Source organism: Balaenoptera physalus (assembly GCF_965194825.1).
Source record: "Balaenoptera physalus genome assembly, chromosome: 12".
NCBI classification, from domain to species: domain Eukaryota; kingdom Metazoa; phylum Chordata; class Mammalia; order Artiodactyla; family Balaenopteridae; genus Balaenoptera; species Balaenoptera physalus.
The window spans coordinates 20,023,680-20,312,037 of NC_138897.1; the positions used below are offsets into that span (position 1 = coordinate 20,023,680).

The 288,358-nt window shown below is 37.4% G+C and overlaps 2 protein-coding genes, 1 long non-coding RNA gene and 1 pseudogene across 14 annotated transcripts; 2 read left to right on the forward strand and 2 right to left on the reverse strand.

The window, feature by feature from the left end:
* Positions 1 to 15,144: 15,144 nt before the first annotated feature.
* CCDC68 (coiled-coil domain containing 68) lies at positions 15,145 to 64,952 on the forward strand. Its single transcript, XM_082416657.1, is given in 14 exon segments — positions 15,145 to 15,375; positions 20,589 to 20,714; positions 32,125 to 32,253; positions 33,385 to 33,471; positions 35,391 to 35,531; positions 36,530 to 36,655; positions 38,202 to 38,330; positions 44,046 to 44,064; positions 44,067 to 44,099; positions 44,102 to 44,126; positions 52,057 to 52,162; positions 53,482 to 53,565; positions 61,444 to 61,520; positions 63,967 to 64,952. Coding segments are annotated over 12 exon segments (1,002 nt in total). The 5' UTR covers positions 15,145 to 15,375; positions 20,589 to 20,714; positions 32,125 to 32,136; the 3' UTR covers positions 64,025 to 64,952.
* On the forward strand, positions 44,139 to 50,392 carry LOC309639453. The gene is made up of 2 exons (XR_014251660.1): positions 44,139 to 44,525; positions 44,562 to 50,392. It is a non-coding gene; the product is annotated as an uncharacterized lncRNA (long non-coding RNA).
* A 3,936-nt stretch (positions 64,953 to 68,888) lies between the features above and the next one.
* Positions 68,889 to 238,183, reverse strand: RAB27B (RAB27B, member RAS oncogene family). 11 transcript variants are annotated; one of them, XM_082416666.1, is made up of 9 exons: positions 133,996 to 137,463; positions 132,744 to 132,824; positions 132,571 to 132,653; positions 85,804 to 85,880; positions 85,042 to 85,213; positions 83,366 to 83,451; positions 78,874 to 78,977; positions 76,173 to 76,296; positions 68,889 to 75,071 (listed from the first exon to the last, which is right to left on the reverse strand). In XM_082416666.1, the coding sequence occupies exons 5-9, from the start codon at positions 85,192 to 85,194 to the stop codon at positions 74,882 to 74,884; spliced, it is 657 nt and encodes a 218-aa protein (XP_082272792.1). In that variant the 5' UTR covers positions 85,195 to 85,213; positions 85,804 to 85,880; positions 132,571 to 132,653; positions 132,744 to 132,824; positions 133,996 to 137,463; the 3' UTR covers positions 68,889 to 74,881. The 11 variants fall into 11 exon arrangements, with proteins under 11 accessions (XP_082272792.1, XP_082272791.1, XP_082272786.1 ...); XM_082416665.1 differs by lacking the exon at positions 85,804 to 85,880 and adding an exon at positions 94,482 to 94,573; XM_082416660.1 differs by lacking the exon at positions 85,804 to 85,880.
* On the reverse strand, positions 141,551 to 144,068 carry LOC309639391 (heat shock protein HSP 90-beta pseudogene; annotated as a pseudogene). The gene has a single exon. The product of its transcript is annotated as a heat shock protein HSP 90-beta pseudogene (transcript).
* Positions 238,184 to 288,358: the final 50,175 nt, after the last annotated feature.

Genomic DNA, 288,358 nt, shown 5'->3' on the forward strand with positions numbered 1-288,358 from the left:
AACCCTGGCCTAGTAGAGCTATCTGGGTTTCTCTTTTTCCTGAGACTTGGTTGTTCAGCTTTTCCCTTGATACTGTGACCTCCTTCCAATTAAATAATTTAATCAGTTCTGGATGGGGCCCAATTTCTGTTGCAGGCTGCCGAAGGCACTGACCTTCTTCAGCTTAAAGGACTGTCCTGGCCTATGCCTATGGGGCTTTTCTGTCCAAACATTCAATGGTTCCCTAGGATCTGGCATATTAAGTGTACATTCCTCTCCATGAAGTTTCAGGCCTCCCAAAATAAAATAATGGTCTACTTCTCAAGTTTTATTTCCTACTATTTTTCCTATTTACATTCTGCTCTCTAGTCGATAAATTACCTGACGTTAGCTTAGCCATCTGGGATAACTGTCATAATAAAGATTGACAGTGAATCACACCCCCGGGTATCCATGCCTTTGCAGAGTCCCTCCTGCACTGACACTGGGCTTGGTCATGTGACTGGCTTTGGCCAGTGGGACATTAGTAAATGCACAGAAGCAGAGACTTTCAAAGAAAGCCCTTGTGCACTGGGGTTTGTCCTCTTAGAACATTGCTGCCACCAGGTGACGAAATCCAGTCTAGCCTTTTTGAGGGTGAAGGAGCAAGCAGTTCCAGCCCCCAGCAATCCTCCCGCTGAAGACTCATGAGTGAGCAACCCACAGAATCCAGTTGTGAGATTTGATAAATGATGGTTATTTTAAACTACTGAATGTTAGGATAGCTCGTTACAGAGCAATAGAAAACTGAGACAAAAATGTTCCCATCTCCTTAATCAGAGCCATAAGTTCATCAGATATATTTTTTAATTTTCTAAGTATTACTTTTTTATATTCCACCAACAATCCCCTTACCACAGCTCCAGCCTCTGCCTGCTGCCTGGAGACAGAGTCAAAGCCACATATTTTCGTTTACTTCTGTGGCAGCATCTGCATGACCAGTTTCTGTCTCTTGCAAAATTGCAAGTCGTGTTTTTTAATGTATTACAACATTTTAAAAAAGCCACTTCTTCCATGAAGCCTTTCTTCCTGTACCAGATGTGATTTCTCCCTTTTTGAAACTCTCACCGTACTGGAACATTGAACTTCTCTCATGGTACTCAAAATTTCCATCATGTTCTTTCCTGCCTTGTGCTTGTCTTCCAGGTGGCCTCCTGTGTGGCATTTGCCAGATGTTAGAGCACTTGTCTCTGCACTCCCTCTGCTCTGCTCCTCAAAATGTGGTCCCCAGACCAGGAGCAATGACATCACTTGGGAGTTTGTCAGAAACGCTAAATCTCAGGCCCCACCCCAGAAATACTGTATCAGAATCTGTGTTTTACCAAGATCTCTAGATAACTTGAATGCATATTAAAGTTTGAAAAGCTTTACTTTAATGCAACAGTATGCAGCTGTGCATTAGAATACCTTGGGGATTAAAAAAAAAAATCTATCCCAATGCCTGGGGACCACACCAGATGAATTAACTTACAGTCTGCGTTGACACCCACCATTCTAAAATAGAATTGCCAGATTTGGCAAATAAAAATACAGAAACACAGTTACATTAGAATTTTAGAACAAAAGTAAAGATTTCTTTTAGTTTAAGTCTGTCTCAAATATTGCATGGGACATACTTACACTAAAAAATTCTTTGCTCTTGATTTGAAATTCAAATTTAATGGAGCATCCTAAATTTTATCTGGCAGCCCTACTCTAATGTTTATCCCAGAGGAGCGAGTGATTTTCAAATATGAGAGTGCAACAGAATCGCTTGGAGAGATTTATCGAGTCCTAGGCCCCCATCCTCAGAGTTTCTGATTCAGTGGATTTGGGATGAGGAAGAAGAATTTGTGTTTCTAACAAGTTTCCTGGGGGAAACTGTTGATCTGGGACCCGCATTTAAGAACCATTGATTTAGCATTAGATTTGTCTGAATGGATGCCTTATATGTATACAAATTGGTGACTGGAAGAAAACCTCTGAGTAGATACCATGGTTATCTTCATCAGCAATGCTGAACTGAAAATACCTTATAATGGAGATGAGGATTATATAAAGGTCAGGTGCGTGGGTAAGAAAATCCGTTCCCTATTGGACTCTTTAAGTTCCAACAGGGTCCTTATGTGTGCCCCTCCCTCCAGGGCAATGGGAAGCTTGGCTTATCTCTACGAAGATGGCTCTAAACCAGAGCTACCCCATAGAAATACAATGTGAGGCACAGATATAATTTTAAAAATTTTAGTAGTTACATGAAAATAATTAAAAGAACATATGAAACTAATTTTAATAATAGATTTTATTTAACCCAGTATTTCCTTCATCTTAATCTGTAATCATTATCAAGAATTAATAAGATCATTGACATTCTTCTTTTTCATAGTAAGTCTTTGAAATCTGGTGTATATGCTTAAATCGCATCTCAGTTAAGACCAGCTGCCACATCCCAAATGCTCAATGGCCATATGCAGCTCGTGGCTGTCTTATTGAACAGTGCTGCTTGAAGCTACTGCCTGACTCTGAACTTGAGGACACAACCTGACCTTGGACTGATCACCTGGTCCAACCACCGCATTCTTCTCTGACCACAGACTTGGGCTGGTTTCCAGGCCAGTTGTATTCTATGATTTTTCCTTTTTCCAAATTCCTACCTTTGCCCTTCCCCTCCTCACTCCTGAGACTTTGCTTGAGAGGAAACCACATGAATGAAAATTCCAATGTCAAAAATAACTAACGGGGCTTAAAGGGACCTTGTTGCCCATCCAGGGTCACGTTAAGTGGCTGAAATGTTGCGTGAGACCATTGCTTCTTTGCTTTGGAAAGGTTTACCCATCACCCAGGAGGCTTAACCAAAGTCTCAGTCCAAGAAGCCCTTGTTCAATCTGGTTTTAAAATCATAAGTGCCAGAGAGACTAACATTTCCCTGGGATAGCTTGACTCCTATAGCTTTCCTGTTCAAGGAAGTTGGCTCCATATAAATAACACAAGTGAAAGAGAAGAAAAATCATGAAAAGGTGATAGGCCAAAAGTTTTAAGTTCCTGAATAAAACATAAATAGAGTGTTATAACTGAGACTATCGTTTATATTTTTTTCACAGATCAGTGGCATATTGATCTCATATTTGAAACTCTTAATGTTGCAAAGTTGTCAAAGAGTTTAGTCATTTTATAGTTACAAGTCGAAAACAAATTATTTATCAAACTATTTCTCTATGAGATCGAACAGACAGATGCACAGATTTTCTGTATATTAGTTCTACTTTCATAGCCTTGGAAGGTTCAGATAAGTTTCAGTCCGAGGTTCTGTGAGATTTGGAACTTGGCTACTTTCATGGAGAAGCAAAGAGGCAGACAGGGGATTCAACAGCTAGGATCACTGCTGTGATCTAGAATTATGTGTGGGGTCCTGAGACATGGGTTAAATTTAACCTAGATGATTAACTAGATGAATTTTCGGTTAGGATTTCAGCTGTAAACAATCTGACAGGGTGATTGGCAGCCTCTCATTATAGAGGCGTAGTGATTAATTAACACAGAGCTTAATTAATTTTGTAAGGCAAGGAACAGTATTTCCTCGCAGTGAAAATCAATATTTGAATACTTGGAGCCCCTTCTCTGAGTTAATTTCACTCAGATATTTACCTCACTTTAAATTCCCAGTTCCTAGTAAATGTTATGTGCTTCCAACTATTAAGGTAATTGGGAATATTTATGATATTCTATCTCAAGCTATTTTTGGAAAGATGTGAAGTGTAAATAAATATATTTTAAAATTCTAGTTTCAATTTCAAAAACATATTTCTATTTTTGTGCTTGTCAGGATGTTAAACGACATTGCTAGAAGCAAAGAGGTATATAGAAATTGTGGAAAAATATCTCCCCTGCCCCAGCCCTGCCTTTGGTAGGAATTATCTCAATGTTGGGCTCAGTGCACATTTAAATCATTTTGCCATTGTGAAAGCCTAGAGAATTATTTCCTTAAATATTGGAGTGAGTCTCAGGGACTCCACAGAAAGGAGATCATTCCCTTGGCACATGACTTAGCAGTAATCTCCATTCTGCAAATAAAACAAGAATGGGAGATTTTCTTCAGCCTGGAAAAGTAATGTGCTGGGAGAAGCCAAAGATTGCTCAGAGGCTGGAAAGTGGAAGGGCTGGGATTCTCCCTCTAGCTGGGAAAGAGGGGCAATGCCTGCCAAGTAGCTTAAGAAGAGCACTGAACTGCGAGGTGGTCACTTGGACCATCCAGAGTTGGGGTCAGAACAAGTAAAGATGCTTGCTTCCGTGAGGAAGACGGCAGTGAATGTGGCATTGACCAGCCGTGCAGGGCAGAGATGCAGAGGGACATGGTGCAAGAGGGTGGGGCTGGCCCTCTGGAGGAACAGGTGCTCCAGAACATTCCTGTAGAGGGAATGTGGAACCTACTAGAAGCCCAGAAGCCCAGGGAGGACTCAGGGGTGAGGGGATGGGGATCTTCTTTTTCCTTTTGCTAAACCAAGGGCTAGAGCAAAGCTTGAGGGCTCTGGAAGGGCAGAGTGAAGAAAGCAGACAGGAAATGACTCCACTCTGAAAGGGCCAGAGAGGATTGTGGGAAGCGATGGTCAGGAAACAGGTTCCAGCCTGAACACTGTTGGTGGGAATGTAAAATGATACAACTGCTGTGCAAAACAGTATGGTGAGATTCTTCAAAAAATTAAGAATAGAATTATCATATGATCCAGAAACTCCACTTCAGGGCATATACTCAAAAGAATTGAAAGCAGGTTTTCAAAGAGGCATTTGTAATGTTTTGTAGTAACATTATTCACAATAGTTAAAACATAGAAAGCGACCCAAATGTCCATCAGCAGGTGAAAGGATAAGCAAAATGTGGTCTATCCATTGCAGTGGAATATTATTCAGCCTTAAAAAAGAAAGAAATTCTGACACCTGCTACAACATGGATGACCCTTGAGGACATTATGCTGAGTGAAATAAGCCAGTCACAAAAAGACAGATACTGTATGATTCCACTTACATGAGGTACTTAGGACAATCATAATCATAGAGACAGAAATTAGAATGGTAGTTTTCAGGGGCTGGGAGTGGGGAGAGAATGGGGAGTTGCTGTTTAATGGGTACAGAACTTCAGTTGTACAAGTTGAAAAGAGTTCTGAAGATGGAGGGTGGTGACATTTCTACCACAGTGTGAATGTACTCAACTGTACCCTTAAGAGCGGTTAAGATATGTAAGTTTTCTGTATGTTTTACCAAAAGAAAAAAAACTTAAACCAACAAAAAACAAAAAGAAACAGTTTCTAGGACTAATGGAACCTCCTGTCATACCTAAAACCCATGATGCTGGCACTTCACGTCTGCAGGAACCATATTTTACTTTAGTTTGCAGGATAGTTCTCTCCAAGCAGTGTATTGGCTTGGTCAAAAAGTTAGTAAACCAAATAGTAGTTATTTGGTTTAGCTACATTTTTAAGTAAATATCACTCCTTTAGGGTCTCTTTAAGGTCATAGAGAGGGGAGCAGTGTCTTCTTAGGACTGAAGTGTGGGAGTGTCTGAGTCTAAAAGCCCAGGGAGAATCAGTGATGTGGACAGGGGGAGATGAGGTACCAGAGGGAGAATTTCAGGATCATCTGTGGACACTTGGGGCCAAATGCCTGCTTGTGACTAAAGCCATGCTCCTCCCCAGGTGTCTGTGACTGCTTCACACCATATGTACAAATCGTGTGCACTCAGAGGGGACGTTTATTTGCTAGTAAAGATAAGCTGTGACCTTTGGCCACTCTCTGTTTTCAGGAATAAGATGCAAATTAGACTTCTTTCCAGATTTTAAACTTATTCACCTTTTTGAGCAGTCCTAAATAGCTTCCTTTTTCATTTTTAATAAAATTTAAATTTCCCAGTTCGTAATCATGATAACATACACATACAAGCTTTCAATGGTTACATACTAGTCATTTTGATTCGTTAATTGGACTTGTGATTGAATCCTTCTATTTTCATGGCATCCTGAAATTTACAAAGAAATCTGAGACTTCAAAGCTACATAAATCCAGTTTTTCTCCCAATTCATTGGCTGTTTTTTCTCAGTTTTTGCTACATCCTCCTCCTATTCCTGTCATCTCAATATTTACTCTCTGTTCTCATTTCCTCAGTTCCTTCATCCAGTTCTATATTTTTCCCATGGCTATAATAATTCATGTATATTTATATCCAATTTTGAATTCCAGACTCATATATTCAACTACTTCAGCGTTATCTGTCCTCACTGGGTATCTAATAGGCATTTTAGTCATAAAAGTTTGAACAAAACACTCCGTTTTCTCTAAGACTTGTTCTTTCTTCTATTACTCCAATCTCACAAATCAGTTATTCAACAAGTATTATTGAGTACGTCTTATATGCCAGATATTGCTCAAGACTCATCAGGGAACAAAAAATGGAAGGGGTAGAAAATAAGCAGCAAATAAAACACCTAAATAAATTACCTAGTGTGTCAGAGGGAAATAAGTGCTTTGTAAAAAAAAGAAAAAAGAAAATTAGATCGGGATACAGTGGAAAGAGGCCAGCATCATTAAATAAGGTGGTGAGGGAGATGTCACCGAGAAGGTGGCATTTGAGCAAAGACTTGAAACTGGTGAGGGAGTTCAGCATTGGGAATCGGTTCAAGAGATTAGAACAGAGACATTGGAGAGAATATCTCTTTTTAAGAGTTTTTCTGTATGTTGGTCCAAAGGCATGGAGATCTAACAGGCAGAGGAAATGGAATCAAGACAATGTTTTTCTTTGTTTTTATTAAATATTTCAATTGAAGTACAAAAACACATAGAATTTGCAAAAATTCTAAGCGTAGATTGTGAATTATTTTCATAAGGTGAACACTGTCTAAACCAGAAAATATAATAATGCCAGCACCCCAGAAGCTGCTCTTGTACCCCAATCCAGGTACTAGGCACCCAAAAGTAACAATTTCATTGACTTCTGATTCCACAAATTTATTTTTCCAGTTTTTGAATTTTATATAAATGGAATCATTTAGTGTGTACACTTTTGTGATGGGCTTCCTTTTTTTATGTTTGTGAGATTTATTCATGCAGGAGGAGGGCATTTATTCTCACTTCTGTACAGTATTTAATTGTGTATCATATCACTCTGTGATTTGCTTTTCACTCTCTTAATGATGTAATTTGATGAAAATAATTTATTAATTTTAATGTAGTGACATTTATTAATCTTATTCTTTAGGGTGTGTGATTTTGTGTTCTGTGTAAGAAAGTTTGCCCATGCCAAAGTTATAAAGATATTCTCCTGTGTTAAATTCTAGAGCTTTGTTTACTTTGTCTTTTAAATTTTGATCTAAAATCCACCTGGATTAATTTCATGTGAGGTGTGAGGTAGAGTACAAGATTCATCATTGATTATTGTTATTAAAAAACATCTTTTCCAATTTTTTCATTTCATAAATTATGTGACTGGATATATGTGATGTGTCTCTGGACTTTCTAATCTATTCAATTTGTGTTACTGTTTATCTTTGGGCCACTTGCAAAGCTAATTACTATAGCTTTTTGCCCAGTCTTGATATCTGATTGTGTAAGTCCTCCAACACAGTTCATTTTGTTCAAGTTTATCTTGACTATTTTTGGACGTTTACATTTCTGTATAAATTTATAAATAACTTGTCAACTTAAATTTTAAAATATCATTTTGATTGTGATTTCTTTAAAACTAGAAAGATCAATATGAGGACAGCTAACATCTTTCTAGTATATCTTCCACTTTACTAATTAGGCTCCCAAACTATGAACATATTACGGCTCTCCTTTTCCTACAAACCTTCTTCAGTTTGGCTCAGTCTGTTTTGTAGTTTTCTGTGTAGAGATCTTGCATTTTTGTTTTATTTATTTTATGTTCACTGGTGCTACTGTAAATGGTATCTTTCTAAAAATCATCATTTTCTATGATGATTGTTGCTTTTATGCAGAAATAGAATTGATTGATTTTCTTCATGTATTAACCATGTATCTAGCAACATTGATGAATTCACTTCTTAGTTCTAATAGTTTATGTGTAGATTCTTGTGGACATTCCACATATACAATCACATTATCTGTAAATAAGGACATAATTTTTCCTTTTCAATCTTCATATAATTTATTTCCTTTTTTTGCCTTATTTCACTGGCTAGTATCTCCAATATGATATTGCATAAAAACTGTGATGAAAGCATCCTTACCTCATTCCTGATCTCAGATCAGATGCTTTCAATTTCTCACCAAAAGTATGACATTTTCTATAAATTTTGTGGATATTCTTTGATCAAATTAAGGAAGATTCCTTCTTAGCTTTCTAGGAGTTTTGTTTGTTTTTAAGTCATGAACAGGTGTTGAACTTTAACAAACTATTTTTCTCCATTTTTTAAAATTATCAGATATTTTTCTGCTTTCTTAACGTGGAGAATTATGTTGATTGATTTTAACAATGAAGCCAATCTTGCAACCCTGGAATAAGCCCGACTTGGTTAGGGTATAGTACATTTTTTGTACTTTGCTGGATTCAATTTGATAATATTTGTTTGAGCACTTTACGTATGTGATCATGAAGGACATTGGCTTTCATCTTCCTTTCTTGTAGTGGTCTTGTTATACTGTCTGATGGTCTAGCTGTGAGTACCAGATCATTGCCTAGCAATATCAAGGCCAGTTGATAGCACCATGCTGTCTCTTGGCTGACAGGGTCTGAATTTCTCTTTCTTAGTCTCTTCTTTTGGCCAAAAGTAAATAATGTTAGGCCACAGGGTACTGATCTAGGATATGCAGCTCTTTACCACTGCCATGATTTTACTGACCAGGAGCTTGTCCAGAGTGTGTTGCCTGTCATTGAGGGAGGGTTACTGTTTCCTGCTCTTTTTGTTGCAGAATGAGTTATTCAAACCTCTGATATCACAATGGCTGTGGAGTAGCATTTAAAAATCTGGGAAAGATACATCAGCCAACTGCAGCCCCAGTGATTACCAAAAACAAACTGGCCATCTGTTCTTGTATTAGACTCTGAAGCAGGGGCCTAGATTATCATCCCAGCATATGAAAACATGTCCTGAAGTTCAATTGGTCTTTTCTAGAGACCTGGGTGGTCTTCTTGTCCTTACGATACAGAGGGAAGTGACATTGCTAATTCCAGCTACTGCTAAGGCAGAGTGAACCATGCTCATCATGGAAAGAAAGGTTATAAAAATCACAGCTTGTTAAGTCCAAAAGAATATACCCAACTGTGTACTTTGAAAGAAAATGAAAGAACACCTAGTCTTGCTAAGCGAGCAGCAGTAGTTTTAAGTAGTGATGTCTAGGGCTGACCTCCAGCTGGTCCAAATTGGTTCATCTGTACAAGTTCATCATGGCCGGCAGCTTTTCTGATTGGTTGGTGCCATCGCTCAACCAGTAGGCACATATTTGGAATGTCAAGCTTGGTTATGTCATGGTTTTTGTATCCTTCATATGAAAGGAGTCTTAGAAAGAGATCTACCTGTTTAGACAGACATGTAGATACAAGTAGCCACTCGTATATTGTTCATAAATATTTGCTAAGTGTTTTACTAATGAACTCAAAGCAACCAGAGTTTCATTTCCTACAGTGACTTTTTCTTTCCGCTCCTAGCAGAGATGAACAAGAAAAAGATATTATCTGGAACTTTTGTTTGTTATGCACATTGTGTTTCCACCTCTCTGATTTATCTCCCCATAGTCTCCCATGGTCCAGCTGGACTGGGCTACTGGGTAGCTCCCAAATCTGCCTGAACATTTACTTGCTTTTGTGCCTCTGCCTTTGTCTGATTTCAAAAGACTCCTCCTCTCTCCAGTATAACATGGTACTTACACTCAAGACCCAGATCCAATCCTGCCTCCTCTTGAGGGTTTCCCTTGATTGCTCACTAAAGTCAATTTTCTCTCTTAGTCTTCTAGTACTTTTTAGCTCTCTTACTACTCAGTGACGATTTGTTTGGGACACTTTTAATTTATTATGTAATTGTATTTATAGTTATTTTCCATGTGCATGGGTGACTTATCCATATAGTACAAACTCATTAAGATTTAAAATTATAAAAATTGACCCCAACACTCAGCACAGCAGCTTGCATGGAGTCGAAGGATTGTTTTCCCAAGCTGGTGAGAGACATTTAAATACTCATTTTCCCAAGCTCAGAGTTCAGTCTGCAAGACTCAGGGGGGACCCACAGAGTTTGATTTTGTCAACATCAAATGCCTTCATTGTCATGTTTACATTCCTTTCTCCATCCAACAAGTCCCAGAAAGCCCAGGAAGACTGTAGGTATGGGGTAGGAGGAAAAGCTTAGAAAATCTGCCAACACCAGGCCCTCCTTAGGGCGGTATGGTGGGAGGGCTGTGTGAAAGGGAGTGGAAAGGAGAGAAAGGCAAGCAGAGGCATCACTAAAAAGGAGATGGGAGCATGCCAAGCCTTCTTGACCTTATGCCTTTAAAAAATGAAATATTTAATAACAAAATCTAATTGATGTTTGAATTATAAAGTGATTTAGGAGCACAGCTGGGGTTAGTAGAATCATGACCTCAAAAAAAAAGTCCACGTCCTAATCTCAGGGACTTGTAAACATGTTATCTTACTTTGTATGTGTGATTAAGTTAAGGATCTTAAAATGGGGAGATTATCCTAAAATACCCAATTGGGCCGAATGTAGGTGAAAGAGGGAGATTCAGACTGAGAGAAAGAGATGGGGCTGGTTTTGAAGGTGGAGAAAGGGGCCACGAGCCAAGAAATGCAGGCAGCCTTTAGGAAAGGATGGAAAAGTCCAAGGAACAGATTGTCCCCAAGAACTTCTGGAAAGGAACACAGCCCTGTTGATACATTGATTTTAGCCCAGTGAGGACCATGTCAGACCTCTAATTTACAGAACTAGAAGATAATAAATATGTATTTTTTAAGCAATCAAGTGTGTGGTAATTTGTTACAGCAGCCAAAGAAACTGCTACAATAACAAATGCAACATATCAAGCATTTTATGGGAAGACCTAAGTGGGATGCCCCATGTAAGCTGGAAAGTTGAGGGAAGGTTTCCCTGTATGCAGCAAATAAAGGGAGAAGGAATTTTCAGGGCAAAGAGGAGGGGATAGGGCATTATAGTGTGTGGGTTCAGGATGTGTGTGGAAGAAACATGAGCAAAAAGGAACAAGGTGAAAAATGAGAGTGAGTTTGGAACACTACAAGCCATCCCACCTTGCTAGCAAGCAACATGGCAAGAGATGAAGCAGGAGGGATGGGGTGAGAGTGTGGAGAGGACTTCTCTGCCCTGGGGAGGGGCTTAGGCTTTAAACAGGGGGGCATGAGGAGGCATGGGGGGGGGTTGGAATGACATGGTAAAGGAGGGTTGGAATGACGTGGTAAAGATTTGCACTAAAAAATATATCTTACATATAATATATCTTACATATATCTTACACTGTATATATAATACACATACATATATACACATATATACATATATGTACATATATACATATATGTGCACATATATATGCATATATAATATATAGTATATACATATGCATATAATGTATATGTATATATGTAATTCTTCCTTTTAGCAAATAACTTCCAAACAGAAATAAACAACAGTTATTTCAAATATAAACCCCAGTGGCTGTGTCACAAGGCACAGGCTCTGAATGTGGGCACTTGATTTGCAGTCAGACCCTTCTTCCCACCTGGGCGACAATGTGCACTGTGTACCAGGAGGGGAGACTGCACGAGGCACTTTCTCCTGCCCTTAAATCCCTCGTCTTTGGTGGTCCCCCTTCACAGGGGCATTGTCAGAGGATTTATTCAGTGAGGGTGCTGATGGTGGTTTGGGGATGCTTTAGTCCCTACACAATCTCCATCGGACCAACCCAAGCTATTCCAAAAAAATACATAATACTAATACTTTTATAAACAGATGGATAATCTTATAAAGCAGATAGGTTTGAAGCTGCTCTGCTTGGAGCGGGTGTGGAGGCCGTACTATCTTCTGCTCAGCTTTCTCCCCCTGTCCACGGCACCCTCATCAAGCCCCTAAGGATTCTTCGACCATCGTCAGTAAAGTACCACTCATTGCCCTCATTCATTCCACAGTTACTGTGCAACTACCATGTGTCTGGAACTGCTTCAGGCAATGGAGGTACAAAAGTGAAAAAGGCAAATTTCTCTCTCTCTCTCTTTCTCTTTCTCTCTCTCTCTTTAACTAATGTGCAGATGGTAACTAGTGTGATGGAGAAAAACAAATCTGGAAAGAAACTTAGAATCTTGGAGTTGGAGGAATGAACTCCAAATAGGTTAGAGTAGATAAAGTTTATCTTCAGATTCATTGATCTTATCAGGTAAGCAGAGGACAAGGTCATCAGCTGAGCTTGCTGGAGAGAAGTTGTTGCTGGAAATCTGGAACGAGAGGAGGAAACTTGAAACAGTCATGTAGGGGAATAGGAGAGACAAAGGTCTGGGGGGCTGTATCATATGATCACTGGGCAGCATTAAGGCCCGTTTGAAGTTTATGATAATAAATTTAAAGTGAAGCCACTTGACACCCCTCCCCCTCCCCAAAAAAGAAAAATAAACAATCTTAGGTAAGGTGTGAAGAAAAGAAACGAAGCTTTAGAATATTTGGCTATTTAAAATGATTTGTACATATTCTGTCATCAAAATAGCAACCAACTGCTATAGCTATAAAAGAAATCCATAAATATCTATCCCTCCTTCCCCAATTTCCAACCTCTAAGACACATCACTGGCATTTTATATTTATGGGTGGTTTATAGACCCTCCTGAGCTGCATTATGTAGGTTGCCAATATTTTCTAATTCCACATGCTTGTTAATGAGTGGTTCCCCGTTGCCCTCCACACAAGATTTATTAAAATTACCTAGGGAATAGTACATTTGCAGAACTATGAAATACAGTCAGTGTTTCATACTGATTAGAATTGGTACTTTCAGTTGAAGTCTCCTCCCAGAAAAGTGCACAAAAATCTTACCTTCTCCTCCAATCTTGTCAATTTCTTCTGGGATATAGTGGGCCTTAAATACAAAATATTTTCCCTTAACTATTATTATTTCTAGTAACTTTGTCAAAAATACATGAAACACAGAAAATCACTTAGCTCTGTGGTGCCAGGCACTGGGCCATCCATCCTGTGTTTAGCAGGCAAAACTTGGACTAATGGAGTAGATTTTGTTCTCCAAGGAGAGTTAAGGACAGGAAGAGAGGTGAGAGGCTCTCAAAAAGCAGGACAGCCTCAAATGCTGAGCCAGGTGCAAGCTCAGAAGGAGGAAATGTGATGTTTATGGGACCAACTTGCAAATGCAAACATGAGTCAGCCAAAGCAATATAACAAAGGATCCTCAACAGCTGGATTTCTTTGATGTTTAAAGTAGTAATAAACATCCATGACTATCTTTGGAACATGATTTATCTCTACATATACATATATCTATTTAATAGAACCACAAGGATTAGTTAACCAAAACTTACCTAAGAACTATCAACTTTCACTTCTCTAATTGGGTCCCGACGCACAAGTTTATCTGTTGGGAAAAAATAAAAAAATCTTTTTACTTCCTATTACTGAAGTGGGAATCAGTAATTGTAGGGTTCCCAGGAAGACACTGAAAAGCCCTCGGATTTGGGGGGATCTGGGCTGCAGTTCTCCAAATCTGTTACATGGGAGGGGGTAGAGCAAATCATTAGTGAGTTTTCTTGTCTCCCCAGGTCTAAAAGTTTATGAACTTTCAAAGGGATACAGGAGCCAACCTGAAAGAGCTCCAGCCAAAGCTGTAAAAATTTGAGCAACAAAATAAATAATGTAGTATTGAATTATAGCTCAAATTATAAACTAAATACATATGAGTCCACACTGCTATAAATAAATGATTGAATAGATAAATATTTAAGAGGGAAGGAACACATCTTCCTTACAGAATAATTCCAAACAATAAAGTAGATGCTCCCCGCTCCAGGAGGTGGAGTTTCATTTCCCCAACCCTCCTCTCTGGAGTATGGGCTGAATTTGGTGACTCATCCAAAGAAAAAAGTATGGAAAGGGAAATAGCAACCGCCGGGCAGACACTACTTTAACTAAGCGATTAAGGTCAACATCACCAGTAACAAGTCCTGTTGCTATCGTGTAGCCCCTGATAGGATGTGATAACGAGAAGGACATATTACCTGTGTGGTCTTCCTCCCCCAAACCCATAACCACAGCCTAATCATGAGGAAAACATAAGATAAAACCAGATGATAGATATCCACAAAATAGCTTAGCAAAATTTTTCAAAACAGTCAAAGTTAAGAAAAACAAGGGAAGACCAAGAAACTGTCACAGACAAGAGGAGATTAAAGAGACATAACACTAAATGGAGCGTGGGGTCCTGAACATGATCCTGGAACAGAAAGGTCTTAGCGGAAAACTAGTGAAATCTATGTAAAGTCTAGTTTAGGCAATAGTAACGGATCGGTGTTCATTTCTTATTTTTTTTTTTTTTTTTTTTTTTTTTTAAATTTTATTTATTTATTTTTGGCTGTGTTGGGTCCTCGCTTCTGTGCGAGGGCTTTCTCCAGTTGTGGCAAGTGGGGGCCACTCTTCATAGCGGTGCGCGGGCCTCTCACTATCGTGGCCTCTCTTGTTGCGGAGCACAGGCTCCAGACGCGCAGGCTCAGTAATTGTGGCTCACGGGCTCAGCCGCTCCGCGGCATGTGGGATCTTCCCAGACCAGGGCACGAACCCGTGTCCCCCGCATTAGCAGGCAGACTCCCAACCACTGCGCCACCAGGGAAGCCCCATTTCTTATTTTTGACAAGTGTACCATGGTGATGTAAGATGTGAATATTAGGGGACACCGGCAGAGCGGGTTTAAGCAACTCTGTACTATCTCTGCAACTTTTTTGTAAATCTAAAATTACCCCAAAATTAAAAGGCTTATTATAAACAACAAAAGCAAAAATTTATGAACCTGGAGTGCAAACAGAACCTTTTTAAAAAAGCAGCAGCAACTATTCCCCTTTACATAACGCAGTTACTGAGGGGTGTGCAGTGTTGGGAACTCGGGTGTTGGGATGCGGAGAAGGCACCCCGGGGCGCCCGGAGCCGGGCGTGCGCGTCCGGGCGCTGCGGGAGCCCAGCCTCCTCCCCGGAGCCGCTGGGGCGCCGGACTCTGCCCTGGGCGCGCCCTGCGGGGCGGAGCCACCAAGCCCGGCCTAGCCGACCCGGCCCGAGGTCCAGAGCAGAGGGGAGGAGCGGCGCCAGGACCCTGCGCTCGCTGAGCGCCCTCCAAGGTAGGCGAGCCCCTGCGATCTGCGGGCAGGTCAACCCTCCCGCCCCCCAGGTGAGTGGGTGTCCAGGTGCCCTTGGAGCTGGTCCCCCCCCAGTGCCACCCAGTGTACCAAGGGCGTTTTCCTGTAAACGGATCCTTGGTGAGGAGCATATTCTCCCTGTAAACCTCTTTTCTGGGCTCGGATTCCCTGGGCGAGAAGTTTGTGCTCCTCCAGGAACAGAGAGTTGCCTTCCCCGAGAGAGACTACCCCCTCCATAGCCCTGCGCACAGCTGATTATTTATATAGATTGCTGTTACGCAGTCCCTTGGTCAGGGGTCCCCTCGATTCACAGGCGGTGGAGAAAGCCCTCTGGAAAACTTGCTGTCACCTGTGAACCCCCGCGTGGCAACTTTGACAGCTTACTGTGCCCGAAATTTTTAAGAGCATAAACAAATGAACGAGTGAAGGTCGTTGTCTTACCCTTCATTCATTCGTGCTGGCTTCTGTAGCTGTAGGTGTAGCGAAAAGAGAACAGCTTATTGGTTGACAGTTTTCTACCGTCATGGGATTTTAGAGCTGAAAGTTACTCAGCCCCAGGCAATTTTGCAAGGGGGCAGTGTCATCTTACGGAAAGAACGGTACAGGGCAATGCAAAATTGGATGATGACATGGCTGTAACTTTTCAACCTTCTTCGAAAGGGAAAATAAATTTATATATACATATATATATGTGTATATATATGATCAAAAGAAACAGCTCCAAATGTAGCTGAAGCTGTGTCTGTTTACCATTTTCACTGTAGTTGTTATTTAAGAATCAAAACCTTTTTTACTTCTTGGTATATATAGACTAGATGAAAGGTCCAAAAGGGAATTATTTCTCATTTGCAATAGGGAAAAGATAATCTGTCTTTTTTACCTAATGCTATTAAATATTCAGTTCTGCAGAAGTCTGGCTTTTCAGCAATATGATCTGAGCTGGAGTCTCAGGTACCCTAGCACACACAATTGGTGCTGTTGTTTCTTCCTGCTGGGCTCTCCCCCCTCGCTCTCGCCCTACACTGATAATTTGAGAGTGAAGGTCCCTGACATAGAGGAACTTGCGCCTTAGCAGAGGCTTCTCAACTACTTACAGAAAGAATGAAAATGGCTTACACTTCCTGTGACCTAGGCAAACTTCACAAGGTTTTTACCTTTGTGATTTGCTAAATAAATTTAGTAACTATACCTGCACTAACTAAAAAGAGATTTTTGAAATAAATACAGACACTATTTCAGTTGTATTATTCACCTTCATGATTCTGAGAATTAATGACAGGCATGTTATTTGTTAGCGTATTGATTTATAATGCGCTGGACAGTGGGCTTGAGTTGTAATCCAAATTCTGGACAAAGCCGGAAAATCTAAGCTAGATTTGGCCAAACCTGAAAAGTGAGGTGTACATTTATTTGTTTAGAATAATGACTGTAAAAGGGAACAACTGAAGATTTCTGAAGGGAATGTCAAAGTCTTTTAAAGTAGTGGCTTTGACTCTTTGAGACATTTACATCAAAATTAAATGGCCATTTATTGATAGAAAAGCATTTCAAAATGGCAACACGTTACTATCAATTTAATAGCATGTTTAAGTAAATTTACATTTTACTAAGCGTGAAAACAGCCACCCACTGAATTTGGAAAACAAAAGCACGTGTGTGTGTGTGTGTGTGTGTACACTCGGTTTTAGAAAATATTTGGTGCACCTGTGGATTTTCAGGCCTATTCATATATTCACTGAAGGAATATTTATTGTGTAGGGCACCATGTTCTTTCTAGGAGACACAGGGGGATACAGCTTTGTGTAAATAAGACACATTCCTGTCCTCATGGAATTTATACAACTTTGGACTCCTCCGGGACACCCCGAGGCCATAGATTAGGAACCACAGTAATCACCATCCATCACTCTTTGACAGTGACGGAAACTAGAAACTAGATTAGTTTCAAATCACAGACTCTTTTACACTGATTGAGATAGTCAGATTAAAAAATTGTAAAGGAACTTATATGTTATTCAAGTCAGTTTTCTCTTCTGCTTAGGTTGGGAAAGAATTTAGGGATCCTGTGTTCTGGGTTTAATATTATGAAATATTGAGATCTTAAACCTGAAATAGCTAAATATCAATTTCATGCAAATTCAATAAAAACTAAACTTGTAGTAGTAGATGCAGTCATTTAGGGGGTGAAAAATTCAAATCGAGAAAATTCTATCCATCAAGTTATTTTTTTCCTGTAAATTAGAAAAACATGACTATAGTTATTTTTTAACCTCAGAGGAAAAGAGTGACTTTATGTAAGACATTCTTGCTTTTTTTTTTTTTTTCATTTTGCTATTTTTAAAAACAGCTCTATTGGAGGTATAATTTACATACCATAAAATACATCCAGGTGTCCAATTCAGTGATTTCTGGTAAATTTATGGAATTGTGCAACCATTATCACAATCCAATTTTAGAATATTTTCATCATCCCCATCCTCCCAAAATCTCAACGGCCTGTTTGTGGTCACTCACCATTCTCATCCCCAGCCCCAGGCAACCACTAATCTACTTTCTGTTTCTTTAGATTTGACTTTTCTGGACACTTCAGACAATGAGATCATATAATATACGGTGTTTAGCATCTGACTTCTTTCACCTAGAATAATGTTTCCAAGGTGCATTCAGGTTGTGGCGTGTATCACTAGTGGTTGCTTTTTATTGCTAACTAATGCTCATTCCATTGGATGGCTATGCCACATTTTGCTTACCAGATAATGGGCATTTCTGCAATCACATTGAAGTGGTAAGACAGATTTTTTGGTCCAGCTTCCATGGTAGCATAATTTGAAAATAACTGATAGGAGCCAAATTTGTATTTATATTTATGAAAAATATATTCCTGATATGGATTTACCAAATGTCATAACTGTGATCTTTCTGTGATACTCCATGAAAATAGTAAATCGTAAATCCTGTGCCAGTGGCAGGAAGCATCAGTCATTTCATATTCTAGGCTGGACTTGGAAGACGTTTAACTCTTTTTTTTTTTTTTTATGTGAGAATTTATTTTGCCTTTATTTTTGATAGATAATTTTGTTGGATATAAAATTCTTAGTTGACATTTTTTTCCCTTCAGCACATGTAATGTCACTTTCTCCTGACCTCCATTGTTTCTTTGAGAGGTCTGCCTTCAATTTTATTTTATTTTATTAATTTTTAATTTTTTTTATTGCAGTATAGTTGCTTTACAATATTGTGTTACTTTCTACTGTACAGCAAAGTGAATCAGGTATACATATACATATATCCCCTCTTTTTTGGATTTCGTTCTCATTTAGGTCATCACAGAGCATTGAGTAGAGTTCCCTGTGCTATACTGTAGGTTCTCATTAGTTATCTATTTTATACATAGTATCAATAGTGTATATATGTCAATCTCAATCTCCCAGTTCATCCCACCACCCCCCTTCCCCTTGGTATCCATACCGTGTCTCTATTTCTGCTTTGTAAATGAGATCGTCTATACCAATTTTTTCAGATTCCACATCTATGCGTTAATATACAATATTTGTTTTTCTCTTTCTGACTTACTTCACTTTGTATGACAGTCTCTAAGTCCATCCATGTCTCTACAAATGACCCAATTTCGTTCCTTTTTATGGCTGAGTAATATTCCATTGTATATATCTACCACATCTTTATCCATTCCTCTGTTGATGGACATTTAGGTTGCTTCCATGTCCTGGCTATTGTAAATAGTGCTGCAGTGAACATTGTGGTACATGACTCTTTTTGAATTATGGTTTTCTCTGGGTATATGCCCAGTAGTGAGATTGCTGGGTCATATGGTAGTTCTATTTTTAGTTTTTTAAGGAATCTCCATACTGTTCTCCATAGTGGCTGTATCAATTTACATTCCCACCAACAATGCATGAGGGTTCCCTTTTCTCTCCAGCATTTATTGTTTGTAGATTTTTTGATAATGGCCACTCTGACCGGTGTGAGGTGATACCTCATTGTAGTTTTGATTTGCATTTCTCTAATAATTAGTGACATTGAACATCTTTTCATGTGTTTCTTGCCCATCTGTATGGAAAGACGTTTAATTTTTGACATTAACTTTCGTAGAGAGCCTATGTCTCCTTTGCTACGTTTTCTTCACAAATGATATGCATTTAAATTTGGGGGATTTTGATGAGTGTTTGGTCCAACAGTGATAATTGAACTACTCTTAAAAATATGAGCGCTTCTTAATAACATATTTTAGTGGCACACTTAATATAAAGCACGAGTCATCTATAGCCTTAAGCCAAAAAATAGAAGGGAGTGCATCTGGATTTACATGCTTTTCGTTTTATTATTCTGTAGTTTCTATGACTGTGCTAAAGGATGAACCTGATACAGCTGTTTGTTGATTTACCAAATCAGGCACTAGTTTGAGCTCTTAAAATCTAAAACAGAAGAAATGCCACTCCTTGTTCCTCCAGGACCTTTAGAGGAGCTAGACCAAAGTAATAAATTATTCCAGGTTCCTATTACATGGTGGTGTTTCTTCTATGAGTAGTCTACAGAACAAATCAAATAAGAACTCTCTAACACTACAAAAACATTGACTTTGGTTATACGTCTCTTAGGAAGCCGGGACCTTGAACAGCAGTTCAGTCAGAGCTGTTTTCTTATTTACCCCCATTCACCCTGCTTTGTGCTAACTCTTAAGACAAATGCATTTTTAGTGGGTTACGTTTGACAACTTATGGTCTAATGTAGATTTCTCCAGTTGAGTGGAAACTCTTCTGTAAAATGTTGGCAGATTCTGTGAAACTAAAGAGAAGACACTATGTCTCTGAATGCCTGTAAGTTACTGCTAAAATTGCAAGATCCTATGGGGAAAAAAAGAGCATTCAGATAACCTGAAGGTCTATTTTATGGACAACTTGGAATGCAAGGATTTTAATTTTATGCTCCTAAGGTTTGAAAATAAGGTAGCCTAGGTTAAATAGTATAGTTTTCCAAAGCTGGATGTGCTCATTTGGAGCTCAGTTTGTCTGCTGGTAATATCAAAACAACTTGCTGAACTCTTGGCTCATAACACTAATGTTTTGCTGATCTGTGGTTAGATGAATTAAGTCTCTGTTGGCAACGTCTCTCTCTCTCTCTCTCGACTTGGTAAGAATTTAAAAATTTCTATAACAAATGTATTTTTCTAGTCTTACACTGACAATGTCATTCCAAATGTCTCTTGAGAGTCAAATGTCAATTACAGGAATCCATCTTCATCCTTCTCACCTTTTGGAAATTGGAGTGGACATGCTCCCCCTGTTGTATCTGTTCACCAACAGCAAGAAGGCTCGCTCAAGCATTGAGCTGTAAACTTCTTCTAATTATATTGGTGAGTTCACTCACTCATCACTAATGGTCACGTGATCTGATATAAGGAACTTGGTTTCACCCAGAGCCAGGAGCTGCTTCTCAGCCTTGTATCTTTCTACTAGCCCCTGGATTGTGGTAGGATGCCACATTGGGATCAGTCTGACCTCTTCCTGATGTAGGAGGATGGGCAGAGGGGGCAGTGAAGCACAGGGTCCGGGCTGCTTCAGGGGGTGGTCAACCTTAATGGACTTTGTAGTCACTGCCTCAATGGTCTATGTGTTTATGCTCTACTGTGAAGAATGAAAACATGCATCTAGAAGATGATCAGAAAAGGAATGGGTAGATGAGATAAGGATTTCTAGGTTCATGAATTAGATTTAAATCTTCTTGTTGCAAATATCCTTGTATACTGCTTACATATTTTTATATATTTCCTCCTACTTTTCCACCTTAGTAAATAATAATCATGATTAACTTTCTTAAGATGTTTAAGATTTCCCTTGCTTTTGTCACAATATTGAATGTCTGATTTCATGGGCTATTCTTCTAGAAGCAACAGCACTAGCTACCTGTCAGCAACTCAGTTACTTGCTTTTTAACAATTCTGATTCCGTCACTACTTTCTTTTTGCCATTTACACTTCTGGAGGGGTTAACAATTTGAATTAAGGAAAACAAATTCAGCTAATTGTGGTTTCCAGTTAGTTCTGGTTTAATCAGTGAAGTTCCTTGGATTTTGAAATCTCCATTGCACTTTGCATTTTCTAGGGTACTGTTGAATGTTTAAAAAATAAAAGCATATAAATCCATCTTTTTTAGTGTAGAGTTCTGTAAGTTTTGACGAATGGTTACAATCATGGAATCTACATCACCATCAAGATTTAGAACAGTTCCATCACCACTCTCCAACCCCCCAAACTATTCCCCAGTGTCTCTTTTGTAGTCAATCGCTACCCCACTCTTAATCCCCAGTTCAGTTTTCTGGCCCTATAGTTTCAAATTTTCTAGAATGTCATGTAAATGGAAATATGGAATATGCATCCTTTTGGATTTGGCTGTTTTCAGTCGGCATAATGCATTTGAGATTCATCTATATCGTTGTGGGTATCAGTAGGTCATTCTTTTGTATTGATGAGTAGGATTCACCTGTTGATGAATATTTGAATTGTTTCCAGTGTTTGGCAATTATAAACATTTGTGTTTTACGGAACATAAAAATCCCCTAGGAGAGAGGTTGCTGGGTTGTACAGTCTGTGCTTAATTTTATAGGAAACTGCCTAAGTGCTGCCGTCCTGCGTGGCTGCACATTTTGCTTTCCCACCAGCAACATACAGGAGTGTCAGCTACTCTCCATCCTCACCCACACGTTGTATCATCTGTTTTTCCCTCCTTCGCTGGATAATTTTTAAAATGAAGTAGATGGTGTTGAAGATCAGATATCCCAAGACCAGCTTAGGAAGCTACAGATATTTTGTAAATGTCTGAGCCTTTTGCTCTTAAAATATTTAATAAAGCCACAAAAATTTTCCAAAAGGGCACGTTCCTTATAAATGTTACAAATGCCTGAGATATATGTCAGTGACAAATGCTTCTTCTCATGTTGTTTTCACTGATGAGTCGTAAGCGGCTTTTAAGTTGATTGTTAACTGAGAAGGACAAAGCAAGAGGAGTAATTGACTGATGGGGGTGGGGGGATGAGAAGAGGGGCACAGCTGGGCTTAGGTGTTGACACTTGCAAATGATGCCCTGTAAGTAAATGTCTACAATAAGTTGTGAACATAAAGATAATTACTTAATATTCTCTGAATGTGTATTATGGTCAGATACACCATAAGCACTTTTGATGCAGTATCCCATTTAGTTGTCATATAACTCTTTGAGGAAGTTAACAGTTTCATCTGGATTTTTCAGTTGAGGAAGCTAAAGCCTAAAGGAGTTTAAAAACTTTTCCAAGAGGAGTTTGGGATTAACAGATACACACTATTATATATAAAATAGATAATCAACAAGGACCTACTGTACAGCACAAGGAATGCTACTCAATACTCTGTCAGAACCTATATGGGAAAAGAATCTGAAAAAGGATAGATGTATATGTATAACTGAATCACTTTGTTGTACACCTGAAACTAACACAACATTGTAAATCAACTATACTCCAATATAAAATAAAAATTAAATACAAAAAAAGATGAAAAAAAAAGAACATATACTGAAATAGATTAGAAGAGAATCCAGAAATTTACCCAAAAACAAACAGTCAGTTGAAAACATTCATAGCCATTTTATTTTTGATAAAGATAAAATTTAATTCAATGTGTAAAAATTAATAATTTCAATAAATGGTGATAAAGGAATTGAAAAAAAAAAACTTTTCCAAGGCTGCTCAGCTAGTGGGGAAGTCAAATAGTCTTGTGGGCAGTACCGACTGAGTCCGAAGCCCTCATCTTTAAGCCATGAAGTCACACTGCCTCTGTTTTGTGGAATAAATCTATTGTGACAACATCTGCTTAGGCTCCTGAAGGATGCACCTGGGGGCTCATGTCAGGAGCCACTTGACTGCTACTTAGTCACTTACTTTGGAAAACCCCCGTTACCAAATGAGCTTGGACCCAAGAAACTAGACTTGGAAGTCCATTCAGAATGCAGCAGGAGACAAAGTGGAAATTTGGAAAGAGCCCAAGCCTCGTGGGTTGGGGTCCATGACCATCATTAAGGAGCTGTCTTTGCTTGATCTTGGGGAGCTCATTCTCTCATCTGTAAAATGGGAACAATAACACTTAACGCCCTCAGGTGTTCATGAGGATTATTAAAGGCAGCATACCCCAGCCTGCACGTGGTGGGCTGTCATCAGATCCCGGTCCCCTCACTCTTCCCCAAATGGGAAGGGATTCATGTGATTTGCACCACTCTGCAGTGGAGCTGCTATACTGGACACTGGGCGAAACCTTCAGCTGTTTTTCAAAGTTTCAAATTATACCAATGAACTATGAAGATAGATTTTCTCATTACAAAGACACTTGGATTTGGGGGTCGGTCTATCTGGGTTCAGGTGATAAGATTAACTTATGATCTTGAAAAACATGTCACTTTTCTGTGACTTGGTTGCCTTATACCTACATATAGACAGATATAGATATATAGGTAATAATTATAGCACAGTGTGTTGGGATGATTAATTCTGACAATATACGGAAAATAATTTTTGGTAAATGGCACAGTGCTTTGTCAATAGTATATATTTTACATTGTGTTTGTACTAGGATTTCAATCCTTTTTTTCCCCCAAACTAAATAGCTTTTATTTCATATCTAAGAGCTTGCTATAGCACTGGCTGTGATATAAATATATTTGTGTATACAAATGAGTAGCATTTAGAAATGAATAAAAATTAATTCTACTTTAAAAATCTTAGGTTATTTCTTGCAAACAGCATTGCAATTACTTGGGCTCCGTGTTAACATGCATGTCTTTTGATATACTGTACATCATTTTCAGGTAAACTGCACAGTCACCTGAGATTTAGCCAGCTGACACTGGATGTCACCATTGTGCCGTGTAATGTCGCTGCACAACAGGTGTGCTATTCAGCATTCAGTACATGACCAGTCTCTTCAAGGGTCTGGAGATGTATTAGCTTTTCTCCCCCCTCACATAACCTCATTACCCTTGAGCACTTTTATTGTAAATTACTCTTTCAGTTTCTAATATCAAAGCTCTCTATCATAGTGACCAAGAATGATGAGACAATTGTCAATATTGTTAGCTCAGAACTGAGGAGCTGAAAACTCAGAAACTGTGCTAAAACAGGGCTCTCCGTCACTAAGCAGAGTCACTGACTCTGGCTAACCTTAGTAGGAAAGGAATTTACTGGAAGTAAATTCAGCTTCCAGAATCGATGGGAAAACTAGGTACGGAAATGGGAGAATCCAGTCCCGGTACCTCAGCAAAGATCAGTCTGTAACAAGAGGGGGATAGACTTCTTCTGGCATTGCCACTGGTCACTAGATACCACGCTGGTGTTCCTGCCGCTGGACGCAACGCACTCTCTGTGCCAGACTCCTTCCTGCCCAGAATAATGACGGGATCTTCGCTGCCTCCAGCTTAACATGCCTGAGGGACAATCCTTTGCTGGCCTTTCCAGGAGGGAGCGCTCAGTTGGCTGAGTCTAGGAATTGTTCCTGAGCTCCAGCCCCAGGGAGTGAAGAAGAAGTAAGGGATCTTTCCTGCAAAGACTCCTGCGGATGGTGACCCTACATACCTGGGAGGGAGATTCAAGCCAGGCGTCCACCACGGTGCTTTTCAATCAGCACCCACAGAAGTGAGTTGAGAATGCTGCCGTGTGGTCAGCTGCCCTTCGCTACTCTTTCCACGGACCTGGACTCAGTTGCATGTGCCCTGTGGCACCTGACAGCGTCCCAGACTTCGCTGTCCCTGTCTTTCCTTCAACCCTGAGGGAGCCTGACCAGCCAGGGCTAGACCTGTTTTAAGTGGCTAAGGAGAAAACTCCTTAGGCAAATTGAAAGTCTTAACAAGTTGCAGCCTATTAAAAAAAAAAAAAATTCCTGCCCATTAAAAGAAAAAGAAAAAAAAAAAAGGTAGGTGACACTGCATACCTTGTTCTTAGAACATGACTTCAGGCAAGTTCCAGCCTCTGCTCTTGCTCTGCCCTTTGCCTGGAATCCTCTTCTCCCAGATGGCCACACGGCTTCACCTCCTTTATTCACGTCTTTTGCTTAAATGCCACCTCTTCAGATCGGCCGCCTCTCAGCACCCAGCCAAAACAGCACCGCTTTTTATTCTGTTACCCTGCCTCCGCTTTTCTTCGTGACACCACCTCTGATTATGTTCCCTATATATTTATTGTTTTGTTTCATGTCTGTTTCCCCCCTGTCCTGAAAGTCCCGTGAAAGCGGGGTCTCTGACTCATTTCTGTAGCCACAGCTCCTAACACAGCTGTATTCAATAAATATTTAATACATGAATGAATGAATCAAGGGTTAAATAAAGGAAGGGAACTCCATTGTTAAAATCTCTAGACTATAAGTACCACAAACTGAATGGCTTAAACGTAGTACTTTCTTGTCTCACAGTTCAGGAGGCTGAAAGTTCAAGATCAAGGTGTCGGCAGGGTTGGTTTCTTCTGAAAACTGTAAGGAAGAATTTGTTCCAGGCTCTCCTTCACCTTCTGGTGATTTCCTGGCAATTTCTGGCATTCCTTCGTGTGTAGAATCATCACCTTGATCTCTGCCTTCAACTATACGTGGAGTTTTCCTCGTGTGCATCGGTGCCCAAATTTTCCCTATTTATAAAGACATCAGTCATATTGGATTAGGGTCCACCATACTCCAGTGTAACCTCATCTTAACTAATTACGTCTGCAACAACCCTGTTTCCACATAAGGTCACATTCTGAGGTACTGGGGGTTAGGGCTTCAACATGTGAATGGAAGGGGGGACAAAATTCAACCCATAACAGGTGCCTTCTTTGTGTTTATTGTCTAATGGTTGAGCCATGCTTATGTCATTAATCAGAAAAGTAGGTTTGGTTACATAATCCTGGGTGCCCAGTGATGTGCTGGTTTACCACATGGATAATAATTCACAATAATGTGTATGAATTGCTTTGTAAATGGTAAAGTATTCATTGGATGTTAGTATAATCAGCTGGGGATGTTGACAAATTATTGATGCATTATCAAGAAAGAATCAATACTATGGATTTGCTAGTCTTAAAATCCCCCCAAATGGATTTTCCTTTACAGCCCAGCTCGATCTGCAGACTGTTTAAAGTATTACCGGACATTTTTCTATCAGCCGGACTGCTTGTCAGCAGTAATTGTGGATAATGGATTTATGTTTTATTTACTTATTTGACAAACATGTACAAATCATTTAGTATGTGCTAAGCACTATTGTAAGGGCTTGACAAATGTTAACTCACAAACAACCACATGTTTATTATTTATATTATTATTAATTATTAATAACAATATTATCTGAATTTTACCGATAAAGAAACTGAGGCACAGAGAAGTTAAGGAATTGCTCAAGGTCACACAGCTACTGAGTGGCAGAGTCAGGCCATGAAACTAGGCAGTCTGCCTCCAAACCTTTTAGCTGTAGAACATTCTTTGTTCACAGAAAGTCTCATGGAAAAATTCAGCGTGTGACAGAACAAAGCAGAGCTGCTTTGGTTCAAGTCCAGACGGCAAAGCCCTGTCTGGGCAGCGCCTCCCCTTCCCTGGGGAGCCCTGTTTGAAAAGCCCTGATCTAGGAAATAATACCTCTTGGCTTGATGCCACTTGTAAGCTGTCTTCAATCCACTCTAGCATAAAACAAATAAAATTCTTTTCTCACTTTAATTAACTGATTGTGTTTTATTTTGAAAATTTTATCTGCTTAACCTACTGCTGGCAGAAATAAAATGTTAAGATGGATTTTCCCCAGGATGGTAACGCCATATGGCAATTTGGACTTTCCTGGCTTAAGTTCCCCTTTGGTTTCTTTATACAAATGAAAGACTGTGATCGTGAAAGTTTCCTGAACCAAAAGAGAAATGGGATTTGAGTTCCTATAAATAGAGTTGCATATAAACTTTGCAACCAGATAGGCATGATCTACCCTCTCTGTTATGGACTGCTTATTTTCTGTGGTTATTCATAATATAAAATGATCGGAGCAAGAATTTTAAGAATTACTGTCCATTGAGTGCCTTCTGCAACCAGGGATTTAAAAAACTCTTCATTTTTACAACTCTAGGTGTTATCACCCCTATTTTACAGATATGTAAGCTGGGGCTCAGGTTTTATGTAACTTGTTTAAGTTGGCCCAACCAGTGAGGGGAGGAGGAAGGATATTTTGAGAAATATCAGTGGTTAAGGAGCAGAATTATTATTATTTTTTAATTAATTAATTAATTTAATTTTGGCTGTGTTGGGTCTTCGCTTCTGTGCGAGGGCTCTCCCCAGTTGCGGCAAGTGGGGGCCTCTCTTTATCGCGGTGTGCAGGCCTCTCACCATCGCGGCCTCTCTTGTTGCGGAGCACAGGCTCCAGACGTGCAGGCTCAGTAGTTGTGGCTCACGGGCCTAGTTGCTCCGCGGCATGTGGGATCTTCCCAGACCAGGGCTCGAACCCGTGTCCCCCGCATTAGCAGGCAGACTCTCAACCACTGCGCCACCAGGGAAGCCCCAGAATTTTTTTTTTAATTGAAGTATGGTTAATTTACAATGTTGTGTTAGTTTCAAGTGTACAGAAAAGTGATTTAGTTATACATACAGATATAGATATTCTTTTTCAGATTCTTTTCTGAAAAGAAAAGGTTATTGCAAGATATTGAGTGGAGTTCCTTGCAAGATATAGGTTATTGCAAGATGTTGAGTGTAGTTCCCCCCCTGTGCTATACAGTAGGTCCTTGTTGTTTATCTATTTTATATACAGTAGTGTGTATATGTTAATCCCAAACTCCTAATTTATCTCCCCCTACTCTTACCACTATCCCCTAACCATAAGTTTGTTTTCTATGTCTGTGAGTCGATTTCTGTTCCGTAAATAGGTTCATTTGTGGAGCAGAATTTTTTGATATTAAGAATAAAAGTCACGTAAGAGAATATATTTTAGGATGTATAATGTGAGGCCTGATGCAATTTTCAAATTATGAAAGACTGAGAATGCAGTGGGATCCATTCTAAAGAGTGATTAATTCCTATGATGAAATGCCCCTTATCATTTTGTAATGTACACAATTATATAACACACTAAAAAGAAAAAAGAAGGTAAATCAATCAAATGGGACTATAGATCAAGGGAGATTGAATTGAAGAACAAGAAAACAACACAGGCCAAGTCAATTGCTTTGCTTGCCTCTATTTTCCCCCTGCTTTTGCTCCCACCTGCTGCCATATTCTACTCCAGGGGAGGGCAAACTTTTTCTGTAAAGGACCTGTTAGATAGAAAATATTTTAGACGTTGTTTGCCATGTATTTTCTGTGTTGAATATAGTCAACTGAGCTGTTATAGTGCAAAAGCAGCGTAAACAATACGTAAGTGCATGGCCATGGTTATTTTAGAGTAAAACTTCATCTGTGAACACTAAATTTGAACTTCATATAATTTTCATGTGTCCCGAAATTTTATTCTTCTTTTGATTTTTTTTTGAACCATTAAAAGATGTAAGAACCATTCATAAGCTGTCCTAACAGGCTGGAAGCCAGACTGGGCTCCCCGCCGTGGTTTGATGACCACCACTCCAGCCTGACCACCCCTCTCTCATTTCCAAACACATCGTTTATTGTCTCTGTGGACATTTCTTTTACTTCCAGCATTTAAACGTTGTTTTGGACTAAGAACTTAATCCCGGAAGAGACTTCAGAGGACCAAGTAACAGAAGTAGTTCCGCTCACATTCTGCAAAACACAGACTTGCAGAGCTGCTACGGCCAAATCAAGTTCCCCTGAAACAAATAGAAGCCACGGTGGCTGTCTAAGAGGATTTAACATAAAATGGAAAATTCTTGGCATACTCTGTCAATTTCATTGAAGATTAAAGGATAAATGCAGGACTTTGAGTCATCCCCAGAAGCTATTTAGTTTTAAAGTGATGTTAGCAAATATGAAAATTCTTTGTGTGTTTTAACAGCATAGGTCATTGCTAAATTTTAATTTTTTTCTCACTAGGGAATCTGACCTTAATGTGATAAAAACACTCTTGATCTTGGTGTCCAAAAGATGAGGGTTTGAGTTTCAGCTCTGTTAGTTTTACTGTGGTCTTGGGTAAATTAATATCACCTACTAGATTCTTGGCTTCCTTATCAGTAAAATGAGATTAATAATCCTACCTCACAGGACTTTTATTTTATCTTATTTTTTTAGTCCTTTACTATTTATTATGAAAATTTCAAAGAGAAACAAAATAGTAGAGAACTGTAGGGGTCCCATGTGCCCTCACCCAGCTTCTACAATTCCGTGCATTTTATCAAACTTCTTTCATTTTTACCTCATCCCATTTTTTCCTCTCTTGAAATGCTAGAGTAAAATACTCTCTTAAAATTTCAAAGGTAATATTATCTCACCTGCAAATATTTCAGTATGTATAACTAACAGAGAAGATCTTTCTAAGGAATATCAATTCCATTATCACACCTAAAATTACAATAATTACAAATAATACTTTGCAAAAATGCAATAATTCTTTAACATCATCCATTATCCAGTCAGTGTTAAAATTCCCCTACTTGTTTCAAAAGTGTCTTTATGTAGCTGGTTTATTTGAATCAGGAGCCAAAGAAAATTCATATACTGAATTTGGTCACATGTTTCTTAAGTCTCATAATTTCTGGCAATTTCTCTTCTCTTCTCCCCATCTTTCTTCATATAATTAATTTGTGGAAAGAATAATTATTTGCCCTGTAAAATTTTACATAATCTGGATTTGGCTGTTCGCAACCTTCACCTTTGTAGGGTCATTGAACAGTTTCCTCTTTCTCAGATGTTTACCGTCGGTAGATAGCGGGACTGCATACTTCATAGGTGATGCTTTCTACTTGTGATTGTACCACATCTAGAGAACATAGTGTCTGGTGGTCTCTTTTTTAGTTTTCTGTTAAGGTTGATTAGTGGGGTCCCTTGAGTTGATGCGTTCTTCATCAACCTCTCACCTTATGTTTTTAGAGCTGGTTGATGCCTGTGGCTTAGATCCATTACTTCACAAGGAGTTGCAAAATGTAGGTTTTCTAATTCTATCAGTCCTTTTGCGTTTATTAGCAGAAATTCTGTAGCAAAATTTTCCTAATCAACTGTTTGGTTACCAAGAAATACATGGTAAATTCATATCATAAAGGCAAGATCAATGCTTCTTGGTGTCCCCCTGACCCCTTTTTCTGGGCTAATTTTTAGTATAATCGTGGCCCGTCTCCATTGAGTTTGAGGATTGTTGTTGGTGGTGGTGGTTTTTCTCTTGTCAACATAATTTCAGGAGTTAAAACAGTTTTGATATGTTTTAATCCATCACAGTCATTCTTCTTCAGGTTGGCTTTTGTGTCTTAAACAAGTAGTATTTGGTTACTTTTTTGCTTTCTGGTCTGACAAGATATCTCAGGCTCACCTTATATACTTCTTGCTCCAGATCTAAATCACTCAAGAAGCCCTGGTTGCATTTTAGTAGAAAATAGTGTACTGTGACCATAGTCTGGGCACTGGAAGTGTTAATTGCTTTTGTTTCTAAATTTTCAGTGGATAGACTTGGAATATACATTTTTAAAGGAAAATAAATCATTATTTTCTACTCACGGTTCCAGTTTGGGTTGTAAGGTTTTTACATAACATTTTTGGTTCTAATTTGGATTTCTTTTTCTCTTATGCTAAAAATCTTGGTTCTTAAGACATTAAGACAATGACTTCTTGACTTTATTCTACATCATGCATTCATGTGAGTGAGTCATGTGAATGTGTGCACACACATTCAAAATAGCAATACCAATATTTCCACTAACAGTGTTATTAGTGAGTATGGTTTAAGATTGTTTTGGGATTCTTTTTGTTCTTAGGACGTATCACATCGGGGAAAAATAGTCCCTGGTACGTGTTTTAAAGTCACTTCAAGTAATTCATGAGGATATGCCACCAAGTTTGTATGCAGATATATTCATTTTTTTAATTTGTTTTTTATTTTAGAGGATTTTATATTTTCTTTTTAATTTAGTTTTATTTTATAATTAGGTAAAATAATTACATTTTTCAGTGTCAAAACTGTAAATTACAGATTTTCCCCTTCTATCCTACTCTCTCTTCTTAGAGAAATTATATGTATCCTTTTCTGCACCATGCTTTTTCACTGAATAAATATATCCTAGAGAAAACTCTATAGAAGTAGGTAGTTCATTCAGTCAGTCCTCTTTTTGTGGGCATTTGGGCTTTTCCGAATCTTTTACTATTACAAATAGTTCTTCAGTAAATGGCCTTTATAGGCTACTGAGAGTTAAATAAAATGCAGTACATTAGAGGTCTCTGTAAAGTATAAAGTGATATACATACATGTGCATAAATTTTATATATATATATGATTTTGTTATATTATTAGCCCCACAGACATTTATTAAGCACTTACAGTGTGCTAGAATATGAATATGAATAAGGCATAGTCTCTACTCTTGAGGTTTTATAGTCTAATTGATACTGAATCAAAAGAAAATTTTCCCTTTTTGCATTCTCAGAGTTTAATTTTTAAGTTTCTAATCAATGATTGTTTCAACTGGTGTCGTTTTAATATTAAATTAATTCCTGGATTTTGGATATATACAGATTTCCATAATTTGTAATATTTTTTACTATATTTGATTACAGTGCTAATACAGAACTCCTTTCAGTTTACAAACTACATAATTATAACATCAAAGAGGTTAGTTTTGTCCAACTGATTTATGTTTTCCTAAAGCTGGACTTCACAATGACGGCAGTAACAGTGACCACGACAGTTCCCCTGAAGGGGAAGATAGAAGATAATTCTGCCTCGTATGAGTCCACATCAGCTCACATTATTGAAGAAACCGAATATGTGAAAAAGGTATGTGGGCACTGGAAATCATGTTACCATGGTATGATTTTTTACAATAAAGTCTGATATGAATTAGTGGGCTTTGTTTCTCCCTCCCTAGAACATGTGAGGAAGAACAAACCTGGTTTGGCAAAGGACAACCTTGATAACTGAAATTTAAACATATGCGTTGTCATTTCTCTTGAGGGTACGAAACTCTGTTCCTACACTTGGACTAAGACTGAATAAAGGGCCGGGAGGCTTCAGAACACCTATCAGCACTTAATTTGTCCCACACTATTCACCACTGAATCCTACTGTTTTACATAATTTCTCAGTTCTTTCATAAGTATTGATACTTTGTTGCCAAGTAGATATTTATGATGCCTGCTGAGTTTCTGTCTCTCCTTACCTTGTTCCTTCTCAAGCAATTCAGAGCGACTATCGCCAATGACTTGTACATGTTGGCACGTTACTTCATTAAAAATGTGAAACATTATGAGAAGCCAATGATAATGTCTGACAAAGGTGTATATTCTCATGAACTACTTTTTAGAACAGATGGAAAAATTTGGACATAGCTAGTTTGTGACTTAGAGCGATTAATTCATCTTTGAGTGTCTTGCAATTCCATAGGTCACCAAGACATGGGGCTTGTATTTCATGCATAAATTTGTATGATCTCCTCTGAGTAATTATTCTCTAGTAATTATTAAATAGTAGTTATTCTCTAGTAATTACTAGATAGTAATTATTTTGCAGTAATTACTGGATAGTAATTATTTTGTAGTGATTACCAAATAGTAATTGTTTTATAGTAATTACCAAAGAGCAAATTAGTACTAAATTACTATATAGAAAAAAATAGAACTAACTAGTATTAGATACTAATTACTAAATAGTAATTATTTTGTGGTATAATATTCATTTGGGTTATATTTTAGGTTTGCCTAAGAAACAGTTGTAAAGACCAAATGCTCATTTTCTGCAATCTAAACAATATTAGCCTAAATGCAAGTTAGGTTGATGGCAGATATTTAAATCTGAGATTGACATATATGTAATACTTTCTAGATAAATTTGGTACCCTGTAACTGGTATAGAAAAAAAAAGTATTTGGTATTAAATGCCTTTGAAAAAAATATTTTTCTTTTCTTTTAGATTCGAACTACTCTGGAAAAGATCCGAAATCAAATATTTAAAGATGAAGTAAGACATAATAGTACAAATCACAAACAAGATGCAAAGGTAATGAATTTATCAAAATGTACCACTTTTATTCCTTCAGTAAATGAACATAAAGCCATATAGACTTCCTTTAAAAAACTTTTTGATATTATTAAATTATTCTTTGAATGATGAGTATTAAATATTTTGTTGGTATCTAAAGATGTTAACGGGCATATGTATGAAATATTTAACTACAGATGTCATTAGTAGGATCAGATTGGAATGGCCAGGTCTTACTTGAATATTTTAAACTTGGCTTACTTATCTAAATTGTATGGGAAGATATTGGCTCAGCCGGGATACATGGCAGCAACATGTTCCAATGACAGACAAAGGTACAAGCTTTTAGGTTCACCTGGGCCACACCAATGGACACCCAGTTGAAGCCATTAGGCTGTGTGATCAGTCAATAAGCTTAAATGCACCCCTTCCCCTGTGACCAGCCTTTTATTCTTAAGGTCAAACAATGTGCACTTAGCCTTGTCTGGATTATGCCAGGTTAAACCTCACCTGAGCCACATGCACCTCATCAATGCCAGTGTTATCCACTCTGTAGGACGGCCACAGAGAACACTAGAACGTAGCGTAAGATGTATAAACAGAGCCTTCTTTATCATCCTCAGCTCCTAAACTAACACAACTCACTCCAATTATTTTCTTAAGTGCTCTGAAACTGAAAAAAAGGTTAATGTTTGTGAATGATAGGAAAGATCAAACATTCAGTTCTGACTATGTTGAGTTGCCTATCAGACTTCCGAGTGGAGGTTTCTGATGGAGGTTGGATATCTGATTCTGGAGTTGAGGGTAGAAGTCTGGTATAGAAGGTCCAGGCTATGGGGTAGAGATTTTGGGAGTAAGGGTGGTATTTAAAGTTCTGAAACTGGAGGAGATCACCAAACATATCAGTGTGGATAGAAAGGAGAGAACATCTAAGCATTTAGTCCTGAGAGTTCTGATATTTAGATGTTGGGAAGAAGAAGAATCTATCACAGGAGGCTGAGAAGTGAGACTAGTGAATTAGGGGGATAAACAGGAGAGAATGGAGCTACTGAAGACAAGGAAAAAATGGGTTTCAGAAAGTGAGGAGGGACCGCTGTGTCAAATGGCATCTGTGGGTTAAGTAATTTGAGGGAAAGTTATCGACCATTGGCGATAACAATGGGGAGGTTGTTGGAGACCTTAATAGGAATAGCTTCTTGGGAATGCAGATGAATTGTGTTGCCAGTATGTCTGCCTCGGCCATCTCAAACCACAGAAGGTCAGCAGATGTGTTAGATTAAAAAAAACAAACAACTGGCTTTGTGGATATCATTTATCTCCTTAAAAGGTCTTAATAGTATATTTAAAACTGTAGGGAGGGCTTCCCTGGTGGTGCAGTGGTTGAGAATCTGCCTGCCAATGCAGGGCACACGGGTTCGAGCCCTGGTCTGGGAAGATCCCACATGCCGCGGAGCAACTAGGCCCGTGAGCCACAATTACTGAGCCTGCGTGTCTGGAGCCTGTGCTCTGCAACAAGAGAGGCCGCGATAGTGAGAGGCCCGCGCACCGCGCACTGCGATGAAGAGTGGCCCCCGCTCGCCGTAACTAGAGAAAGCCCGTGCACAGAAACGAAGACCCAACACAGCCAAAAATAAATAAATAAAATTAAAAAAAAATTCTATTAAAAAAAAAAAAACAAAACTGTAGGGAACATAAAAGGCATGAAAGATGTACTTCTACCTTCCTTTTAATATAAGAATCTATTCAAATTTGAGCAAATATAGAGGCCAGGTGCATTTCATCTGGAACTTCCCATTGATATTTAAGATTCAAAAGATTCATTTGTGTTGATCTGAATCTTCCTTGACATATGTAATACTGAGTGATAATTATTGTTATCAAAGTTAGTAGAGAAAAGGAAAAGTCAGGTGAATGATTTTCTTGTTTGTTCATTTCAGCACTGTGGACACATCCAAAATGGCTTTGACTCTGAACTGGATCCCTCTTGTTGCAGTTTGGATCTGCTCATGGAAAGGATAAAAGGAAAAGACCTACAGCTCTTAGAAATGAACAAAGAGAATGAAGTGTTGAAAATCAAGGTATGACCAGTAGGAGAAATTTCTAATTTTGTACTTTGTGCCAATAGGATAGATTTGTGCATCTGTGAAATTAGATAGACATCCACACACATCCATAAATCCACACATGTGCTCACATACTTAGAGAAGCCCTTTTACATTTGATCAATTAAATCTCACTGTTTTATTTTGAAGGCGATTTTTATTATTAAAAAGATTTTACAAAAGTTCAATGGGTATAGTTTCAGTTGTACAAGATGAATAAGTTCTAGAGATTTACTGTACAGTATTGTGCCTATATTTAATACTGTACTGTACACTTAAAAATCTGTTAATGGGACAGGTCTCATGTTGTGTTTTTACTACAGTAAAATTTAGAAGTCTTTATATATGTAATAATTAGATATTAAAAATTGCATATTAATTAGAGCACTCATAGTCAAATGTCTCATTGTTTTATTTAGCTAATCTATTGTTGGGTGCCTTATACTTTCCTTTTTTGGCTTATTTCATATACAGTCCTACAGTGATTTAGTAGGTAGATCTTTGCAGCCATCCTTGATTATTTCTTTAGGTTAAATCTTTGAAAGATTCATGACACTTTGTCGATATTGCCCCTAATACTTCAATCTTGTCCTCCTTCTATTTCAGGAAATATGTCTTTTAGTACTGTTGTGGCCAATGATACGAAGACGCTTGCAAATACGTGTATAAGCCGATGGGGCACTGGGGGACACTTTGCAGGGGTGTGGTCTATATATGCAGGGCACTGATATTCACAGAGCTCGCTTTGGCCTGGCCAGGGCAAATCACCTGCATGGCAGCCCCAATAAATAGGGGGTTCTCATTTTATGTTTTCTTCTTAGCAGATAACAGCATCTTTCCTCTTACCCATTGTCTATGAAGGTGCAAATGGTATGGTTACAGCCTCTGTGTTTTTGGTTGCCCATCAAACTGTTCTGTCTTTAACCCTTTTTATTGTAAAAGTCAAAACATGCACAGTGACCTTTTGTTTCTAGCTCGAAGCCTCCAGAGAAGCAGGAGCAGCGGCTCTGAGAAATGTGGCCCAGAGATTATTTGAAAACTATCAAACACAGTCTAAAGAAGTTAGACAGAAGCATGAGGACAGTAGACACTTACTCCAGGTACCGAGCTAGCAGCTTGCATACTGGGGAACTAACGTCCAAGCTGTTCAAGTCTCTCTTTTGGGGAGGAGTTAGATGTGAAACAAGCAATGGCCACGTGACTTGGCAAGCCCCTGGAAGGGCAGGCTGCCCGTCTTCTGCCCTGATCTTCCCCCATCCCTGTTTAGCCTGGTACCCGGATATTATGCCCCCCTTGCCCAGAGCCCTGCCACCCAGCCTAGAAATCAGGGCTGGCCTCATGACACTGGCCAGTGGCTTCTCTTCTGGTTCTGCTTTTGACCAACTAGGTGACCCAGTTCGAATCACTCTGTCTCTCTGACTTGACTCTAAAATGAAAAAGTTGGGCTACATAAATGGTTTCAAAGTTTTTTTGGTCCTGGAATACATTCTTCAGAGTAAACGAACAAAAACATGTATGTATATGTACATATATATATTTCATATAAAATTATATATTTTATATTTAATATATAAATTTAAATATAAAATCATACAAATATATATGTGTGTATATATGGGTGTCTCTATATCATAGACGCACACCTACACTTTGGTTGTTTTTGAATCTGAAATATGTGTCCTAGGGCCAGTAGAACTTTATCTGGAGAATGTATTCTAGGACTGGAAAAGGGAAACGCGTATGTGTGTGTTGGCCAAAACTCAAAACAGGGAAGCTCATTCAGGCGCGGGTGGGGCGCCTGGGTCTCTGCCAGCTCAGGCCCTAGGAGGGTCCCCAGGGAAGCACAGTAGGAATCCACTGTATAGGCGACACGCCCTCAAGCTTCAGGTTGGGGTGATGATGGTCACAAACTCCTAGGCATGCAGGGTGCAGATAAAGTACCTACGTGAAAGAGTGAGCAGGTGTGTGTGGACGGGAGTGCCCACGTCCCAGCAAAGGGAGTGTCTGGGCAGGAATGCCCACCTGGTATTTTCAAGGGAAGTCAGACACTTTTTTTTTCTAACCGTAAAATCTTGAGTTCTGTTAAACACACAAGCAGATGTGGGTGCGCATGTCAGTTACAAGTCAGTTGAAACACTCCCAAGTGTGGCCTATGGGCTGCCCGCTGAAGACTTCTCTCCTATGTCTTTTAGTATAACTCCTGCTCTATGCCTAGGAGATATCCCCCTGACACAGTGGGGATAATTATTCTGCTTTTATGACACTTTCTGGTTAAAAAGAAAACACTTTTTACTTGAACCTATAAGATTTTATTTCTGTTCTAGATAAGTTTTGTTGAGAAAAAGTCAAAAGTTTTGCTTTTCTTAAATTTTTGTCTCTCTTTCTTATATCAGTTCACAGAGTATGCTTTATGGTAGCAAATGTCAACATTCTAGAAATAATATTTATATGTTATTAATTCTCCATTGATTTAGTGTTGCTGTAGTCCATCAGGTTTATTTTGAAGAAAGACTGAATTCAAGGAAGTAATTCTAAACAAGTGTGAATTATTAAATATTTCTGGCTACTCAGAAAATTTTAGAGGGAGATAATAGCTGTATAGGTTTAATGAAAACAATAGTCTGACAACTGTTTTTCTGACAAAAGGTTAACACACTTGAAAAAGAACAGAAATTGAAGCAACATGTTGAAAATCTGAATCAAATTGCTGAAAAGCTTGAAGAAAAACATAATCAAATCACAGAACTGGAAAATCTTGTACAGAGAATGGAAAAGGTAGGCCTGTGGAGAATTAAAGGGATTTCTTCCTGACAGGGTTAGGGTGAGAATTAAAGAAGATAATATGAAAATAAATAACGTTAAGTGAAAGTGCTCTTTGCAACTCCTAAGATCTTAGGATGGACTCAATAATGTTCATTTCTTCCCTTACACATTTAATATGATGTGTATTGTAGTTACTGATTTACCTCTTTACAAATACTGCAGTCGAATCATTCATTATCTGTCAGTTTTTTTTTTCTCGTAAATGTATGGCTTAGAAAGGGGAAACATGTGAGGCTATGAATAGAAATAATGGAAAAGATCGCAAAGTCTACCTACTGCTAGTAATAATATAGCGAATCCCTGTAATTGTAGCATTTTTATGTATTGGAGTCAGTGAAGTGTTTATTTTTGGCCACCCAAGTCCCCTTTAGATTTATAAAACCCTATGGCTGCCCTAGGACAGGTATAGTTCACAATTAAGAAAAGACATTCTTGGGACTTCCCTGGCAGTCCAGTGGTTAAGACTCCACGCTCCCAGTGCAGGGGGCACGCCACACGGCTCGGCCAAATTTAGGGAAGAGTAATAATAGAACAAAAATTATTAAAAGTTTCATGCAGTGTTCCTTTAAGTAGCTGCCCCTCCAAATACACACACAAAAGGTGAGCACATAAATTTCGTTTTGCATGCCTTAGAATTTAGAATTCAGGTAAACCAAGCAATATTTTTTAATAGTAAAACAAACCAATAGAAAACTGGCATCTTTGAAACTGAGTTGGAGTAGATAAGAATACAGACTTTAACTTCTAGTAAATATTGCCCAGTACATTTTTATATTTATCACATGAATTCCCTGATTTTCCTCCACTCTTCTCAGTCTTATTTTTTTTTATGAGTCTCCTTGAATTGAAGCTATTTTAGAACTATCACTTCAAAAGCATCACATTTCAACATTCAGGATATTTGCCTGAGAAACCTTGATTAATTTTTTACATATTTCCCAAGAATTTAATTTATAACACTGTGAGTTTGGCTGAATTTGTGATCTTAATGAAGGTCCTATGAGGAAATCACGAAAATTAAATAAGCCCAACCTTAACTGAATCTAATAATAATAATATACAGCTACATCTGTGTTGCACAGTGGGTGATGCTGAGTGTTTTACTTTAGCCAAAATCACAGGGCTAGAATGTCCTCAAGTAGCTGGTTTGCCCTCGTGTAGCAGTTTATAATTATGATGTTTTGGATAAACTGTAACATTTGGATGAATACTTTGCAATGTTAGAATATTTATCCTGTAATAAATAGTTTAGCAAACTAAGATAGCACAAGGAACATTTGCATTTCGGAAAGGAAGACAATTCTGGAATGCAAATAGGGTTGTTTAATCAAACTACTTGATTAACCAGCTTGACATTTAAATTTAGATTTGCGGTCACCTCAAACCCAGTAACACTGGGTCATGTTTACTGGTCGGCTGCCAGTCCCTGAAAATTAACAAAAAAATAGTGTAATGTAATTTCTATTTTCTAGAAACCCCAGGAAATCTGTACTGGATGTGAGTTCATCTCAGAATTCTGGGGTATAGTCACTGGACTATTTATTCAACAAATATTTGAGCTCCCACCGTGTACCAGGCAGAGCTCCAAGCTAGATATCTATTTGTGAATGAACCAGATACAGTCTCTTTGTGGAGATTGCAATGTAATATATCTGGGTGGTGTGAGACTCAAGGAACTGCCCAGATCTCCTTTCATTCATTCTCCCAGGGGTCCTTAGGGAAGCTGACATCCAACTGAAGGTAGGGATGGACCCCAGAGTAAGGTTAAGTGGCTTAGAGACTGGCAGACATTTTTGAGAAGTGATGGCCTAGCATTTGTCTTGATATTGACCCATAATGGAGAGCTGTCTCTAGGAGCTCTGTGACATAGTAAGTGGACAGAATGCCCATGGTTCAGCAAGGCCATGCAGGAACCTTCCAGAACATTCTAGTTCAGTGACTTCCTAGAGTGGAGTCTTTTGGAATCTCTGGAAGTAGGTGGGAATGCAGTGGAAGGAAAATGTGCAGGAGTTTTATTTTTATTTTTTAAACATATTTAGTTTAAAGATACATTACATTTGTAAAATGATCACGCAAATAAAGACAACTATAAGAAGCAAAGCTTGGTAACATCTTGGTCTAAGGAGATAGTGAGGATAAAGGCTGTGATGAAGGGTTTCTCAGGAGGGAAGTGTGTATCGGAATGAGAGGAGGTGGTACTGAGGCCTTTGTATTAGTAAGAAAAGGCCATGAGTTCAAAAAGGAAATGAAAATTAAAAATGAACATCCACAACAAAGGTGGATAAATACTGCCCTGGTGGTGGGTACCCCCTGGAGAGGGATTCATTTTCTACTCACTTGCACAAGCCACTGCTCCAGTAAATAGCCATTAGTGGTATGAGGTCTGGTAATGAACACATTACTTCAAACCTTCACCATCTGTCCCACTTTAATCAGGAATGCAGTGAGAATGAATTCCATAAACACAGTGATAAGCCAGCAAAACCGCCCAATAAGAGCATTTTAATATGGCATATGTTCCTTTGGCTGGCAGTGCGCTTCTGTTGCATCATATTTGTTTTCCAGTGTCATCGATTTAGCTCTATTAGAATTTTAGAGCTCAAAGGCTCTTTTGAGACCACCTAATTCCTCATCATCATGTTATAAACGAGGACAGTTTATATGAGGGACTATTCCACAGTCCTCCAGGTAGCAGTTCACAATCCTTTCCATTGTGCCCACATCTTCTCTGATGTGGGATAAAAAGGATACCATTGGTTCCTAAATCATTTAGATGTTAACATATGGCAATGATTTAAGTTGGTGTCCACTCCACCTTGATCCATAAGGTGAGGGAACCCTTACGCTCTTCAGAGGTGTGGTTTTGGCAAGAGTGGATTGCCCACTGGGCGGTGCTGTGAACGCCTTTCCCTTCCCAGAAGACACTGTCCCTGAGAAGTGCTAGCTGATGTAGTGTGATTTTCCGTGTTGTCAGAGAGGGAGCATTAAGAGTCCAAGCTACAGGGACCTACTGTATAGCACAGGGAACTCTACTCCATATTCTGTAATAACCTATATAGGAAAGAATATGAAAAAGAACGGATATACATGTATGTATAAATGAACCACTTTGCGGTACACCTGAAACTAACACAACATTGTAAATCAACTATACTCCAATATAAAATAAAAATTAAATTAAAAAAAGAGTCCAAGCTAAATACTGGAGGCTTGACCAAGGCAGAACATTTACTGGTCCAGCTGTCTGGTCTCCTTGAACCCTGGTGATTAAGATTCATGAATTGAGAGTAAGCCCATTAGAAAGAATGTTTGTTAAACACCATTTTTCCTCCTATAAATTCAAAATCTATTATCAGTGATGTGTTTCTTTGATGACCCAAGTGTCATAATAAGCTTGCAAAGAGTATCTTGATCCCTCAGATCAGCTAAGGCTACACCAGAACAATATCTAATATATGTGACAAGAATGCTACAGGAAATTTTTGAAAAAGTATAAATTTTAAAAATAACAGAGCACATAAGATATGAAGTATTTGGCACCTTCAAATTATTATATATTGAGGTCTTAATATGTTTCAGAGAAGCATGTAGACCATTCACATACATCTCCAATCACCCCAACATTTCAATATAGATAGTGTTATCCCCATCTTAGGGATGCTCAAAAAGTCAAAAACATGACTCAAACAAATATAGAATGAATACATGTCAGATGTTTTAGTCAACTCATTAATTAATGAGGGAACCAGTAAGACTGTAAAGCTGGTTTAAATAAAATATATTTTGAAAATTGGCTGTTTACATGCATTTTGAAAAAAGAATAGAGAATAGGATTACTAGGTTAGATACAAAGGTAGTTAATATTCTTTAAGGCAATACACCATAACCTTTGGGATTACCTTTTCTACCAGGCAGAACCCACAAATTAACATGCAACCTCACAAAGTCAGGACTCTAATCAAATAATAAATAATAAAGTCACACACAAAGAAATTCTCCAAGAGAATAAAAATCTTGTGTCAGGTTATTAAACAATGACCCAATATGACATTAATATATTTTGATTTACAAGTTTTGGTTAATTTTTCTTAACAGTGATAAGGTCTAGAGGGGTTAAAACCTTGGCAAAACTTAACACAGTCACAAAGTTTCAGAACAGGTTGGTCCATGTCCAAAGACTGAGATTTTTGCTATAACGGCACTGTCTTGTATTTACCCATATAAATACTACAGAAGGAATGATTTTAAACAGCATTGTAAATACTGTCAAAGCATCTATTTCCATCAGATATAAAAAAGAACACAATCATCCCAGCTTGGTTTTTCATGGACTTGTCTATTTTCCTGTTGGATGGAGACAGTTTGGTTTAATGATGACAATAAGGTATTTCTTTAGGGATTCTTTCACAATGTCAAAATTTCTGTTATATCCTAATTAGAAGTGACTTTATCACTTATGGCCTTGATCTTCACTAAATATACATTTACTACTTTTCTACCTCTGACAGATGCCATGTAAGCAGGTAGGTATCAAGACAAGTGCAATAATATCCTTGGATACCAACAACTCAGACTAACGGAGGAGAAGCAGGTGGAATGATGGGAGAGCCAGTGTCGAGAGAGAGAGAGAGAGAGAGAGAGAGAAGAGGAGAGAGAGAGAGAGAGAGAGAGAGAGAGAGAGAGAGAGAGAGAGAGAGAGAGAGAGAGAGAGAGAGAGAGAGAGAGAGAGAGAGAGAGAGAGAGAGAGAGAGAGAGAGAGAGAGAGAGAGAGAGAAGGGGCAGGCAGTTAGCATTTAGGGCGGGATGGAGAGATGGAAGAGAAGTTTGACTGAGCAGTGGACTGGGGGGAGGGACCAAAGCAAAGCTCTCCAGACAAGCGAGGGCAGTGAAGACAACTAGTCTTCACCTGTCCTTCAGCAACTTATGTGACCGAGTCCAAAGTCGCTCTGCTCGCCGCACGACAGGCTAATAAATCGGAGACGAGGTGTTGAGGCAAGGAACACGACTTTATTCGGAAAGCCGGCAGACGGAGAAGAGGGCGGACTAAAGTCTCAAAATAACCATCTTATCGGGGTTTGGATGTCAGTTTCTTTTATAGCACAGAGGGAAGGGGATGAGGAAGTAAAGTAAAAAGGCCATTAAGTTTTGCAAATATCACCTGGAATGGCCAGCCTCGGGGAGGGGCTGTGTTAATTCTTGTTTCTTGCAGCCATCCACGGGCGGAACAGGGTCTGCATGTTTCCCTGAACAAAGGCACTTTGGTTTAACATTCAGGCAGAGGGGCGGGGTTCCCCGAAGCAGGCCGTTATGTATAGACAGTATCCTTTTAGTGAACAAAAGCAGCGGAAAGCAAAGGTTCAAGTAAAAGAAACAGATTCAACATGTAGTCTGATTTGGCTCTTCCCTGTTACACTTGTAAAGCATGCAGGAGAATGCCTGCCCCGGACTTCACTGGGGTGGGTTTTAACAGCTCCAGATGAAATTAGCTCTTTAGCTCAAAACATATTTCTAGTATTACAAGAAGCATCTTTTGCGAACAGTTTGCAAGAATTCCTTGCTGAACACACACGCACATAGAGAGAAAGAGAACGAGAGAGAGAAAGACAGAGAGAGAGAGAGAAATAAAGGAAAAGAAATGAGCAAAAATTGTATTTTATTTTCTCCTAGGAAAAGAGAACACTGCTAGAAAAAAACTGTCTTTGGAAAACAAGCTGCTGCATCTCAATCCAAGGCTACATATGCTAAAAGGTTTGCAAATCTCCTAAGTAAAAGCAGTTCCTGGTATCTTTCCTCTCTTCGGGTCCACAGACCAGTGGATAGAAGGCAACTATCCCCCAAGGGAAAGGAAGCCTGAAAGTGCAGGAGGAAGGGAGATTTCTTAGCATTAACAGTCATGTGCCTCTCCCTCCCTACCCACTGGGGAATCTGGACGGGGCAGAGGTCGCTGGGGGTACAGGGAAACGGGGTGTGTACATGTGTGTGGTGGTTCGTTAATCCTTTTGAAGAGTGAATGAGCCTGTCCCCTCCCTGTTTACCCTTGGTGCTGAAGAGGATGCTGTTGAGGTCTCCATTCCCCTGATGCTTCTGATTTTGCTGATGGATCTCTGCTACAGCCGGCACTAAATTAGCTAGCCCACACGTGGAATTGTAAGATAGGTTTGTCGTGCTCCCAACTTTGTAGAGAAGGAAGGAAATACTGTGAAAAGCATCCTTAGTTCTTGGGACTTACTTACAAATACTCGTAATTCACAAGCAGTCCTGGTCCTTGTGTGCTGGGGTAGGGGTGGATTTATGAGTTTCTGGATCTCGAATGGCTTGACTACTCGGCTGCTGTTAGAAAAATTCTCTGGAATATCATAGAATAACTCATATCGTATGAAATTTCCTGAACTTTTTCTTTTCTTCTCCTTTCCTTTCTTTTTTTCTTTTCTTTTAATTCTAAGCCTACCACAATCATTATATATTCTGATATAACATTCAAAGTCAAATCTACTTCAAGATCCTAGTTCATCCATCTAGAGGTATTGCTCTAGGCACTATTATGAATGTCAGAATGTACATATTCTTATTCTCATTTATTCAATAACATATGCTCAGACATCACTTTCTCTTGGTCTTTTGATTTTTTCCTATTTCCTTTTCCTTTCCCATTATCTCTCTTTCTCTTCATTGGACCTCATAAGCCAAAGTCCAGAACTGGGCGGGACCCTGGCAATTGTACCTACATATTTGAAACACACTGGGATACCACTGATATTAATTTCCTCATATGCTTCCCTGTGAACATGCATGTAGCCCCAGAAGGTGGACATCTGAGTTTCATAGCACTGTACATCTCTGTAGAGAATAAAGGAAATACTATGGAAAATATCCATAAGTCTTTGGAATTACTCATAACTTAACTCTAAGTAAATTTTTGGCTTACCTCTTTTTTTTTCCCCTAAAGAGAGCTTTTCCATGCAGCAGAACTACAGCTGGTACACTGTGCCTTCCATTAAGGGTCCAGACAATGAGTTTGATTTATTCTTTACAAAATGATTTTTTATTGATAATAGACGTTTTGTCAGTCTTTGAGCCAAAAATGTAATGGTTTTAAAAACCAAACTGATCTATTCTTTCAGTCCTATTATATATGAGCAGTCAGGATAAAGAATTCTCAAAAGCTCTTGAGGAGGTTTTAGAAATATCTTGAGGGAAATGGAGCTTCTGTGTTTCCAGAAAGGTGTTTGAACATCCTGGCTTGTGCAGTTTTCATAAATTGTAGGTATCACAAATATTTATTTTACTTGTTATTTTGAGCCGTGTGTAGAGGTATTCACTTTGCTAAGTGACAAGAAAATGAAATCAGTATGAGTCAGATTCTTTTAGCTAAAGCAATAGAGACTTGGTTAAGCTACCATAAATAGGATTTCTGTTAGGTTAAGACTGAATAGATATGGCCATAAAGAAGATGTACTCATGGGAAGACCGGGAGGACAACCCTTTAGCACCTAATGTGATTTGAAAAACCAGATTCTTTTGCTGATCCCACTGAGTGATGCGTGTTTATGCAGTTTCACTCTTTTCTTGTTCTTTGCTCTTCCTGGATGATTCATTACCTTTCCCCACCATTTTTCACCAGCTGGTTTATAGTCTCTGTATTTTCCTTTCAGATTCCAGAGGAAAGAGTCTGACTGTCCTAATGCTACTTCCTGTATTGGACGGATAGATCATCTTGACCAACCCCTGCACTGACATCCAACCAATAGCCTTTGGCAGGCGTCCCCTCCCATCCTTGTGGGTGGCCTTCCCTTACTCAAAGAATAGCCTAGGGCTTCTTCCTTGAGCAGGGGGCTGTGGGTGATTTAATTTCCCTTAAACATAGATAGCTTGATAGGTGCCATGACTTTCTTGAATTGCAGTGAGTTTCATTCTACAATTTTGATAAAGAGATAAAAAAATTCAATATGTTGTAACTTGGCATTTCTAATATTAGAAAGCATCTCTGAGGATAACTTTTAAGATTTTATAATTCAGAAGAAAAAGAGTTTCTTCTTGCATATGGATAATGTATGTACCATTATATTAAGCTAATCCTCACAATTACTTTTTTTTTTTTTAACATCTTTATTGGAGTATAATTGCTTTACAATGGTGTGTATGTATATGTGTAGCTGATTCACTTTGTTATACAGCAGAAACTCACAATTGCTGTTAACGGGAGTAAAAAGGTTTGGCGGAAGCATCTTTTTTAAAAACAAGGTTGACCCCATATTTCTACTACCATCAGTACTAACTGACACATGCATAGTGCCTTTCAGTTTATAAAGTAACCCGAGGTACCTTATTTAATTTAATCTTTCCATCGACCTTTCAGGAAGGAAATAGAGCTTCTAATTGGTTACATGACTTGTCAAGATCACTCAGCTTTCCAGAAGTTGTAGGGCTGGGAGTTTGGGCTCTAGTATTGCCGTAGCAAAGCCTATGCTTGTTCTTCTATAGAGGAGACTTGACTTTTTTTCTCTTATTTCTGGAAACTCCAGAGACCTTTTCTCTGACTGGTTTCCTCAGTCCCCTGTGTGGCTACGAGTAGAAGGCAGTTTTCCAACTTCTCTCTCTGCCCTGTGATGTCACAGACAAACACACAGGCCCATTTTAGAGTTATCCCTTGGGGAACACATTTGGGCTTTGTAAAGACAAGTAGTGTGTTGGCTTCTCTATACCTGTAGAAGCTGCTTAGAGATGGTACATTCCTTAGAGGAAGAAACAGGGTATCTTGAAGGTGTGGTTGCCTGTTAAAGCATACTGTTGTTACTTACATTGTACATTTACCTTTGGTAGTTTTGAGGGCTCTCTTAAGCCCCCCCATTCCCCGCGCATTTAGTGCTACCACTGAAAACAACAATGGGGAAGATTTTGACTGGCAATAGTAATACATATTCCTGAGCTTTGGTTGAAATGTGAACAGAGCTATACCTACGTCTTGCTTATTCTTTCATCTTGGTCTGGCCTGGGAAAGGTAAGGACCTGGTGTCTCCTGTTCTTATGGTTGTGATCGTCAGTTTCCCTCTCTTCCACTGGGAACTCACATTTAGTAATGGCCACCATAAAGGTCCAAAGAAACATCAAATCCTAAATAGCAGGAAACCTGAGTCCCTGTGGACTCTAGTATGATTTTTTCATAGCTTCAAAGAAGCTTCAGGATGCCACCAATCTCACTATCTTCTCTCTCAAGTGGGAATTCCATATGGGGTTATTCATATGCCCAATGCCTGGCTATGAGTAGTGTGCCCGGAAGTAGCAGCATTGGGTACATGCAACATAGTTTCAGTTGCCACTTTTATTGCATTCACTTTGTCTCTCAGTGTCTAGCTCTTTTTATTTCTTCTGGAATTTTCATTCCTATAAACATAATGCATTAATCCCTGATAATAAGTACAATTTATAAAGACTTAAAAGGGTTATGTTCTGGGATTGTGCAAATATGGCCATCCTCATGTTCTTCATACCCTTTGCAATTATGTATTTATGTACGGTGAGTTCTAAGAAAATGTAAGATCATTTACAAAAACTACATAAAAATAACATAATCCTTTAACTGGAAATAGATTAGATGAGAAGGCCAAGGAGATACAAGAACAGGTATATAATGAGGTTGGCCCACAAAATGTTTACACGTGCTCACAGTGGACTGACTCTTTTAAATTTTCTAGCAGCCAACCCAACGAGAAAATTATGATTAGTTTTGTGATTCACAATGTCCAAGTGACTAAACCCAACCAGTTCTTTAGGAAACGTCCAGTTCTTTTTAATGTATCTATAAGGCCAGAGAGAAAAATTTCCAGGATATGTTCATAAAAGGTACCGTGAACGATGTCTTCAACAAAATCATTATAGTAAACCCAGAAGCTGTACCTCAGAAAATACTTTTAAAAAGGATACCATGCCGCCAAAGAACAATTCAATCAAAGCCATTTTAACAGTGAGCAGCAGAGGGCAGTGTGGCAGGACTCAATAATGCTACCTCGGATGGTGGAAGTTAACCCCAAAATAGATTTTAAAGTATCCTGACAATTGGTTGGAGAGACAGTCCTCCATGACCTTGATTTCCTTTGACCAAGTCTTTGGCAGACATTGGCCAGCAGAGAGATTGAGGATGTGCTTCTTGCCTAGTACTTATTCCACGGTCATCCCGTGTTACTAAAGACACACCATTTGTTTTCACATTTCTGCAAGTTAAAGATAAGATTGACTTCCTCTCTTGAACACTGGGGAATCTAACATGAAGACCAGAAATGGTACTCTGTTCACTCTCCATCCGTAGTGATTTGAGACAGCATCCTCAGTTCCCTTTCTCAAAAGGGTGGAGCCAAGGTTTTCCTCTCTTTTTGTTTGGGCTTTTTCTCTGCTCCCATTGCCGTTTCTAGGCTGTGGACTTTCTCAGCTCCAAGCCTAGCATGTATGAAGCAAAAAGAAAACCCAGGGAACTCACCATTGTGTTGTTCCCTGGATCCCAAGGTCCCAAGCTAGTGTTCCTTCTTCTTTCCACCTTTCACAGTCTTCTTGTGTTTGTTGATGTATAATGTTCAGGTTTTGGGTTGACTTAATAGGAAGAATAGGGGAAAACACATCTTCTACGTCTTTCTGGAAGCAGCAGTTTTCAATTCTATTGTAATTTCAACATTGACTTTGTATTTATATTGAGGCATTGGGAGGCAGAGCATAAATCCTAGATACAGACGTTTGGCCTCCTTTCCCAGGCCTGGCCTTCATTATGTTTCTTCTTACCGTTTTGCTTTAGTACATTAAGACTGAGTGCTTCAACTGAAAGCACTGAGTGCTTCAAGTGAAAGATAAATAACAGAGATTAAAGGGAGCTCAAATGCAGCTTATTTAGCTATATTCTCACATTCAAAGACCTTAAATGGATGACTAGGTTTTCTGTTTATTGAACAAACCTAAGAGATATTTTTTTTTGCAGCTTCCTTAAATCACTGTTCTAGTGTATAATGCAGATAAGTCTGAAACCCCTACGCTTTCCAGAGTGCTTCCAGAAATACTTTTCTTCCATCTTAAGACCTGCTTCAGATTTTTATTTATTTACGGTGAGCTTGATGGTAATATTCTCATGAAATGTATGGGGAAATTTCCTGAGTTTTCTACTTTGGAGAACATATCTACCCACTCCCATCCTTCTAAAGACTTTTTTTTCCATTCAGTCCCCGAGTTCTGGGTCATCATAAGACACGATGAGACCATTTTGAATACTCACCTTTAATAATATACAGTATTTTCATATTTTATGAATTTTCAAAGCTGACCTGGCTCTGCAAAGCATCCCAAGTTCTTTCTCGTTATTCCCCAGGAAAGTCCTGAGTCTGACTGCTCTTTCCTCCTTTTCTTTTCTCTTTTTTTCCCTTCTCTCTGGAGCAATTTTGAATCTTAGCACCAGCTGTGGGCCAGATTTCTGTTTGCCTTCTGTGTTGCTTTGATCCTTATGTCCACAACCTATCTTTTTTTGTGAAGTGCCTTTTTGAGTCACTTTCTAATTTTTCTGCTGGGTTCCTGTTCCATTGATTTGTAGATGTTCCTTATATATTCTGGATACAATGCCTTTATTAATTTATGTTACCGAGATTCTGAGGCTATCCTACTCACTCTCGTTTGATGACTAGAAGTTTAAAATTTTTGTCTAGTCAAACTTATCTTTTACTTTGCAGTTAATATTGTTCTAAGTTCTATTTTAACAATCTTTCTCTATTCCAAATTCATGAAGATGCTCTTCTATATTATCTTTTGAGAGTTTTTTGGGTCTCCAGTTTTATCTACATGGAATTTATTTTTTTGATGAAGTGAGGTTAGGATTAATTTTCTTTTTCATTTTTTCCTATGAGTATCCAGTTGTCACAATATCATTTGTTGAAAAGACTATCCTTTTTATAATATTCTGTAACATCATCTTTGATATAAATTGTCTATTGGTCTATCTCTGTTATATATATGTATATGTAAAATAAAAGTAGCATGGATATAGCGTAATTTGTTTTATCAGTCTTCTATTGATGAACATTTAGATCGTTTCCATTTTTTAATGCTATGAACAATAATGAACTACATTTCACGTATATTTTATGACATATATGTTGTGTAATTGTGCAGTATTTTATAATATAAATGATTTCGTTCCATAGGATAAATAAATAGTAATGGCTATCATTATACATCATTTGTACTTGTGCAAACATTTCTATAGTTTTATAGAAATTAATTTTTTCTACAGTAAAACAAACTCTTTTAAAAGCTGTCTCATACAAAACTGAACAAGGGAAAAAATCAAGACTGTCTTAAATATTGCAAATTGCCTGAAAGTTACTCGGCTTTGAGCGACCTTATTGTATATTAAACATTATTGAGACAACTGTAGTAGATTAGTGCTGTGCTACTCAAAGCACTCAAAGCCTGGCTCGTGGACCAGCAGAATCATTGGAACACCTGGAGCATGTTGGAAATGCAGACCCTCAAGCCCTACCCCAGCCTATTGGATTAGAATGTACATCTTAACAAGATCCCTGACAATTTAACAAGATCCTCCAATGCTTATTAAGTTTGAGAAGCAATGTTTTAGTACATGATGTAAAACAAAATGGAGACTCTTTTTAAAAAAATGAGAACAAGTTCCGCCATAGTGTCACATGAATTTCTATGACCTTTGTAATATTTGTAGAGACTGTAAAAATCAGAATTGCGATTGAATTGGATGTTGGCTACTAATTGTGAAACCTTAATAAGCTAAAATAATATATTACTTTATAAAACGCTCATTTTCCGAAAGCACATTCACTTTATCTCTTTAAGTGTACAGTATAATCTTTTAATGCTGTAAAGGTAGGGATTGTTATACCTGTTATACTGAGGCTTAGAAAGGTTATGTGACTCCAAAATTACAATGCTCCCAAGTTTAGTGGTCTTGTCTCAAGGCATTTTGCCTCAAACTCTAATAATATAGGCAAGAAGAGAAATAGTCAAAAGCCATGTAATCAGTGCCAGTTACTTAAATGGAGCTTTGGGAAAGGATGAATAATCTAAATTCAAACTTCAGTCATCTTTCTTCACCATGGTTAATGTGGACTCAAAATATTAGCTGGAATTTAATTTTTCTTTCCTTGCCTTATCTACATGTAGTAGAATTAACAAAAATAGGAAGCCAAAAAAAAAAAAAAAGACAAACACAGGCAATTCACAACCTATACTAACCCCTGTATCCTTGGAAGTTGGTTTCTGATATATGTGTTAAGTGTCCATTCCTGGCCCCATGTTCTATCCCATATGTGTGTGTTCTGATGGTTGCTAGGTCTGTGTATGCTCTTAGATGAGACAGATTAGATATATAAGTGCTTCACCTGGTTCGATGCAACTTGACTCAACTACCTGATGGAGGGAGGGAGTCACAGGTGGCCAGAGAGGAGCTTTTGACATGAATTGATCTTCTCATTCAAGTTCATGTCTGAGCTAATCAGAGCGTGCTTCATGACTGTTTATCTTCGGTGTGTCTTGTTTGGCATAAGGGACCCTGGGCATCTTACCCACATGTTGCCCAGTAGTAGAGTCATGTGTGAGGAGATCCTGGTAGCAGAGCTGTAAAAATAGCTGTATAATGCTTTAGCAAATCTTTCTCTCTTTTTTTCCTTTGCATTTCCAGTTGCCAGGATCTTCAAAAGGAGATTTCCCTCCTCCAGGAGCAGATCTCTCATCTGCAGTTTGTGATTCACTCCCAGCATCAGAACCTGCACAGTGTCATCCAGGAGGTCAGATTAATCAAGTGTGTTTCTCTGGTAGCTAGTATGTTTACAGTGAGAAGACCAAATACGTGTGGCTTGCCTGGACTCGATGAGCACTGAGATTCTTCTCTGCATTGACATTTCCTTTTTATCCCCATGTGACAAGGCTCTGTTTTCAGTGTCCTCTTTGTCTCTATGCCAACACCTGTGATGTTCTCAACGAAGATATTTGGGAAATTGTGTTTGCTCTTTAGATGTTTTGGTGTTTTTTTTTTAAGTGTTCTGAGCCAGATAATGCACACTGTTCTTTAGCAGATTTTGTAGATTAGGACATTCAGCCCTTTCTTGAAGAAGATATGATCTCTTTTCATAACCTCATAAGTGGTTAATTTATGTAGAGGGTGTGTTAGCACAGGCCTGTAACCTGGCCCTTCTTCGCTGGGAACATCTTGGCAGGTGAAAGAGAAGAGGTCATCGTGAAGGCAGCCAGATGGATGGTGAATTGCATACTCATACAGTTTATGTCAAGATTTGTATTGATCTGGTTTGGGAATCTGCTTTAGACTTAAAACCAGACCTTCATCCATCCTTTTATTTTAAAACTACCTAATATTTGTTTCTAAAAGGAGTCCTTCCAAATAACTCAAATGCCTTCTTGACCTAAATGTAACATTCATGCTTGCTTCGGTAGGACCTCACCAAACAGCCAGAGAATTGAGTCATAGCACTTGAGAGTCAGGGAGGACAGAGGGGGCATCCCATGTCCTCATTTTACAGATGAGAAAACTGAGGCCCACAGTAGTTAAATGACAGAGGTAGCCTTGGAATCCACATGTTTCTTCTCTTCTGGCACCGTCCTGGATATCACCCCACATCCCCCAGTTCCACGTTGCCTCTTAACAGATGCTTTTCTTCCAAAGCAAAGTGGGCTCACCTTAATATGCTGCTGGTTGACCAGATCTCTGCCGCAGGGAGCTTCCCCATGCCAGACCACGGCCTTGCATCATGTCCCCTGGCCTCTGCCTATGCAGGATGAACATGTTAGGTGGCTGAGACACAGAACAAGGACGAGTGTTGCTTCCCACAGGATGCACTCCTGCTGAGTTTGGTTTAAACAGGTTTTCTAAAGATTAAAGTGTTTAATTGCACTGTCTGTGTGCTCTCGTCCCCAGGTGCCAATTTGTCCTGTTATTTTCTGTAGCCTGCTGAGTCCGCTAATGCTTGGGATTTAATTTTGTTGATTTGATAAACATTACTTGACCACAGAAACCTGTACAATTTCTGACTTAAGGAACTATTCTCCGTTGCCTGACAAGATTTTTGCATTTGTGTTTCTTAAATCTTAGATGGAAGGCTTAAAAAATAATTTAAAAGAACAAGATAAAAGAATTGAAGATCTGAAAGAAAAAGTTAACATACTGGAAGCCCAGGTAGGGAGGGCATCTGTTCTATATTTCAGTACGAATGTGAGTGTGGGTGTGTTCCGTATATCTGTGAGCCTGTGTGTGAATGTGTCCTGTGTGTGTGTGAGTGCTTGTGTGCGATGGCGTGCCAGTGTGACACTGTGTCCAAGTATGTCTGTATGTGAATGTGTGTGCCTGTGTGATTGTGTGTGACTGTGTCTATGTGTATGTGTGAGGACATGCATGTGTCTCTATGTGGGTATGAATGTCTTTTTGTGAGTGTGTGTGTGCGTCTTCTATGTGTAAGAATTATAGCTTTGTGGGGGAGGTACTCTTAATAATTATTAAAATATTAAGTATTAAACATAATTTTATATTATTAAATTATTAATATTAAATATTATTAAATAATTGTTGAAAGTTTATTCAAGTGTTCCAGAATACTTTCTCTACTGGGGAGACCAGTGATACTATCTCTCGATGTGGACTTGAGTTAGAAGCTTGGTCCAGGCCACTCTCGTGTGAACTCAGCTCTAGCCAGATAGCCGGGTTTGCTGTCTCCTGTCTTTGTTTCTTTCCTCCGTCCTGAGACGTCCTATTCCTCCTCTTTCTCCATCCATATCCATCAGGGCATCCAGGCTTTGCCTCAGGGCTCACCTACTTCAAGAAGCCAATTGAAATTTTCTTATGTTTCAGTGTTTTAAAACTTATCATAAAACTTTATAATACACTGTGATAAGACGTGCTTTACTCCTGCCCACTCATCCCCGCCTTGACTGGGGAAGCCCTTTTCAGGCGTTCAGCTGCAGTCCTGGGCTGGTGGTACCCCTACCTCACAGGAAGTACAGAGAAGCCCTGCGGTTATTGGAGCACCTGATGACCCCCAGGTGTCTCCAGCCCAGCTCTGCTTTGTGCTCAGTGCCACCCCTTCTGTCTCTGTTGAATAGCTCATCACGGACTGCCTAGACCTGGTCACCTTTTCTGCTTCATCCCTCAGCATCGTGACTTCTCTGTGTGTCACGTTGTCCTGTCCTGTGGAGTACAGAGATGCTCTGTCTTCACTGAAACCTGCTCTTCTTTTGGCGCTGTTCCCTTCCCCAGGACAGACCAGAGAGGAGCTCCATGATCGGACCCCCAGCACATGCCTCACCATTCTTTCCACCACCACATTCTTTCTGCTTTCCTCAAGCAGAAGAAAAAATTCATAATAACATAAAGAGGTTGTAAATATTTTGCAACTTAAGTTTTGTAACCATGCCCCTGTTTTGCCGTTTCTACCTTCCTGGGACCACTGTTCTCTTTATTTTAGAGGGTAAGCTCATCGCATCTTGGGTTTTCCTTAGATTCTCACCTAAGTAAGATGTAAATTGGTTAGTTTATATCAAGTGATGTGATTTATGTTGCATTAGAGCCCCTTCCTCCTAAGAAATGTCTTTAAAGGCATTTCCTCCCAACATTTCTTATGTAGTGGCCTTTTGACAAATGTTACTTGATAAAATATTTTTTCTGATAATATTTTAATAACTATTTTTTATTTTTTTACATAACTGACATATGGTCATTCATCCCATACAAATTAGGAAATATGGATGAGCAAATATAACAAGAAAACCACTCAAACATACCATCCAAGGGCAATTATTCAGCACAGTTGTGTATATCTCTATTTCTGTGGGAATTGTGTGCCTGTTACATACTTGTGTGTATATATTAGAGATACAGACTATATATGGCATCATTTTATTGTGTTTTTAAACTTTTATTTGTTTCATCAATTTTTTCATATCACTAGTTACGTAAGTCTGTAAATACTTATTGAGTGGCTACTATGGTGTAGGCACTAAGTTTGGATAAACAATTTTGAACAAAATAGCCATGAGCCCTGCTCTCTGGAATTTACTAACTAGTGAGGGAGACAGATACAAATAAATTAATATGTAACTAATAATATCTTGGAAAGGTTCTGCAGGAAAAGGACAAAATACTCTGGACGATAATACCTGGTTGGAAGAATGTATATGGACCGTTTAGATTGGTGGGTGGGAACAATCTCTCTAAGAAAATGAATTTCAATATGACCTTTGTGGAAAACTGGGTGGTAGGGCATGTCAGGTAGCCAGACAGGAGGCCATGTGGGTGCTTCTAATCTGAAAGAGCTGTAAATAGAATAGGATGACATTGGAAAGGTAGGAAGGGACTAGATCATAAAAAGCCTTTAGGCCATGCTAAGGTCTCTTTTTTTCTATAGAACAGTATAACAAGGAGGTCTTTGCTTAGCAGGCAAATTAAATTTACATTATCTTTTTAAAGAGCCACCAAGGTTTCCACTGTATTGCTATGAAATAATTTAGTTAACTTCATCCCTGCTGTCGGATTGTTTTCCAGTAGAGCTTTTGTAAACAGCAATGAATTCAACAGACTTTTACAAACATTACTGATTATTTGTATAATTACTTCCTCCCTTAAGATACATTTTTAGAAGTTGAATTGGTAACTCGAAGACTATCCATTTTTAAGATTGTTGATCTGTGTTCTCTGAATTTCCATGTCTGCTGGATCAGACATCTCCCTCAGCTGCCACAGCCTCACCTGCAGCTGCCTCTGCTCTTTCAATTAACTCTTTACTCACTTTCAGTCTTTCAGTTCTGACATTTCTGATCTGCCAATAGCCCTCTTTTTTCCTCTTTATTATTAAGTGATTTCAATATTTAAAAATCCTTTGGTATCGTTCTAATGAAATCTAAGAAAGTAGAGATGAAAAACACACGTGCTCAGATTCTTATTTTGAGCCAGAATTCTCATTTAGATCCAAGTTTATCTGTAATTCAAGGCAGTCCGCTCTAAGGTAGGGATCTACTTTTTTAGTTGTCTCACTTTATTGAGCAGTCTGGCCTTCCTTCATGAATTTGAAATGCCGATATATCCTAGACTAAATTTTTATGCTGGAAATCTGTTCCAATGGTGTATCTGCCTATTTGGCTCCAATGCCCTACTGCTTTAATTATCATACATCTGTAATACATTTTAATTGGAGAGATTGTTGCCTTTCTCTGATCTTTCGTTATGGTCCTAGGCTCTGGTCCTGTCTAATTAAGTGTTAGCCCTCATCACAGAGTCAGGGCATCAATGGTGCTACTGCTTCTAATTCAATCTTATATTCTTTAGTTGTGTCTCTATTTATGTCATCCCCAAAGCTAATTTTATTGTCCTAAGTAAACTGGCAACTTAACCTATACACTACATTATCCAATTGGCCTTTTGGTGTAATAGTTAGACCAGAATAATGTATTGCTTCCATTGCACTGCTTCTATATCCCCAAATTTAGCAAACAATTTCTGACTAGCCACTCAGTGTGATAGGAGGAAGCAATAGATTGTGTTCCCCTCATGGAAACTTCTTGGTTGGATGCAGTCTGCCCACGTTGATGGGACAGCATGTCTCAGTAACGCCTAAGATTCTCTGTATGAAGTTGATTCAAACTACTATTTTCTAACATTCTCTTTTATTTAAAAAAGTCTTCAGATAATAGCAGTATTGATGAATGTCTTTTATGACCTCAGAATTTATTGTCTTCAGTAGATAAATCGTTTCCTTCACTGCAGGGAATGTTACAATGCCCTTTTCAGCTTTAAAAAGCCCATCCAAGCCACATTAGTTTATTTATTCAGCAAATAGTTTTGTGTGTTTATGATGTACCAGGAAATGTTCTAAGTGGTAGGTACATGGTATGAACAGGACACACTGTCCTGACTTCATCTAGCTGTATTTTAATTGAAGATACACACAGTAAATACATAAACAAGTAAGTACACAACTTAATAAGGGAGAGGTAACTGCTCCGAGAAGAGTAGAACAATGTGACAGTTATAAAGTGATGGGAGTCAGGAAGAGCATCTCTGAGTCTGTGATCTTGGACCAGGTACCTGAATTTAGTAAGTGCTTGAGCTGGAGTGAACCTGTTTCTAGTCTAGCCCTAGACTAGAAGATCTTAAACTGGGAGGACGTATGCAGGGGTGTACTACCTTGCACACAAACGTAGGACTATCCTATTTTGAAATAACAGTGTGAGCCGATTCAGTTTATGAAAAATTGGTCACCAGAGCTGAACAACCCTTTTAAAGACATCAACTTTCTAAACCATACAGACAGCATAGTTTTCTCATCCATAATAAACAACTCATCTCTTTTAAGGCATGCTACATACTTCATTTTGTTTAATCTTCAAAGCTACTCTGGGAGAAAGTTATTATTTATTCCCTCGGGGGTTAAACTGAGATTAAGAGAAGTTAAGACACTTGTTCAAAATCACTCGGCTGCATTTGAGTCTTCCTGACTTTGAAGCACATGCTTTTCATCCCCCAATATCTACTTATCTGAGTGATCAAATAAGTGTGTGTATGTGCAGATATGCATGTGTGTCAATATACACACAGCTGTATTTAAAAATGATATATATTTCTATATATTTAGAAATGAACAGATATAATGTTAAATTTGCAGGATCATTTGTATTTTAGCCATTGTCACAGTTACTACATTAAATGTTTTTCTGTTTTCCAGTTTTTTGACTCATGGAAACGAATACTTTTTTCTGTGTATTCTTTTCTATCCTACCAAGGACTTACCCCTCCTCCACAAGGGGATAAAATTCACTCATCTAACTCTGTCCTTTTTTTTTTTCTTTTCAGTCTTTCAGGATTTTAAACCTCTTTTAAGTATCACCAGAAAATTTCTGCTTAACTCTGCCAAAATTATTTACTTTTCTTTCTACTTTGGCATATCTTTCATCATCTTAATTTACAGCTCTGAAATTCATCTCACATTTCACACATTTCTAACTTCTTCACTAATGACATGCTCATATGAAAATGCATCTTCAGAAATTACTCCACTTTCTAGACTTTGAAGAATATCCTACTTTATGTAATCACCATCATCCCTAAAATTTAATTTACTTCCAAGAGCATGTTGCTAGAAGTTTAAGTATGCAAAAATTAGGTTCTTTTGGAAAACTGTGTCAGTGAACTATCCTTGGATAGAGTCATAATAATGGTGGACTTACTCTGGTCATTGATTTATAATTTTGTAAACTAATGATGAAAACTCATGCATTTGGTTGTTCTAGTTAAAGAAAAACATATGAAAGCCCATGAATCAAAAATAAAGACCTAAATCCAGTAGATGAAATAAATCATCACAGAAGTTGAAATATATGAAAATAAAGACAGTCTAAGCTGATAACTCTTATGCTTCTGCATTGTTTGGAAGGCAACAACTTGAGAAAGTAGGAGTTTATTTTGGAAAAACTCCAAATAGCTTCTACATACTTGTCCAGCCACAAAAATATTTTTATTCCAATGCTTGTAGTCATCATGATATTGTGTTTCAAGTTGTGCTTCATAACTTGTAAAGTATGGTACAGAGAGGAGTTTTTCTTAGCCACGTACTTGGCCCTGATATATGCCTGCACTTGTTTGGAGTGTATATTCGATATATCTCCATTATACAAGGAACATCTATATCTTCAATTTGTGAAATCTGAAGTACATTTCCTGAGTGAGACTTAAGTGCTTAACTCTTGAAATATCACAGTGAAATGATTCATGTGTGAAGATTTTTGCTCCATCTTTTATTTATTATTCCGTGTAGATGCCGAGGGATAAGAAGGTACAAAATTCACATCTTGTCTCTGCTTTCCTTAGTTCAGTAGTTCTTCATCTTAACTGTACATTAGTATCACCTGTGGAATTTTGAAAACTCCTGAACCTAGACTACAACCACACTAAATGGAAACTTTGGGGGTAGGACCCAGGCATCACTAGATTGTAAATCTCCCAGATAATTCCAGTATACAACCAACGTTTAAAACTACTCTGGTCCAGTGGCTCTCTGATGTGAGCAGACATCAGAATCATCTGACGAACATCTTAAAACGCATCACCCGGCCACCCTGGGTTTCTGGTCCAATGGCTTGGTTGGGAATTGAGGATTTGTAGTTCTAATAAGTTCCCAGGGGATGTTCAGATTGTTGATTCCAGGATTACACTTTAAGAACTGTGCCTTCATCTTTTTTCTCTCCCTTTTTTCCACCTAACCCATTTCACCTTGTCTTCAAGGTCCAGGTTAAACATCCTTGTGTAGGAAAATTATTCTAGTCACACTGATTTCTGTTTATACCTTTGAATTACTGACTGCCTTATGGCATCTCTTGAATCACATTTAATTAATTTATTTATAATTTTTTAATGGTCACATGTTTATCACCTCCACCATACGCTGCATCCTGTGTGCTAAAAGGGAAGATACTATCCTTTCTTGTGCTGTCTCACATTCCCTATGCTCCTGGTACGGTGCTGCAGACACGGCAGGGACTGAGTAACCGGGTGTATTGCGGGCGGCTGGATGTTTGGGGTAGATTCATTGTTGATTAATTCCCTGACAGTTCGCTGTCTTCTCTTTCCTATGTATCATACCTGGAATCCTTTCAGAAATCACTGAATCTCTTTATCTCCTGGGGTCCACCGATTGCTTATTTGTAACATAAGGAGGCTGGGCGAATTCCTCTGGTCACAGAAAAATAACATCTTGCAGGGAAAAGAGCATGAGCTTTGGAGTCAGACGGGCCTGCATAAAGCCTGCACATTTGCAGATCCATGCTGCATATACTACCTGTGGGTCACTGGAGGCAAGCTTCCTCGTCAATTTGAGTTTTGCCAGCCTTATTTCTTTCACATACATGACAATGAAAGTTACTCCTCAGAGATGAGTTTATATCGAAGAAAAGAATGTCTGGAAAACACCAGGCAAAAGTCTTGACATTTGCTAGGTACTCAGAATTATTAACTCTTTTTCTTCCATCAAAATTCTGGTGTCTATTTCCCAAAACCATGCATTCTGGTGCTGGCTTACTCCAAACCAGCAGATGGAGTCTTACAAAATAACTTTTAAACTTCAATTATATGACTTTTTAAGTCCTTCGTTTCCTACAAGGGAAGGGAGCTGGTGTGTTGCTGTTCTTTGAGAGCCATGGCTCCCCTTCTGCCTTCCTCCCACGGTTACCTTTCAGGCCCAGAACTTTCTGTACAGATGTATCCTTGAAAGACTTCTGGCCTGCCCATGCAGCCAACTGGCAAGTCAACCTTGGGCATGAGTCTTCGCTGGAAAGTCTCACTTTCCAGATCTGTAAAAAGAAATTGTTTGGCTTGGCTGCATTGTAGAGAAAGTATTGTCTCTGGACTGGGAGGCCCTGACTTTGTGGGGCGTTTTAACTTAAACGCTTTCCCTTCCTGTTATTAGCCATTGCATTATCTCCCAGAATTCCAAGGTGCTTCCAGATTTAAAATATTATGGTCATATGATATCTGTTTCTTCCACCTTATATATGGTAGTCAGGACCGCTACTACTAGAGATGAAGAAACTGAGGCTTCGATGAGAATATTGAGGCTAAGGATGCCGTGAACCAAAAGAACAGATGGTGCCTATTTTCATGGAGTTTCTAATCAAGAGATTGCACAAGAAAGACAAATGTGCAATAAATATCGTGCGTGTCTTTCAAAAGGTTCTTTAATAGAGTTCTTTCATGAAGTTCTTCGCATCTGTCCATATAAAAGAAACTGTAAATTGAAACAGAGAGTTCAGCTGTTGAATTTCAGAGGCTAAGTCAGAATACTAAATTTGAATCCCTTGGTAAATTATGCATTTTTCAAGGAGTGTTTGTATTTTCAGAAGTAATATTTGGGGACTCGCAACTGGCTACGTTCTGTGTTCTAATACAGTGACTGGAGCAACAGACTTACTGCTAAGGAGGGATGTAGATGGTGGGTCGCCCAGAAACACTAAGCATGTGACTAGTAAATGTGCTAACACACATGTGATCTCTGCACATTTTTTTTTTCTATTTCAGAACAAAGAACTAAAGACCAAGGTGGCACTTTGGTCTGAAACTCCTAGGCCGAAGGTATCCAAAGCTGTCTCTACAAGGTAAGGCCTCTCTTCCCCCACCTCCATCTGCCTTCACGACTCCTGTTGAACACGATTGACGTTTATACCACTTGAGAAATTATCCAATCAATTAATACTTACGTAATCACGTGTTTACGGTCTGTCTCCCAGTTCTTTGAGAGTGGGAACTCTATTAATCTTGTTAACCACTGAATCCTTGAAGCCTGATATATGAATACTTACTTTATGAGTAAATGAATGAACAAATTTAGATATCTTTTTTCCTCTTCTTTGGCATAAAACAAGCCCAGTCTTGGCTTCAACACTTAATCCAAACAGTACAGATTATCTCCCCCACCATCCTTGTTCCTCCATTGCTCATATTTTCTGTGTCACCGATGGGCATTTTAATCATAAATCATGTGTATTGATTTAAGTTTCCATGTCTGTCTCTCAAGTCGATTGTAAATGTCAAGAGGGCAGGAATAGTTCCTTGTTTTTCACTTTATTTCCTGCATTGTTAAGGACAAGTGTCTTCAACAACTACCTAATAACGAACGAATGAAGCAATGATAATGACCCCTAAAGCAATGGAAATAATAGTTGAAACCATCACATCACTTTCTAATGTTGACAGAATCAGAAGTGAGAGGTTTGTAAAAAAAAAAAAAAAAAAGACTTCTGGGCTCAAGTCTCATTTCCATAAAATTCCATGAAATTATCACTTAAAAGAAAACATAGTCTGTAATTACATGAATCATTTAGAAAGTGATTAAAAACTTCCTGTTCTAGCAACTTTTGAATTCCCAGCCTACTCTCTCTAGGGCCGAAACCCATTTTCTGAAATTCTCTTCTGCACAGTGCCTGATGTGGAGAATCAGATCCCCCATGATTAGCCCCAGTCTAGGGATTCAAGTAGATCTTTCTCCCTCTTCAAGACACCCTGCAACCATGCTTCACTTTGCTAATGATGTATGTAATTAGAGACTAGAGATGAAGCATTATGCATCAAGTTTTCTAAAATCTTTGGGCCCCCAGATGCTAAGTCATTAACTTTTTGGCCAACAGCTCTGCAACATCTAATAAAGAAAAATTAAGCCCGAGAAGTATTAAAAGAGGAAGTGAAATGCCCACATTTCAGAAGCAGTAAGAGACGCAGACACTTCAGAGCAGGAAGAGATGAAGAGTTTAGAATAGAAAGGGAAGCATGACTTTCCAAGGAAAGGGAGGATGGTCGATTTTAGCTCCCTTACCAGATACATCCTCTTGGGGTTGAGGTATCATGGCCACCCTCAGCTGTTTTGACCCTGGAGGGAATGGAGCCAGAGTAGAGCAGACGAGGGAGCAACACGTGGTCTCCATATTGTACTGACCCCAGTATTGCGTGATGAGACTCAGGCTGGTACAGAGGGGATGAGTTTGAGAGAATGACTTCTACGGCCAGTTCTTTAGCTGCAGTTCATTCATAAAGGTAGTTTTAAAGACTTTTTTTCTCCCTATGACTGAGGAAAGGTCAAATGGGAAATTTTCCTAATTGAAATAGGGAAGCTGGAATGAATATGCCCTTTGTTTTATGATTTTGGTAGAAATTCCAATAGTAATGATATATCTATAATGGTAGGTCTCATGTTTGCAAAATGAAATCTGACCAATTGGCCATTTGAGAATGTAAGTGGTTGTATGGTTCGGTAAGTCTAGATTCACCAACGTAGAATGGAATTATAACTCTCGGGAGGAATTAGAGTGTAAAAGTAGCCATTAATGCAAAGAAAAACAAGCATCACATATATTTAAAAATTAATCTTGGCAAATCTCTTAAATCACTCATAAAATAGAATTCTCTCAGTCAGTACAAAAAAAAAAAAAAAAGTTTTTTTTCCCCAAGCATTAGAACGTATAGATGTTTCTTAAGTTGAACACCAAAGAAATGGTTTGCTGGATATTGAGGATCAGGTTGTTAGAAAACAACAAAACAGCAACAATAAAACACACATATATACATATATGTGTGCATATGTGTGCACACACATATTGATGTGTGCATGTGTATATTTGTGTGTGTGTGTGTGTGTGTGTGTATACATATTTTTAAAACTAGACTCACACAGTGAGGAGAGAAGTTTAGGCTATGAGAAACCCACAGAACTAAAACGTCCTGACGGAACAGTCGATTTGTGTGTCCCATCTCCAAGTCACTCTGGTGCATGTCTTCACTGAGTAGAAGGGCAGACACACTCTCACTCTTCCTCACTCCTGTCCTCTTACAACCAGATGCATTTACATAAGGTTAATGCATCCATAATGTGCTTCTACTGTGCCTCATGGGGAATTAGAATCAATCAATTAATCATCATCAATTCGGTTAAAGCAATTAGTTCAGACTTGGTAGTACAGCAGTAGTGGAGATGGTAATGGAGTGGTACAGCAGTTATAGCAGTAAAGTTTTATGTGCTCGATTTTGATAATTGTGTGGTCTTTTCCGCAGTGAATTGAAGACTGAAGGCATGACCCCATATTTGATGTTGGTTAGGCTACGGAAATGAGCCGCCTGGCTGAAGATCTGAATGAGAAAAATCACTACCTGCGTCTTATTTACTCCTTGAAACACAGTCTAAATTTACATATTAAAACTGCTCAATGCCAGTATTTAATGGAATTTATTGTATTATATTTAATGTATACATCAATAACTTTGCAGGAAGATGACATTTCAGAAAATCAAACAAATATATATTCAAAGAAAGGAACTCTTTCTTCAAAACGTACTAATGGATGAAGAAACCAGATGCTTTCCCATGATGGAAGATGAATTTTGCTTTAAACTTAAAAAAAAAAAAATGAATTTTTTTTTTTTTGGCAGATTTTTGCTGAAGGGACTGGTTAAGGTTGTCAACTTTGACCTTTTGATAGTGGTTTTTATGTACAATCATCCCTAGGTATCCACAGGAGATTGGTTCCAAGAGCCCCCTCGGGTACCAAAACCCATTCGGATGCTCAGTCCCATATATAAAATGGCAGAGTGCAGTTGGCCCTCTGTATCCATGGTTTCCACATCCATGGATTCAACCAATCATCAGTGTGGAACCTGCAGGTACAGAGGGCTGAATGTACATGAATGTAAGGAAGAATATACAGGCACGCTTCCTTTTACTGTGCTTCACAGACTCTGTGGTTTTTTTTACAAATTGAAGGTTTGTGGCAACCTTGCATTGTCAGATGATGGTTAGCATTTTTTGGCAATAAAATGTTTTTAAATTAAGGTATGTATATATATATTTTTAGATATAATGCTATTGCACACTTAACAGGCTACAATATAGTGTAAACATGACTTTTAGATTCACTGGGAAACCAGAAATTTCATGTGACTCGCTTTGTTGTGATATTCTCTTTAAATTGGTGCTCTGGTACTGAACCTGCGATATCTGTGTGTGTGTATGTGTGTGAATAAATGATATATTTTAAAGCTGACTTTTGGATAATAACAAATATCTTACCGTGATATAAATTCATCTCCTATTTATGCCACATTGAAGATTTTTGGTAATGCATTTCCTGGCACATGTGTAGGGGTGTCGGGATCATGAATTCTGCTTTAAGCATCTGCTGTGTGGTAGGAGATTTCACCTTTCACTTGGAGATCACTTAGGTTCCTCTTATACCCCAACCATCATGCTGGGTTGTAATAAATGTGAGCTTTTGGAATGGACCCATCTTACTGACCTAACAACCTGGATGATTTCCATTAGAATAATGAATTTTCAAATCAAAAATGGAAGGACACTGTTGAATTTTATTTGGGTTTCACTATATTCATTTTTGAACACAGAAGTACAGTTCAGTGTAATACAGGTAGGACCTGCTCATGTGGTCTCCAGCTTCACTTTGGGATGGTGTTTGGATCTCTTGAGAATAAGAATAAGCAGCTTCAGAAGCCTAAAAAGATCTGAACTCTTCAAATACGAAAGTATTGTTTTACTAACATCGGTAGATCATGTATTTGTCAGGTATGGATTGTTTCCTATCTCCTCATCGTTTCGGCTTCATCATTTGAATTGTTTCTTTAAATAAACATTTCTGAGTGATTAAAAAATCATTACAATGGAGAATGAAATTTATTAGTCTACAAGTAGTACCACACAAAATACAAAAACAAAAACCTCAACTGTAGTCAAAGTATTTGTACTTATAATTATACTAATCAAAATATTGGATAAGAAGGTCTGAGGTGGGCTATGAAGTAACCACATGGAGGTGGTAAATGAAAAGAAACTTAGTTTCACTTTGATTACATATATTGTTACAAATTATCATTAAGAAATGTTTGGTATAATATATACCATTATAATATATATATATTATATATAATATATATATAATATATATATAATATATATATAATATATACCATTTTAATAATTGCTTATGATATGCCTTAAAATAAAGAAAATTGATGCCATATTTTGTGGGTGTTGTTTTTGTTTCTTTTTACATTAAAATTATTATGCATAAATGAATTAAGTAGTTGTTATTTGACTGTTAATGACAATATAACCCATAATAAATAGTTTTTGTCAGTGAGCAGATATTTAGATAGCTCCTTGAATTTTTCTCCTAATTTTCTGTGAATCCAAATGAACAGCAAAAGTAATCTATTATGTTTTTATTCTAAATTTGAAAAAATGGTAGCATTATAAAATTAAGAACACACAAACACTTTATCGAATTCTTTCATACTGTTTCACTTTGAAAATTCTTTAATGACCTGACATCTTCTGATCTGAAGATAATTATAGAATCTTTATCAATATCAGAGTAGGGATCCAATCTATCAAGAACTAAAAATTCTTTAAACAAATATCATAAACATTATAATTCCTTTCCTACATCTCTTCCTTCCTGCCTTCATATTGAAATATAACTCAACAATAAAAATAAACCACAAATATTACAACAATGGATAAATATCAAATTATTATACTTGAAAAAATCCAGAAGAAAAACAGAGGATATACCGTATTATTTTATGGGGACAGAGAGCAAATCAGTATTTGGGGACAGGAGTAGAGGGAGAGAGTGTGAAGGAGTACAGGGAAACATTGGGAAGTAATAGCATGTTCAGTGTGTTGATAATGGTCATATTTTCGTGGGTATGTTTCATGACAAAAAATCAATAAATTGTACAATTTAAACATTTACTTCAATAAAGGAGTAAAAAAATTTTAAGGTAACACTATGTTATTCTACAATCCACCCAGTTCGTTTCTCACACAAGATTCATTCATTTCCTCTTTCACCAAATATTTATTGGGGCTCTCTATTTGCCAGGCACTGTTCTAGATGCCAAGGTGACAGCAGCGGGGAGAGGGAAGAGGTACATTTGGCAGGGAAGAAAGAAAAGGGGAAAATCTCTACCTTCATGGAAATATCTTCCAATGATGAGGAACAGATAAACTCAGGGAAGTCCTATGGACTTGAAGAAAAGTGAAGCAGAACATAGGGATAGGGAGTTACCAGGGGTGAAAGGCTGTGGCAGCAATTTTTGTTTGACTGATCATTGAAACTAAACGGTGTATAGATTGGTCAGTTAAATAGGATACTGATTTTAAATAAGACCTCTCTCTTTGAAGATAATATTTAAGCAAAGATAGGAAGAATGCTAGGGAAGTGACTGGGAGGAGATGTTTTTTGGTGGAAGAGGGGTCCAGGCAGAGGCAAGCACAAGTGCATGAGTCCCTAGGGACAGGTGTATTCCGGAATAGCCAGGACATCAGCTGGACGGGCATGTAAAGAATAAGCCCCAGTGCTGTCCAAATTATTTTCGACGCAACGTATTCCTTCACATTTCCATTGTACAAGTCATCCCTTTTATTTGTTTAGTAAGTTATCCTTCAAGTTCTTTTTTGACTTCCTAGTGGTGGTAAGCTAATGATTTTCAGGAATCTGTATCTCAATCCCCTCCTTTGCCCATGTTTCCCTGACATACTGAACAAGCTCATGTTCTGTGGAAGGGGCAGTGAAGAGAAAACTGCCCTTAAAAGGTTCATTTGAGAAGTCTTGTTTTGACCTACCCTGTTGGCCTAGAGGACTCACGCAGAACTGCTCTTGGAAGTCAAGGGAGGAGAAGGGGTCCCGTGAGCCTGGGTAATATGGATTCATAATCCAATGTGTTAACTAACGTGATGCCAAATTTCTCCTTCTGGTTCATTTTTTCATGAGAGTGAATGAACTCATGATGTAAGTTTCTCTAGGGAATCAAAGAGATTGAAATCTGCTGCTTTTTTTTTTTTAAAACCTTTTGGTTAAAGGTTTAAAAAAGAGAGTCTTTTTTTAAGAGAGTCCTTCTCTCAGAGACCTACAGAAATGGTCCAAAGTGATGATAATTTCAAAAATCTGATTCCTATCACAAAATTTTTCTATTACTTACAATATAGGCTCAGTCAAATTATAATTAGTGTGTTGGCCTCCTAAACCATAATGCAAGTCCCCTAAATGAGTTTCTAACAGAAGAGCAATGCTTACACTCTTATTACAGCGATTCTTTCTCCACAAGTAGTAATCCATATTAGAAATGAAACTTTCCCTGGTATAGAGAGCTGCAATCATACAAATACCTTACATACAGTTTTAAAAAGAGAAATCCTACCGTTACAAGGTGGTCTTATTTTTTCCTCAATAGGGGGCATGTTATGACTACTTTTACACCCTATAAACCATTAGGAAAAGCAAGTCTCTACTGACTTGTCTTGCATTATTTTAGATGAAACCAGGAGGCAAAAGATTCTGCCTGTGTGAAACAGCATTACTGCTACCATGGAGTAAAGTTGAGAGAATGGTGCCAAGGATTTATTTGCTTGCAGTGGGAGAGCTGTTTATCTTTAAATTAAAAACTCATCATTATCTTGGCAAAGCCTATCTAAGTAACATATGGAGGGAGAACAACTCCGGGAACAAGGCAGCCTTTGCAAATGAACATTTAGGAGGAAGCTGTACGGTTGTGGTCTTGAATTGGCCTTGAACATCGGTCCTGTCACCAGTCTGTAACTAAAGGAGGTACTACCACCCGCCTGAGCATTTTATTATGGTGAAGAAATAGGTTATAATACACTGAGGTGTTGACATACCATGGAATACTGTAACATGCTAACTGCTAATTTTATAAATGTATCATTTAAAATTATTAGAAAAGGTCCCTTGGAAATTCCAGCCTTTAAACAAATAATAAATTAGAAAGTTTAGAGAGATGGATAAAAACCACTTGGCCAAATCCAAATCACTTCTTTCCTAGCTCTTGATAAATATCACTTTTAATGGGATACGATTCCCATACTGATAGTGATTTAACGTTCCCCATCCACCATTCCTTCAACTTCAGCACAGAAATAAGATTGCTTTGAATATACAAAATAATTGATAAAAATGCATTTTTATTTGAAAAGTGTGCAGAAACAATCACTGAATACAGTTCTCAACCATAGTTTTGAAACCGACACACCACAAAATCATTGGATGCTCTGATTTCTGAAGCTACTAGAACTTTGGTACAACAAAATACTGACCTAACAGTGTCTGTCAGGCACCACAGTCTATTCAGGGGCACAGAGAATAAAAACTCCATGTTTAAGGTTTTAATTTACATTCATGGCACTAGACAAAACAGAGATCTGAGTAAATGACAGACAAAACAATCGAACGTGCTTAGCCTAAAAATGAGGATAATATCACTTAAATGTAGACCATTGGGGTACAGTGAAGCACTTCAGTATTATGCCAGAGCGTTGCCTACTTTTAACACATTAAGTGGGATAACTTATTTTGCTCAAATAATTTCAGATACAGTCAGTATCTTTTATAAGGCTATGGGCACAGAAGCCCTATTTATACAAGGAGGATTTTGACCAGATTGTAATATACTATCTAGAATGTAATTGGATTCCTGAAAGAAATACAAGATGACCTACAAAATGAAATAGAACTCATAGTTTTTCAATAACTTGAGATATATTAAACATTTTCAATCAAATACTGCGAGCCGACTACCCTTTTCGAGTTTCCAACATCTCTACTAAAATTAGTGTTTTGTCCTTGCTATAACACTTGTGAAAGTATGGTCGTGAAAGTATGACTGTGATATTTTATTATTCTTAGCTTGGGATAATAGTGTCAGCTTATGAAATGGAACATAATTTACAAACCAGTTTCTATATATGTTCTCCTTTGGGCCCGACTTGAACCCTGTGAGGTATGCAGGATTTATAAGCCTCCTACTTGGAGAAGCCATATTTAATGACATACCCATGGCCCCCGAATTGTTCTTTTTGGCCACTTTCCTTTCTATAATACTAGGCTTCCTCTCCAAGAACATTTGAAAAGAAAACCTGAAGAAGAGGAGAGTAAGGATAAGCATATGTTATTACTTTGCTAGGGACAGATATTATTTTGATGTGCCAACAGACATAAGGACAACAGCCATTGGTTAAATAAGGGATCCATTAGGTTAAGAACAGACATGCGGCTCCTACAGAACTTGCTAATGACTAAGTTGACTGAGGGATACTAGCCATGACTTCCACGACCAGTTGGAAAGAAAATGAACTCGGAAACAGATTTAAATAACTCAATTCAAAGACAATTTCTTTGTACTCTTTTTCTTCAAAAGATAACACCCTTTTTAAATAACTCCATTATTTTGGTACTCATGGTTTTGTTTGTTTGCTTGTTATTCTCTCTAAATATGAATTTAGAAAATATCTCAACCATAGGCTGTTGGTAAAAAGAGCTCTGCAGAAAGGCATCTTTGTGATGCTACTTCTTAAAAAATTAAAGTGCAATTTGTGAGAAAATTTGATTCAGATAGAGTAAATGTTTCTAATTTTCCCAAATTTTGATGCCAATCATGAAATATTTAGTGTTTAAATATTTTTATTAGCTTAGTTCTAAGGGCATAAACCTCTCGTTGGTAGATAAAAATAATGGATAAATATTTGCCATAGATCTGGTTACAAACCTCTTTCTGTTACTGTCTTTTTTTTTTTTTTTTCCCTGCCTAAAAATCAACCTTGTAAGTATGGTCTTCTCCATGTTCTGCCATAGTTAGAAACTCTATTTAGACAACTTTAATCTCTAATCTCTATAGTTCTTGCTCAACAACGTCAATGTGGTTGAGTGTCTACCCAAGAACTCCAAGGCAATAAGTTTATAAAATTCCCTATTCAGCTAACAATGTTTTATTTTTATCAGTTCTACTTTATGAGACGAGTATCTCCATAGATTTATAAAGCATTGAGACAGCACTCAGCTCAGAGAATACTCTCTATCTACCTTCCAGATTTAAGATCTCAGCACTCTCCCCAGAAATCAACTTATACCACTTTGGTCAAAGATCAAGAAGAAAATACAGCTTTTGGTGAATTCTTAGACAAGCTTTTCAAATATAGACAGTATCTTGGAATCTTTAAAAATGATAAAGCTTTCCCTAAAATATTCAAATACACTAGACTTCTTTTAATGCTTTAAAGCTTGGGAGTAGAAGGTGAAAGACAACTTTTCTATCACTTTGGCTAATGGAGCTCCCAGATCTTCCTTTTAAAGAGTTATTAAGTATCTTAGGACACCAGAAACTTCAATATTATCTCTTTACAATTAGAGTTTTAATCTCAAAAATTCCTTATGGATGAGGATTCTCCCTCAAATTTTTTAGTTCCAGGTTATATGCTACACCTAGTTATACACTGTATCTCTTTACACATATTGCTTCGCCTTCTAACCGATGCACCCACTCCATTGGTGAGAATGTATATGAGCTTCAGCAAATTTGTTGATTCCCAGTGGACAAAATTTACACTTTAAAGAATATTTCAGCTGTTATTAGACTATCTTTTAGTGTAGTGAGTCCTTCTCTATGGTCAAGTTTCTCTCTCTTATAAAGAAGACAAGAAACGCCTGATAAAAACTTTTGCCCCGTTCCTCCTATCTGTACAGATTGCCAGAGAATAACATACTAGAAGCATAACAAAGACACCCACTGATACATAGAATGTCCCATCTGGTTAAAAACAACAGATACAATATTTGCTTTAGAAAACGCTGGTTTCAAATTTTTTGCAGAGTGATAGCTGATAATATGGAAATGATAGCAACTTGGCTGGAGTGGGACTGGCCAGAGTTTTGAAATTCTTATGTAGAGACCCACAAGCTCAATTCCCAACATTTAGCATTTTTTTTCTGCCAATTTGTGACTTGTTACCCTCATCACACCAAGACAAACATGTTCTCTCAACTATATTTGATACATTTTTCAAAGGACTTTTTTTTTTTTTACATTAAAAGGTAACCTTGTACCTAATCACAGAGTCTCAAATAATGCCCACTCCCCAAAAAGTGACCAGGAGATGGTGGTAATAATCTCCAGATTTGAATAAGATTCTTATACCCTTTGCTGAAGAACTCAGAATACCTTTAGCTGCATTAGTGTCTCTGTGAGGCCTTCCTACAACATGGTATTATAGGAAATAAGCTATGGGGCTGGAGACAAATTTGGTCAAGGCGGTCTCTGAGGCACTGTGTTAGAGCAATGTAAACATTAAACCAGTGTAAACACTTCCAAAATGGTTTCTATATCAGAAAGGAACTTCATGTACATTTTAAATAATTCTCCAAAATATGATATGGTTAACTAAAGCATTTGGGACGAAATAAGTAATACATATTGTTGTGTATTAAAGGGTTTATGCAATTCTTTAAAAGCAGTCTGTATACTTCATGACCCCAAGTCAATTTGAAATTGTAAAATGAATCATACAGAATAATTAATTCTGAAATAATGAAAGAGTAATTGTTACTAATAATGGTTACATAGACTTCAGGGTCTTATGTCAAACTTGACAGAGAAAACATTTTTTTTAGATTAAGTGTTTATTTATAATTAGAATACTATTTTAAATTAATTTTCTTGTCTGTTTTAAATTTCATTCCTCTTGAGATTATTACCCAATAATTGTTATTTTTATAGGAATAGTTCTTTAATTATAAGCATCATCACCCTCTGCTTCATGCTATGGCTATCAAATAATGATCTTAAAATAGACCCTGAATAAAGGCTTGTTAAATGACTGACAGTGACAGAATCTTGGATAAGTAAATCAATCATGTAACTGGAAAATAAATAGAAACAAAAAGACATATCCAAAATAAAATGCTTTTTGGATTTTAGAAAGGCTAAGTATTCCCTGTTGTGGAAATGCAGGGGGCATCATAATTTGAATCCAAAGGAGAAATCGACTTAATGACCCAAAAGTTCACCAAATTTTGCCACACCAACGGTTACATTGTTTTTGCTCATATTCGTTTCAGAAGAAACATCTTTGACGATAGCTAACAGCTTTCTATCCTCCTGGCACAGGCACTGAGGTCATGAATAGCATCATAGAGAAAAGCATCCTGGGAGCGAATACCCACTCATGACCAACCTTAGAAGTTGGCATCGTGCTGCAGAAATCAGAGGACCTGGGCAGCTGACAGTAAGAATTTGTTAATCTGTTAAAGACTAACTCCATTAAAGCTTCCAACTTACCTGGATTCATGGCACATTTCTGGGTCTTGTAACTAGACAGTCCCTTGGATCTGTGTTCCTAAAACTGATTGACACCCAGTGGAGGTCGGTAGACGGAGGTTAAAGGTGGGGGACTGGGATTTAGAGTTTCCTATGTTTGTAACTTAACAAAAAATATACAGAGAGTCTAGAAAAGTGAAGTTTAATTGGCAAATTTTTCTACAAAGAGGAACTATCCTGTAGAAAAATCATATATTCACAATAAAAAGAGAAAACCTAAAGTATGATGACTTTGTTACTGACAAAATTGACTGAAGTACATAAATAATAGTAATAGGAGTGGCTTATGTTTATCAGAAACTAAATCAAAAGCCAATGTTTAGACGCAATAATAATAGGCCAATGGAAAATACCTTTGTGATCATTTTTAGAAAGAAAAGACAGCATTATGTGAAAAATAAAGCCATTAACAAAATTTTTGCTTAGATAAGATACACCTCCATCTCTGCCAACCCCCCAATATAGTTCAAGCATAGGTGTTTTGCCTTAGGCAAAATAAAAACAGATGCTAAATACACTGTAATATGGCATGATGTATCATCAATTTTTATGTGATAAATGACACGAAAATTCAGAGTGACCATAAAATCGATCCATCATTATTCTGAAGTTGTTGATCTACAAAGTGACACTCCTCTATTTTTACAATTGATTCAAAGCCAGGGGTGGGTGTGGGTTGGAGGAGAGTAATGTGATTTAGAGTTTCCAGTACTTTGTAAATCAGAAAGAAACCTAGAATTAATAGTCACTTTTTATTTCATATCACCAACATATTTTATCTAAAAAAATTAAGGCTAAATAGTTTTTCTTGAGTGCATAAAGAGATAGTTAATAAACAGCAATCTTTAATTTCTCCTTGTCACTTTTTATCACGATTGCTAAGAAATATGAAATGTGAAGCTGAACACTACACCAGTTTCTAAAATTTTGTTGGAAATGCAAACCTCTGGAGACTCTCTTAATTCCAACTGATAATGTCAGCTTCTAATTGGCTTGAGTGAAATTTGGCTAAGTATCTCTCCCAGACATCTGTAACAGATACATTTAATTTCAGTTGCCCAAATGCCATGTTCCCATACCTTCATTTTTCTCCCTGGGCATTTCTCTTGTCTTCTGTCATTCACAGTCCTATTCTTGTCTATCTGCCATTTATTAAGAATATACAAATGGCATTATTACACAGTCTCCTACATTTTCTCAGAAGTCTGACATTCATCCTCTCATAAGGTAGTCATTCTAGCACAGCTTATAGGATGTACATAGTAATGCCACTCTTAATGAACCACTTAGAATTCTTTTTTGTGTATATGCATTTTTAGCTAATATGTTTCCCCCAATGCAAACCTATAAAAGTACAAATCAGATTCTATATAAGAAGTAAATCCAACCTTTTAAAAAAGTCATCTTTCTATGTTATCCCTTTGGAAGATTATTCTTGTCCCCAATGTGACAAGGTACCTTTGGTTCTGACTGAAAACTCCCTGATATTTCTTCTTGTTTACTCTCTTATATACTCCTCATCTTCTTTATAAGGAAAACAAATTGAGCATCCATGATGGTATGATGACAATGGAAAATCTTTGATCTTGTTTGGAGGGGCCTCAGGGACAACTGGTCAACTCTTTTGAGCACTGTTGACAACTCTGACTTCTTAAAATAGATTTTTCTGGCAGAAAAAGAAAGACATGCCATTATGCATGGTCTACTCAACAACAATTGTGTGGTTTGTCACTCTTTTTGGAAGCGATGCTTGCGTGGGGTTCTGGATGATCAGTTCCTAGGGTAAAGTTTAGCAGGCACACTTCTTCTCTGCTGGTTTGTCCCCATCCAGCTTCCCAGAACTACCACCATTGACAGTGTCAGGGACTTGGGTCTTCTCTACACACTGTTCCATTCGTTTCATTATTAAGTCCAGAAGGGTTTCCACAGCCTTTTCCACATTCTGGCCAGTCGCTGCACTTGTTTCAAAATATGGTATGCTAGCATGGAAGAGATGACAAATATTTTTAAGAGGAAGGAACCAGAAAAGATACAACAAGATGTGCCAATGAGTCACACATGCAAAAACATGGCTGGCTGAGAGATTGTGAAATAATCACGATTTTGCTGGCTGAGTTGGAAAACATCCTTGTTTTTCCTCAGTGAGTGAAAGCTGGTGGGTTTCTTTTTAGTATGGGTGTAACAAGTTTTATGGGCAAGGAAACTGATACAGGAGGTGATCAGGGACTTGAAGCCAAAGCATCATCACTGATTCTTAAAAATTAAGAGGGTAAAAATGCCTAAACTAGTGATCAATATTGCCATTAAAACTATTACTTCCCTCCAGTCAGTTATCTAGAAGTCTGATTTAGAATTTAAGCAGGCACTGTATAGGATATTTATGTGAATACAGTCTATATTTATTTGGAATCCAAAGTGTCAAAAAGACACGTACATTTATAAAGCTTTCAAGGAGAATCCTTCAGTAAAAAATGGACAGATTTGGCAAAGATGCTTACATTTGAAAAAGAATGACAATTTCTGCCTTGGGAGTGAATTTATAATTACATGGAATATTTAAAAAATTTTAAAAGCTGCCATTTAAGCTCAGCTAGGATAATGATTGCAATATTATGACCAGGTCAGGTATTATTTCTTAGAGTTTTTTAGTTATTGATTGAGAGGCAGGAGAGTACAGTGTTGAAAAGCATAGACTCTGATCTCAGTCCGCCTGGGTTGAATTCTAGCTCTACTACTTACTAGCTATGTGGCCTTCCATCAGTTACTCAATCTCTCTGTGTCTCAATTACTCATATACAAAATGGGATAACTCTAGATTTCCTATATATGATTATGAGGGGTTAGATGAGTTAAAGCTTAGGAACAGTTGCTAGCACATAATAAGCATTCAGCAAATGTTAGCTGCTATTATTATGAAATAGTTCATTAAAAACATCACATATATTCCTCTGGAAGATCTTTTTCATTCATGCGACATTCCTGAATCAAAGGGATCCCTTCTAATATCAATCTCGTGACCCTACCCCATTACTAAGCAGCAGTGTGCAAGTTTAGAGGACATCTCCACGTGACTGACTTACCCGTATTTGTCAGCCAGGTCCCGGGCTTGCCGTTCGTTGACTTCTCTCTGATCTGGCAGGTCTGCCTTGTTGCCAATTAATACTATATCTGGATTTTCACAATAAGCATTTGCTTGCAGTTGGCCTTGGAAAGAAAACAGATGGAAACAGCAAGTTAGTTATAAACAAGTGATGTCAAATGACTGCTCATACTTCAGAGTCCTAATCTAATTGTTCATCTGCAGCTTGGCTGCTTACGAGTTGTGTTATATTAGCCAAGTTGCTTAACTCTTCCCAGCCACAGTTTCCTCGTCTAGAAAATGAAGATAATTCCTCACAGGTTGCAGGTTGTGAAGATTAATAAGAGTGTACATGAAGCACTTGTATGAATACCTATCAGTGCTCCTTTATATCTGGGGAAATGCCCTTTGAGATAAACATACTGTTTTTCATTCCATTTGTTCTTCAAATATAAGTGGAGATAATAGAACGTGATCTTAAAGTACACAAGTTTGCTCTTTCCTTTAGGAGGCTGCTACATTTCCCTTTCCTGAAGTTCAAGGTGATGATCCATAAGAGCAGAACATTTTTGAACCACCACAAATTCATGTAGAAACAATATTAAGACAGGTCACTTGTTTTTCTCTTTTCTCCAGGAGACACTGTTTAAAAGAGAAGGGGGTGGGTGGGGGGAGGAGGAGGAGGAGAAGAAGAAGGAGGAGAAGGAGAGGAGAAGGAGAAGGAAGGGAGGGAGGGAGGGAGGGAGGGAGGAAGGAAGGAAATGATAAAAAACTTGTCAATCTATGTTTTCAAGGGTACGGGACTATTTTACGGTCTACCTCAAGGCAAGCTATGTGCAACCTTGCTGAGGTCAGAGGAAGAAGACAAAGGCTTACTCTATAACACCAATTATTTGGATGTTAGAAATTAAAGCCTTATTAGATATGGCAATTAATTATCTTAAATCCCAACTGTATCCTCCTGGGAATTTTAGTAATAAGGGAGCATCTCATCTACCTTGAAAAATGATGAACGAATCAGTCTCTGAAAGAATTGAATAATCTTATTATCTCATCTCCCCACAATCGAATAATAACACCAAAATTTGGATAAAGAAATGTAATAGCAAAAGAAAATGGAGACAGATCCTAGGATAAACACTCATTTGGAGAAACAATTAAGTCAGAATTTGTTGGTATTTTTCCCCACTGTTAGTGAACTTGCATTTAAAGCATTTATATATATTATTAATTATATGTAATATGTAATAATAAGATAAGTATATATTTGAGAATCTACACAGCCAGACACTCAGCCAGGTGATCTGGGGTATTGCAACGGAACAAAGCAGACCAAGTCTGCACCTTTATAGAGCTTACATTCTAGTGGTAGAAAGAACCAAAACCACAAGTAAACAAAGAAATAATATAACATAATAAATATAATATAATATATAAAATATAATATATATAATATAATATAATATAATATAATATAATATAATATAATATAATATAATATAATATAATAATGTCAGGTGGTGGCAGTGACCAAATGAAATAGAAAGTGTACTGAGGGCATACAGAGTGATGAAGAGCACTGTTTTAGATGGGGCTGTCAGGGAAAGCTTCTCCCAAGAGATAGGTAAGGTTTGAACAAGAACTTGAAGGAGATGAAAGAACTAACACACGCTATAAATGGGAAAAGAGAAATCAAGGCGGAGGCGAACAGAAATCAAAGTCCCCAAGGCAGGATTGTGCTTTTCAGGGAAGAGACCTTTAGCTGGAGGCCGGTGAGCTGGGGCAGAGTAAAAGTGAATTAAAGAGGAATTCCAAGTGAGATGGGAAATCCCAAAAGGACTTTGAGCAGAGGAATAATATGATCTAGTCTTTTAAAAAATATCACTCTGGCCACAGACAGCCCTGACAAATCTAGAAATGACAAGTAGCACCAGCCCCATGCAACTGCTGGAATGTCCCACTAGGATCAAAACTGGTATTTGTAATTTAAAACATGCAAATGAAATACTGTCTTTAGTGCTACATCAGTTAAAAAATAAAGGAAAAATCAAATACCACACTTCTGGGCTGACATATCAATCTGGCTTTAATAACTGATTAGGCTACTTTGAAACTTTATATTATTTTTAAATTGCCATGAAGGCTGGAGATTTTTCTATACCAGTCTTCCTCACATTTGAACACTTTTCAAAAAAGAAGTGAAATTTCAACGTGAGCTTGTTGACTGACACACTACCGTATTTTCATGTGGCTGCTCTGCTCTGAAACAATTTCTCACCTAATTAACCCATTAGTCAATTAACACTTTAGTTAACCCACGTGCAAGGGCACACACTGTAGGTACCAGTTGCCCCCTCAGAAAACGCTGCTGTTTTTCTGTCCCCACCAGGCTAGATGGAGTAGATGTGACCACTCATTTAGTTTTAAGAAATCCTTCAAGACTTACTGGATAAGTGGAATTAATGGCCTGTCAATTGCAACAATAAAGTCCTTACGTACAGGTGGTGATTCTTCTAAGACGTCAAAGGAAAACACAATTTTAAGCCACTTTGGATGAGCCACATAAAAGCCACTGCTTTGAAGGTGACACAGGAAACACTAAACCTGTGATTTTTTAGAGTTAATCTGTGGTCCCCAATCTGGTTTCATCTTGTGAGGCAGAGAAGCAGCGTGGCCAATGGAAGTTACTCAGTCCCACTTACTCATCCAGTTTCTGACATTTAAGAAGCTCTGTTGACTGGTGAGGTCAAACGTTAATAAGAAACCCATGGCGTCTCTGAAAAATGCAGTGGTGAGGCTCCGGAATCTGCCGAAAAAGCACAGTGGATAGTTCTGGAAGTCAGTCCACATGCACATTCTGATGACAATACAAACAACATTATTTCCCTTTCAGATATGAACTCTCCATGGCATCCCTCTGGATTATTCTACCTAATGGGCAGAAAGACTGCTGAAGGGTCGGGGAGAACATCTGGCTGTAGATTTAAGATCACGTCCCGGCTTTATGTTCCATAGCAGGTATGCATGCAAGAGTTTGTAACCTTCAACCACACGCTTGCTTACACAGCCCCTTGGAATCTTTCTCTCATTGGCTCACGGGCATCTCGTGGCCCACAGTTAAAATAGAAGCCACTTTAGAGTTGGGACTTTAACTTATACTTTTCAGATTTCCTGTCTGTGCCCAGAAGGAAGCTTGGCACATGGTAGCCTGAAAATGGATGCCTGTGATTACATGCAGAAAACCACAACTTGTTAGCAGCTGGAACTAGGGTTCTTTTGTAAGGAAGAACAACATTGGTGAGAAAACTCTTTTATAAGCACTCTTTAGGGGTAAAACTGAGCTTTAGGCTGCCATGCATGTCTCTTAAGGAGAAGGAAGACAGTGAAGAAAGGAAAAAGAGGACGTTGATTAGGGGAATGAGGGAAGGGCAGAGAGACTTGGTAGTTGAGGAGAGAAAGCAAGAAGTCTCATCTCTAATGGAGGATTTTGAAGAATGCACTCCTCCATGTGCGATGTAAAGACTTTCTCTTGTTCCAACCCCTTCTACCCCAACATCCTCAGGGAAGTTGAAGATGCTCTGAGATCCACTTCAGTGTCAGCAATGGGCAAAACAAGAGATCACACATAAGGTCCAGAGAAGGTTTGGGTTATACTGATAAAGAAGTGAATTTGGCAATTGATTTTTAGAAAGGCACATGACTTTGAAACAGAGAAGTGTATCACTTCCTATCCTAAATGTCCTCCTAATTTTGATCTCCTATTTTGGTCTATTTGTAGATCCTTGGGTTTCCTCTGGGTTCTATTCTTGATCCCTTCTTCCTCTACATATATTCACTGGGTAATCTCATTCACTTCCCTGGCTCAATTATCACCTATATGTTGAACCCCAAATTTATAGGTCTAGATTTTTCCTGCCCTCCGTACCATGTGCCCAATTACTTGTTTGATATTTCCACTTGGAGGAAACTAAGGTACCCTCAACTTCATGTGTTTAAAACCAAACTGGCCCCTCCTCCTGATTTTCTGTCAATGACATCACCATCCATCCTCCTTCGTCACCACAGCCTTTCTACTTCACCTGCTATATACAAGCAATCAACAAATATCTCCTGACTTTCTCATTTCTGTCTGCGTACCCTGCCACTACTCTAGATTTGGACCCATTATCTTCCACCTGGATAATTTCAACAGCCTTCTCAACAGGCTTCCTGTCTCCAGTGTTGTATGGGATCCTCCCCTTCCCTGATTTCTTCCCACTGACTATATAAATCCTCTGCTAAAAATATTTAAATGATGGTACTTTGCTTACGATAATGACTGAACTTTTCAACAGTCCGTCAAGGCTCTGCATGAACTAACCCTTGCTCATCTATCCAGCTCATCTCTTGACTACCCACAGGCGTGCTGATCTTCTTTTAGTTCTTAGAAAGTTCACTCTCTCCCCTGGGCTTTCACACATGCTGTTATTCCTGCGGGTAACCTCGCCTTCATGCTTCCTTTACCTTCTATCCTTTTAGCCTGGATAAGATTCACTTATATATTGTGTATGAGTATATATATTTATATATAACAGTATCACCTCCCCACGCTCGCGCTGACTTCCCAACACCCCCACGTAGCTTATGGACCCCTCTTGGTGCACCTGACAACGACTCTTTGTTTTCCTGTTACTGTCCTAAAGCTATTATTGCAATTGTCTATTTGTCCAAATTCTACCCCGGTAGCTCCAAGAAAAAAGGAGCTGTGTTTCTAACTTGCTATCCATTGTGTTTCTATGGCCCTGAGCATATTTTTGGCTCGCTAAGTGTCTGTCAAATTTAGATAAAGAAATAAAGAAAGAACATAGCAAAGGATATAAATTATTAAAGTGTTAAATGACTTCAATACAGAACAATACTTTCAATACCAAAGCAGGGGGAAGAGATATTTTAATGACTTTTTATTTCCAAAATAAGATTCCTTTGGTAGGACATACTTGTGATGATTATGAAATACCAAAAGTTTTACTCAGTTTTCTTCCTGTGGATTTGTTCCTACCCGTCACTAGAAGCTCAGAGATTACAGGGCTTTTATTGAAGGGTTCGTTCTCTGTCTTTGGGAACTAGCTGTACTCACAAAACTGTCTCTTGCTCAAACCACAAGAGTGTGGCTAACTCAGCCACAACAGTCTGCTCTCTGTCCTCTCCTTAAGAGTGTGTGTGTGTGTGTGTGTGTGTGTGTGTGTGTGTGTCTCATTTGAGGATAAGACTGTGCCTTATCCCCCTCTCATTGCCCACAGCACATGACAGTTACTTTAAAACATACTTGCTGGATAAGATCTCATTGGAGCAAACACTTCTGCATCCACAGCAACGTGGGTAAAATACTCTTGCTCTGGACCGGCTTCATACCCTGGACCACTCAGCCCAGGACCCTTGTTAACCCCCTTACTTTCCAGGGTTTACTCCAGGGGAAAGCTTATTGATTTCTAGCTTCACCCATCAACCTCATTGTGTCCCCAGGGTGGGGAAAGCTAGGACCCCATGAGAAAACAGATCCCAGGGCACATTATAGCTCTTTCTCCCTCGCTGAGAACTAAGTCTGTGCCCTGCATCCTTTAGGTTTACATAAGAGGTATGATTTTTTTCCTCCTTCCCATAATGTGACTTTTAGCAATAATCATTATCTTACATGGGTTATAATGCCAGGCGTCCTCAGGCACAGGGTTGAGGTGTGAGGCATTGTTTATCCTGCTGCTTAGCTGCACCTTTTGTATACAGAATGCAAAATTCTCAAGGGATGAATAACCTTGATGTACTAAGACTGTCCCTAGTATTTCCTATTTCACTCCTGGAGCAGCTGTCTTAAGGAGACAGATGAGAGAAGCCTGCCATCATGCTAGGCTGACATATCGTGTGCGAAGACATATGGGAACCACATTTTCTCATATTCCTTCTTCAAAAAATGCATTAAATCGGTCTGTAAAACATACATCTTTGTGACAACAAAACTGACATATGAACAGAGATTCTTGTAAGGAATGACTTCAGAAGAACCAGCCGTGTTGAAGGATGTGTGTAAATGGAATTCACAGTCAAAAAAGCTCACAGAGAGGGCCCAGCACCTCTCCTGGCGTTTACACTCACTGAAAGTGAGAATGTTTTGGATTCGTTTCAAAGACTGAAGTGTTTACCAGCATAAACATTGTAAGACATGTGATGTAGAATTGGGAGGTATGTGCCTTCTAAATATCTTCTCTGACAATCTATTGCCAATTTTTGTTTAATCTAATATTGAAAAGCTTCACTAGCTTGGGGTCTTTCGCACTCCGGAAGTTTGAATCTCAAAGAAATATATTTTCATCAAATAATGGCATAACACCTCCAGCTCTAAACAATCCAAACTACCGTCTACTGAATGTCTCTTGACTTGGACGTTGTACCACAGACGAGGCTGAAAAACCAAGTATGGCCTCTGCCCTTATAAAGCTCACAATTGTGTTGGTGTGAGAAGGTCACAAGTGAAGCAAAGACCAGCAGTTAGAGATAAAAATAGAAGATTCACCTTACTGCAAGGTGGTATATAATTAATTGAGTAATTTAAGGGATGGAAGAATAGATGTAGAAGTTCAAGAAAGAGGGAGTTTGTTTCACTTGGGGTGTTTAGAAGAGCCCCGCCGAGCAGGTGTAATGTGAGCCAGGCCTGGTGAAAGGAGAGGCTCAGGGAAGGTGGGAAGGGAGTAAAACATTCCAGCTGGAGGGTGATGGTGAGACCAAAATCTCTAAAGCCAGTCAAAGGACACAGGATGAGAGTCTGTGTGTAAGGGCAGAAAGAGATGAGAAAGATATTAACACCCTTTTCTTCAACTCCCTCTTCAAGTAGTACTTGTAACAATGTCAATTTCCCACCCAATTTAATTAAATTCTGGAGAAGTTTTTTTTTTTTTCCCCCATTACAAAGTACAAAGACAATGCATAAGAATTTTCACAGAGATTTCTGAAAATCTGATTTTTAAAATCTGTACCAAATACACAGTGCTAGTTATGGTCGATTAACTACAAATAATTTATTTTAATTTTTTGATACAAATGTTTATTTTGAAACCAGGAGGAGAGTTGCATATCCTTACAAGTCCACATACCACATACAGCATTCACATTAAAATAAGTTTTCCTAAGATATTTGTAGCTAGAAACAAAGTAATTCACTGTTACCGCTCTTGTCCTGCTGTGTCCCAAAGCTGAAGATGCACCTTAAATGCTTTCCCTGTTGACCCATTTGGTCCCTGTGTGTTATAAACCTGAAAAAATACAAATGTCATCAGTTGATACTGCTTTGGATTTGGTCAGCATTCAGATTCTCTGGGTTCACTCAGCATATTTTTTCTTCATTACTATAATCAAAGTTCATAGTGCAAAATAAATATTTGCTCTGTTTTTTTTTTTTCCCGGAAGTATCACAGATACTCTCACTTTTAAATGTCAAGTATAAGTATGGTTTTCAAAACAATTTAGGCATCCTGCAAACTTAAATTAGACACCTTCTGTCATTTCCTCATGGAGGCAGCAAACATTAGATTTAGGACCCAAGTTCTAGGTTCAAATATAGACTCTTCATTTAAGTTCATAAAGGAAAATCTTATTTTCCTTTAGCAAATTGAGACCCATCATCTCCTCCTACTTTACAGAGTTACTGCAAACTTAAATGAAATAGCAGATGTGAAGGCATTTTTAAAACAGTAAAATGCTTTACAAACACCTGAATATCCTCTACTGTGAACTGGACTTTCAAAATGAAAAACACATGGAATTTCTCATTAAGTTTACACAGGATATTTCAAGTCTTTCCTTACTAGTCGTTCCTTCAAAGGCTCTTTTTAGAAAAGTTTAAATTTTTTAAATGATGGCCTTTTGACTTCTTCTTTAAACAAAGCATAGCAATTTTAATATTTATCCAGTTCTTTTACTTATGGCTTAGTGAAGATGTTTTAAAGGGAAAACTTTGCAAAGATTTATACCTAGATTGGGGTTGGGGGCGGGGAATTGGGAGGGGAGAAGGCACAGGAAAAACCCTGGAAGGGCTGGGAGTAAGTTTGCTAAGACTACACTACTGGACTTTCAGATAAGGTACAGGACATTATAAGGAACCATGATTTAACTTCTCAGCATCATTTTCTTTGTTTTTTTTTGGATTTGTGATATCAACTGGAAGCCGCCGCCATCTTGGCAATCAAGAATACCTTGGGTGGCGGTAAATCTGGCTAAGCTTCTGTGCCTATGTTACACGTCTCACATGTCACAATATCCTTATTCCTGTCATTAGCGTCTAGCATAGGAGAAGGAAGTGGTTGTGATTCTCACTTAAAATCCCTTATCTTGAAAAATAGCATGGATTGGTCTCACATTCTGTTCGTAAGAAGCTAGTGATTGATGGCTGAGTCTACACACAAAGAAAAATGCAGCAAGAACTCACAAAGCTCATGTTCCAGCTATTTGCCAATCATTCTTTTAACTTTTTTTGTAAGCATAGGGAAATGAACGCTCGTTTTTATTGAGGAACTCAGATCAAGAGTTAATGATTTTAGGTACTAATTCATGTTTTGAAAGTTTCCTTAAGAATTCATAGAAAACACACTATAGAAACCCATAAATGATTTTACTTGCCCTGTGTACTTCTGGAGACAAGTGATAGTGCCACTCAACTTTTTCTAAGCAAAATGTTATTTATAATTGAGACGGTAAAAAATAATATTTAAATTGGATTAAAGTGACAGGTTATGAATTTCATGTGATAAAAGACAGTCACCTTGCAATGCAATAAACATAGCTTCTTAAATCTTATCTTATATAGGAGGATCAGCAACCAGTTAACAGTATGGTTAAAAACTCACCACACGTTTTTCCCGAAAGTCTATCCCTACTGTCGTGATGAACTTGGGATTGAATTTATTGTCTGTGTAGCGGTAAAGAAATGTCGTCTTCCCCACCCCCGAATCTCCAAGGGCCAGGAGTTTGATCAGATAATCATAGTCTCCATCGGTCATAGTGATGGTCTTGGTGGGCCTGTGTAGGAGGAAAAATAAGTATTTATGATTAAAATTGGTTTTCCTTTGCCTTCCTGCAAAGCAACGTAAATTTAGCTTTCAAGGGTAAAAAATTGGAATGCCTCTATTCTGTGAATCTGTGAGTTAACTAGTTCAGAGCAGCTTCAGGAGTAAGGACTCTTCTATGATTTCACTTAGTACCTATCTTTTTATATCATGTCAGGTAATATGGAACAAAAAGCTATGTGATACCCACCATGGCTATTGCCACAGCAATAGTAGAACTTAAAGAGTTATAGCTTTTTTTTTTTTTTTTTTTATGCCAGTGTCTCTTGGAAACAGGAGTGTGGTGCTAGGAAAAAGAGTCACAGGGAATAGAAAAAACTGTCCCAGATGATGCAGGTGTGCTTAGAGGGAGACTGAAATTATATATGAGTAATGGAAGAGAAAAGCCTAGGGGAATATTCTGCATGTAATCCTGCAGGATGAGCTCTCTATTATATGCATACAAAATATTCCTTTTTAATTTAAAAAATTTCACAGCTGATATGACAACCTTTAAAAACATTGATTTAAACTCATTTCAAAAGCAATGTTTTAAAATCTTACGTTCTGAGATACTGAACCCTCTGTTCTCCACGGGCAAATATGCTGTATTTGGCAAATCTGCCGAATATTTTCTAGGCCTTGAAAAAAGGGAAGAGCTCTTCAGAGGCATAACTATGGTAATTCTGCTAATGTTCTCCTGAAGGAACATCACTTGCCATTTCACCCACTGCCCTAACCTCTCCTGCCTTGGTTTTAATTTCTTCTGTTGTTACAACGGCTATGGGTGATGCCAAGGGCTAATGCCAAAAACAGTGATGACACGGAAACTAACACCACATACCTTTGAATTACACCATCACCCACTAAATACTTGATGTACTTTCCACACTTGAGGTTAGCAAAATGATTTGCCATTTGGTACAACTTTCTGATTTGTGGGTTATACAGATGGATAGAGGAAGGCTTATGAAGACGTCCCTAGAATAGAAACATTTCTCTCCTACTATGTGAGAAGGAGGAATATTTCCTCACCTCTACAATCAGGAAAACATTGTACCCTTCAGGAGTTCTGAGGTGATCAAAATCAAACGTCAACAACAGGCTGCTCCATGAACATATCTGAAAACTGCTACATAATTCTAATCGTGTTTCTACATGTAAGAAAATGATGCACATATTCATCAATTTAAACAAAACTTTATTTTTTACATTGTCATTTTGGTACAGGGTCAAAACTAAAAGGTTCCATGTCTTTGGATAAATAATGATGAAGATGATGATTAGGTAGTTAGCCAGCCAGTATTATTACATCATTTGGAAGATTTACAATGTTTTTACATTAGAATTTTCTAAAATTTGAACCCTATTGATGCTAAATCCTCCTAAATGTATTATGGTTGATGGATGTATATTTCTTTAATTAATGAATGGTTTTTGAGGTCAGGGGTTTTGAGAGCTGCCAATATATATTTTTGCACTAAAGTTTTCCTCTCTTATCCTTTCTTCACTGAGTAGGACTCTCAGGGTAGATGTTTGCTGACTGTGAATGTACTCTTTTTCTTTTTTAAGATCTATACAAAGTATAACCATTGCTCAGGAAGAGGTGCATAGCAACCATCAACAACCAGCCTTCCTTAATGCAGGGATACAGATATCTCCACTACTGATGTGAAATTCTTCTTAGAAAACATCTGCATCGATCAACTGCCTGGCAGTGAGTAGTTTTGCGTTTGGGTTGGTGCCAAATATCTTACCAGGACTTTTTGGTTGAAGATGTTGCTGCTTCTAGTCTGTGAGCCAAATGGGTTGCTAGAGGAGATTGTTGTCAAAGTTGTAAGGTTTCCCCCACCTAAGGTCTATCATCACCACCATCACTCTACCTTAGTCTCTCTTTCCCTTCCGAACTTGCTCATGTGAAACTCCTCTGAAGGGTGATAAAATCTGTCATGTCACCAGTAAAATTGGATAAAACTGTTAATTCTCTTGTGAAAAAAACAGATGAAATTTGAATATTCTAAGAGAGTTAAGTAATTAAAGCAAAATTCTTCCCTGGACACAATCCTTGATAATCAGAGGGAAGAAATTGAAGCTGGTTACCTAAATACGAGATAAAGTTGGAGGATATTGTTTCCTGGAAAAATGAAAAGAATAGAATCAAGAAGATACATCAGCACATTTTAAAACGTTGCCTACAGTTAATTATGCTTTTTGCAGTATTTTTGGTGACAGTGTCACAAAAGGCTAAGTCTTGAGCAAATCTAGTTTAGTACCTCCAATATACAGTATCAGACCCAAAGATGAAAATTCCAAAAATGTAAACCATAATCTAGTTTCTGTCAAGGCATGCATACACTTAAAAGTTGAATAAGGATGAAAGAAAATACAGCATAATTTTACAAGATGGAACATGATTAGTTGATAAATGAGTCAAATAGTTGTGCTTTTAGTTCAAACAAAACAATAATCTTCATGGACTGCTATGGTCAGAGCAGATTTTGTAGAGGAAGATGAACTTGCATTTAACCTTATAGCATAGGGAGGAATTAGGTACGAGAGGAGATTCAGGACCATCTCATGGGAGTTTAATTGTCACTTACAGAAATGAGACTATCAATACTTGCCAACTACATGCCCTACCATGTATTTCTGACCTGTAGCCAATCTGCAGTCCATAAACTGCCTGGGGTTGCCTCCCAATCAGGCTCTAATCCAGAGTCAACAATCCTGGCTAACACAGATCAATTCTACTGCAGCCTACACAGGGTCTTTTCTTTAACTGAAAGATGGTGGAGATTTTGTGGCATTGAACATAAATTCCACCTGAAATGAATGCAAAGCTTGGCACTGTGGAAACCATTTATTTAGTGTCTTCAATAGACTATTTAAAGATATTGACATATTAAGCTGGGTACGAGATAGTTTGCCTCCAGGTTTCTTTTTTTTTTTTAATTAATTTATTATTTATTTATTTTTCATGTTTGGCTGTGTTGGGTCTTCGTTTCTGTGCGAGGGCTTTCTCTAGTTGCAGCGAGCGGGGGCCACTCTTCATCGCGATGCGCGGGCCTCTCACTATCGTGGCCTCTCTTGTTGCAGAGCACAGGCTCCAGACGCGCAGGCTCAGTAGTTGTGGCTCACGGGCCTAGTTGCTCCGCGGCATGTGGGATCTTCCCAGACCAGGGCTCGAACCCGTGTCCCCTGCATTGGCAAGCAGATTCTCAACCACTGCGCCACCACGGAAGCCCACAGGTTTCTTTTAAAAATGAATTATTTTATATATACAATTCTTTTGCATTTAGTTTGTAATTTTTAAAGAAATTTCTTTTGTATTTAGCTTTGTTCCTCTTTTATTACTATGTGATTTTCTGAGTCCTAAAATATGTGACCTCAATAGTCTATCCTTGGCACAGCAAATACACCACCACAAAGAAACATAAAAGCCTTGGTAAAAAAAGGCTGTTTTCCAAGAACTGGGCTAAAAAAAAAGATCTGGAAAGGATCAAAAAGCTGACAAGTTTAGCAGTATTGTTTATTCCCACGCAATGATTGACAGGATTGTTAGTTCTTGGTTCTATGAATCTAAAAGGGAAGAAAAAGCCAGAGGACTGCCATGTTTCAGGAAATGTGTCTGACTCTCTGCCATTATCACTGTGTCACAAACTATACCGCAAGAGCCAGAAGGTCTTTTAGATACAGAAACCGCAGCGTCATCCTCAGAGCCTTTCGTGGGAAGGTAAGAGGCTGGAAAGAGTAGGGAAAAGAATTCACAACGCCCATGAGGCTCTGTTTAATGAAGAATCTAAAAGGTAGAAGGCAATCTAAGTAATCATGTGGTCTAGCCCTTAGTTTACAGATGAGAAATCACGTGCAGGGAAGTTACCTAATTTATGGGGTGACATTTCCAATAGAGGAAACCCCAAGACTGGTGTTCATTATGATTTGAAATGGAAACTGGGTTAGATAGGTAGAAAGTAGAAATATATTCATTCTATGAGGGAAGGGAATTTTCTCTGGGAACATGATTTTCATAGTTAGAATATCTCAAATGAGGTTGCCCATACTGTCTCTCTTTTTTTTACCCTGCTTTGTTTCATTCTTTTATTTTTTTTAAAGTTTTCTTTTTAAAAAAATTTATTTATTTATTTATTTTTGGCTGTGTTGGGTCTTCGTTTCTGTGCGAGGGCTTTCTCTAGTTGCGGCGAGCGGGGGCCACTCTTCATCGCAGCGCGCGGGCCTCTCACTATTGTGGCCTCTCTTGTTGCGGAGCACAGGCTCCAGACGCGCAGGCTCAGTAGCTGTGGCTCACGGGCCTAGCTGCTCCGCGGCATGTGGGATTTTCCCAGACCAGGGCTCGAACCCGTGTCCCCTGCATTAGCAGGCAGATTCTCAACCACTGTGCCACCAGGGAAGCCCTGTTTCATTCTTGTTCAACATAAATTCCATTAGCTCAGGAATTTAATTTCCTTGTCCACTGCTGGATCCAGAGAGCCCAGTATAGTGGTTGGCATATAGGAGGAGCTCAATACGTATGTTAGTGTATAAATCTATTTAAGATTCTCAGAGCCATGCAAATGTCATGATTAATGAAATTTGTCTTTGGGCAGTTGGTGGAAGTGGTGTCTCTCCAAGTTCAGAGCTTGGATTCTCCTTCCTTCCTCATCTGTAAAGTGAATGTTTAGATTAAATAATGACCTTGGTACTTTCCAGGTCTGGCTTCCTGAGCTCATTTTTCTATTTTAAGTTGCACAAGAGTATAAAAACTTCCTCAAAGTAGAATATTTATATCTTCAGAAGAGCAATGTCAAATAACCTGGGAAAAGAGAAAGTACAGAGGGACTATAATTTTTGAAAGTGAGATTTGTGCTGGCAGAGAGCATATAAACTTGTCAGTTGAATAGGTCAGAGCTCAGAGAACCGGGCTCCCGTATGAGAGCATCCATTTGTCCATCTAACACTCATTGGCACCTCCTGTTTTGCATGATATTTTGCATGGCTCTGAGGATACACTCCGATTTGTCTAGTGGGGAGCTTAGCAAATGCTACAGATATGTGTGGATGACTACTACACAGACGGACTAACCCATGCAAACTTCGCTAGTTCTCCAAGTAACAATCTTAAGGATGCCATGACAAGTTATGACCTTGTGACTTGAACTTATTAAATTCATAAAACCATTCTTAAGGTACTTCAGAAAGCTTAAAATAGTAGACAAAATATCACTGATACTACTTTGCATTCAGTGTAGATGGTTTCAATAAAATAAAACTATCAAGCATAAAATGGACAGATGTTTAATATTTCCTCATTTATCTTTATTTGATTGGTTTGTGTTGGGCTCCAGTAAGAGCATTTGAGGTCTGGGATTCTCATAGCAAGCACTTCATTATCTGAATGATAGCCTAAAGGTGGTTCTCATTAACTGACCTTGAAATACGGCTTCCTACCACCACATCCGCGTCCAGGAGGTTACAGTTAAATTATGGACGGCTGAAGTACTCTAGGGTCCTGTAGCCTGTGCATCAGAACAGAAGGCATTTTCTGGAAGGAGGGAAGTTGGGGGGGAGGGTGTAAATTAAAAAACAAAAATCAAAACATTCTCTTCAGTGTATTCCATAGCATTTTGTTCGGTTAGCAAAGTTTATCAAAGATAATTTTTATTTTGATACTTCCTAAATGCTATTTAGAATTAATGGATGTGAGCCTATATGGAACATTCAAACTAAACTGCAAATATAAATCAACATCAACCTAACTGAACTTTTTATTTGTTGACGGTGGCCAATGTGTTTACTGGAGCAATCAAATCTATTTTTAAATGTGTTCATTTTGTTTCAATTTATGGTCAAGGGATATAATATAATAGAGATAGACCAAGAATTCATTGAGCTTACTCACCCCGAAAATAAAGGGTAAAAATTCCAACACAAGTCAGCTTTAAATTGGTTTTTCTCCATTGATATATCATTATTCTCACATATTAAGTGCACTTCTAAGCCAATGTATAATTTTATTTCTCTAAAATTATTTTTTCTATAAGGTAAAAATTTCCCTTTAGCTTAATTTTGTGGTATCCTTTGAAACTGTATGAATTTCCCCCTTTTTCTCTTTACTTTTTATTATGAGCACTTTCAAACATATACAAAATTTGAGGGAATAGTAGTGTACACCCTTATACTGATGGCCCAGCTTCTAAATTACCAATATATGGCCAACTTTGTTTCATGTATCCAAAAGTCTCCCTTTACCAGATTATTTTGAAGCAAATACCAGGCATCATAACATTTTCTTTCATGAATAATTAAATATATATCTCTGAAGATTTCTCAACTTACCATTTACATTGTGCTTACCTATAGAGAAGATAGTCAAACATCTGGCTTTCTATTTGATAGGTCTGAAGCCATATCTTAATACTGTTTTAGCCTGTGTTTCTTTTACAATGATCAAGGTCAAGCATCTTTTCATATGCTTAAGGGTTATTTGTATTCCTTTTTTGTGTGACTGGAAGGCTCATATCTCTTGTTCAGTTTTTAAAAATGGTTTATCTCTCCTATTTTTAGAAGTTATTTGTGTATTAGGGACATTAAAACCTTGTTATTTAAGTTGCAAATACTTTTTCCCATTTGTCTCTTTGCTTGTGATATTTATGCCACCCAAAAGACTTTTATTGTTATTGTTGATGTCTGGGGGAGGAGAAATCAAATTCTGAATCACAAGAAGGTTTTCCCATGCCAGATAATAAAGTAATTCACTTATGTGTTCTTCTGCTACTTATATGGTTTCAACTTATATTTAAAAATCTAACTCACCTGGAATTTACCATAAATATGTTATGAAGAATTAATCCAAACTTATCTCATGATAGCTGTCCAAATACAACTTACGTACAAATTCATCTTTTCATCACTGATTTAAGATACTACCTCTATCATATAGTAAAATTTCATACACAGTTGTGTCTATTCCTGGATTCTTCTCTTCTGTTCCCCTGGTCTAACTGTCTCTTCATGCAGCACCAGTTAAGTATACAATGTTTAATATCTGAAAAAGTTATCTCATCTAGAAATTCAAATGTACTTTATAGAGTTGTACAAACTACTCTCATATGATTTTTTAAATCCCCTGTTTTGATACTTATTTTTCCACCTGACATTTCTAATTCTGTATAATTGTATTGTACTTATTTGTGGAAGGCTTTAGAAAATCAATGGAAGTACCAGTCATATTATCTCAAGAGTTTATTTTAATTTTCATATTATAGCCCATAGTCCAGTAATCCTATTTTCTACTATCATTAATATTTCCCTTAGAATGTCCTCTCTACCCCTACTCTTTACCTTCTAAACTCAAATCATATCCACACTTTCCTTGTTCATGAGTTCTTACACTTCTCCAATTTTATTCCAGTTTTTCTGTATCCATAAGGGGCATAGTACTCTGGGGTCAAGATCTAGCAGACCTTGAAATTCTGGACTTGAAATTGCTAAAACCCAAATTTGCTCAATGAGTATTCTTACTGAGAACACTGCAGCTTGCCAATAATTCTCACAATCAGGGTCAGGATAAGGCTGCTCCCTGATCTGAGAAATTTTTACCTGAATTGAAAGAGCTTTTAAATCATTTGGTTCACTAATATAGATCCATTCAGAATCAATGCTTTTCATGTGTTTCCCTAACACTGGATCATTACGACTCAGCAGGACGCAGCAAAACACAAAGCTATTTTGTCCCCAGTTGCAGCATGATATTGACAGATGTTCTAAATGGAATCATTCTGAAAAGGACATGAGAGCAATGGTCTAGCATTATCTCTGAAGCTCACATGTACCCCTGGATAGATAGCAAACCCCTAACTGATGTGTGCTTAAAAACACTGTTTAGCAGACATGACTCAAATCTCAGGGCAGTTAAAGCAATTCAGGCTTTTGGCTTCAGATGAGTAAATTATCAACAGGAACAAAACAGTACTTTACAAAGTTGCTGTTTCAGATTCAGAGAAACCTCTGAAGGCTTGTACTTATATTTATAAATGCTGATAAACTGAAATACCTCTTACAAAAGAAAACTTCACAGTCTTCTTAGAAACTTAAATGTGTGCAGTCCCAAAGTGTGTCCAGGGTCATACTGAGGGCACAGGCCTTGAAGCTCACATAATTTGTCACTGATCTGTCACCTCACCTTATTGGCACAGGAAAGAACTGGGTGTTCAGTTTCTCTAGCTCTGACAAGATCTCCTTGTTTAGCTTCTCGGAATCCTAGGCTGGGTGTGTGTGCAGCTCCATAGAGAAGGCACAGACTCTTTGGCAGGTCATCTGCACCATTGAGGTTAGAGGTGGTGAGAGATGCAGGCAAGTTCCAGGCATCCTCCTGGATTCCAGTTTGTCCTCATGGATTGTCCTGTTTGACCTTGCTCTGACTTTATGTCCATGCTTCTCTCCTGACCCTGGTTCGGATGACTTCAGGTACAACACAATACAAAAAAGCAATAGGCTTACATAGACTGCCAAGCCAGCTCCCACAATTGTGAAAAATCCAATCTGATTAATAAATTGCATGTTCTGTATCACTTACAGTGATTCTGCTTTTTTGATAAAACCCTCACTGATACCAAATTCTAGAATCTTGAGAATCTCACTTCACTTTATTTTTTAAGGTTTAGAGAACTAAATGGACATTGTTATAACCAAGATAGTGCCATGGAAAGGATACCTATTTCATATCAGATCTCCTGTATAACTTACTTCAAACTCATAAATTCTCGTTTTGAAAGAGAGCCACATAATTACCACATTAAGCATTGCTTAGATATCCTGATAAACAGCTCAGAGGGTCTTTCAGTGCACTGTCCTACAGTATTTCTATATCCACCGCAAGATAGTTTTAAGCTTTAACATTAACTTACTCAACTGTAAGACATGGTTTTGGCATTTCCCACCAAAATCTCCAAAAGAAGCCCAGTGGATGCTGACATGTCACTGTAATCAATGAGCAAGTGAATCAAAGACAAACTTTCAATTAAAATGTACACATTAGCCTTCAGCTCACATTGGTGATTTAAAGGAATAAGTTGGCTTCTAGCCAAAGCAATCATGAGAAAGAAAACTGGAGCTGGAGGGATCAGGCTCCCTGACTTTAGACTATGCTACAAAGCTATATTCATCAAAACAGTATGTTACTGGCACAGAAATAGAAATATAGATCAATGGCACAGGATAGAAAGCCCAGAAATAAACCCACACACCTATGGCCAATTAATCTATGACAAAGGAGGCAAGACTACACAATGGTGGAAAGACAGTCTCTTCAACAAATGGTGCTGGGAAAACTGGACAGCTACATGTAAAAAAAAAAAAAAGAAATTAGATTATTCTTTAACACCATACACAAAAATGAGCTCAAAATGGATTAAAGACCTAAATGTGTGACCAGACACTATAAAACTCCTAGAGGAAAACATAGGCAGAAGTTGGCTTCTAGTCCAATTTACAGAGTATTAAGCCAATGGGAAAATAATTATTTTATGGATTGGAATAAGAGTATTTGTAGATATTATTCTTAAGTTTAAGACTTCATGAAATTCCAAAATAGTAATGAGAAACTTCACAGATGCTTCTCTACAATGTTACAATGTAGGATTTTATGACTGCTTCTCCAGACAGGTAAGAATTACACTCAGGCAATTCTAATAGATTTTACCAATTAACATAATTTTCATATAAATATAATAATTTTTACCAAGGAAAGCAATTTGTGACTATGAAGAGAAAAATGCCACACAGAAGACAATTGCAGTATGAAATACAAAAGTATCAGACAGAAAGGATTACTTGAGACAATTCAAATGATAACATGGTGATATCTAACAAGAGTTATATTGCCTTCTTATATATCAGTCACTTACTCTAAGGACTAAGTACTAAGGATTAACACATTTAATCTTTAACATAACCCAATAACATACAGATTCAACTCAACCTCTATCAAAATCTAGCTGCCTTTTGGCAGAAAATACAAGCCGACCCTAAAATTCATAGAATAGCCAAAATAATTTTGATCAAAGAAGAACAAATTTGGACGATTCATACTTCTCAATTTCAAAACTAACTACAAAGTTATAGTAATCAATACAGTGTGGCACTTGCCTCAGAGTAGCCATATAGATCAATGGAATAAAATTGAGAGTCTAGAAATAAACTTATACATTTATGGTCGTTTGTGATAAGGGGACCAAGACAATTCAATGGGGAAGGAATAGTTTTTTCAACAAATTGTGCTGTGGCAACTAGACAGTCACATTCGAAAGAATGAATTTGGACTGCTGCCTTATACCATATATAAAATTTAACAGAAAATGGATCATAGACCTAAATGTAAGAGCTAAAACTATGAAACTCCTAGAACAAAACATAGGAGTACATATTCATAACCTTAAATTGGACAGTGATTAGATATAACACCATAAGTACCAGTAACAAAAAATAGATAAATGGATTTCATCACAATTTCAAACCTTTTTCTTCAAAAAACACCATGAGACAAGTAAAAATACAACCCCCAGTTGGGATGAAAATAGTTGCAAGTCATATTTGAGACTTGAATCCAAACTATATAAAGAATTCTTACAACTCAATAATAAAAAGACTAACAACCCAATTTAAAAAAATGGACAGAGGATTTGAATAGATATATTTCTCCAAAGATTTTATACGCATGGCCAATAAACACATGAAAAGATGCTAAGATAGCATCAATCATTAGAAAAGTACAAGTCAAAACCACAATGAAATACCACTTTCTACCCACTAGGTGGCTATAATAAAAATAGGGACAACATCAAGTGCTAGTGGAGATGTGGAGAAATGGAGCCCTCCCATATTACTGGTGGGGATGTGAAATGGTGCAGCCACATTGAAAAACAGGTTAGCACTTTCTCAAATAGTTAAATGTACAGTGATCCTAAGACCCATCAATTCTACTCCTACGTCTATATCCAAAAGAAATGAAAACATGCATCCACACAAAAAATTGAAAACAACCCAAATGTCCATCTGTGGATGAATGTATCCATACAATGGAGTATTACTCAGCTATAAAGAGGAGTGAAGTACAAATACATGCTACAACACAGATGGACCTTGAAAACATTATTCTAAGTGAAAGAAGCCAGGGGTGAAAGGCTACATATTTTATGATTTTATTTACATGAAGTGTCCAGAATAGGCAAACCTGTAGAGACAGAATGTAAGTTAGCATGTGTCAGGGGATGCAGAGAGGAAGAGTGGCGAGTGATGGCCAATGGGCATGAGGTTTTTTTGAAGAAATGATGAAAATGTTCTGGATTTAGACATTAATGGTGACACATCTTTGTGAATATATCAAAACCCACTGAATTATACATTTTAAAAGGGTGGATTTTATGGTATATGTATTATATCTCAATAAAGCTACTATTTAAAAAACCTAACAGTGTAAGAATACTATATTTTATATTAAAAATAATTGATTGGGCTTAGCTCCTCTAGCTAGGTGTCAATTAATACTTGTTTACAATGGAACCACTTCCTAGTAAGTGTCCTGTGTATTCAAACAATACCCTCTTACATACAACCTAACGGAAAGGGCCTGTAAAGGAGCAACCTTTTCATAAGTGTCGTTTCAGCAAACGCTTTCCTAGGTTCTTTTCTCCAGAACTTCAGCCAGGAGCAAGAATAAAAAAGTAAATCCCTGAAATTCTGCAAAGCCTTGTATTGAAAGAATCTTTGACATATTATTGATTTATCTCTTCCAGGCTGGAAAATCTTGTGATGCAATAAATCAGATTAGTAAGTATACACAAAGAGGTCAAAGCCTTCCTGAAATCTATCAGCAAGACCAGAAAATAGGTTTTTCCAATTTAGTGGTTCTCAAACTTGGCTGCATTTAAAATTCCCTGATGCCTAGGCCACATCCCAAACCAAGTAAATCTGAATCCTGATGGTGAGACAAAAGTGTTAGTAGTTTTTGATGCTCTCCAGATGGTTCCAATATGCAGCCACTTTTGAGAACCACTGCCCTACCTCCTAGCCCAGAGACTCCTCACTGCCAATGAGTGATTTCTAATCTGGAAGTAACCTCAGCCCCATCCTATAGCTAATAGAAGAGCAGAGTGGACCACATTCATAAAGACATCTCTTTTCCTAAGATAGTGGCTGGTTGGAAAGATGGTCCTTTCCCACTATAGACCTCTGCTCAATGGGCCAACCAGCACCAGTCACAGGAGTGTTCCTTTCCCTTATCAGGACAAGGACATGTCATCCTCTATGTCAGCGGTCAATACATCTCTTTTCTCTGTAGAGTTATGGGATATATGAAAGGACATTAAGTGTATATATGTAAATTGAACCCTCTACTCTTAAACCACGCCTTCACATTAAAAAAGACATGATTTTAAGTTAAAGAGATGTTTGTTGAATAAGATGTTTTACTAAGTTTTCAGACTTTGGTCTAATAATCTTACAGATTGGGTTCATTTTCCAGCTGGCTGCTGCTTTGAGAAACTCATGCCACACTTCTACTGCTTTGCTTCAATATCTGAGAAAGGACATACTAATCAAAATATCTGCCCACAAAGTCTGCCTCTCTGACATGTGAGGAAGCCAAATTAGATAGCATCTAGGAGTTCACAGGCAAATATCTATGAAAATAAGATGAGGGCCATATTATTACAATTTTCTCACTTAAACATAATTCTAGATAACTCCCAGAGCCATACAATTCCAAGAATAAGACAGATAAAAAGTCCAAGGCCTCTTTAGGAAAAGAATGTTGGCTGGTCATTATTTTAGCCAATATTTAACAAGATGCATTTTATTAGCTTAATAAATGCGGGGAAAAGAGAGATTGCATCTACAAAGAATGGAGTTAGTCCAAAGAAAGTGCTTATTTGTCTCACGAGGGCTCTTTCCACATTATGTAGATGCGTATATTAATTGAAATTTCTAAATCGGAATTTTATTTCTGCAATAGATATGATCGGAGGCTGAATAGAAAAAATTTTAAAAGCTATTCCACGTGGTTCTTAACCCTTATGTGGTTGGGGAGAAAAATGAACAAATGTTCAGTCCTTTTCTCTGATAAGTTATTTGAGATGAGGTCTACATCAGAAAATCTAGGGCTCGAAGTCTGATAGGTGTTCAGAGGAGAGAGAAAAACTCATAAAGAGGGATATGCAGGTGGGGCCGGAAGTAATCAAGCGGGCTTCATAGAGGAGGTGGGATGAGAGCTGGAGTTTGACGGGGAAAGGGGAGAGAGAGGGATTGGGATGAGGAGAACATGCACTGGTCCTGGAAGCAGCATGTGCACCGTGGAGCCCTGGCTACAGGAAACGTGGCTCAGACGGAAGCAGAAGCAGCTTTCTGGGGGCCTTGGCTGATGCGGTGGGATGTGCAGGATCAAGTGTTGACTGTAAGAGGTGTAACGGTAAGGGTTGGGGTCCATAGCCCTTGTTTACAAGTTCAGTTTTAGCTATTTGCCAACCATGTGGTCACGGGCAAATTACTTAACCCCTTATTCTTAGGGTCTTTATCTGCAGCTCTAAGTAGGTAAAAATACCTGGCTTGATGCATTCAGTCACCATGAATTCCCTTTCACTCTGGACTTTCCAAGAAGCAGAGAACCTTAAAAAATGTTTTGACTGATGACACAATGTAACAAAACACAAAATGATTAATCAACTAACATGGGTCACTTTATAGCCTAACATGAAGTCACCAAATTTCTCAGAACAAAGGTGGTGTAGAAATCCCAAGGAAAAGGCATGGCTGCATTTTTAAAAGCCGGTCTTACTTCTCTTTAACAAAGCACTAGATTATTTCAGCCACTTTATCCCCTGATGGAGCTCTGATTAAAAATACAATATGTCAACAGTGACTAATTACAACTTTAATGAGTCTATTGTTTACTTCTTGGCGGTAACCTAATCAACTAACCATGTCTTAAACTCACCTAGCGTTTTCCAATATCAAATATTTATAATTTTGAATTGGATAACTTTCACCCCCAGCTGTTACTGGTGGGAAAAGAAAAGTCGTCATTGGCACAAAGACATTTATAGCAATGCCCTCCTTTTCCTGCTGTTTGGTGCATTTTAAAGACTAATCAGAACACAGCAGAAGGCAGCTTATTTAGTGCCTTGCTCAGAGCCCGCTAAGGTTCTGACAACAGAGAGTCCTAACGGCCGTGTGCTTCTCCTTTCTACAATATTCTTTAACTTTACAGTAGGTGAACATTTTTTGGTTAATAACAATTTGGGGCTGAGAAAAGGTATGAAATGTTCAAAAGTGTGAGTGGTTTGCTGAAACGACACTTATGAAAAGGTTGCTCCTCAGAATTTTGCATTATGCCTTTGGTTAACTTTTCCTTAAACCGAAAAAGGGACTTCCGTGTGGAAACTTACTCTCTCGATAGCTCCTAGCCATAGTAAGTGTTTTCACTGTAAAAGGATCACGGTTTTAGCAAAGAAATAAGGGCGGAGAGTTGGACTTTTAATAACCTAGCATTTGTGATAAGACAGCTCTTATGAAATTAGCTTGGTCTGTATTTTCCAGATTTGACCTAAAATGAGAGGAAAGCTCATGGGAGGCTGGGAGAACACAGACTGGCTTACATTGTATCTCATTTCTGCAAAATCACCTTCCTGATATCCACTCCTGCCCAAGGAAAAACATGATTACATTGTCCATTAAAGATTTACATTTTACTTTCTGGTATTTTTGGCCAAAAGGACAAATATCATAATTTACTATAGTAAGTCAAAATACTGAAACATAAATGTTAGCATTTTAGTGGAAAAAAATCACAGTAAGCTATCTGACATGAAGAATACATTTGCTATATCTGACACTTTCTAGTTTATAGAAGGTCTGTGTCTTGAAGAAATCCTTGGCAATCAATCAATTTCTGCCACATCAAAGAATGTTCTTCTTATATAATTTCCATCAAGTTTTTAAAAAGGAAAATTCAAATATCTTGCTTTCACTGTCTTGTTTCTTACAGTTCCAGTAACTTTAACTGCAAGCGGGGGCTTCTGTTATAGTTAAACTAAAGGTTTTCCTGCTGAAATCTGTGCCCATTTTGGTAGATTCTATTATTACAATAAGAGACAAAATTGTGAAAGTTAAATGCTTGCATATTAAATTTCAGGAGTATAACTTCTAGTTACATAGAATAGCAAAACAGAGAAGTTCCACATTTGTTCTTTCTAAATATTTCTGTTGAATATATTAAGGTGAATATACACACCAACGTGGGTGACTATTTGGGGGTTTATATTTTAGGATAAAGTTGGCTCTCCTCTACTCTGATAATGTTACTCAGCAGCTAATCTTCTAGTTCATATTTACATAATGACGAACAGAGGTTAATACTAAGTTCCTTGTCTTTCCCCTAATTAAGCAAAGGGTGGGACTATCATAGTATACACCTTGAAATCTTCCAACGTCATCTGAAGGAGTTGAATTTCCCTAGGATCTGAAACAGAAACTAGTTTTATAAATCCAGCTAGAGGTAAGGTGTCATCATTGGATAATCACAAATGTCAGCAAATGATATAGTCTATCTCAAATACGTAGGATAAAATATGAGGAATGAGTATAAGAATACAAGCTGGAATATTTTTTCTCCAGCATAACAGTACTGACTGGGTTACATCAGGTATTGATTATAAAGGATGGGCAGGGTTGTAATGAGCACATATGCACACAGACGCTCAAGCATACACACATGCACACACACACACACACACACACACACACATGCATGCAGGCACATCAAGCATGGAATCATTACGACTGTGTATACACTCTCTAAAGTCAGTCCTCTATTTAACTTGACCTTGTCAGAAGATATGTCTGCTTTGAATATTAATGGAGTAAGCCAGAAATATATAAAATTTATAATACAAATTTTATACAATAAAACAGTTTGAATTTTTTCTATGTCCATAAATCAAAGTACGAGAGCAAGATAATATTTCATGTTGAGAATTTGGTGCAAGTTATACAGCATGCAAAAGCGTCTCTACCTGTAAAGAGTGGGAGGTGGTCTTATGGACACGATTCCTAGGTTTCTTTACCTGGGAAAAAGGTGGTACTAATTTCCTGGAGGAACAGAAGAGGACGGAGGAGGGGGTTCCCTGTCAAAGGAGCGAGTGGAATGTTAGGGCACCACGTACTGTCAGCCTTGTTAAACGAACCCTGACAGATTGCCCAGGTGGAGGCCTTCTGAGATTGGGCATTAAAAATGGCACAGGATGCTTCAAAGAAAAGATCAAAAAGTTGCCTGGGGATGCTTAGACTGTCAATGCCTCTCGGATTCCTGCCTTTGATAAAACTACGGCAGCAAATACATTTACAGAACCTCTGTATGTAGGACACTAAACCCAGGAGAGAGGAGGAGATGAAGAAAATGGAAGTACGTGTGAGATGGTTTAGAAACATTTAAAGGGCAACAACAGTGAGGTATTATGTAAAAAAATTGAAAAAAGAGTGGTTTTTATAATCAAAATGAGACTTCACAATATACTTGTAGCACAGCAACATTTATAAGGAAAGGATATTAATCTCTCCCAGATTCGGTCATTTACTCACTCACTCAACAGACATTTATTGGGCACCTACTGTGCGCTGGGCACAGAGAGTTTTCTGTGGGGATCAAATGAAGTTACCTAACAGGTTCTGCTACTCTCACCCTCCCAGAACAACTGTAAGAGCTACAGCAACCACAGGTCCTGGTATGCTCAGCAGGGCCCAGTTTTTCCCCGCTATTCTATTAATAGTCTCCCCTTTCACTCTCAGAAGGATATTAATCTGAACAAACTGTATGATCACTGAAACTAATAAGAGCCTCCAAACTTGTGTTCATGCCTCCAGTTCTGCCTTGCCCCCATCTATCCTCCACATAACAGGCAGAGTTATCTTTTAAACATGTAATACAGGCCATGTAACTGTTCCACTTAAGATTTGCCAATGGCATTGCATCAAACTGAATCTAAAAATCCGAAGTCCTTCTTCTGCCTTACAAAGTGCCGCATGACCTGCCTCTGACTCTTCTCTGCCAATTCTCTTTTCCTTGAAGGAGCCAAGTTTCATCCTGTCTTAGGACCTTTGCACTGGCGATTCCCCCTGCTGGTTTTCACAAGCTGTCTCCTTACTATTATTCAGTTCTCAGTTTAAATGTTGCTTTGTCAGAGAGATCTTGCAGGGCCCCCAAATGTAGAAGGCTCCCATTCACTTTCTATGGCATCACCCTGTTTTAATTTGTTGAATGGTGCTTCTGCCCCACAGATATCTGTCTTCTTGTTTATTATCACTCACTTTCCCCTCTAGAATGCAAGCTCTTGCGGGGGGGCGGAATTCTTACAGGCCTTGTGCACTTTGAGGTCTAGCTAAAAATAGGCATCAACAAATATTTGCTGGATGCACTAATATATGCCCTGTTAGATCTAGTTTAGTGTAGTTCTGTTATAAAGACTGCTGGTCTTGGAGAGCTTCAGGTTGTGCACTAAAAATCCTGAATACTCTGTATAAGAAAATGTATCTTTACCAACAAAGTTACCTTGTATCTTAAGAAGAAACCAATCTAAAACTTTAAGTTGAGTATAAAGCTACAGAACTAAAGACTCTGATGGGTGAATGTATAGTTTCCAACTCTATTAATACCTATTTTTAAGAGGGTAAAAGGCTTAATACCTACCTCTGCTTCCTTGATTCTCAAAACCATGTCCAGGAAAAATAAGTGATGGGGGATTTTGATGAGGTGCTGGGAAGGGTCTTATTTAAGTGCTCCAAGGGTAGATTACTGAAGAGGGAATCTCCTTTGGGTTCCTGGACCTAATTCCAAGGTGTGTGTCTATGTGCGTGAAGCCTTCCCCATACCAACAAGCAATTCTCAGACATGAGCAGGTGTCTGAGAAATCAACTCAACTCAATTCAACTCTGACACTATCTACCCATCAGATTCCACAGGTAAAGGGCTGAGTCCCACAAGGCTATCCTCCACTTCAGATGCCAATCACAAGCCCTTTGCTTCTGACCAACCAGCTACAAATCGGAGGTTCCAACGACCCCCTCCTACTCAGGATGCGAATCCCACACCCAGGTTGTTACCTGAATTTCTGACCAACTGGCTGTAAATCAGAGGTTCCCACAGTCCCCTCTTGGAGTTCAGTTAACTTGCTAGAGTAGCTCAAAGAACTCAAGAAACCCACTTATTCACTAGATTAGTGATTTATTACAAAGGATATTAAAGGATACAAATCAACAACCAGATTAAGAGATACATATGGTGAGGTCCTGAACAAAGGAGCTTCTGTCTTCATGGAGCTTGGGGCCAGGCATTGTGGCATGTGGGCTCATTATGATTCCCTACCCTGGAAGCTCTCCAAACCTCCTTCTTTTGGGTTTTTAAGGAGGCTTCATTACTTGGACATGATTGACTAACTCACTGGCCATTGGTGATTGATTCAACCTCCAGCCCTTACCCCCTCCCCCCAAATCAAGGGAGAGACTGAAAGTTCTAACCCCCTATTCATGGTTGGTCCCCTTGGTATCCAGCACCATCCTTAGGTGCTTTCCAAAAGTCACCTCATTCACATAAACTCAGTTGTGGTGGAAAGGAGTTTGTTATGAATAACAAGACACCCATTTTGCCCTTATGGCTCTGAAGCACAGGAGCTGAGGACAAGAGACCAAATATTCAAATAAAAAATGTCCCATTGTTCTTATCACTTAGGAAATTTCAAGGGTTTGGGGAGTTGTGGGCCAGGAACTGTGGATGAACATCAAATATATATGAGAAATATATTTTGATCATCTGAATGACCAAATATATATATTTCTTACAAATCACAATATCAGAGGATCTCATGCAAGAGAATCATTGGCTCAAGCCCTCCTTTCTACCATCCCATATTCAAGGTTCTTAATAGAGCAACGCACTATCTTGGATATCCACTTCTGAGGATATATGATAAAAGTAGTCTGTACTTCAAGTAAAAGCAAGACCATGTTTTAAATGTATAAAAATGGCTAGTATTTCAGGAAAATTCAAGAAAACATTATCACCACAGCATGCAAATAACTCATATTATATGTAAACTGAAGAATGAAGCTTGCTACTGAGCCACTGTTTTTACTTTGGGCTTGATTCTTGGAAAGAGAATAAATTAATTGCTCAGTAAGGGACTAGACTCTGGAGGCAGGCCTGCCTGTGGACAAATTTCAGCTACATTGAAACCCTCAGAACCTGTATTATAGACATCTTATGGACGATTAGGAAACTTTTTACTTAATTTATCTGTTGTATTTTTCAACCTCCACATATTTTTAAAATAAGGTTTATGGTTGATCTTCCCTTGTGTGATGCAAATGCAAACTGTATCTTGTGCGTTCCCGTATCTTTTTTCCATAGTTGTTCTCTACAAGTGGCTTCTGTGGACAGTTTTGTTTTTGTTTTTGTTTTTGTTTTTTGAGGTATACTGAGACTGTCCTGGACCCCAGCATCTGCCCAGCCACAGTGACTGAAATCCTCATGAAATCAGGGTGAAACAGACATTCATAATGAGTCTAGTGAAAGAAGTAATGTTAACTGTATTAGGGCAAGAAGTCACCAAGGAAGTAATATATTAACTAGCTCCCTTCTTAGTGTTGACTAAGTTAACTCATTAAACTCATTACCTCCCACTGTCATCAATGCAAGTTTTCATCAGCAGTGTACCTGGTAAAAAAAGATGTAACATACTTTGTTGAATGGATAATGAAAAGGTGGACAAGATCAGAACAGGACATATTTGTATTAATGAAATTCCTGAATGGGAAAGTAGAGAAACTTAGTAGAATAAGGTCCACGGGCAGATGGAGGGACACTAAAAACGATGGGGGACGGGGGACAAAGCCAAGGCCCTATCACTCCCCACTTGGAATTTTGCTCCTAGTTGGCCATAAAGATGTCATAACACATCCTAAATATCTGTATTGTAAATGGTCTCAGCCCACATTTGTTGAGCTCTTCAGATTCTAAAAGCTATTGTAAATAATTGACTTGGGAAAACCACTCTGCCTTTTACTGGTGGCATTTAATTAAATCTATAATAATCTGAACTTTTACTAATATACTAAGTCTAAAGCTGTGTGTTGACAAAAGATGCAGTAAAATGGTGAGGAGTCAAGGGGAGACACCAAATCGTTCACAGCTAGAATTTATAAAGACATACTCGCATTATGTGATTCCAGAAGCAAAAGAAGCCACAGGCAAAAGGCTACCAAAAATTCAAATGCAAGTGGCCTGAAGAAAGAGAGGTGAAAATGTTAGATGTGAGATAACGATAGGCCTGGCCTGGACAAAAGAGATTTTATAAACTTCCAGCAAGAGCTATATATCATTCTGAGCTTATAAAGGCTAGTCCCTCAATGAAAAGAAGGTGCACTAACAGTAATACACATGAAGAGAACCCACTTTATGGCAAAGCACCCATTGTGATACTTCTGAAAAAGAGTCAGGAAACGTCAGGCCACTTCATAAAATTAACAAAACACTAAGAGAGGGGCTTCCCTGGTGGCGCAGTGGTGGAGAATCTGCCTGCCAACGCAGGGGACACGGGTTCGATCCCTGGTCCGGGAAGATCCCACATGCCGCGGAGCAACTAAGCCCGTGCGCTACAACTACTGAGCCCACATACTGCAACTACTGAAGCCCACGTGCCTAGAACTCGTGCTCTGCAGCAAGAGAAGCCACTGCAATGAGAAGCCCGTGCACCTCAACAAAGAGTAACAACTAGAGAAAGCCCATGCACAGCAACGAAGACCCAACACAGCCAAAATAAATAAATAAAATTTAAAAAAATAATAAAATTAAAAGAAAAACACTAAGAGAATTAATAAAAATTAAGAAGTTGATCTGGTTTCCATTTTTTTTTCTTCTTTCATAGTCTTTAGAGAAAACTACTTGCAATTTCTTTTGATGCTGTCACAGCATTATCCTTTGGATTCTGGGCTGAGACCCAATTCCAAACTACTGGAATAACTCAAACTGTGGTTTCATGGATGTCTTTTTTTTTTTTTTTTTAAAGCAAATCCACACTTGCTACAGACTGCCAAGCATCAAGTTTTCTCTGAAATTCACTGGGCCTTAAAGAGTTCTTTCTCATCTACTTTTTGCTGAATGTTAAGATTTCAAGTTTAGTTGAACTTCTAAAGATGCTTCTAGGTGAATTGAAGTTGTCAAAATTAAAAGAATTTAAGATCCCATTGCAGCTTTATGGTCTCTGATTCCATGATAACTATGCTTTCAGATTCCGTCCCACTGTTGTCTCCACATTGTCAAAATACCCAGAACATAGTAAACCCTCAGTTTGAAAAAAGAACATCAAGACAGTTCAGCAAACATTTACTGAACATCGGCTACATGCAAGAGACTTTCAAAAGTGTCTGTATTGTCCTGTGTGTTTTTTGCGTGTCTTCAAAAATTCAGAATTGTATTTAAAGTTTCTCCTCCTCTCCTCCTGATGTAAGTATTTACATCCCCTCAAGAGATAATGAACAAGAGTTAATACAGAGGCCCTTGTGCTAGCCCACAAATAAACTGTATCCAAACTGGAAACAATAAAAGTCCACCAATATTGAAGTACATATAGACATTGTAGTGTATTCATGTAATGGAAACTAAAACACTAGGGAGGAGAAAAATCTACTGTTACAGGCAATAAAATGGGTGAATCTTCATGAACGAGCATGAGGAGAGGGGGCCTGTCACAGAACCCTTCCATCATTTACGTTATGTGAAGTTTAAGATCAGGCAACACTCATCTGTAGTGCTGGAGATCAGAACGGTTGTACAAGAGAGGGGAGTAAGAAGGAAATGAGAGTGGGGCAATGGTGGAGGCAGTGGTGGTTGTACAGTATACATGAGGGGACCTTCTGGGGAATTAGGATTTTTCTATCTTGATTTGGACATTGGTTACATTTTTATATATTGAAATAGTCATTAATCTGTGTATATTCATGATCTCTCCACATTATAGTGTGCAAGATTTGCTTCAATTGAAATTGAAAGAACAGGGACTTCCTTGGTGGCCCAGTGGTTAAGAATCCGCCTGCCAATGCAGGGGACATGGGTTTGATCCCTGGTCCGGGAAGATCCCACATGCCGCAGAGCAACTAAGCCCGTGCACCACAACTACTGAGCCTGTGCTCTAGAGCCCATGAGCCACAACTACTGAGCCCGCGCGCCACAACTACTGAAGCCTGTGCACCTAGAGCCCGTGTTCCGCAACAAGAGAAGCCACCGCAAGCAGAAGCCCGTGCACCACAACGAAGAGTAGCCCCCCTCCTCGCTGCAACTGGAGAAAGCCCACGCGCAGCAACGAAGACCCAACGCAGCCAAAAATAATTTTTTAAATGAAGGAATAAATGAAGAAAATTAAGTGCCAAAATCTGTACTGTGATGGAATTTCCCAACATCAATCTCCAATGCAGAGACTGGTGGTGTGATATGACCTAACTGTTCATTGTATAATCAGTTCCATATGAGTCTTATTTGGCGTGTTTTCCTCATCTTTTAACTCCTCCGTCTCACAACACTGTTATAACCTTTGAAATAAATAGATTCATTCCCCCCCTCCCACAAAAAAGTGCCGTAAATACGGAGACAGATGAAAGCAGCTAAGCCAGGAATAGAATTCAGTTTCTTCTCTCCTCTCTGAATCTATGTCTCAAGTTTACTGGAAGATGTCATTATCAGGAAATGACCTTGAAACAGATATTCCCATTGTGTTCTCTGCTGCAGAAACTAGAATTGTTTTTGGTCTGTCTCTACTTCATGCATTTCATAAGGCACGACCAGAAAGGAAGAGAAAGAAAATACTCGCCATGTGCAGGACAAGATATACACTGCCAGTGTTTTAATTCAATTCCTTCATTTAGTCACACATCCAGACATGGATATGACATACACCCAATTTGATCAGAAAGATAAGGTTCATTAGCAAAAGACACTGCTTCCTTTCCCTCTAATTCACAACTTGTCATTATGTCTGTTCAACTCTTTTTTCATAAGTCCATCACGCTCAGGTGATACAAGGCAGGTGAACCAAAAAACACAAAATCCAGAACGACCTTAAAGGATTTAATAGCCATGAAAGAGCCTTGAGCCTGAAGGAATTTTTCCAGTTTGGTTTCTCTCCGGCTGGTTCTCTCAAGAAGGTATTTTAGCTGAGATAGTCATCCACTGAGAAACAGAAACTGCTGCTCTAGATCTTTTTCCAAATTAAAAATAGGAGTTTTTGAATAGTGTTAAGAGAGCTGGAATCTCAAAATTAGGCCAGATTGGGATGTGACCTGAGCAAGACTTTGAGGTCAGTCATGGTTCAAATCCCAGCTCCTCTAATTACTAGCTACCTGGCTTCTATTTTATTTAACCTGGGTCTCAGATCCCACCTGTGTAAGGGCGGGGGCGGGGGCAGGGGCGGGGGGGCGCCGTCATACAGTATATGTAAAGCCCCTGTCTCACCATTTAGCCAGTGGGGAGACAGCGAGTAGGTGGGGTTGATCTCTTTGTATAAAGCACTGCGGGGAAACTATTTCTTTGCAATTTCTGTGTGTCTTTGTAATTAGCGTTGCAAACACTCATTAATAACATTTTTCATTTTGTGCATTAAACCTAAATAATGACTGCAATTAAGGACTTTGTGGCTAATCAACCTGCATTTATCTGAAACACGTTACGAGTGCTCAAGTGCTAAGGAAGAAAAGTAGCATAAAATACAATGCTTGCTCTAAAGCATTTACACTTTAAGAAATCATTTTTGGGTGATTGCCAAAATATATTGTTAAGTAAAAACAGGTGTGTGTATTTGTCAACGCTCATTGAACTGTACACTTAAAATGGGTGCATTTTTTGTGTGTAAATTATTCCTCAATTAAAGACAATCACTGAAAGAAATTCTGTTGCCCAAGTACAACCATTAGAGATTCTGACGAAATTGGTCTGGAGTGTATGACTTGGATACAGGAAGTTTTAAAACCATTCCAGGTGATTCTAACATGAAAAAAATAAAAAACCAAAAGTAGACAAACAAGATGCCAAACAATGTGAATAGTGATTTAGGGATGCCAGAGTTAGCAAATAAAATTCAGGACACTCTGTTAAATTTGAATTTCAGATACAACACCAGTTAATTTTTTAGTGTAAGTGTGTCTCAAATATTGCACATTTAACTGGATGTCATGTATTTCATTTGGCAAAGCTAAATACTATGCTAATTTTGTGCAAAAAAAAAGAGAGAAAAAAGAGTATGTGAATCCAATTGTTTAATTAGATATGCATAAAATGGATTTGGAAGATTTGCTTCTGGGGAGGAAACCCAGACACGAGGCAAGGAAGGGAAAGATACTTTTCACTGTTTAGTTTTTGTGCCTTTGGAATTTTGAAACATATGAATGTATTACATATTTTTAAAACAAATAAAATTATAAAATTTAAAAGTAAATAAGTTCTAAAAGGAGTGAAGACTCATTATAGGGAGACAAAACTAATACACATGATACACTTAGAAAATAAAACTGACTGAAATTGGCCCCAATATTTTATTCTATTATACTCTGGTAGTTAGATGTAAGTAGAATATTAACAACCACTTGCTGAGTTGCCAGGCTATAACGGGAATTAATATTAGCAATCTCCTGTTGAGTTGCTATTATGTTAATTTAATTTAATCCTCACAATAATCTTTGGGGGTTTTCCAAATGAAAATGCTGAAAAACAGAAACATTAGTGGACTTGCCCAGAACCACACATTTAACGACTGGCAGACCTGGGGTTTGAATCCAGGTTTTTCAGTATGCACAGCCTGTTGCTTTTAAACACAAGACATCACTGTACTGTCTTCAAGAATATGAATTCCTAAAGTCAGGACATTTGTACTTGGGCATGAAAATTGATGCAGAAAGGAAGAGCAATGAATGAGCACTCTCATATGCTAACATCAGTTATTGAGCTATGAAAACGGACACAAGGGCAAGTATCGTGTTTGTTTCTAAGTAAATATGCAGGTATATTTCACTTTATGAGGTCCTTCTGTTCCAAGACAGCCATTTTTATAAATGACATTTATGCAAATGTAACCATATTTAGAGTGCAATTGGGAGTCTACTTTTTAGATAAACTGTTAAATTCTTTTTTGAAGGGAAGGTATTTCTGTAATATGGCTGACCCAGATTCAGTTGGTTTTGGACAAGGTACAAAATGGGATATTCTCGGAGTTTGATAATTGTCCTTTGGAGTTAGGGGTCTTAATACAAAACATGATGGATGGTCTATGTATGGAGAGGGTACTTTGCTAAATGACAAAGGATTTAACTAGTTAAATTAAGTTTCTAACTGGAGCCTACCTTTAGCAGATTTAATGTCTAAAATGTATGAGTAAATATTTGCCAGGGAGAAGCAGAACATCACTTCACTTATCAAACCTGTCTTCGCAGCTTATCAGACACAGGAATATTTCGTGTTCTAACATGAATGACTAGAAAGACTTCTCCAAAATCTGTTCTGATCTACACCTTCTGTACATTTCCCAATGATCTGTCCTCTTTATATTGCTGGGTGTGGTGAGTAGGATGAAGGGGTTTATCTGTTGGGTATGATAATTGAAAGCTAATATTTAGTCTTTAAAAAATCAGTAGTTTTAAAAACAGTTGACCAAAAACTATCATTCCATTGAGAGGAGAGCCACAGACTCCTTAAATAGTTGTCAGGATTTTTGTCAGATATTGGGATGGGAGTGGTGGTGAGGCAGGTAATCGTCCTCTCCAGCCCAAGTGCAACCAGAGCAGGGCAGCTGAGGTTTTGGCAAGATTTGACTTCCCCATGTTCAAACTTTGTGCTTTCTCCCATCACACATTTACTCTTCTGAGCAGCCAGTTTTACAATTCCAAATTCAGGCTTTTAAAAAATCAACTCTGGACTGAACATTTAAGACTATGCCCCAGAGGTGCTGTTGGCTGGGCAATGGTTCCATTTGTCAGTGTTGGTCACCATCTTTGCAGAGCAATGTTTGTGCCATCATCTGAATATTCTATTTATTTTCTTCTTTATTTCTTAAAAAGTGAGCATTTTCTTTGAAAGAACAAAATTAAAGGATACGTATAAAATGCTAGATCTACACCATCAAAGATTGTGTCTCAAAGGCCATGAGTAATTGAGAATTTTACATTACTTTTACTCCATGGAAACAGATACCCCTCCATCTCCCTATTTTTTACCACCCCACCCAGCACCATGAAATTTATTTACTTTTTAACATATTTACACATATTTGATTTTAGATATTTGCCAGAATGTATCACATTCTGGTAAGGCATTACCAAGAATTAATCTGCATAAAAACTCATATAGTTTCCAACAAATCAAATCGCATCTCCATTTAGTTCTATTTGTTACATCTAATCGAATCAAGTTTTTTGTTTACTCTTCTTAATTTTAAAAACAGGGAAATTGAACGGTTTATATCTTTTATAAATCGTAATGGTTAAAAAATGTTTTTCCCTCAGTTTTCTGAAGGCCTTTTTTTTCTCTGTAGCTCAGTAGCCTGTTCTTCCTTAAATGTCTCCTCATCTAGAATCTGGGGCAATATTCGTACATTTATTTATGAATAAGTTCCATGAGTTTTTCCCATTTAATATTTTAATAATATGAAGGCCAACACTCAATAAAAAAACTCTATATAAAAACTGCTGATAATATAGGGTTATGAAACAGCCATAAACACCTATTTTTATAAATTCTGACAAGAATTGGGTTAATATTCAAATCAGGACAAACCAAGCTCAAGATTTGGGACATCAACAATCATGAAATATATGTTGGGAGGTTTAAATGAGTTTATAAGCTTTTGCTGAATTTTTTTTGTAACGTTTCTTTGCTCACTATTTGAGCCTATAATTTATACTTTCCTCCAAATCTTACCAGAAAATTCTTAGCACCAGGGGTAGTATTAATTAATAAATTAAAATGATCATTGCTATTTAAAAGAGTCAAAGCTTGGAGGGGACAGTTTCAGGTATATTCATGCTCATAATCAACATGATATTTCTAGTTAACATCATGTTCCTAATTGGAGTTGTCTGGCGTGGGTTGGAGGCCATAGCCTTCCTCATTCTTCTGGCCTCCCCCTGTTGACTCTCTAATCCATAGGCAAATGCAGATATCCTTGTTCTACAGTGATTTTAGAGGCACCAAAACAGCCACCTGCTCAAAGATATCTCTTCCTCCAATTTACCAGAGAACTGGGTAACTCCACTATTACAATCATTTCATCTGAAGCTCTTTAGAATGTAAATGTCAGCATAATACCTGTGATAGTACTGCATTCCATGTCAGTGTCCCAGCAATATACAGAACCTTCAGATCCCTTTAGAAATCCTTCCTAGGACAATGAAATAGTATTTGTGCCTTGGGCTTTGTTGTCAATATGAAAGCAATCACATAAGGTCCTTTTCTACATCACTTATAAACTACCATTAGAAACATTATCTAGTCTGTGCTTGTGCCATAAAGTTACTCTTAGAACACAATAATAGAAAAAAAAAGTCTCTCTCAATAAATTGATATACTTTCTTTAATCTGATAAGAAAAGCTGTGGTACTCATTATCTTTTTTGCCTGGAAGATCAGAGTTCAGGTTTTTTTTGCTTAAATACAATAAGCATCAAGTTTCTCTTTTATTAAGCTACTTTACTTCTCTTTAATTCTGAACTACATGACTCAGTTTTTGCTTGTTTTTTATTCTTCCTTTAGCTACTTGACTGCATTTTTATCACTAGCCCTTAACTACTGCAAATCCTTTTACAGGAAGAAGTAAACATAGTCAATTCTTGTTATTTATGGTAGTTTTGTTCTATAAAGTCACTGCCAACACTGAATTAGCAAACACTGAAGAATTACTTCTAGGGAAAATACAGGGTGAGGTTCCCGTGAGCCTCTGGTCACAATAGTTTCACCAAGTGATCAATACATCACCTTGTTTTATGTGTATTTCTGTTTAAATAGACCTTATTTAATATAGATTGTTGATTCAAAAACATTGAACTCAGCTAACAGCGCCATAACTCATGCCTGAATGAAGTTTATCTAACACACATATATTCTTCATAAGACACATCACAGTTTTTTGAGCTTAGGAACATTAGACAGCCCTTCGGCAATATCCTTGGGAGCCATTTTAAACAGAAAAACTACCATCTAAAAGCACAAAAATGCAAAAAATGTGGCTCTAAAAAAACCACAAAAAGGATACTTGTTTACTGTATGAGAGTTGAAATAAGAAGGGAGAGTGTCAACTTGTTTGACCTCAGCTGGGAACTTGCACAAAATTCTCCCCACTCCATGCGTGTCTGTGAACGCCTGCAAAACCAACATGAGTATTGATTTGGGGGTTACAAAGGAATTTCAGCCAGTAGGCAAATTCACAAATACACAATCAGTAAATCATGAGGATGGATTGTATGATTTCCCAAGGTGAACGTCTTATTATATTTTGGCCAATTAGCACATTAGTAACAATTAGAATACTAAATGATTGAGTAGAAAGGAGGGCCCTCAGGGAATGCAACCAGGGACAGGTATTGTTTGATGATCCTGTGGAAACGTGAGAAGGGTAAAGACAAGAGGAGCGGATGCAAAGGGAGCAACGAGAGAGTCCCACAAGGGACTCAGGTCTCTGGGAAAAGTATAGGAGAAACAAGATGAGGCTAAAAAGGAGATTGCATTAACTTATTTCACAATTTTACTTTTTTCCTATTGCAGTGATCCTTTTTTTATATCCGTTATTGCCTGCCTCGGGGAATTCAGGGGAACTTCTTGCTTACCTAGGGGAGTTCAGGGGAACCTCTTTTCTTCCCCAATAGATTCCTACCCTAAAGTTAGAAACATGTATCAGACTATATGACCAAGTATTGCAATGCTAAAATGTCTGAGGGAAAAGCAGCTTCATATGTACTTAGTTAATTTTGGCCAAATTTTTAGTAAAAGTTGTAATACCAGAGTCAGAGGGAAGATCCCTCTTTCTAGTGTTGATGATGAGAAACAGAATTAAACCGGGAACAGCCACTTCCCTCCCCAAAACCTCCATTTTCCCAGTGACACCAACATAAAGACACACACTAGGCAAAAACTGGCAGAAAGGCAGATTGGGAAAGATTCTTGTGAATTTTGTAGGGCTAGTAGTAAAGCAGATCAGTCCATTCAATTAGGATGTTGCACCTAGTGAAGTCCTCCAGGGATCAACTATGCAAGAAGTAGCTCTGAATTAAAACTTATTAGCTCATGAAGTGAAAATTCAGCCTGGTTTTCTGCCAGTACTTGGCTTATAGCCGACACTAATTAACCCTCTTGGATCTTTCATTCAGCGAAAATTATTGAGATTATTAGCACCACAGGGCTCTGTAGATATTTTAACTCATGGCTATTTGTCATGGTTGATGGCTAATTCAATGCCTTTTTCACAAAGTTATTGTCTGTAGAAGATATTGATATATAGATAAACCATAATTGTACACTGTGCTTTATTCATGAACTTGGCTTGGTTCTTGAAGTCACGCCCTTGTTATTTCAGACTCCACCTTGATTACTGTGAAACTCCTTCTCTGCTCACTGAAGCCATCTCAGGGTAACGGAAGGGCTTTTCTAGTTCTGGGGCACTTATACTTCCTGTGCTTCATTTGGACTATGGTCCTAAATCTCTTTGGATGAGCCACTGGCAGACAGATTCCAGTATATGAGGAATGGTTTCTCTAATATTCATGTTTTTAAAAATTAGTTTAATCTTGATTATCTGAAAAGGGAGAAAAATGTATAGCTAGAGTTTGGCCAAACTTTATAGAGATTGAAGAAACCTTTCAAAGAAGACTTTATCATTCACATTTTATATTTCACGAGAATAGACGTAATCATCTTGTTATCATATAATATTTTAAAGCATTAGAAACAAGTGGATTGAGCTAAAAGTTTGAATGTGTTTTATTTCCAAATAAGCCAGTTTGCTCTGCTTTATTTTATAATAGTGTGACATTGGTCCCCCGGCCCAGCTGATATGCACCAGGTACATAGCAGTGTGGCTTAAATGTTCCTGTTATTCTTATTGGTCAGCAGGTGCCATGGCAGTTGTTTAATGTGTTTAATATCAAACCCCTAGTCCCTTGGGACATCAGGAGAGGAAACAGGAAAGATGAGTGCAAATACATCCCTGACGCTATTTCTAAAACCACAAGTGCAAGTTCTCCTGTCAGAAACATCTTCTTAATATAGGATAGTTTACCACTGCTAAAACAAAATAATGAATTTTATTGAAAATGTAAAATTATAGGTACACTATTACCACAAAGCTTTAACAAATATCAACGGTACGAGGTGCTAATTTTTTTAATGCCTTCCTGAACCTCAATCACCAGAAAAAGTTTAACCACAAACTCTCATCGGGTTATAGTACTTGCTGACACAATGCCCAGTGACAAGGGTGCAAGTAAATTTGAAGGACAGTGACTGACTTTATAGAAGTTTACAGTTTCAGCTCATGAAAAAATAATATAAATGCATGAATTCAAGATATGTTTGCCTGAAACTAGAAAATCTAAGGTGAAATTTTTGGTTGCAGCAGCCCTCCGAACTAAGAATATTTTTAAATAGGCTTTTTGCTCTTAGAAGTAGAGACAGATAAAACCTAATGGTAATCGGTGTTTTAACATATACTTCAGTCAGTGTTTTGAATTCTGCTTTGACCCACAGGAAAAAGGAATTCTACCTAGCCTATTGACATGTTCTCAATGGATATTTTCTTTGGTTTTTTGGCATTATCATCTAAGCTTTGATGGAGTTGATAATGTCCCGATAAACTGTGTTATGCTTAAAAATTATTTGAAAATATCTATAAATTTCCTTTCAAACATAAAGCTTTACAGAACTCTCTTTGTGAAGAATAGCTCACAAACCTAAAGTCCTTGAAAAGAGACTAGAAATTATTTCAGTGTGTTTACATGTTCTAGTAGTTCTGCAAAGAAAAATCCATAAAATATTTCTAAAAATTTCAGTAGTCATCCGACATAGGTTTTCCATATAGTGGAATAAATGAGAAACTGCTTACATATCACTTCTTTCAAACAAGAAGGTCAACCACTTTCATGACAGTTTTCTAAATTTCACTGACTTAAAATTAATTATTGTTTGGAAATAAGCCAAGTACAGACAGAAAACCAGGGCTAAATTTTCCCATGATGAACTAAGTAATTTTACTTTAGGGCTACTTCTTCCATAGCGGTCTTCTGCCATCTGACATTTGACCTTTCTTGTTACTTGACAATGCTTCCAAATATTTTTATGTGGCAAATACTGGACTCCATTTTGCTTACTATGATCTATAAGGTACGTTTCTGTCTCTAAGGAAAATCAAACTGTTATCTCTTTGTGGTTCCTGTGAATTGTTGAAATCCTCAGTTTTGAACCATTTTATTCTATGTAATAAGTCTGTTTTTTCTAGGCTGGCAGGCTAGAAAATGAACTGCATAGTAGATGGGTATCCATTTCTGAAGGTAGCAACTCAGAGGGCAGTAATGATGTTAAGGATTACTCTAAAATTACCAAGATGCAAACAACTATATGTATGCATGTGGCTGATTCACTTTGTTGTACAACAGAAACTAACACAGTATTGTGAAGCAATTATACTCCAATAAAGATCTATTAAAAAAAAAGAGATCTTTTGTGTCTATAAGTTTGGCTATTTAGTTTGCCATTGTGGATCTGAATCTATTCAGAGAAACTACAGTTTTTTATGAGCCCACCTCTTATATTAGCAGTTGGCAGAGGTTACCTAAGAAAAATGCCACCATTCCTGATGGAAAAATACTCAGGCAGTTACTATTAATTTAACCTGCAGACTAACCAGAATGTCTGCCAGTTTATCAACTGAGTTTATTTACATATACTTGTCATGTTCACCCAGAAGACAGGAAACTAAGAACTTACTGTCAAGGATACACAGTTAAGTGTTTCGAACAGTTTTGGTGATCAAGTCTCAAACTCTGGGAAAGAACCTTTCCGAGGATGGACTTAAGAGGCTCTACTGGGGCTTCCCTGGTGGCGCAGTGGTTGAGAGTCTGCCTGCTAATGCAGGGAACACGGGTTCGAGCCCTGGTCTGGGAGGATCCCACATGCCGCGGAGCAACTGGGCCCGTGAGCCACAACTGCTGAGCCTGCGCGTCTGGAGCCTGTGCTCTGCAACAAGAGAGGCCGCGATAGTGAGAGGCTCGCGCACGGCGATGAAGAGTGGCCCCCGCTTGCCACAACTAGAGAAAGCCCTCGCACAGAAACGAAGACCCAACACAGCTAAAAATAAATAAATAAATAAATAAATAAAGTAGCTATTAATTAAAAAAAAAAAAAAAAGTTATGTGTACCCACTTGGAGAGGATAGTGAGAAGTTTTTTAAAAAAAAGAGGCTCTACTGAAAGGACATCCTTTCTACAAAGGGACCATATTTTCAGAACTAGGGATTTGAATATCTATCTAACCCAGATTCTGCCCTGGTAATGGAAGATTTTAAATCGTGGCTGCTCCAGAAATTCTCAGCCAGGGCGTCACCATCCACATAGGCTACATTAGCTTTTATTGATAAAGTTCTTTTTGCACCAAATTGTTCCCCTACAACTCTATTCTTAAGCCTGGAACTTCTAACATTAGACATACCTTTGGATTTTTGCTACATGTTCTAAAGCAAACATGTTTACCAGGAAGAGTGATTCATTAGCTGTTTTCAGTCATAGCTACTTTAGCAGAAATTAATTCATCAAAAAGATTGGTCAGTAAGTCATTGGTTTCCCAGCTTGAGAGCAACAAATTGGTACTAGCACTGTAGAAAAGTATCAAAAGAGATAAAAGGGGGCTCTGAGATAAAGTTCTGAGAGACATCAATTTTACCCATGACTTGTACTAAAAAGAAAATTCCTTGCTCCACCTTCAATAAATGTCAAAGAAAAAAGATTCAAGGAGACAGTCTTCCCTCCATGATGTAATAGACATGTAATAAAATTATTTGCCTAGACAGGAGTTTAGGGGCTGTAGGGAATATTTGGCCTTATAAAAAGCTTCATTATTTCCAATTACATAGGAGAAGCTGAGGATATATCATGCTTACAAAAAGTCTGCAGAAAAGCATCTTTTGTTTGTTCCTTAATAAAGCTTCATGATAAAACCTACTATTGTTAAGAATGTTATAGATTTACTCATAGACACCATGGCTATAGTATAAATGTAGTTCTGGAAACTCACTCCTGGAATGGATATCATAAAAATATTCACTCTATTTAATTCTAATATAAATTCATTTCAGATCCAGTTAAACAGGAATATTTTTAAAGTAATCAGAATTAAGTGATATTTGCTGTAACAAACAAAAAATATTATTCAAGATCTAGTCTACTCCTTAGGCTTTTCTTAATTAGTACTGGATTTTAAATATGCTCTCAGTATCAGGACAAGAGAAAGGCCCTAAATAGATTAAAAACTTCTATTTCTGCCTATATATACCCCTTTCATTGGGACTCTGTGATTTGGAGAAGACGTCCCTGTTGCTTGGGTCACTCAGTTCAATTTTGCCTTTAAATGTGCCTGGGGCCAATTTTGTCAATCATATTAAAAGAAACTAGACTCATAAGATTATGGCTAGAATGGGAAAAACGTTTGTTTAACCTTCTTTCATCTTTTTCATACTTTGGCAGGTAGCCTGTATTAGTGTCCTGAAATCTCAACAAGTTACATGCAAAAAATTATTCCAAACAGGAAGCAGTTGTAAGAGAAAGTAGAATTTGTAAAGCTGTACCCATTAAAATAAAAATTACCAAACTTTTGATTTTCTTCCACAATGGCCTAGACTTGAAAATTGGTGCATTCAATGAATGCATTCTTCGGGTGATGATATTTCAAAGCTGAAAATGAGGATGCTTGCTGTCAGTCTTTAATACAAGGTTAAACATCAGTGCAAATTTTTACCCTTGACAACCGTGTCAAACAGTCATAATTTATAGTGATCTACAAATGTTCATCATAAGTTATACAAAGGATTTTTTTGCAGTAAAGATATTTGTCTTTTCTTCATATTTATTATTATACTCCCACACAAGTAGGATTGCCAAAAACTAGAGATTTGTGTCCCTAATGTTAGCTTACCTATATTCAAACCTCATACAAGAAAAAAAACACACTGATATTTCCCAATAGACTATGAAATATTGATGAATTTACAGAATGGGATAATCTAGATTCTAGAAGATTCACAATCACAGTTGGATAATAGCTTAGTAAATAATGTAAGTAGGGCTCCCCTGGTGGCAGTGGTTAAGAATTCGCCTGCCAATGCAGGGGACACAGGTTCGAGCCCTGGTCCGGGAAGATCCCACATGCCACGGAGCAACTAAGCCCGTGCGCCACAACTACTGAGCCTGCGCTCTAGAGCCCGTGAGCCACAACTACTGAGCCCACGACCCCCAACTACTGAAGCCCGTGTGCCTAGAGCCTGTGCTCCACAACAAGAGAAGCCACCACAGTGAGAAGCCCGCACACCGCAACAAAGAGTAGCCCCCACTCACCGCAACTAGAGAAAGCCCGCGCACAGCAATGAAGACCCAATGCAACCAAAAATAAAAATAAATAAATAAATTAAATAAATTATTAAAACAAAACAAAAAAAATTGTTTTAAAAAAATAATAATAATGTAAGTAACCAAATGCTGGAGAACAAAAAGGACTAAAGTCAACATGGATTTAATTAGAAATCTTGACTGGGATATTTGTAGACATGGATTATGTGTTTAACTCATAGATGAGTCATTAAAATGTTGTTTAGAATTTTTCCTTCTCCATCTATAATAATCAGAACACAAATAACTGAGCTATTGGCATATTACAAGAAGCTTTTATGGAAAAATACATTTGTTCAGAACTAGATGTCTGAAATGATGCATCCATAACAAAGAAGACTTTAAACACCTGAATCCAGAAGGAACAGAGAGAAACGTCTCAACTGGACAAGTACTCAAGCGGAATGTTCTCATGTTGATAATCTAATAATCAGAAATACTTTGATGGAGAGTGAGAGGCAGCCAGATGGTTGTATAAGGAATGTTCTTAAATGTAATAAAATATTTCCCAAACTTTTTCAAACAATGAACTGGAAAGAGTATTAACATGGGGATGGAGATGGGGTGGGGAAGAGAAGGCGGGAGAGAGAGAATAACTTTCCGTAAACTTGGTCAGTTAGACATATATTTACAAGTCAATTACTTAACACTATTTTATATAGGTTGGAAATTTCAAAAGTAATCATTACTAGATAATTATTCTTTAATTCTTTTAGAACATCGAGATACATTTTGTCATGCTTTCGTAAGCAGATCTTGAGGTTAAAAGTGTCATAAATTCAGACACAGCAGAGCTAGAAAAAAGCTATTGAGTAAAATAAAGAGAATGGCAGTTAATTTGTTCTTAAATTCATACTGTTTGGGCATCAGTTATTAAAGCATGATATTAATGAGCCAAAATCAATAGATTCAATCACTTTAGTAATCTATTAGGTTTTTTGTTCTATGGTACTAGAACACATTCCTAACTGAGCTATGACTTGTCATTTTTCACAAGGGGGGCTGGGAGAAAATATGGGTGAATAGAATTCTAGGTAAAGGAAATGCTTAAAGTGGTTGTCCCACAGAAAGGGATAAATGGCATCCACAACTAAGAGCTACAGGCATATTTAATACATCCTCCCAATTTAATAATAATAATAATAATAATAATAATAAACATAATTATATATAACATTATATTTCCCCGAAGTCCTTCCAGAGCTTAAATGTCATTATTAGCCAAAGCGAATCAGTGCTGACAGAATAGGAAGAAAATCATTACTCCTATCTTATGGCTACTACTCCTCCCTCTTTCCAGGTTCTCCTTAAGAGATGGCACTAGGTCTTGTGGATTTTCATGATCTCTTGCAGGCCAGTACTTCCCAATTACTATTACCAGTCTGACCTCTCCTAGGAGTTTTAGATTCCAGAAGCCATGTTCCTGAACAAATCCAATTGAATCACTATAGGTACACAAATGCAGTATGTCTTCCTCCTTCACTGTGCTTCACCTTTTCTACACCTAATTTCAATTTGGGGGACCACTGTTCATTCATCTAATGCCTCCTTAAAACCAGCAGTTGCGACTATAAAAATTTCTCTTTTCTCCCAATATCTAGTCAACGTCACTAGTTAATTATTTCCCTAATCTGACTTCTCCAACCTTACAACGTTGAGCTAATTTCAGACCATTTGTATTTCCCACTTCTAACTGATCTCTCTACAGTTTTAACCCCCTTAGATTTATCTTCCTCTTTATTACCACAATACTGCATTCAAACCACTAACTTAAACTTTACCAGATTACACTCAAATTATCTGCTCATGTATCTACCTCACCAGATTCTAAGTTCTCCAAGAGCACAAGCTATGTCTTATCCATCTTTACAACCAAAGCACCAAATATGCTGCTGACACAAAAACAGCACTTAATGAATATTTCTAGTAAAAAATTCAGATATGTAAAAATTATACCAGAAATTAAGTTGCTATTATTAGTTTTAACATGGTGAGCAGATCTTTTTATTGTAATTAATAATGTTGTCAACTTTAACATAACTAACTTGACATTTTCTCTAAAGTTTATACGATGCAGGTAGAATTTGTGCTCTCCAAAGGATGTCAATAATTCTTGGATTTTTTATTTTCATGTTTTGTGTCAAGTGATGATGCACAATAACATGGTTATTGTAGAAAAGACTAATTAAAAGTAGTTTTGAGCTATTTCTTTAACCTTCCAATTTCAATTTCTACGCACTTTTTAAAACATGATTCCTGAGAAATAAGACAAATAAAAACGTTTCTGCTGGTTATAAAATATTATGATGAAACAGACATCTTTCTTTAAATATATAGCTAACATTTATGAATTTGAATTTTTCTTTTTCTCTTTTGAATTAGTTTTCTGTTCTCAAGGTGCCAAGCCTATCCCCATAGGTGTCTGCATTTTTACTATATTGATGTTAAGAATCAACATTACTACTCTAGAAAAACCGCACCATACCTCAGGGTTTTTTGTCACTAAAATCACCCTAATCCAACACCTTCCAAGAATTAAAGGATAGGAAATGAGTTTCCGGTTCCCTGGGCCTCACACTTCAGTTGACTTAAAAAGTCAAAGTATACTTTGAAAGAGTGAAAACTGTAATGAGTCAGAACCATGAAAACCACACTTGATTAGCAAAGCTGTTGGGAACCAGAAAGAAGAACATTACAATTCAAAGGAAATTCATCTTCGTAGCAACTCAGTTATTGTCATATAGTTGCTTTACAGAGAAAACCACACCATACAACTCAAAGACCTCCTCCCCAACTTGCGCCGGAAACAGATGCATGCCAGGTTTCCTTCAAGTCTGCAGAGCAAAGCAAGCCCACAGTTGGTGCAACTACCCCGGTTAGAGGACAAAACACATGTGGGACATGTGTCCCTATGTTCCATTTCTCACCTCACTCTCACCTTTATCTAAGTATACTCTTTGTGATCTTAAACAGAATGACTTCTCACCAAATGTGCAAACTCCTGGTTGGGGGAGAGGGCACCTCAATTGAGAAGCTATCCAGGATAGTCTCATCCACCAGAGGGCAGAGAGCAGAAGCAAGAAAAACTACAATCCTGCAGCCTGTGGAACAAAAACCACATTCACAGAAAGATAGATAAGACGAAAAGGCAGGGGGCTATACACCAGATGAAGGAACAAGATAAAACCCCAGAAAAACAACTAAATGAAGTGGAGATAGGAAACCTTGCAGAAAAAGAATTCAGGATAATGATAGTGAACATGATCCTGGACCTCGAGTAAAGAATGGAAGCAAAGATCGAGGAGATGCAAGAAATGTTTAACAAGGAACTAGAAGAATTAAAGAACAAACAAACAGAGAAGAACAACACAATAAACGAAATGAAAAATACACTAGAAGGAATCAATAGCAGAATAACTGAGGCAGAAGAACGGATAAGTGACCTGGAAGACAGAATGGTGAAATTCACTGCTGCAGAACAGAAAAAAGAAAAAAGAATGAAAACAAATGAAGACAGCCTAAGAGACCTCTGGGACAACATTAAACACAACAACATTCGCATTATAGGGGTCCCAGAAGGACAAGACAGAGAGAAAGGACCCGAGAAAATATTTGAAGAGATTATAGTCAAAAACTTCCCTAACATGGGAAAGGAAATAGCCACCCAAGGCCAGGAAGTGCAGAGAGTCCCATACAGGATAAACCCAAGGAGAAACACACCGAGATACATAGTAATCAAATTGGCAAAAATTAAAGACAAAGAAAAATTATTGAAAGCAGTAAGGGAAAAATGACAAATAACATACAAGGGAACTCCCGTAAGGTTAACAGCTGATTTCTCAGCAGAAACTCTACAAGCCAGAAGGGAGTGGCATGGTATACTTAAAGTCATGAAAGGGAAGAACCTACAACCAAGATTACTCTACCCGGCAAGTATCTCATTCAGATTCAATGGAGAAATCAAAAGCTTTACAGACAAGCAAAAGCTAAGAAAATTCAGCACCACCAAAACAGCTTTACAACAAATGCTAAAGGAACTTCTCTAAGTGGGAAACACTAGAGAAGAAAAGGACCTACAAAAACAAACCCAAAACAATTAAGAAAATGGTAATAGGAGCATGCATATTGATAATTACTTTAAACATGAATGGATTAAATGCTCCAACCAAAAGACACACAAGACCCATCTATATGCTGTCTATAAGAGACCCACTTCAGATCTAGGGACACATTCAGATGGAAAGTGAGGGAATGGAAAAAGATATTCCATGCAAATGGAAATCAAAAGAAAGCTGGAGTAGCAATACTCATATCAGATAAAATAGACTTTAAAATAAAGAATGTTACAAGAGACAAGGAAGGACACTACATAATGATCAAGGGATCAATCCAAGAAGAAGATATAACAATTATAAATATATATGCACCCAACATAGGAACACCTCAATACATAAGGCAACTGCTAGCAGCTATAAAAGAGGAAATCGACAGTAACACAATAATAGTGGGGGACTTTAACACCTCACTTACACCAATGGACAGATCATCCAAACTGAAAATTAATAAGGAAACACAAGCCTTAAATGACACAATAGACCAGATAGATTTACCTGATATTTATAGGATATTCCATCCAGAAACAGCAGATTACACTTTCTTCTCAAGTGCGCACAGAACATTCTCCAGGATAGATCACATCTTGGCTCACAAATCAAGCCTCAGTAAATTTAAGAAAATTGAAATCATATCAAGTATCTTTTCTGACCACAACGCTATGAGATTAGAAATCAATTACAGGGAAAAAAAAAAACGTAAATAAAAGAAACACATGGAGGCTAAACAATACGTTACTAATTAACCAAGAGATCACTGAAGAAATCAAAAAAGAGGGCTTCCCTGGTGGCGCAGTGGTTGAGAGTCTGCCTGCCAATGCAGGGGACACGGGTTCGAGCCCTGGTCTGGGAGGATCCCACATGCCGCGGAGTGACTAGGCCCGTGAGCCACAATTGCTGAGCCTCTGCGTCTGAAGCCTGTGCTCCGCAACAAGAGAGGCCGCGATAGTGAGAGGCCCGCGCACCGCGATGAAGAGTGGCCCCAGCTTGCCACAGTTGGAGAAGGCCCTTGCACAGAAACGAAGACCCAGCACAGCCATAAATAAATAAATAAATAAATAAATAAATAAATAAGGCATTAATTAAAAAAAAAAAAAGAAATCAAGGAAGAAATCAAAAAATACCTAGAGACAAATGACAATGAAAACACGACAATCCAAAACCTATGGGATGTGGCAAAAGCAGTTCTAAGAGGGAAGTTTATAGCTATACAAGCCTACCTCAAGAAACAAGAAAAACCTCAAATAAACAAACTAACCTTACACATAAAGGAACTAGAGAAAAAACAAACAAAACCCAAAGTTTGCAGAAGGAAAGAAATCATAAAGATCAGAGCAGAAATAAATAAATAGAAACAAAGAAAACAATAGCAAAGATCAATAAAACTAAAAGCTTCTTCTTTGAGAAGATAAACAAAATTGATAAACCATTAGCCAGACTCATCAAGAAAAAGAGGAAGAGGACTCAAATCAATAAAGTCAGAAATGGAAAAGAAGTTACAACAGACACCGCAGAAATACAAAGCATCCTAAGAGACTACTACAAACAACTCTATGCCAATAAAATGGACAACCTGGAAGTAATGGACAAATTCTTAGAAAGGTATAACCGTCCAAGACTGAACCAGGAAGAAATAGAAAATATGAACAGACCAATCACAAGTAATGAAATTGAAACCGTGATTAAAAATCTCCCAACAAACAGAAGTCCAGGACCAGATGGCTTCACAGGTGAATTCTATCAAACATTTAGAGAAGAGCTAACACCCATCCTTCTCAAACTCTTCCAAAAAATTGCAGAGGAAGGAACACTCTCAAACTCATTCTATGAGGACAGCATCACCGTGATATCAAAACCAGACAAAGATACTACAAAAAAAGAAAATTACAGACCAATATCACTGATGAATATAGATGCAAAAATCCTCAACAAAATACTAGCAAACAGAATCCAACAACACATTAAAAGGATCATACACCATGACCAAGTGAGATTTATCCCAGGGATGCAAGGATTCTTCAATATACACAAATCAATCAATGTGATACACCATATTAACAAATTGAAGAATAAAAACCATATGATCATCTCAATAGATGCAGAAAAAGCTTTTGACAAAATTTAAAACCCATTTATGATAAAAACTCTCCAGAAAGTGGGCATAGAGTGAACTTACCTCAACATAATAAAGGCCATATATGACAAACCCACAGCAAACATCATTCTCAATGGTGAAAAACTGAAAGCATTTCCTCTAAGATCAGGAAGAAGGCAAGAGTGTCCACTCTTGCCACTATTATTCAACATAGTTTTGGAAGTCCTAGCCACGGCAATCAGAGAAGGAAAAGAAATAAAAGGAGTACAAATTGGAAAAGAAGAAGTAAAACTGTCACTGTTTGCAGATGACATGATACTATACATAGATAACCCTAAAGATGCCAGCAGAAAACTACTAGAGCTAGTCAATGAATTTGGTAAATTTGCAGGATACAAAATTAATACACAGAAATCTCCTGCATTCCTATACACTAATGATGAAAAATCTGATAGAGAAATTAAGGAAACGCTCCCATTTACCATTGCAACAAAAAGAATAAAATACCTAGGAATAAACCTACCTAGGGAGACAAAAGACCTGTATGCAGAAAACTATAAGACACTGTTGAAAGAAGTTAAAGATGATACCAACAGATGGAGAGATATACCATGTTCTTGGATTGGAAGAATCAATATTGTGAAAATGACTATACTACCCAAAGCAATCTATAGATTCAATGCAATCCCTATCAAACTACCAATGGCATTTTTTACAGAACTAGAACAAAAAATCTTAAAATCTGTATGGAGACACAAAAGACCCCGAATAGCAAACGCAGTCCTGAGGGAAAAAAATGGAGCTGGAGGAATCAGACTCCCTGACTTCAGACTATACTACAAAGCTAAAGTAATCAAGACAATATGGTACTGGCACAAAAACAGAAATTTAGATCAATGGAACAGGATAGAAAGCCCAGAGATAAACCCACGCACCTCTGGTCAACTAATCCATGACAAAGGAGGCAAGGTTATCAATTGAGAAAAGACAGTCTCTTCAATAAGTGGTGCTGGGAAAACTGGACAGCTACATGTAAAAGAATGAAATTAGAACACTCCCTAACACCATACACAAAAATAAACTCAAAATGGATTAGAGATCTAAATGTAAGACCAGAAACCATAAAACTCTTAGAGGAAAACACAGGAAGAACACTCTTTGACGTAAATCACAGCAAGATCTTTTTTGACCCACCTCCTAGAGTAATGGAAATAAAAACAAAATAAACAAATGGGACGTAATGAAACTTAAAAGCTTTTGAAAAACAAGGGAAACTACAAACAAGAAAAAAAGACAACCCTCAGAATGGGAGAAAATATTTGCAAACGAATCAACGGACAAAGGATTAATCTCCAAAATATATAAACAGTTCATGCAGCTCAATATTAAAAAAACAAACAACCCAATCCGACAATGGGCAGAAGACCTAAATAGACATTTCTCCAAAGAGGATATACAGATGGCCAAGAAGCACATGAAAAGCTGCTCAACATCACTAATTATTAGAGAAATGCAAATCAAAACTACAATGAGGTATCACCTCACACCAGTTAAAATGGGCATCATCAGAAAATCTACAAACAACAAATGCTGGAGAGGGTGTGGAGAAAAGGGAACCCTCTTGCCTTGTTGGTGGGAATGTAAATTGATACAGCCACTATGGAGAACAGTATGGAAGTTCCTTAGAAAACTAAAAATAGAATTACCATATGACCCAGCAATCCCACTACTGGGCATATACCCAGAGAAAACCATAATTCAAAAAGACACATGCACCCCAATATTCAATGCAGCACTATTTACAATAGCCCGGTTATGGAAGCAACCTAAATACCCACTGACAGATGAATGGATAAAGAAAAAGTGGTACATATATACAATGGAATATTACTCAGCTATAAAAAGGAACGAAATTGGGTCATTTGTTGAGAAGTGGATGGATCTAGAGACTGTCATACAGAGTGAAGTAAGTCAGAAAGAGAAAGACAAATATCGCATATTAACGCATATATGTGGAAACTAGAAAAATGGTACAGATGAACCGGTTTGCAGGGCAGAAATTGAGATACAGATGTAGGGAACAAACGTATGGACACCAAGGGGGGAATGCAGTGGCGGGTGGGGGTGGTGGTGTGATGAATTGGGAGATTGGGATTGACATGTATACAGTGATGTGTATAAAATTGATGACTAATAAGAACCTGCTGTATAAAAAAATAAATAAAATAAAATTTAAAAAAAATACACACTACTATATATATAACCAACAAGGACCTACTGTATAGCACAGGCAGGTATACTCAATATCTTGTAATAACCTATAATGGAAAAGAATCTAAGAAAGAATATTTATCTATCTATATATACATATATATATATATATATATATATATATATCACTTTACTGTACACCTGAAACTAACAGCACTTTGTAAATCAACTATATTTTAATAAAAATTGAAAAAAAAAAAGTCCCCCAAAATAAATAAATAAAGAAGAGATCCAGGAGCTTACTAATGAGTTATACATTCCTCTTTTGTTTCCTTGGGTTTTCTAGTAGCTAAGTGCAAAATTGTCACCTAACAAGAGGGATTTGGGGAAATTAAATAGGTCAATTTCAAAATGACTAGAACCTGATGATGGCCTAGTGTGGTCCTGAGAAAAAAGCAAACCCAAAGTTGTTCATTACACTTTATTGCTACCATGTAGTCTTCATCAACTAGCATCCCGTTTCTTTTTTTTTTTTTTTAATTTTTAAATTTTTATACAATTTTTAAAGATTACTTTCCATTTACAGTTATTACAAAATATTGGCTATACTCCCCGTATTATGCAATACATCCTTGAGCCTGTCTTACACCTAATAGTTTGTACCTTCCACTGCCCCACCCTACCTTGCCTCTCCCCCCCAACTGGTAACCACTAGTTTGTTCTCTATATCTGTGAGTCTGCTTCTTTTTGTTATATTCACTAGTTTGTTGTACTTTTTAGATTCCATGTATAAGTGATACCATACAGTATTTACCTTTTTCTGACTTAGTTCACTTAGCGTAATGCCCTCCAAGTCCATCCATGTTGCTGCAAATGGCAAAATTTCATTCTTTTTTATGGCTGAGTAGCATTCTATTGTATGTGTGTATATATATATGTATATATATATATATATATATATATACATACATTTATAATATATATATTTTATATTATATACCACATCTTCTTAGCAACCCATTTCTAACTTAAGATTAAAGAATAGATCTTTGTCATATCATGTCCTATTTATTTAAACCTGTTTCAGTATGTTTTTACCCCTCAGTTATAAATACCAGGATATTTTCACTAAAGTGACTTTTTCCTAAGATATGTTTTGCAGTGTTTGTTTTCTCTATTGTTTCTAATAGAAGCTTTCACTTCCAAACCCTGAGAAGCAGCCTTTGATAACTGGCATTGCCAACCTTGGAATGATTAAGATCAAAGGTTGAATCGGCGAGGGATAGGGGCAGAGACTGGGAGTAATAGTTTCCACATATTTACTTGTGGTATTCATCTTTAGTTCACACAAGAAATTAAGAAATTAGCAAATGAGGTGCATTGCTCCTGTGCTTCCCAGCATTTGGAAGAAAATTTTGGAAAATCCAAAGTCTAAGTCAGTCCGAGGAGGTGCCTTGGGTCAATATAAGGCAGCTCTTGATCTTGGAAAAGGTTTCTACTTTTTGTAAGCTCTAAGAGATGCTTTGTTTTTTGTTCCCTCTTTGAAAAATCTACTTTCGTTCTATATTTTTTAACATTTTGACATATCCAGAAACACTTATCAACAGTACATTTTGTTTATGAAAACAGTATATTTTGAATAATAGTCCATGAGAACTGAGTAACTCTTTTGAAGAACTTCTCAGGCTCTGAGGACCTTGCCTAAGTTAGATTGGACAAATATCATACAAACCCATTCTGCTTTTTCTAATTATTTTTGTTCTGGTGTATCCCTCAGGTCAGACTTAACACACAGTTTCATTTTTCTGAGAAAGTTAAGAAGAGAGCAACAAGAAAACAGATTGGGTTGACCCCAAGTTCACTATAATTGAAAATAAATTTATGGGCTACAGAAAGAAAACTAAAATAAAATCTTGTATTTTTTTCCTAAGCCTCTTAAAATGAAATTTTTCCTCTTTTATAGAGTTTATGTATTTCTCTTTTTCTCTCTGTGTATGTGTGTGTATATACTTACACATATATACCTCTATATCTATGAATATTGATACTCACACACATAAAAACATCTATAACTCTGAATATCTATCTAACTAACTAAATGGGTAATAGGTACATAAATGAAAGAGAGGAAAGAAACAAGGAAAAAAGGAAGGTAAGGAACTAAACATGAAGTAAGAGTTGTAGGTTACCCAGGTCTAGAGCTAGACAACAGGGATATTAAAATAATCAATCTATTGCTTTTATTTTACACAGGAGAAAATCATGCCTTAAGGAGGCTGAATGCCATACCCACAGCTATACTGCTCAGCACTAGTAGAATTTGATTAATGATGGGCTTCTTAAAGGTTTGATTTAAATCCCGCCAATTTTTGATATCTATATCTGCCTTCTCTAAAATTTCTCCCAGATTATGTGAGTGAGTCTTGATGTCCTTTTTACCTACTAAAAAAATGTTGTTCCTGCATTTCTGGATATTAGGCATTTGGTTTGTATGGCAGCTACAACTTACTTTACTTTGATATTATATTTTACAACTGTATTAACTAAACTTTCACTCTTAATTTGTCATCTAGAATATCTATCAAATACCAAACAAATTGTGTCCTTTCTTGTGTTTGTAGGATCAATGTTTTGGAAGAGGGGTTGAAGGTCACTTAGTTCCTCTTCTCGGTACAAACCATCTCTACAATGAATAAGTCATGGAGTGGACTTCTTAGTCTTCTCAGATCTTATCGAGCCTTTGCAATGACTTCCCACTTCTCTCCAGCCTCACCTTGTGCCCCTCTCCAGCCGCTGCTTTCTACTCTCTAAACTCTTCTTTTCAATAGACAATATCTAAATGATAGTCTTCTTCTTTCACTCCGAATAAAAATCAAAAGCCAACATGTTCACTTTCAAAAGCCTTCTGTGACCTGCCCCATTATCGCCCCACCCCCAGACATACAGACAGGCTTCTTTGCTGCTCCTGGAAGATGCCAGGCAAACCTCTGCTTGTTGTTCCTTCAGTCTAGACAGCTCTTCCTCCCCATAACCACAGGGTATACTGCCTGGCTTCCTTCAGAGCAACCTTCAAATGTCACCTTCTCAGTGAGACTTTCCCTGGGCACCTGATCTAAAATTTCAACACTCCCTGGGCCGTACCGCTGCCACTTTCTGTGTGCTTCCTCCGCTTTATATTCTCTCCTTAGTGCTTATCTCTGATGTAGCATGGATCCAACTTGCTCATCTCGTTTATTCTCTAAAGTAAAAGGCAAGCTCTCTGGGGTCAGGCATTTTGGTCCATTTGGTCCACCTCTGTCCACACACAGCCCAGAATAGGGCTTGACACTATTAATAAATATTTGTTGAATAAAGGAACAAGAAACTTAAGTTCTTTTCCTCACTGCATTCAGCAGTTGTTTAGTTAGAAAATACAACTTATTGAAGATTTTTTGGCTATGTGTTACACAGCATTTTATTCTCATTACTGATAATCCAGACAAGTTTCCTTCATTTAAGGAGGGCCTATGAGAGAAGGTTAATATTTAAAAAATATGAATAATGCAAAGGGTGTGAAACAAATTAAGTAATACTCTGAACTCTATTTACGGGGTTTACAATAGGTTTTTATTATGCTTTGTGGTGTTGCTACTTCCTACTACTATATAATAAATAACAGCTCCATACTACATCTAATAATGAGTGAAAAATCGTTCCCTTTTAGCCGCCAGCTCCAGAAAGTGGCATACCCTTCACGGGAAACCCCTGGTTTGTCCTGTCTGTTTTTACTGTAATTGTTTTCCTGTCTCTCAACACTGCAAAAACTTGCTTAAGAGCTGAACTGTTGGTTAACCTACCTCGATGAATCAACTCAGGCAACTGGATTAATTGCGAGCTGAGCTTTATGTGAATAGTTGGTCTATGTTTCATGCTCTCCTGACCTGAAAGACCAAAAAAAACTAACCAGAAATGTCCCAGGCTGAGGGTGGGAAAAGAGCAGATTTCTGTTCTGAACCACCTGGGACTTTGGATGACTTCCACCTTTCCAGAGGTACAGCTAAATAAATGAAAAGCAATTCAGAAACCAGTAGATAATTTTAGTATAAGATGGTGCACCAAGGAGCTGAGCAAATCAATTATATTAGGGTTATCTTCCCTGTAAGGTCGTCAAAGAGTCCTGTTCCAGAAACGGCCTAGGAGAGAGTTGTGGTTTGCTTACATTTGACAGATTCCCTTTATTCCTTCTTGGCATCTTTGAGAACAGGCCCATCCAGTTTCATCTGCAATGTTTTGTTCTCCTTTCTAAAGCAAAGATGGTAACATTTTATGGGAGGCCATTGTCGGTTCTTAACCGGAAAGGCTCATTAATATTAAACTATCTGCCAAGATTACCTTGTTTTGGTCATTCCTGAGAATCCCTTCTTGCCTTCAAGAAGGACTGATTCCCTCTGGGTAGAGGATTATGATAGGAAACTGTGAAAATTAAGTATTTAGGGGGAACAGCACAAGGCAAGTATGGCTCTCACTTCATACTACAATTTGGACTTTATAGTAGCTTAAAAATTCAATAAACTTAAATTCCTGAGGCTATAATGCTGAAGTTAACTTTTCTGTTAACTTTCCAAATTTAGAACTCTATACCCATACATATAAAAAATATATATTTATACTATTACCGTGAATGTAACTCAATTTTAAGAACAGTACACATTTTTCTTTGAAACAGACTAAATCAAAATTCATAGCTATTATTACGTTCAATAATAATTTTGTTGCTAAGAACTCTGAAACCACATGTTATTAACTTGGGCTTAATTTAGTAATGTGCCATATACACAACCGGAATCTTATATACTCTTCATTTTAGGTCTTGAAATAAAAAGCAGTATCCATATTACAAGCGTGATGACTTTGACCAAACTCAGCCTTTTCCTAGGAACACAGCCTCTAGCTTTTGTTTAGGGACATTTCACCTGCTTTAGTAGTTTTCAGATAATGAGATAATGTATTGAGTGGAAAACTCTTGGAAGCTAATTTATTGTGACCAGTTGAACAAACACACATGTACACACCCTCTAGGACTGCAACACCCGGATCACAATTCAGAAGGAACACGGGGAAAAAAAAAAAATTGGCAGACAGACATTACTCTTGATGTCTCTGAGGCTATTTCACCTCCGGACGGACACAGAAATGTCCTATCGCTTGCCTGGCTTGCCTCACGAAATGACTTCTCCTTAAATGAAACTCTAAACACATTATGATGATGAATTGTTTTTGTTTTTTTGTTTGTTTGTTTTTGGGGTTTTTTGGAGATACAGATGGAAGGAAATTGACATTGCTGTGCTAGGTTCTTCTGTAATCCGAACCAGCTGTTGGATAGGCAAGGGCCAAAGTAAAGAAAGACAACCAGCTAGTTTTTTGATGACGTCCGCGTACCCATCATGTCTGCACCTGGATCTCGGTGGAAGCCGCCCGCCTACTGCGCTCACACCCAAAACCAGGCTCCAGACCCGGCTCCCTCGCCGCGAGCCCGCGACTCCTCATTCACGTCTCACTACCTTTCCGCAGGCGAGCCGCCCAGCAAACCCCGAATTGGTGGGAGCACATTCCAGCAATAACAGCCCGGCTTCCCCAAACTCACCAGCCTGCGAAGTTTCCTCGGCGGCAAGAGGTGTCAGGTTTCAGAGGTTTCCTGCCCCTTTCCCAAGCCTTTGGACTCCTGGGGTCCGACACCAGCAACGACCCGAGATCTGCCTTCCAGGGCGACAGTCCTGGGGACAGCTCCTATTTTTCCAACCTGTGGCGCTGGATCGGTCCAACGCCGGCCGGTTCCCAGCCCCTGCCAGTCACGACTGCAAGTGGCAGGACTTGTAGCACCACCCCTGAGTCCGCGGAGACCAGGGATCTGGAAGGTTTGTGTGAGAAGAAGGCGTGTCTCCCGGTCCTAAAGCGGACGTGCGGAGCGCACCTCAGGCTAATCTTGGTGGTGACTCAAAGGCGCTCGGCTTCTGGTTCACTTCTTTTCACTGCAGGGCTCCAAGCCCTAGCAGGCAGCTCATTTTCAGTCCTTTATTTTTACGTGTTTTCTTTGATTTCTCTTTTTCATAGAGCCCTGGGCACTGGGAGAACTGCTTCCAATGCATTGCATTTCTCTCCTCCGGGGAGATGTCTCATTAACTAGAGAGAAAGCAAGGAACTGCTAGTGGAGAGCAAACAAAGGCTTCCGGAAATAAAAGGGCTTAGAAGGAAACCCGTGTTTTAAAAGTTAGGATCTGTTAATATGAATACATTAATCAGTATGCACCGCCCAAATCTTTGCCTCCTAAAGTCATTTCAGAGATACGAAGGTTAGTAAATAGGGGTCATGTCTATGAGATCAGAAGAAATCAGGAGCACATACATTCACTGAACAAATCTTTATTAAGTACCTACTATGTGGCCGACCCTGTTCTAGACACTTCGGATTCATCTGTCCACAACCAAGATCCTGGCTGGCTCTCTTGACGTCACATTTCAGACAGACTCTGACATCCCTGATGTATAGACTGATGGTAACAGTAAGAATCCAAGGTTGAAGACATATAATAGCAACTGATTTTTTCCACTGTGAAGAAAATCAAAAAGTTCCAAATATGTTGCTTGCATTCGTGTTGGTAAACGATGAAGTGACTGCTAAAATGTTAATTGTTTGACCCAGTTCTGACAAGGTGCCTTAGAGACAATCTGAGAGGCACCGATATCAGCTATGGATCATTTCCTGGAGAAGTGCTATGGGAGGGGTGTGAAAAGAAAGAACCTAAAACCAAAACCAAATGTAAATAAACAAACAATAGCAAAGCAGTAGAGAAGAGGAGTGTTGGAAAAAACATTTGGTTTCACAGGAATCTGTCTATTCTACTAGGAAAATATGGGAGAAGTTCTATTTTCTGTGCCTCAATGTTCTTATCTTGAAAATGGGGATAATAATATGTCTTTCTTCATAGGGTTATTGTGAGTAAATGAGTTCATATCAGCAAAGTGCATAGAACAGCACCTGGCACAGTAAAGTATATATATTGGCTATACTTATTATTTTGGTAGCACTTATCTACTCCATTCCTCCAAAGTAAGGTCCGATTCATAAAAATTATTCTGATCTACTGTGAAAAATTACTGGAGGTTTGGGTTGTAGATTTTCAAAATACATATGCTGGGAATATACATTTATAGTAAATCTATTTTGCACCATCAGCAATATTTTTATTGCTGTGTGTATCTATGGGGCCTGAGAGAGATAAAAGAAATACATAAACAAGTTTGACTTTATTCCTTTTTTTTTTTTTCTTCCTTCCTCTTCCAAATCTTTATTTATTTATTTATTTATCTAGGGCTGCGTTGGGTCTTCGTTTCTGTGTGAGGGCTTTCTCCAGTTGCAGCAAGCGGGGGCCACTCCTCATCGTGGTGCGCGGGCCTCTCACCCTCGCGGCCTCTCTTGTTGCGGAGCACAGGCTCCAGACGCGCAGGCTCAGCAGTTGTGGCTCACGGGCCCAGTTGCTCCGTGGGATGTGGGATCCTCCCAGACCAGGGCCCGAACCCGTGTTCCCCGCACCGGCAGGCAGACTCTCAACCACTGCGCCACCAGGGAAGTCCTATTCCTCTTTTTATAGCACATTAATTTAAAATGATTCTCTGTACACGATATAAAATGGTAATGTGTATTCTTCACCTAGTTTATGTGTTCACTTACATTAATCCTAGTAGCTATTATTTCCCATACTCCACAGCTTTTATAATGCCATTGTCCATAGATCATCTCATTTGATTTTCACAATATTGCTTTGAAAGGGGCAAGGCGTCTATTATTTTTTATTGTCCCCATTTTTAAGAATGAAGAAAGTGAGGTTGAGGAAGTCCCAGCAATGTGCCGAGAATCACAAAGGTCCATGAATGTAGAACTCAGGTCAGCTGGTCTGGAAGGCAGAGCTCACAGTGGTCAGGACACCGTGCTGCCTCCCTTCTGTTTATGGACAAAGTTCCTGTTGGGATAAAGTCTAACACACACGTTTATTGTCTGCTCTCTTTGTCACCCTTCCCTTCCCCGGAGAAGTAAGTGTGTCAGCTGCCTCGTAAGGTTAACTCTTGCAGGGACAACTCTCCTGGAGTCACCTGCCACAGAAATCCTGTGTTTCTGGTTCCAAGGCTCAGAGGTACGGGTGTTACATGGTGATGTTATTCAGCTGCTGGAGAGGGTGGAACTTTTCCTTCCCTGTGGGCAGAGGGTTCCAAGGAGGAGACGGCAGTGGGAGAATATGAGCAAAATGATTCTTGGCCACTTTGACCAGAGATAGAGCAGAATAAAAGACCCTGGAAAACCATGAAAACAAGGTGACAGCATCCTGTGTTGTAATAAAAAATAAATGTCTTTCTGCACCTGGAGTTTACATAGCACAAATTTGATAGACGTAATTTCTGTCAATAGTTTTATCACTGAATAAACACAGCACTGAGGTAAACGGATATATAAATGTACATGGGTGACTTCTAGTTAAAAATGGTAAATTGATCACATGTGTTTCATCTCCCCTTCCCCAAACTCCTCTGACACAAGAATAAATACATTTTTATATGTTATGAAACCATAAAGACAAATAAAAGGGAGAAGAGAAATCAAGAGACAAAATAAACTGCATTGGATGATTTGGAAAAACCTACGTCAGATGGAGGCTGGGTAACTGATCTGGAAGAGGATGAGTTGGACACTGCATGCCTGTAGGAGGGCTGATGGATGAGAAGCATTAATTCCCTGTGTAACCTGGGAGGCTCACGCCTAGGAGGCGGAAATACCACCAGAGAAGGAGGCCAGCTGGTGGGGTGAACACAGGGGTTTGGTTAGACGTCTGTATTCAGGATGCTTGGACCCAATGTTCCCTTCCCCACTGTTGTGCAATCAACCAACCATAAGTCCCTCCATCTGCTCAACCCAGCCTCCAGGAGACTGGAGGTTTATTTTCTGGAGAAAGTAAACTAGAGTAAATTGTGGTTTAGCAAGATGAACTGAACACATGCATTTTTACTCTGCTCCTATAGAAAATGAATTAAAAAGAAATGTACCTTCAAGACAGTAAAAAAGGGCTTCCCTGGTGGCGCAGTGGTTGAGAGTCTGCCTGCCAATGCGGCGGACACGGGTTCGAACCCTGGGCTGGGAAGATCCCACATGCCGCGGAGCGAGTAGGCCCGTGAGCCACAATTACTGAGCCTGCGCGTCTGGAGCCTGTGCTCCGCAACAAGAGAGGCCGCGATAGTGAGAGGCCTGCGCACCATGATGAAGAGTGGCCCCCGCTTGCCACAACTAGAGAAAGCCCTCGCACAGAAACGAAGACCCAACACAGCCATAAATAAATAAATAAAAATTTAAAAAAAATTGTTGCCTAAAACTCTGGACCACAAAATGAACTAGAAATAGCTCCCTTTGCCATTAGGTACTCCCCAAATCTGTTATCCATGGACTTGCTCAATTTCCAATACTTTAAAAAAAAAGACAGTTAAAAAAAAAAACCTCTCGAAATTGAAAATATACTCAAAATTTTACAAATTTGAAAGATGGGTTATAAGATGAAATGTCCAGGAAAATAAATTCTTTAATTAAATAATTAAACACACCAAGACATATCATTCTGAAATAATAGAAGCCCAGGAATAAAGAGCAAAAGACATCTTCCAGAAACATAAAGCAGATCACATACAAAGGAAAAGAAGAAAAATTTCATTATATCTTGATGCTATGTATACAATAGATAACTAATGAGAACCTACTGTATAGCACAGGGAACTCTACTCAATGCTCTGTGGTGACCTAAATGAAAAGGAAATCCAGAAAAGAGGGGATATATGTATACGTATAGCTGATTCACTTTGCTGTACAGTATAAACTAACACAATATTGTAAAGCAACTATACTCCAATAATAAAAAAAAAGGTGACAGTGGCAAAAATAAAAATAAATAAAAAAATAAACCAAAAAAAAGAGCAATGCATCCAGAAGATTCTTTAAATGCCTTCACAATTTATAAATGAAATTATTTTGAAATGAGAATTGTGTACCCATACAAAATGTCAACCAAGTGTGATTAAAGATATTTTTAGACATATAAGGATTCAAAAATGCATTTCCTTTACTGTTTCTAAGGAAAGGTCCCCCAAACAAGCTTATAAATCAAGAAAGAGGAAGAGATGGAACTCAGGAAATGAAGGTCCAACACAGGAGACAGTGAAGTGAATTCTCCAGAACAACAGGACTAGAGAGAAGCAGAAGGCTGGATTGCAGAGGGAAAGTCTCCAGAAAAAAAAAAAAAAAGAAAAAGAAAGTAATTACTTAATGTACATGTACATTTGAAAAATCTTTGATAACGTCCGTGTAGTGGAGACTGGAAGTGCTCATTCGATTCCACATTCTCTTTTTCCTGTGCACCCCACTGGCTTTCAATCCTTAGCCCTTTGCCATTAAGAAGGCATGTAACAACAAATGGTGTGTGCACAGCAGTGACATACACCACTTCCAGGCCATTCCCATAAAATGACCTATGACATCCTCCATGCTTTCCTTCTTTCCTTATTAGCATCCAGACACAAAGACTAAGTGAAGAGCTCTGAGGCACTAGAAGACATTAAAGTTCTGAGATGAAAGATATTTGTGGCTCTGAATGATTTTGTGGCATAGAAACCCTAACTGCCACACGTTGGGCTGTGATACGAGCAAGAAATAAACTTACACTGAGATAAGCCACTGAGATTTTTAGGAGTTGTTTGTTAAAGCAGTTAGACTATTCTTTTTTTTTTTTTTTTTGGCTATGCTGCGCGGCATGTGGGATCTTAGTTCCCAGACCATGGATGAAACCATGCCCCCTGCAGTGGAAGCATGGGGTCTTAACCACTGGACAACCAGAGAAGTCCCGCAGTTAGACTATTCTGATTGTTTCAGTTTGAAAGATCATTTGGGAGCATTTATGAAAAATTTATAGTAGGTACAAAGTATACTAAACAAATTGACAAAATGATATTAATAACTCCAGGAAAAACAAAAGGTTATGAGAAAAGAAACAATAATAATATAGCACTTCTTTCAAATGTGAATATAATCAGAATAATGGTTAACACTGACGAGAGAGTAACCATAAACTACAACATAGCTGCATATGGAGGGTGGGCATAGGGAAAGATGGTATATGTATGTGCAAGACAATTAAATTCTCAACTATTATAACATAGTCAATAAACAATGTGTGAAATTGCTAAATAAAGAAATAGTAGGATAAGCAAACCATTTAGAAATACACATGTAAGTATTACAATAAAAATCCACTAAAAGAGTCAAATGTTTTCCTGTGGGGATTGAAACTGGGACTTAAGAGGGAATCTGTGCTAGTTTTTAAGAATTTGAACACCCTTTTTTTGAACACTATGAGATATTTTACCTTAATAAAAATAAAAATAATATTAGTTTTAAAATATACATAGGAAAACAAAAGATATGTGTTCAATAGAGAAAACATTACAATTTATTATTAAAGTATTTGCATATTTTTTGCATAATAACCTATGAGCAACGGAGAAATTGAATTTAAGGTGCAGACTGAAGATAGATTTGAGAGATTTGCACAGTCATTTATTCACTCAACAAACATTTATTAAGTAACATGTGCCTGATACTTGGGGATATCAGGCACGGGGGGGATAAAGTGGAGAACATGAAGGAAAAACATAAGGTACTCTGAGAAAATAAGCATGTTAAAGCTTTAAAGAACAAATACATTTGGTTTCTTCTCTCTTTCCTAGGTGACATGAGCCACTGACTTAACTTTTAGGGTAAGATATTGCCTTTCATCCTTCAAAATACTCTTAAAAATTGCCATCTTGTCTCTCGAGTTGAACCCCACGCTGATGAGATCAGAGGTTTCCTAACTCACCCCACTCCTGGGATTGCAGTGAAAGCTTTGCCAGGTAGTCACACAAGGATTTGCTTCCACCCTCTGCTGATTTGCGGTTCATATGATGTCGTCTAATCACAAATAAAAATCAACCCCTTCCCAGTTTGAGGAAACCCCACAGCATGGCTCAAAATCACAAACCTGGTCTCCCAGGTCATGCTAGTTTTCCTAACTACTTTTAAAGATATAACATCAAGGAATATATATGCTTAAGTGAAGTTTTACTGGCAAATTACTTTAAATGTGTAACATATCAAGACCTATTTTAGGCATCGAAGTGGACCTGTTCACATAATTATATGTACAGCATCTATTCTACGTTGAGGTCTTAACTTCCCCACTTCTAATTTCATTTTGGCTCAGTTTCTTAAAATGTGAAATGGACATGCACTGGAACCTTATATGGAAATTATGTAACTTAGTCTAATTCTCTCTTTTTATGTTAAAGGAACATTCTGTAAGAAAGGAACAAATGGTTTGAGTAATGCTTGCATCTAGACAAAAAACAAAAATTGCTATAATTATGGACAAAATTACAATTATAAAACTTAAATCAATTTATCAATTGATTAAGGAGAAATAAATTCATATTAATAAAATTAATAATTTTATTATTAATGAAAATAATAATTAATTCATACTAATAAATTCATATCATAAAAACTAAGCATTCTTTTCTATAATGTAGAAAAAGAATGTAATGACAATATATATACATACACATAAATATAGTCATATATCTACATATATAATTGCATGTGTGAACATAAGTATAGTCCTTTACAAGCTCATGTAAAGTACATACGTATATATGCTTAATGCTAGCTTTATAGTGAGCTACAAAATAAAATGTCATATGATCCTACTGTATAAGTGTAAACAACTGTATGGTGATTCCTTCATTTTCCCAAAATATGTTATCAAAAAACAGTGTTCTTCCTCACAACTTTTGCTACTTTTTAACTGCAAACACTTCAGATTGTGATGCCATACACTTAGGAATAATTAAATCTGTCTTAAATTCTTTTGTCTGCCTTTTAACAAATTATCAGGTAATTTGTCCATGCATCCAAACTAACATTGATTGATGTAATTTCAGGCAAATATGTCTTTTTCCCAAAATACTTTTTTGATCAAATTAAAGTTCTTTCATGAATGTTCCGTTATAAGAGATCTATAATGACATCAATATAAGATAAACTTTTTTTTTTTTTATAAAAAATCTGCATCATCTTTATTTTGCATACTTTAATTTCAGAACAAAACAAACAAAAAAACACAATACACAACATTCAAACCCCATGTCAAATGTGGAAAGGAATAGGGCTTGAGGCCCTTATATCCTGCCTTGGACAGAGGGACAGAAATAAAACCACTAGACATCAGCAGAAGGAACCAAGTGCGCCAAGGCCACTGGGGCTGCTGCTGGGGGAGCCATGGGGACACTATACAGAGGGAACAAAGTCTGCAGGTAGAAATTCCTAATCTACTTCTTCCATGCGAGAGGCATCCTCATCACCCTCAAGGGGAGGGATCTCATCAGGAACAGCAGTACTGGGCTCCTCTGCTGTCACTTCATCTTCATCAATGCCCAAGCCTAGCTTGATCATGCGGTAGATGCGGCTGGAGTGGGTCTGGGGATCCTCAAGCGAGAAGCCGGAAGAGAGCAGTGCAGTTTTGAACAGCAGCACCACCAGGTCCTTGACAGCCTTGTCATTCTTGTCTGCCTCTGCCTTCTGCCGCAGGGTCTCCACAATGGGGTGGTCAGGATTGATCTCCAGGTGCTTTTTGGCCATCATGTAGCCCATGGTCGAGTTGTCCCGAAGTGCCTGGGCTTTCATGATGTGCTCCATGTTGGCAGTCCAGCCATAGGTGCTCGTCACGATGCAGCAGGGTGAAGACACAAGCTTATTGGAGATTGTCACCTTCTCCACCTTCTTATCCAAGATCTCTTTCATGAGTTTGCAGAGGTTCTCAAACTTAGCCTTGCTCTCCTCCATCTTCTTCTTCTCCACCTCATCCTCAGGCAGCTCCAGGCCCTCCTTGGTAACCGAGACCAGACTCTTCCCATCAAACTCCTTGAGCTGCTGCACACAGTACTCATCGATCGGCTCTGTCAGGTACACCACCTCGAAGCCCCGCTTCCGCACTCGCTCCACAAATGCAGAGTTGGCAACCTGCTCTTTGCTCTCATCAGTGATGTAATAGATGGACTTCTGGGTCTCCTTCATGCGAGACACGTATTCTGAGAGAGAAGTCATCTCATCTCCAGACTGGGAGGTGTGATAGCGCAGCAGCTCAGACAGGCGTCGCCGGTTAGTGGAGTCCTCATGGATTCCAAGCTTTAGATTTTTAGAGAACGCCTCATAGAATTTCTTGTAGTTCTCCTTGTCTTCTGCCAGCTCCGAGAAGAGCTCAAGGCACTTCTTAACAATGTTTTTGCGAATGACCTTCAAGATTTTGCTCTGCTGGAGCATTTCTCGGGAGATGTTCAGGGGAAGGTCTTCAGAGTCAACCACACCACGGATGAAGTTGAGATATTCTGGTATTAATTCATCACAGCTGTCCATGATGAACACACGGCGGACATAGAGTTTAATGTTGTTCTTCTTCTTGTTGTTCTCAAAGAGGTCAAAAGGAGCCTGACGAGGGATGAACAGCAATGCTCTGAATTCCAACTGACCTTCCACAGAGAAGTGCTTCACTGCCAAGTGATCTTCCCAGTCATTGGTAAGGCTCTTATAGAACTCTCCGTATTCCTCCTGGGTGATGTCATCAGGGTTTCTGGTCCAAATGGGCTTGGTCTTGTTCAGTTTTTCCTGATCAATGTATTTCTCCTTGATCTTCTTTGTTTTCTTTTTCTTATCTTTGCCACTATCATCCTCCTCATCTGAGCCCACATCTTCAATCTTAGCCTTCTCCTCATCATCTTTATCTTCCTCTTCTTTCTCACCTTTCTCTTCCTCTGCCTCATCATCACTGATTTCCTTCTCGCGTTCCTTCTCCAGATAGAGTGTGATGGGATAACCTATGAACTGTGAGTGCTTCTTCACCACTTCTTTGACCCGCCTTTCTTCTAAGTACTCTGTCTGATCTTCCTTAAGGTGGAGAATCACTTTGGTACCCCGCCCAATGGGCTCACCATGGTCAGCACGTACAGTGAAGGAACCCCCAGCAGAAGACTCCCAGGCATACTGTTCATCATCATTGTGTTTTGTGATCACAACCACTTTCTCTGCCACTAGGTAGGCAGAATAGAAGCCAACACCAAATTGCCCAATCATGGAAATGTCTGCACCAGCCTGAAGAGCCTCCATAGATGCTTTAGTACTAGACTTGGCAATGGTTCCCAAATTATTTACAAGATCAGCTTTGGTCATGCCAATGCCTGTGTCTACCAGAGTCAGGGTGCGCTCCTGGGGGTTGGGGATGATGTCAATTTTCAGCTCTTTACCACTGTCCAATTTGGAAGGGTCTGTCAGGCTCTCATAACGAATCTTGTCCAAGGCATCAGAAGCATTACTGATCAAATCCCGAAGAAAAATTTCCTTGTTGGAATAGAAGGTATTGATAATAAGAGACATGAGTTGGGCAATTTCTGCCTGGAAAGCAAAAGTCTCCACCTCCTCCTCTCCATGGTGCACTTCCTCAGGCATCTTAAAGAATAAGAAACGCAGATACTAGAGAGCTGAGCGGGCAAGGACTGCCTCAATCTCACTCGCCACAACAGGGGTGCACGGGGGTGACTCAAGAGCAAACATCTCTTTTTTAAGGTATATTTTGGGAAATGATGTTCGTTATGTTTGGTCATATATGATATTAAAAGATAATTTGCAAAAATAACAATTAGCAAATGAAGATTTGGTGATAGCCAAGAATCCCATGCTAACTGATTACTTTTTAAAACTATATTTTTAAGAAATAGTAAGACTGTCTTATTAAACAATCTTACATTATAATTACATGAAATATCATCTAATTTATTTTTGTAATCAGTATGGTAAAAGTTTATATACCCATAATAATTTTTATTATATTTCTAAGATATATTTAAATGTCCTATTTCCAAAATAACATGAAAATTTTAAGTACCATAGCCATATATTATTTCCTGAAATATGCATTGCTGCCATAACCACTAAGTAGGTTCCCATTCTGTGGAATTTTTAGCTACATATTTTATTACTACTGTAGATTGAAGGAATGGAAGAAAATCTTTGTGTACTTCATATAAAATATATATTTCATTAGAACTATTCAACTTATTTTAAATAAATTATAAATAATTTATTTTTATAGTCATATATTTAGTGTGAGTCTCGGGAGAGAAGACTCTCTCTTTACCAGTTTTAAAAGAACTGGTAAAAGAACATGATCAGAATGAAGATACAACAGCTAATAAGAACTTCTCACTTTCTTGCATTTCTCCACCTGTAAAATGTGGTAAATATTAGTCATCTTCTTGGTATATGGCATTCAAACCCCTTTTTTGTTTGTGAGGTCTTCTCCAATTCATGTCTTGGTGAGAGTCCCCTATAAAAGCCAAAGGGGTCGGATACTCATGACAGGGGTGGCAGTATGCAGGGTCTGGATGCAATAGCATTGAGTGGTTCCCATGGTGGTGTTGTAATTACATGATCGAATGCTTTTAGGCTTATAACTCTAGTTCTATGCCAGCATGCCCTGGAGCGGGGACAATGAAATATCAAACCTGGGAAAAGCAATGTTACAACTTGCTTTGATTTAGAACAAGAATTCTAAATCAAAAAGCTTGACATTCACTCCATAGTTAGCCAAAAGACATTTGTGATGATTCTTCTTTGATCTTACATGTTAGAAACTGGGATTTAAAATAATTTGTTCTGTTCATAAAAATTTCATGTCTGACACCAGTATAGGTGTCCAAAGAATGAATGTTTATTGAATGAGTCAATAAATAAATGAATCTGTTCACTACCTTGACATCCTTAGCTAGGAAGTTTTCAAAAAAAAAAAAAAAGCCGTTGTGGGGGAGTGGGGCAGAGAAGAGTCTCTTGTCCATCTGTCCTTTGTATTTCATCAAGTCTTACTTTTCATAACTGAAATATTAAGAGTTGGAAAAATTGATTTGTGAAAATGATTCAAGGAACTCTATATCGGACTCTCAAAGTAAACGTGATTTGAAATAAAAGGGTTCATAGCAAATTAAGGAAACTCCTTGAGGCATCATGATACAAATGTGTACATTTTTTTCAATGAAAATTAGAAAGAGAGACTTTGACTCTCTCATTTCAGTTATTATGACCTTACGTCACAACTAAAGGTAAACATATTGGCAACTCCCTCTCCTACTATTTAACGTTAAGATAAATAAATCACAGAAATGCCTTGGCTATTGCTGGGAACCCTCAGCCTTGACTCATTCCATCAGTGACAAAACTGGATCTGTAACAATCAGAAATGCACGGCCCAACTTGCATTTAATGATCTAAGATCTTTTAACATTGGTCATCACAGTTTGGAATCTGCTTTCTCCAACTAATGGCAAGTGATTGCAAGTTTTCTCATCTCTTCTTCCTCCTTGAGACTATCACTGTAAAGACACAAATATTATCCTTCAAGCTTCTCTGTTTTAAAGTTAGGAATTAAATTAAAATGAAATGTTTGCTGAAATAATTCATTCAATTATTAATAACCACCCAATAAGTTAGAGAAAAAATTTAGTATATAGCTCCACATATGGTCATTCCTCAGTTGTTTGGGGATAACTATATTTACAGATTGAAAAATAGCACAAATAAAGCCTTTTGATAACACTGGAAATTTGTAAAGTATGTCAAAGTTGAATACAATTCCTGACCCCATAACTCCATGACCCCATGATTCACGTAGTTCCAACTATTATTGTATGTAAGTTATTTTTGATTTGACATTGGCTTTTTGCTTTCAATTTGGTCCTAGGGGACCATAAAGCATTTGTACTCCCTTAATCCCCTCCTAGGACTCTTGCTGGCACAAATGACGGTTTTTAGCTAAGACATGTAACTACCAAATCTGTTTCTCCACAGTAACTCTAAAAGGGCTTGCTACTTACACCTCTGCATGTTATAATAGTGCTTTGCACTATTAATAGAAACCATAAATAGTTTCATTTATACGGCTGAATTTGTGTTTTCACAAAAACAATTAAATTATAGTCAATAAACCAGTTGAAGAAAGCAAAGGATTATATATTCAAATTTAATAAATACAAACACTAAGACAAAAATTTGTTTGTATTTAAAAAGACAAGATTTACTTAGCTGATAAATTAAAAATACTAAGTAGAATATCAAATTCCCTGACGATGTCCCAGAAGTCAAGCATTTATGTGCTTTAACCTTGAAAACTGAAATTCATATTTTTGGATTCCATTGGCTAGAATAATTATCTCATCTATTTATTTACTGACCCTCAAAATAAAACCCTTTAGTCTCCACTTTGTCTTTTTAGGGGTCCCTGTTTAATGCATGTTTCTTCATTCAATTAATGTCTACCTATAATTTTAAAATTGCATTGTTTGACTGAATAGCTCTCATGATTATTGTGCTACTGGTAAGAGGGGAAGGTTTGAGTTTTAACAAATACTTTTGTTCAACAGTTCTTATTAAATTTCTTTCTTTGAAATGTTGTAAGTTTTTAACCATTTGGTAGGTGGTATTAAATTAAGTATAATATGGTTTGTTCTAGGACCCATGTAATAATCATAAGTATTTTCTTGAGTCTTCAGTGTTGTTTTTGACCATTAAAAAAGTTTTCATATTTCCTGAAAATATGAAGCATTCTATTGTATACTTTAGCTTAATTGATTTATCCATTCAATTAAAACTATAATGTCCTTTTATAACTAAAGAGTTCCTAGTTCTAGGCTGATTAATTTTCCTAAAGCCATAGCTTAGCACAGATTTTATACACTGTGACTAATCTATAATCGAAAATTTAGACTGTATCTTTTAAAGTTATCATTTTAACCCCCAAAAGGTAATCTGCTGCTGATTTATCCATTAGCACATAAATATTTTTAAATGAATAGTAATTTACACAATGAAATACTGCAGTATACTGGGCATAAGAATGTTGTTACTAATTGTACCTCTCATATGTGACTGCCCAGTTCCAGTGGTTCTTATCTTATTTAGAATAAGTTTCATGAAGTTCTTCAGTGACAACTAAACCTTGATCAGCATAAAGGATCACAGGGGATACTTTGACAATAATATCAGACTTAGGATGGATATGCTATGTCCTTTCTGCATAAAAATGGTGCTATTAACCCTTCAAGCCTCCTTTACAGTTTATTAGTACTAAACTGTCAAGTCCTATGCCCCAAATGCTTTGCTTATGGTTAGTTTGGATTTGACACCTACTTTATTTTTTTCACTTATTTGTGTCTGTTTATACCCAAATTTGTTTTAGAAAGATGATAGTTTTTTATAACTGCATTAAATCCAGTAAGAAAAATAAAATTGAAATCAATAACCTAATAGAAAAATGGGTAATAAAGTTGAAAAGGCACTTTACAAAAAGAGAAAATCCAGATATCCAGTAAGCATGAAAAGTTGCTCACCCTCATTAGTCATCAGAGAAATGCAAAATAACCATAATGAAATACAACTATGCATCTACTAGGATGAATAAAACAAAATACCAGGTGTTGGTGAGGGCGTGAAGCAAATGAAATGTTTATTTACTGCTAGTGGGAGTGTAAATTGGTTTGACTATTTTGGAAAACTGAACTTGAGCAGAGATATGGCTCATTTTAAATATATGATTTGTAGAATTTTGTAGTATGTTCACCAGAAGTCTTTTACAAGAGCTATTTGTAGTAGCTGCAAACTGAGAACAACCTAAATGTCCATTAATAATAAGATAAAAATTAAACTTAGGTGTATTCATAAAATGGAATATTACACATCAGTGGGGATAAAGTATTTCTACCTGTGACATTAGCGAATTGCACAGGCATAATACTGAATGAGAAAATCCAGACACTAAACCACATGCTCTATAGGATTTCATATATATAAACTTCAAAGTCAGGCGAAATTAATCAATAGTGTTAGCAGTCAAGACAGTGATTTTCTTGTCGGGTTTGGGGGTACTGACCGAGAAGAGACAGGAGAGGGATTCTGGTGATGTTCTATTTCTTCATTTGTGTGCTGGTTACATAGACGCATTTGTTCTGTGAAGTTTACTCAGGCTCATATGTACAATTTGTACACATTTCTGCATGCATTTTGTTCAGCCATAAAATTATCTTAAAATATAAATTAACAGCAAGTGAAAATTGAAATCAGATTAAGGTGAAAAAGAGAATATGGACGGATGAAGTCAGAAGTTAGACTAGGATAGAAAAATACCTTCTCTAACATTTGTTATATTTGTTAGAGACCATGAAGTTAATATCATTCATTATGTCCATAAAAAAACAAATGTGTTGCTCAAGAGACACCTGCCCATTCATAGAATTTAGATCTCTGCTCCCATGCTTGTAAAGAGGAGTCATCCTATGTAATGAGCTACGACTTCTGGAACTTTCTGATAGTAAAATACCATAATGAATTGTGTGGGATGATTTCTTAAAATGGCCATTAGTGTAGAAGCATGGTATTAATAGTAGATTTTCATTCAGTAAAAGTAAGTAAGTAGTTCTTTGGGCAAATGAGGGGCTCACAAAATGGCATTCTTTGCAGGTTTAATCTAATCGAGGAATTGATTTTGAGAGTACGGAATTGATAGACTGTATCCTCAGTACATAGATTTTGATAAGTCCTGAGGCAAGTGGATTTCAGACTATATCTCCTCAGGAGTACATAGACAGCAACCATTATACTGCTGGTTAAATGAGAATCCATGGGCTTTAGCCAATGAGGGAAAGAGTGACACCTTGTTATGAAAGCTGAGAAGCTTGGCATGGGTGTGTGTACGATAGAAGAGTTCCCTATTTCTGCTCAAGGTTAAACCAAAGGAGGCTCCTAAGAAGCAGTGTGGGGTCTTTGCTACTAAACAGTCATCACGTCCCTGAAGTTCTACTTCATGGACCATCAGTCCAATTCTTGGAAAAGAATTGAAGTAGGTTTAATCCATGCATTTTCAATGGGAACAATATTACCCGTAAGTGGATGAAATTCATTCTTGGAGAGTGAAATAATTTTACTCTTTTTATGTATAAAATGTAGATATACATACAGCACATAAACAGATATACAGTATAACTGTGGTATTAATATTTCATGGTGGGGGGGCAATTAGGGGGAAAAATAAGTGAAAATGCTCCCTGGGTGGGGGACTGTATGTGAAATAAAGGTTAATAAAAACTGATGAAATCAAATGTAAACACAAAATAATAACAGCTACATTTCTCCAGCCCCAACCCACAGACATTTAAACATTTAAACTGGATCACCATAACCTCATTCAGTATCCTTCAATATAAATAATTTGTATTGTATATCCTCAGGTAAAGGAATAAGTTAACTCAGTTAAATGTTGGAATATGTCTAGTAAAAAGATGAATTTGGTTTCAGAATATTAATATTTTGGTTTGGTTGTTGTTCTATTAATGTCAATCCTATGTTGGGAAAATAAAAAATTGCATTATATTGCTTAACAATCCCTGTCTTTTTATGGTATGCAGTAGGAGGGAGTAGATGTAGCTCACCCAAGAAGTGTATCTTGTGATTGTTAAAAATAAAAAGTAGCCAGAGGGTAATATGCTCTGGATCACTGAAGTGGAATCACAGTTTGAAATTTAATTTTTTTAAAAATAGAATTTCCTCATTGTAACTGGTGAAACAATGTAAAAACACATAAAGAAAAGCCATAAATTCCCTTATTCCATTTCATCCTATGCCCTCGAGTTAACCAAAGGTATTTCCATGAGCTTCTTTTCTTCTAGTTTTATTGAGATGTAATTGACATATAACATTGTGTACATTTAAGGTTACGATGTAATGATTTTATACATGCATATGTTACAAACTGATTACAACAATAAGGTTAGTTAATACAGCAATTACTTCACATAATTACAATTTTGTGTGTGTTTGTGAGGAGAGAACTTTTAAAATCTCTCTTAGACAACTTTCAAATATACAATACAGTATTGGTAACTATATTCACGTACAGTACATTACCTTACCTTACATCCCCAGAAACTGATTCATCTTATAACTGGAAATTTGTACCCTTTGGCCACCTTTACCATTTTCTCCCCCTCCCCCTCCTGCCCCTGACAATCTGCTGTTTCTATGAGTTCGGTTTTTATAGATTCCACATTTAAGTGGGATCATAAGTGTCTTTCTCTGTCTGACTTATTTCACTAAGCATAATGCCCTCAAGTTTCATCCATGTTGTTGCAAATGGCAGAATTTCCTTCTTTCATGGCTGAATAACATTCCATTGTGTGTGTGTGTATCACACTTTCTTTATCCATTCTTGCATCGATGGATACTTGGATAGTTTCCATGTCTTGGCTATTGTAAATAATGCTGCAGTGAACACGGAGGTGCAGATATCTCTTCACGATAGTGATTCCATTTCCTTTGGTTATATACCCAGAAGTGGAATTGCTGGATCATATAGTAGTTCTATTTTTAATTTATTGAGGAACTCTGTTTTCCATAGTGACTGCACCAGTTTGCATTCTCACCAACAGAGCACAAGGCTTCCCTTTTCTCCACATCCTCACCAACTCCTGTTATCTCTTGGCTTTTTGATAATAGCCATTCTAATGGGTGTAAGATGATATCTCATGGTTTTGATTTGCATTTCCTTGAGGATTAGTGATATTGAGCACTTTTTCGTGTACCTGTTGGCCATTTGAATATCTTCTTTGGAAAAATGTCTATTCAGGTCCTTTGCCCATTTATAAATTGAATTATTTGGTTTTCTTGCTATTGATTTGTATAAGTTCTTTATATATTTTGGATATTAATCCCTTATCAGATATGTGGTTTGCAAATATTTTCTCCCATTCTGTAGGTTGCCTTTTCATTTTATTGATCACTTTCCTTTTAGTTTGATGTAGTCCTACCTGTTTATTTTGCTCTTGCAGCTTGTGCTTCGGATGTCATATCCATAAAATCATTGCCAAGACCAATGTCACAGAGCTTTTTCCCTGTTTTCTTCTAGGAGTTTTACGGTTTCAGGTCTTACATTTAAGTCTTTAATCCATTTTTTTTTTCTGTCAAAAATTTTCAGAACTTTTTTAATAATGTCATTGGGAATAATACATTTGGTTGTTGTTGTTTTTTTTTTTAAACATCTTTATTGGAGTATAATTGCTTTACAATGGTGTGTTAGCTATCAATAGAGAAAAGACAGTCTTTTCAATAAATAGTGTTGGGAAAACTGGATATTCACATGCAAAAGAATGAAACTGGACTCCTACCTTTCTCCACTCACTTAAAGTGAGTGGAGAAAGGTAGGAGTTACCTTTAAATTAAAGAGTTAAAAATTAAAGAGTTTCCGTCTTTAATCCATTTTGAGTAAATTTTTGTGAGTGGAGAAAGGTAGGAGTCCAGTTTCATTCTTTTGCATGTGAATATCCAGTTTTCCCAACACCATTTATTGAAAAGACTGTCTTTTCTCTATTGGGTATTCTTGACTTTCTTTTCAAATATTAATTGACCACTATATGTATGCACAAGCTTCTTAATGTTCATATACAGGATTTTTTCAAGAAGAGTAGTTATAGTAAATAAATATATATCATAAATCTGGGTTTATAACTGCTTTCCCGTGACAGTGTCAAAGTTGATTAGTTGCTGTGACAAAGTAGTTGCCAAGTAACCCATAAGCCTAAAACACTTAACATCTGACCCTTTACAAAGAAAGTTTGCTGTCCCCAACAGTAGACCATAATAAATTCTTGTTTATCCATTTGAAGCAAGACTGAATCCATTAAAATGTTACTGTAAAAGAATGTGTAATAGATGAAAATAGATTCACAATACATATGAACCAAGCAATTGAAAACAATATACACAGTAGAGGTTAATTTTTGTTAAAATCATGGGTGCACTATGTGGGGTGCTTAGAATTGAAGGAGCCCAACTGTCAGAGTCTGACAGGCCCAAATTCCATTTCTGACCCGACCAATCACCAATTGTGTTGAAACAGATGAGTTACCTTACCTTATTGTTCCATTTCTTTTTTATACACTGGAGATGTTCAAATATGGATATTTCTCCCCCCCTTCCAAAAATTGATTTGAGGTGAATCAACATAACAATATCTATCCTTTATGGTGATTTTAATTATGAAATAAAATGCATAAAAGTTTTAATGTGATGTCCAGCACATAGCAAGGCATACTACATTTAAAATTTTTCCTCTTACCGCTGCTTCAAATAGACAAGAGAAGAGACAAGAAACTCCTATCTTATTATTTCTTTTTCAATAAGCAGATGGAATAGAGAAAGGAGTAAAGAAAACCCTTTCAAGGGCTGGGGCATTCCTCACCACAGTGATAGACAAGGACCATAGAGCCCCAGAGAAAAAAGCCACCACTGACAGCAACATGAGAAAAGGGTAATAATATATTTCTATGCCATGACATCCGGTTTCTTCTCTGAATTATGTCAATTAAGGCCATAATTGCAGAGGATGACAAAGGAACTATGCTTCTTTATTCATTCTATTCCTTGTGCTGAGGCTTAGAATTATCATTTGCATCAAGAAGTGGTTAAAAAAAAAGTCTTAAGTTATTAGTTTTATTTGCCATTATTTTGTATATTTATATATGTATGTATACATATACATATGTATATATGCGTGTCTACTTGTGTATATATACACACATATTTGTATGTATTTTTTCCTTACACGAAATCCTTCTTCATTTTATCTTTAAATCATTAGAAATAAGAAAGTTATTAACAAATGTAATTCCTAAAATGTCCTTGTTACTTAATTTGGAGTCACAGAAACTCAAAATTTGAAAGCAATCATCTAGGTCAGAATTTTCTAAACTATCTTCCAAGGAACACTATATAGGAGAGGTATTAATTGTGTGCATGTGTAAGAAGCATTCCTTAGTCAGACTACTTTGGGAAACACTGCTTCTGCTACTGCCTCTTTAAATTCACAATGAGTGCAAACACATTGAAGTGTCTGCAGCAAAAAATTCTTCAATCTTATTAAGCCTGTCTTATCCTAAGTAATTTGACAATAAACTTTCTTTACTCATAAACTCCTATTTCACATCTCCTGGAAGTATTCTTCCCAGAACATCTGTAAGTCTTCATCTAGTTTAATTCACTCATTCTATAGATAATGAAATATCATTATGTATAGCAAAAAAGTGAACACTGCAACTCATGTCTTCAGTTCATTTATGTTTGCCAGCCATTAATCTAAATGTTTTCTAGATCCCGAAGTCCTGTTGAATACAAGTTTATCTTCTCTCCATCCCAAAACGCCATAAAATGGCAATGAAGGAATTAGAAAGGTATTAATGCATAAGGACAAGAACAAGAGAAATGGGCAACAGATATTTTGACGTTAGCAAGCAGATGGAAGTGTGCTCACTGCCTTAGCAGAGTGGCAGGAACCCTCTAAGTCCCTGCATGGGGGACACAGGGGAGGGTGAAGGATTCATTGGAGACACGTGGTATGAAGCTGATATATAAGGATTGAGTGAACATCACTATACAGAGAATCTCCCCTCCCACCCAAAGCTTAGGAAATAGCTATTTCTGAGTGATTCAGGTGGGTGATGAAGCACAGGGAGGCTAACTGAAAAGTAATAAATCAATCTAGATTCTTATATGAATATTGAATAATTATATGAATTATTCTTATATGAATAATTATTCATTGTTTCATAGGAAATGCATTAGTTGCAGGTCACCATCGTTGAGCACTGACTATGTAAAAACAATGGACTAGACGCTGGGGGTACAAAGATTCCTTAACAGTAAAATTTATATGACAGCCATATTCCTGGTCTTAAGAAAAAAAAAAAAAGGAAAAAAAAAAAATCACTATGATAAAAACTGTGAGCATACCAGTCCCCCCAAAATTTGTCATGAGAAACATCAGTGACTCTTTCTTGTCTGACATCTTTCACTGGCATAATTGTCTTGAGATCCATCCATGTTGTAGCATGCACCAATAGTCTATTATTTTTTTTTAATTTCTGGGTATCATTCTATTGTATAGATCTATAACAATTTGTTTCTCTGTTCACCCTACTGATGGGTATTTGGGTGATTTAGAGTTTTGGGGTATTACAAGAAAATCTTTTATGAAATTCAGGTATACAGCTTTGTATGGACATATGTTAATTTTCGCTTCCTGAATTATATAGCAGTGAAGTGATGTAATGCCAAATTGCATTCCAAAGTGATTGCACCATTTTATATCCACATCTGCTATGTATGAGTGTTCCTGATCCTGCAAATATCACTAAAACAAGGATAGTCAATTTTTATAATTTAGTCATTATAGTAGACATCTACTTGTATCTTGCTGTGGTTGTAATTTGCATTTCCCTATTATCCGAGATGTTAAGCATCTTTCCATGTGCTTATTTGCTGTCTTCATAGTTTTCATGAAATGTCTATTCAAACTTTCGCTGATGTATTTTGTTGCACATAATTGAATTTTGAAAATTCTGTATGTAATCTGGGTATGAGTCATTTATCAGATGAGATTTGTAGCCTTCTATAATGACGTCCCACAAATTTTCTAATATGGAGTTATCATTTTCATTCAGCTCCAAATCCTTAAAAATTTCTCCTTTGTCTTGTCTGTATTGTCTCATGAGTTATTTAGAAGTATGCTATTTACTTACCAAGTATTTGAGAATTTCCTAGAAATCGTTCTGTTGATATATAATTTAGTTCCACTGTGGTTAGAAGCATGATTTGTATCACTTGAATTATTTTAATGTTTGGTCCATCTTGGTAAATATTTCATATGTGGTTTAAAAAATATGTATATTTTCTACTGCTGTTTGATGGATAGTTCTAAAATGTTACTTTGGTCAAATTGGTTGATAATTTCATTCAAAACTTCTGTATCCTTACTGATTTTTAGTTGTCCTGTGAAATATTTTAAAAAGATATTAAAATATTCACTTGTTAAAAAAAAAAAAAAAGAAATTTACAACTGCAGGGGTTCAGGGGGCTCACAAAGTTTTGCAGACTTTTTAAGATATGTATTCAACAGGTGTTTAGTGAGCATCTACAAATTTTGTGAGGTTCTGAGTCTGAGTTTCAAAACTATATTAGTTCGAATAAGTTGCATAACTTCTCTAATCCTTTGTTTCCCCTTTTATATAAAGGAATAAGAATAATAACAATAACTATTTCAGAGAGTTGCATGCCTGAAAATACTTTGATAGATATTTCTGATAATAAAAATGAGAAAGCACAGTATTTCCTAGAATAAAGTTCTGTTCAACCAAATTTATGGAGAGCCTACTAAGTAAGAGGTCTTATAATGGAACCCCAAAGTTTAATCTTACCAAAAGTGAGTGGGGAACGAGGAAGGGATTACAAATGGGCAGGAGGACACATTAAACATGGTGGATCTATTCAGTGTCCTGACTGTGGTGAAGGTTCATTAGTACATATACTCGTGTGTCAAATTATCAAATTGTTTACTTTAATTATGTACAGTTTATTTTATGTCAGTGAAACATCAATAAAGCTGTCTAAAAAAAGGAACATAAACATAAAACTAGGCTTAAATAGTAACCCTTTAAAAGAGACACCATCAGGCTTCCCTGGTGGCGCAGTGGTTGAGAATCTGCCTGCCAATGCAGGGGACACGGGTTCGAGCCCTGGTCTGGGAAGATCCTACATGCCGCGGAGCAGCTGGGCCCATGAGCCACAACTACTGAGCCTGCGCGTCTAGAGCCTGTGCTCCACAACAAGAGAGGCCGCGACAGTGAGAGGCCCGCGCACCGTGATGAAGAGTGGCCCCCACTTGCCGCAACTAGAGAAAGCCCTTGCAAAGAAACGAAGACCCAACACAGCCATAAATAAATAAATAAAATTTAAAAAAAAAAGAAGAGACACCATTATCTTTTTATTTAACTCCTTTCCCCTTACTCTGACTCCCTCAGTGTGGGGTGCCTTATAAGCACTGGTTCTTCTATTTTATATTTTGAAGATGTTTGTTCTCACATGGTATATTTTCAATAATACTTTCAGATCAATATTCTTAAAACTTTAACTTACACAAATGTTGAAAAGCTGGACAGTGAGAAAAATAAAATTATGATTATTTAGATTCTTAATTAATAGGAAAACCTAACTTTTTAAGCTTTTTCAAAATCAGTGTCATCCAAAATAGGATTATCTGTACATAAATGGGCATGAGTGTACTCTACAAAGCAATTAAAGAAAGATAGCCCAATTTTCCAAAAAAATTAATCTTAATGTGGGATCTGTTTAATAATATTTATACTTAATTTCTAGTAGTGTCTTAAATGGCATGTAGGTAGATGCTCAATGTGGTGTTGTACTGAAGTGAATAATTATTTTATATAATCAACTGCTGTCTATTTAACAAAAGTGTTTCTAAGCATGTTTGACTCCAAACCCTTGGTTTTGACTTTCGTACTGGTTAAGCTTTTACTGCAATAATGCAATATAATAAATCACTCCAAACTGCAGTGCCTTAAACCAATGTTTATTGTCTAATTGGGAAAATTTCATTTGAAAGACTTGATCACGTATTAATTGCTCTAATAACTATCTTTCCTTAGGAAAAGTTTTTTCTGTGGACCCTGGTTTTGTCAAAGGCTGGGGGTGAGTGGTATGAGTCAAGTTATTGTGGTCACCTCTGTAAAGCTGCAAGTTTCTGGGGAGGTTATGTTCTTAGGGCAAAAAGATGACGGCTTATACAAAGCCTGCCCAGCTCTTCTGTTGCCCACTCCTACATGATAAGTTTAACCCTCACAAAAGAAGATTATCCTCAGAGTCAGTGCCCATCAATGTTTGGAAACTTTTTTTTTCTCTGAATACTGACACTGCACATGATGGACTATATCTCAAAGCAGGACAAGTGCAGTTAAAGGAAAACTAAATTCCAGTTAATTTAACTAAACCTCAGAAAGTGGTTCAGCATTTCAGAATTGACCATCTTCTAGTCAATTCAAATTTGCTCAGACCTACTCTTGTTTGCTTATAAGAGACCTAGAATGCTTATTTCTGATATTGAGCAGGTCAGTATTGATGTGATCCTTTAATTTTTTGAATGTTATTTTTTTCTAGTCTGTAACAGATCAAACATGGCGTTAGAGACTCATGTTTCCTATTCACTTAACCATCCCAGCTTGATAGCAACTAACAAAACATCCTGAAAGCTAATCTAACTATGCCATTATACATCCGAAAGGTTTTATAAAATTACATGTATATAGTCCTCAGACATGTATTTATATTCCAAGTATGTTATCTTCTTTCATAGGTTTGAAAATTTTAAAGTTTTTGATTAATATATTGTCATTAATTTTAACAATTCTTTCTTCTATTTGCTCCTGTCAACATTCATGATCATTTTCAACCCATATTTGTCCTTAAATAAGGTTTTTTCTATTTTTTAAGAGTATAATATAGAGACAGTAAGATTCACCATTTTGGGTGTGTAATTCTGCAAGTTTTGGTAAATGTATTTGGTAAATGTCATTTAGTCACCACCACTGTCAGACAGAACAGTTTCATCTTTTCAAAAAAACCCTCCACGCTACCTGACCGCAACATCCTAGCAATTACTGATTTAGTTTTTGTCCCTATAGTTTTGCCTTTTCAAGAATGTCAAATATGGGCTCCCCTGCTGGCGCAGTGGTTGAGAATCTGCCTACCAATGCAGGGGACAGGGGTTTGAGCCCTGGTCTGGGAAGATCCCACATGCCACGGAGCAACTAGGCCCGTGAGCCCCAACTACTGAGCCTGCGCGTCTGGAGCCTGTGCTCCGCAACAAGAGAGGCCGCGATAGTGAAAGGCCCGCACACCGCGATGAAGAGTGGCCCCCGCTCGCCGCAACTAGAGAAAGCCCACGCCCAGAAACGAAGACCCAACACAGCTAAAAAAAAAATTAAATAAATAAATAAATAAATAAAATTAAAAAAAAAAAAGAATGTCAAATAAATGGAATCATACAGTATATAACCTTTGTAGTATGGTTTCTTTCAGTTAGCTTAATGTGTAAGTGTGGGTTTTTTAATCATGTCCTGCCATTTCTCAAAATTTGGTTTGTTAATTCTTACAGCATTAAACGTACATTTCTGCCTCACTTTCATAATCTGATACTTCTTATCTAGTAATTTCTCATGTAAATTCTTCACATAAATGGGATAAATTTCCTCACAGTTTGTTAGAGCAAATTCCTTTCCACTTCAGTATCTTTGTTTAGGTCTCCTTCCCCTCATGGATACCAAACCCATCACCCTGACTAGTTCAAATCCTTCATGTATTATTCCTACAGCATCAGATCAGGTCCCACCTTCTTAAATAGTTTTCTCTGAAAAATACAGCTGATAACAAAACCTATGTTGAATTGATTGATCATGTAACACCCGAATTGTTTCATATTTATTTGTGTTTTCTCCCCTACCAGATTGTAAGGTCCCTGAGAGCAAGATAAGCTTCTAGCATGAGAAGGATTACATGTTACATATTAAGACCTATTATAAAGACACTCAAGAGAATTTCCTGGCGGTCCAGTGGTTAGGACTCGGCACTTTCACTGCCGAGGGCCCAGGTTCAATCCCTAGTCGGGGGAACTAAGATCCCACAGACTGCATGGCGCAGCCAAAAAAAAAAAAAAAAAAAGGACACTTAGAAGGGTAACTTGAGAATTCCTACAAAGAGGTGTTGAAGGAGAGTAGGGGAATAGTATGCCTTCATAAACTTGATCAATTTGTGTTCAGGTAGAGTGAGATATTATACAAATTCCCCAATGAGTGTGCAAAATGAGAAGGCTGGTTTTTATTTGTAGATGATAGGTTTAATTGGTATGGCTTTGAGGAACTGATGAAGATTGGATTTACCACTGCTCATTGATTCATTGATTGCAGAAACAATCCTGGTGACTTTTCGTTTTCCCTAGATTTAGCAACTAGAAGGAGAATGGCAAGTTCCTAACAGGAGCAGATGACTGCAGAAAAGTTGTTAAATGAAGACTATTTCTTGATGCAAAGATTGCAAAATGGAACTTGAAATTTTCTATGAGATCCATGAGAGGCAATAACTTCAACTAATCAACCCAAAGAGAAGTCACAGGTCAGTATTAGCTGTCAATTGTTCCCTCAGATTCCAGGGAAACTCATATTTGCTTCATAGCGCCTAACAGCAAAGGGTATCCAAAATGAAGTACGTAGATATGGCTATATGAAAGTCACATGCCTTTTATTGTAAGAATTTACAATCTGCAGATACCTTGCGTTGGTATGAGCAGTCATACGTTTAATGCCTTTATTACAGAAGAAAATGTATCTCCTGCAAGTAGAGACAACCAGCAGCTCTTTACACTATTGTACGAAGCAAGCAATTTTAGAAACATTTAGGTCAACAAACTTTAAATATTTTTGAAAATACATAGACTAACCAGAGACTGCCTGGTAGTGATAAAAGCATGCCCCATCTGCCACTGCTTCAGTCCCTGCTAACTTCTCCCCTCTTTGATAGGAGTCTTAGAAACGTGTTTATCTTTCTGCAGATCCATTCAGGTAAATGCGATCTTATTCCTAACACATTCTCCATGTGTAGGTCACCTTGGAAGTGAGAAACATTTCAAGTGACTGATGAGAAGAAAACATGCTTTTTTAACACCTAACAGACCTAACAGAAAAGAAGGAGCCTGAACTAGAGAATCATTATTATGATAATTTTCATTGTGATAATTCCTGTAATAATAACTTTTGAATTAGGCATACATTTAAGCACCCAAGAGTGTTAGGTAGGCTGCATTTTTTCATTTGTTATTTGGATCCTCAATGCTTGTATACACTTGAAATCAAAGTGACTACCTAAACAAGGAGATAAAAAGAGAGACGGCTCCTCTAATCAAAGTCTTACATGCCCCCCACAAGGTAACACACAATAGTTTCCGTGTCACAACAGGCTTCATCTCTTTAAGAGGCCAGTTCTGAGTTAAGCAGATGACTCAGATACCAGCACGATTTCCGGTCCTTGACCTAAGGCTGAGTACATTGCTTATCTGTACTGGCTGTCCACACTATCTCAAAAAACGTGACTCTCCTCTGAGCACAGGATGTGGGCATCGGAAACAAATAAGGAAGCAGCAGCAAAATGTTTCATAGCTCTGAAGGAAATCCCACAGCTTGCAAGAAAATCCAGTGGACTGAATACATCATTCACTTTTATCCTGAAGAAGCAGCTAAATCAGATGCTGTGCAATTGAGCCACAAAAACAAATGAGAACACAATTTCATATGTAACTGCTTTGTCTCAACTTATGAGAAAGAAACGCATGCTTTTAACGGAGCAGTGTTTACTTATTCGATCCATGCATTTGGGGACCTAAATTTTATTTTCCAGTGGAGTAAAAAATACATGGTTTCTGAAGCATTTTTATTACTCAACATGACACCCAATCTCTTGAAACTGATCTTCAGTATAGAAACTTATGCGGCAAACAACAACTAAAGGTACCTGTTTAGTGAATGGTGAGTCAACCTTGAGATCACATTCAACTCTATTAATATTTTCTAAGAATTATCTGCCGTTCGTTTTCAGGGCATGATACCCATGATCTCTAAACTCACAATCTCATGCTAGGGTTTTCAAGGCATCACTACCGGATTGTAGTCTTTTCAGAGAGGGACATCTTCAACCACATTGGGTAAAGACAAACCTACTCATGGATTCTCCAAGTATATGGAGCAAATCATTACCATTTAAGGTTGAGAAAATTGTTTTGTGCTTTGGAGATATACCTACGGTAGTACCTTGACAATTTCAAATAGAAAGACATAAATTTCTACAAGTGGAGAAAAAGACAAATAGAACGTTTTACCATTATGCATTGATGGGGAAAAAACATGAACCCGAAGGAAAAGGGATCCGGAATTAAAAATGTTTCTATGGTGCTTTCTTGTAGAGCCTTTCCTGGGAAGGAATGCCATAGTTTCCCCCTTGTCCACCCAAGTTTTTCCTCTTGCTACCTCTCTGACACCTGATGAGAATTCCCCCTTCCTTCCTGTAACACCACTCAAAATAACAGTCATATTTTAAGGTACATAGGAATCTCACAGAGATCATGTTAAAATGCAGATTCTGACTAATAAGACTATGGTGAGATTCTTGGTTCTGCATTTCTTTTTTTTTTTAATTGAAGTATATTTGATGTACAATGTTATGTTAGTTTCAGGTATATAGCAAAGTGATCCATATATATATATATATATATTCTTTTTCAGAGTCTTTTCCATTATAAGTTATCACAAGACATTGAATATAGTTCCCTCTGCTATACAGTTATACAGTAGGTCCTCGTTGTTTATCTGGTTCTGCATTTCTAACAAGCTCCCAGGCCATTGATGGTGCTGACCACACTTTGATTAAAAAGAGCCCATAAGACACCCAGTCAAGAAGAGGAAGCTATAATTAGGGCTGATTACCCACATCCCCCCTCATCGGGACTAATCCCACCATTCTTCATGCTTGTTTAATGCTGTCATATCCAGAAGCTCAAACCTTCCAAAATTATTGATTTCACCACCAGAAATCCCAGCCTTCTAGAGCCATTGATTTCCTCCATCCCAAAATGAACTCCCAGTCTTGTCCTGACCATCATTTTAGTGAATAATTCCCTCATCCACCCAGTTGTTTAAATTCAAAACCAAGAAGTCATCGTTAATTCTTCTCTCTTGTTCTGCTCCCAAAGCCAATCTGGCAACACTAATTCCAAAACACCCCAAATCTGTTCACTTCTATTTGTCTCTGCTGCTCTTAATGCATTGCATATCACCACTGCCTCCTGCACAACTGAAATTATTTCCCATCTGGTCTCACTGCTCCCACTCTTGTCTCCCTCCCCACAGCCACCAGAGAGATCTTTTTGAAAGAGCATACCAGGTTCTTGGCTACTTACTACATTTAGGCAAAAAAAAAAAAAAAAAAAAATCCAAGCTCCTTTCTTTTTCACAAGGACTTGTGTGACTTCTCTCATCTCATCGTTGCCTGTACTGTAAACTGGCCAGTTTGTTTTTTCTCTGACCAGCCAAGCTTCAAGCTGCTTCTGCCTTGGATAAGCTTCCTCCTGAACTTTGCATAGCTTGTTACTCCATATTATTCAGACCTCTGCTCAAAAACCAACCCCACCAAGAACCTCCTGATTGCCTTATCTGTAATGGCCCCTTCCCCAATTTTTGTACTTCTCTACTCACTACCTTCATTTTCATGGTAAGCCTCATCACTCTGTGAAACTAAGTTATTTATTTATTTGTAGGCGAAGAAACATTGTATTTTTTTCATTGATGTATTTAAGTTCCAATGCCAGATATAACATAAGCACTCAATAAATATTAACTGGAAAAAAATGAATGAAAGAGGGAATAAATGAGTGCTAGCCTAAGTCAAAATGTTTTGGTAAGCAAAAGATTGCCAATGAAGAATCGGTAAGGTATCACTTCTCACATGATTACTCACCTCCAGGGTATCCTTTCCAATCTGCGCACGCTCCATCAACATAGATTTTAGACTGGAATGACATTGATGTGAAGCCCTTGGACCATTCCTCTTGCTATGTCCAGGAGGCTACTTAAAGTTTTGCAGAATGACACCAGTCCGTTTAGACCTTATACTCTTTGGCAGCCCAACGTCCCTCATTTCTGCCAGGGAATTTCTTCTGACTTCTCCTGGTTTCAAGAAGGTAAATTGAGCCTACATGTTTATACTCCTTTTGCCCCATATTTCATTGAAATAACTAAAGAATTTAAAGATTTAAAATATCTGGAGCAGTTTAGGAAAATAGAAAATGGTAAAATCCTCAGCAAGAAACTTGAAAAATGTCAAGAGGATGTAAAGATAATGGATTTGTCCTGAGAGAATATCTGACCCATGCTGACCAGTCTATACATCCAGTCAAGAAAAGAAAGAACCCACCTTAGACATAGATGCAGAGGTTTTCTCAACAAGTTCCAGGAAAATGTCCAATCTTGGGTCACCACATACCAGATGCAAAGGAAAGGACTAAGTCAGTGGGTGAAGGCCAACGGAAAGACTAAGGGAACAAGGACACTGCCCCCAACACCAGCTCCCTTCAGTTTTCCAAAGCAAAGAAACAAAGGAAGAAACTTGGTTCAGCCCAGGAGTAAAACCTCAGTGTTCTCTCTCTGGAAATGTCCTTCCTACCTCCCACTGATAATTATTGCTGGGAGGAAAAATGCGCTCTGCAGTGATACCGTTAGAAGAAAATACACTCTCCAGTGATACCGTTAGAAGAAAATACACTCTCCAGTGATACCATTAGAAGGCACTGGAGCAAAGAAAAAGACTCTGTGAACTCTGCTAGGGCCAAGCTTCATTGCACCTTTAATAACTTGGACTTCTGCTTTACTCTTGTGGTTGGCCAACTGACAGAAATGGAGGCTTTGCCATTTAGAGAATCCCACAATCAAGTACCTTACTTAATGGAAGAAAAAGGGCTCCAGGACACCCAATTGTTGATTGCTCTTGATCCACACATATTCCGAAGGAAAGTCCATCAGCTGTTCCATCTCCATCTACTCACAGGTCCTAATTTCAGGCTCACTCCCGGTTTTCTGTAGCCCTCCTCCACACTGCAAACATAGGAGGGACAGTTTCCATAGGGGATAGCACAAAGTGACCAACAGAAATGCTGGCTAGGTTCAAATCTTCTACAGTTTTTAACCAATCTAGATCAGAGCTCCCAAACTCTAAGACAGTGGTTCTCACAGAGTGGCTATTTTTGACCCCCTCTCCCCAGGGGAGGTTGGCAACAGCTAGAGACATTTCTGGTTGTCACCACTGAGTAGTAGAGGGTGTACTGCTGGCATCTAGTAGGTAAAAGTCAGAGATGCAGCTAACCATCCTAACATTCACTGGACAGTCTTCCGATTCCCAACAAAGAATCATCTGGCTCAATATGTCAATAGTTCTGAGATTTAGAAATCCCACTCAAAGGTCAATGGGCTCAGATGGACAACAGTAAATGTGAAGCTGGCCATGGATCAATAGGGCATCATGGGGATGGTGGTGAGCTGGGATACAGCAATGTGGGCCCAGTGATGACAATTTACGAAGAGAGGAAAGGAATCTGGGTTTTTAATGGGTGATTTATATTGTTGCGAACCAGTTTTATAATGGTTTTTATAAATTTTGGAAATCAATTTTATAATGTTGAAAACCAATCCAAATTAAAACGCAGAAACAAAACATTAAAAAACATAAAGCCACACCATGAGCCAAAAAAAAATATGTCAATGGTCTGGATCTGGCCCATGGATTCCTGGTTTGCCATTGCAGATTTAGTACTTTATTTATTATACATGAGATGACTATAATCACACAATTAAGTCTGAGCACCTAGGAGGACAGACAGCAGTTTAAAAATGGGCATTAGTCTGAACAATAACTAGAGAAAATGCCTACCAGTAAAAAAAAATGTTACTATAAACAAGAACTAAATTTAAGGGGGAAAGTGGGGAGGGGTGGTGGTGGGATGAATTGGGAGATGGGAATTGACATATATACACTAATATGTATAAAATAGATAATAAGAACCCACTGTATAAAAAATAAATAAAATTAAATTAAAAAAATAAATTCTATTTAAAAAATAAAGAACAAAATTTAAACAATATCATGTACCTGATAAGATTACAGAAGACCCTAAGGAGGTACGCAGGGGCCAGAGTCTTAAAATCTGTGATCTATAACACTGTTTCAGATAGATGATGCAAAGAATAAACAGTAGAAGAGTGGAAAAAAAATACAAACAGGTGAATCTCAAAAAAAGAATTGCAAACAGTTGCAAAAGATGCTCAGTTTCCATGATAATCAAATCTATGCAAATTAAAGTGAGACAGTTTTCCTTGTTGAAATTAAAAAAGAAGTACTGCCCAGTGTGGCCTGGCAATCAGGAGAGAGAGAGGCACACTAGTGCACTCTTGGCAAATATAAACTTTTTTTTTGCTATCTAGAATTGCTCTCAAAAGGGACTTCCCTGGTGGTGCAGTAGTTGGGAGTTTGCCGGCCAATGCAGGGGAGACTGGTTCGATCTCTGGTCTGGGAGGATCCCACATGCCACATAGCAACTAGGTCCGTGAGCCACAGCTGCTGAGCCTGCACTCTGGAGCCCGCAAGCCACAACTACTGAACTCGCATGCTGTAACTACTGAGGCCCGCGCTCCTGGAGCCCATGCCCTGCAGCAAGAGAGGCGACTGCAATGAGAAGCCCGCACACCACAGTGAAGAGTGGCCCCCACTCGCTGCAACGAGGACCCAATACAGCCAAAAATAAATAAATAAATAAATTTATATTTTAAAAAACCTATAAAAAATAAAATAAATTGCTCTCAAATTGAAAATGTACACGTTCTTTCATGCACAAGTCCACATCTAGGAAATATCTTAAGGAAACAACTGAATCAGTGGATACAGATGTACATAGAATTCTGTTCTTTGTAACATGGTTTATAATAGCAAATAATTAGAAATAACTCACATGCCCATTCATAAAATAAATGATATTAACAATCACCCAGTGGAGTGTTAAACAGCAGTCGAAGAGAATGAGATGTCCATATGTATGGAGAAGATAGTTTATGGCCTTTTTTAAGTAAAAGAAATATTCAAAATACTATAAATGCATAAAATAGATGGGAGGGCATGAGAGAAAGTGAATGAAAGGAGGCACTGAAAGAAATGTTCTCAATAGTTCATGTTTCTGTTGACTGATGTTTTTACTGCTTGTTTCTGGGTGGTGAGATAATAGTTATTTATTCTGCTTAAAAACTATTGTCTATATTTTCTGGGTTTTTTTCCTATATATATTGCAAATATATCTTCCCCCTATAATAAGAAAAAAGGAATAAAAGTTGCTAGTAAAGCATAAGATGTTATTACTTTCATGCATAAATCAATCTGAAACATAATATATATTTAAAGGTAGAATATCCATACATTATACCCTCGGGGAAAATTTAGTGTAGCATTTTTTTATATGAAGTTGTATGTCATGACCTAAAAGATCATTAATACCAGACTTTACTTGTTCTGTTAGCAATCAAGAAAATTCCAGTAGATTTATTTGTGTCTCTAAAAGTCTGAGAAAGGCATAGTTAGAGAAAGAAAAAGTGCCATTAAGTTAGAAAAGGAGACATTTTTTGTCATTAATGATGAATTAAGTGGTCCAAATAAAACATGTAAACATCATATTTTCTCCCAAATTCTAGCTTCATCAACTAACACCAATTTGGAAGTGAATCACAATTTTGGTTTAAAAAAATAAGTATTAATCTACCATTATAGAACCTTTAAATTGTTATAACTAGTGCTGAACATAACCTTAAATAAGAAATCACTTGCAGGTAGAAACCAACTGGAGATGGCTATTTTACTTTACTTTTACATGAAAACTGCCAGAGAAATTGAACAAAAGATGCTTCCTTATGCAACTAATCCTAGAGTAAGTAAATGTAACTTTGAAAAAAAATGTACATTTTGATCTTCATCTTCATCTCCACTCCTCTTGATGATTTTAATGTTTTTGTAATCTCTTGAATGTCAATAATACACTTCAAAAAAGAATATTTTAAAAAATGTTTTTAATTTACAAGACTTGTGGGATATACTACATTAATATCTAATACCATGAGTGAAAACAATAGCTTCATAAATAAATAATAGTATTTGGTATGCAAACAACAAGGATCTCTTTGATATTAAAGTTTGGATCATAGAATATAATCTAACTTAGAATGTTAGCAACTTAGAAGTTCTAAAACTTACAAGATCTATCTCTTCATAGTAAGTAGTACTTTGAAATGTTGCCATGCTGACAATATTTTTCCTACTTCCTTTGAGGGCTTAACACACAGAGAAACTTCACAAGTGTAGTTTGGCTTGGAAAGACTGGGACTTTTCTCTGCCTTGATACTTATCTGAAGTGACACATCTGCTCTTTTATAACAGGGGTGGCTTTGGGATGGAGTGGAGTCAGAGTAAGCCTGGTTGCCCCATGACCCTGGTTCTCATCTGGGCTCTGCCATCACTAGCTCTTTGATCTCTACATGTTCACGCTTCTGTTTCATCATCTGCAAAATAAAAGACTTCTGCAGCCTAATAGATAAGGTCCCTTCAAGCCCCAAACCTCTCTGATTCTATGACCAGATTGGGAAATATGCTTTAATCCTGGATTCCTTGGAAACTTCTTTTAACATCTCTCAGCCTTTGAGGAGGGTTGTCTGTATGTTCCACTTGCTCTGAGCTGGAAAGTTGTCTCCTGGGCTTCTAATGTTCTTAGGAAATAGGAAATGAATTGTTAAACAATAAGAGAGAGGAGATAAACTCTCAATCTGAAATATTAATGGGAAAGACAAGCAGAAAGAACAGAGAAATGGAAAGAGAATTCAATTGTTAGATTATAGAATAGACCAGTGATTCGCACATTAGAATTAGAGCCTCCTAGGGAGTTTTAAACAAGATGCTCAGCTTTATCTTAATCAATTAAATCAGAATCTTCCAGGATAGGGCTGACATTGATATTGAAACAAGAATGAAAATAATGACTCCTAGGCACCTCTTTTGCACAGCCAGGACTGAGAATCACAAGACAAGATGATGGTGAGAGAATTATTTGAGAAAGAGAGAAAATAAGTCAACACAGAAATACGCTTATGCAAATGGAGATTTTTTTAAAAAATATCTACAAACCTAAAAATCTTAACTCTTCTTGGTTTACAAAGAAACTACAAGTCACTCCTTTAATGAGTCTATTGGGCAGCCAGGGTTGAGACTCTCTAGAGTGTAAGGAAGTGAGCTGTATTTTAAAATTTGCTTCCTATTAGATTCCAGTCTTCAGTCATTGGAAAATAGAGACAGATAGTTGTTTCTTTAGTCTGTTACCATAAATGAGGAAAGTAAATTAGACCCAAATATTCTGAATAAAGAAGGAGTGAATTAATGTTTTGCATTTTAAAAAAGCTGTGGATCCTGATAAACAATTCCAAATTCTTAAAGGCCTGTACACACACTTGCACATTCAAATGCCTACACGTGTTTATATAATTACTGTGCACATACTTTTATAGGGCTAGAAATATATTTTCTTGCTGTTGACAGAGTTAGATGTTAGTCACATCAGAAATGAATCAGATGGATAAAACTCTATATCCCTGTTTCTGAAATGGGGTAAGCATTGCAATGAGTCATCTTAGACTCTGATATTTTGGAAAATTCTCTGCCTCTACACCCTGCTCAGGACCAAGTACCACATGATACAGCTGTTAATACAACTGTCACATGGCTACTGTCTTAATTTCAGATCTGCTAGAATGACTGTTTCCTGACTATAGTTTTCCCAACTGTAGACATAAATTGGGAAAGTATGAGGAGAACATATTTTCACAGAGCACTAGTCTCTGATTGTTTAAAACATCTGGGAAAGAAGATCATTCCTCAAACTTACTCTGTTTCATCTATCAATTGTTTGATCAGTCAATATCCATATTTTTCCCATTAGAAGTTGATATGACTCGATTTGGATGGTGATGATAAGAACAGTAATAACGGCAAAAATTTAATTAATAATGTCGAACTTAAAACCAGATTTTGAGGTGTTCATCCCAGAATGAGGGGTCTTGAGGCTATACGTCCAAGTTATCAACTCAGGCATGTGACAAGGGAGTGACATCATGGTAGCATCACAAATTCTGTAACATTAACCTGAAGTGGAAAATAAAAAACTTTAAAAATCACTCTGAAGCTCAACTTCTACTCTGATATAAGGGTGGGACATTTGCGAAGCTGGTGGCAGGAGACAGATCAGCCTGCTGTTGTGCTGCAGTGAGAAACGGAGGGCCTCATTTTGAAAAATATGGCTCGTAGTCTCTGCAATAAAGTGGAATAGCCAAGAAAGCAACAAACGTGTAGAGTAACCAGCCATGTAATTCGAAGGAAATCATCATTTGTGTGTTATGTGACCGGATTGCTGGTCGTTTGTTTCTATTTATATTTTTCATTATTTTACACTAAAAGAAGGAAGCAAGAACACAAACATATTTGTAGGGACAGTCTAGACACTGTATGAAAAACAAAGGGAATGAGGAAATGCTGGGGACTGGCATTCTGGAAACTACTCCTCTACTCCAAAGGGGGGCTACATCTGCTCAACTCAGCTGGTCATTATCATGGCACATATTGCCAGGTTTATGATTCTTTCAAAAGAAGTGGGAAATCAAGATATTTATGTGAACTCTCATTAAAAAATAGTAAGTAATTCCAATATTTTTTCAACAGTGTATGGATCAAACACATTGATTTGTGACCTTTGTTGTAAAACTACGTTGGTATTTCCAGACTGAGAATTCTCCTACATACAAGGTTCAGATCTCATTTCTTAGAAAAGTGTAAAGATGTTTCACTCTATCAGAGCTCACATCAGAGTTGAATGGCATTTCACCATTCCAGTTTAAGAGAAAAAAGCATGCCTTTTAATACAGCCACTGGAGCTCATTTTGATTATTCTCAACTTTTTATTTAATGAAAATTCAGCCCTATTTAAATGTCACTGATAAGGGCACTCAGAAAAATATGCCGAAGTGTTCATCCGGCACTCAGAGTTTATAGAGAGTTCTTAGAAGGTTAGCGTGCGCAATGATGACAAACACTTATATAGTGTTTCCTGGGCCCCAGGCTCTATGATAAGTACTCTGTGTGTATTAATTCATTTAATTCGCATAACAGCTACCTGATGTAGGTATTATTTTTATCATTTCCCTACAGATAGAGAAACTGAAGCACAGAGGTTTAAGTATTTTGTCTAATTTCTTACCCAGCTAGTAAGTGGTATAACCAGGGTTTGAACCCAAGCAGTCTGGCTCCGGAGTCCAACGTTAATACTTCTGCCAGCTTTTCAAATTAAAAAGTTAATAAATATCAAAATGATTGTCCATCTTTATGTGAACCATGAAAACTACAGCAGAATCTCAGATTGGTGCATTCCTGTGATGCAGTATATAGGAGGTAACTATTCTGTAACTGAATGGACTGTTCCAGTGCGCCATCTTCTGAATCCATTATGAACCACTGACAGTGTTTTCCGTCCAATATGCAACACAAGGAAGACTTTATTACTTTATGGCAACATTTGATTTGTTCACTTGCTGTTGTCATTTCAAATATTTCACAAAATGTTAAGGAATAAAAATTAGAAGGAACAGACCATAGAGATCATCTAGTCCAAATTACTCTTAATTGAGAACTTGGGAAAACTAAATGAGAATTAGGACATCTATCTTTCCATTGACCCCCAAAATTCAGTGAGACTATAGGGGAGTCCTTTTCCTCTATCACTAATCTATGTTCCTTTCTCTTTATGTTGCACACCACCTGAAAAAGTACGTCATTTCCTGATGGTGGAGAATTCTCCAGGGAGGAAAATGAGGAGGAATCAGGTCAAATGGCTTCTGTCAAAGTCTGTTAAGTAGTAGAGTTGAAATGTTAAATCCAAGGTATTCTCCTATTTTTTCTGCTGAGTTTTTGCTCAACGACCCAAGGATATTTCAATGTCCATTAATTTACCAAGTATTTATATCAGGAGTTGAGACAGTCTTGATTTTCACACAATATCAGAAATTTACTGTTATGTTGCTATTAAAAAAGACAACTATTATGCTATTGACACTGATGACAGTTTTACAAACCCCACATATCCAAATATTTTACCTTTTATGACTCTTACCAGAACCTAAGAAAACCTACTTTTTGTTAGAAATTTGTAGAGCAAATTTTCTTCTGGTAGTAATCTAGCAGAGGGTTTCATGAATTCCTTATTATTAGAGAGTGTTATCTATTGGAGTATGGAAGGAAAAATTATTTCCTGCTTTGAATATAAATGAATATAGTAATATCTATTACAGTAATAACTAGAGGAAACAAATGAAGGATTATTTAGAAAAGTAGGATATATTCCATTTATCCACTATCTTACAAACATAAATATATTTTTTGCTCATTAACACAAGTGTTCATCTAAGTTCCTATCTCTTACCTTTGCTCAGTTTGCACAATTGAATCAAGGGGCTTTGATTGTTATTTATTGGCCTTACTTCTGCATCTTTGATGACATAAATAGCCATGTACAGGAATCAATTTTTAGGGAGAACAAGCAAAGTTAGTTTGTGAATCTGATGTTCTTGGTCCATATAGAGTTGAGGTTTCTTTTTGTTTTTTTGTTTTTTGTTTTTTTTTTTTGATGATTTAGATCCCCCTTTATTATGAGATAAGGCTATAAAATAATGAGAGGGATTAAAAAAAACTTATATAGAATTCTAAAATCCAAATGACAAATGATTAGTCACAAATGAGTTTCTAAATTCTTATATGCTTCCTTCAAAACTAAAAAAAAAATACTACAAATAGCTATTCTGCCATAATAAATGTTGGAGTCATCTCTAGATAATGTTTTAAGACTGTGGACATATTACATAAAAAACATCTTCAAGAAAAACTGAAATTTTTTTTCTTTGTTGAAAATTACATCTGTTAAGAATATATGCTAATTATCTGGCTCTTTGAAAACATCTAGGTGTTTATTGAATTTTTAATTTTTACCTCTATATTTTAATATACAAGACAATCTTAATGTGCTTGTCTTCTGGCACCATGCAAGATTAAATTACTGATGGTCTTTATGTAGTCAACATCCAAAATAAATTCAGGTATGGTCATGGCAGGGGCCCAGATCATTCAGAGTATTTGGAAGGAATAACTTTTCACAAATGTACTCACTCTTTTAGAAATGTTATTAATGTTTCTTGGATTCTGTTTTTAAACACTGTAACTAAGTTTCACTTTTACAACTGTCTGGTTTATATACCTAGTGTCTTTTTTTTTTCTTTTTAAAATATGCCATACTTCATCCATTAATATAGTTCATCTATAGAAATAAGCACTTAGAGAATACTTTATAATATCAACAAAGAGTGTGTGTTTCTTTAACAAAGTTATCTTTAAATACTATTTTTCCTTTTCTGACAAACACAGAATGTTAATAGTTCATTCCTCTACTTCATTAATTTTCCATCAATAAGTTTGCCTCATGTTAAGCTATCTCAAAAAAGACCTAAGAAATCTGCCACTTTGAATGAACTGATGGTCAATTAAAACTAGACAATTTACTTTTAAGAACTTATAGCAACTGAGCTCAAATTTAATCAAAATAGTCCATTGTTCAAATGTAAAAGCAAAATCTTCGTAAATGTAGAATAGACCAGGGTGGGATTGGAGTGTGAATATAAAAATATCCTAGTAACAGATTGTTTCATTTCAATTCTGCTAATGAAATAGGAAGCAAGCAGAAGTTAATTTCAATTTGAACATGGCCAGTTCTTCTGATATGATAATTACATTACAGAGATGTTTGATCTAAAAATCCATCTGAAAGATATGAAAGGCCCCTTGTAGTGTATGTTTTTTCTAACACTACTCATTTACAACAACTTATTTAGTTCACATGTAAAACATTATTGCTAAAGCTACTTAGTTCAAACATGAAACATTACATGCTGTTGGAAAACAGGAAAAAAATTTCAAGATAGGACATCTGAAAACTATATTTGGGTAATAATATGATCAAATGAATATGTATACATACATATTTATGAAGCACCATGGAATTTTTATTACTTTTCAAACATCTATCATTTATAAACTATTGGGGCAATAATAACTAGGCAGTGTTCCAGTAGTTTGTTTGCCTATAATTTAAAAAGAAATAATTGTTATTTAAACAGTATTTATATACTGATTTAGAAAAATATTGATCGGTTTGAATGAAAGCATTCCATAATATACCTAAATTTATAATTTTGATACTTAAAAAATTAACAGTGTAAATTAATGTCCTTGGTATGAATATAAAAATAAAACATTTCAATGTTGATGTGCTCTTTTAGTTCATAATAGTATTTTAAGGATATTACGGATATCACCATAAATAAGAATTGAAAAATTTCTTATAGCTCTGACCCAGATGATCTACTTTTCTTCAACCTCAAAGGTGGAATTAAAATTAACCTTTTCTGCTAAGTGGCTAAGATCTCCATTTTGGAAAGTCAATCAGACCCAATATCTGGAATAAATAATGCTAGGAAAAATGTCACAATTACTTAGAACCATGAGTTAAACAGAACTTGTGGAATTCATAGTTTGCAGTTTCAGTGACCTCTCTTATGCACTGTGAAAAATCAGCACACACTCTATTCAAAGGACCTTTCAGTTACTGAGTTCCTTGGGATGTAAGTCTCTGGCAAAGGGACTAGATGCTGGCCAACTCTATGTGTTTTATTTCCTGATGCATAGTTGGGGGATAGAACAAACATTCTGACTCAAAAGTAGCTCCTTTGCAGATGCCACCATTGGGAGAGCTCATTGAGTTAATTGAACTCTGAAATGCAAATTCTCTTGTGAAGTTTATTCCTTTTGCTTATTTCCCATTTGATGTTGATTCTAAGGAAATAAGAAACTAGTTGGGATAGGGTTTTGCTTTTATTGACAAGGATGCTAAAGGTCAAAACTGGAAGAAGAAGAAACTGTGGACAGCCCCAGAGAAGTAAGAAACAGCTGGGAATTAGGGTAAGAGGTCAGAAGAAGAGATCATTTGTTTTTTCTTTTCTTTTTTTTTTCCTTCCTAATTTTGTTTTAAGGCTGAGGAAGACTGCCAATGGTAGAATTATCAGATTTCCAAGAGCCATGGTTGTAGTCTCAGTGCTTTTAATAATCAATGGAATCACCACACTTCAGCACCATGTGCAATCAGCCATGATGTGTACAAACACTGAAATATTTGGAGAGTTTAGAAGTCTCTAAATCTGTACTTCTTCCAATCAAATCTCTCTATTAGAGCTTGTTTAGTTTAACCATTTTAATTCTGTCTGGGCTAATTCTTGCCACTCTAGTATTTTTCTAGTCTCACCGAGAAAATGGGAGGAACACAGGAAGAAATATACCAAAAATATAGATACACACAACTGGTGCTAGCAATATACTCAAAGTCGATCTCTTCATGAATCCCAGAAGAGTGACTTCTGAGTGACAACTGGGACTCTGTAGGTTCAATATTTTTGGTTTAATATTGCTTGAATGGAATCTTTTACTGAAATTTAAGACCAGTTAAATTGACTTTCAAAGAATTCATGTGAAAAAATTATATAGTGCAAGTTATGAACATTTAACTTGGGCATATACATATAAAGCTAAAGTCATTATTTAGGCATAAATCTAACTTTAATCATCTCACTAGGGATTCGCAAGTTTTTAGCAGTTTTCTAGCCAGTTAATATGTTCTTTTGGAAACTTACACTGATCTTTACAGATTTTCTCCACATTTTATTATATTTCTTGAAGTTTGATGCCATTACTATTTCTTAGATTTTACTTTCTTTTTCTTTTTATCCTCTCTCTACCTCTGTGTGTGTGTAGGTGAGTATGCTGAGAAGTCAAAATTTCTGTCTGCTTAGCAAGAGATAAGGCCTTCTCTCTGAGCAGGAAGCAAGGTGATCCTCTCCATCTCTCCCTATCATAGAGTTACAGGTAGTAAGGCAGAGGTCTATTGTTTTTGTTGACTCAGAGCTCCTTCCCCTTTTGAAGATAACAACACTGCAGTTATACTTTGTTCACTCTCAGACCACGTGGTTCTTGTGGGAAAGAGAACCTTCCCACGTATCAAGAGTGGGCACATGACCTAACGCAAAAGGCTCAAAGGCAATGAGACACAATTCTAGAATATTTTTGTGTTAGTAGGTGATAAACTTGGAACAGCTGGCCGCTATCTTGCCCCTACAGATGAGAACTGCCTATCAACAGAGTCAACCCAGGACAACTGAGCCTAGATATGGGGGGAGATTGAATGACCCTAATGACAATTTCAGATGGTGACTCTATCCTTATTTGCAGCTCATTCTGCTCCTAAACCTTTCAGGACTCCTGCTTTTGTGAGAAACACTAAACATTCAAAACAACATTTGATGCCATCTAAAGAAGGCAACTCTTGTTTTCACTTTCAGAGTGTGAAACGAAAGGGAAGACTTTTCTGAACTGGACTAACACAGGGGACTAGAGAAAAGCTTTAACTCTTTTCTGCTCACTCTTCTATTAAATATTTCTTTTACATAGCTACTACTCTGTCTTCAAGAGTGGAACCGAGTTTTTGAGCTGCACTATTCAGCATCTTTACTGTATCCTGAAATATGAAATTGCTCTGGGCATGATGAATTAAACAAAGCAAATAAACCTGAGTCAATTTCTAATTAATCAATGCATATGAGCACAACAGAACTTTATTGATCTCTGTTGATGCAAAGAGATGTGTTAAAATACTGTTATTCAATATATAACACCTTGTGATAAATCATAAGACCACTTCATCATAGCTGAAGTGCTTTAATTTAATTTACTTATGAACATACCTCCTCCAGTTGTAGTTGTCAAACCTCAAATACATCATTTTCAAATAAATATATTTCAGGAATGTTAAAAAATAGTTAACTGAAAATTAGGTTCTATAGTGATTTTTAAACTCTCAAACTTTTATTAACACTTCGAATGGCATCAGTCTATCAAATAATTTAAAGACTATTCTCTTATACTTCCACTGCATGTGTTATAGATGCAATATGTATGTCTAGATGTGTGTCTAAATGTTATTACTCAGCCATAAAAAAGAATGAAATTTTGCCATTTGCAGCAACAAATGGAGGGTATTATGTAAGTGAAATAAGTTAAATAGAGAAAGACAAATACTAGATAATATCACTTATATGTGGAGTTTAAATTACAACAAACTAGTGAATATAACAAAAAAGAAGCAGACTCACCGATTAGAGAACAAACTAGTGGTTACCAGTGGGAGAAGGAAGGGAGGAGGGGCAATATATGAGTAGGGGATTAAGAGGTACAAACTATTAGGTATAAAATAAGCTACAAGGATATATTGTACAACATAGGGAATATAGCCAATATTTTGTAATAACTCTAAATGGAATATATATATTAAAAATTGTGAATAACTATGTCATACACCTGTAACATATAATATTGTACATCAACTATAAACTTTTTTTTTTAAGTTTTAGAAAAAAGAAAGATATTATCTAATCTAACCTGGTATTTCAATGGTATTTCAGATGGTACATTCTTCCTTCAGACAGCTGTATTATCTTGCTGATTTGTATATGAAACAAAGTAATGAGTTAGTGTGTCACCAGGGAATTAGGCAGAAAGGAAGGTTGGGTTCTGGTTGCTCCCAGTGAACTTCCATTTCAACTAGACTAAGATTTGCACATAGAGAGACAAGTGAGAACAGGTCTGGGGAGGCAGGAAATGTCAAAGGCACGTTGTTGTTGATGTTACTTTTTTCCAACAACTTAGAATTAGTTGGAGTAATTCTGAAAAGACACAAGGGAAGGAACTTTGGCTTTTTTATAAAGTTGAAAGCAAACACCACATTGTCCGAGGGAGGAGGATGTATTTTGCAGAAGACAAAAATGATGGAAAAGTAGAGGAAAAAGAGGAGCAGAAAATATAAAGGAAGAAGAGAAAGCAGGGGAAGAGGAGAAGGAAGAGGCAGATTAGCCACAAAAAGTATGGAAAGAGAACGTGTTTTTGGAAAATGCCAGTCAAACTGGCATAGGTTTACACCCCATTTCTGACACCTTGCTTGGACGTGCTACTTCATGTTAGGGGCCTCTATAGTCACAAGTGTAGGGTGGGAAAAATCCCTTATTCATTGATTTGATCTTCGATTTCTCTTAAGGCATTAGAAGCATGTCCTATAGTAGCTGGCCCACAGCTGTTCAAAAACATGCATTCCCTTTTTTGTCCTTATTATTAGACAGTGTCTATACAATATGCATTAATACATTTGAACAACAAATATTTACTGAATACCTCCCATGTTCCTGTAGCTGAGCAGACAGCAGGGAAGAAAGCAAAACCGAAAACCCTCATGGAGCTTATATCCTGATGGGAGAAGATAGCCATAAACAAAATAAATAAGTAGACTATAAACTTCATTATCTAAGATGGTGTTACCAAGGGAAATACAGGAAGGGAAGTAGTTAGTCCTGAAAATCAATTTTTGAAAGAATGGTCAGGCAAGGTCTCACTGATAGAGTGGCATTTTAAGAAATGATCTGAGAAAGTTGAGGGTAAAGAACATTCCAGTCAAATGCAAAAGCCAGGGCAAAGGTCCTGAGATAGAGGTGTGTCTGTTGATTGATCGGGCAGGCACTTGTTGACAATTTTAAACTTGGAAATGGCTGGAGGGATGAACAAAGGGGATGGGGAAAGGTATACGGTCAGGAAGGTGGTTGTGAGCAAGATGGTAGAGGCTCCCACTCTGAGTGAGAGGAGAAACCATTTGAGCGTTTTAAGTGGAGGAGTGACATGATTTGACATATGTTTTAAGAGAATCAATCACTCTGGCTGCTGTATTGAAAATGGGATGCAAAGAGGTAAGGCCAACATCGACAGAAATTTGAAATTTGGAAATTATTTGATTCCTTGGCAGCCTGGCAGAACCAGATGAGACGTCTCTCCCTGAATCCCCCTCACTCCAACTTCTGCCTTGTTGTCTCAATTAATCATATCACTCTTCAGCCACAGCTTAGCAATTATTTTCTGGAATATGACCAGATGGGTATACCATGGTAGACTCGTTATGGATAACTCTCCCAGTCCACTTGTTTCTGTGAACTGTCCCCTCCTTTCTTTCTCATATTTGCATGGGGGCAAATACATTTGCATAATGTGACTCTGTCTTTGTTGCACTGATTGGTTCACGGTCAGGCACAAGATCCACGCTGGCCCAATGGGCTGCTTCCCAAGGGTATGTGTAGTTCTGAGAGCCCAGAGTCTGGCTGCTCTCCTGAGGAGTGGAGGTGTAAGCTTGGAACATGCGGCTGGCATCAGTTTCCACCATGGAGACTTTCCACCATGAAAAGGAAGAATTTGGTTTTGAGAGGAAGGGAAGAATAAAGCCCATACCTAAAGAGTAGCAAAGAGACAAGAGAGGGAGAGAGCAGCTTTCAGGACATCTGTGTGGTGCCTTCCTTGGTTTCCATGAGAAATCTTTGTATCCTCACAATAAATTGCCTAGAATTAGTTACAACTATATGTAATCAGAAAACTTTAACATAAGACTCTGGTGTGACAACTAAAGATCTAAAAGTATGATGATTACTGTGCATACATACATACATATACATAAATATATAAATATAAAAATATATATCTCCACAGGCTCCATGATTAACATTCTAAAGCTGGAAGCAAAACATTTACTAATTCAGCTACCACATTCGAAATGCTTTTTAGAAATGGATATCAGAGCTGCAAAATCACAGTAGGGGAGGTGATAAAACACTCTTCAAACCCTGAAAGAATTGTGCTAATGATAAGCATCAATTTGGTGTGTTCCCAAAAGCAGTTTAAAATATTATTGCAAAATCTTATCATTATTATCCTAAGAAATCCATAATGACCCTGCCATTGTGTCAGCTGCACATTTAGTTCTGGTTTTCATACAGGATTCTGATACTGTATACTTATCTCATCAATGGAACTGAGGGGAGTACTGCAAGGTGTATTTCCAGTTTAAAAAACATGTTGCCCTAGCTATTATTGATTGATTTGTTACTATGGTTTTCTGAAGTTACAAAAGAGTCAACATCACTACTGCTCAGAAAATGGAACATGTATGAACTGTATGTTTTACAATCAAATTTAAAGGATCACTGGATTTAATGACAATTTTGAAAACCACTGTAGAGGTTTTCTTGGAATTTATGTGACAATCAATGATGAAAATATATAAGAATAGCCATAAGTTTGTATCTTAGGGTTGTTTAACACAAGAAGAGAAATAGAAAGGGAAGAGGGTAGGAAGAAAAGTTTCCTAGATTATTTAAAACACACTACATTGTTGTTGAAAAAAGCATCTTCTTACATCTTTTAGTGTGGAAGGCAAAGAAAGGCTGTACATGGTTGCTTGAGTTGCTTGAGAGTCCATTTAGACCAAATTTATGTTTGCATTGTATAGCAAATGAGTGAAAAATGTTAATACACTATTGGATTTTTCATTTCTTTTTTTGATTCTGCTTGTACCAGGGCTAAAAACCTCCATTTATGATCATGACAGTGGAGATTTTAAAACTGTCTATATTCTTTCTAATACACTGTTGGAAGACTTTAAAAAAAAAAGAAAAAGAAAGAAAAGAAACACAGGGAGATGGTGACCATCTGCAAGCTAAGGAGAAAGGCTTCAGAAGAAACAAACCCTGCTGACACCTTGATCTGGACTTCTAGCCTTCAGCACTGTTAGAAAATAAATTTCTGTTATTTAAGTTACCCAGGCTGTGATATGTTCTTATGGCAGCCCTCGCACACTAATAGAGCAGTTCTGAGATAGGACTCAATAATGTGCATTTCGAACAAATTCCTAGTGATGCTGATGCTGCGGACCTGAAGAACCACACCTTGAGGGTCACTGATCAGGTCCTTTCAGCTGATGGAATGGCTTCCCAGTTCTGGACCCTTGTACTTTGCCATGTATACTCTTCCCTGGCTGTGCTGAACGTGATTTTGCCTGCACCCTCATAACATGAGACTTCAATCTTGGGATTCTATCTGTGTTGTGCCCCACTGAGCAGTCCTGGTTGATGGGAACAGCTTCCCTCAAGTCCCAGAACCTGGAATTCTTAATGGGAAAATAGAAAAATGTTTTGTCATGGATTTTACTTTGTATGTTTCCAAAACCTATACTTTTTATTTCAATACTATGCAGTGTGGAGTATAACGCAGTGTGTAAGAACTGCATTGTCAACAACATCTTCGGGTGTTTTGTATCTTACTCAATGGTGACAACCAATGCTACAAAATTTTAGAGGAGGAAGAAAGAATTGCTATCTAAAATAACCTAGAATGACTTCAAAAGAGCCAGCTAATCCTTGAAGGGTGAAAAAGGTTTACATGTATAGAAAGTAATGAGAAAGAACTTAGAGGTTAGTAGAAGCCATGGTGAATAAAGCAGAGAGGAAAGAAAGCACAAGTTGTATCCAGGGACCACACACAAATCATCTTTATTGGAAGGAGAATGGAGAGGAGAGAAATAAGGGTCGAAAGCTGAGTTAACCCAGAATGAGATAGCCTTGAATATAAGATAATGATCATTTATGGCTAATAGCTTCTATATATTGAACATTTACTAAAAGCTAGACTATAAACTCTAGGAGGACAGAGTCTTTTATCCCTAGAACCAAGCACATTGCAAAGTAAGTGCTCAGTAAAAATAGGTTGAATGAAGGAATGTAAAGCCCTATGTTACTTATTTGGTTTACATCAATGATGTGCTCAAGTGTTTCATCTTCTTTTATAGTTTCACAGAGGTTAATCAGTTTGTCCAAGAGTCACAGGCAGATTTGCAACCAGGATTTCTGAGTCAAAGACCAGTTGCTTTCATACATGCAGTGCTCTCTGAGGTCAGGAGTTACATTCTGATGTTGCAGGAAAAGGGGAAGCAGGGGAGGATTTTGAGCAAGAGTAATTGTGGGGTCATCCTAAGTAGCGATTTTGGAGAAAAAAATGAATATGGCTTTAAGTGTGTTCAGATGGAGGTGATGGCAGGATGTTCAAATGCAAATTCTGGAAGTACCCAGGGAAAGGAATGGCAACTACGGCATTTGTGAGATATTCAGAGAAAGAGCACATGGATTACTGGCCAGAGGTAACTTGCCAGGCCTTGCAACATTAGAAGAAGATTTCTGAGATAAAAACTACACATAAATGTATAATTCTAAAAAGTTGTAGAGGGCAGACAGCAGAAGCAAGAAGAACTACAACCCTGCAGCCTGTGGAACAAAAACAACATTCACAAAAAGATAGACAAGATGAAAAGGCAGAAGGCTGTGTACCAGATGAAGGAACAAGATAAAACCCCAGAAAAACAACTAAATGAAGTGGAGATAGGCAACCTTCAAGAAAAAGAATTCAGAATAATGATAGTGAAGATCTTCCAGGACCTCGGAAAAAGAATGGAGGCAAAGATCGAGAAGATGCAGGAAATCTTTAACAAACATCTAGAAGAATTAAAGAACAAACAAAGAGAGATGAACAACACAATAAATGAAATGAAAAATATACTAGAAGGAAACAATAGCAGAATAACTGAGGCAGAAGAATGGATAAGTGACCTGGAAGACAGAATGGTGGAATTCACTGCTGCAGAACAGAATAAAGAAAAAAGAATGAGTGCTTCCCTGGTGGTGCAGTGGTTGAGAATCTGCCTGCCAAGGCAGGGGACACGGGTTCGAGCCCTGGTCTGGGAAGATCCCACAAGCCGCGGAGCAGCTAGGCCCGTGAGCCACAATTACTGAGCCTGTGCGTCTGGAGCCTGTGCTCCGCAACAAGAGACGCCGCGATAATGAGAGGTCCGCGCACCGCGATGAAGAGTGGCCCCCACTTGCCACAACTAGAGAAAACCCTCGCACAGAAACGAAGACCCAAGACAGCCATAAATAAATAAATAAATAAAACTTAAACTTTAAAATAAAAAGAAAAAAATAAATGAAGACAGCCTAAGAGACCACTGAGACAACATTAAATGCAAGAACATTCGCATTATAGGGGTCCCAGAAGGAGAAGAGAGAGAGAAAGGACCCGAGAAAATATTTGAAGAGATTAAAGTCGAAAACTTCCCTAACATGGGAAAGGAAATAGCCACCCAAGTCCAGGAAGCGCAGAGAGTCCCATACAGGATAAACCCAAGGAGAAACACACTGAGACACATAGTAATCAAAGTGGCAAAAATTAAAGACAAAGAAAAATTATTGAAAGCAGCAAGGGAAAAAGGAAAATAACATACAAGGGAACTCCCATAAGGTTAACAGCTGATTTCTCAGCAGAAACTCTACAAGCCAGAAGGAAGTGGCATGATATACTTAAAGTGATGAAAGGGAAGAACCTACAACCAAGATTACTCTACCCGGCAAGGATCTCATTCAGATTTGATGGAGAAATCAAAAGCTTTACAGAGAAGCAAAAGCTAAGAGAATTCAGCACCACCAAACCAGCTCTACAACAAATGCGAAAGGAACTTCTCTAAGTGGGAAAAACAAGAAAAGAAAAGGACCTACAAAACCAAACCCAAACCAATTAGGAAAATGGTAATAGGAACATACATATCGATAATTACTTTAAACGTGAATGGATTAAATGCTCCAAACAAAAGACACAGGCTTGCTCAATGGATATAAAAACAAGACCCATCTATATGCTGTCTACAAGAGACCCACTTCAGACCTAGGGACACATTCAGATGCAAAGTGAGGGGATGGAAAAAGATATTCCATGCAAATGGAAATCAAAAGAAAGCTGGAGTAGCAATACTCATATCAGATAAAATAGACTTTAAAATAAAGAATGTTACAAGAGACAAGGAAGGACACTACATAATGATCAAGGGATCAATCCAAGAAGAAGATATAACAATTATAAATATATATGCACCCAACATAGGAGCACCTCAATACATAAGGCAACTGCTAACAGCTATAAAAGAGGAAATCAACAGTAACACAATAATAGTGTGGGACTTTAACACCTCATTTACATCAATGGACAGATCATCGAAAATGAAAATAAATAAGAAAACAGAAGCTTTAAATGACACAATAGACCAGATAGATTTAATTGATATTTATAGGATATTCCATCCAAAAACAGCAGATTACACTTTCTTCTCAAGTGCGCATGGAACATTCTCCAGGATAGATCACACCTCGGGTCACAAATCAAGCCTCAGTAAATTTAAGAAATTTGAAATCATATCAAGTATCTTTTCTGACCACAAAACTATGAGATTAGAAATCAATTACAGGGAAAAAAACGTAAAAAACAGAAACACATGGAGGCTAAACAGTACATTACTAAATAACCAAGAGATCACTGAAGAAATCAAAGAGGAAATCAAAAAATACCTAGAGACAAATGACAATGAAAACACGACAATCCAAAACCTATGGGATGCAGCAAAAGCAGTTCTAAGAGGGAAGTTTATAGCTATACAAGCCTACCTAAAGAAACAAGAAAAATCTCAAGTAAACAATCTAACCTTACACCTAAAGAAACTAGAGAAAGAAGAACAAACAAAACCCAAAGTTAGCAGAAGGAAAGAAATCATAAAGATCAGAGCAGAAATAAATGAAATCGAAACAAAGAAAACAATAGCAAAGATCAATAAAACTAAAAGCTGGTTCTTTGACAAGATAAACAAAATTGATAAACCATTAGCCAGACTCAACAAGAAAAAGAGGGAGAGGACTCAAATCAATAAAATTAGAAATGAAAAAGGAGAAGTTACAACAGACACCGTAGAAATACAAAGCATCCTAAGAGACTACTCCAAGCAACTCTATGCCAATAAAATGGACAACCTGGAAGAAATGGACAAATTCTTAGAGAGGTATAACCTTCCAAGACTGAACCAGGAAGAAATAGAAAATATGAACAGACCAATCACAAGTAATGAAATTGAAACTGTGATTAAAAATCTCCCAACAAACAAAAGTCCAGGACCAGATGGCTTCACAGGTGAATTCTATCAAACATTTACAGAAGAGCTAACACCCATTCTTCTCAAACTCTTCCAAAAATTTGCAGAGGAAGGAACACTCCCAAACTCATTCTATGAGGCCACCATCACCCTGATACCAGAACCAGACAAAGATACTACAAAAAAAGAAAATTACAACCAATATCACTGATGAATATAGATGCAAAAATCCTCAACAAAATACTAGCAAACAGAATCCAACAGCACATTAAAAGGATCATACACCGTGACCAAGTGGGATTTATCCCAGGGATGCAAGGATTCTTCAATATACGTAAAACAATCAATGTGATACACCATATTAACAAATTGAAGAATAAAGACCATATGATCATCTCAATAGATGCAGAAAAAGTTTTTGACAAAATTCAACACCCATTTATGAAAAAACTCTCCAGAAAGTGGGCATAGAGGGAACCTACCTCAACATAATAAAGACCATATATGACAAACCCACAGCAAACATCATTCTCAATGGTGAAAAACTGAAAGCATTTCCTCTAAGATCAGGAAGAAGGCAAGAATGTCCACTCTTGCCACTATTATTCAACATAGTTTTGGAAGTCCTAACCACAGCAATCAGAGAAGAAAAAGAAATAAAAGGAATATAAATTGGAAAAGAAGAAGTAAAACTGTCACTGTTGCAGATCACATGATACTATACATAGAGAATCCTAAAGATGTCACCAGAAAACTACTAGAGCTAATCCATGAATTTAGTAAAGTTTCAGGATAGAAAATTAATGCACAGAAATCTCTTGCGTTCCTATACAGTAATGATGAAAAATCTGAAAGAGAAATTAAGGAAACGCTCCCATTTACCAATGCAACAAAAAGAATAAAATACCTAGCAATAAACTTACCTAGGAACCTACCAAAAGACCTTTATGCAGAAAACTATAAGACACTGATGAAAGAAATTAAAGATGATACCAACAGATGGAGAGATATCGCATATTCTTGGATTGGATGAATCAATATTGTGAAAATGACTATACTACCCAAAGCAATCTACAGATCGATGCAATCCCTATCAAATTACCAATGACATTTTTTACAGAACTAGACCAAAAAACCTTAAAATTTGTATGGAGACACAAAAGACCCCAAATAGTCAAAGCAGTCTTGAGGGAAAAAAACGGAGCTGGAGGAATCAGACTCCCTGACTTCAGACTTTACTACAAAGCTACAGTAATCAAGACAGTATGGTACTGGCACAAGAACAGGAATACAGATCAATGGAACAAGATAGAAAGCCCAGAGATAAATCCACGCACCTATAGTCAATTAATCTATGACAAAGGAAGCAAGGATATACAATGGAGAAAAGACAGTCTCTTCAATAAGTGGTGCTGGGAAAACTGGACAGCAACATGTAAAAGAATGAAATTAGAACACTCCCTAACACCATACACAAAAATAAACTCAAAATGGATTAGAGACCTAAATGTAAGACTGGACACTATCAAACTCTTAGAGGAAAACATAAGAAGAACACTCTTTGACATAAATCACAGCAAGATCTCTTTTGATCCACCTCCTAGAGCAATGGAAATAAAAACAAAAATAAACAAATGGGACCTAATGAAACTTCAAAGCTTTTGCACAGCAAAGGAAACCATAAACAAGATGAAAAGACAACCCCCAGAATGGGAGAACATATTTGCCAATGAGTCAACAGACAAAGGATTAATCTCCAAAATATATAAGCAGCTCATGCAGCTCAATATCAAAAAAACAAACCACCCAATCCAACAATGGGCAGAAGACCTAAACAGACTTTTCTCCAGAGAAAATCGATCCATACAGATGGCCAAGAAGCACATGAAAAGCTGCTCAACATCACTAATTATTAGAGAAATGCAAATCAAAACTGCAATGAGGTATCACCTCACACCAGTCAGAATGGGCATCATCAGAAAATCTACAAACACCAAATGCTGGAGAGGGTGGAGAAAAGGGAACCCTCTTGCACCATTGGTGGGAATGTAAATTGATACAGCCACTATGGAGAACAGTATGGTTCCTTAAAAACTAAAAATAGAATTACCATATGACTCAGCAATCCCACTAGTGGGCATATACCCAGAGAAAACCATAATTCAAAAAGACACATTCACCCCAATATTCATTGCAGCACGATTTACAATAGCCACGTCATGGAAGCAACCTAAATGCCCATCGACAGATGAATAGATAAAGAAGATGTGGTACATATATACAATGGAATATTACCCAGCCATAAAAAGGAATGAAATTAGGTCATTTTTAGAGACGTAGATGGATCTAGAGACTGTCATACAGAGTGAAGTAAGTTAGAAAGGGAAAAACAAATATCGTATATTAATGGATATGTGTGGAACCTAGAAAAATGGTACAGATGAACCAGTTTGCAGGGCAGAAATTGAGACACAGATGTAGAGAACAAACGTATGGACACCAAGGGGAGAAAGCGGTGGGGGGTGGTGGTGGTGTGATGAATTGGGAGATTGGGATGACATGTATACACTAATATGTATAAAATGGATGACTAATAAGAGCCTGCTGTATAAAAAAAATAAATAAAAGAAAAAAAAATTTTTTTAAAGTTGTAAAGTGTTATAGCAAATTGGCAGGGGAGGGGCTTCTTCATTTGTACACTGACCTCTATAGCAAGTTTTTCTTGTCTTGTTATCTTATGTTTTTACCAGAATCAGTAAGTGAAAGTGAAAGCTAGACTGAGAGAAAATATGCCATTCATTACATCCAAAGAAGTACTTAAAAACCAATAGCCAATTCCTAATTAAATTTGTGAGGAACCTTGTTTTTGATTATATCATGAAGGAAATATGGAAATACAGTTTGCAATTTAAATCTATTTTTAAGGAGGTAAAAGGGAAAACTAAGACAAATAGCAAACAAACTAAAGTTAATACCTCATGTTAAATACAGACACCCTAAAGAACTACAGCCAAGAACACAGACAATATACTTCTTGAGCACACAAGCTAATTAAACAAAAGGTAAGTTATCTCCATGCTGCTTACTAAATTTCTCCTAAATCCTTCCAGTTTTTATTGGAGAACTTTCCACCAAATTTAAGTGCAGCCAGAGCACAGACTATGCAGTCATGCTGGGCTGCAAAAATACTGACCTTGTTTCCAACTCTGTAAAAATGTTTTCACATCAGTGCATTTCTAGTAACATTTTCTCATTCGCCCCCTGCCCCCATCCCCAGCCCTAAGAGATTGCAGTTCTGTGTTTTGAACGGTCTCTCTCTTCTCCTTTCTCACCACTCACCACTTATCCTTTTTTTAAAAAACTTTTTATTTATTTATTTTTGGCTGTGTTGGGTCTTCGTTGCTGTGTGTGGGCTTTCTCTAGTTGCAGCGAGCGGGGGCTACTCTTCGTTGCAGTGCACAGGCTTCTTATTGTAGTGGCCTCTCTTGTTGCGGAGCACCGGCTCTAGAGCACAGGCTCAGTAGTTGTGGCACACGGACTTGGTTGCTCCGCGGCATGTGGGATCTTCCTGGACCAGGGCTTGAACCCATGTCCCCTGCATTGGCTGGTGGATTCTTAACCACTGCGCCACCAGGGAAGTCCCCATTTATCCTTTTTGACTACTTTACTTTAACAGGCCAGAGCTCATATTCTTCAAAGCTGTAACAATTATTTCACCTTATAAAAGTTATTGTACATTTAAGAATTCCTCTCACTTTTTCCGAAGTATATATGAGAGTACTTCTAAGCACTCTATTTTTATATATGATTATGTTATTGTGATCAGATTCATTTATTCACCAAATATTCCCCATGTGACTGATTAGGAGCTGGAGTTATTTTAGGCACTGTGGACATCAAGATGAAAAGACTCCAAAGATTTTCACAGTCCAAGAGACAGGCACATAAACTGATATAGAACAGTGTTGAAGGGGCCCACATAGAAATCTGCAGAGGGCATCATGGCAACACCCTCTAGAATCTATCCTCCAGGAAGATAAGGAAGTCGTCTGTTTTGTTCACTGCTGGTTTTGCAATCTCCCCAAAGCAGTGATGGCACCTCTCTTCTGGGTTGTCCTTGCTATGAGTCATTCAACCACAGAAGGTGGAGATTTCAGGAAACCAAGGGATAGAGACCAGACACTTGAGCTTGACTGGCCCCTGTTGCCTACAAAATGCGGGGCCCAGAAATGCTCACATACAACTGGCTGCTCCTGCTCCCTGAAGGTGATTTTATCAAGCCTGATTTCATGAATGGTTGAGGTCTCAGCGAGGGATCAGTTCACTTGATTTTGGGGTGGAATGCAAAGGTGTGTGGAGAGTAGTGGGTGGGGCCTCTGCCTGCAGTCAGGCCTTGCGTGTCTGAGCAGGAAACCCTTCCTAGGAAGGGTGGTGCTCTAGCTCGTAGCTGCGATTACGGGCAACTTCCTTTCCTCACTGGAAACACTGAAGGACCAGTTTCTCTCTGTTTTCTAAAAACATTGCAGTCAAACAAATTCAATTTGCACACAAATGGGATTTATACCAAGGGATTTGAAAATACTACATGTCTGGTCTTTGTGTCCCATCTGACATATTTTCTGAATAAGCAGCACATAAATCTTGGAGTAACATACTTAACAGCTATGATCACAGTATAGTAACTCCATATCTTTTCCATGAGAAATCATTTGTGGGAATGCCAGAGGGTCTCAGCATTTTCCTATGGTTGCCTTATAGCATCACTATGCTTCTCAGAATCTGGCACACTGCAAGGCACCTGGACGCTCAATGTGTATATGATGGTGAGTGATGGCACCGAGGCCGATCATACACTCATATGAGTGGTGGGGGCATCAGGGAGAAAGTTGGAGAAGACTAGAAATTGGCTAGGTCACAAAGAGGAGGGGTGATATTCAGGCATTCAAGAAGAGGAGACAGCATGAGCAAAAGCTCTGAGTGAAGGCAGCATGGCTGACATGGGGGACATTACAAGTAGTTCTATCAGGGGGTGGTGGGAGATGAAGATGAAATAGACAAGGGCTAGATTTCAGGGGACTATTTGATTCAATTCACTAGAACAGTTATTCTGGGGTCAGACTCCATGTGGTCCACGTACACTAGTGTTATCCTAAAGGCTAAGATTCAAAGCTTGGCAGTTGAAAAGATGGGAAAAGTTTATGGATGCTGCAAGGACCGCATTATTGGCTGGGGCAGCAGGTTTGGGCGGACAAATCCCTAGATATGTTTTCCTTGGCAATATGATGCCAAGAGGACAAAAATTAGGCCAAGAAATTCAACCTGTTCTCTGGAAGTGTAATGGATAGAATATTGTCAAATTGGCATCAATTCCAGCCTCGAGAAAAAGGTCTAAAGTGCAACTGCTACATTCCATTATTTAGCTAATGGGAGCTTGAGAATGTACCAGACATCATTTCTGGGCTTTACGTGATTTCAAAGCTGCTTCATGTTGACACTGTGATCATGGCCTCCTCCAGGTGGGGGCCATCCAAAAGAAGAATGGCAGACACACTCCTAACTTGAGCCTGGGTGAAGCTGAACTGCCCACTACAGGGCCAGGCCCTCTGAAGACGCAGTGGAAAGGACAGAGGCCAAGTTCCTCCCAGGATGCAAGAGCAGTGACTGACAGCTCCCCAAAAGCACACAGACCCTTTTGTATTTATTCATTCAACCTCTCAGCAGATATTTGTTATGCGCATGGTGTTTCTAAGACACAGATCTAGGCTCTGGAGATGCAGCAGTGAACAAAACACAAGAAGCCTTTGATGGAGTGAGGGGAGACTGACAATATACAAATGAATACAAAACTGTCAGATGGAAGTAAGTTCTATGAAAATAAAATAATAAAGCAGGATATGAGGATAAAGAATGGCAGGAAGAGATGCTATTTTAGGATCTGGAGCAATTACTAAACAGTGTTTCTTCACTGTAAAATGAAAATGAAAATAGAAATGAATAGTCTCAATTTCTCCAAGTTATAACAAGAAATGAATGCAACAGAGTTATGAAGGGCTTTGCCATCTCTCTGGAATATAGCAAGAAGTGAATAATGGGTAGTTTACATAATTATTGAGGGTGAGAACATTGGAGTAGTTAAATTCTCTTAGAACTTAGAAGTCTGCCAAACTTCCTGCATTCAGTTTTGGTTCCATGCCTTCAAATCCACATAGCCTTAGTCAGTGAACCCAAATTACCCTTCTAGGTCTCTGCTTTCCTGTCTGTAAAATGAAGTAATAATGGTATCTTCCTTGTGGACTTATTGGAATGATTAATGAGATAATATTACATACAAAGTGCTTAGCTCTGAGCTGGTCACATAGAATAGATGCTCAATATGTTATCTATTAATACAGTAACCTTTTCAGAAATATGTTCCCAGCATGAAAATCAACCTTACAGGGCTATAATTATTTCTGAATGATAATCCATGATTTTTTTTCTGATAGCACTCACTTTTTTTTGAGGGGGGAGAGTATAGAGTGTCAGTTGATAGTATAATAGGCAGAGATACCTACTGTGTGTTTTAGTTGTTCATTCATACAGTTTCTTTAAAGACTTTTCTGGTTACCATTTGAAGAAAATGAATATGTTAGAAAAGATAGAAGGTATATTTCCTACTAGTCAAAAGTTAAATAACTGACACTTTCTGGCCTTAGGAAGTAGCATATATCCTGCTTTATGTATCTGTATCCTCTGCTAGAGTGTGCATTCTTATGTAAGAAAACTTCCGTATTCATGTGTATCTGCAACACCTAAGACAGTGCCTGGCAGAGTTAAGTGCTTAGAAGATAAGGTCAATTTGACCTGATAGTCTGATGGAAAGGAATAATAAATAATAGCCAAGTGACAGAGAAGAGGCCATCGTACTGAGCCACACTTGTATAAAATGGAACTGGGGCTCACCACCATGGCAATACCCCCTTCCCTTTCCCCTGTAGAGCCCCACGGGCTGTTTCCTTTAGGGAGAATCAGGCCAATGACGTTGGTGCTGAGCTTCTGTTTAGAAGATCTACCCAGGAGCATCCTTAAAGAGGATGAACATTACTACATTGGATCCTGGCCTAAGGAGCAAGAAATATTGATCCCTCTAACTGTTTGCTTGACTCATTTTCTTTTGTGTTTTAGAAAATTAAATTTCAAAGCCAATAACTGCTCAATTCAATTAAATGCAGGACAAAATATGAGATGATCGTTGCCAAGTGAACCAAAAATGATTGATGAAGAAAGAAGGATATACAGGCTTGACAACTGGTCTACCCGCTTTTTAAAAAAATTCTGAAAATACATTGGATTTGAAATTGCATATAAATAATCAAGTACAAAATGTATGAAAAGATCATGGAATTAAATTATGAAAGAAACTGGTATTATTCTTCCAGATAGCAAAGGTAAGTTGTATGAAGAAATGAGCAAACAAATGAAAGCAGTAAGAATCACATGTAATAAAGCATATGGGATGGGACAACATGCAGCCTAGTGACCACACACAGTATATCTTTAATAAAAATTTGTTAAATAAGTGAATGAATAAGAAGCATTGCTTACTAAGTATGCAACAAATTGAGTATAAAATATAATATCTTAAGATACTTAATATCTTAAGTATTACTTTGCAGTAATTAGTAAAGTAGAACTGGGTTTAGAGTAAGGATTTTAACTGTGCTAGTTCAGTGCAAAACATCTCTTATTCTCAGAGTATATGTCTATTTGAAGTTTGGATGCATACAACTTTTAAAATGAAAGATTTCACGTTTTGTTTCAAATTGCTGCAGGGAAATGTGGGAACAATCAATAAGGATAAGCCTAGAGACCAATGCAGAATTAAGGATGAGCCACCAAAGCATTCTCTTTTCTCCAGCAAAGGAAGGAGAGTTCTAATTCCCAGGCTTCATTTGCATATGCTGTTATTCACAGATGAATAAAGCGTGCCACTTTGTTAGTCACCCCCTGGGTCCATAGCACGTAAGCACGGAGAGGAAATGGTCCAAGAACCACTGGCATCCAACCCATGATACATTATGTTACTAAATATCTGGCATGGCAATTGGCTAAACCTCGTCAGCCAGCTGCCAAATGTCATCTAACAAAGCAGTCCCCATCCAGGACCTCTATGTGACTATACTGATAATATTATCACTGGAGGTAAAGAGACACATTCTCTAAAGAAACTCATCATTAGAAATAAACATGGCAGCTCATCAAAATCAAACATAAGATGAAGAAATCAGAGAGGAACATTTAAATAAATCAGTGTGTTTTTGTGGGTTTGCATGTGTGTCAATGAATGTACACAAATGAGAAAGTCTTTACTCCGTCAAGTAATACGGATGATTTTTATTGACTAAATTAGTGACAAGACTTCCTCAACACCATAAATAAAGCAAATATTTATTCTTGCCAGAGTCTTCAGATCACAGTGTCCAAGGCTGCTTGGATTTTAGTCCATCCTTCTAACTATTTTAGGAAAACTGAGTGAAGATTTATCCTCAGTCTGGCTTCTTTACAAGTAGAAATATCCGTTGTCACTTTGCCAAACATGAATCAGATGTGACGTTTTAAAGAGAGAGTGGAAGAGTTCCTTTAATGAACTTTTATCTTCTTATTTTGCATGGTCTTTTTGGGTAATCTCATCCTCTACACACACACACACACACACACCACACACGCACGCACGCGCCTCAACTATAACCTTCACGCTATGATAGTCCCTTTACAGTTCTAACCCAGATCTCTCACTTCAACTCCAAATTCTTATTTATTTCTAGGCAGTTTAAAATGAAATACATCCAATATTGAGCTCATTGTCTCTCTACTCTTGGAAATGTTTACCTTATTCTGATGCCTCTTTATAAATGGCACACACGTGAATCCAGTCACAATCCAGCCAAGGTCCTAAGTCATTAAATGCTCCTACATCTCCTTCAACTTCTGAATCGGTTCCATTAAAACTTTATGTTGATCTTTACCTGCAAAATAACTCTCTTTTCAGTCCCCTCTTGGCTCACCTGACTGTCACTGCCTTAGCCTGGACTCAGCATCTTTTGGATGGTGACAATATCCACATAATGATCTTCCTTGTGCAGTCTTTCTGCAGTCTAATCCTTCCTCCATTCTGATGCTGCACTGAACCTTTAAAATACACATCTGGTCATGCCTAGCCAGTTTAACAAAAAAGGGGCAGAACGTAAATGAGGAAAACTATAATGCCTTTGCTCCCCAAATTAATGTATAAGTTTAATTCAATTCTAATTAGAGCCCAAACAAGATTTTTTGAATTGGATCAAATGGTGCTAACATTTATATGGAATAATAAGAGCAGGAGAAAATTTTGAAAAAGAATGTTAAGGAAGGGATAAGCCTTGTCCTTTCTACAGATAGTAGCAAGTACTATAAGGCTGCTCTTCAAACACATGGTATTGCAATAGGAACGGAGAAATAGATCAACGAAACAGAATTGAGATTGCAGAAATAGATCCCAGAATACAGAAGAATTTAACACATGACAAAGGTGGTATTTCAATGCAGTGGGGGGAAAGGTAGTTTACTTAATAAATAGTAGGCTACTTAACTAGAAGGAAAAGAAATTGGACCCCTGACATACATCATATACAAAAATAAATGTCACATGAATTAGATAATTAATTGTAATAAATAAAATCACAAAATCATGAAAGACTATCTCAGCAAATACATGTGCAATGTAGGAGAAAGGAAGATCCTCTTAACCACAACCAGAAACCCCAATGTTAGAAATGAAAAGATACCATATAAAAATTAAACCTTTTGTATGACAAAATACACTATTATTAAAACTCACTAGACAAAATAAATTTTGAATAAGTATTACTATCTCAGAGCATCGATAAAGAGCTCTCAAAAAATTAACAAGAAAAAAAAATAAAACAACAAAACTGGGCAAAGAATAGAAAGCTATTCCCCAAAGATCAAATCCTAGTGGTGAAGAAATATAAGAAAATGTGCTCTAATGAGGTGGCATAATGTAATAATTTCATACACAATGGACCATCCAAAACAAAAAAGAAGTATATCATCCAGTGCTAACGAAGTTCTGTAATAAAAGGTAATCTCATAAGCTGCTGGCAGAAATGTGTGTTGTTATAGCCTCCTGAGAATATAATCTGGCAATTTATTAAAATTAAGTATTTACCCTAGAAATAGAAACACCAGTTTGTAAGAATATATACGTAATGTGTATGTGTATATATAAACTGGAGGCAAAGAAAAAGCATATCAATAGATGAATAGGTGGATTATTAAATAAACATGGAAAATATGATACATTCACATTTCATGAAGCCTCAAAAATGTAAGTTAATTTGGAGGAGTTCCAAAGAGGCATTAAGTGAGAAAAACAAGATGCAGAAAAGTATAGACAATATGAATAAATTCTTATTAAACAATGATAACTCCATCTATGTGTGCTTTTACATATTTCTATATGATTATACAAACCGTGAGAAAGCATGAAGGTTAAATCAGAGCATTAACATCGATTATCCCAAGTGGGTAGTTTGGTGATGAGAATACAGAAGACAAGAGGCTGAGGGGAAATCAAATATAGAAAGCCTGTATGTGTTCACTTTTAGTATTTATGAAAAGAATATATACTCTGAGTGAAGGAAAGAGAATTTAAAATTTCTCCATGGCTCTTTATTAGCTTTAGGCAATAATTTTTTTAATTTAAAGATTGTTTGCCCTTCAAGGCTCTTCACTATCTGACCATCACCTGTTATTCCATCATCACAGCTCTCCATTTTCACAAACACCTTCGTGTTTTATCCATAGGGAACATTTTTCCATTCCTAGAACATGCTCCACTCTCTCACCCTACCTTTTCTTTGGATTTACAATTATAACGATTTCCTCTTTAACTACCTGATGAATTTCTACTCATCCCTCAATGGGAGTTCAAGTTTCACCTCCTCCAGGGTATCCATCCAGTTCCTACACACCTTCCTTGTCTTTACTCTGCAATGGCTCTAACCAGGCAGTGCTGTGATTGTTGCTTGCCTGTCTTTCTTCTCCATGCCTTTATTGGCCTGGGATTCTTGGAAGAAAGGATCGTCTCTTATCTATCATATGTCCCTGTTCATCTTTTAATCTTCTCACTAGCTTCCTCAATACAGGCATTCCCTGAAATGATTCCAGGTTACTTTTATGGAGCAAATCATTCCCTTACAGTCTGATCACTTTATTGGAGATAAGGTTGAGCTTGCTGTGTCCACACAGTAGGTAAAGCTCAACCATACAACAATAGCAACATTCAATGTGCAGAGGGTGGCACTTGTGGGTATTTTGTGTGCTCTTTGGTGAATTGTGGGAAACAGGCAAAAGAACCAAAGTCTGACTTCAGCTGGTTGAGGACTAACCAGATGGAATGAAATGAGTGTACATAAAATAAGATAAAAATGGAAGATAAACAACATTCGCTGACTTCATAGTATTCAGTGTCATTATCTAAAATAAAACTAAAATGATTGCCTCATTGTGTTTGTGAACACCTTGATACAAACTGTTCCTACCTAGATTATTTTTAGCTGTATCTTGTTTTAAAGAAAGACCATTAATCAGTCACCATCTACTGGTGTTTCTCTCGAAAATACAGGGAGTTAAAATAGCTACTGCAGTCAAATGCCCTCACAGCCATTATCTCACCAAAGCACTATACTGTGACCTCTAACCACTTAGTTAGAACAGCTGGGCGACTCCTGAAAAGTCAGTACTGCCTACCACATGTCAGTGTGAGCCACTGGGTAAACCTTGGTTGTGTGTAGAGTTATTTGCCCTTCCAGGTTATTTACCCATGTGAAAACCTGCTTGGGGAGTATTAGAGCAAACATTTCAGAGGGAAAATGGAGAAAGTAGTTTAGTGTTTCATTTCCTTTAGGTAATATGTTAAAAGTCTTAGATAAAAGAAAGGAAAATCTTTGGCTTTCAGGATGGGAAAAACCTTTGTGATAAAGTTTTCCCACCTTCCCTGTTTGAGTCTAGAGTCTAAATTTGTATTCATTCACAAATTAAGTGAATTGGATAGTCATCAAAAGTTCCTCATCAGCTGTGGCCAAATGCCTACATTCTTGTCATTTGGCACAATTAAAGGAAGAGCCAAAAGCAAACCAGCAGCAACCTTCTAAAGAAGCCATTAGGAAAGTCACATTACGATGTATTAGTGATGATTTAGCTCCTTGATTCACATTAAAAATTCCCTAGGGAGGCATCGCTTCTTCACTTTAGAATGAGCAACTGAAATGACATTTTAAAACCAACAAGCTGAGTTTATTATCTCTGGGGAACCAGCACACAAACTACCGGAGGGCATATGAAACAAAAGCCAGTCACCTGCACATCCCTTATCAGAGGTTTCTAGCATTTCATGCACTACGTCGATGTCTTGAGGCATATTACATGGGTTTGTATGCAGAGGTAAGACACAACTAAAATGAAAAGAACCTCAGTACAGAAACATAGACATTTAGACCCGAAATATATTTTAGCACTCATTTAACCTAACCCCTTCACTTTATAAATGGAAAAAGCTGACGACTGGACACATTAAATTACCTGGTCAAATCCTAGGGCAATTGAGGGCAAAGGCAAGAATGGAACCCAGTTCTCCTGAATCCTGATCTGGTGCTCATTGCGTAAGTCTGCCGGCTTTTACTCTCCCTGCTATGCAACCTCCATAAGCTAAATTTATAGGGCCATCACTGCCCTTTCATTCTCCAATATTGACCCCATTTTTAATGTTCCAATGTTGCTTTGCTTTATATTTGTTTGTATTGTTTGCTGCTTTTGCTAATCTCTGGAGGGTTTACCGTGAAGATGATAAAAGGGTGAAATGGAATAAAGCCATGTGTTACTTCCTGCAGCAATTACAAATCTGGAACTAAACTCGAGGAACTAGTGGGTTTACCGAGTCTAAAACTGGCGATTCCAGAGGTGGGACTGTTGTGCACTAATACTAAAAATGTGCCACAACAAAAACATTTGTGTTTTGTAGTTAAATAAGTTTGAGAAACTATAGTTCCTGCTGGAAGAAGTCAATGTTTATCAGCATATTAAAAGCTCTGAGGAGTCCTGCTGTAAATAAACTAGTTTAATTTTATTTAACCCATTATTTCTCAAACATATTTGAATATGGAAGTCTTTGTGTGTGTGTGTACACCTAATACCATTTTCTGACAGAACTAACCTTGTACAGAACAAACATTAGTAGGTTGCTTTATCACAGTGAGCAGTGGGGTGTGGCCCAGTATCTCCTCCTTCAATACTTCATTTTATTAAATAGTATTTGCAAAATGTTTTCTGTAGGCAGCTCATCGTATGGTGGGGGTGGGGAGAGGGAGAGGGGAGGGAGAAGGAAATGTAGGAAGTTAACAAGACTCTAGACCTCTTGAGTTTATAATCTCAACAAACACACAAGTAAGCAAAATCATAAGGCAGTGAATAATTCAGCATCCAGTATCCCCATAAGGCACAGATGAAGCCATTAGAATTTTCGACTTGAGCTCAACTGGGACAAAGTATATTTTAAATTAGACCCACAAGTATATGCAGAAAGGATTTTGCCTTGCACAAAGTGCCTTGATCGATACATATTTGCTTAACAAATGAAGGGCATTCTGGGCTGGAGAGCAGCATGAACAGTATCTTGAAATCAGATTCACTGCAATGTTTTAGTCATAGAAAAGTGAAGAATCTAGGTTGTCTTTAATGAGAATTCAAGAGTCTTCCTGAAGTTGTGGGTCTTCTTCATCTTTAGCACCTTCTACGTAGCCTGGGCATGAAATAGGCATTGAAAAGAACAAATGAATAAATAAAAGATGTACAATGGAGAACAGCTGGAGGATTTCTGATGGTAAGTAAGATGACCCAGCAGGGTTTTCTGAAAATAAATCTGGTTGGTGATGTTTGAGGTGGGCTGGGGTTGTGAGATATCACAAAGGAGTAGCCATCAGTTAGAAGACAAAGGGAGGAGTTTAGGACAAACCTACCCTGGAGTGGACAAGTCTGAAATGCATTTTGAAGAAAGAATCAATACACCTGCAGAGCAACTAAATAAAGAAAACAAAGAAAAGGGACGGTAGAAAAAGATAGCAATCAACTTTAAACCTAAGAGAGTGGTAGTGTCATTAACAGAGCGTTGACGACATGATGGCAAATACCCACAGAGAGATGTTCCATCACCATAATGGTGACTGAGGAAAGCACAACTACTTGCAAAGCACACTCACCCATCTTAGCTCATTTTCCAAATGAGATATAGATATGATCACTATCACCTCTACTTTTCAGGTAAGAAGATTGTATAGCAGAAATATCGGGTTTTGCTCTAAACACACACACTCAGCAGGGAGTATAGCCAAAACTGATCCCAATCTCATGATGTTATATTCAACGTTCTTTTACAATATTACATTTCAGGAGGTATAGGATTGTAAGAAAATGCCTGGTCAGAGATAAAGACTTGAAGTTTACCCACATAGATATGAAAGTTGGAGTAGGGACATTGTATTTACTCCATGAGAACTGAGTTCAGTTAGATGAGCTTTAATGGGGTACCTGATATGTGCTCAGTTCTGCGACCTCGATGAAGGAATGGAAAGATGATGAATGTAGATCAAGGACTTACATCTAGGGAAGGCTGAGAGGAAGAGAGAGCAATCAATAAACAAGCCAAATTAAATATAAATCAAGGTTAACTACTGTTTCATGAGTACCTACTACATGCGAGGCAGCGCATGATTGACTGTAGAAGAATGTTCAATATTTAAGATGTCAAGGCTGCCAAAGACGGATGGCTTGATTAGAGGTGACAAATGCCCAAACTAGGGAGTGAGAACTTTGAAACTTTTCCCTTCTCAATTCTGGTCCTTTTCAGGCAAACCAAGAATGAAAAACAGGTTCAATTAATACCTCTCATTCATCCAATTTGCCAGTTTCTACTAGGACCAGACTCTTGCTGCAGTCCTGGATTGAGTATGGGACTTCAGTTCTTAAAGGGGATGGGGCCAAGAGAAAAGAAACAAATGATGCGTAGGGGTTTCAGGGTGAAAGCCTGAGTCATAACTTTTTTTTCAAATGTATTTGAATGACAGAGACTCCTCCTATCCCTGTTTCTCTCTCTATCAAACAGAAGTAGAAGAATCAAATCATGTAGAGGATATTTCAGTCTATCACCTAACCTTCCCGGGCATCTCTCCCACTAAAGCTGGAGACGCTGCACATTTGTCAGATGTATTAACATACAGTATATTGTAGTATTATTTGCTATCCTTGGAGTACATTCTGATAATCTCTACCAACCAAAATCATGCCTACCTTCATAGCTTTGCTCAAATACCTTCTCCTCCAGGATGCCTTCCCTGAATGCCTTTGCCTGAAATGGACTTTCCCTTCCTGGGCTCTTTAGCACCTTGTGCTTTTGGAAGGACTTTGCATTTTTGTGTCACTCACTGGTCTGTATTGTGGCTTTTCAAAAAGCATGATCTACAAAACTAGGAAGTTAATAAAATATTTTAAATGCTCAAAATAATGTCAGATGCAGTATATGAACCATGGTACTCTCACTTCAGAGACTTTCCATTACCCTCACTTTTTTTGTATATATAATTTACCCTTTTAAGTTTTAAGTTTCCCGAGGGCAAGGACCAAGTTTTATGGATCAAAGTATTCATCAAATCATTGAGCTTAGAGACTCAACAAGTATTTGATGGATGGATGAGTTAATTAATTAGAAAAATAAATGTGAAGGTCGACTGACAACTGAAAAAAAATGCACAGTCTGAGGGTTGTGAGTTAATTTTTATTGGGGGCAAAATGAGGACTATAGCCCGGGAGACAGCATTTCAGATAGCTCTGAGAAACTGCTCTGGAGAGGCAGAGGGAAGGGCAGTATATATATGACTTTAGTGAAGGGGGGACATGCAGTCAAGCACACATTTTGGCAGAGGTTGGCTGCTAGTCATGAGGAGCAGATGTCACTGTTAATGATTTTAGTGCTTTTCTAGATATAAGATGCAAGAATTGGGCTCATAAAATCTTCTCCTGAAAATATCTAACTAAAGGCTTGTTCTGCCAGGTTTTCCCAGAGCACAGAGTGCTTCACCCCTGATCTCCACCCTGAACTCCTTTCAGGGTGTGTTGAGGGTCAGTGGCTGCAGTGGCTAGTGACTTCATCCTTGCAGAGGCAGATGGCAAGTGCCAATTTTTTGTTGGAAGAAGTAGAGTAACCTTCTTTAGTTTAAGTATTTCTTCCTCTCTGCCTGGGTATGCTATGACACATACTGTTACAGGCGTTGGGGACACGAGTGTGACAGAAACAGTAAAGATCCACACCCACACAGCCTACAGACCAGAGGAAGGAGCCATACAATATGCAAATAAAGGAGTAAAATATTTGCCAAAGAGTGATACATGCTAGAAAGACTAATAAAGCAGGGAGAAGGATAAGGAGTGGGTGGGGAGAGGAAGGAGGTGTGCAATTTTAAGTAAAATGATCAGGGAAGCCCTCAAGAAAGAAGTAATCTTTGCACAAAGCATCTAAGGAGTTGACTGGGCAAGTCAAGCACATATCTGGGTGAAGACTATTCCCAGGAGAGGGAATAGCAAGTGTAAAGGCTCAAGACAGGAGTCTATTTTGGTGGTTTAAGGAGTAGCAAAGAGGCCACTGTGGCTGAAGCAGAGTGAGCAAGAGGAGAGTAGAAGGAAATAAGGTTAGACTGGAAGGGACTGACTTGTTTTCTAGGGCAGCCGTAATCAATTATCACCAACTGGGTGGCTTAGAACAACAGAAATGTATCACAAGTCCAAAATCAAGGTGTTGGCGTGGTAGGTTCCTTTTGGAGACTTTGAGGGAGAAACCGTCTTATGCCTCTCTCCTAGCTTCTGGTGGTGGGTGGCAATCCTTGGCACTCCTCGGCTTGTAAATGCATTGTTTCAATATCTACCTCCATCTTCACATTTCCTTCCTTTCTGTGTTTCTGCGTCTTCTTTTCCGTCACTTACAAGAGCACTCTCATTGGATTTAGGACCCACCCTAATCCAGTAGGGTCTCATCTAGATCGTTACCTTAATTACATCTGCAAAGACCTTATTCCAAATAAGACCACATTCTAAGGTTCTGGGGGGGCATGAATCTCGGGCTGGTAGGGGTGGGACCACTATTCAATCCACTACAGGGAGCAACAGTGAAGCATCCAGAGCAGTTAGGAAAGGATTCAGATGCCATCAATCCATCTGTGGGATCATGTGGCTTGAGTTGGTAACAGTAGACATGTGGTGAGAAGTGGTCCTACTAGATCTATTTTTAATTAAGCCAATAGGGTTTATTGACACATAGGGTTTTTGACTTATTGGGTTTTTCTTCTTCACTGCTTTGTAAATAAGAGAAGCATTGGTATTAGGAAAAGAAAAAGTTATGTGGCAGCCCAGTAGCTGCTATTGCCTGATTGAGTCTGCTGTGAATAAGGGATAAACCTGAATGATGGTTTACAAACAGTTGTATGTAGGCAGGGGATATTGGGTCCCTTTTCCAGTTTTAATACTTGCTGTTTCTTATTAAGTGTATCTATGATGTAATGCATTTTGTTGCAATTCAAATAGAGCAAAACTTTAAAGATAAATAAATTGTTCTGAGGGAGGAAAATACATTCACATGACAAGGATGGATAAATGTACCACATTTCTTATGCAAATCCTAGAACAAAAACAACTCTATATTCTGATTCACTGAATCTATTTAATGGAAATATTTCTCTTTAGGGAAGGAAACTGATCTCACCCATCTGAGAAGAAAGACAAGACCTGCATCTTAAAGAACCTCAGAAGTTAAGCTCAGCTGGAAAAATAATAATGAGAATCAATATGAACTTCTGAGTGCTTTGGTAACAGTTTCAGCTGAAATCTTGATTCACTTCCCAAGTTATAACCTCAGCGAGACAGGACATGCAGGGAGAATGAAGGAAATGAAATACTGTAAATTATCCCCATTGTGATGTCAGGTCCTCAAGCACATTTCTTGATATTCAGTACAAAATAAAGACCAAGTATGCCCCTTATTTAACAATTGCCTTTCCATGGACCTTTCCCACTGATTCAACAATGGTCTCTTGTTATTTATTACCTAAGAAATATTCTTCCATTTTCTAAGATTGGTATTCAGTCTAACTCTCATACTTTCTCCTCCTTCCATAAGAGAGTCAGGGCTCCAGTTAAAGCCATGTCCTCTAAACGTGGCGTCCTCGTGATTGCCTTCAGGCTCTGCCTGCCCTGCCTGAAGAGGACACCATCTCTCTCACTCAGAATTCTCCAGGTTTTCTTTCTTTCTTTTTTTTTCTTAGTTAGAAACATTTCTATTAAAATTATTGTTAAACATTTCACTACATTCATTACAGTACGGGTATCACTTCCTTTCACTGAAAAAATACTGAGCTGAAAGCAATTTGCAAGTAACTAGTTAGAAACATCTTTAAGTCTTTTTTTTAATATATTGAGGTATAATTGACATATAAGGTCATATTAGTTTCAGGTGTACAACATAATGATTCAATACTTGTATACACTATGAAATGATCACCACAATAAGTCTAGTTACCATCCAGTCACAGTACAAAGTTACAATTTTATTTTTTTAATATGTGTGATGAGAATGGTTAACATTTATTCTCTTGGCAACTTTCATCCATTTTACCCATCCTGAAGCCCCCTCCCCTCTGGAAACAACCACCATTCTGTCCTCTGTATCTGTGATTGTTGCTTTGTTTTGTTTTGCTTGTTCATTTGTTTTGGCTTTAGATTCCACATTCAAGCATACCTGTATTATTGCTCTTCCCAGATACTGCGTTTTTCATAAACTGAAAGTTTGGGGCAACCCTGCAACAAGTATAAGTCATCATCTCTTGCCTGGACTAATGCAATAGCCTCCTGACTAATTCATCTAGTCTATTTTCCACATTGCAGCCAAAATGATATTTTCAAAACATAAGTTAACTTATGTGATTTATTGCTTAAAATCCTTTGGATAGCTTTCCATTTCACATAGAGTAAAATTCCAGGTTCTCTCTCTAAGCTACAGCCCCATCTTTACCTGCTACACAAGTTACTCACTCTTGGCCCGATCTTCTATGTACACATTCCTACCTACCTCATCTGACCTGAAATAATAATTCTCTTTCCTAGCTTCACTCTCTTCATCCTTTAGATCTAAGCTCAAGCATCCCATCCTTGAAAATACTTTTCCAATCCATCATACTAGATCAGGTACCCTGCTTTTTTGTGCTTACTGCATCTTACATTTTTTATAGCACATATCATGCCTGAAATATATGCTTGGGTGATTATGAGTTCGGTTTATATCTGAGTTAGTCAAGATTGTCTCTAGATGTCCTGGCGGTCACCCTGAACAGAGACGTAGCTAATTAAATGTTTATTTAATAAATGAATAACACATTTTCTCTACCACTTTTTTGATATGTATTATGTTTTACCCAGGATTCCTAGTTATCTTTGTATTTACAGCCCTCTGAATATACAGCATCTTGCAAAGCAGCACATCTACACTGGGCGCCAGTTAGTGACTTGCTACATTTCCTGACACTAGTGGTGATTCAATATGTACTTATTGACCAACTACTGTGTGCAAAGATCAGTGTTACTCACAGATGGAATAGCATACTCACAATTTTAAAAAATGAAAAGGAAACATACTGTTACCTCTGGTAAGAATATGATAATAGAAGTTGGTGCTGGGTTTCCGTTTAATTGTATAATTCTCCAGAGAGAATTTTGAAGTCTCCTGACTCCCTCAAACTCATTTTAAAAGGAGGTATCAAGGCCTGAACAGGTTAGTTACACAAAGCTAATCAGTGACCACTCATTAACTCCTATTTGCTACACTGATGTTTGTTCCTACTTCAACACACTACAGAGCACATTGGAATCATGAGTCCAACATCTTCGTTCATCTAGAGTGACATGGAGTGGACTGAGGGCAAAAATTAATGTTAGAATCCAGCAGGATCTCTTGGCTCCATACTCTTCTTCTGTTTTTGTTTGTTTCTGGTCACTTGCAAGCTGGACAGAGGCACCTTGGTCTACTGATCACTCCATCCCCAACCTTTGAGACCCATCTCAGATGGTCCTTCATTCATGAAGTCTTTCCTAATTCCTCCCAAATCTGATATATTTTCCCCTCTCTAACTCTTAATACTTTGTTTATAACACATTTTAGGTATTTCTACTATTGAATTTTGTACTATATTTATTTGTATGCTTGTTTAATTTTCTTCATTGCATTGTCAGTTTCTCGAAGGTAAAACCTCTATCTGTTCTATTTTCATATCACCTGCAGTTACTAACACAGTACTGTACACATAATGGCTTTCATGAGTATTTGGTAAATTGAATGGAATCAATGAGAAATTACCACAAATTGTACCTGTTCTGTAAATTACAGTGAAGGTAGTTTCTCAATCAAATAGCCAGGGAATTAACAATCTTAATTGTCATGCCTCCAACTAGAAACTGTTTTAAGAACACTTGGTTATTATCTAATAGAGGACAAAGAATTGCCTGGAAAACACAGGAAAAAACCTAGGTTACAAAACACAGCATTACTCTTATACCTAGCATTCATCAGATTCTTCAAAAATAGGTTTTTTTTTTTCCAATGAAAGACCCTTCTAATTCCCCAGATAAAGAAAAGATACCACACTCACTGAATCACAACCCATTTCACAAAGGAATTCTCCCTGCTCTAAAGGGATGTCAAGATTAGTGACAGAAAAGTACAATTCTTGATTATCTGGTTTCCTACTGTATGCTATCCTTTCTGAAGAAGACTGTGTTGGTATTTCTTTGTTTGGTGGTTGTGGGTGGTGGTGGTAGGGGAATCTGTTAAATAATACAAATGAATACTTTAAAAAGAGCTTTCAAGGAAGCCTACTTGGTAAGTTAGGGAAAGATACAAATCAAAAATAAAGAGAAAAATTTTGAAGGATCATACATATTTGAAAAATTAAAATAATTACTGGAGCTTTTAGAAACCAAATTATGTTTTGGATCTAATTATTCAAACAAGTGGGCTACATGTAAAAATTCAGAACCTTTGCATTTACTGGGGGAACGATTTGAGTTAACACAAAATCTGACTTTATTTATGGCAGGTACAGTAAATACAGCTTTTAATCTACTGAATATTATGAAAAAAATCAATTCTTGGTTCAGATGTGCTTTGCATTTTACATGATATTAGTAACCACTGCTATTGATTTCACATAACGTGAAACAATGCTATTCAGTTAGAAGATGTGGAGAAAAAGCCAGACCAGAACTCTTGAGAGTTTAGTGGTAGGGGTCAAGTTTATATATACAAGCTTTGGACAAACTAAGATTCTAAGAGTCAAATTCCTAAACAGTAAGACACTAGCCGCACTTAAAAATAGGTAATAGCACCTGACTAAAGTAATAATTCAGTTAAAATCAGCACGTTTATTGAGATTCTGCTCTGTTTAAGGTATAATCTGGATCGCTATTTACCAGTGACAGAGCTTAAGGAAGAAGCATACGTTCTTTCTGATTCGTTATCTAAATTAGAGCGGACCTTCCTGAGTATAATATGGCGAGCGTGACTGGCAAGATTTAGGGAAATACTGAATTTGGGGTTTAGAGACATCAAATTATGGTTGGCTGGTGTTTCATCAGATCTCAAAGCAGGTCACACTGTTAGTATTTGCAAGCAGTCTGTGTCATTCTGTGAGTACATGTGTGTGGTGTATATAACTTTTATTTCACTGGTTTTCAAGTATGTTACTGTTTTTCCCTATTTCCTAGGTCTAGGAAATTTACAAATACTAATACGGATGTTGCTTGCAAAAAGTCTTTAGGATCACATCTTTCTTGACTGGAAATTATGATCTTTTTGTGCATTACCTAGTGTCATGCAGATTATATTGTAAATGATTGGGTCATATTTCATACTTTCATATGCAGACAAATTATACATGCATATGTTAGGGGTCATCCATAAAAAGATTTGCCATAAAGCCAATGAAGCATAAATTTCAGGTCCCCTTACTTGCATGGGGTAATCAAGAGGTCATATATTTTTTGCTAAATTTACAAAAATAAGATATTTTAACTACCTTGGATAAGAACACTGTCCATTTCCATTCTGACTTTTCCTCTGTCACATTTCCTCTCACATCAGACATATATCAGTGGCCATGAGTATTTTGGGGACTTGGCTAAGGGAATGTTGAGTTGAAAATCTCCATTTTAACCACAATTTAGACAGTCTGAGTATTTACAAACTCCTGATTTAATATACATGAAAAGTAGCTTCTTTTCTCTCTTTAACAGCATTCATTAAAGATTTGAGAGAGGGCTTCCCTGGTGGCGCAGTGGTTGAGAATCTGCCTGCCAATGCAGGGGACACGGGTTCGAGCCCTGGTCTGGGAAGATCCCACATGCCGCGGAGCGACTAGGCCTGTGAGCCACAATTGCTGAGCCTGCGCGTCTGGAGCCTGTGCTCCGCAACAAGAGAGGCCGCGATAGTGAGAGGCCCGCGCACCGCGATGAAGAGTGGCCCCCGCTTGCCGCAACTAGAGAAAGCCCTCGCACAGAAATGAAGACCCAACACAGCCAAAAATAAATAAATTAGTTAATTAATTTTAAAAATAAAATAAAATAATTAAGAGCGATGGACTCATCTGGGCATGTGACATTATAAAAAAACAAAAAAAAGATCAGACACTGCATAAGAAAACCTGAAATGTTTTAAAAACCTACAGCTCATATATGAGAGAAACCTGACAGAGGTTTACCAAATTTGTCTACAATTCTATAAATGTATATGATGCTACCAAAAATGGTGTGAAACTGAAAAAAATCTTTTCTACATAATCAGTAAGTTAAACACGCATCTATACACATGCAAGGCTGCACACACATATTCTGATCAATTATGCTAATAGAGAGACTGAATTCTCTCTCCATTCTGTCTATAAAAAATGACCCTACAAATCTTTAACATATGAAGAACATGTAACCAAAAATCCATAGAAAAATAAGGTATTACAGAAGTGCATCAGACAATTCATTAATACAAATATTTCTAGATTTTATGGTGTTTCTTATATTTTTCAGTTTGTAGAGAACTTGTAATTTATTTTGGTTTTGTCATTTCAATTATTTGCTTCCATATGTAATTTTGTATTCATAATTAATTTATTTATGATCAAATCAAAGAGGCTCCCGCCAAATACTACAAGCTTCAGGCCCCATAAAACCTATTATTTTCCATTTTCACTATGATAATTTCAACTAGAATTATTTTGTCCTTAAATATTTACCAGAAAGATAAATAACCGTTTTCAGTCTCTATTCTGACAAAACACTCTTCCTTGGGATAAATTACATTGTCTCTGCAATAATTTATACTAATTTATTAATATTCAGTTATTGGCAAATACACATAGGGATTCACTTTATACATAACAAAATATATTTTAAATGATAAAATTAGATAATCAACAACTTTCTCAGGAAAAAGTAGACTGAATTTCATATTCTCTGTTGACCACTATGCCATCCATCACTGTCTCTCAAATTAAGATGAAAAATTAAGGTCAAAACTTATGACTAATTGCAAATGTTATAAGGAAATAGTTTTTTATTGATATCCAACAGACATGTAATAGTGGTTAGAACTCCCTCAGATGCTGTTAGAGCATTAGCTCCTTTCCTCCTCCCCCCAGAGTTCTAATTTTATCTCCAAATTTTGGTTCTGACTGTCCCTGATAATGGCTTGGACATCCAAGGGTTTCCAGGATCCCTGTTCTGTTCTGACTTTTGGTGTCTTTTTAATACTTGTGACCTGTCTGCTTCCTATTCTGCTCATGCGTCCTGTATTGATATTTGTGTATGGCTCCTAATTGAGATTTTGTCTACTCCTGCTCTAAAACCAGGACTGCTGGCTGGGCCTGGTCTTCCCATTAAGTTGGCTGCTTTGAGTGTAATGGCCCTCTGCCCATCTGGTTCCCAGCTCTATCCTGACCTCTAGCGACCATTGCAGGGACCACCCTATCTGAAGCCCTTACCACTTGTGCGCCACGTGGGATAGATCTGGATGAACTGTCTCAGTATTACTCTAAAAGTTGTTTACTTATATGCAGCATGAAAGCTTAGTTGGAAATAAAGAACTTGCTGAAGATTAAGGTGACAGGTTAGGAAATTCATTTTCTTGTAAGCAAAATAGTTTCTCAACTGACCTTAGTAGTTCATTCCTTTATCACCTTCATTCTTCATCCATTCATCTATGCATGCATGCATTCATTCATCCATTCATTTAACATGAGTATCTGCCATAGTGCTAAGGTAAACTAGACAAATGTACATCACAGTTTGGCCTGGGACTAGCCTTGTCCAGACACATAAATACATCCAGCCCAGGACAGAGCAGAGAAGGTTTCCATTGAATAACACCCGTTCTAGAGTGAACAGTCCCTTACCTGCCACACTGAATAGGTAGTTCTGAACAAAGTGTGTTGTTCCCAGGGGCAAGAAGAGGGGGCCAGGACAAAACGCATGCTAGTAAAGCAGTATTTTATAATCTGGAAAAATTGAACTAGCATTCGGGGTTCTCAGTGAATGTGTCAATGTAGAGAGACTGAAAACAACCTGGGAGAATGAATCAGTTAGATGCAATGTGTAATAGAAAGGAGGGGCTTCCGGTTGAAAGAGGAGCAAATTGTAGACATCAAGAAAAGGCAGAAATGGTGGCAGTGATTCCAGGGAAATGTAAAATGGTATTTTCATATGGTTGTTCTGTTACTTAAGGAAAATATCACTGGGGGGGAAATAGGCAAGGTTTTTGGTCATTCCTGGATCATTCCTATTGATTTTTGTGTACAGGCATACCTCGTTTTATTATGCTTCACTTTATCGTGCTTAGCAGATACTGTGCTTTTTACAAATTGAAGGTTTCTGGCAACCCTGCATCAAGCAAGTCTATTGCCATTTTTCCAAAAGCATTTGCTCGCTTCCTTTCTCTTTGTCACATTTTGGTAATTCTCACAATATTTCAAACTGTTTCACTATTACTATATTTGTTACGGTGATCTGTGATCAGTGATCTTTGATGTTACGACTCCAACTCATTGAAGGCTCAGATGATGGTTAGCATTTTTTAGCAATGAGGTATTTTTTAATTAAGGTATTACATTGTTTTTTAGACATAATGCTTTTGCACACTTAATAGATTATAGTGTAAATATAACTTTTATATGCACTGGGAAACAAAAAACTCCTGTGACTCACTTTATTGTGATATTCGCTTTGTTGCAGTGCTGTGGAACCAAACCCACAATACCTCTGAGGTGCGCCTATAGTAGAGGTCAAGTTCAATAGAATTACCTGGCTGACAGATCAATGATCATTTCACACTTTTTTCAATAGTTTGATGACATTATTCAGTTATCATTCTTCATTACTCAGTGACAGATGTTTTCACTTTTGTATAGAGACACAAACTGCAAAAAGATAATATTACTCAGATCTCTATTGAAATAGCCAATCAAAGTGGAGTCACTATTAATGCACAGAGGTCTCCATGGGTTAATTGCTTTTGATTTCATGCAAGCCTCTGGACCAAAACCGCATTGTGGTAACACTGTTATATGCTCTCAGCGTAATATTCAGCATCGTCTTGTGCAATGTTTCTACATGATCATCGCTCACTGACATCTAGGTCACTTTCTGATAGATTCATTTGGCTGATGGAACTCTGATGGCTATGATGGAACAGGGGCATTTGCTATCATCAACTTTTCCTATCAGGAATTCAAACTGAATATTAATAATCATGGGGATCTGGGGTCAGACCAGGTGTTTGCACTATAAAATTACAGCTAAGTGATGATCCCATGCAGTCCATACTGTTGGTCCATGTTATTGGGGCTCTCTTTAGCTATGAGGAGGTTAAATGCCAAAGTGCCTTGAAAGGGACGCTGCCCACTTGTCATTTAATGTGATCTGCAGTTGTGAGAATTACATTGTCCCATAGGGGAGGAATCCTAGAAAATCTCTCAGGAACCAATCATAGTGTGTTACTATGGAGAACCTATTTCTGGATCCAAAAACTCTCCTTTAGGTGAAAGTTTTAAGTGATTTTTTAAAATACAAGTAAACAAACATTTCCAAGTGTCAACAGAGCAATATGCACTATAAAGAAAATGTCCCATTTCCAGCATTTTTCTTTCCTTTCACAGGAAAGTCAATACTTTATAATAATTACAGCAGTAACAATAACCTATATTTATATAGCTAACACAACTTATGTAACAAAGGTGCACATCCAAAGAAAACAGTCTCAGTCAGCTATCTCTCTGTAAACAGGTCTAACCTCTCTATGTATCGGTAGAAAATCTACAAAAACTGTAGGATCTGCTAACATGAATATTTCTTCTAAACACCATTTGTATGAGTGTGTATGACATTGGGGGTCTGGGAATTAACTTAGTCCTTTATAAAATAGCAAAACTATTGGATGTGACTAAGTGAAATAAATTATGCAATGAAATAAACTATGTACAAATTACCAATTAACTTACACAGGTATATTATCTTTCTAATTCTTTTGTTGTTCGTTACATTGAATGTATCTGTGATTGCTCATAGAAATATTTTGTTTTAGGGGAACATCTGGGCTATGTGGAGGATAAATGAACAATAAAATAAAGTAAAATTAATGTAAAGCACTGCAGAGCCCTGTGGTTTACCCATTTTGGGGAGCTTACAATCCATCTATCACTGTGCTAAGCCCTTTAGATGTATTACCTGACTTAATTTTCACAACAAACTTGAGTACAGATGAAAAAATGGATGGGAAAGGAATTCAAATAACTTGCCCAAGGCCAAACAATTATTAAGTGGCCAAGCCTACAAGACAGAATACAAGTCTTGGAATGTGTTGCCTGGAGACATGTACAGAAAGTGGAGAGGCAAGTGGATAGCTTAGAAAACAGGAAAAAGGCACAGAAATCCCAAAGTAAGCAATTATAAATATACAGCTAGCACAGCTATTCCGTCGGAGTGGGTGGGGTTGCGTAAAATGCCTGCTCAGACAGGAGGGCTTTCATGGTCCTCCTGGCTGTTGGGAGGAGCACAGACACTTCTAAGACTGTCTACTGCCTGAGTCAATTATTGCTCGCCCTTGCACAGGTATCTTTTAAGGTTAAAAACCACAAACAAACAAAACAAAAACAAACACCTTTTCGTGTTGCTTTCTTAGAACTTTGTTATTTCATTCCTCGATACCCTCTTACAATAGGATAATACTTTCACACACATTAGTTATCTTATTGGATTTCTTCCCGTTGAGCTGATTTGGCAAGGCAGGTGTTCCCTTACTTGACAGCAGAAACGAAGACCCAACACAGCCAAAAATAAATAAATAAATAAATAAAAATTTAAAAAAAGAATATACAATGGAGAAAAGACAGTCTCTTCAATAAGTGGTGCTGGGAAAACTGGACAACTACATGTAAAAGAATGAAATTAGAACGTTCTCTAATACCATATACAAAAATAAACTCAAAATGGATTAAATACCTAAATATAAGGCCAGATACTATAAAACTCCCAGAGGAAAACATAGACAAAACTCTGACATAAATCACAGCAATATTTCTTTGGATCTGTCCCCTAAAGTAAAGGAAATAAAAGCAAAAATAAATAAATGGGACCTAATTAAACTTAAAAGCTTTTGTACAGCAAAGGAAACCATTGACAAAATGAGAAAACAACCTACTTAATGGGTGAAAATATTTGCAAATGATATGATGGATAAGGAATTAATCTCCAACATATATAAACAGCTCATAGAACTCAACATCAAAAAGACAAAAAACTCGATTAAAAAATAGGCAGAAGAACTGAATAGACACTTCTCCAAAGAGGAAATGCAGATGGTCAAGAGGCACATGAAAAAATGTTCAACATTGCTAATCATCAGGGAAATGCAAATCAAAACCATAATGTGATATCACCTCACACCTGTCAGAATGGCTATCATCAAAAAGAACACAAATAAAAAATATTGGTGAGGATGTGGTGCAAAAGGGAACCCTCCTACACTGTTGGTGGGAAAGTAAATTGATGCGCCACTATGGAAAAGAGTATGGAGGTTTCTCAAAACACTAAAAGTAGAACTATCATATGACCCAGCAATCCCACCCCTGGATATGTAACCAAAAAAAACAAAAACACTAATTTGAAAAGGTACATGCACCCCAAAGTTCATAGCAGCATTATTTACAATTGCCAAGATATGGAAGTAACCCAAGTCTCCATCAACAGATGAATGGATAAAGAAGATGTGGTATATACATACAATGGAATACTACTCAGCCATAAAAGAATGAAATTTTGCCATTTGCAGCAACATGGATGGACTTGGAGGGCATTATGCTAAGTGAAATAAGTCAAACAGAGAAAGACAAATACTGTATGATATCACTTATATGTGGAATCTAAAAAATACAACTAGTGAATATAACAAAAAAGAAGCAGACTCACAGATACAGAGTACAAACTAGTGGTTACAAGTGGGGAGAGGGAAGGGTGGAGGGGCAATATAGGAGTAGGGGTGTAAGAGGTACAAGCAATTAGGTACAAAATAAGCTACAAGGATATATTGTACAACACGGGGAATATAGCTAATATTTCACAATAACTAAATGAAGTATAACCTTTAAAAATTATGAATCACTATATTGTAGTCCTGTAAGTAGTACTGTACATCAACTATACTTCAATTTTTTTTAAAAAAGGAGCTACTTACTGCCTTTACATATCCGACTGTAAGTAGAATATTTGCCTTATTCCAGAATTGAATAATTATAAGATTCTGAAAGAGATCATCCATTGCATTGATAGAAAGTCAAAAGAAATAGTTTCCTTACATGTGTGAATGGAGAGAGACATGAAAGAATGGCTAGTAAGGAAAGATGGACCTTCCATTGTATACAAATGAAGCATGAGTCATCTATCTTTTTAGCTCTGGCACAATGTTGTTGAAAGCATGACCCTAATTGATGCAAAAATCTCAAACATCAATGATTAGGGATTCAAGAACAGTCAGTATTTTAAAAAAACTTCTCAGTAGGTATTTTAAAACAGTAGAAAAAATTTAAAAGCCCAAAGCAAAGAGCATAATTAAGAAGAAGTATTAATTTATAATAAAACATAGCTCACATTGTTATAGCTCACAGACAAAAAGCAAAACCAAAAGCACTGTAATATTGTCTGTAGCTTTGCTGGGGAAAGCTATGAATACTTAGAAAAGTTTTGCTCCTTTTCTCCCTTCCTATCATCTCTTCTCATACTAGATAAGTCACTCATAATGTTAGCCTTTTTGGACTCTCTTATCCCACCCATTTAGTAGCTTTTTTCATATAGTATGTTCTTTTTAGAAATGAAAAAATTGTCCATTTTCTGTGCTGTTATTTGTAGGTGGCAGTGACATCTAATTTAGAGAAGTCCTCTACAATCTCTGCTAGCGCAGGTGAGGAGGATGTTGACTCATGTTAGGAACTGACAGCTGTCAGCACCTGCCTTAGGAAATTAAGGTCTGTGAGCCAACCCACTTTTGACTGAGAACATACCAGCAAGTCTTAGACTGGGAGCTAGGACAAGGCAGTCAGGCTGGAAGGAAGTCGTGAGATCTGTTAGAGACCGGTTGCCTTTTGTGAAGTCCAGTGGCTGTTTGTGAAAATATGATCTCTACCCACCTGGGTCAGAGTCACCTGGGTTGCTTGTTAAAGATGCACATTTGCACCTCAACCCAGATGTACAAGATCAGACTTCTTGGAGGTAGGGTCCAGAAATCTGAATGTTACCAATCTCCCCAGAGGATTCAGAGGTAGGCTAGAGTCTGGGGACATCTGTTTTAAGCCATATACAAAACATCTGTGACTACAGCTCCTTTCTCTCCCACCCCAGAGAACCACATAATTTTAGGGACAGCCTTCAATCCACTTGCATTTAGGCATTTCATTTAGAAACATTTGTATTTTACTTACAAAAAAAATACTTGTGACATACCTTACAGTGAATCCCCATATGTGTAAGGCTCAGAGGTGACAATGGCTGTGAAGTTCTGGAATAATCTAGCTCATTGAACTCCCACACCGGTCATTCTGGCTTTTCTCTAGAAAAGCCTTCCTAAAGGCTTATCCTCCAGAGCGATCCTCACAGGAAATATGTTAATCCTTATGAGAACTCAGATGATCTTGTGAATGTAATACAACATTATAATTGTAAACAGGATAGGATCAACCTCTGAGAAAGTCTCAATAAAGAGAATATAAAATACCCAAGCTGGAAATTCTAATTTCACAATCTAATAACTAACATTGGCTCAGAAATCCATGCCTCTTTTGGAATGTCATAATTTTATGTAGGCCAAGAATGGGAAGCAAAAAGAGAATTTAAATGTGTGCACGCAAGCACACGTACCTACACACCTGGAAATGCCAAGAACTAGCATTCAGGTTTTAAAAATCCTCCCACATTCTTCAGACTGAATCACCCACTGTGGTTATTTGTACACCACCACTAGCTCATAATTCATATCCATGGCAAATTTGTCTTATCAGGTTTTTTAAAAATTTATATTTAAAATTAAAACAAAAATCTATGTATTAAAAGTTTTGTTAGTTTTAACCCTGTCACCAGGAAGGAGTAACCCATAGATATTAACAACCACTATTATATTATTAATCTGTATTTATTTATAAGGTAATGTGAAGAGAGAAATTGAGACATTGGGCTGGCAAATTTTCATTATCACAAGAGGGAGAAAAAATTCTACAGGATAGAGTCCCTTGTTATCAGTAAAAGTAGAGGCAATTCAGGAGTAGCTTGAAGCTAGAGAGGATTTAAGATTGTAGGGAGGAGGGCGCTATTACATGGAGAGTAGGTTGGGGAACACTGAAGCCGAACATGAAAGTCTGTCTTGGCCTGGCCCGGTGGAATGTTATAAGATAATTTGCAGCAGATGTACATGTCCTCTCAGCTGCATAGAGATCTGAGAAGTAGGCAGCTCTAGAGGAGACTGATTTTATTTTACTTGTAGGTAAACATTAAATCTCTGTACTGTTTCTCTTTGTTATTAGGAAGCTTTTCTTCTCAGGTTCCCCAACCCAAGATTCTTTGATAAAGCTTGATTTATAAAATTTTGAATAAGTTACTTGAAGCAAAACATTGTGGAAATGCAAGTGTACAAAAAGTGAATCGGGGTTTGAGTATAATAACTATTAAGCACTTAATCTATGCCAGCCATTTTGCTACGTGTTTTACTTATACTAATTTCACTTTCAACTATGGTGAAAGGTACTATTATTCTCCCAATTTTTCAGATGATGAAACAAAGACTAATTAAACAAGGATAGCAGGTAGGAGATAAAGCCAAGGTTTACACTCGAGTCTGATTTATTCTAGTCCCCTTTGTCTTAATTGCAAGCTTGAATGCCTTCAAAAACTGAAAGAGTGTTAACTACATAAAAAGCCTTAAATTTAAGATTCCTGTACCTACAATCTCCTTTGACATGTATAAAAGAAATTCAAATTTATTTTTAAACCTCCTTGCAAAATTTCAGGGATGTTTTCACAGGTTAAAATTATGACCCAGGTGGAAATACTTCAAAATAGGTCTTTAAAAATTAACATCACTGAGGGCTCAGGTCTTACTATAGATCCTCCCAATAGCAGCTATATCTAATAATATTCTTGCCATCCAGAAACCAAAGTCAACCTCCTGGCTTTTATACCATCTAATTGGCAATTAAGAGTCTTATACCTCGTATCCAGGACCTAAGCAAAGGATAGCCTTGCCGTGTAATAACACTGGCATAATCTTTATTCAGTTTTTCCCCAGCTGGAGACTTCTTTATTTAGAATAAGCACCTACTAATTTCATTCTTCTCAGACAAGTTCAAAAACTAGTCAGTGGATTTCCTTGTCCACCTAGCAACCTCCTAGCTTCATCTCATCCATCAACAACTTCCGACAGTCCTCTCCCACTTACAATGAGATACCTCCCTCCCTATACTCTCACAGCATTCTGAACATATGTCTCCTGTGGTCTGTGCATCATGCCTCTATATAACTGCAGATTACGTGCTATTTCACCAACCAGACTTTGTATCTATCTTGGCCAGCATGGTGGCCAGCTCACTGCCATGGCTCAATAAATATTTGTGAACTGACTGACTGGATGAATGTTTCCAATAACTTCTTCTGAAGTATTTTTCTTCCCCAGAGGGCATTGCTCCTGACATCTCTATGCATCGGGCTATAAAAAGAAACAAGCTAATAGGTCTAGACCGTGGGTGGTGAGATACAGGGTCACACGTGATCTGGGCCTCACAGTTCTAGTATTATCAATTTAGTCCAGATCTTAAAGGAAAAAAAATAGCTTTCATCTTCTCTTAAGAGATTTTTTTATCACATTTTGGAATACAAATAGATAACTAAAAATCTTGTCCTGAAACGAGTTAAGAATATTAAAAATCCGTATCCGGTAATCTTCCTGTAGGAGTCCAATGAGAGCTGCCTAAGAGATGTAGCCATAGCTTGAAAACCTTCAAATGAATGAAATCGATCTATTTTATTAATATAATACTCATTAACTGTTTTATTTTACAAGAAGCACTGCAGTGGTTAAGAGCACAGAGTCAGGCACACTGCTTGGCCCAAATTCTCTTGACAGATTTCACTGGATAACAATTACGTCTGAATTAGTCCTCTAGCCACTGGTTGTAAGCACTATTATTCTTGTCTAGAGGATTGTGACAGCCTTGGTGTCTCTCCTTTGCTCAGCCTCTTCCAGTGGCTTCCCATCTCACTCACCATAAAGCCCACAGTTCCATAAAATTATTCACGCTACCCACTAAGCCTCTCCCTTGTGTATCTGGTCTCCTCTCCTATTACTCTCCTCTCTTTCACATTTTTCTATCCATAGGTACCCCCTTGCTCTTTCTTGAACATGGCAAACACACGCCCATGCAAAGCCCAGGACATCTGCCATATGCCATTCCCTCTGTCGTAGGTGCTCTTCCTGCATTTGTTATCTGTGTGGCTCCTTCACTCACTGAACTTAGGTCACTGCCTAAGGACCGCATGGTCAGAGTTTCCTTCCCTTACCATTCAATCTAAATCAGTCACACTCTCTCAGCTCTTTCTCTCCTTTAATTATCCCCATCTAACAAATTATAGATGTATTTGTATATTTGGTATACTATCCAGAGGTCCAGGATAATGGGGATTCTTTCACTGGCCCCTAGAAGACGATCTGGTACATAGTAGGCACTCAATATTTACTGAATGAATAATGGAATACTTCTGCTAAAAAAAGCTCATAATTCAGTTTTATTAAGAGGATGTAAAATGTTGAAAACTACAGCATATAAAAGCTAAATAGCATTATACTTGAATGATATTCCACAGTCTAGTACAGAATTAAGAGCTAGATATGACATACTTGGTATAGACAATAAGTTTGATGTCCTTGCATGCTCAAATGCTGTTATACAGGACCAGGAAGGAAAATGATTCTCTCTGTTTCTGTCTACGTTGCTAAAAATCCTGTCCCAAAATGAACGACACACTTTTGAGGATAGACAGCTTCTGCAGGCTTCCAAAAGTAAAACAGGGTCTGATTACTATAAAGAGTTGTCCCTACAGTATGAGTTGACATGGATGCAAAATTTACGAGGTTTTCTTGCGTGCTCAAGGAAATGATACCTACCATCGATGTCCTGGGATACGGCCACTATCTGCAGAGAAACCAGAATGTTATACAACCGAGAACACTTGGTCTTGATATTTAAATCAGCAGTCACTACTTGTGGCTTGGCTGTGTTCACTCTCACAATCTGGAAATCCAGAAACTGTGGACAACACACTGGTTTACACCTACCACTCAGCTGTCTTCAGGGCACCTGTGCTTTTTCAAAAATTTTTTATTTTATACTGGAGTATAGTTGATTAACAATGTTGTGTTAGTTTCAGGTGTACAGCAAAGTGCTTCAGTTATACATATACATGTATCTATTCTTTTTCTTTTAATGCCTTGCTTTGTACTCAGTAAATGCAAATAAACTTGATTATTAGCAGAAGGAAAACACAGAAATAAAGGTAAATCTATTGCAGAAATAGCAAATGAATTCTTTTTTTAATTATTACTATTTTTTATTGAAGTATAGTTGATTTACAATGTTCTATTAGTCTCAGGTGTACAGCAAAGTAATTCAGTTATACATACATGTATATATCTATTCTTTTTCAGATTCTTTTTCATTATAGGTTATTAAAAATATTGCATATAGTTCCCTGTGCTATACAGAAGGTCCTTGTTGTTTATCTATTTTGTATACAGTAGTTGTGTATCTGTTAATCCCAAACACCTAATTTATCCCTTCCCCTCTTTCCCCTTTGGTAACCATAAGTTTGTTTTCTATGTCCGTTGAGTCTATTTCTGTTTTGTAAATAAGTTCATTTGTATCACTTTTTTAGACTCCACATATAAACGGTATTATATGACATATGCAAATTAATTCTTAGGAAATAAATTGTGAGTGACTGAAGCGGCCTTATACTTTTTAATATTTGTATATCTGACACTAACTTCTTCCTGCCTTCCATTATTATAAGTTAAAATAATTGTATACACGTGCTTTTAGGTTTTTAAAAACAAGCTGGGATGCTTATAAACTCAGAAAGATGAAACTGAATGCAGAAATTTTAGCTGCAAAATAAACTGCAGTTGTAACAGTGTCTCCAACACCGCGTTGCACTGCACCCACCTTTATGACTCAGAGAAAGGCCTTTCTTGGGAGATAGTGCTCCAAGAAGCTTATAGCTTCCTCCAGGGTGACAATTAAGTCACCTCTACAAGCAATTGCCTTAGAAGGATTTCCTTCCAGTCATTTGTTCTAATCAGGAGATAAGACTACATTAGACTCCTTTTCCCTTGCAAGTTTTACACATGAAAACCTTCACTCTTCAATGAAAAGCTGTATTAACTTCTATGCTGAAACATACATTTATTTGTAGCACAAGCCTTCAGGCTAAAACCAATCCCTCAAGACTGATTTTGCCAGAAGGAAGAATGTCAAAATTCCCAGAGCCTCTTTTCCTGAGTAGTTAAAATCTAGAATATGTCTTCAAAAATTACAGGGGCCTTGAGTTCTTACCTCCTGCCACCTTCTGCCTCTAGGCAAGAGGAGAACCAAGCCATCAAGGCTGAGAGGTAGGTCACTTTTTTATTTAGCAAAGGACTTGGAGGGTTTTTACTTCAGCAGCACATTCAGTAATGTTGGAATGCTACACAGAAGCTTAGCATGGCCATTCTGTAGGGGTGACATGCTTATTTCTATACATATATTTTTTAAAAGCTAGATGTACAAGAGCGTATGTAGTGCATTAACTTTTGTATAACAAAAGGGGAGGAAAGACTATATATTCATATTTGTCTGTATTGGCATAAAAAAACACAGAGTAGGTAATAAAACTGATAGCTTAGGGAACAGAGGTTTGGAGAACTTGATGGCTGGGGAGAAGAATGGAGGTGAGTCTTCTTGGTGTAGCCTTATTGTTTGGGTTTTGAATCAGGGCAATTTATTACTTATTCAAAAATTTAAAAGGTTCCATAGGAAGACATGGTCTCTCTTAATAATATTTAATTTTGTCTTACCTTTGAAAATAATTGTGATACCACTTCATTCTTTGGTTGTGCATACCAAGGATATAATGCAATATCCATCACTTCTAAGACATGCTTCTTGTGAAAATAGACCACAATTAGATTATGATCATGAATAAAAACCTAGGTAGGTCTTATTGAAAATAAAGACCAAATTTTTAACCTTGACAGTTTTGTCCTGCTGAATTTCTTAGCTGTCTTTCTTCTAATAATAAAAATGCACCAGAAATAAAATTTCTATTTCATTATTTATATCACCAATCAGTAAAGCAAGAAAAAAAGAAAAGCCATCAAGTGAGATCCTACTGTATTTTGGTGTATATATCCTAACCTTTACATTTTACAGATGAGGGAAACTGTGGCTCAGGACATTTCAGTGACTTGCTCATTTTGCTAGCCCAGCATACATGCCTAGCTTTGTCTGATTAGAAAGTTCTCACTCTGCCCAGAGAACCACTGTAGCTTCTCCCAAGACATGATTCTTCTTGGAAGCAAGTGTTACGTTGACCAGAAATGTTCCGCTGCTAAGCTGTGGAAACTCAGGCAGGCATCTTATAAATGAAAAATCAGAGAGAAGTTTCTTATTTCTTTTCCTGCTCTAACACCCAGATGAGTTATGCTACATTGCTGCTTATAATGAAAATAGGTTCTGGAAAGTGCATTAGAAAAATGATCTGACTGCTAAAATGTTTATCCAATGGATGGAAAAAATGTCTTATCATTTCCTTCCTAACCCTGAGGCTCTATAACTCTTTCTATTTAGACATCTGAGGAGTTAGGTAGACAGTGCCTATGAATCATTTCATTATCCAGAGCACTGGTTAATAAATGTATAAGATAAAACCACTCTTCTATGATGATCCTCAACATTACTGCTTTATGTAGAGTCAATCAAGTAACTGAACTTTAATAATATTAAGCATGGGATGAATTCTTCCTCTAGTCATGTGAAATTGCCACCAGACTGTGCACAAACTATAAATGACCAAACAAAAACAAAAACAAAACGTAAATGGGACTATATCAAAATTAAAACCTATTGCTCTTAGGAAAAAAAAAAAACTGTTATGAAAATAAAAAAAACAAACAAAACTAAACACACTTTCACCATACAACCGAGCAATCATGCTCCTTGGTATTTACTCAAATGAACTGAAAACTTATGTCCACACAAAATCTGCACATGGCTGTTTACAGCAGCTTTACTCATAATTGCCAAAACTTGGAAGCAACCAAGACACCCTCCAGAGGGGAAAAGGATAAATAAACAGTGGTACATCTTGACAATGGAATATTATTCAGCACAAAAAAGAAATGAGCTATCAAGCTATGAAAAGACATGGAGGAGACAACTGCATATGAATAAGTGAAAGAAGCCAATCTGCTAAGGCTACATACTGTATGATTCCAACTATATGACATTCTGCAAAAGGCAAAACTAGGGAGGCAATAAGAAGATCAGTGGTTGCCAAGGGTTGGAAGGCATGGATGAATAGGCAGAGCACAGAGGATTTTTAGGGCAGTGAAAATACTATACACAATACTATAATGATGGATATAAGTCATTATACATTTTTTCAAACCCATAGAATGTACACCAAAGGTGAACCCTAAGGTAAACTATGGACTTTGAATGATAATGATGTGTCAATGCAGGTTCATCAGTTGTAACAAATGTACTACTTTGATGGGGGATGTTGATAATGGGGGAGGTTACACAGGTGGTTGGCGGGGAGGTGTATGGGAACTCTCTGTACCTTCCTCTCAATTTTGGTGTGAACCCAAAACTGCTCTAAAAAAAATAAAGTCTTGTTAAAAAAAAAAAAGCCATAGAATGAGAGAAGATATCTGCAATACATATATCTTACAAAGGATTTGTAACCAGAAAATATAGAAAACTTTTACAACTCTGTTACAAGCAACTCAACATAAAAGTGGGCAAAAGATTTGAACAGATACTTCTCAAAAGAAGATAAATGTCTAATGAACCCAAGTAAAGATGCTCAACTCCATTCGTCTATCAGAGACTGATTTAACTTGACATGCAAATTAAAATTACAGTGAGCTACCACTACACACCCACAGGGAAGGTTTACTTAAAGACGTTAATAATATCAGGTGCTGGTGAAGATAAGGAGAAACTAGAACTCTCAAAACATTTCTGCTGGGAAACCAAACTACAATAAACACAACGCTAAATGTAAACTTTGCATACTGCAAAGCAATTCCATTCTTAGGTGCTCACCAGGAGAAATAAAAACACATTTCTACACGAGGTCTTGAAAATCAAGGTTCATACCAATTTTATTCATAGCAGCCAAAAAACGAAAACTACCTAAATGTCCATCAATAGGAGAATGGATAAACAAATTGTAGTATATTCATAAGATGGAATACTACTAAGAAATTTTTTAAAAAATCTTCAACTACTTAGATATGCAAGGACATGGGTGAAACTCAAAAACATTACGTATGAAAGAAGCCATACACAAAAGGATTCATACTGCATGATTTCATTTATATGTAATTCTTGCTAAGGCAAATGAATTTATAGTGATAAATAGCATATCAGAGGTAGCCTAAGGCCAAGATTGATTGCAAAAAGACATCAGGGAATTTTGAGGGGTGACGATAATATTCTCTATCTTGAATGTGTATACAGGAGTACACATTTTTCAAGATGCATTAAGTTATCAATTTAAAATAGGTGTCTATTTTATGTAAGTACACCACAACGAAGTTGTTTCATGGAAAAAAGTTCTTGTCAAGATCAGGTTCCATCACAACAACTAAGCAAAAGATGCAGATAAAATTTTTCTTTAATTTTTAAAACATATTGTGAATGTGTTTATGTTCTAAAAATGTTTAAGGTAGAGATACATTATGTAAAATTCTGACTACAATGTCTGAGATATGGTAGGTGATCAACAGATATTAATTTCATTCTTTTTTCCAGTTGTTTGTGGGTGGAAAATGTAAGTAAATACTGAGAGATATAGCAAAAGGACAAGATTATGAGTCAATGGTTAGTCATCTAAGAACAATTACAGGAGTTTAGTATTTTATGAAAGGTCGTCCCTCTTGTGATTTTTAATATGACCTGGGTTTCAGAATGTCCTTGCTGTTTACATTTTAACTCTGGCATCTCTCACTTTTTATTGTACTCATTTGGCTTTTAGTACACATTTCCTATATTAGACATTACATTTTTAAACAAACATCCTTGTTTTTCAACTTTGTCACCAATTCCTAGAAGGCGAGAACCATGCCTGATACCTTTTATTTTTGTATTGCTGATTTGTACAGAAGAAGCATTCAATAAAATTTGAATATTGTTGATGAGATGGATAGTCTCATCTTTGAAAATACTGTTGATGAGATTGATAGCCTCGTCAATATTATTTAATCAAATAAATTAAATATTATTAACTTCCATATAAAATGAAAAACTTTGATTCAGCCAGATATTTTAAGGTCTTTTTCTTTCTTTTAATATATTTATAAACCTACAATCCTTCATTTATTCAGTTGCTTAGTCTCTTAATAAACACACATTGAACATCACTGGCCAAGCATTAAGTGCTAGAAATACAGAGATTATTATGTGCTCATATTCTAGGAAAAATGTCAAATACAGCAACAAATTTATAACGGTGGGTCAAATGCATCATGAGAAGTGTGTGGACAGGGAGAAAGATGGTGCCGAGATAAGGTTCCAGATAAAGTTCACAAAGAAAATTTTGATCCATCCATTCATTATCTAATCTAAAATTCTGCAATGAAATGTAATGTCACTTAGATATCTGAATGTAGATGATCTGTAATTGATACTATCAATAAAGATTGAGTTATTTGGTCATTAAGATTGTGGCTATTTTCCCAGGCAAGGGCAGTAGCTCCTCTTCTCTGGTTACTTAAACACCTGCAGTTATGCCTAAAGTCAGTAAGCCCATCCAAGCCTTCACTTTTATTTATGAGAAAGAAACTTTGTTTGTATAAGACAGCCCAGAGAGTCAACAGTGAACCCATAAATTAGGATATGAAGTTGATCTCTTCCATTTTGGACCTCAGTGGAAGGTCAAGGTGACTACTATGGGCAGCTTTCTTCCAAAGAGGGAAACATTTCTGGCAATTCTGAATGAGAAGTAGGTCACAAGGATTTTGTCTATTTACGTATTTCCTTGATTGCAATTTGATATAAGGAGGTAATTTGGGCCAATCTGCTCTCTCTCTCTCTTTTGGCCAAAAAAGGGGAAATAGCATTAGGAAAACAGTTCAAGTCATTACATCTTCATTCAGTTGAAAACTCAAATGCTCATGCTACCTCATTGGTCAGGGGCCTTCTATATGATGTTTCCTTTATGAAATTTTCCACCCTCTGCAGCTTTCCTTTATCTAGAAAATCCCTCCTTATCCTCCAGATCCTAATTTACATGCCACTTTCTGAAAGATGGCTTTCTTGGCTGCATGCCTTCAAATACACACCCAGCTCCTATCCCAACAGATTAGGAGAGTATCCCTCATATGCTCTCACACTACTTCTTCATAAAGCTTACAACATTTGTAATTAATTAGTTATTTGTTTATTTTCTGCCTTCCTTACCAGTCTGCACCCTCTGTATGGGCAGACACTGTTTCTATCTTGTTTGTATAATAGGCACCTAATAGCTATTTGTTTAATAAATGAAATTTACATACAGTAATGAAATTCAGGGAAATAATGCTTTCAGTTTGTTAACGAGAAATCCAAGATAAAGCAGTTATCTATTACATAAGTAATTCTCACAATTTTTAAATAGCATCCTAGTTTGATAACATTGTATTTCCCTTCTGCACTATTGAGCATTACTATAAAACCTCGGTTCTATTTAACATAGAAGTTACTTTTATGGCAATATGTGTAATTCCATTTTATCATAATTAAACACAGAAAAATAAAATGCTATGTGAAGCAAAAGGCAAAACTTTCTTTAGATACTATGGTTGTCCTGACTCACATCTTTTCTGTTTTGACCCTACTCTTGTTTACCAGAACCATTCACAACATCCCAACTTCTATGGTTTCCTAAGAGGGTTGACTGAATCACATTGAGTAATTCAAATGATACATATTTTGGTAGCATTGTATTTTTTCAAAGTGTGCATTGCTCTAAAGTCATTTTTATACTGCTACCAAAATATATCATGTATCATATAATCACCCTGTTTTGGCATGATTGTGCTACACGTAAAGTCTATTCAGATAGTAGTCATTTACTACTGAGTTTTACTTTTAGATGGTTGTAAATTCTATCACAGTTAAGACTGTCAGAAAATTTTTCTGAAAGTTGGAAATGAGGCAAAAATATGGGGAACTTATCCTTATCCATCGATGGTCAATGGCCACCTAAGGATTGTCTAGGCAGGTGCAGTGCTATCTCAAAGAAATTTCAGTGAAGATAGAAATGCTGCCCAATATGGTAGCCACTAAGCCAATATGGTAGCCACTAAACAAAATAAAGTTTTATTATGTTTAATTTTAATTAATTTGAGTTTAAATTTTAAATTTAAAATTAATTGAGTTTAAATTTTAATAGCCATATTAAAAGAGTTAGTGGCTACTTTATTGCACAGCACAGGTCTAGAGGAATGTACTACTTATTTGTCTCATTTATTATTATTATTATTTTTGAATTTTAGAATTTTATTTATTTTTTTATACAGCAGCTTCTTATTAGTTATCCATTTTATACATATTAGTGTATATATGTCAATCCCAATCTCCCAATTCATTTTTTATTAAAACACCTAGACTTTGTAAAATTACTTGTTAATTTGTAGAATTTTATCCATTAGATATGCAAATAATTTTTGCCCAGTGGAGCAAATAACCCCAAAGATTTATGACCTGCTAGATATTAGCCAGTTTTCAAATCTGACGTAGTAATTTTGCTTTAACATATCTTTGTTAATTTGCCTATGTATACATAATGCCTCACATTTTCTCCAAAGTGATCGTAACATCTGGTTTCTTTATTAATTAATATGTGAAACTGTTTATATTTGTTCATTTGTTTATTTTCCAGAGAGGCATGATTTGAAAATTAGATTTTAGCAGTTTGGGAGGTCACCCCCAAAAGCCCCTAAAATTCACTTATAAAATTATTTTTGAGATTTCTCAGAGAGCACCTGATAAATGACAAAGATTTGTTATTTTACTCTATAAAAGTGAAAATAATTGCTAGAAATAATTAGGTTTGTTTGGCAGTTTCATAGTTACTAATTAGCTCAATACTATTATATAAGAGCTGTAAAATCAGAATAGAGACTCAGACTTCCTTAGGCTAATTTGCATAGATGAACTATTAATATAAATATTTCAGAAACGAGATGCTTTGTGGGGAAGGCCCTGGAGATTCTTCAGTGCCTTCCGTAATATGTTGTTGTCTCAGAGAAAACATTGGTCAAACCATTATGAGAGGCCTATTAAAGAATTTTACTCTCCTCTCTTCTGACATCATTGGTTATTGTCAGAAATTAACAGCCAATCAGTCTCATCATCAAACAGCTCTCTGTTTCTGGATGTCTGCCTGAAGGCGCTGCTATAAGCTATAGGCTAGAATCGGTGTCTTCGACAAAGGTCAATCCTGGAGCCCTATACAAAGGACAGTACCAAGTACTCTTCAAAGAATAGACTCTGCGGTATAGGCTTCTAAACTCATATGGCTTAGACAGCTTTCAGGCTGTACCTGTGAAATGAGTCAGGATTTGCTGGACTCCTTGTAACCCAGAAGCAGGCATAGTGCATGAAAGGATTAACCACCAGGACTAAATGAGCTCATGAGGAAAAAGCAAGTGTGATTATTTGTCTGGAATATGTTTGGCATTATTTTAACATTCTATTTTTTAATGAGCATATAAGGAAGTGCTTTCTCTTCTTTCTTAAATTATCTCTAATCCTAACATTAGAAAGTTACGCTTTTGTAAACTGAAATTAAATGTTCTAAATGGTATCTGAGTCTCACCAACCTGCTTGGAATTTAGAAGTAAATATTTTTACTGAGTCTCCTTCCTTTCCATGGCAATAAAAATATATATATATAAAACTATAATAATAAAATAATAAAAATTATAATATAATATAAAAAATAATAAAATAATTTAAAATCTCCATAGTATCAACAGGAATCTATCACCATATTTACCAGGATATAACTACATAAATCAGTGTTGCAACCAAGTCTATGCTTGGAGTGTCATATTTCAGATGGATTCTTACTTAAGTATGGCAGCTTATCATTATAGAACATATGTGGAGTCGATGCCCACAAAGCCTTTCTAGGAAGCTGATCTAGTAGATTAGGGAATTTAGCAAATTTGAGGGAGCTCTAAAAGAGAAGCTTTCACCTAAATGTATAGGTATTGCAGGTGAAATCTAGTGGAAAGAGTGTTTTGGGGTTGGTTTCCTAGCCTTAAGATAGAAGAGGTACTAAAAGAGAATTTTAAAAGTCCAACTTAAGATTCCTTATGAAAATTTCCAGACAGAAGTAAATTTTGTGGCATTAGTATTGCTCAATACTGTAAGGACCTGTATTTGCAAAGCAAACTCTAGAAGGCCTCTATGGTGAATTAACATTCTTGATGCACCTTTGGAAATAATCAGGTCAAAGCTATGCTCCAGTAAGACTTCACTTACAAAAAGCTGATGGGCTGGACTTGGCACACAGGCTTAGCTGGTCAGTCCCTTATCTAAACCATAGAAATGAGGCAAAAAGATGGGCAGAAAGTACTTTCAATAACATATGGGTCACAGACCACCTTTGGCCTTGTCTAAGGAAAGGGACTTAGTTCATCCCATTGTTTACTATTGATCAAAAGTCCCAGATTTAGTCAAGTTACTTGTTACCTTTTAGGGTTTTGTCCCATAGAAATGAAATTATTTTTTGTCTGATGAAACAGATAATCCCAAAGATTAACCTTTGTTTTTAAACTCCACAATCTTACCCTAACACTTCTTTTTTAAATTGTGAATATATCCCCTGTTTCTTAAATGCTTTTCAAACTGGTCATGACATCTTACTGATATCCTTCATGAATTAATTTATAAAAGAAAATTTCTTATACATGTCTATCTTATGTTTGCCCAAAAGTTATAATTTTACATTTTGAAATTATATTTAACAAACTATAAGCTGATACAATAAGGCCAGGTTGAAAAACATAAGACATGGTTTCTCATGACCTGACCGCTTAGAACTCCAGGATCATCATCTCTAAACTGGTGGTGGTAGACAAAGATTTCTAAAGTCCCTTCTAAACTTCACTTTAAATATACTAAAACTGAAAAGTTTGAATACGTTAATGGAGGCAGAGTATTATTGAAAGAAGGAAACTTTCACATTCTGAAAATAACTTGAACAGACTTGGAATATACTGTCTTTTTATTGCAGTAACAACTAAAGGGATCCATTCAAAATGAAAAAGCACCATTTAGATGATCACTTTGCCAGGAGCAGTTGCTCTTCAATTGAGCCATTTGTCCTTCATATAGATAACTTTTGACATACACATAGAATGATACAAGATTTGTATCTTTCCTAGAGTTTTTCTTGTTAAGGCGTAAAAAAAGTCACTCTTTATCAAAGAGTATATGCGATGCTCAGACAGAAAGTCTCTCTGCCCTTTTCAGATTGAGAGCGAAGTTGCTATAGATCTGAAATGGAATTTTGATCTAGTTTGAATTTTGACAAATGGAAAATTGAGAATAATTTAAACTTTTCTAAAGCAGGGCATTAGAATGGTCTGTTAAGGGTCAAAGTTCTATATTCTAAGGTTTTTAAAAAACAGTTTATAAAAGAAGTGAAAGGCAAGATAATAATTAAAGCAACATAGATAAAAGTATCCTACAATATCATGATGCAAATAAATCATTTTGGGGTTCCATCAATAATGGACTTGGTCGGTATTTATTTTACAGTGATTGAAATATTTTCTGTGTTAAGAAATATAGGGTCTTATAATACAGACCATCTTGAATCCAGTTATGAATTAATTCTAATCTTGAAAATGAGGATTTACCCCTAGTTATCAGAGTAAACGCAGTAGAAATTTGGCCTCATAATCAGAATTGTGGATTTATTATAAACCAATCATTTATTTATTTGGTTATCACGCAGATGTGGTTTAATGGGAAAATTTCAAGGGTGTTCAGTTCAGAAATCTGGTTGTTTTATCTAAACCCTTACACAGTTTCCTGGTGTAAAAGGTGAAAATTGTGCCTGGTTAGAAATAATCCCAATGAGATGCATGGATAAGTGTAGTTTTTAAATGGGATCAAATGAAATTTAGTAACTGTTTTTAAATCTAGATACTATTTTCTAGATTTTCAAGTCTGGATTGCATTACCTTTTGCATTGTATATAGCTAATTTGAACTGCACAAGTTTCTAGTACAAATAAATTTTTTATATTGTAATTAATGATGTTAACTATGATATTTGATCTTTGCCATTTGTCGAGATTTGCTTTGTTTTTCGTGTTAGTAAATTTTTATGCATAAGAAGAATGTTTATGTGTGCCTAAGAAAATAACTTTATTGGTTGCAGTTTTCATATTTGTCTAATAAATTGGGATCGTAAATTGTACTCTTCAAATTCTCTGCTCTTACTAATGTTTGTCCAGTTCTGAGAGAATTTTAATAAAATTTCTCACTATGATTGTGGATTTTTCAATTTTTCCTTGCTTTATATATTCTGTTTATATTAATTTAGGTTATGTTATTGGGTGTTTACATGTTCAGGATAGATATATCTTGCTGGTGAATTGTACATTTAATCATTATTTTACAACGCTTTTAAATTTGAATTATGCTTTCTCCTTTAAAACAAGTTTTCCTACTATGATTACTGCTATTCCAACTTTCATTTTATTAATTATCTGCCTTTTAGATATTACATTTGTCTCTCACTTAATAATATTAATCTATTACTAAAATTCAATATATTGCAATAAAGAAACTAAGACCTAAACAGATCAAGTTACATTTCCAAGTACACATACATGGAGAGTGACTGAGCAGCAGATAGATTTAAATACCAGCAGCACAAGGCCACATGAACTTGAATTTTACTTTCTGACTTGAATCTCTCTACTGCTTTCTTCACCCTCAGCAATGGCCATTGCACTTTGTTGGTCCTGCACAGAACAGGCTTTAGTCTGAGTTTGCTAATTTGTCTGGCTGCCACTCTGGAGTATTCCATCTTCTTCCACAAGAGCAGGAACTTGGCCACATCAAATCTAGACCAGTCAGGGACCTTATTCCCCCAGTGATGCCTCTTTTCAATGCCATCCTCTTTCATGCTTTAAATTAGGTTAGCTTTTCATTTGGGATTCTGTCTAGTAAAGTAGCTTCACCTAGATCTAGCTGATAACATCCAGGATTAATGTTTTCCTTTGAAATGACTAGGGAAAAACACTGTTGAACAATTTTGCCAATATACGTAGCTGTATTATCACGAGCAATAGGGGGAAAATACTTAAAAGTCACTCATAGCAATTTTACACTTAAAAATTATATATATACTGTGGCTGTTTGTGTACAGGCATATATTTTAGGGCTGCACACTGATGAGATGGTAAAACTCCAAAAGTGTTTAGATGTGAGTCACTCCAAGTATCAATAAACTATCATCTTCACCAATGAACTCGCTTCTTCAACTTGAGCCTGAACCCTGTGCTGTGCACTGTGAAGTGCCACGTTCATCTCATTGAACTTCTCGAGAAGTTGTGTTTGACAGGCCAAGTCCAGTTAGCACAGTCCTGGCAAGGGACATGTAGCTAACCTCCTTGGGTGTGGTCACCTCAGTCTGGCATTCCCTAGGAGGAACAGCACCTTAATTAATCCCCATCAAGCACTGTGCTGGTGGGTCCTGAGGAGATGATCAAAAATATACCATAACTGCATCTGACAAAGCTCCTCATGGAGACTTGGTCTTTAGGAAATTCAGGAGCATTGCTCTCTTTTTCTGCTGTCTGTGGAAGGGGCTATCTTTTCTCCCTCAACTGTGTGATTATAGAATCACCGGAAGAATTTAAAGGGGGACAGGGGTGATAAAATAGTCCAATACTTGTTTATTTGACTAGGTATTCAAAGGAGTGAATTCATAAAGTTGCAACAATACTTTATAAGTTATAATGGAAATTTAAATCTGCCCCAGATATTGTCATGGACACTCAATATGTTGTCTCATTTTTCTCAAAACTCTGTAAAGAAAGTCTCATTCTTCTCAAAACTCTGTAAAGTTTTATCAAGGGGGTGGAATGCTCAAGATTTCAAGGTTTAAGAATGACACAGGGGCTTCCCTGGTGGCGCAGTGGTTGAGAGTCTGCCTGTCAATGCAGGGGACACGGGTTCGAGCCCTGGTCTGGGAGGATCCCACATGCCGCAGAGCAGCTGGGCCCGTGAGCCACAATTACTGAGCCTGCGCGTCTGGAGCCTGTGCTCCGCAACAAGAGAGGCCACGATAGTGAGAGGCCCGCGCACTGCGATGAAGAGTGGCCCCCGCTTGCTGCAACTAGAGAAAGCCCTTGCACAGAAACGAAGACCCAACACAGCCATAAATAAATAAATAAATAAATAAATAAATAAATAAATAAAAAGAATGACACAGAATGGATTTAAATTGCAGTAGGCTTACACAAAGTCTGCACTTTTTCTATTACAGCGCATGCTGCCCTCTGCTTGGCTGAATCTTTCACTGGGATCCCTGATGATACGTCACTTTTTTCAGGGAACCTTCTAGACAACCACATCTAAAAAAGCCACCAAGTCGTTCTTTATCTTAGCACTCTCTTCTAATTTTCAAGTTAGTACCTAACAGATATATTCTGGTTTATTTGTAAGAAATTATAATAATAATTTTTAAAGAATTTTAATAATCATGTGTTTGGTTCATAATATTTGTTTGTTGCCTATTTCCCTTCACAAAATGATGGAATGATGGAGACCATGAATGTTGGACATACCTTGTTTACTAGTCTAAATTCCATACCTGACATACATTAAGAAATTAATAAATATCTATTTTTAAAAAGATAATCCATTATTATTTTTTAATAGCAATAATAATAAAAAGATAGTCCAAAAATATTAAATGCTGTGTCCGTAAAATTTTACATTAACTCCAAAGTGCAAACTGCAATTATTACATTATATGCGGGGGAATAGCAAAGCTCATTTGCAACTTAACACCTATGAAATCATGATTAATATTTGTCAACAGTTTCCTTAGAGTTTTTAACTTCTTCCCTCTTCAATAAAAGACCTAAGGGAAGGGACTGAGCATATATTAGTGGTGTCCCATGTTTATATCAGTTACAGTTGTGAGAATCAGGAGGGACAATTAACGTTTGGGATGAATCAGCTTATCAACAATGCACGGCACACATTTCATATTGTTAATGGCTCTTTTCTACCCAAAGGCTGCGTCTCATCTATTTAAAAGCCTTCTGCTGTACCTACAAACTTATTTCTTTATACGTAAAATCAATTTCTGTAAACAACATCTTTGCTTTTGAGAAAAGCTTCTTCCGAAAAATTTTTCGGGATAAAAATGGATAATCGCTTACCCCTATTGCCAAACTCCAGCAAAATACAAAACTTATCCCTCCTGGTTTGCACAACTGTAACTGTTGCCACTGATACTCTTTCATTCCATTCCCTTTAGGTCTTTTATTTATTAAGGGAAAATCATAATTAGATTTCAAAGAAATTCTCAAGTGACATATAATTCCTATTTATTGTGGCTTGTATATGTGGCCAACAGAGTCTGAAAAACTCATGTTAGCACTGTAATCACCTTGCAGGATAAATTGAGAAGGACTATTTGTCATTTCTTTACATTTGTTTCTTTACGCCTTCAACAAACACGAAGTGCTTCCCATTGGAAGACAACCCCCAGCTGCATTTTCCACAGCTTCTACCAGGAGACATCTCTTCTTACTCAAAGCACAGGCGCTCAGAAAACCAAAATAAAAGTAAACTGAAATACCAGAACAAGTTTTGCTGATGTGTCTTTTCTCCCTACACACTAGTTTCTTCTAGGTGGTTTAGTCATGTAAAAGCTATTTTTTTCCATCTCTTTCTTAAAGGTCTTACTAAGCACCAGTTTCAAATGGAATATGTTATATTCTTTAGAACCCTCCCCACAAGGCTGCAGGCAAAATTGGTGTAACCAGATTTGCTATCTGCTGAACCTTTTTAAAAAAAAATATGCATGTAAAATTAACCTTTTAGAAATACCTACCTTACTTAATCAGTAAATCTAGACAATACTGATATTCACCTGGATCTGCAGGACAGGGAGACTTTTCAAGGCCTAAGGGGGTTATCCTCAGGGATAAAATCACCAGATAATCACTACTTTCACACTTTAACAAATTAGCTTTCGCTTTTGCATTTTATTCTTCAGCTTAAACTCCACTTGTTGGCCAGCAATTCCAGATTTCTGCTGAGCACTCTTCCCACTGTCTTCAATTGACTCTAGCCAGTGGACTTAATTTCAGGGCTTAAATTCAGGAAGAAGTTTCAGGTTCTGAGAAAAGTATCAAATTCTGAATAAGATCTATGTTCTCAAGATTTTTTCCCCTAAGTCATCACTGAATTCAATGAACCGATAGACTGAACATAAAATGAAGTCATTTAAAATTATTTATGATAAGACATGTATGAGTATGACGTAAAACTGAAGATTAAGGCTGCAAATCATATGTTGGGCAAGAATTTTCAAGCTAAGTATTAATTTGAAGAATTGAGTCAACATTCTAAACTTGGAATACAAAAAATGTTTTTAAAAGAGAGAGGGAGATACTTTATTAACAAAAGTTCATGGAGCTATCTAGTATATTGTTATACCAACTAAAAATAAACTTTAAAAATTACTTTTCCATCACAGAATATTGAAAGGCTGTTACTAACCCCAACCTGATTTCCCTAATTTCCACTAGAAGCAAGGCATTGTCTTCAAAAAGATTTTCCCTGCTAAAGAAATATTATATAGCAATATAAGCATGTTATTTTTACATACTTATATTCATTTGCATTTAAGGATTTGCAAATTAATATAAGCTTTGTAAATTTTTGTTACATTTTGAAAAATATGGGTAGCATATTTATATAGTAAATATTCCATCAGAATGTTCTAAATATACCAAGTATGGAACAATAAAATAAGACTCAATTTCTCCCTCCCTCATATCCTCTGTCCCTCTTTCTTCTACAAAACTGAGTTTTAGAACTATAGGTGTGTTTTCCAAAGTTTGATACTTAGACAATTTGAAATCTCACTTAGGGTGTTCCAATATAGAAAATATATTGTACTTAATTTTTGAAACACTAAAAGGATTTTAAAATTGCTTTCATTGAAGTCACTTTTTCGATACTGATGAATTGCTTTGCGTCTTAGTTTGATATTTTCTTTCCTGAAATAAATTAAATGACACTGTTTATCTTAAACTTTTCTATGAATTGACCATTAATATGACTCAACATTTTATTGAGTTATAAATATGTTTACCTAATACATTTTGGTATAAGTTTCCTAAATCTGACCTAACTTCTAAAGTAATAATCTAATCTGACAGTTTGACAAGGCTTTAAAATTTTCAAAGAGATTTTAATGCAGGAAATTTGTACCAAGGCCCCAGAAAAGCAACTTCAATTGATTTGTAAAATACTTAAAGGGAATGTCCAATTTTCTCTGTAGAGTCATCTTTATTTAGGTTTTCTAATAGCAAACTACTCCCTTACCACACATAACCAGATTTATTGTTGAACAAGAAAGGGAATCTAAGATTATTATTTTTTTAAATATAACCTACTAATTGTAGTATTGAGTATAGTATGGTCAAGAGAAAGCAAACTAGATTTTTCTTCAGTGGCTTTACACTGAGAGGTACAGAACGGTCTAACAGCTTTCTGGCAGCCCACATTTATGACAAGAGTATTTGAAATCAGAAATAAACGAAGCATAAAAAGACTCCTACACTGCACCACTGCAATGATTAGAAAGGACCTTCTTTGAGCTTTGAAAACAGAAAGCAGCGAGCAAGCAAGCAGCCTGCAGCCCTGAGCAAAAGCTCTTTCCCATCAAAACTCTGTTGCAAATCCAGCTTCTCCTCTTGCAAACCCACAGGCTAGAAGAGGGAACCACAGCCACTCCAAAGTGGAGTTTCAGGCCCATCGTTAGTGGTTTCTGTCACCGTCTTGGTGCTTTTCCTTCATGAATGAAATATGTAGATGGCATCTTACATTGGATCCTTCAATGAGGAAGAAGGTCAGAAGACGTAGTTAACACAGCCAGCACATTAGAAATCTGTGACCAATGTACTTACACCTCCAAATGCCTCCAGATTTCAGCCTCTGGAAATATCTAGCCCATTTCTTTATGGCACTGTTGCTTCCATCAGCTGTGGAAATTAACATAAAATAATATAGTAACCCAACAAGTGCTGGACAGTGTTCCAGAGCATCAGATTAAGTGAACACTAAAGGCACACGGACGGTGTACAAAATCTGAATGATAAACAGCAAGTAAATACCTTCCGATCCACCAGAAGGGGGAAGGATGCTGAACTGCTACGGCTGCTGCCTGCTCTCTTGTGTAACAGCAAAGGCGGCTCAATCCCTCTGACAGGCGGTGAAGCTTGGCTGCCTATTGGCGTCTGGGCGGTCCTAGTGCCGGCCCCAGGTTAGCACACAAGGTAACTCTGAAGAGCCTATTTCTTGTGATTCTTCTAGTGGGTTTCATCAAGGGTTTTTCGGGTATGTCAGCTCATTAAGCATTAGGGCAGTGGGGCTTGGGTTTGGAAAATGTGATTAGTAAACAGGTTTTCTAATGTTTCCAGATACTGTTGAAACAAACAACAGTATCTTGTCTGTTAAATAAACTGTGCTATTGAAAAATATTAGAGCCAGAGGGCTTATAGAAAGAAAACTAATTCCCACATATACTAAATTGACTGCAATCCATGTCTTTTGCTCCCCCCCCCCCACTATATTTAAAAGGTAAAGGGGAAAAAAAATGAAGAAGTAGGGGATCTTTAAAAGCTTGAGAAATCTTTTCTTACCATTTGCAAAAAGTATTTGTTAAAGACCTAAAAACTCCATGTTTAGTATATTCTGTTTAGAAGTCTCCAATAAAATAAATGCAAAGCAAACAAAATAGACACCTATAGGAGCTTATTCTCTAAGAGAGGCAAAATATACAAAACTCCAGATAAACACCACCCTCCATCTTTCTCTATTCATTTGCCCCACTTTTTTTTTCCTTTGTAGCACCATTTCCCATATAACATTTTAACTTTTTTATTTAGCTATTGTCTAACTCCCTAGGGCAACATAAATTCTATGTGGGAATCTGTTCTATTCACTTTGATGGAGTAATACTTTGAGCGCCTGGAAGGTTACTTAGCACATAGTAGGCCCTCAGGAAAAAAATATTTGTGGAAAGAATGAACAAGACACCAAGCTAAGAAATTACACTAAAGAAAACAAGTACAAAAGTTAACTGATTAAATTCAATTGGCAGATCTCTCTAAGCAGCTGTTTTATTTAAGGGATTGTGTTGAGTTTATATTTACCTTTAAGAAGCTTATAATTTAAATGTAGAGAAGAGATATTAATATATGTCTGCAATCAGACAATTATGTGCACATATAACATTTGCCATAATGGAGTAAACATTATAAGTCAGGATGTGTAGTACTTGCTAGGGGTTTTGTTTTGACATTATGAATATGGTGTTCAGCCAGGGGGTTGGGTTTGAGAATTCAACACTGATTTCTTCCCCCAAGTACTTAGTTAAGAGTTTGGTTGCCAGTAGGCTGTTTGGTTCAGAAGGGATCAGAATCTGCAAAGTCAACTCCACTAAGATTCATTAAAAGAGTAAATATAAGTACTAACACAGGTGAAGAGAAGGAAGGCAGGTAGGTGGGTGCTACAGGCCCCAGCTCAAAGCCTCAGGAAATCAGCAAGAGTGTCTAGCATCCTCCAAGAGGTGGTTGCCTTGGAACAGTGGGGGGCCCCTCATACCTAGTGGTCCAGGAGGTCAGACCTTGTAGGTGAGAAATCGCAGCCAGTAGCAAGAGTTTTGGCCCATAACAAGGTTTGCTGGTAAGGCTGAGGCTCAGAATTTCAGAGACCAAGAGGGGAGAGAGAGAAGATGGAACATCAAAGTAAGACTCTCCCCATGAAGCACTCAAGGCGGAGTGTTCTTAAAGGAAAAGTACACACCCAAAACTCACAGGGTCAGACTGAACCCAACAGTAAGGGGCAGTCATGCTTTTTAAGATCTAAGGATTTGGAAGTCAATCAGTTGGACTGATCTCAAGTCACATGCAGGTCAAGCAGCTGTGACTGTGTTTGGGGAAGAACTGCCTGAAGAGAGAGTCAGGCTAGTCATTAGAGAGTCAAGTTAAGCCAGAGTAATTTTGCCTCATGAAAGAAAATTGTTTTGTTGAGCCCACAGATTATGATTAGTTTATCCATTGCATTTCTTTCCACTCTTCTCAATTTAGCATGTTTTCTGAAATGAGATTCTGTTTTAAAGAAAAAGTTGACTACCAGCAAAATGTGCTAACGTACGCTCCAGAGATTCTGATAAGTACATAAGGTGTGTGGACGAGACCGTAGCAGAGGAATGGCTGTGGCTGGCATAAGAGGGAGGCAATACCCCTCCGTCAAGCCTCTCTTTGTAGCCACTGATTTTTATGAGTTGGAGAGCATCCTGGGGAATGATGCACTATGTCCATGGTTGGGCCTCAGAAAAATACTGACATGTCATCTTTGCATGATACCAAGTGGAGTAGGGCTGCTGAGAGACATGTCACTACATACATAGAAATTTATAAAAATCAAAAAGATTCAATCAACATAAAATAAAACAACCTTGATCTAGTGAATATAGGGGAAAACAGAGAATGTACCTTCTTTTTATACAAATATGGAACGTATATCAAAATTGATCATGCCTTAGGTCATAAAACAAGTTGCAAAAACTTCTAAAGAATCAATATCACACAGACGATGTTCTCTGGCCAGAGTGTAATTGCATATGTCAGCGACGAAATGATAAATCAAACATTCCTATACAGTTGACAAATAAAACCACATGTCTAAATAATTCATGAGTCAAAGAAGAAATGAATACACAAAGTTAAAAGTAATTAGAAATGTACAATCATAAAAATACTACATATGGGAGGCTATAAAAGCATACTTAAAGATAAATTTATAGTCTTCAGTTAGAAAATTAACAAATAAAAAGGCAGCAAATTATGGAAGAAGATATTGAATAATAAATATCAGAGAAGAAATCAATGAAATAGAAAACAAATCTACACTATAGAAGTATAGAATATAAAGAACCAACAAAGCCAACAGTATTTTTTTTAAGTTAATGAAAGAAGTAAATATTTGGTTAGAATTGTTAAATATAAAAGAAAGAAGGCACAAAACCCATTTTAGAACACCATAGAAGACAGTTTTTCAGTTTCAGTTAAAAGGTTAACGTACATCTGTCATATAACCCATCCATTCCACTCCTAGGTAGCTGTCCAAGAAAGATGAAAACTATACAAAGATTTGGATGTGAGTTTTCATAGCTTTAGTTGTAATAACTGAAAATGGAAAATAATCTACATGTTGATCAAGAGATGAATGAATAAACATATTGTATATTTGTATAGTGGGATAAAACTCAGCAATAAAAAAGGAATTAAGTGTTGATATATGTAACAACATAGATGAATCTCAAAATCCTTATGTTGAATGTAAAAAGCCAGACAAGGAAGGGTACATATTGTATGCTTTCATTTATATAAAATACTAGAAGATACAGATTTATCTATAGTTACAGAAATGAAAGCAGAGTTTGCATGGGGACAAGGGGCAAGAAGAGACTATTGGGAATGACAGATGATGAATGCGTTCATTATCTTGATTATGGTGATGGTTTCATAGTGTTTACAGAAGCCAAAGTTCACTGTGTTAGGCTGAGTCCTCAAGAGGCAGATACCACAATAGGATCAGATTTTAAAAGAGCAGTTGGGGGGAAAACCTGAGAGGAAAACAGGCGAGGGAGATAGAGGAGCCTGGGAGAACCATGAGACTACAGTACAGAACAGACCAGGTATGGGAGAAAGGAAAGTAGGATGGAAAACACGAAGGTCTTGGACAAGAGTATAGTTCTAAGAAATGTTGGCAAGGTTGAAACGGAGTTCTCTGGGCCCATCAGTGGAGTCCTGCATCTCACAGGAAAGGGTCTGTCTTAGTTCCCTGCTGTACTTGGTCACTGAATAAGCACAGCCTGTGGGAAGGGTGGCCTTGGTCCGAATGCAGTGATGGATTTCAGAGCATAGCAGTCAGCACTGTTAGCCAGTTACTCTCCCAGCAGTAGGAGATCTGAGAAGGACAGTCCCACGGCTACCCCCTCACCAAATTAGACACATTAAAAAGGTGCTGTTGATTGTATGTCAATGATGACTCAATAACATTATTAAAATGAGAGACCCAATAGTGGATAAAGCAGAAGTTAAACATAAAAAGAGAACACTATGGACTTTATGCAAACAGACTTGGAAACTTGGAAATGGACAAATTCCTAGAAAAATATAAATTACCAAAACTGATTTAAAAAAACAGAAAGTCTGATTAATTCTAGCATTATGAAAGAAATTAAAACAAGTACTCTACAATCCAGTAATCCTATTCGTGAGATGATACCTAAGAGACATATACAGGAATGGTCATGGCAGCAATGTCTGAGTAGTAAAAACTTGAAACCTTCAAACTGCCATGAAAAGAAGATTAGATAAACTCTAGTTACACAACTAATAATACACAGCACTACAAATGTATAATCTTATACACAACCAAATTTTGAAACATATACTTAACTAAAAGCATAAATCCCAGAAGAATAAACATGATACAGTTATAAAGATAAAAATGTAGAATTAAACAGTATGCTGTGATAAACTACATATTTAAAAAGCCAGGAATTCACACTTAGGCTTGTGATCACTTCTGACGTGTGGTGGAGAAGTATGATATGCAATCTATTAGTAATGATCTAATTCTTGGGTTTGTGGGCATTCACTATACGCTTATGCTTTCTACCTTACATGTGCCTTATATTAATCCTTTGTACATAACAAATAATATATATAATATATATATATCTTCTTAAAAGAGAAATAAAAGAGAGAAAAATCCTACTCCTGCAGAGGAAATAGCATGTGCAAAGATATTGGAGCAGCAAGTTGGAACAATAATATGGAACAAACTAGAAATAGCAGGTGAGGTGAAGTTGGTAGTGGGGAAGGAGGGGCGCAGTTCATGGGAGTCTACGTAGTACCAATACCAGTCCTATTATAGTTAACATCTCACCTTGTTGGGAAGATGGTCTTTGCAAACTTGACCTTGCTTCTCTTAAGTGCTGGTTAGTCATGCCATGACTGCAGGCACAGCTCACAGAGAAGCCTTTTAGGTTATGCACCATTGATCCAGAATTCATGTATCAGTGGAATTTTCCAGTTCCTCATGAGGACCTGCTAGGTTTTCAGTTTGAAACCACGCTTAAGTGTACCATTTCAATTTGTAATCTCATCCTACTTCTCTCACTACAAAAGTTCATATAAAAGTAACATTTTTTTCTGCTTACAAAGATAAATAATATATAGTTATTATGGAAAATGTGAAAATACAGATAAGCATGAAGTAGATATTGAACTTCACCATGATGCCAATACTCAAAATACATCCTTCTGTGGTGGTCCAGTGGTTAAGAATCCGCCTTCCAGTGCAGGGGACATGGGTTCGATCCCTAGTAGGGGAACTAAGATCCTGCATGCCACGGAGCAACTAAGCTCACAAGCTGCAACTGCTGAGCCTGCGCGAGCCACAACTAGAGAGAAGCCCACACACCTCAACGAAGAGCCACGAGCCGCAACGAAAATCTTGCGTGCTGCAACTAAGACCCGACGCAGCCAAAAATACATAAATACATAAATAAATATTTTTTTTTAAAAAAAAGATACATCCTGGTTAAAGATTGGTGTACAAACACATACATAAACATCGCATTGTATTTCACAAAACTGGAAATATTATAGACGTCATTTTAAAACCGTTATCTCTCAAACTGTTGTTATTGTTAATACTGTTATGTTGTCTCTAATTCATTACAAATTCTTCAAATATAGGAGCTGGCAAACCATAATGTAGGCCAAATCCAGCTTGCCACTTATTTTTGTAAATGAAGTTTTATTAGAACACAGCCATGCTCATTGGTTTGTATATTGTCTATGGCTATAACAACAGAGTTGAGTAGCTGTGACAGAGATCCTACAACTATTTGGCCTTTTCTAGAAAAAAGTGCAAACCCTTACCAAAGACATAGTTTTTAATAGCTACATCATATTCCATTTTATGAATGTATCATAAATTAACGAATTTCTGACCATTAGATGTTTTGACTACTTCCAATTTTTTTCCTCTTCTGATCTCTTTGGCTCACAAATCTTTGCAGCCATCCTAAAAATAAAATCATTGGATCAAAGTAAATGTCTTCCATAAGGCGTTTGAATCATGTGGCCAAATGTTGCTCCAGAAGATGGCACCAACTGACATCACCACCACAAAACTTCTGAAAAGAATATCCATATCCATGGCACACACATTCTCACCGCCTACTTTTGCTCATTTACTCTCGGTGGTTATTAATGATCCTTTAGTCACAATATTAATGACCTGTTTTGGCCTGTCTTCCCTGACCTTTCTCAGGCCTTTGACATACTGACCCTCTTTCTCCTTGGATCCGAGGCTCTCCAGTTTCCTGCTTTGTCTCTATTCACTGTGTCTGTACCTTCTTCCTCTTAGCTATTCTTCTTCCTCCAGTATCTTCCTGGTGGAAATTTCTCAAGAACAGACCTTGGCTCTTGCCTAAGCTTTCTTTTCTCTCAGCTTTTACATTTGATCTCTTTTCTCATATCCAGCTTTATAATATCTTGCCACTGCTGCCTACCTACCTTCATTTTGGCATATTTTAGCCCTGTTCTAAAATGCTGAAATGGTCCCCTGACTTGTCTACTTTTTATTGTTACACCGTCCTGGATTCTTTTATTGATATATACTCCTGCTAGATTGTTTCCCTTTTAAAAGTTCTAATGCCATTAATTTCCTGCTCATAAATCTTCAATGAATTTACATTGCTTACAGAATAAAGATAAAATTCCTTTCATTAGTATTTAACACTCTTCAAATTGGCCCCAACTTGCCTGTCAGAACTTCATTTCCTTAACTAGTCTGTTTGCCAAGCTTTAAAAAATTAAACTATTCTCTAGTCTCCAATCATGGATTTTTAAATCCTTATACATTTTTGGTGAGTTCTATATGCATAAGATGTCTCTTTACCATTTGTCCTAATGCCCTCTGCCCAAGCCATCAAATCATACCCATTCTTCAAGGCCTAGGTCTAATGTAGCTTCTTTTACAAAGTTTTTGCCTCATCCTATCAGCCAGGAAGTGTATCTCCTCCTATGAACTCGCCAAAGTAGTTATATTTTTTATCCATACCTGTCATATAATACTTTTTACATAATGATGTAGAATATTTTGCTATTTGTTTTACACTAAATTACTGCATGCTTTGTGCCTTCTTTTTCTTTGAATTTTCACTGTGCTGTGGCTTCCACAAAATAGAGATATAATTGAATGAATGAGCTGATTATTAGCCCAATAGAGGACAGACTCGAAGTAGTTCAATATCTTTTGATTCATCCAGCAATGGAATAAAAACCAGAGCATTAGAGTTTCAGGCCTTCTTTTCTTGTATTTTATTTTATTTACTTTTTTAGTGGAAGTATAGTTGATTTACAATATCATGTTAGTTTCAGGTGTACAGCACAGCACAGCGATTCAGTTTTATATATATATTTTTTTCTTCTCCATATTCTCTTACCTTATAGGTTGTTACGAAATATTGAGTAGAGTTCCCTGTGCTATACAGTAGGTCCTTGTTGATTATTTTATATATAATAGTGTGTATTTTTTTAATTAATTGTTTTATTGGAGTAGAGTGGATTTACAATGTTGTGTTAGTTTCTGCTGTCAGGCCTTCTGATAGCATTACACAACCTATCATATCAATGCTACTACTATTTACTCACCTAAAAGGCAGTACTTATTAGGCACAGTACATATGTCTCATCAAGATACAATATTAATACACGAAGCAAACCAGGGCTGGATCTGTTTCTGATTAAATTTACAGGAGTAAAGGGTGATTACTGCTGATCTATTGCACTGAATAGGTGGTGTGCGGTGCGGTACTTCTCAACCCGAGAAGCAGAGGAAGCAGTACTTAAGCATAAGGACACTTCCCAGACTGAGAAGCAGTAAGGACTTCTCAGTCTGTTCTGTTTCATTCCCTTAGACACAAACTAGCTGGTGGGTTGGGTTTTCTTATCTTTCTATGGGGCTTAAGATTTGTTTACTCAAAAAATTCCAGATGACAGAGGGACAAGAGCAGTATATTATACATAATTAATATTATCTATAGAATGTAAGTACATCAGATGACAAAGAAGCCTTTATATTGTAGGAGGTGCAAAAGTATCCCCAGCATGGTATATTAGCATGTTTGTGCATTTTTTGCTGAATATTAGCTTTATCTAGATTCTTTACTAAGATATGGAGAGTAAAAGATTTGTGTTGCAAGACAAGTTTTGTCTAGGGGCCTTCACTGTTCAGTTGTATAACCTTGGGTAAGTTATTTCACTTCTCTGGACTTGTGTTTCCCTACCAATAAAGTAAAGGGGCTCAACGAGGTGATATCTAACACGCTTTTCACTTCTGAATGTCTGGATTCTGTGTCACCAGGTGTAGAGAATGAGAGGATCATCTCAAATAGACATACTGCGATTGCCACTGAAAAGCCTGTGTTGGATTCTGTGACTGCCTCTAGAAGTTTCTGTGTTAGAAAATCTCCCTGGGCATCTCTCCTTACCCAAAACTGAACTCACATTGTTCAGGGGCTTAAACAGAGCATGTGTCCTGGAAAGGACCTAGAGCAGCATCTTGGGAATTAAATCGTCTTAGAAGCCACTGAGCTGAGAAGGAATTCTTTAACGTGAAAAAATATGCTATTTCCTCTTTAGAAATGGCTATGAGTTCTGTTCCTCAGCAATGAAGTAGATACAGTGTCGTGGTCAAGGGCACAAATTAATGGATTTATGAAGCTCTCCTTGTTTCAATAACTCTGTCAGCAAAAGTTACATATTTTGCTTGAGTTTTTACTTAATCTTTCCTTTTACATGTATGTTTACAACAGTGCAATTTCAGCAACTTTTCCGAGAATCATCATTAAATCACCTTCCCTTTAGTAGTTATCAGACCAGGACAGCACTTTTTATAAATATCTGTTCTCCCCAGATTGCTTTTTATTTTCCTTATACTTCTAAAAGTCCTGGCTGTGCTACCAGGGTCAGCTTTCTACCATACTTCCTTGCTCAAAAATTTAAGTGATTAAATTATAATAATGGTATATTAAAGCTTAAAAGAATCATAGAAATAATTTAGTTCAATTTTCTCATTTTACAGTTATTAAAATTAAATATCATGCAGATTTAATAGTTTAAGCTCACCGTATTAGCCTGTGTTTCCTAGAAATCAGTGTCTGAAGCAAAATGTTAATGCTTTATTGGAAGGGAAAATCTAAGCTGGTGAATGTAAGAGTAAAGGAAAGTGAGATAGGGAAGGATGGAAAGCAAGTGTACAATGATGTATTATCATGCTGACCACTGATTCCCAAGGTCAAAGAGACAAAGCTGGTTACTCTACAGATACACATGCTCAGTCTAGCAAGACAGCTCCAGATGTCTGTAGCATACCACCCCAAAACAAGTCTGTCAGAGAGAGAAGGAAGAAAGAGTTTACCTGCTGGATCCACCTTGTTTCTCTTTCTATTACTCCATAAAGTTTACACCATGGGAGTTAACTCCCCCTCACTTCCAGGTTGTGTTACCTGGCCATCTGACATCTTCTGGGAAAATCAAATTCCATGCCCTGTGGCTTTTTTGCACAGAAGTGTTCATTGGAGCCAGAGACTTGGGTGAGGAACTGGGGCAGAAACATGAGAACCCAAATGGACTTGATTGCTGCTCTGTCAAGCAGGACAAGTGACTGAGTGTTTTGGAGATGCGTAAGCTCAAGAGAAAGCAAGATGGGGCCAATATTGTCCCATAGCTTCATAGTAGCAAATCAAGACTACAAGCGAATATCCTTACACTAAATTTAGCACTCAGATAATAGCCAAATTTCTCAACCTGTCCTTCAAGATTTTCTATTATCTAAATTTACCTTATGTATTCAGCTTATTGCCAACTAAATTACTTTTTGAGAATTAACATCATCTTCTTCTAAACAACTCAACTATTGGGATCGAGAACTAACTCTTGTGTCAACGTGACTTGATTGTTTGTTCCAAGAAATTCTTGCCCAGATAGATAAGAACATAAAATAAAAAGTCAGTGTTTGTTTTAGAAAATTCTTGCAAACCCATTTGTCCAGGAAAACAGTTTGCTCATCTGGGAAAACAGCTTTCTTTCAAACAACAGTTAGCTTCTCAACTTCTCATCTTAAGATAATTCTTAAGATCCTCTCTTATTGCGCCCATGAACCTTCAACTATTATTTCACAAAATTTGTCCAATTTCAAAATCATCCGCCTTGAAGATCCTGCTTTAAATTCCTGAGCCTAGGTCTCTGCCTTTTGAGATAAGTATTTGATTGACCTGGTTACTTCCCACCCCTCCACACACAAAATCCCAGCAAGAGATGGGCAATTCACTTATTTAATGAAGTTTAGGTACAAATGAGCAACTAATTCATACAAATAAGGTAATCATTGCCTGAATCCCCAAAATAAAGTCAGAAAAGACCCCACACAGAAAGAATAGTATCAACTATCTTTTCAATCCTAAAAATTAAAAAATGCACAATAAAAGAAAACAAAAACATATCTATTTAGAATCATATGAATATCACCCAATTTTATTGTCACAGTGCCCATTTTATTGTATAAATTCATGTATTTTATGCTACACTCCTCTCTGTAAAATAGTATGAAATTTTCCCTTAAAAGTGGATTGAATTGAATGCCAGCCAATTCAGTGAAAGCTTTAGGCTTGGAATTATCCTACCATATCTGCAGGTAAATTTAGCACAGATCCTGCCATGGGTGATTTGATGATTGCAGAAGTAGTAAAAGCATCGTCTGTGACAGGTCTTCAGCCGCGCCTCTTAAAACGTTAAGAAACACCTATTTTCTAGTAATACTTCTCTGGCCACTGAGGGGACACATGTATTAATATGACATCAAAACATCCTTAGAGAACCTGATTTTAAAATACTAACCAAGGTGGGGATAATGGTGGGTGAATAGGGAGAAATAGGGAGAAGTATGCTAAGTGCACCAGGTTGCAGTTGGTTCCTTAGTTAGATGCCTCTTTTTTTAGGTCCCATTCCGTTATTCTAAGAAAAACAATCATTTTGCAACAATAACAATAACAACAGAAGATTTATGAAAGCTGTTTTTTCCTTATTTATATTTTTAAAACCTTGCAACTTAGTAACAGGCTAAATATAAAACAAATGGCTCTGGTAAAAATGCAAATTTGGGGACTTCCCTGGTGGTCCAGTGGTTAAGACTCCCCCTTCCAATGCAGGGGGTGCGGGTTCGATCTCTGGTTGGAGAGCTAAGATCCCACATACCTCATGGTCAAAAAACCAAAACACATAAAACAGAAGCGATAGTGTAACAAATTCAGTAAAGACTTTAAAAATGGTCCATATCAAAACATCTTTAAAAAAATAAATAAATGCAAATTTGACTTGGACATGGAAGCAAACGGCAGGCTGAAGTGGTCTCAGAGGGATGTATGGGAGAAGTGGAGCTGAGGTGGAACTTGGCTTGAACAATGGCTATAGTCGGGCACGTGGAAAGTATGGGAAAGTCCAAGTCAGAGTCACGTGGAAGGGCCAAGTAAAGGGAGGAACGTGGGTCTGATTTTTCTGCATCAGAAGCTACCTAAGTAAGCCTATAAATCTTCTATTACCAGAGAGATAAAAACGTTACTTAAGATGGATATTCCTAATAGTAACAATGCCATATAAAATGCTATAAGCCCAACTAGAAATGAGCAAAAACTACAGAACTGCATGAAGAGAACTATAGATCTTTACAGAAGGACATAAGAGAAGACTTGATTAAGACACAAAGAGACAGCCTAAGTTTTGGTATTGAAAGAATTTAATGTTGTACAGATAATGTCTCACTAAATTAATCTGTAATTGTAATGCCAACAAAGATCACCAAAATTTTTTATAAGAATTAACAAACTGATTTGGAAAAGAATACTTAGCTTTCTCTTGCACACCATATTTTCTATCAAACCACACCATGAAACTAGAATAACTTTGAAAATTGTGGCATTTGTGCAGAAATGTACAAAATTTACTGAGTGTGAAACAGAGACATGTATATATGCGCGTAATTTATGACAAAGGTAGAATTTAAAATCAGTAGGGAAATGATAGACTATTCAACAAATAGTAGCAGCACAACTGGTCATCCATATGGGGAAAAGATGTCAGATATCTAGATCATGCCACACACAAAAATAAATTCAAATAGATTGAGCAATTAAAAATCTAAAAATGAATTTAAAATAAACTATAATGGAATATTTTTATAAAGAGTTTTTCTAAGCAGTACAGTAAACCTAGAAGCCGTAAAGTGATACATTAAAAATTTTTATACATACAGAAATTGCAATATAACCCAAATATCAGAGTAAAGATTAACATTTCTAATTAATAGAGAACAATATCAAATTAACGAAAATAACAATAAGCTACCTAATAGAAAAATGGTCAAATTGGCTGAGCGGCAAATTTCCGAAAGAAAATATGCAAATATGATAAATGAAAGACGTTCGACCTTATTACAAAGCTCATTCCAACTGAAATGAGTTTTCATGTTTTGTCCATCACGTTGTCAAAAGTTAAAAAGATTGATCATATAAATAAGTGACAAGAAGATAGGGAAAGTCACTCACTGTCATACTTTATTGGTGGCATTTTGTATTGCTAATTTTTTTAAAGAGCAACTGGATGTTATTGATCAAGGAACAGTGCATAAAATATAATTCAGTTTATATTTTCAGACTATTATTTGTAAATGTTTATGTGTGTAAATGCCTTGGGTAGGAATGGAAGGATGTGCAACCATTTATGTGATTATTTCTGGAGAAAATAAAATTGAGGGAGGACTGATGAAAGGGAAATGGCATGCCTCATTTTGTCTATTTTGTGAATCTTTTGCTGGAATTTAGTCACATCCTACTTGTCTAAGATATTTTTAACTTTTTACTGAGCATAATGTGTATTTTACACACACATACACACGCAGGCACAGGCAAACTTAGGTACACAGGATGAAGTACACCTAAGTGTACGTAGCTTGATGAATTTCCACAAGATGAGCAAGTAATAGCAGTCAGATCATGAAACAGAATGTTCCCCACACCTCAGAAGCTTTCTGGTTTCCTTCCAGAAACGCCCTCTCCCGTCGAAAGGTAACCATTATCCTGACATCTGACAACTAATACTATTTTTACCTATTGTGTTATTTTATATAAAAAGAATTGTATGCTTGGTAATATTTTAGTATCTGGCTCTTTTGCTCAACGTGATGATTTTAAGTCATCTTTATTATAGTTTCAGATTTTTAAATTCTCAATACTGTCCACTGAGTGAATATTCCAGAATGTATTTATCCAATCTACAGCCGATGGTTATTTGGGTAATGACCTAGTCTAGCAGTAACAAACAGTACTGCACTGAACATTATTCTACATGTCTCTTGGAGAATTAACATATGTACACATTTCTGCTAGTATACACCCAGAAGTAGAACTGCTGGCTATAGATTTTGTGTAAGTTATTCTTGAGAAGATGTTGCCAGTTTTCAACAGTGGTTTTTGTCAATTTATGCTCCTATCTGTGGCGCAGAGTTTGTTTACATTCTTGCCGACACTTGGTATTATCAGTCTTTTACCCTTGACGATTCTGGGGGTTGTTTAGTGATATCCAGTTATGATTTAACTTGCATTTAAAAAAAATAACTAATACAGTTGAGCACCTTCTCATAGATTTAATGGTCATTTAAATATCCTCTTGTGAAGTGTCTCCACAAGTCATTTGCCCATTTTTCTATTGAGTTGTTTAGTTCTTATTTATATTTATACAAATATATATATATATATTATAATAATCTGTTCCCATTCTGTAGGTTGCTTTTTAACTTCCTAAAGATATCTTTTGAAGAATATTTACTTTTATTTTAATATAATCCAATTCATAATTTTTTTAATTTTATAGTTAATCCTTTGGTGTCCTAATTAAGAAATCTGCTTCCTCTAAGGTGTCAAAGATGTTCTGTGATAGTTTATCTAACTATTCTGATTTTTGAAAAACAAAACAAATATAAGAAATTAGTAAAATCTTTCTTAATAATAACACCTAAAAAATAGAGAACTAACCATGAATAGAATTTCACAGTGAGGGTCAGAATGTTAATTGGCATGACCTTGCTAGGAGGGAATATACCAGTCCCATGTAGCATTATAAAGTTTAATTCTACTTCAATATTTGTAAATAAAATGTATTGCCACTTGACTATAAAACTGATGACTATAGTGAACAGGCATATGTAGAAAACATAGGTGAATTCATTGAAAAAATAATACTTGAGCTTATCTTCAGATCAATATTTATCACCCCAACAGCTAGAAGATAGACTAAAATTCCAAAAAAATTAGAATTCAAAAAAAAACTTAACTTAAAAGATACAACATACCTTCCTGTTAAATTGAAAATGGTTATTGGATTTAGCCAACATAAACTGAAAAACTCATTCTCTATCTTATTTAAGCACTCTTTAAAATTTCTTTTTATAAGTTTCTTCTTCCTCATTTTCTTGGATTAGCAATAGAAATCTAATTTAAGATAAACTTTACTGAAAGAAATCAACCTTTTCTTTTGTTCTTCTGTTCCTTTTCTTCCTAATCCTTGGTGATATTTTTGGTTAGAGTTTCACAGATTTTATAGAGCTCAAGAAGATTTTCAAGTCTTATATGATCCATCCTTCAAAAATATCCAAGCAATATGAGAACCAATCCTGATTTGTGACAATTTGCCAAGTCTTCAGCCATAGGGAATATAATCAACTGGTTCTGTTTTTTTATTTTGACTAAATAAAACATGAAAACTATGAACAGTACTTAAAAATCACAGAAATAAACTAGAAGATTTGTTTTATTCAATGTCAGTTTTTAAATCATTCCTTTTACTAATCCAAATTATTAAATGATGATTGTAAAGTGTTACACAACTAAATATGTTTAGCGTCTTAATCAGGAAGATGGGTTCCGTTATTCTCCTAAAGACTTGATATTTATGAAACGATATTGATTTGCTTGATTTCCCATGAATGCTATTTCTTGTATGTTTCTTGCATGTATTCTCCTTTAAAAATTTTTTTACTTTTCATCATTTAAATCTGAAACTTACCACTTGAGTGTTTGTCACTGAAATAGCTCCCAACTGCTTTTCTCTTTAGTCTCCTATATCTCCAATACATCCTATTTATTTTCAACTTCATCTTCTTAATTTACTCTTTTGTCTTACGTTGTTTCCCTTCGCTCACTGACCTTCAGTGACTCCCCATTATTGAGGGAATAAAACTCCAAATATCTCAATCGAGCATCAGAGGACTGTTTTTTTTTAACATCTTTATTGGGGTATAATTGCTTTACAATGGTGTGTTAGTTTCTGCTTTATAACAAAGTGAATCAGCTATACATATACATATATCCTCATATCTCCTCCCCCTTGCATCTCCCTCCCATCCTCCCTATCCCACCCCTATAGGTGGTCACAAAGCACCTGGCCTGAACCTACCTTTCCAACCAATACTCATAACGTTCCCTTACACAAACCCTGATGGCACTTCTGGTTTTCAAGCATCACATACACATGTATCCCCACTCTGCATCTATAATTAAACAATATTTTTCTCTTTCTGGAATGCTGAGCTATCCTTTTCTTTGATTGTCTACTTCTTTCAAAGCTAACATCAGGTCCTCTGTCTTCTACAATATTTTACTAATCACTTTTCCCCAGGGGTAAGAACTTCTACAGAATACATTGGGCTTGTCATGCATTTGAGGACTACCAAATACTCCCTGTCTATCCATCCATCCTGCATGCATGTATTTAATGAACATGTGTTAAGAACCTACCATTACTAAACATTAATCTAGGCAATAAATGTGCAAAATCCCTGCTCTTATGAGGTTTATTTCTATTCTGGAGAGACAGAAAATTAACAAATATATATACACACACACGTATATATGCACACTGTTCAGATGATAGTAAGCACCATGAAAAATAAAGCAGAGTAAGGGAACAAGCAAAAGTGATAGTTCAGGTATGTGAGCTATCTTATAAATGATGACCAGGGAAGACTTCTCCATTGAAGAAATATTTGAGAAATGAATATATGCCAGGCAAAGTTGCTTGGACCTGCAATAAAACTTATCTACAGTACATATCTTCACTGAGGGAGAATATCATCTACAAATCTCCAGCAAGATATTCTATTGACTAGAAATGCTACAGAATTATTTCTTTAACATATGTATCTATCAGATTTCTAGAGGAGAGACATGTCCCTTTTTCTCCAAATAAAGTAATAGATCGAGTGGAATTTCATCTGAGTGGAGGCCACAGCCCTGGGATGTTACCACACTGAATCAGAGGGGCTCCTGGGATTGCTGTAAACGTCGTCTGAACCTATAGGGATTTAGTAATGGGGAAATGGGCAAACTCTTGGTCTTCTTCTGAACCCACTGATGATGAATCTATGTCACTTCTGGAGCTCAAGATGATCCAAATGCATGAAGTCTCCCACCTTCAGATAAAGGCCAGATAACAATGAGGGAAACACCTAAATATACTTTGGCCATTACTCTTAAAAGAGAATAAAGGGAGGATGACACACTTTGAAGATTGTCTCCTGTTGTCTGAAACTTCCTTCTCATTGTGGTGAAAAGAACCAAGGTGCTCTCTGGCCAGAGAATGGAGGAATCCCTAATTTGGCAGATACTAAACACCAATAAATTAATATATTATTGAATTGAGTGAATGAGTGAGACATCCCATCATCCTCACAGTGATTAAATATTGGAAAGGAATTAATACTATGTGCAAAGATGTTCAACCCAATTTATAATTAAGAAAATAAGCAAGGAAACTAAGGTATGGAGTTAATGCTAAGGTTTTAACCTAATTTCTTAGTTTGTTCTTATTCTAAAATCAGTTCTTTTAATTTGGCTACAGTACCAATGTGCTAAATTGGAAAGTATTTATTTTTATATTTAAAATAAGTCTTTTATTTTCTAGTATAAAATGTTTTGCTATTAGCAGGCAAATGTAAAATAATTTAATCTTCAAATGTAATTCTCTGTATGATCCTTGATGAAACTTGAGACTACTTTCTATTGGATCAAGATGTTTGAAAGCTAACAGTTTCTGAAATTACATCATTAGAAGTCATTGAAATGAGAGTCTGAGGCAATCTGAGAGAATTTTGAAAAATCAGAGGCATTTTTTTGTGTGTGTCTCTGATATTCCTTCTTGTTTCTTTTGTGTTAATATTGAGTCACCAGGCTTGCTCACATCCTGAATTAATTTCTTTTCATCTCTCTTCTATGTGGAAGCTATCTGTATAATTGTTAGTACACCATTACTCCATATTCATTTTCAGATGACTAAACTGAGGGTGAATGACTCGGTTTGGGACGAAGCTGTTAGCCCGGGTAAACTTTGAGTTCTCAGCTGGAAAAGCACTAACTGATGTAAGGTGTTGTAATTACAATTTACAGCCCTGATTCTGCAGCATGTTGCTTAGCTACTATCTCATCCTCTTTGCACTCTGATCTATACTTTCCTTTTGGGGCTATTTCTCACAACACTATCATCTGGATACTCCTCACTGTGACTCTTGTCTTCTCTATATATGAAAATGCATAATTTTGATCACAACTTTATTTCCTAGGAAGGTGAAAAGAGTCCACAGAGAAAAGTGTCAAATCATTTTCAGAACTCCATTTTCAAAACTCTACTACATCTTTAATATTTGTGCAGTGCTACAAAATGTTCCCCATAAAATGATGCATGCACAGGTTTGGGCTCATTCTTGTGATTAAAGCTTTAGATTAAATGATTATAAATGCTTTTAGAATATACCCATAGTGCATTGACTATCTATCTTCTAGGCCGCAGTTTTCCGTAACTGACTCAAAACAAAAACTTCCTTCAAATTCATTGATAATATTTTTAGTTCTAAAAAATGTTGAATACTAAAATACATTATGTTTCCCTTATAGTCTGATGGATTAATATAAAAAGTAAGAGAATTTTATGTAATATATTTTGTGTTGAATAGGAAACAGACTAGCCCTGTTATGGAGATAACTGAAATCTAAATGGGGAAATAAGATTTAAAGAAATTATATTAAAATGTATGCCACTGTATTATTAAGTGACTAACAGAATGATTCAGATCCTCAGTGATGTGAAGCAATAAAGATTAGGAACAGGTTCCATGAGGTCAGGCTAATCTGGTAAGTCTTCAGAGAATAGGAAAACATAAAATTTGATGTGAATGAAATGTAAGTTGAGGAATGGCAGAAAGTGTTGGCAATGACAGAAAGCAGATTTTTACATAGTAGAACAATACAGAAATAAATTAGCTACGTGAATCGAAGGCTATATACCAGGACAATAAGTGAGATGAGGTCAACTGATGGAGAAGTTTAGCTACCAGGCAGATTATTAAAGAATTTGGATGTAATCAATTAAGAAAGTAATGTTCCAAATAAACTAATAGGAAAAATGTAGGCATTACGACATTGCAAAAGTGGACGTTAATTTTGCATGGGCATTTTGAGTGGCATCTCATACCGAGTAATGGAAAATGTTTTCTATTTATTTCAGTGAGCTGTAGAGGTTTTCTATGATAGCATGAGCATAAAATATAGATTTTGGCATGCCGTAAAGCAGTAATAACAATAAACACATAAATATTACCAAGTAATGTAAGAAATGAGAATGAATTGAATTTTATCTTATATCTTCATTAAATTTACTATACTATGTCTATTTGCATTAGTTTTACAGTACTATTACTTGGGGGAAAGTTTTCTGAGGTTACATGCACCCAGATATATAATGAAAAGTGAACAAAAAAGTGCAAAAATTGCAATAAACTTGACTGCTAACCATAAAGATACGTTATTGGCCACTATTTGGTTTAATACCGTGACATAGATTGTTGCTACTTACCACATGTCTCACCTGCTGCCCTATGTTCCCCAGCTTCCCATGTAATTAGATTAGGATTATGTGACTAGTTCTGGTCAGTGGATTGTGAAAATCAATGTATGATGTGTGTCACTTCTAGGTCAAGACAGTTAAGAGTATGTGTGCTCCCTCCATTCTTCCTTTCCCCTTGCTATGGCAACCTTGGAAGTCATATGTTAAGATGGGGACATGAAAAGATGGAGAAAGTGTGAATCTCCAAGTCACTAGATGGAAGACAGCACTCCAAAAACTTCATAAGGAAAAAGTAAGCTCTTGTGCTAAGCCAAGAGTTTGCAAACTATGACTATCGGCCAAACCTGGCTTGCCACCTGCTTTTGTGTACCTTGCAAGCTAAGAATGTTTTCTATATTTTTAAATGGCTAAGGGGAAAAAAGCAAAAGTAAGGTAATATATTGTGATACATGAAATTATATGAAATTCAACTCTAGTGTCCATAAACTTCCATTGGAACAGAGATGCTCTCATTTGTTTATATATTTGGTATGGCTGCTTTTGTGTTACAACAAGAATTGAGCGTTCATGACAGAGACAATCTGGTCCGCAGACCCTAAAATGAATACTCTTTGGCCCTTTATAGAAAGCTTTTTGTGTCACTGCTCCCCACATCCTAGGCACACACAAGACGGATCCTTAACATCATGTTGTTACTGTCTGATTTCTGCCTTTCCCCCGACCCAACGATCGCTGATTAGATGAGAGTTGAAATCTGACCCAAACTCAACAAATAAAGTGTTCTCTCCCAGAGTACTGGAGTAAAATTTGGAAATCAAGAGATCAGGAAAGCTATTGGGTTGGCTAAAAAGTTCGTTCAGGTTTTTCCATAAGATGTTGTGGAAAATATATATCAGGTGTTTCTAATTGTTGGAAGTGAGAACAAGGTAACTTGGGAGCTAAATGTGGTCATCGTTCAAGATGTACTCAGAACAGCAGACATGAGAGCCAGTGAATCCCAAGGAGAAGGAGAAGGAGAAGGAAAGAGAAGCACCCCTGGTCCCTCACCACTTCTCCTGTTCTTGGTTCCAAGAGGTCCATACTTCCTTTTCTCATATTCCACGAAATACCCCTTTATCTTTATTTTGAAAGCTCTTTAATTAATCTTTCTATCTGCTTGGGCTAGGGTGAAAGAATTTCTTTGGCTTCAGAATGGAAAAAAAAAACATCCAGACACTGACCTCAAAAAGACTTTCATTAAAATTTCCAGAAAGATTTCGTCAATATTTAATAGGGTAAAACTCTAGTGAAAAAGAGGTAATCTGTCATAGAGATGGCAACAACATCCTAGAGATATCTTAGAGTCCTTTTGTAAAGTTTCCAATACCTTTCTGTAAGGTTTAATATAATTTTATGTCAGTTTTCTACTTCATTTTTCCTTTCATAGTATAACTAGAGTTATTTCCTATATGTAATGAAGATGGTGTTTGATCCCCAAATGGGCTACTTACTTACTGTATGACTTTGTGGAGTCATTTGAGCACATAAATTTCTAAGGGTCAGTTTCATTCTTAAATGGGGAGCAATGCTCCGTAAGTCTAATAACAGAATTTCTTAACTTGAATTCCATGGATGAAATTCAGCAGTCTGAAAAATTCCTGAATATTGTAAGCAAAATATTATATATGTACATATTCTCATTTCTTTCTGTAGGGGGCTCATAGCTTTCATCAAATCCTCAAAGGGGTCCATGATGCAAAAAATAAGTTAAGAAACATTAACTTAATCATCAATATCAATGAAAAAAATACAAAGTCATTAACATACATAGAACACAGTACGTATGTAGTACATAGAACACTTGATAAATATCTGTTCATCTCTCTTCTTTCTCATTTATTCAATCTTCCTATCTATTTGAGCTTTCTTTTCCCAATTATGTTACAATTCTCTTGAGGGCAGAGACTACCTTATAATTCCTTTAATGGCTTCCATTGCAATTAAGTACAGTAGGAAACTGCTACAGAATGAATATTTGTGTCTCCCCAAATTCATATGTTGAAATGCAATCCCCAATATGATGCTATTTGAAGGTGGAGCCTTTGGGAGGGGGTTAGATCATGAGGATGGGACCCTCATGAGTGGAATTCACGCCCTTATAAAGAGGCCCCAGAGCACTCCCTTGTCCCTTCTGACGTGTAAGGATATAGGGAAAAGACAGCTGTCTAGGAACCAGGCAGTGGGCCCTGACCAGACACCAAATTTGCCAGCATCTTGACCCTGAACTCCTTCTTTTTTTTAATCTATTTTTAAATAGCTAGTACATTCACATGGAACAAAATTCAAAAGTTGTGTTGTATTATATCAGTGAAATCTGCTAAGAGACTAGAACTGAAATGTTCTCACCAAAATAAATAAGATAAATACGTGAGGTGATGGATGTGTTAATTAACTAGATCTTGGACTTCTTAGCCTCTAGAACTGTGAGAAATTTCTGTTGTATATATGCTACACAGTTTATGGTATTTGTTTTAACAGCCTGAACAGACTAAATGGAAACAATTATTTATTAATTAGACAGCCCCAAAAGTGATCCTGGATGTGTGTGAGTGTGAGTGTGTGTAGCTGTGAAGAATTATTTTCAATATCAAATGGTTCTTTTCCTTTTCATTTTTTCTTACAGCCTTTTAAACATGGAATAAAAGGCTCATTTAAGATTGAAACCAAAAATCCTTCACTGGCTCCTTTCAGTCTTCATTTGTCATAATATTTCAAAAATACTTGTACTCTGGGAGTGATAAGAACCTCTTTACCCAAATAATCCCATAACCTACTTTTCCTCAAAACTATAAAACTTCTCTGGAAATGTGGAGAGAAATTTCAGCGGATAGCTCCCTTTTGATTAATATCTGTGATCATATTCCCCTTTAAATCTCCAGGCATCTTCCTGTTGGGTTATTTCCCTCAGAAATGCTGCTGCTACTCTGTTGCTGTGGAAATTCCCTTGCCACTCCACTGTCACTGACCTGCTTCCTTCCCGGCTTGGACTTTTCCAGGGACCACGTCCCTATTTGGTTGCTAGGCAACCAGTCCTGGAAGGGGTTTTACTGTGCATGTGCTTTTCCTCAGATGGATGATTTGTTTTGTGTATCTTTATTCGGCCATGATTTGAATCTAATTCCTTCCAGCATCCTCAGCTGTGGCTCTAATCTTGGGTTTTGACAAACTATTACAGTGCACAGGACCTGAGATTTTTACTTTTCATTTATATCTGATTTCTTTCCTAGGAAGTCTTCTTTTTTGATCTCTCTCATGATTTTCCTCCCTTCTTATTAAATGTCAACATGAGTCTCACTATGTCAAGATTTCTAAAATTTACATTCTGTCACTGTGGAATATCTGTTTTTACTTGGCTATTTAACCATAAATTGCATTATAAACACTAATGTACCTAATGACCTTTGAACCATGTCCAGGGTTGAAACTGAATGTAGTCTTAATGGGCAGAATAAGTGTAGACCAAAAAAAAAAGGAAAAAAGAAAAGGAAAGAAAAGAAAAAAGACCTCAGGAAGACATTACAGAAATTTGCTAAAGTCATTGTCAAAACTTTGGGGAAACTATCTGATCACTGTTGAGGCTGAATGGTAGGTACATAAAGGTTCATAATTGTTGACTTTTTGAAAAGTTAGAGGAATATCCTTATTATTATCTTATGTTTTTAAAGCTGGAGTAAATCTGTGGCATGGAATTTTGGAGTGTCTGCCTGAGAAAAATTCTTTCCTTAGGAGGATGGAGCCTCACCTGTATTCAAGGACTCAGTCCTTGGAATTAGAGAAGAAGTTATGAATCTCTAGTAGACCCTTCTAGTCAAGCCAAGATCCAGCAAACCTCGACTATTTTGGTTATAAAATTCACGTTGAACCCTATGTCACAGTTTCTAAATCAGGGCACTACTGGCATTTGGGGCAAGCCTAATAGGTGGGATACCCAGCCTTCATTCCTGCCATCATCACTGCCACTTTATTCATGGTTCCAGTGAGCAAGCCCTGCTGTGGCAAAAGAAGAAGGATGCCTGCTGTCTATAAAATGGACCATTCTTGCTGCCTGATTTTTAAGATCCTCTTTTGCACTGGGAGCATTTTGGAGTATTCTCATGGGACACAAATACTCTCAGGATCTGAGCCCATTCTGAGAGTTCCATCCACACCACTGTTCTCCAGATTTCCTGTGTCACCTCCATATTTGGTATCCAGCCATGACTTTGAAGAACAGGTGGATGTGTTTAAGGTTTTATGGAGGATGACACCATTACGTTAGGCTGAGGCAGCTACGGTGAACAAGGATTAAGTGTTGAGTAAAACAGAGAGGATGGAAATACAAACTATAGACTGGGAGAAAATAGTTACAAACCACATGCCCAACAAAGGACCGGTATCTATAAAATAAAAAAAAAAATTTAAACTCACAGTAAAAAAAACCCAAAAAACCAAACAATCCAACTTAAAAATGGACAAATGTCACAAAGAGACAGTTCATCAAAGAGGCTATACAGACGGAAAATACACATTTGAAAAGATGTTCAAACATCATTAGCTATTAGAGGAATGCAATTAAAAATGCAATGCGATATTAGTATACACCTATCAGAATAGCTAAAATTAAAAAGTGACAATACCAAATGCTGACAAGGATGTGGAGAAACTAGGCTACTCATACATTGGAGGTGGGAACTTAAAATGGTCTGGTCACTCTTGAAAACAGTTCAGAAAGTTTCATAAAAGTTAAACATATCATAAGAACAAGCATTTTACTCCTGAACATTAATCCCAGAGAAATGAAAACTTATGTTCATACAGAAACTTGTATGTGAATTTCACAGCAGTTTTATTTGTAGTAGTAAAATACTAGAATCTGATCAGATGTTCTTCAACCTGTGAGTAGTTAAACTGTGATACACACATATCCCCTGGAAAGCTACTCAGCAATAAAAAGAAACAAACTATTGCTTTACTGAAAACTTCCAAGAATCTCCAGCGATTCATGTTGAGTGAAAAATGCCAGTCCCAAAAGGTTGCATAATGCTTGGTTCTGCTTACATAACATTTGAGAAATTAAAAATGTGGAAATGGAGGATAGATTAAGGATTGCCAGGGTTTGGTAACCCTGAGTGAAGGGGGTTCTAAGAAGGGGGCTTCAGGGAGGTGGATGTAATAATAAAAGGGCAACAGGAGAGACCCTGTGGTCTTGAAACTGTTCAGTATCTCAGTCCTGGTGGTGGACACACTAACTAACCAGTGCGGTAAAACGGTACAGAACTGAACACAAACACACACATACAGAGATATGAGTACAAGTAAAACAGAGGAACTGAATGAGATTGGTGGACTGTATCAATATCAGTATCTTGCTTGTGATATTACAGTACAGTGTTACAAAATGGTGAAAACTGGGCAAAGTGTATATGGGATCTCCCTGTATTATTTCTTACAACTGCATGTGAATCTATAATCATCCCAATAAATATTTCTATTGTAAAACTCACACTTACAGAAAATACAGATTAAGCGTTGTTATTCGCTTGTCCTCACAAAAGGATTGTCACAGAAATCCTTTAACTAAATTTGTATATTTTCTATATAATGTATATATATAACATATAAATTTATATATTTTCTGTAGTAAACTCACAAAGAGAAAAAATTAGATTCTACCTTTTGCAGAAATATACCCGTCATTTAAAGTGAGATGCTCATCTTTTTATTTTGCTTTCATTATTAGAAGGTAGGCAAGTCCCACTGCATAATGATTGCTCTTCAAATATTCCATTTACTAAATGGATTCAGGATGATTGCTTTAGTGTTATTGAAATCTCTAGATTCTCGTCCCTGAAGTACTAAAGAGTGCTGGAGGGGACTCTTGTGATTTTTCCCAGCGGCAGGTCCCCAGCCCTGCAGAAAGGCTCTGTGATCCAGCCCAGGGACCCAGCACTGAAGCCAGGAGGAGAATGATGGCAGGTAAGACAGACAGGAAGCAGGAACTCCAAGGTCCCTGGAACCTCTCTGAGTTGTCGTCTGTACTGTCAGTGGACTCCTTCCATGATGTCCTGTTTCCTTCCAGAGTGCCACATTCTCTGCTATTAGGGTATTGGAACCGTTGAGTAGGCAACGATATATTTTTTTTCTCAGGGCAAACAGCTTTCACCTGGATACATATTTCCAAAATTACTAATGTGATCATTCTGCAAAAATGTATTCAACGTTTCATAACTGTTCATCTTTGTAAGTAAAACACGCGTTTTTTTAAAAAGATGAGATCAGAAGTGCAGAAGTTAATGGCTAGGTTTGGGTATGTTTCTAGGGCACTTTGGGCCCTCCCTCCACCTGCCCAAAATAAAAGATGCAAATCTTCCCTCGTATCATAGCATTTCTGAACCCACAGACATCTGTGGCTAATCACACAAGAACATGACCGAACTGAAGCACCACAGAGACATCTACTGGTTGGTTTCTTTTCTTCTGGACTGGTATTTAAGATTATTTTCTGTGTCATAAGGAATTATTACTAACCAGCACTATTCAGCATTACTTATAAGCACTGTACATACAGCTATGCAGACAATTATGTTGCCCACTAACCTGGGACAATTAAGTGGAATTCTGGAGGGACTGATGTGCTCACGGTCCAATCTTCCCATCACACGTACTTCACTGGTTTTATAGGGCTTCTGACAGCCAAAATGGCAAAGAGCCAACCCTGTTAAATCCAGGGTATGAGGTGGAAGGTGGGTACAAACAGGGCAGCTCACACATATGACCCAGTTAGAAAAATCAGTAGATGCCATTCTAGCCTTTTCACAGAGTATCCCCTATAGCAAAGTACATAGGCAATAATTATGAAAATAGATAAAGGTTCAAAGTATTCGTTTGGGATATTTTCTTAGAATCACATTGGAAGCAGAGAACCTAAGGTTTATTTTTAAGAGAAAAGACCAGTAGCAAGTCTTCAAGCCTATCGGGCTCTGCCCTGGGAGGGGCTGACCACTTGGACAGAAAGGGAAGGTGGCTCTGGTGTCCCTGCCTCATGATACGTTAATATTTGGTAAACCTACTTTTACTTTTGCACAATTTTTCAACTGTTGTTCTGTACATGTATGCTTTATGGACATCTTTGGAGGCCTGGTTATTTTTGGTTTCCCTGCAGAGAATATTTTATCTCAAATACAATTGTGGAAAACAATGATGGCACAAGCTAAGCTATAGAATATTTGATTGAATCTTGATTCAATTACAGAATGAATTTGGAGCATACGAGTTGATTCACAGATCTTAAATCAACATAGACCTGGAGGTTTGACATAGAGTCATGATTTATCCCTGCAGCTGTCCCTTCTCTTTCCTGCAGGAGGAAAAAGCAGAAGTTTGTGCTAGAACCAAAGACAAAAACATGATCTGTCTAACAGATTTCATGTAAAATATATCTCCATTAGTACATAACAAAACTATATTGCTATCGATTTGCGAAAGAAAAGTGCAGAGACACACAAAACAAAAGGCACATTTCCTTTGGGCACTTGAAATCCATTTTAGAATTGGTCATATAGCCATAAGCATTAGCTATGAGATAGGATTCCAATTGTTTTTGTTGATTACAAAAGCAGCACAAACCCCTTATTAGCCCATCATTTTCCACAGAAAACCACTGCCAAGAGTTTGCTGGGTATTTTTTGGTGTTTACATGCACACATAAACGCGCATATCTATACACAAGCATAAATATGAAAACATACACTAGTCCTCTTTTGTCACCTGTTTGTTGCTTTTTTACTAAACTAATTGTGGTTAGGGTCTATTTCCCTTGTAAGACAGATACACCTACTTTATTCCTTTTAAATGTGTTTCTGTATTTACCCAGATATTAGCTGTATCCCAATCCCCCCTTTGAGAGGTCAATGTTCTGTGACCCACAGCAGTCATCAGAGGGTTTGATTTTCCAGTTGAGAGTTTTTCCCCATTCCTCCTAGCTTTGCTATGGGCGTCCTTCTCTTATAATCTGTTGCTTCCTGCACATTTTCCCCTAAACCCTTCAAGCAAATGGACAACCCTCTCTTCTCACAGTGCCACGATTCCTTCTCCCTCTTGTCCCACAGAGTCATCAACAAGTGGTACCCAGAGGGCTGACTATGTTTCCTCCACTGCTTAGACATGAGTCAGTAAAACAGATATGAGCCCTGCCCTCTTGAAGCTTATAATGGGGTATATATCCCTTGATTAAAAGAAAATATGAAGAAATCAGGAAACTGAAGCTTAGAGGGAACACAGCAGTTGCCCAGAGTTGTTCAGCCAGTAAGTGGCAGAGCTGTCATTGGAACCACTCTCATAATCATTCCATTCCACTGATCTAAACACACTGGCTTAAAATATCTATTCACCTCCTTTGGGAAGACTCAAAGGGAGAGATGTTTCTTTCTGACTCTCCGGAATACCCCAAATCAGAATTTTCCTTCCAAAACCCCTGAGGGCTTTGGCCGTATGTTCAATAAGACTGATGGCCATCCAAGTCTCTCAGAATAGCTGGAAGGAGGGGAAATATGGCAGGAAAAGGAAAGATCTCATGTCTCCATGTGCAATACACAAGGAAAGTAGCAGAGTCTTCTAATGTTTTATTTTTATATACATACATATTTTAAAATGTGTTCTTTTAAGATTGCAGGTTTCTTTTTGTAGGGCGATACTTATATCAAGCACAAGTAACTCTGCTAGAAAATATGTTAATTTTCAGTAACAGTTGCTTAAACCTAATGATAAAAATATTTCACTTTTATTGCAGTTTCTACGTGTTTAATTATTAGTGAGGTCAAGTGTCTTACTCTCTGTTTATGTTCACTATGTGCATTTTCCTTCTATGATGAGCATTTTCATGGCCTTTGCCCACCTCTCTTTTTGTGCATCTATAAGTACCTTATTAATTTGTAAGCGCTCAGTATATGTACAGAATAGTTTTAAAAATTTTCTGTATGTTAAAAACATTTTTTCCCAGCTTGTTACTGAGTTTGATTTATTGTGTCTTTTCCATATAGAAATTTGTGGACTTTCATACAATGCTATTCCCCAATATTTATCTTGATAGCTTCTGAGTTTTGATATGGGGTATACAGTATCTCTACTTAGATATAAATTTACTTTTCTAATTTTTAATGAATAAGGTGATATAACACAGTCAGTAATTTTTTACGTCATAGTTATAAAAGTACCTAGAAATTACTCAACAAATTTCACCTTAGTTCTTTCCTTAAGTTCGTAGAGAGGTGAATCCTTGCAGAGATGAATTTGGGGCACAGCCTTAGATCTAAAGAATATAAAAAGAACTTCCTGAAGATCAGATATTCAGCATAGTGACTATAGTTAATAATACTGAATTGTATACTTGAAATTTCCTGAGAGAGTAGATCTTAAGTGTTCTCCCCTGACACACAAAAATTATAACTATGAGAAATGATGGACATATTAATTAGCTTGACTGTGATAATCATTTCACAATGTATACATATATCAAATCATCACGTTGTACGCCTTAAATATTTACAATTTTTACTTGTCAATTATATGTCAGTAAAGCTAGAAAAAAATAATTTCCTATGTCTGAAGAGAAAATTAACAAGAGCTTAAAAAAGGGGGAGAGGAGTATGCGAATAAACAGAGAATATAAAAGATGCTATTCTCTCCCACTTTCTCCAATGGTCTTGTTTGTGTGACCAATGAATCCCCATGGCTTCTGGGGTCTGTGCTGTGAGCCATTTTAATGGCTGATTAGCACACAATTGATTGGTTTAAGCATGCAGTCCTCCAAATTAGATTTTAAGTAATCCGACTGACCCTGTTAGACCTTGTGTGACATAGAATCCCTCGGGCTGACGCTAAGGACTCAGAGAGGTGAGAAAAGAGGTTGTGCACAAGCAACACAGTCATTCCCAGAACAAAACAAGCCAACAAACAAGGACAGCCAAGGCTACAGTGAACAGAGAGGCTCATGGAACCAGGGTTTGCTCAAAGCCCAACTCCACCCCTTGCACCTATGCGACTTTACACAAGTTACTTAAATCCTTAAGCCTCAGTTTCATCTCAAGAGGAAATGGACAAATTAATATCTCTTCTTCAGGGTTGTTTTGATTAAATCAAGTGATGATGTCTATAGCAGTTAGAGATTATAACCAAATATGAAGCAAATTATTGTAAGACTCCTTCGTGAGGTTCTATTTCTACCTTCTTTTCATGTTTCATAATCTCAAGACCTCATCATTTTCTTATCCATTCAAAAATTGAGCGCGGAGAGGAGCTTCAAGATGGCGGAAGAGTATGACGCGGAGATCACCTTCCTCCCCACAAATACATCAGAAATACATCTACACGTGGAACAACCCCTACAGAACACGTACTGAACACTGGCAGAAGACCTCAGACCTCCCAAAAGGCAAGAAACTCCCCACATACCTGGGTAGGGCAAAAGAAAAAAGAAATAACAGAGACAAAGACTAGGGACAGGACCTGCACCAGTGGGAGGGAGCCGTGAAGGAGGAAAGGTTTCCACACACTAGGAAGCCCCTTCGCGGGCGGAGACTGCGGGTGGTGGAGGGGGGAGCTTCGGAGCCGCGGAGGAGAGCGCAGCCACAGGGGTGCGGAGGGCGAAGCGGAGAGATTCCCGCACAGAGGCTCGGCGCCGAGCAGCACTCTCCAGCCCGAGAGGCTTGTCTGCTTGGCGGGCGGGGCTGGGAGCTGAGGCTCGGGCTCGGGCTTCGGTCGGATCGCAGGGAGAGGACTGGGGTTGGCGGCGTGAACACAGCCTGAAGGGGTTAGCGCACCACAGCTAGCCGGGAGGGAGTCCGGGAAAAAGTCTGCAGCTGCCGAAGGGGCAAGAGACTTTTTCTTGCCTCTTTGTTTCCTGGTGCGCGAGGAGAGGGGATTCAGAGCGCTGCTTAAAGGAGCTCCAGAGACAGGCGCAAGCCGCAGCCATCAGCGCGGACCCCAGAGACAGGCATGGGACGCTAAGGCTGCTGCTGCCGCCACCAAGAAGCCTGTGCGCGAGCACAGGTCACTCTCCACACCGCCCCTCCCGGGAGCCGGTGCAGCTCACCACTGCCAGGGTCCCGTGACCCAGGGACAACTTACCCGGGAGAACGCACGGCGCGCCTCAGGCTGCTGCAACGTCACGCCGGCCTCTGCCGCCTCAGGCTCGCCCCGCATCCATACCCCTCCCTCCCCCCGGCCTCAGTGAGCCAAAGCAGCTGCTCCTTTAACCCTGTCCTGTCTGAGCGAAGAACACACGCCCTCACGTGACCTACACGCAGAGGCGGGGCCAAATCCAAAGCTGAACCCCGGGAGCTGTGCGAACAAAGAAGAGAAAGGGAAGTCTCTCCCAGCAGCCTCAGAAGCAGCGGATTAAATCCCCACAATCAACTTCATGTACCTGCATCTGTGGAATACCTGAAAAGACAACGAATCATCCCAAATTGAGGAGGTGGACTTTGGGAGCAACGATATATATATATTTTCCCCTTTTTCTATTTTTGTGAGTGTGTATGTGTATGCTTCTGTGTGTGATTTTGTCTGTATAGCTTTGCTTTTACCAATTGTCCTAGGAATCTGTCTGTCCTTTTTTTGTTTGTTTCTTTTTTGTTTTTTTTTACTTTAAAAAAATTTTTCTTAATAATTATATTTTATTTTTTATTTTAATTAATTATTTTAATTATTTTTAATTTATTTTAATTTAATTTATTTTATTTTATCTTCTTCATGCTTTCTTTGTTTTTTTTCTCCCTTTTATTCTGAGCCATGTGGATGACAGGCTCTTGGTGCTCCAGCCAGGCATCAGGGCTGTGCCTATGAGGTGGAAGACCAACTTCAGGACACTGGTCCACAAGAGACCTCCCAGCTCCACATAATATCAAACGGCGAAAGCTCTCTCAGAGATCTCCATCTCAACACCAAGACCCAGCTCCACTCAACGACCAGCAAGCTCCAGTGCAGGACACACTATGCCAAACAACTAGCAAGACAGGAACACAACCCCACCTATTAGCACATAAGCTGCCTAAAATCATAATAAGGCCACAGACACCCCCAAAACACACCACCAGTCGTGGACCTGCCCACCAGAAAGACAAGATCCAGCCTCATCCACCAGAACACAGGCACTAGTCCCCTCCACCAGGAAGCCTAAACAACCCACTGAACCAACCTTAGCCACTGGGGACAAACACCAAAAACAATGAGAACTATGAACCTGCAGCCTGCAAAAAGGAGACCCCAAACACAGTAAGTTAAGCAAAATGAGAAGACAGAGAAACACAGCAGATGAAGGAGCAAGGCAAAAATGCACCAGACCTAACAAATGAAGAGGAAATAGGCAGTCGACCTGAAAAAGAATTCAGAATAATGATAGTAAAGATGATCCAAAATCTTGGAAATAGAGTGGAGGAAATAAAAGAAACGTTTAACAAGGACCTAGAAAAACTAAAGAGCAAACAAACAGTGATGAACAACACAATAAATGAAATTAAAAATTCTCTAGAAAGGATCAATAGCAGAATAACTGAGGCAGAAGAACGGATAAGTGACATGGAAGATAAAATAGTGTAAATAACTACTGCAGAGCAGAATAAAGAAAAAAGAATGAAAAGAATTGAGGACAGTCTCAGAGACCTCTGGAACAACATTAAATGCACCAACATTCGAATTATAGGTGTCCAGAAGAAGAAGAGAAAAAGAAAGGGACTGAGAAAATATTTGAAGAGATTATAGTTGAAAACTTCCCCAATATGGGGAAGGAAATAGTTAATCAAGTCCAGGAAGCACAGAGAGTCCCATACAGGATATATCCAGGGAGAAACATGCCAAGACACATATTAATCAAACTATCAAAAATTAAATACAAAGAAAAAAGATTAAAAGCAGCAAGGGAATAACAACAAATAAAACACAAGGGAATCCCCATAAGGTTAACAGCTGATCTTTCAGCAGAAACTCTGCAAGCCAGAAGGGAGTGGCAGGACATATTTAAAGTGATGAAGGAGAAAAACCTACAACCAAGATTACTCTACCCAGCTAGAATCTCATTCAGATTTGATGGAGAAATTAAAACCTTTACAGACAAGCAAAAGCTAAGAGAATGCAGCACTACCAAACCAGCTCTACAACAAATGCGAAAGGAACTTCTCTAGGCAGGAAACACAAGAGAAGAAAAAGACCTACAATAACAAACCCAAAACAATTAAGAAAATGGTAATAGGAACATACATATTGATAATTACCTTAAATGTAAATGGATTAAATGCACCAACCAAAAGACATTGATTGGCTGAATGGATACAAAAATAAGACCCATATATATGCTGTCTACGAGAGACCCACTTCAGACCTAGGGAAACATACAGACTGAAAGTGAGGGGATGGAAAAAGATATTCCATGCAAATGGAAATCAAAAGAAAGCTGGAGTAGCAATTGTCATATCACACAAAATAGACTTTAAAATAAAGACTATTACAAGAGACAAAGAAGGATACTACATAATGATCTAGGGATCAATCCAAGAAAAAGATATAAAAATTGTAAATATTTATGCACCCAACATAGGAGCACCTCAATACATAAGGCAAATATTAACAGCTATAAAATGGGAAATTGACAGTAACACAATCATAGTAGGGGACTTTAACACCCCACTTTCACCAATGGACAGATCATCCAAAATGAAAATAAATAAGGAAACACAAGCGTTAAATGATACATTAAACAAGATGGACTTAATTGATATTTATAGGACATTCCATCCAAAAACAACAGAATACATTTTCTTCTCAAGTGCTCATGGAACATTCTCTAGGATAGATAATATCTTGGGTCACAATTCAAGCCTTGGTAAATTTAAGAAAATTGAAATTGTATCAAGTGTCTTTTCCGACCACAATGCTATGAGACTAGATATCAATTACAGGAAAAAATCTGTAAAAAATACAAACACATGGAGGCTAAACAACACACTACTTAATAACCAAGAGATCACTGAAGAAATCAAAGAGGAAATAAAAAATTACCTAGAAACAAATGACAATGAAAACATGATGACCCAAAACCTATGGGATGCAGCAAAAGCAGTTCTAAGAGGGAAGTTTATGGCAATAAAATCCTACCTCAAAAAACAAGAAACTTTTCAAATAAACAACCTAACCTTACACCTAAAGCAATGAAAGAAGGACAAAAAAACCCCAAAGTTAGCAGAAGGAAAGAAATCATAAAGATCAGATCAGAAATAAATGAAAAAGAAATGAAGGAAACGATAGCAAAGATCAATAAAGCTAAAAGCTGGTTCTTTGTGAAGATAAACAAAATTGATAAACCATTAGCCAGACTCATCAAGAAAAAAAGGAAGAAGACTCAAATCAATAGGATTAAAAATGAAAAAGGAGAAGTAACAACTGACACTGCAGAAATACAACAGATCATGACAGATTATTGCAAGCAACTGTTTGCCAATAAAATGGACAACCTGGAAGAAATGGACAAATTCTCAGAAATGCACAACCTTCCGAGACTGAACCAGGAAGAAATAGAAAATATGAACAGACCAATCACAAGCACTGAAATTGAAACTGTGATTTAAAATCTCCCAACAAACAAAAGCCCAGGACCAGATGGCTTCACAGGAAAATTCTATCAAACATTGAGAGAAGGGCTAACACCTATCCTTCTCAAACTCTTCCAAAATATACCTGAGGGAGGAACACTCCCAAACTCATTCTATGAGGCCACCATCACCCTGATACCAAAACCAGACAAAGATGTCACAAAGAAAGAAAACTACATTCCAATATCATTGATGAACATAGATGCAAAAATCCTCAACAAAATACTAGCAAACAGAATCCAACAGCACATTAAAAGGATCATCCACCATGATCAAGAGGGGTTTATCCCAGGGATGCAAGAATTCTTCAATATATGCAAATCAATCAATGTGATACACCATATTAACAAACTGAAGGATAAAACCATATGATCATCTCAATAGATGCAGAAAAAGCCTTTGACAAAATTCAACACCCATTTATGATAAAAACCATCCAGAAAGTAGGCATAGAGGGAACTTACCTCAACATAATGAAGGCCATATATGACAAACCCACAGCCAATATCGTCCTCAATGGTGAAAAACTGAAACCATTTTCACTAAGATCAGGAGCAAGACAAGGTTGCCCACTCTCACCACTACTATTCAACATAGTTTTGGAAGTTTTAGCCACAGCATTCAGAGAAGAAAAAGAAATAAAAGGAATCCAAATCGGAAAAGAAGAAGTAAAGCTGTAACTGTTTGCAGATGACATGATACTATACATAGAGAATCCTAAAGATGCACCAGAAAACTACTAGATCTAATCAATGAATTTGGTAAACTAGCAGGATACAAAATTAATGCACAGAAATCTCTTGCATTCCTATACACCAATGATGAAAAATCTGAAAGTGAAATTAAGAAAACACTCCCACTTACCATTTCAACAGAAAGAATAAAATATGTAGGAATAAATCTACCTAGGGAGACAAAAGACCTGTATGCAGAAAATTATAAGACACTGATGAAAGAAATTAAAGATGATACAAACAGATGGAGAGATATACCATGTTCTTGCATTGGAAGAATCAACATTGTGAAAATGACTGTAATACCCAAAGCAATCTACAGATTCAATGCAATCCCTATCAAACTACCAATGGCATTTTTCACAGAACTAGAACAAAAAATTTCACAGTTTGTATGGAAACACAAAAGACCCCGAATAGCCAAAGCAATCTTGAGAAACAAAAAATGGAGCTGGAGTAATCAGGCTCCCTGACTTCAGACTCTACTACAAAACTACAGTAACCAAGACAGTATGATACTGGCACAAAAACAGAAATATAGATCAATGGAACAGGATAGAAAGCCCAGAGGTAAACCCATGCACATATGGTCACCTTATCTTTGATAAAGGAGGGAAGAATATACAGTGGAGAAAAGACAGCCTCTTCAATAAGTGGTGCTGGGAAAACTGGACAGCTACATGTAAAAGAATGAAATTAGAACACTCCCTAACACCATACACAAAAATAAACTCAAAATGGATTAAAGACCTAAACGTAAGGCCAGACACTATCAAACTCTTAGAGGAAAACATAGGCAGAACACTCTATGACATAAATCACAGCAAGATCCTTTTTGACCCACCTCCTAGAGAAATGGAAATAAAAACAAAAATAAATAAATGGGACCTAATGAAACTTCAAAGCTTTTGCACAGCAAAGGAAACCATAAACAAGACCAAAAGACAACCCTCAGAATGGGAGAAAATATTTGCAAATGAAGCAACTGACAAAGGATTAATCTCCAAAATTTACAAGCAGCTCATGCAACTCAATATCAAAAAAACAAACAACCCAATCCAAAAATGGGCAGAAGATCTAAATAGACATTTCTCCAAAGAAGATATACAGATTGCCAACAAACACATGAAAGAATGCTCAACATCATTAATCATTAGAGAAGTGCAGATCAAAACTACAATGAGATATCATCTTATACCAGTCAGAATGGCCATCATCAAAAAATCTACAAATAGGGCTTCCCTGGTGGCGCAGTGGTTGAGAATCTGCCTGCCAATGCAGGGGACACGGGTTCGAGCCCTGATCTGGGAAGATCCCACATGCCGCGGAGCAACTAGGCCCATGAGCCACAAATAATGAGCCTGCGCATCTGGAGCCTGTGCTCCGCAACAAGAGAGGCCGCGACAGTGAGAGGGCCACGCACCGCAATGAAGAGTGGCCCCCGCTTGCCGCAACTAGAGAAAGCCCTCGAACAGAAACGAAAACCCAACACAGCCAAAAATAAATAAATAAATAAATAAATTTAATGAAAAAAAAAATCTACAAATAATAAATGCTGGAGAGGGTGTGGAGAAAAGGGGACCCTCTTGCACTGTTGGTGGGAATGTTAATTGATACAACCACTATGGAGAACAGTATGGAGGTTCCTTAAAAAACTAAAAAAAACTACCATACGACCCAGCAATCCCACTACTGGGCATATACCCTGAGAAAACCATAATTCAAAAAGAGTCATGTACCAAAATGTTCATTGCAGCTTTATTTACAATAGCCAGGACATGGAAGCAACCTAAGGGTTCATTGACAGATGAATGGATAAAGAAGATGTGGCACATATACACCATGGAATATTTCTCAGCCATAAAGATAAACGAAATTGAGTTATTTGTAGTGAGGTGGATGGATTTAGGGTCTGTCATACAGAGTGAAGTAAGTCAGAAAGAGAAAAGCAAATACCGTATGCTAACACATATGTATGGAATCTAAAAAAAAAAAAGAAAAGGTCATGAAGAACCTAGGGGCCAGATGGCAATAAAGACGCAGACCTACTAGAAAATGGACTTGAGGATATGGGAAGGGGGAACTGTAATCTGGGAAAAAGTGAGAGTGTCATGGACATATATACACTACCAAATGTAAATTAGATAGCTAGTGGGAAGCAGCCGCATAGCACAGGGAGATTAGCTCAGTGCTTTGTGACCACCTAGAAGGGTGGGATAAGGAGCGTGGGAGGGAGGGAGACGTAAGAGGGAAGAGATATGGGGACATAGGTATATGTATATCTGATTCACTTTTTATAAAGCAGAAACTAACACACCATTGTAAAGCAATTATACTCCAATAAAGATGTTAAAAAAAAAATTGAGTGCCTATTTTATGGAAGACCCTATGTCACGGGCTACTAGACTAGTACACTATTGAATAAAATATGAGTTTTGCTCTTTAAAAAAAAAACCTTATAGACTAATTAGAGAGGTAATGATAATAAAAGGCAATATTTATTGAGAGATTATTCTGCACTAGATGTTTAATTCTCACTTAATTTTCACAGCTATTCTAAAGACTACATGCTATCTTTATTCCCATTTTACAGGTGAATAAACAGAGTTAGGAAACATGTCAAAAGTCACATAACCTGTAAGTATCTGAGCCAATATTCCAACCCAGATGTCTATAAATTGAGTCCAAGTTTTAAATCAGGCTTAAGCCGATGTTATACTAATAAAGTAATAACAAGATGGTATAGTACAACTAGAATGTGGTAAGTGACATGAGAGGTGCAGATAGATTTGCAGAAATTTAGAGGAAGAGTGACCACATTTGGCTGTAAGAATCAAGGAAGACTCCATATAGGAGATATTAGAGTGCTATCTTCAAAAGCAGTAATGATTTAGTCTACAGTCTGCCAAAATACTAGCAAACAGAATCTAACAGCACATTACTGTTGGATACTGGGGGCCTATCCAGTGACAAACCAACATGAGTAAAACACAGCCTTAAAAGTTAAGTGCACACTGCTTTGAAATAAATGTTCTTGTCTTAGGCCTCCAAATGCCAAGCCTGGGAAATGGAAACTTTCTGCAGAGGAGCAAACACTTTCATCCTTGACTAACCATGGGTGAGAACCAATCTGTGATCTCTCTCAGCATTTTGGCTGGGAAGATGGACCATGCACGTGCTGGCAGTGATGTGACCACCCAGCACCTGTGTGGACAAACACAAGTGTTACTCTTGGAACCATACAAGATAATCTCTTTGATACCAGGATTCCCTATTGAGCATGGAATCATATTATCTATTCCAGGGGAAGGAGAAGAACAAGGATTTCTCTACCCAGTTATAGGCTAATATTTTTGTGAAAAAATATGTATAACAGGATTTTTTATCAACACCATTAAAAACAACACACTGTGCTGCTATTTTGTTTTTTTAATGTAATGCATTTCAAAGACTAGGTCCTATGAGGCAATTGGTAATAGATATGAAAGGGAATTCATTCCAGTCCTGTCCTGCCCCTCCCTGTGCTGTGGATTTGGGGCATATGCCAGGGCATTTATTGCCCCTGATTTTTCTGTTTCCACCCCTGGTCATATCCTGTGGATGTTTCAGCTAGACTTGCTAAAGACTAACTCTCAATAAGGTCCAAGGTGAAAAACAGGTAAAACTCTTCGCTAATTGCCTGCCCTCCCACTCCTGAGGCCCTTAATCTTGCTGATTCAAACCAGACATTTGTGGCTGACCGTCTCCCTCTTGCACTAACCTCTGACCTCCCTGAAGGCCACACATGCATGCCGGCCTTAACCCTGCATAGTTATTTTCTTTTGTTTGTTAAGTCTTTTATGTTGTCTTGGACTCCCATGGTACCATGGCTCTTGGTTTTAGGAGCATGGATTTCCTTCATCTGCCTCTGTGTGTCCCCTCAGCCTGCCCCGGTAGGATAGTCATGAATGGAGGGTCCAGCTGCTCACCTATGTGATGTTGAAATCAAAGTTGACTTCAGTGCAAATATATAATATTTTCAACTTAAATGTTTGTGACTTCTATGTTTGGGCATACACCTCCCATGTAATGAACATCATTTTGCAAATATAGACTCAAATAAGCAAGAAATGTCTTATTATTCTATTTAGTTTTCTAAAAGAAAATTTTATCCAAAGTCATTTAAGCACTTGGCTGGTGGGGAATTTAATCACATCGCTACTGGGCTTCCTTGCCTTTCCCCCTCTGTTTCTGCAATTAAAATCTGAAGCAAATTATTAAAATAAGAAAGCTATTATTTGTGACTTAAATTAAAAAATTTAACTGAGCACAGGCGATACTCAATAATATGTAAAAAACATTTTCTTTTACAAGACCAGCTTCTTAGCTAGATTGAGAAAAATGGACACTAAGATAGGCCCATCGGGAGGAAGAACACAGAACGAAGGGTAAGAGGATCTTAGATGTCAAGCTTGTTTATTCAAACTGCATCCTGGAGGTTTTGCAAGTTAGACCTAGGATGATTTCTGGAAAGCAGATTCCTGAGACCAATGTCCAGAGATTCTGATTCTGTAGGTCTGAGGTTCCATCCAAAAATCATCACTATTAATACACATTCCAGGTGATTCATCCATGGGCAGAAAAGTAAAAAATGCTGGGACAATGACAATTTTAGAGTAGGGCGTGACATAAGAAAGCTCTCTCCAAGAAGATCAATCAAAAAGTGTACTGTAAAAATGATAAGAGCTAGAGATAGAAGAGGCCAATTAAATACAATAAAAAGAATTTAAATTAAAAGTAATGGGGGGCTGGATAAGGCAGGCCGAAGTTTGTCTTAAAATTTTGTTTTAGACTCACATGATCTCAATCTTTCTACCTGTCACTATTCTGCTGCTGCTATATTGCCAAATACATGCTAAGTCCTTCAGTGTTTACGGGTAGACTAGCTTCAAAGTTTCTCTCTTAAAATTTTAGGTGTAAAAATATCCTTTTACCTAATTTTGTTCCAAGTCGTCACTTTTATTCAGCATATTTCTTTAGAGGGAAAAATAAAACATTATTTTTACTCTTCTAAACTTTTGGTCTTTTGTTTATTTTCTGTACTTAAAAGTAACTTTATTCCGAACTAATTTTAGGCTTAGAGAAAGGTTGCAAAAATATTACAGGGGGTTTCCAAATATCCCTTTTTCAGCTTGAAACAGAAGAAGGACATCAGCAGACAAACTGGTGAAGTTCAAATAAGGTCTTATTTAAGAACACCGAACTAACGTTAAATCCCCGTTTGACACTGGTACACTTTTAGTATACTAATTAATGTAAACAGAGGCTATGGAGAGGCTATAGGGATAACTTTTGAAGCTTGCTTTTTCCTTAACAGAAATAGATAATTATTTCTATGCATTAGTTTTATATATTAAGTGTATGTATTCATTTTTTTCTTTATCCCAGGGGTTGATGAAAAATTATGAGAATTTTTTGACTCCTTAAGTTACTTAGATGTAAGATTATTAAAATAATCTCTGTGATTATTGCCATTTTTAAATTGGGGAAATGGAGCACAGAGAAGTTAAGTAACCTGCCTAAGATTACATGCTGTAATTAGAGCAGAGATTCATTCATACCAAGGCTTGATTGTGGCTCCAGAGCTCACAATCTATACTATAGTAGCATCATGTTATACTACCTCTCACATCTATAAAATCCATAGAATGCAGTAATGGAAATTGTTGCATTCTCCGAAATCCACAATCTAGTATCACAGGGGGGAGAAAGGATATCTTGGTCTTCAACTTGCATAAGCTTATTCTCACACTCATCAGTAGATTGAATACAGTAATAATCATTCTGTAAGTGAAGGAACATTATAATATTTATCTGAGATGTATAGAAAAATGATCGTAATGTCAGGTCAACAAATTTCTCATGAAACTTCTTCCTATTACACTAGCAGGTCATAATCAATTACACTTATATTTTTAAACATAATTTATTGGCAATAGCCCCAAAATGAGCTCTTTGATACTGGCAGATATCAGTAGCTATAGGGGTCACTGTGTTAATGTTAGAAGTGGGGTGTCAGTCAAGGTTCTCAGCTGTAGGCAATGAAACTGACTGATGATTTAAGCAGAAATAGGACTTATTGGAAGCATATTAGGGGTTCGCAGAATTGATGAGAGGCTGCTCAACCAGGCTGGTAAAATAGAAGAGGGTCAAGGAGCAGAAAGGACATCAACTTTTAGTAGGACTGGTCTGCTCAGTTGCCTTCTCTGGCAACCATCTCCAGACATCACCACCACTGTGAATGGTACTCATCTCTGCTTCCTTTTATCACTTTCCATGATTCAGAGTCCCGGGTGAGAGTACCAAATTGCCCAAGCATTGGTCATTTGCCAGTGCCTGTTTGTGTGATGAAGCCTAGACTTACATAAAGGGGGTCTCCAGGATTAAGAAAGGAGTCTTGTTTCCTGGAAACCCAATGATGGCAATGTCAACTATACGAATTATATTCAAGTTTTATGCCAATTGTAATTCACAAGTGGAATTTTACATTGATATCTTAGAGATTAAAAGAATTCAAGGTCATATTTCTTATGTCTTATATGAAAAAATCCTTTCATGGGAACAGAGAATTTTAGAATGTTAAGAGTATTCTGGAATTTTCTAATTCAATCACACATATCACACCAGAAACTCACTTATAATTGAATGAAATGAAGTGAGTGAATGAATTTGAAACTGATTTATAATTGTTGCAATTAGTAACAAAGCATAATTAAGAGTGTGGATTCTGGATATCAACAGACCTGGGTTCAAATCTTTCCAACACAATCCTAGCTGTATGACCTCCAAGAAGTTACTTAGCCACACTGTACATTTTCCTCTATTCTGTAAAATGGAAAAACTCATACTATCAACTGACATGTGCATGGAGAGGCTCAATTAACGCAATACATGAAAATCAATAAGCATCCAATGGTAGTTTCCTTAGAGGTTATGATATCAATGTTCTCATTGTAATCACCATCATCATTATCACCATCAACATCCAACTACTATTTGAGTACATTTAGTGAAGATCCAAATCTCACAAGGCAATGCATTACATTTCATTTCATTGCTGCCTAGTTCTCGTTATTACCAAGCTCTGATCAGTTGAGAAAGCAGAAAACTTCAGATTTCCAATACACATGAACTCTAGTTGTCTGCATCTTTCCATATTTTCAACTGTGCTCATGCATCAATGTCCTCAACAAACGTGTGTTTTCTACCCACTTAACATTTCACAGCATCATCTATTCAATAAATGATGTTGACCAACAGGTATACACGTATATCCTATGCTGAGTTACAAAAAGTGATTATTTTAAAAGATATTTTATTTAATAATGGCAGAATAGACACTGGCATTTTGTTTATGAAACTAATGAAGAGAAAAATTTTATAGAATTAACATCATGAATATTATGCTAAAATATTCTAAGTTATTTCCCTAAAATATTTATTTTGCGGTAAATCATAGGCTCTCCAAACTAAGTAATTTTGTAAGAAATTACATTCTTGTTATTAATACTTGTATATTTAATAGCACTATCAACTCACTTCTTCTGAATAGCATAATTTAAATTTTTTGATTAATGAAATATGTGTTGTGGAGTTTTAAATTAGGTTTGAAAACTTATTTTTTTTTAATAAGAGAGAGTGATTGTAAGCTATTTGGGCAATCTGAAGTGTGTTTCTTGGCTAACCAGAAAACTAGTTATTTAATGCAGTAATAAACAATTTTAAAATTTGGTGGCTGTATTATATGCTAATTTATAAAACTTGAAATTAAAATTATATACGTTCAGTGGTATTATTTAAAAAATAATAAAATGCAGCAAGCCTTTTTGTTAAACAAGATTTTTAGTTTTTCTTCACAACAAATTACCCACTAGATGGCACTAAACAACTGCCACATTTTTTCTAACGATGACATTATACCAGGTCAAGAAAATAAACCAAGAATCCTAATGATTGATGGAACAGTTGTGTCAGACATACAGACCTAATCTCCAAGTACCTAAATTGTATATAAGGTGATATTGAAGTGTAATTGGGAGCTATTTACTCAAGAAATGTCACTTATGACAGTCATTTTACATTTACAGGGCGAGTAGCTCGATATTAACAATTCAACACAAATTGGTAAAATGTAAATGATTCTTACAATGAATTTGCACTAATCTGAATTCCACAAAATATCTAACCAAGACCTGGATCTTCTCAATGTTTATGAGGAAGTAGTGTTCACAAAATAATAATAACAAAACAATAGTGAAAAGGAATTCCGGGGGAATAATTTATGTATAATTTGAGCTGATAATCATAATTACTCCCGATCCAGGGTTGGTGGGTTAAGGTGAATATAGAATCATTTTCACTTCTTTAGGATATCCTGTCATTTAGACCAATCTTTGTCCAAGGATTGAGCTTATAACTCGGTTCATAAAATTAGGAATATTATAACTTATTTACATAAAGCCAAAACTTCAGACGAAAGCTCAAAGTTTCAGAAAACGGCCAGGATACTTGTAAATTTGGAGCTTTGTATCATCCTATCGAAACATTCCACTCTCTTTTGGAGGCTGATACACATTAAGCCATAAAATGCATAGTCAAACACTAGATGGCTTTGAAGGCAGTGCATTTTACAGCCTTGTCTCCATTTTGTTGAATCTGCTTTTACACATCACTAGGTAGTTTGTATTTTTATAGTATCAACAACTTTAGATTTTGTATCTTTCACCCTCTAATACAGTTAATACTTATAACCCTTCCTGAAGATATAACATTTTGTTGAAGAGACTCAGACATAAAACACAAAATGCTACCAAGAAATCTGTAGCTGAATTTTGACTGGGATTCCAAGTGTCTTAGGCTTGTAAAGGATGCTAATTATGGAATAATAAAATGGGATCATTCGGTCGCAACAAGGCTTGTTCTCACCTTTTGCCTTGAAAACCTGTTGGATATGGCATTTCATGCTCCCTCTTTGGGCTTCCTGTGCCTCATCTGTGAAATGAAAGAGATATTCTCACTACAGGGAGGGAGGAACAGGTAAGCTTTTAAGAGCTCAGCTTTGTAAATAAGTTCATTTATATCAATTTTTTTTTAGGTTCCGCATATAAGCAATGTCATATGATATTTGTCTTTCTCTGTCTGACTTACAAATGAACTTATTTACAAAACAGAAACAAACTCACAGGCATAGAAAACAAACTTATGGTTACCAAAGAGGGGGGGACAATTTGGGATTTGGGGATTGACATATACACACTATTATATTTAAAATAGATGACCAATAAGGACCTATTGTATAGCACAGGGAACTCTGCTTGATATTCTGTAATAATCTAAATGGGAAAAGAATTTGAAAAAGAACAGATATATATATATGTATAACTGAATCAGTTTGCTGTACGCCTGAAACTCACACAACATTGTAAATCAACTATAGTCCAATATAAAATAAAAGTTAGAAAAAAAGAGTTCAGCTTCTAAACAAGGCAGTGCTTAGACTATTCAGTTTCTTTTCAATTCCCTTCCCATTTGCTTCTCTCCTCCAATTTAAGATTTGACTCTGTGACAGGTTTAGAAAACATGTAATGCCTTGGATTTGTTAAAGCAGGCAGGTAGCTAGATATGAGCGGAGAAAGGGCGGGGGCACCGGCCAAAAGGCAGGAAACCGCACATCTTGTAAACAGCGGGGGTCCTTGGGCAAAGAAAAGCAGGAACTTCCAGGCTGACAGGAAACAACGCATTTGGGGTGATAAGGTGTCCTGGAGGCAAACAAAGAAAGGTGGGAAAAGGCAGGAATCTCTGGTGCTCAAATATAACCTTTTGCTCATTAGAATAAAATTAGCCTAGCAGATGAAAAGTCACCATCATGCACCAACGCCATGACACTTCCCATCAAGGCTAAATAAGGACAAAAATCCCTCCTCCCCTCGGGAATGTGGGGCTGGGATGAAAATCAGGGAATACGACCCCCAAACCCCTCCCTCCCCAATGAATATTCCACCCCTTCCTTTCTGCACCCCACATAACCTGCTTGCCAAAGAAACTCAGCACAGCTACTTGAGACTGCCCACTCTCGCCTCAAGAGCGTACTATCGCCTAAATAAATCCTTGCTTTGCTTTCTTGACACCCTTGTCTCATCTCTGAATTCTTTCCGTGATGAGACAAGAATCTACCCTCCAATAACAGAGTCTTTTCCCATGAGGTTATAAATTTTAAAAATAATAAACATTCAGAAGAGTGCACAAAATATAAATGTACAGTTCAATGAATTATCACAAAATGTACACTCTGTAACTTCCTAGACCAAGAAGTAGACTATTACTTGTCTTCCTGAAGTCCCATCTTGTGTCTTTTCCAAATCGCTGTGTTCTCTTTTCTCCTAGTATAACTACTGTGTTAGCTCGGTTCCCTAGGAAATAGAATGTGAGCCAAAGACGGTTAATGTCTTATTTGGAGGTTCAATTCCAAGGCAGTGTGTGAGAGAAAATGGAGCTGAAGGATGGAAGGAGGGGGAGTCAATGCAAGTTGGTGCATCACCAAGCTTGCCACAGCTTGCCCCAGTAATGGCCTATCTGACTGCTCAGACACATGGAATTTCATATTTCCAGACAGGCTATACATCTTATGTGACAAGGATGCATGAGCTTCTCAATGGAACCACAGGAGGTAGCCAAGCATGATCCTCTCATGTGTGCACCACCCACGATGTCCTGCTTCAGGGTATGGGGGCTCCAGCAGCAAGAGGCTGTCAGTGGTAAGATGCCTATCGATGGTGAAGGAGATTGAGCTGGAATCAGAACTCCCATGCCAACTGTTTGGCAAATATTTCCAAGCACGTGGCAAGGTTATACTTCTTGTCCCCTTTGTGGCTGGGTGAGGGTACAAGTCTTGTTCAGACCCATGCGTTGCGAACAGAAGTTACATACTTTACTTCTGTTTCAGAACGTTACTTGCTAGGCTCAGACCCCAGGCCCACCAGAACTCTCTGCAATGGAGATCATGTTTGAGATACCATCAGCGAGGTATCCGCCATTGCCTATCGTGAGGGGATCTGCAGTAGAAGCCCTAGCTTCTGTGCATGATATGTGTGAAGGAAACATAGCATGAGCAGAAAAAGAAAAAACCCTTTTTCATATTAAGCCACTAATTTTACAAGGTTGTTTGTACTGCAGAAAAACTAGCCTGTCCCAAATGATATGACATGGAACGTTGTGAAAATCATACCTGAGCTAACATTTGGACACTTGCCAAAGAGCAGATATTAATTCATGCTAACTAGTCATTGTCATTTCAAACCCAGTTAAATATTTGTCGTCACCACCACCTGTTCCCCATTTCCCCTCTAGGGCCTGGAAATTATAGGACAAGATGAAAGAGAGAACGTTAACATAAAAGAACAGACTTCAGCTTCCACTCTCTTTCAGGTTCCTGGAGCTATGGATCCATCTGAGCTCAAAGAAGAAAAAAAGCAGGGTTTTTAACTGAATTATTCTATTTTAGAAAGTAGAAAAAAGCTATTGAGCTGAAGTGTCTTTAAGCAATAGGACAGAGAGGTTGCAACAGGCAGTAATTTATAATCCTCCTAATATACATGTGCAATAAATGAGTCCCATTAGCAAAAGCTAGCATCATCCAAGAATATTCTGGAACTCAGAGACTATGAGAGGTGGGATTTCAACTTTATTCATTTTTGTTGAAGAGGAAGGGTTTCTCAAGCCTTATATACTATAACTTGTCTGTCTCATTCATATTATGATAGACACAGATATAGAACCATGGTATTTGTGCTTTGTCTTCAAATACAAATTGATTAAATATGGAGAATAGAAATCTTTCTAAAATACTTTTCCGAAAGTAGTAATAATCATTGAATAATTTTTGCATTGTCCTTGTGGCTGCATGATAACAAAACCACCACCTTCTCCTTCCGTAGAAAGAACTATCACTAGATATACAATTATATATAAACATTATATTATGCTATATATTGATATAATTTAATATATTATATATTACATAAATATATGGTATGTATGTTAATTCTATATAAAACATTTTGATAGGATTTACACACCATTCAGTTGATCCATTTAAAATGTACACTTCAATGGTTTTTAATATATTCACAAAGTTGTGTGACCATCACCACAATCTGTTTTAGAACGTTTTTGTCACCCTAATAAAAGAACTGTGCTCATTAGCAGTCACTACCCATTTCTCCCCCAACCCTCCCAGCACAAAGGAACAATTAATCAACTTTCTGTCTTTTTAGAATTGCCTATTCTGGCTATTTAATATAAATGGAATCAGAAAATATGATTTTTTTCGTAAGTGGCTTCTTTCACTTAGCACAATGTTGTCAAGGTTCATCTATGATGGAGCATGAATAAGTATATGCTTTCTTTGTGTTGCCAAATAACATTCCATCATGTGGCTATTTCAAATTTGATTTTTCCATTCATCAGTTGATGGACATTTGAGTTGTTTCCATTTTTGGTGATTATGAATATTGCTGCTTTGAACATATGGACATACAGTTTCATCTCTCTTGGTTAAATACCTAGGCGTGGAATTTCAGGTCAAATGGTAACTCTTTGTTTAACCTTTGTAGGAACTTCCAGACTGTTTTTCAAAGCATCTGCATCATCTTATATTCCCAGTAAGACAGTGTAAGAGAATCCCAATTTCAACACTGTGTTTTAATAATCAAAAAACTGAAAATGCTGCAGGTGTATTTATTAACTGCTGTAAATGAGGCAGGCTTTTTCTACTTGCAATGAGGGAAGATATTGGAATTTTCTCAGTTCATCAGGAAAAAGATTGCACCACCCTAAAGTTAGTAAATTGCTGTCAGGGAGCAGTTTAGGTCCTGAAACAATCTGGCTCAGTGGCAGGAAAAAAATGAACACTTTCACCTGTTTTCATTTGTAACTTAGTGTTAACTTCTATTCATCAGCTTTGGTTAAATAAGGACGTGCGGACTAGTTGTATGTGAATAATAGCTATCATCTGAGTTTGCATAATGGTGAAGATATCAAGCTATTCATCAGAAGACATGACTTTCCTTTGAAGTTAAAACTGGAAAAAATGTGAGTCTTAATGCATAAAGTATCACTATCCATAGGATCTAATTCCTAGCGGCTCCTGTGCCACTTTGAAAATGAGCTTAATCAAGTGTCAGTAATGATTTTACATCCTTTAAAAGGGGAAATCAAATATAGCATCCTATGTGCCAAGACATTAGAAATCAATATAAAAGAAGATATCTGTGTATTGTATAAATGGCTATGAAAATTATAAGTTCATCTATCAAAAAAGATTACCTGTTCACGAGTCCTAATGAGAGATCCCATTTGGTGAGCATTTGGCTAATAACTCAGCAGCTGCGGAGCATTATAACTTCATCTAATTATTTCCAAGGAGATGAGATCTATCTGCTGCAGGCAAAAGTGCACTTAGAGAGAAGAAATAGGTCTCTACATTTCTAACTATCCCAAATTAACCATAGAATGTATAAAAACAATATTTACCTATGGGCCACCTGTATCCCCAGTGTAATGATAAATCCACACCATCAGTGACAAAGCATCTTGGAGAATGAAAGCAATTAGGCAGATAATTAAAGGGAAAGCAATCATTTGCCCCCCTTTCCACTTTATCCCTCCAATTATCAGAAAATTAACATGAAATATTTTGTTAAAGTGAACAACATGAATAATTGTTTTAATATTCTGCTTGATATTCCTAGGAAGTCTTATCAAATGAGAATTCAATTGTGAGGATTTGTCTATTACCCAAAATGGTTGATTTCAGGGTTGATGAAGTGCCCATCCTTCCATGTGTAGAAAATGATATCAAGAGTCTCTCCCTTCGTGGAAATCACCTGGAACTGGAGAGACAATCCTGATAGCAACCAAATGCTTGTTTATTGACCATTTCCTGGACCAACAATAAAAGCCATTAGAAAAAAAACAGTTTCATGACAGTTGGGAAAATCTGAAGATGTACTGCATACTAGATGATATTATGGCAGTATTTTTTAATATTCTTGGGTAAAATAATGATATTGTGACTATCTCTTTGGAGATACGTGCTGAAATATGAGGGTGAAGTGACAGGATATCTACAACTTATTTTCAAATGGTTCAGCCAAAGTCAGAAGATAAAGCAAACGTGATAAAATAATGATCATGGGGGAATCTAGGTCAAGAATAAATAGGTGTTTCCTCTTTCCAATTTTTTTTTGCAGGCTTTTAGTTTTTCAAAATAAAATACAATTTGGGGAAGGGACAAGAAGGAGATACCCTTGCTGCCTATGGAAAATCAAAATATCCTTTAAATCCTGGCTTAAATGTTACCCCGGTGTGTGAGTGTGAGTGTGTTTGTGTGTGTGTGAGTGCATGTGTGTGCGTGTGAGTGTGTGTATAAGTGTGCATGAGTGTGTGTTTGTGTGTGAGAGTGTGTTGTGAGTGTGTGTGTGTGAGAGTGTGTGTGGTGTGTGTGTATAAGTGTGCATGAATGTGTGTTTGTGTGTGTGTGTTGTGTGTGTGTGTGTGAAATCTTATTATTTACTCCATTGTGAACTGTCCCTCTCTGAGTTATTTTAACACTGTCTATTCACAGAATTAGCAATTAGTCATATTCTGCTCTCAATAAACATCTGTTAATTTGATTGATGTAGGTTTGAAGTTCAAGCAATCAGTCTAAGATTCTGTAAGAGCTGATAACAATGGTGATGACAATGGCAGTTGCCATTTATCACATGTTCATTGTGTGCCTAGCACAGGGCGAAATATTTCACATAAAGCACATTTTATGATCTTCCTTACATTTGATGTGGAAGCCTGGGTTATCTGACAATTCATGAAACAAAAACCCCGATTTACTTTAAGAAAACATTTCTCAGCATGCCGTGGTACTGAAAATGAATGAAACCCAGGATGCCTCTTTTCCTGGGATGTCACACAACTGGGAGATGCTTAATGGAGTTTGTGTAGATTTAAAACCCAAAGAAACAGCCACTGCCAGAGTAAAACTACTGAGAAACAATTTGGGGAAACCAAGGTAGCGGCTCTCTTTATCTACGGTGATTTTATTTTCAGGGCAAGCTGCTGTGGAATAACCCTGAGGCAGACAACACACCAATCCATCAGGGTGCTGGGCCAGAGTCTCTGTAGATCCTGAATTTGCCCCGTAACCTGCTGAATGTGTTTCCAAACTGTCCCGTCAATGGGTACGATGAATTAATAGAAAAAAGCCCAGGATCTATTTCCAAGATGGAAGGTTGTCTTTTCCATCTCCATAAAGCTGTTGAAATGAGATCCCATGGCTTTTTATTAGGTGTCCTTGACTCATGACATTCAGTGAATAATCCTTTAGGCAACACGTTGTGCATAAAACTGTGAGAAGTCTATGGAGATAATTACACATGTGGCTACTGGCAAGACAATTTATCACAGCAGCACTGAGGCTAACCTGAGGTTGGACACAGTTGTTAAGCATTGAAATGGATGCTGTAAAATGGAAAGTCATTGGCACATTTAAGAGAAGGGTAAAGTCTCAATATCTTAGATGTAAGATGTTATCTTGGGGTAATCAAATAAGAGTAACAATAAAGTAATTTAAATGAGTGATAATTTCCTTTCAATAAATGATAATCATGTATTGTGGAATGATCTAACCCATGGAAGAGACCACGTGTTTATTCATATATCCTAATGATTAACCCTGATCAGTACAGTTTATGCATATGACTAGGCATAAAGCAAAGTAAACAAATATTTTCAGAGACTAGAACTCCTCATTTCTTTTATAAAATTAATTTAGTAACCCAGACGGCCCTTAATTCAAAAATAAATAAATAAATAGAAGCAAACATATTGGGCCACTTTGGCTTTCGGTGTGTTTTTCCCCTCATGACATCTGTCTACATAGGACAAAATAATTGGGTAAAGCGAACAGATGTGAGTGTCCTTATCGTCAGTTAGTCCAACAGTAGGTTTATAAACAGGGAGCCAGAATGTTGGCACATTTACCTGGATGAAAATCTCTCAGGAGTTTACCTTTGCTCAACTCAACATCATTCTGTGTGCCAGGCTGGCCAATTTTAGTGCTACGAAGTTGCCAAGTTGCTTCCCATGCTACAACCTTTGCGTGCAACTTCCTCTGCCTGGAATGATTTTAACTCCAGCCTTCACATAGGTGGGTTCTCCTCATCCTTTGGGTCTTAGCTTCACCTTCTCACAGACGTCTTTCCTGAACCTCCTACCATGTAAAACTCTCCACGTGCTTGCTTTTGATTTTCTATCTTCACATGCAGTTTGATTCCTTTATAGCACTTATCACAACTTTAAAATATTTTGTTTTTGTTTGTGCTTTGCTTATCTTTTGCCTGTCTTTCCCGCTACTTTTATGGCCCATGAAGCCAGGATGGGTGCCTTCCTTGTTCACTGTTGTATCTTCAGCACACAGCAGAGAATGTGGCAGATGGCGAGCACTGAGTTGACCCTGGCTAAATGAATGGATGGGTGGATCCTTAGACATTCATCCCTAATTTGGCCTGAATTAGGAAAGAGGACAAAATTATTTAGATTAGGTCAATTCCCTCTTTGACCAGTACATCAGGGTTTTTTAGGCCACGGTAAAAACTAGATAGAAGCTTAGTTTCGCTTAACACAATACAAGTTTGTTTCTCAGTTATGAAACAGCAAAGATGGTCTATGTCAATGGGGCTGGGGGCAGAGTGGCCGCCCTTGGCTGACAGTGGCTGGGCCATCACGTGTAGCTTCCCAGCTCACAGTGGGGGCTGACAGCCCGATCAGCCAGAGAGAAAAGAGCACCAAGGTAGGCACAACGGGGGTTCTCAGCGGCTCTGCCTGCAAATGGTCCACACCATTTCTGCTTGCTAGGACTCAGTCCCATGTCTGCCCCAGCTGCAAAGGATGCTGGGAAATAGAGCCTAGTGGTCTTTTCTCCAGGATTCTGGATCAGCATAAGGACAAATTTCATCCTCTTTTCCATTCACTTAACAAGTGCCTGTTAGAGGTCTGGGTTTATAAACATGAATAGACCCCTCCCCAGAAGAGCTTACAGACCAGCGGGAAAATTGTATATACATAACTAATAGCAGTGTACTATGAGCCAGGCTGTAATAAAGATATCTATGAGTGCCACGTGAGGCCATAAAAAGAATAGGGGAAAACTTCAAAAAGGAATTGAAATGTGAGTCAGGCCATGAGCATAGTTTGCGATGTGGAATAGGAATTGAGTGAGAACAAGGTTAAATGTAATGGTGTAGAATTTTAAACTGCAATCGTTACTGTAGTGAATGATATTACCATGATATTTCACATAAATATAATGAATACAAGGTGAGCATTAAAACTGTGGATATTTATCACTGTAAACATAATTCTCTATGAATGTATTTTAATAGACTGCATTGTCCATTACAGAGTATGACATCTGGAAGGCATGAAACAGAGTGTTTCAAAAATTGAACCCTCTGGGCAAAGCCAGGATGATTTTAATCAGGATGACTAAAATTAAACTTTTTTGAATAATATTTAGTCTACATTATAGGCACTTTTCTTTGCATCATTGCTTATGAAATTGTACCAGTGCAACTGGATGCATTTGTTTCATCCTCAAGTATTTATTACATCAATACTGATTTCTAAGTACTGGAAAAAATAAGGGGAAAACAAATAAAAATGGTCCCTGCTGATGGAGACAGAGTTAAATTTGTGTTGCTTTTTAGAAATAGATCTGTAGGAATCAGCGGTCTAATTCCCAAAGGGCCTGTCAGGTAAAAGCCAAGATAGAACGGCTTGGTACTTTCTGAGTAATAAGGACTAATGAGTGAAATCAAGCCACTTATACACTAGTGAAGCTAAAGAATAAAACAAAATAAAGAATAATAGCGAAGTCAGAGAAAGGTAATGAACATAAGATCGTTAAGTAAAATCAAACTATATGACAAATATATGCTGTTTATAATTTTCTGTTTTCTACACTGGTCCAGCAGAGCAGGCTAGAGAAGAATGTAGATAACTGAATAGAAAAAAAATTACAAATGATAAAATTCTGTAAAAGAAAGGAGGTCCAGTGTGTTAGAGAAGCAAAAAGGAGAAAGAAAATGCCGATTTGTTGGGTCAAGGAAGACCTCCTAGAGAAAGTTACAAGTCAGCCGTGTCCTGGAGGATGAGCAGGAACTAGGAAGGTATAGGATTGGGATGAGGGGACATGAGGGGGGAACGGTGTGTGCAAGCACTTGGAGAGGTTGGTCAGTGCCGCACTTAAAGAGCCAAAAATGCTTAGTAAGCACCTGTATTGACCTGCTAGGGCTCCATAACAAAATACAGCAGAATGGGTAGCTGAAACCACAGAAATTTATTTTCTCACAGTTTTGAGGCCGAAAGTCCAAGATCAAGGTGTTGGTAGGGTTGGTTTCCTCTGAGGTCTCTCTCCTTGGCTTGCAGATAGATGCCCTTTT

Excerpts from the sequence above, each read along its gene's own strand:
- RAB27B (XM_082416663.1), bottom strand. Across the intron at positions 78,978-83,365 it reads GACACAGCAGGACAAGAGCG|ATTCCGGAGCCTCACCACTG; the intron begins GTAACAGTGAAT and ends CTTTTTCGGCAG. Across the intron at positions 75,072-76,172 it reads GACCTGGCTGACAAATACGG|CATACCATATTTTGAAACAA; the intron begins GTAAGTCAGTCA and ends CTTCCATGCTAG.